Source organism: Rhipicephalus sanguineus, chromosome 9 (assembly GCF_013339695.2).
Source record: "Rhipicephalus sanguineus isolate Rsan-2018 chromosome 9, BIME_Rsan_1.4, whole genome shotgun sequence".
In the NCBI taxonomy this organism is placed as follows: Eukaryota; Metazoa; Arthropoda; class Arachnida; order Ixodida; family Ixodidae; genus Rhipicephalus; species Rhipicephalus sanguineus.
Genome location: NC_051184.2, coordinates 25,428,122 through 25,676,941, shown reverse-complemented (window position 1 = coordinate 25,676,941; position 248,820 = coordinate 25,428,122). Strand labels below are relative to the sequence as shown.

The 248,820-nt window shown below is 46.7% G+C and overlaps 6 protein-coding genes and 1 long non-coding RNA gene across 10 annotated transcripts in view; 4 read left to right on the top strand and 3 right to left on the bottom strand.

Annotated features, from left to right (window-relative positions):
* The window catches only part of LOC125756158 (actin-binding protein IPP-like), a 30,792-nt gene extending 12,148 nt beyond the window's left edge, over positions 1-18,644 (top strand). Inside the window, exon 6 of the mRNA XM_049419384.1 lies at positions 18,537-18,644. Coding sequence (XP_049275341.1) covers positions 18,537-18,644 — 108 coding nt within the window. The remainder of the gene's footprint in view (positions 1-18,536) is intronic.
* Positions 18,645-45,743: 27,099 nt separating this feature from the next.
* On the top strand, positions 45,744-49,829 carry LOC119405400 (solute carrier family 22 member 6-B). Its single transcript, XM_049419383.1, has 4 exons — positions 45,744-46,100; positions 46,552-46,884; positions 47,145-47,948; positions 49,458-49,829. Exons 1-4 carry the CDS (start codon positions 45,744-45,746, stop codon positions 49,740-49,742), a joined length of 1,779 nt encoding a protein of 592 aa, XP_049275340.1. The 3' UTR covers positions 49,743-49,829.
* Positions 49,830-53,813: 3,984 nt separating this feature from the next.
* LOC119404799 (coiled-coil domain-containing protein 130 homolog) lies at positions 53,814-61,557 on the bottom strand. Its single transcript, XM_037671469.2, has 7 exons — positions 61,381-61,557; positions 60,465-60,598; positions 59,581-59,755; positions 58,497-58,581; positions 56,485-56,657; positions 54,746-54,884; positions 53,814-54,198 (listed from the first exon to the last, which is right to left on the bottom strand). The coding sequence occupies exons 1-7, from the start codon at positions 61,381-61,383 to the stop codon at positions 53,894-53,896; spliced, it is 1,014 nt and encodes a 337-aa protein (XP_037527397.1). The 5' UTR covers positions 61,384-61,557; the 3' UTR covers positions 53,814-53,893.
* A 254-nt stretch (positions 61,558-61,811) lies between these two features.
* Positions 61,812-65,597, top strand: LOC119404800 (BET1 homolog). Its single transcript, XM_037671470.1, has 3 exons — positions 61,812-62,033; positions 62,563-62,648; positions 65,313-65,597. Exons 1-3 carry the CDS (start codon positions 61,997-61,999, stop codon positions 65,523-65,525), a joined length of 336 nt encoding a protein of 111 aa, XP_037527398.1. The 5' UTR covers positions 61,812-61,996; the 3' UTR covers positions 65,526-65,597.
* A 1,759-nt stretch (positions 65,598-67,356) lies between these two features.
* LOC119404793 (post-GPI attachment to proteins factor 6) lies at positions 67,357-101,587 on the bottom strand. Its single transcript, XM_037671462.2, has 12 exons — positions 101,452-101,587; positions 90,526-90,691; positions 89,035-89,248; positions 86,676-86,803; positions 84,937-85,211; positions 83,768-84,117; positions 81,028-81,159; positions 79,614-79,819; positions 77,813-77,973; positions 77,136-77,314; positions 75,620-75,880; positions 67,357-73,437 (listed from the first exon to the last, which is right to left on the bottom strand). The coding sequence occupies exons 1-12, from the start codon at positions 101,531-101,533 to the stop codon at positions 73,054-73,056; spliced, it is 2,538 nt and encodes an 845-aa protein (XP_037527390.1). The 5' UTR covers positions 101,534-101,587; the 3' UTR covers positions 67,357-73,053.
* On the top strand, positions 91,792-147,400 carry LOC119404798 (uncharacterized). Its single transcript, XR_005186370.2, has 4 exons — positions 91,792-91,904; positions 97,466-97,577; positions 141,820-141,856; positions 147,241-147,400. It is a non-coding gene; the product is annotated as an uncharacterized LOC119404798 (long non-coding RNA).
* On the bottom strand, positions 143,771-237,022 carry LOC119404794 (zinc finger protein ZFP2-like). 4 transcript variants are annotated; one of them, XM_037671464.2, is made up of 13 exons: positions 236,911-237,005; positions 235,387-235,446; positions 233,218-233,277; positions 232,857-232,901; positions 231,677-231,736; positions 215,672-215,734; positions 213,434-213,493; positions 211,576-211,706; positions 207,168-208,377; positions 202,560-202,679; positions 198,795-198,874; positions 147,468-147,596; positions 143,771-143,849 (listed from the first exon to the last, which is right to left on the bottom strand). In XM_037671464.2, exons 1-10 carry the CDS (start codon positions 236,965-236,967, stop codon positions 202,620-202,622), a joined length of 1,806 nt encoding a protein of 601 aa, XP_037527392.1. In that variant the 5' UTR covers positions 236,968-237,005; the 3' UTR covers positions 143,771-143,849; positions 147,468-147,596; positions 198,795-198,874; positions 202,560-202,619. The 4 variants fall into 4 exon arrangements, with proteins under 4 accessions (XP_037527392.1, XP_049274979.1, XP_049274981.1 ...); XM_049419022.1 differs by having other exon boundaries at positions 143,780-143,849; positions 147,464-147,596; positions 236,911-237,022; XM_049419024.1 differs by lacking the exon at positions 236,911-237,005 and adding an exon at positions 235,749-235,962 and having other exon boundaries at positions 143,780-143,849; positions 147,464-147,596.
* Positions 237,023-248,820: the final 11,798 nt, after the last annotated feature.

Here is a 248,820-nt window from a genome sequence, read left to right as displayed (position 1 = left end):
CCCCACTCGTGATAATTCGGAACCTATTGATATTCAATTTGATGATATTTTTCCTAATAATGCAAATTACTCCCCCCATCATACTTTAGACGGTTTACTACAAGAACACCTGCAGAGCATTAGAACTAGCGTTATTATTGCTACAGATGCATCACAGTGTGACGAAAAGTCAGGTGTCGGTATATTTAGCCCGAATTTGGATTGGTCGTATTCCCTTCGGACTACCCGATTTCATACCCGTTTTTGTGGCTGAATTTCTGGCAAGTTGTGCTCGCATTGCGCAAGTTAAACTCGGCAATTAAATCTGCCGTTATAATTACAGATTCTCTATCTCTCTGTGCTGCACTTTCTGCTGGGGCTGAATCCTACGTATAAAAGGCGTTTTCGTGCACTGGTACCCGCGCATTTGAGAAAAGTTCGCTTAGTTGGGTTCCTGGACACAAAGGGTTGTTCCTAAATGAAATTGCCGATTCTTTAGCGAAGTCGTCGATCAGTGGACCGATTGTTACCTTATTTTCCAACATCCGCTTATGTGACGGCGGCGCGATTTCGCAGGCGTAGCATTATGGAAGCCTTTGCAGACACAGCACTGACAAGTTCCCACAGAATATCGGCACTTATATATCCTTGGCGGCGGTCATTTTGTCAAACCGTAAACTGGAAGTGTCAATTACGAGACTGCGCTGTCGTGTACCGAAACTAAATTTCTATCAACACAGGTCTGCTCAGGCACCTTCTCCACTGTGCGCTTTCTGTGGTGAGCTAGAAACTATTGATCATTTCTTTCTGACCTGCAGGCGATATACTACAGCACGAAAAATCCTTTTGGAAACACCTTTACGTGCTATAGGATTGAATTTATCTGTGCCTGTGATTTTGTCTTTTGGAGCCTCTATTTCTGGGTTCTCCAATGCGAAGGTTTGCGTGGCTGTGCGGGATTACCTCAATGAAACCAATCGGTTAACTAGATAATCTATATTATTATCCTTGTGTGTCGAGACATGGATATATTTTTAAAGATTCGGCCATTGATTTTTTTTTTGATTTCATTATTACTATATATATTCATATTTGATCGAGCGCCAAAATTTTCTATCAAACTTGTGAAGTTTCTATTCTGTAACCTCCTTTCTAAAGTATTCTAACATGTTATAAAACCACTCACTTCTTGGCCAATCCCCCGCAGTGGGTGTGAGCCATAGTTGAAGGCAAACAAGAACAAGAACAAGTCTTAGGCGAATGCAAGAGGGGCCGTGGAACTTTTCTCATTTTGTTGACTTCCCACCGCACTCAGTGGTGCTGCTTCGGGTAGCGCGTTCAACCTTAAAGGGGTACTGACACAAAAATTTTGGCCTCGCGTTTTTTTTTTTTTTTTTTTGCTGCGACGTGTTGCTGGGGCCCTGTTAGTCATAACATGGCACATCGTTTGCTGCAGCGCGCGACAGATAATTAATTACAAACTCCTCATTACCGACCAGTGTCAGTTTCGGTTTCAAAAATGACAAGCCTCCGGGTGCAACCATCACCACCTAGCGGGTGCAGCGCTCGATCACGTCAGCACACAGAACAGTGACGCACTTCCGCGCGGTTCGCGAGCAGCCGCCGAAAAGTAAGCTGCTGGAGCGAACGCGGCAAAAAAAAAAAAAATGGCGGCTATGACGTCATCATTACTTGTTGCAGCGTGGTCACGTGAGGGAAGTAAGGGGTCACCAAGGGTCACCTTTGAGGATGTCAATAGCCCGAGGGTGCCGATCGCTCACGCAAATTCCAAAATTCATTTAAAATTACTTCCAAGCTATATTCGCTGTTGATATTTTGCAGATGATATGCGCATGTTCACAGGAATCGATCTTGCAGGCTATCTCGGCCGCGAAATTTTGTGTCAGTACCCCTTTAAGCGTTTCTCGCGCTTTTCGATGTCACGCTGTCTCCCTTGATTCGATGTTGCACTTGCGCCAGCTGCGGAGATGCATACAACGTCTCCGCACTCGTTTCACGAAAAGGGCAATCGTTAAAAAAAAAGAAAAAAATTGGACTTAGAAGGCGCGTAAAGTAAAATGCGCTGAAGACAGCTTGTAACAGAAGTCACGTAAGACACGCAGTTGAAGGCAAAGTCATCTCATAAAGATGCACGAATGACAACTCGCAAAAGAGGCCGCATAAAACGCAACGATATGTGACGTCAATTCATGTCAATTGGTTTACCTCTCGAACACTGGTGTTTTTCGCGTTAAGAAAAGCATTCGAATTGCACTTAGAAGTACCTGCACGCAAGCTGAGAACATTCAAAATTACTTTCACATCGCTTTACGACGTCAACCACATGTTGTTGACTAGATGTGGCCGAAAAAACAAAAACACGGCGGCTTCTAGCACAAATTAGTGTCTTTACGCTTGCGTATTTTTGCACTGAGTAAACTCAGACTCGTAGGCGTACCGGTTCATCATCTTATAGCAGTCTACGAAAGACTCAGTATTACAAAGACAGTGACGCGCTGACGGTTTTTTGCCAGATGACCGCACATGACGCGCAAATTTTTTCCTCTTTCCTGGGTGTATCGCTTGGACTCATGAGTTTAGATTCGGCATGTCACCAAGTCGCGACAACACGCCAGGGAAGAGGCTAAAGACTACAGCAGCGAATTGGGGCCTGTTTCTACAACAGAGCTAAGGATGGTTAAAATCGCCAGAACTTGAGAAGAGACCGGGAGACAGGAATCATAAAGGCCAAACACGATATGCGCGAAAATCCACACGACGGCGACAAGCGACTCGACAGGCGACGGAAGTTGCCGTCCCGCAACATATCACTCAAAGGGGCCCTGCAACACTTATCCGAGTCACAATCGAATGCCTACAGTAAAGGATTGTGTTGCCGCAAAAATCAAGAGATTTGTCGCATGCTGTATTCCGCCTGTTTCATTTTCCTCTGCTGCCCGCGCACAATTCGAAGGTTGCAGGTTCGGTCCCTGCCGACTGCGAGTAATATTTTCTTCCACTTTACTTGCTTCACATTTATATCATAATTACTACAAATAACACCCCCTATACTTTCCTTGGCATTACTGTCTCTTATTTCTCAGTAATATTGTGTCTAACAAAGAAAAAACGAACCCTTAAATTTTCTCTCCTTTCGTTCATTCATAATCATATCCTGGTTTCGGGACGCAAAACTCCCAACAATTATTATTATTGTTTAAGCCGCCCAACCCAACCGGTCACTGCAGGGACGTGATACGGAATGCTCCGCGGGATTTCCGTATAGCAGGTAGTCGCAGTAATTGCCACACTTTCACGTCTGGAGCCGCGCGAAAGCTTGGCCTACTTGTAAGGCCCTGACCGTCGTCGGCGGAGGGCGCACGTGCATGGCACATTTGCATTCCGATCGCCTGCCGGAAAAGCAACACCGTTATAATTGGTGATGAATGCTGCCCCGTGATTAACTACTCCCGGTAAAATGAATTCAGGCAAGCGCTGAGCATATTACCTCCTTCGAGCCCGTTAACTCTGGCAGTACACGATGGCAGTATAATTAAACGCGCTCCAGACCCGTAGCCAGGAAGGGGGGCGGGGGGGGGGTAGCGTTGGTCCTAGGGCCCCCCCCCCCTTCCCCGAAACTTTGGTGAAGTACGTGTTTTTACCACAGATAAATAATTAAAATAGGTGTTCTTCTCAAATAGTCAAGGTTTTCAGCAAGTGCCCCCCCCCCCCCCTCGAAAAAAATTCCTGGCTATGGGCCTGACCCTCTCACCTGAGCTTGTATCTAGAACTGTCGAAGATGGAATTCTATTTGGTTCACATAGTTGTGCTTCTCAAAGGGCTGCATGGCCTCCGCTTTTAGCCGCGTCCACCAGTGTAATTTCGCACCGAAATTGCATTAAATAAAGTTGATTACTGCTGCTACTATACTGTGTACATAAACGCTGGGGTAGCTTGGCGGCTAAGGTGTCGCACTGCGAAGCTCGAGGTCCTGGGTTCGAGTCCCGGCCACGGCGGCCGCATTTAGATGGGAGCGAAATGCAAGAAAACGCCCTGTACTGTGATTTAGGAGCACGTCGAAAAACCACCGGTGGTCAAAATTAATGCGGATTCCCCCGTGACCGTACCTGCCTTACAAGCCTATCGTGGTTTTGGCTCGTGAAACCCCCGAATTTAATCAATTAATTACTACTCTATATACTGAGAAAGAATAAGACTCCCTCGTCCGCGCTTGTTCAATTCCTTAAATTCCCACATTGAATGGGATACACTGAATTAAAAGAAAATTCCTTGCCCATTAGACTTTTAATCACTGCCAGAGATTGCCTTCCAAAATTTTCTCGCTCTAGGCCATGATGCAACTGATGCATCTCACGCAGAATGGGCCCGTAGTTTTCGCAAAGCGGCTCTCGCATGCGAGGCGCAGACATGGGGTCTCAAATGACAATAGGGATGTTTAGGTTGCTGCGTTATGTAATATTTAAATGCTTTTTAATGCGTTCAAAAATTGTGCTGTGTGTATAAGTATAAAGAACTGGGCTAGTTGCTGGCAAGTGATTGTGCAAATTTTCTCAGCGCGCACAGAACAGATAAGGACGTGAGGAAAGACGGAACTGACAAATACGTTCGTTCTCTAGGATCCCCACGTCCTTGTTTGTTGCGTGAGTGCTGAGAAACGTTCCGTAATGCTGTGTGTACTCAGGACATGTCTGTCCTACTAGTCATAACCTGTAAGTCTCGCTATCTCTGCTGCTCCGGCGAGGTAAAGGCCTATTCAGGAGGTTTAAGGCCTTCCTTTTGCCTTATACCTCGCGGGGAAACCGTGTATCGGTTATGCCCGAATAAAAGTGAGAGCCCCAAAGATTTATCACTCTGAGGATGTAATCCGCGATCACTTTAGGGCGATCTCTTCCCGTGGACTTGCTCGTCTGCAGCGCTAACGCTAAAACTCCAGCACCGTAATGAGTACACCTTGCGGACGCCGGTGTGTGGTGTATGACACGTTATATACTTCTTCGCAAGCCTTTCTACCGTCTATCGTTTCACGTACACGGTAGGAAATCGCCCCGTAGGCGCGCTTCAGTGCAGCGCATATTTGGGCGGCTTACAGGCTTCATTTTTATCTCATGTCATTGTGTGCAAGACGAGAGGTATGTGTACCGAGCGCAAGGCCGGAGCGTGTACTACACTCAAAGGGCGCGTCGTGCATTATTATTATTTTTTCCTTTGTCGCGTCCTTTCCAATTATTAAGCAGCGCGGAATGTAGGGCATCGAGATCACTTCCGTGACCTGTTTCGCAGCGACTAAGCAAACGCGGAATCACAACGGCGTATATACGCCGAATGCCGAAGGAGGGGACGTCCGATGCTTTGCACGCAGCTTACGTACGTGCAAAACGTCGGGCATCCCCTCCATACTGATACGTTACGTATGCCATTCCAATAATTCCACATGTTTCTGTAAGATTAATACGGAAGTACACGGCAAGTATGTGGAAAACAAATTGACTTTCTATGTATTCCGTAAGGAAACATATCGAATTATTGGAGCGGTATACTGAGCGTTTCAGTGCGTGCGTATCTTACCTATACTCGATACTTGTTTTTTTTTTTTTTTTAATTGTGGGCTACACTATTCAAGTACGCTACCTCAGGCTGACCTTTGCCGTTTTGACATGCCCTGACCACAGACCCATGACGGCAGTAACCATATTAAGATGTCGTGCTGAGACGTAATCGCGGATGGAGGCGACGAATGCATTGCTCAAATTCCTGAATGCACCGGCGGTTTTATAGACCAATGGTGATATTCCGGCTGTGAGAAGTGTGACTCTGTGTGTGTGTGTGTGTGTGTGTGTGTGTGTGTGTGTGTGTGTGTGTGTGTGTGTGTGTGTGTGTGTGTGTGTGTGTGTGTGTGTGTGTGACTCTGTGTGTGTGACTCTGTGTGTGTTGTGTGTGTGTGTGTGTGTGTGTGTGTGTGCGTGTGCGTGTGTGTGTGTGTGTGTGTGTGTGTGTCTTTCTCTCTACTTGTAACTTTCAAACTCTCCTATAACTTTTTTTCTCGGGGCAGGGTAGCATACCAGTCTTTCTAGACTGCTTAACATCTCTGCCGTTCCTCTCTCTCGCACCCGCCACGGTGTTCTAGTGGTTATGGTGCTTGGCTGTTGAACCGAAGGTCGCGGGATCGAATCCCGGCCGCGGCGGCCGCATTTCGGTGAAGGCGAAATGCTAGAGGCGCGCGTGCTTAGATTTAGATGCACGTTAAAGAGCCTCAGGTGGTGGTCGAAATTTACGGAGCCCTCCACTAGGCGCCTCTCATAATCATACTGTGGTTTTGGGACGTAAAACCCCAACAGTTATTAGTTTCCTCTCTTTCCTGCTCCTTTTGCTTCAAAGTACTTCGTTGTGCAGCTCACTTCCTTGTAAAGGTCGCGCAGTGCAACAGTCGCGACAAAGCCTGAACGTCTTTAACCCTTCGTTGTCACGTCTCTTTAGAGGCGTTCTCGATAGAGACGTTAGCCTCCATATAAACAGACAAGAGGTGCTTTATCCTGAAACCGACCAACAGAGATTGCTGCGTCGTGCGCGTAATTATTTCTTTAGTTTGGCGTACGAGCGCCCGTTTAGGCCTTCTAAGCTAGAGTACTAGTTGATAGACATAACCACTGATACACCGCTCGATAAGCTCCGATAACGTCGTGACGAGGGTACGCAAAGTAGCCGATCGAACGTTGCGACTCGCGTGTAGCGAGTTGGGTTCGCTTGGAATGAAATTAAGGCAATTACGCGTGGCGAGTGCTGCTCGACAATTAGCGACATGTGGGCCACTGTAGTGGCCGACTGACTATACTTTCACTCTCGTACAGGGGTCTCTCATTTTGGTGAAAGCAGTTTGGCGTAAATGCAAATGCCCTGAAGGCTCTCTATACTAAAACACATGCATGCCTATCTCGATGATATAGAGGCCGAAGGAGTTATTCGCCTAATGACTCGATTGCATTCTCGGTTTCTTACACTTGTTCACTCAATTACTATCGCACACATGCGTTGACGGATAATTATAATTGTTAGGGTTTCACGGTCCCAAAACCCCGATACGATTATGAGAGACTCCGTAGTGGAGGGCTCCGGAAATTTCGACCATCCATGGGGTTCTTTCACGACCACCTAAATCTAAGCACACGGGCCCTTAGCATATCGTCTCCACCGACATGCGGCTGGGATTCGATCCCGCGACCTTCGGGTCATCAGTCGAGCACCATAACCGCTAGACCACAGTGGCGGGTTGAGGCATTGACGGAATATTGAGAGGATTGCGATAAAGTGAGAGAGAATAGAAAGAGAAATCTTTTAATGAAAAGCTGTATAAGATGTTAGCGTGGTTATTCGCCTGATATGCTTCTACAGGTGCTGGGTATATATTATATATACGCTGACAAACACGTTACAGCACGTTCAGCAGCCCCCCCCCCCCCCCCCCCCCACACACACACACACACATAAATTACACAGTTTTTTTTTTACAAAATTTCGTATTGGCCGACTCATTTGCTATTCATTGTAAAAGCAGTGCAGCGGGGGCCGCAATACAAGGGGCCGTCTCTCTTGCAACATCGACGGCCCCTGAGTGGCGCTGCTCCCGTGTACGAACCCCTGTCCAGGAGGAATTTTTCGTCAACTGAGTAACTATTCTTCAGAGAAATCCGTGCAGATTTTCTTGTAGCCTTGTGCTACAAAACGCTCGGTTTCAAAGGATCGGTGTCAACATGTGGCCTTCAGCGGGTGGCCTTCAACGTGCGTTCGCCTTTCATAAGCGTTCCTCCGCGTTGCGGACTTCCGCACTACGAAAGCTGACTATACAATGAGTCCATTAGTGAGATCCTTCGGAGATGTCTCAGTGCCTCAGGACCTTACAGGCTCAAGTTTGCGTACTCTGCACACACGCTAAAGAAGCTTTCAGGAATGTCGAAATGTATGCGTTAATTTGGGCCTCTTTCATTTTTTTTAATCTGTATTTGGCCATCTTGCCCGACAAGAACGGGCATATACTGTTTCTCTCAAGGACACGTCTAATCCCGATGTCGCAAGTAAAAAAAAAAAAATTGGGTAGAGCTCGCTTTCAGCATTTCTTCGACGGTCTCATTGCTCGCATCTTGTTGCTGTATGCGCGAGAATGCATTTAGGCGCGTTGCTCCATCCGACACATATCCCGTGGTGTGAGGCGGCGTGCTTCGCACAAATCGTTTGTAATCATATAGATGCAAGGTGAAAAAAAAAGAAAAAAAAAAAGACTAGGAGAGAGCTCAGTACATACCTGTTGGCACGACGGACGCAATCGTCGGCTTCCGTAAATGACCGACACGCTTCGTAATGCAACGGCTGCATTGTGGCAGTTATTATTATTTTAATCTCCGCGACTTTCTTCGCGCACTCATTTATACCCTGTGGGCGTGCGTGAAAGGCGATGTCGTAATGCGCTTGATGTCCTGAGGATTTCCCCCCACACATTTCTTTTAGCAACGCTGTTACTTTATCCTCACCGTAGAAAATGATTTTCTTTCTTCCTTCCTCTCTCTCTCTTTTATCGATGCAGTAGCGTGACCCACTCGTATAGTCGGCTTCGGCAGAAGTTGTCTGTAGAAAAGTCCGCTCCGAAGCTTTTCGTATAGACATGTCTCTGGTCATTCTGACATCCACCGCGGCGGACCGAACAACGCCTCAGGTGTCTTCGATCTGTAAAGACACGCAGAGAAGACATTGACACAGAACCTCGCGGTGTTACAGGCTTAGCAAACGTCGCAGTATAAAGGTGTAACCTATGAAGAAAGAGGCCTGATAAGCATCTTGCTAAGGATACAGGGCCGATATTGTGAAACCTCGTTAGATAAAGCAGAGTAGGCGACTATTTGGCGACGCTACGTTTTAAAGGAGGCGCCCCGTAATAGTTATCATCATCATCATTATCAAAAGTTGAGCGCTATGTGATGGGCTGTGTCTCAGAAGAACAGTCTGCTTTCAGGTGGGGCGGTCTGAGCTACTGAAACACTTTACAACACCTCTTCGTCCGCTACTACTATTACACCTCCTTCTACTACCACGACGACCACTACTATTGTAACTACTACTACTACTACTACTACTACTACTACTACTACTACTACTACTACTACTACTACTACTACTACTACTACTATTACTACTACTACTACTACTACTACTACTACTACTACTACTACTACTACTACTACTGCAAGGATTCGAAATTCCTTATGCAGCTTTATGCTTCTCATGGTTCTGACGGTGAAACTAAGGTGGTGAAACCATCTTAGTTGCACCGTCAGAATCAAGGGGAAGAAATCGATTTTTTTTAAAGACATCCATTGGACAGTAACACTCTGTTCCCTTCATCTCTTTTCTGCTCTCCTGTCTTTGTACCTGCCAACTTGTACTACGCTTTGTCTTTTTTTGTTTTTCTAGGCCTGCTTTGAGAGCGTTGCGTAGATTTGATACAATCTATGCTATACCTTTCGTTTTCCCTACACCATCCGTACATGTTGTACACAGCACAAAATCTAGTACCGGAGGAGCCCGGACACCATAAATTATACATTATATATCGCATAGGCACAAACGGACAATTGCGTCAATGCACTTCGATCCGCTTTCCCGATATTTCATTATACCAAAAAAGGATGCGCAAGGGAGACACATACACCGTATATTATAGCCGCTCGACGTGCGTCATAGACTTATTCCGCTTTCAGACCCACCAGGCTGGCGATCACTATCACACGCCTCCCATCCGGTCCCGGCAGTCCGATCGGGCAGGTGTGGTAGATGCGAATGATGCGATGCGAACTAGGTAAACATGCCCCAAAGGGTCGGTGATTGTTGTTGTGCTAGTCTATAGCTATGTTCGCTGGGTGTATATCGTGCGTTATTCCGCGTTACGTCGCTCCTTTAATTCTAGTTATTCAGTCAACGTGCGCGTCTTACAAGCACCGAGACCACTTGTAGCCTCCTTTTGTCTCCGGGCCGGGCCCCCGCTACCAGGTACGCATGTAATGCCCTGAAATACGCCCCCTTTCTTAGGTGGCGCCACATCTGATAGCTTGCGTGTTTGATTACCTGTTTGTTTGAAGTTCAGGGTCAGGTGTATACCAATGACGCCCGGTGCCATCGGCGCCAAGTAGGCGTATACTGAATGCGAGAAACCACTGTTTGCGTCAGTATGCCTCTGTTTTGAGAATCAGTTGGGGTATAGTCTAGAAATAAAATCAACAGCGGCAAAACGTGAGTAACTGATCGCGCCGTCCGGTGCAAGGGTGACGTTTAGCCGCAAGTTCCACGTATGTATTAAGACACGACAGGCGTCCTTCCAAAGTGCCTTCCTGCCGGACTCGAATACAGGCGGCGAGAGGCGGCGAAGACCTTGACTTCTTTTGCGCGTTCTCCATGTTGTAGTTGCCCCAAATGACCGCGGCAACGACGTGATAATTGCTGCACGCTGTACGCGATGGAATGAGCGCTGCGGAGCTGGTAATGAAAAAGAAAGCGAGGGAAGAATTCATAGGCGTGCGCACGATGGGGCAAGAGGGGCCGTTGCGGGAAGCACGTCATCGCTTCATTTTCATTTTCGCATCCACTGCGCAGCTTTTTTTTTTTTCTTTTCGAAATCGACCAACGGGGTGAAGAGGGGGGGGGGGGGGATGAGACTTCGCTCGCTGTAATGGGGAACCCTGTGCACGCCTACGGAAACACTTTCGTGGACACGTCAGTCATTGCACTGAGGTTACCCAATGTTGCTCATACATAGAGCGGGTGGCTAACATTGTACGACATTGGCCATAGTTTATCTAGCACTATAGCCGTTGCTATAGAAGTCGTTTAGCAACACTGGCCGACATTTCCTAACCGTTAGCAGACACAAGCCAACAGTATGTCTCATACTAGCCATTATTAAGCCAATATCAGTCAGCACTCGCTGATAGTACAGCCGACATAGGCAACAGAAAAATTCTGAGGGCCCTTCCACTACTGTTTAGATAAGATCCAGCGAAGCCAGCGGCTGCGACTGCACGTTTTGCGGCTGCGGCTTCATGCCGTTTTCGCGCCCCTTTGCGCTTCTGCGTGCGTTGGCGCTCCTTCAATTCCCGCTGTTCTTCCTCCGAGTCACAGACCCGCCAAGGTGGTCTAGTGGTTGTAGTGCTCGACTACTGACTCGAAGGTCGCGGGCTCGCATCCCGGCCGCGGTGGCTGCATTCCGGAGCCCTCCACTACAGCTTCCCTCATAACCATATCAGATAACGCCGTTTGGGAACGTAAAACCCGAACAGTTATTATTATTCCTCCGAGCGAACACACGCGTCCGTCCCATAGCGAGTCCAACTGAAGGGCAAATGCTTATAACAGCGCTAGCGCGATCTCTACGTAACGAGACAAAGAGGCACTGCTATTGGTGGGAAGTTCCGCCGCCGAGTATCGCGACACTTGTGAAAGAGGCATCGGTGGTGGCGAGAGTGCGAAGGGCAGCTGTGGCGAGGGGGCGATGAGCGATGGGCGCCGAAAATTGCTGCTCTACGCGTCTTTTGTCTATGCGGACGCGATCCACCAGAACCTAATCAAATACGGCTTCGCCGTAAAACTGCTAGACGTATTTTTACGTGCACTTAACGTAGCTGAAGAAATGACTTAGCGACGTTACGATCATTGCTGATGTGGCTACTCTATAGACACGCTCGAATTCCGTCGAATTGTCGGTGTCCGTAACGACGGCATTTTAATGCAATCAGAGTGGCCGCAGCAGCGCTCCAGGCCAATCAGATCTGACAAGATAGCGGAATTCTTCAGCCTAACAAAATAAGAGTGAGAAAGGCTCTCGATTTGAGCGCTGTCCTCGACTTTCAAAACACAGAAGCCGAGCGTCATTGTCGAAATGGTCTAGCTGACGTCATAGTTTCGAAATCACGGCACACATCTTTCATTCTAAGAAACTCGCTGAAAATGGTTTCGATAATGAGTTCCTTCCACTCTGATGTTTCGTTTCGTATCATTTGCGAATCAGTTTTTTTTTTCTTTTTTTAGACGTGCGGATAGCCTCAGAATCATTAGCAAACTATTCTTCCGGGTTCTTCAGGTCTGCCGATCGAAGGATAGCTATCAGAATGTCCGTTTCTTTTTTTTTTTAGCGGTTTGAGGCCAGCGTATTTATCTGATATAACAGCGATACCAATCATCACTTCTGAGAAAGGACAGCTACATGTATCACGAAACGAGATTTGAAAGTCTGACACGGCGTCGGCCATCGTGAGCTTACAACAACACCCGATAAGTGTGTACCGGTGTCTCTGTAAATTCTTCCCTTTCACACGGACGGGCAGGTTGATAATGCTAAGCGCGGATGATCGAGTTCAGAGATTGCCCGCAGTCCTGCGCTGTACGCATAATGGTCACCCGATGACTGTTTTCTCTAACTTGACCGCTGTCCTAAACGTCATCCACGCATCGAGCTATTTGCAGCAGAGATATTTCGAAGGCAACGAACACTACGCGTCAACAGTAAGCGTTAGCTCACGAAGTGTAATGTTATCAAGTGTACTGAAGTGCGCACCGCGATTACCTTTATTTATGTATTGTTTCTTTGTTTCTTTCTAGCTTGGACGCCGACCTCTGAAGGAACAGTGAGTGCATTCCCTTGCGTTGTTTTTCAACCAAAGATGGTACAGTTACGAATAAAAGTAATTATATTAGCAAATACTTTTGTAATTGCAGTGTAATTATAATACATTACGAATTACGGCTAGTCACTAGTCGTGACACTACATTGCCATTACTTTTGAAAGTAATTAAGTGACTTTGAAGTTGCTTTAACAAACGTTCATCATTCATTCGCTAATACACGTGCACTTTATTTATAGCACATATACATTGAATCTCAGATATCTTTGTTCAACTTTCCACGCTTCACTTTTATAACTAAGATTAATTGATTTTTGTTATATTTCTTTCCATTTTCGGTCAATTTTTTTATGACGTTAGGGAAGCGGACATGCTATAATTTTTGTCAAAAGTAATTGGGAAAGCAATGAGTAACTTTCTTGAAATTGCTCGTTTGAGTGTAATTCATTGCGTTACTAAATTATCAGCCCCCAAAAGTAATGCACTGCATCACTCATTACGGCAAGAAGCGATTTAATTAGCGCAGTTTAATTACCGTAATTTCATTACTGCCATGACTAGTTTTCAACGTTCGTAGTTGTTTGCCTCCCTGCTTCCAAAGCCTAAAATTTTAATGCGTCATCCACTCTAAAGGGCTATACTTTCCTCATAAAATCGCGCGTCCTTCTGTAACGTAACGCGATACGGCTGGTAGGAGCGTTTTGTTGAGGTACGTGTGGCAGTGCTGCATGACGACGTACGACTACCAAGTAAAAAGCTCATAGGGTCCCTTATTATGCATTCGTCTAAGACGACTCGAAGGCGAAAGTAATCCCCCTCTTCTTTTTTTTTTTCTTTTCACTCGATGTATTGATCCACTCCCGCCCCCTACCCGAAAGCTTTGTGCACGTAACGTAGTTTTGCACTGCCTCCAGGATCGGAGCATGGCCTCCGAGATTAGCCGGCGGAGCAACGGCGCGCCGCCAGCTAATCTCGGAGGCCATGTTGGGAGTCATTGCAAGCTTTCTGCACCTCTTCTGGTTTTGCACTGCCTCCGTGATCGGCCCACATTTGACCAAGCGATGATGTCATGTGACGAGGTCATCACGTGACACCACGCTAAGTGACGTCACGATGACGTCAAATATTTTGGCGATCTTGACGCAATGATGACGTCATGTGGTGACGTCATCACGCGATGGCGATTTTTCGCGTCACTCGCGTTGACGCCGCGGACGGTCAGTTTTCGCGTTTGATAATTCATCTAACGCGCGCGTTCGCCATAATAATAAGTTCGTCAGGAGCGTTCCGACTAAAAATCGCTAGTACTGCGCGCACTGCGGCCGTAACGACGCTGCGTACGCAATATGTAACGCCACGTTTCACACCGCGCGCGTGCGAGGTAACGTTGCGTGCGAGAACATCTGTTACACGCCGTTACGGGCGCTGTGCACGCAGTACACTACAACTTGCTGATAGGATGGATGGATGGATGGATGCTGTGAGCGTCCCCTTTATAACGGGGCGGTGACATGTCTGCCACCATGCTCGAAGAAAAAAGAAAAAAACTTCCTTGTTTCATGCTGGCCTAATACCTTATCTACATTGATTAAATCTATGTTATTATACCAAAAAAATTTATAAATCCACGGTCTATCTCTCTGCCTCTTAAGGCAGAATGACCTTATTTTTCCCCATTATTTATTTTTGTACTTTATCTCTACTTTTCTGCCACCATACTCTAACCGTCTCTTACTTATTTCTATCGCGGACGTGTTCAGCTTTCCATTGTTGTCCCTAAAACCGAAGGCTTCATGTAGACTCGTGCCCACACGTATACCTGGGTGAATATCGCCACATTCAATCAGTACATGTTCCATCGTTTCCTTAGTTCCCCCGCAGCATGTACATTGTTCTTCTTCGTTACTGAATCTCGCTTTATAACTACGCGTTCTAAGGAGAAACCAGTACAGCGCCCTCTGTTTCTTTCGCAGCACGCTGAAGAAGCGAGTGTTGAACGGCGTGTTTCCCCGTTGCGTAGTGTAGCGCGTTCGGAATATGAACGTTCACCGCAAGCAAACAGGTCCGTACATGGTAATTGATGATGGCGGCGGCGTAGTAACGTCTTCTCGCTGCGCTATGTGATTTGTTTTTCTACTTTCGGCCCGCGACAAAGATTGACCTTCGTTCTCGACTCGTGTTTACGCGACTTTGAGCGAGTCTCGTATTGCATTTATGGGAGGGGGCGTTGACAAACATTGGCGAAGAACGCGAATCGTATACGTGTGGGACCGAAGTGTTTGGCTCTCTTTTGTCTGTTTTTTTTTTCTTTTCTTTTCTTTTCGCGAACTGCTCTTTTATTCTCACCGCTATATTCTCACTGCTTCTCTTAGCGGAATTATGGTGTTCTTACTATTATACTCGGCGGCGTGAGGAATCATGCGCATGCCAAAACTTGCTATCGTGTCCTGGCACGGCATCTGGATGCAATGACGTCAATGCGCTTTCGTGCACACGTACATGCGTACACGACATCGTGTTTGTTTCAATGTACGTTTATCTGTAGTATGGTTAAATAAATATAAGGTAATAAACTTGCTGCCTTTCTTGTTGTTGTTGTTGTTGCTACTACTGCTGTCGTTGTTGTTGCTGTCGTCGTTGTATGTGCTCTGAACGTGCTAAATGCGGAAGATTGCTACTCCACAACTGTTGACATTTCATCCTGCGGCCTTCGGCGCGCTGATTCCGCGTTTTCCCCTGCGTTTCTGAATCCTTAACGAGTTCTTATCTCTGCCTCGTGAATATATGTATATACGCACAGCCGCGCCCTCAAATCCCGTAGGGGTGTCAACTGCGTTTATACCATGCGTTTCGTTTTATGCACGTGGCCCCGCCACGGTGGTCTAGTGGTTATGGCGCTCGACTGCTGAGCCGAATGTCGCGGGATCGAATCCCGGCCGCGGCGGCTGCATTTTCGATGGAGGCGAAAATGTTCGAAGCCCGTGTAATTACATTTAGGTGCTCGTTAGAGAACCCCAGGTGGTCGAAATTTCCGGAGCCCTCCACTACGGCGTCTCTCATAATCATATCGTGGTTTTGGGACGTTAAACCCCAGATATTGTTATTATTTATGCACGTGAGTGCATTTGTTTGTTGCCCGCCGCGGCAGCTCTTTGCCTTCTTGAAGTTAAAGACGGGGAGGTCGACTGTTCGATTCCCTGTGCCAGCTGCATTGCAAGGGGGCAGATGCAAGAAGCGCTCGCGTAGTGCGCGTGGATGCATATTAAGAACACAAAGCGTGGCACGGATAGAAAGCGTCTTCGAGCTCTGAAAAAAAAAAGATATATATATATATATATATATATGTATATATATATATCTATATATATATATATATATATATATATATATATATATATATATATATATATATATATATATATATATGTGTGTGTGTGTGTGTGTGTGTGTGTGTGTGAGACGGGCCATGGCTCAGACGCCATACTTTCATTCCATAGCACGCGCTCTTGTTCATCGTCGGCTTCTCCTGACTGGCCTCATACGTCACATATATATTGTTAAGGTGTTTACTTGACGGCACTCGGCGACGATGCGCAATGGCGACAGTCAAGGAAAATCACGGACTCACAACGCGAGCGGGAGGAGCCAAAGAGGACAGCCCACTATAGAAGGCGCTAGAGAGCGCGACCCATTACTCTTCTCCAAGGCTTCGCTACAATTACCCCGAGTACGAAAAGGGAGCCGCCCGGCGACCTAACAGCTTGTCATTATGAGCGGGTCATAGTAGGCCTTGAGGCGCTCCACGTTGACAATGTCGCGCCCTGGACGGCGCATGTCCGATGATGGTTCGATGGGTTCGATCAGGTAGTTGACCGGGGATGTGCGCTCGACGACACGGTAGGAGCCTTCGTATTTCGGCAGTAGTTTTGAAGAGAGGTCACTTGCAGTGGCAGAGACCGAAAGCCATACGAGCGCTCCAGGGAGGAACGTGGGCTCAGAAGTGGTGGTGCCACCGCGAATGCTCTCCTGCCGCGTTTGTTCATGCGTTTTAAAGGTCTTGGCAAGCTCGCGACACGCTTCAGCAAGCCTGGCTGTGTCAGAAATATGCGCGCATTCAGATGGATCAGGCTTGTATGGGAGTATCGTGTCGATGGTGTGCGATCGGGGCCTTCCGTACAATAAGAAGAAGGGTGAAAAGCCACTTGTGCTCTGAGGGGCGGTATTATACGGCGTAGGTGACGAAGGGCAGAATATCATCCCAATTGGTGCGATCGGCGACGACGTAGATTGAGAGCATGTCACCGAGTGTGCGGTTAAATTAAAGCCTACGGTCTAGTGGTTATGGTGCCCGACTGCTGACCCGCAGGTCGCCGGATCTATAACCCGTGCCGCGGCGGCCGTATTTTCGATGGAGGTGAAAATTCTGGAAGCCCGTGTACTTAGATTTAAGTACACGTCAAAAAACTCCAGGTTTTCGAAATTTCCGGAGCCCTCCACTATGGCATCTCTAATAATCATACCGTTGGTTCTGGGACGTTAAACACCAACAATTATCATTGCTTAGTAGTAACGTTGGTTTAGGCTTAGCTTGGGACCTCCAGGTTGCTTCAGGCAACATAACCGTCCCTTATGCATTTCTGTATGCAACAGAATACAGTGCCATGTAAATACGTTTCGTGCGTCAGACATTGGGGACAAACAACGGCTGCATAAACAGGGGCTCGCGTACACGTTCATTGCCACTTGCTATATATGCCGCTCATCCTTAATGGGATACAGTCACTGTGATCCATCTGGAAACGCGTTGCGTTGACGCCGCGCAGCAGTGTACACTGCATACTCTGAATACATTTGTTTTTGCGTGCGTGAAAGGAAGACAGTTATTCACGTGCCGTAATGTGTTTTTGTCCCCCTAATACTGCTCCACTGACTGCGTGTGTTTGACAGCAGGCATAATTTTGCAGTAAGAGGATGCTACGGCAGCCAACTGCGGCGACGCTTCTTCGAGATCTATTCTCGCCAGCAGCGCCTTGTTCGGCCGTTCTTTGCGCGTGTTTTCTTCGAGAACACGTAGGAGGCATGCCTCCTACGTAAATATTTCGTCTCGGAGAAATATTTCGTCTCGGAGAAATATTTATATATATAAATAGTAAATATTTCGTCTCGGAGAACGTGATTGTATCAGCGGCCTTGTTGGAATTCAACAAGCTTCACAAACAGTCGCCCGTGCATTCACCATGGCTCCTGACTCGAAGATCTGTTTCCAGCTCTGGCTGTCAAGATGTAAAGAAACTATGTTGCATCAACTGTGCTAGATGTCTGGTTAATCAAGTCACGTTTTAGTTGTATGCACCGAAAGTCCTGCGACTGCCGTTACCGTTAAGTTCTTGCTCGGCTTTATATGGATAGGCATATTTTCGCTACAAATTCCTAGTTGAAGCTGTCGTGTCCTTCAAGCGGCCCTCTCAGAACACCAGAAACGTGCCTGGTAATAATTTCTGTTCATTGGGAGTGCCAAATAACACCGTGAAATTGTTTGATTTGTCCCTGGTCATTTTTCACCTTGAGGCTTGGTGGCGCGCGAAGAAAGTTGCAACTATAGAGTCACTAGAAGAAGCTGCAACCACCGCTTGCGAATACCATCACGCACCCAGACTCTCTGTCTCACGTGCTGTGGCTCGCAGCGGTGAATAGTAGAAGAGCCGTTACGCCTATGCTGCATAGGTTACCTCGCTTTATAATTGCAATACATTGACCGGTGTACATATGGTGAAACGGCAGTCGTCCTTCTTGCGTTTGGTCCGTCAAGTCAGGTTATCGTGTCGCCACAGTGGCGGCTAATTTTATCTGCCGCGTACTATCATGCTCTTCACAAACAGTCGCCCGTGCATTCACTGGCTCCTGACTCGAAGATCTGTTTCCAGCTCCGGCTGGAAGAAGCCTTCGCGGCTTACATCAGGGCTGATGCAGTCCTGATACAACCCTGACGTGAGCGCAGCGGACCTCTTTCTGCCCACAAATCTCAAGAGAAGCCAGAAAGGTCGAAGGTATCCCAGATGGTGTGTGCATGTCCGACTCAGTACGATAGCTCGCACAGTCAAGAATCCTGGGAGGCTATGCTGCGCAGCCCAGACCCCAACGTCCAGCAGGACATCATCACTCAAGCCCTTGCGGCAGCCGTGTCTCAAGTTTTGTTTTTCTCTCTGTCTCTCCTGCCATCCAACTGGCTGACACAAAGTCCCTGAGAGAGGTCACGTCGCTTTGTAATCGGTGTATCGACGCCCAAGGAAACAATTTTCGAAGAATTTAAATGATATGTACCGATCAGATCAATAAATTCTTTGCCAGGCCCAGTCTCATTACTTTACAGATGGACCCTGTATACATATTCGAAGGCAATCTTTCGTGAAGAGGTGAAGCTTGAACAGCGTTGTCATGTGTGTATGTACTTGTTAGTATATTATGTCCTTGGTTTACGTGTGGGGGGGGGGGGAACTGTCCTACGGTTTAGTGCAAGTGCAAGACGTGTTTAAAACTACAGTACGAAACTACGACAAGAAAGACAGTGAAAAAGCGCTGAACTATCAGCAGAGTGTTTTTGAATCAAAAACACATTATTACTAAATAGCCGCAAAAAGTGCACTTGGAAACAGTGAAAGAAACAACATAATAAAATTTTGCTTGGTCATTGTGGGTGGAGCCCCTCTTTCAGGGCCCCTCTGGCCTATAGCTGTTCACCGGACCTCGCCAGGGCTCGTCAATCCGTTTTTTTTTTTTTTTTTTTTTGCGATGCCACAACGCATGCGCCATTCCCCTAGCGGAAAAGTCGCGAAACGCCTCGCGATCTTGGAGGCTTTCGTTCTGGCTATACCAGTCGTCCCGACCCCTACTAAAACCCTACTAAAATGGCAGAAGGGCATCACACAAAAATTAAAAAGACGGATCGATTTTCCAAGTCTGATTCGGAGAGTTGGGCCTCCCGCGACCATTTTAAGTGCGCAACACTTTAGGGGCCCGGCTTGTGGTCCATCCAGTGTTTCATGTCGCATATGGTCACGCTCAAAATCGAATGGTCAATGCAGGCCTAAATCTAGGCTATCGATGGTCAAAACCGGGTTAAAATAAACGAACATCGTCTAAAATAATATAGTTAACAGAAATGACCACGAAGTAATCACAACAATTAACTTGAAATTGCTAAAAACGCTTCGAAAACGTGCGGCTGACACCCGCGCCGTGCAAGAGACGGCACTACAGCCTCGCCAAGCGCGCGATGGCTCCTCCCACCGGCGCTTCTCCGGCGCTGGTGTTACGAAATCCTGCGAGAGATCATAGACAGAGACTAACAACAGCGCAACGGGAATCGCTGGGTGGGCCCGTGCTAAGCACTTCCTCGGGTTTCAGAGTAGTGGAGCTGAATTCAGCGCAGGGTTTAGAACTACACCAACCGCTACACATGAACGACATTAGCGCTGGATGTGAACGACATTTTATAAGTGTGTCTTTAAGTGGTGGAGAGACACTTGATAAGAAGTAAGGTAACGTCAAAGCCTCCTAAAAATGAGTGGCAAGGTAATTTGCAACATGCGAAGCAAGATAATGAAAATTTATTACGTGTCTCTACTCTTCAAAAGATTGGCTAACCTTGGCTAAGTATGGTTAAACATGGCTAAACTATTGCTGGTGTTGGCTAAATCATGGCGAGTGTTGGCTACCATGTCGGCTACTATCGGCTAATGATGGCTATCCGTCGACATAACACCAACTTTTGCTTCATTCAGTGTCCAGTACAGCGGTGCTTCGATATACACAGAGACAACCACCTGAACTGGCTTTTGCTTTCAGCCGCTTCCCGTTTAATCGATCGCCGCCTCTCGTGCGACGATCCAGAAGCGGCCGGCCACCGCGTATGTGTTACCGCAAGCCGTAGGAACATGTCCGCGGTTACCGTGGACGTTTTTAGCTCCGCACTTATTCTGGGGCAGCTGCCGTAAGCGGGCATCGATTTACAGCGGGCCCTGCGATGACGTCAGATCTACCGAACTGAACAACCATTCACGACTGCGCCCGAAATGTTTGCTTAGGGTTTTCGAGACAGTGCCAGGTATAAATACAGCGGATTCAGTTAACGTCATTGCGACCTATTTCCGAAGATCCGGAAAAGTTTGAAGATAGCAGTGGTGTAGTACTTGTTTGATTTTGTTTTTTTTTTTGTGTTTTCGAATGTACTCAATAAAAACGAGGAGACGTTGACTCAGCAGTCAAAACAAGCCGACGTAAAAAGGATCTTAGGTCTAAATTGCGAACTAAATAATTATCCCGCTAAATCGTAGAAAGCGATGACTGGCTTTCGTTTGTATCATCTTGTGCATAAACTTGTTGAGGCCACTGCAAGAACTCGCAAAACATTCCGCGTTAACTGCACTGTAGAAATAAATGACATTGAATGGAGGTTACCAATAAAACCAGAAGCGATGAGGGGCTGAAACTTCGTTCGCCGCTACACACACTGCCTAGCGAGCAGGGACTCGAACCCGCTATCTGTATAGCTCAGATGCATAGGCGTGCGCAGGGTTCCCCTTCAGGGGGGGGCGAAGGTTCATCGCGCCGCCCGCCATCCCTATTAAGTCAATGTGTGTGGCAGACTTTGCGCCCCCCTCTTCTTAGGTGACTAGGGGTGGCGGCCGCCACCCCTAGTCACCTAAGAAAAACCTTAAAAAACTCGAGTGATATTAATCAGTATGTACCACCTATCACATGAAAATATAAACGTGGCGTGATGTGAAATCGTTGAACAAGGAGTGTCGATGGAGTGAAGGTTTCGGCAAAAGGACTTGTCTATAACGATGTTTGGCAGCAATAATTGTGAGCGCATCATATTCAGTGTGTGTGTGTGTGTGTGTGTGTGTGTGTGTTTGTGTGCGTGCGTGCGTGCGTGCGTGCGTGCGTGCGTGCGTGGGCGTCACCGGCTGTCTCTCTTAAATCGAGCGCCTCAACGTGACGTTAACGGGTCGTTTAGCGTGACGTCATTGCCGTGTCATTGCATGCTAGTGTCTAACTTGCTGACGTCGTGCCTTGAAAAACATGAAAATAAACAAATCAGCTTGTTTTTAGCGATTCTATCTTGTCACGGGAAACCTGCGCTGCTTATTCTCTGTGTTTTTTTTTTATTCTTATTTCGAGTGTACTACACATTATCGCGGGAAGCTTAAGCTCTTTTGTGCGGCCGACACATCACGCAACTGTCACACACTGTACGTGAGAAGGCGAGCCCGTCATTCGAGAAGCGTTTCCCTGAGTGAGAGCCTATTGCATTCACAGACGTGGCCGAGGTGCGACCTGTTGCGAGATGTTTTGAAGGCGCGCGCACTGCGGCGAAGTGCCAACTCTTTTGCTGTTACGAAATGTTATTTCGGAGCTCGCACAACCGCTAAGGCGGCCGACTTCACCGCTTGCGTTGCGAAGCGCTCGGTTTGAGACTGCACAAAACACCGGCGAATTCATCATTTAGGAAACGTTTCTCGGAGGATTCGTTTAGGCAATGCCTGGACAACCGCTTCAACTAATCTCTCTCTCTCTCTCTATCTATCTCTATCTCTCCCTCTCTCTCTTTTCGCTTATGCCCATCACGGAGGGCACAGCTATTTCCTTCATTCTGTGTATATGGGTGAGGAATGCGCATTACTTTTGAAACTTTTCTCTCGTTTTGTTAATGCGGCCATTACATATATATGTATACTTTCCCTCAAAGCAACGAAAAAGGATAATTGCAATCGACGGTGACGGCACGCGTTGTTTGCTTCTGGAAAGTTCTTGATGTCTGGAAGGTGCTTGTGGTAGCCAAACAACTAGCATGTGGCTCGGAGGCGTTGAGTTACCGCGAACCTACCGGGTACCCTCAGAAGCACAGTTTGTCAAAGTTCTTTCCCTAAGGAAGTGGGGCGGGGCGAAAGGGAGGGGGAGAGGGGATCGGCCGCTACACACCTCCACCTCATTCATACGACATTTTGCTTGCTGTACACCCCATTCATTCATTCATTCATTCATTCATTCATTCATTCATTCATTCATTCATTCTTTCTTTCTTTCTTTCTTTCTTTCTTTCTTTCTTTCTTTCTTTCTTTCTTTCTTTCTTTCTTTCTTTCTTTCTTTCTTTCTTTCTTTCTTTTCTTTCTTTCTTTCTTTCTTTCTTTCTTTCTTTCTTTCTTTCTTTCTTTCTTTCTTTCTTTCTTTCTTTCTTTCTTCTTTCGTTCTTTCTTTCTTTCTTTCTTTCTTTCTTTGGCACTACATGGACTTAGCTTGCGCAGCACATCTTATATGTTTAACCCTTTGGTGGCATCACTCGAAAATTAATCACTTAAACATATGACATTTCTTTGAATTCATCTTTATTTGGCATCCGGTTGAGAATAAGAATAAGGGGTGTACATGGTAGGTATAGCAGGAGGGGCTCCCGGACGCCGCATCACTAAGCCGTTCGCAAACAAAACCGGCGTCTGAACAGGTTGAAACCAAACCTGTATGTGGATTCCGAAAACAAGGGCAGATTCAGCTATTGGTTGCCTTCGAGTCTGATTTCGAGTCTGTCTTCGATTTTAAAACGGATACACGTAAACCCGTGTGAAGAGCACGGGAAGACCTTAAGTTGCCGAAAAGGTAGGGTACGGAGGCCTGCCTAAGTCACCTTGCTCTTTGGCCTTCTGCTCTGTATTGGGAAGGGCGAGGTCAACGACAGACAGAGAGAGAGAATGAAGTGGAGGATGGGGAGTAATGGCCACGTACTCTTGACGTCAACACAAGCCCCAGCTCAAACTCTTGAAGCTTTCTAACCTCCATCACACCGCCTTTTTTCCGTCCCCTGCATTTTGGCGACACATTTTTAAAAACTTTCGTTGGTATCCGTTGTACGCTCGCGTAACGTGCGAACCTCTTTCCGTTGCGTAATACGTAGCGCATTCAACTCTCTGCTGCCGACGTAGTTCACGACCTCGACCGCGTACAACGCAGCCAACCTCGAAGTTGTAAGGACGGCAGCATTCGCATATCCGTGCGTCACGCGAATGCACCGTGGCCCGCTCCTGACATTCAAGTCACGGCTTTAAATGTCACTGTACGTTTCGGCTTTAGTTTTCTGTAGCTGGCACCAAAATCGCGATGCCTTTTAAAGAAATTTGTCACGCGCCGGGACATCGATTTATAGCCTAGCTTTTCAGAGCCTTCATAAGATGTATGTATACGAACGGAACGTGCTTAAGTAACCTGCCCCTATGGTCTCTGCCTTATATGGAGTTCGCACGCGAGTTGCGTAAGCAGCATAAGAAATTCGTCGTCCTTGTCTCGGCTCCCAATGTGTGAGGCCGTATACAGCGGCGCACGCTTGTAGCATTAATCGCCACTGCTTCGCCGTATGTGTCAACATATGTCACCATTATCGCGGACTTCGAGTAAATCCCGTTTCTACGGAATCATGTAGCCTTGGCCATTGTAAGCTTCCTTGTAAGCCCTATTAACACCTCGTATAAGATTTTTTTTTTTTTTTAGACAAATCGACGCCAAGAAAAATCGCGACACCCGGTTCAGCAAAAGTAAGCAACGAGGCGGCGCAGTTTTGGCGATTAAGTCACCAAATTTTAGCCCACTTAGATCAGGATCCGTGCTCTCGAGCTTTCCGAGGGTACAGATAGCTGCGCGAAAAACGCATAGTGTTGTGCAGTCCACCTGCTTGTGTTAAAGCAGTGTTATGTGTTAATATTAATATCTGGAGTTTTACGTCCCAAAACCACGATATGATTATGAGGGACACCGTAGTGGGGGGCTCCGCAAATTTCGACCATCTGGTGTTTTTTAACGTGCACCTAAATCTAAGTACATGGGCCTCTACCATTTCGCCTCCATCGAAATGCGACCACCGCGGCAGGAATTGAACCCGCGACCTTCGGGTCATGCAGCCGAGCACCGTAACCGCTATACCACCGCGGCGGACAGCGTTATGTGTTGAAGCAACATCAAGTTGCGGATCTGTGCTTGACAAAGCCTATTTATGATTATGATTAGCTAAGCTATATTTTTGCTGATGTCATGGTCTCTAAACTTTTCTTCGTGACTGGTACATCTGTCTCAACGTATACAGAGAAAGTTAATGTATATAGAGGAAGAGGCGCTATTTTAAAGCAACTGTGCGCGTTTGTAGGCCGACAACCGATGTACATTAAGAGCCACAGAATGGTTACCAAGGGATGGAAACGCAGTCGAGGAAGGCATTGAGTTACTATGAGTGACGAAATTAAGAAGCTCACAAGGTTGAAATGGAATTAGCTCGCACAGAATAGGGTAAACTGGCGATCGCTGGGAGAGCCCTTCGTCCTGCAATAAACATAAAGAGGCCGAGGCTGAGAATGACGACGACGACGACGACGATAGCCTGCGTTCGAGAGTGTGTTTGATATAGGGATTACTTTTCCGCGCATGCGCAGTGAATTTCCGCGAATTTTCAGTTATTATATAATGCGGGAATCCTCAAGCCGCGCGAGCAGTCGTAAAACACTTTTTTTTTCTTTCAGCGCGTGATGAATTGGTAAAAGGACCTTTGATGATTTCGGCTGATTTGTCATCATCATACAAGGAGGAAGGCTATATATTGCGTGGTGTAAATGTATTAATTACTAAGAAGTCGTCGCGGAAGTTCGGCACGCATTAGCGTGTCTAGCTGATCAAGGAAATGCACGGGGACACAAGGACACGGGTTCGCGGTCACCTCGATGAAACGGAACTGCTCGACCGAATGAGACTTAAAAGAAGGATGGCATCCATCCGTTTTACTGTTTAACACGGCGACAGATATTAACGCCGCGATAAACGTTATTAGAGAAAGAACGAGTTATATATCTTGAAAGAAACACGTATTCGTGCGACAATGTTCATTTATTTATTAATTTATTTATTCTCCAATACGGTGCCTATGATACCATAGCTCTTTAAGATATGTTCGTGTACGTCCATAGTATGAACGTGTTGATGGGTTAGCGAAAAAGAAGAAAGAAAAAAAGGGAATGACACAAGGCAGGAAGGACCACACGCACGTGTCATAACCGTAAGTGTCAACTTCACCTATGCACATAATGCTTCACTGCAATACACATCTTTTATATATCGGTGGAGCCAACCTGTGGTATTCTTTAATGTGAAGGAAAGTCTGACTGATGGTTGTTCTCCGACTGTCGGCCTAGTCTGTCTGTTTGCATTGGAGCAGCATTTACTGTTTGCATAGTACTAAAAAATGTGCACCGAATAGTTACAGCGCGTTACTGCTCCAAGTGAGCCCAAACACCATTCTTTCTCCTCCAAACGTGCTCCAAAAGCAGGTTTACTCCTCTCCAAAAGCCGCTCCAAATATTGAAGTGGCTCACCACGACCTGTATTCCAGTAGAGTGCAGACGGAATTGAACATGTTAGTGGAGTATAGATCGGAGATTTCTTCAAAGCGAACACATACGTGTTAAGGTTGCGGCTGCCTTCTCGCTTCTTCATTTAGTACTTCAATTAGCGCAATTTTCTTTCATGAAGTAACTTTTATTTAATTTACGCATTGTCAAGTGTATAAAATTCTCGCTTTTGTTTAAGTATTGCAGTCAAATGTATTCAATGTCATTGTGTGTTCTGCTTGCATTCTTTCCGTCTGCCATCGTTATCTTTCGTGGCTTCACTATTGATTGTATAGTATAATTATTGCGCTTAACTCTTTTTCATATGTAAACGTGTTTCTTGAATATGATTAAAGGTGATATGATTAAAGACTTGAGGTGCCCTTAGCTCCCCGCGTTACATTATGTGCCATAATAGAGAGTTTTAGCAAGTTACGGAAATACGGTACGCAAATACGCTACCGTAGGACGGTACCGCTCCTCCTTTCCAGGTCGTCGACCTTTTGCCGGGAAGGCCCCCCAACACCACAAACGCTTTTTCAAAATTTACTGTGGGGTTGTCACGGCTTATTGTTGCCCGCCAGCCCACGCATTGTTAACGAGACACCTGTCGTTTGGGGTACGCATTGTCACTGGAACGGGGAGCAGCAAAAGCACAACCAGCGGGAAACGAGGAACGCTACCGTACTGCCTTACCGTATTTGCGTACCGTATTTCCGTAACTTGCTAAAACTCTCGAATGTAACGCGGGGAGCTAAGGGCACCTCAAGCTGTCTCATTGCAGCTTTTATATTAGCGCCCGCCATTGCTTGAACGTTCGCAATGGAAACAAATGAAGAAATGAATGAAATGAGACAAATACATACACCAACTTACACAGGCTACATGTATTCTACGCCACAGCATACGGAGATATATGTCCGTGGTGCGGTACCACACCAACTCTGTTTCATATTACGTGGGAGTGTACTACACCGCACGATGAACACCACCACAACATGAACAACACAGAGGAACAATGGCTGGCACTGCCGTCCATCCAGCTCGGCCTTTGAGGATCAGCTTTGGCTGGTCCAACGGGCAGAGACATGTGGGATGACGTGAGGCGTTCACTTTCCCACATATTTTATTGCTGCTTGCTCTCCGATGTACAGCCACAGCCGCTGTCGTTCTTACGGGCGTCTTCTTCTCACGCGCTAGGCTCGAACGTGCGGAGCAGCTGAAGCGCAACTTCGTCGTCTTCTCTCGCGTTGACGGCTCGCCATAGACATAAGCGTGCGCAGGGTTCCCCTTCAGGGGGGGGGGGGGCGAAGGTTCGTCGCAGCGCCCCCCTCCCTATTATGTCAATGTATGCGGCTGCCTTTGCGCCCCTCTTCTCGCCCCCCCTACAATGTATAGGGCTGACTTTGCGCCCCCCCTTCTCGCCCCCTTGCCCCCCTCCCCCCCCCTGCGCACGCCTATGGGCAGAGGTGATGACAAGGGCCAGTGGAGCCCTGGAATAGGGGCCCCGACCATTTGCACTGCCCCGCCTTACGCGAAGATAAAGTTTTGTGCTCTCTCTCTCTCCGAATGAACGAGCTTTACCGTCGACATATGAACCCCCAAACTTTTCAACCCGTCACATCGCTTTGAACCACGCCATATCGTGTTTATTTTCCACGTTTCAAGGAGCCTTTTTTGTTTTTATAGATGTGTATATCGCCAAACACCAGAAACAAACAAGTTCTCGTGGGCGATTGATAAAACGGAAGGCAATTTTTAGCTCAGCCGGGCAGCCGCGGCGGGGCGGGCTCGATATAAACGCGTATCGATGAAAACCCACGATTAGAGCGGAGTGTATTGACCGCGGACCTCGCATACCCCGCGATGCCGGCAAAACTCAAAGTCCTCCGAAAGTCCGCGAGGTCACGGCGTAGTGGAGAGTCCCTGTCAAATACACGCTGCCTTCGTGACGTCAATGAAAAAGAAAAGGTGATACGATGCCCTCGAATGTAACGATTAACCGGTTTGCAAACCGGTTTCCTTTGTTCTCACAGCGTTGTATGCACTCTGAACTGAACGGCGAAACAAACAGATTCAGTGTGTGCTAGTGTGACGCGGATGTGTGGTTCTGTGCCGTCGTGTTATGGGCCCTCTTAAGTGTAAACCGATTCCGTGAATACACGTCAGTGTAGATATGAGGCTAATCAAAAGCGTTCGAAGATCGTGGGAAACATTCTTTTTTTTTAGTTATTGAAGTCTTTATCGAGGAAAAAAAAAGAAAAAAAAAAAGCCTCGGCAAGGGTGCAGAAGGAAACACCCGATGAGTGGAGTTTATAGCGATAAGCTTTGCCCCTGACGGCGAGCGAGGCGGTTCAAGGGTCGGGGCCCCTTGAAAGCTTCTTATAAATAGTGCTTCGACTTCGTTCATACGTGGTTGATGTGCAGCGCGACGGAGACAGGAGACATGAGCGCTGTACGTGTCGATCTCTTTCCTGCTGCCTTCGTCCCAGTCGCGCTGCATATAACGAACTTCTAAACGTCTCCATCCTATGCTGTCAGCTAGAGGAAGTCACCTGTGTTTTATGGGCGCTGCGTTTGAAACGAGCCATACAGTAACGGCGCGTGCCGAAGGATTGGCCGTAATGCCTAAAGGTTAAGCGCCTTTCCGCGCGTAATTCGAAGATCACGTTCTAGCACTGTCGTTCCTGTCCTGTTATATTGTCCTAGATTGTGTTTTCTTTCTTCTTTTGTCCTGGATAGTAATAGAAAATGGCCCGTACAAATCACTGGAAACGATGGTACCGCGTTCTAGTGGATGCAAATGTTAATTGTTCACCTGAAGAAAAGCAATGCGGTCGTGACCGTTCGAACTGAGTCATGAGCAGCGCGGCAGTCTGCGTGAAACGAGCGCTTTCGTAGGTGTGCGGACATAGGAAGAGGGTAACAGCTTGACGAGGGCTAGTTGGTTCATAATTAGGGCAGAGGATACAATAGAAAGGAGCGAAGACCACGGGACAAGCGCTTGTCCCGTGGTCTTCGTTCCTTTGTCGTCCTTGTTCTATTCACGCTGTTACATCCTCTGCTTTAATAAGAAGCGGAGGGGGGGAGGTGTCCCCCCCCCTAGCCATCAAAGGGGGGCGCTAGGTCTGCGACATACCCCTACTCCTCAGTCAGACCTGGTGCGTCATTAATTAATGTTCAGAGTTATGACCATGCAGATTTTGGGCGACAGCGGCGGCCGCGGAGCGCCCTGATTTTGCATTCGAACAACTGTTTACTTATACTTTACACGCGTGAAGCCGGGTACCAATGTTAGGCAGGCCGTTGTGAGAAACAACTCATCACTACATTTTCATTTTTGCATACATTTCGAAGGTTGTCTTCTTTCGGACAAGATCAACGGGGTGTGGTTAGGGGGGGGGGGGGGTAAAACTTGCCACAGTGCCAAAACATTCTTTTTCGTGAATAAGTCACAAAATTTGACTCTTGATGGGTCCGTCCGCCCAAAGGTTAGTATATGTAATTTTAACCACAATACTGAACAGACCCATCAGTAATTTCTCGGAAGTGGGGCAGTAAGAGGTACAAAAGGAGGACAGATTCCGAAAACACAGCTAGTGATCTGGAAGGTATTCAAAAAAAAAATTAGTTGAGATCGCATTCTGGGATGACGGTATAGTAATGAAGAAATTATAATGTACAAGGGTGAATGATAGACATGAACATGAAACTGTAATGACCACTTCTATGCGAACTGAAAGAGCGCGAGCCAACATTCTTGCTGATGAAATCATCCATCGATTTCATTGCACACGAACCAGAAGCGTATACCCGGGGATGGTTCATGCTCTTGCACACCACGATGCAAGAAATAATGATTGTTGGGGTTTTACGTCCCAAAACAAAGATATGATTGTGAGAGGCGCCGTAGGGGAGGGCTCCGGAAATTTCGACCACCTAAAGTTCTTGAACGTGCACCTAAACCTATGTACAAGAGCCTCTAGCATTTCGCCTCCGTTGAAATGTGGCCGCCGCGGCCGGGATTCGACCCCGCGACCTGCGGGTCAGCAGTCGAACACCATAACCACTAGACCACCGTGGCGGGTCGTAAACGATTGTACTGCTAGTTGTGATTATACAGCGTGCGCAAGCGTGTGTAATTAAGGGACAAAATATGCCGTGCCCCCACGGAAGCTGGGTTGCCCCTTCCCAATCTTAGAACGCCTTTCTACATAAAACCGGTGTACTGCGGCGAAAGCGACTTGAAGGAGTACTGACGCGAATTTTCAATATTTTCGTATTGTTTCTTTAAATAAAAACAGTGGCGTTGAGAACCCTAGAAAGAGCATTGATCCCTCGACCTTGGGGTCAGTATTCAAGCACCATAACCACTAGACCGCCGCTGCGGGTGACGATAGAAGAAAGGATCCTTTCCTACTGTACATTGAAGATAGACTCTAGCGCAATAAAATACGCCGCTTACCAGTATCCCAAAACCATCGATGGTCAGACAGCAGCCTTTTTACAGAGAAATCATTAGGAAACGCTTCACGGAAGAATAAGTTGCGCATGCTCACGTGGGGTTCCGTGGCTGGACAACCGTGGAAGCGCTTATCTCAATGCAGACGTTGTCTATGGCAGTGTTAACGCGCTGACATCCACATTCATACTGATGATAGAGGTTAAATGCATTGACAGGTATCGAGCAAGTCACTGGACCAGTAGCACTGGCTGAGTGGCGGACCTGTTCAACTGCTTTTTCCTTGCTTCAGTTCCGGTGAGGGAGAGAGAGTACGCCCCCGTTCTCTTCCTTGCACCACGGACATTATGCACCGACTGTTCTATATTCGAGTTCTCGTCAAGGTTGACGTCAGTGCAGTACAGCTTTGATGTGGCGTTCCACTAATCTTAAAATACTGACAGGGTCCCTTATACATTCGCTTAGGCGAGTCGATGTATTGATCCTCCACCGCCCCACTTCAAATGCTTTCTGCGCCTCGCCTGCTTTTGCACTGCCTCCGTGATCGGTACACCTTTGACCAAGCGACGACTGTCATGTAATGATGTCATCGCGTGACGTCACAGTCATGTGGCGTCTTAGTGGCGGTATAGTGACGTTACATATTTGGGCGATCTGTGACGTCATGATGACGCCATATTGTGACGACGTCACGTGATGGTGATATCTTTGCATGCACTCGCGTTGCGGCCGACGCCGACGGTCAGTTTTCGCGTTTGATGAGGCATCCAAGGCCTTTAAGCCTTAAAATATGATCATGAAGCTTCGCTTCACGTGTGCTCTCTTTTTGCTTGTGTTTTTTTTTTCCCTCCGGACCTTCGCTGTCACCGCGAAATTGCAGTTTTTTCAGCGCAGGTTTGTCTAACACGCGGGTGTATGAGCCACTTCATCATTTGGGACAACGCCAAGGCACTAAATGCGGAAGGAAATTTGTCCTCAGGACATCACTGGGAATCCCTTATCACCCCTCCCCCAAGTGTACTCGTGATTCTGCCCGTCCCTCTTCTTTATCTTCCCCTGTCTCGCTTTTCTCCTCCTCATCCCTCTCCCCCAGTGCAGGGTAGCAAACCGGACGTGCGTGTGGTTAACCTCCCTGTCTTTCCTTCCCTCTCTCTCTCTTTCTCTCTCTCTCCCTCCTTACCATCTGAGCGACAGATAGCATACTGAATCGGAATGACGAAACCACCCCCCCCCCCCCCATTAGCCTACACGCGTCACTTGAGCCATAGTGTAAAACCTTTATAAAACTTGTATCGCACGTGCTTGATTCTATACGTTGTCACCAAGGCTCCCAGGAGAGGTATCCGAAGAGGTTTTTTTTTTTCGTATTTCTTTAATGGTCTCTGTCCGTCTTTTTACTTCGTCATGACGCCTCCCGACCAGACTATCTCCCATCAAAATGGACGTCGGTCTGCAGTATACAACTATAAGCGTTCCATGACGAAAAACCAGACAAGGCCACATTTTTGCATGTTTCCCATCCTAACATTGACTCCAGCTTGTCTAAAATGAACGAAACAGGCACATGCTCATCGTTATGTATTTCTTTGTTTTCTTTTTTTAGTAGTTAGATATGTGTAGCTTCCTGCAGTACATTCTTCTTTTAATTTCAGTTTGCGGGCGTGTTTAGCCGTACAACCCTGCAGTGGCACACGACTCGGTGGCTACGGCGTTTTGCTGCTGAATAAAAGGTCGCAGGTTCGATTCCCGGTCGTGGCAGCCGCATTTATGTGACAGCCGTATGCAAAGACGTCCTTGTATGGCGCATTGCGCCCACATTAACGAACCGCAACTGGTTCCGCGTGTCGTTTTAACGCGATAGCGTTAAAGAGCTCGTTTCACAGAAATTCCGGTGTCAGCGGTGGCGGCGTCGTTGGTTGTGAGCGAAAAATTGGCGTTGTCCGTGAGCGGAAATTCGAGATTGATGCAAATGAATAAATAAATAATAAAAATATTCGGTTCGAGTGATAATCGCACCCAGGCCTTCTGCGTGACAAGCAGGTGTTGCTACGGCTCTGCCTGTCTACGGCTTAACACGTCACACCATCCAATGTATTTGTCTCCTTTTACATTGTAACGTATTTTTAAATTCTCTGTTGAAGTCTATTCGATCACATTTGAACGTTACTATAGCAAGTAAACATTTATCTGCACAAAACATCCAATGATGCGAGGTTTCTGAGCTCAGCGTCCTGACGCTGTTTATATTTACCTTTCGCGCATCTTTGAGGCCACTCCGTGAACTCCATCAAGGAATCGGGCCAGTTTAGCCATGCAGTTGACCACACATCTCTTCGGCCAGTTTCTATTAAGCAGGTCAGGGCGTTCCACGCATGACGCAGTATTTAGCAGCAATCGAGAGCGATCAAGCTTTTACTTTCAAAAAGCTAGTTTCTTGTTTCTTAGTTCGATTGTTCGTTTTTTATTTATTTATTTTTCATGTCTTAGGAAAAGATTCAAGGACATAGAGCCAACACGCACGGCTATTTAGAGTCGTTTACGGGCATCCACTGACTGCGCCGATATATCTTCTTCCCATCGGTACTTTGGGCTAATGTACGAGCGCTTGGCTTCGGCCACTGCATCTAACATGGTAGCAGCCACGACTACAAACTAAAGTATATGACTGTTTGAAAGCTGTTTAAGAGATGGGATGGCCTTGCTGACTTCCCGACTGTATTAGTCAGTGAGCACGTCCCGACTCATAAGCGAGAAAAACATCGACCGGCGCGCTGCCAGCGACACCTGGACTGGCGCTGCGCGGTAACAGACTTCGAGTTCCTTGCTCCCAAGTCGCCAGGTTTGCGACGTCTTTAAAGTCAAATGTTTCAACAGACACGGGCCCTTTGCGTTTCGTTTCGCAGGAAAACCACCATAAGCAGCACTCGCAAAGCTGCTCACGTATGCGATCTTTTGTGTCGCGCCAGACAGTGCGGTAATAAGCAGAATGTATAGGCAGAAAGGGTCACCTTTTAACGTGTTTTATAATGGGAATCACGCAATCTGCTGAATTCACGGCGGACGTGTTAGCAGAGCGTAACTGATAACAATATAGTTACAGCTTAAGTCTACTTTAGCCGTGCAAGATTGCACGAGAGTCGCGTGGTCTGTGCATTTGCCTAAGAGGACTCGAAGGCGAAAGCCACCTTCTTTAGTCGATTGCACTGGGAGAGGCAGGGGGGTTAATAAGGCTCAACGCGGTCGTATGTGCGTTGAAGTGGGTTAGTAATAACAATGATTTCATTTATTTACATCACGCATATACATTATGACGGAGGCTTGCAGAAAAAGCTGTCATCATGACAGCTTGACAAGGCCGCAGGCCCCCGCATTGGCAACGTCACGGAGCGGTCAGAAAATTGTAAAAATCAACATATAAATTCACGCGCATTGACGCTTATGCATAAAAAACATTCAATTTTTAGGGCATCGCGTTACAGTATCCACAAACGAAAACTGCATGCATTCAAGTTCCAATGACCGTGACTGCAAAAAGTTTGAAGTAGCGATTTACAAGCGGAAGGTACACAACATTTACATTGTTAAGTCACAGTAAGGTTTGACTCCAAACAGAAAGGGTACATAGAAAGAGCATTGTAATTGAAATAAGCGAATTAAAAGTTAGTGAAACGATATTTCTTGGTTTTTAACGACGAAAATAGTCACGAAGTGTAGAGGAATAACTGAATAAACGAAGAAGAGGGGAGAATTTCCCACATCGCAATAACACGCACTGAAAGAAGAGCTCACGTTTAGTTCGTTACAGAGCGCGTATGCTTCGCATTCGTGATAAAGATTATTAATCGAAAGTCATCACTAATCCTCGTCTGCTATTCGGGTTGTGTACTATGGCCCTCGCACAAGTAGCGCCGTTACAAGTTAAATTCTGTGTGGCTAAAGCATCGGACGACAGAGTAATCGTCGGCTTTGTCTCGGTCTCGGACTAAGCGACAGACACCGCCAGAACGGTGAGAGTACCATCGAAACCGCCAGACCGTTGAAAGAAATTATGCCAGCTTGGCACTAGTGGAGCCAAGCCTGAATGAAGAGCGGAGCTCCTTCCGTGTTTCTCCTTATTTTTCTCTCTTTCTTGCATCTCTTTTTCCTTCCTTAATCTCTCTATCTATTTCTTTCTCTTCGTTCTTTCAAGCTTTCTTTCTTTTTCTCCCCTCTCTCTCTCTCTATTTATCGCTTCCTCGTTCTGTTCTATCTCTTTCGGATCTTTTTCGTGTCTTCTTCTTTCTATCTCCTTCTGTGTCTTTTCTATCTTTTTACGTCTTTATTCCCTTTATTTCTCCCTATTTTTCTGTTTCTCTTCCTTTGTTTTGCCCGGCGGAGAACAACTTACCGATAGCCTAAACATCATCACTGTAAAGAGAATGGAGAGAGCGCGTGCCGGTTCATGATGATGATAGTTTTTTTTACGACGGAGCACAAGTTACGGACACCTTAAACAGCTTTGCCGTTAAAAAGAAAAATTCGGGAGCTCTCGGCCCCTTGCCCTGTCAGGAAAATGGGGCCCCAATCGAAGCTTGGCGTATCCGTGCCTGACGTAGCACTTCTCTCTCTCTCTCTTCTTCTTTCTTTCTCTCTCTCTCTTTCTTTCTTTCCCATTACGCAATGTTCCCTCCAAACTGTATCCTTCATCCATGCCAGGAATTGGATCTTCATCCACGCGCTTAGCAACGCAACACTTCAGTTGCTACAGGCAACAATGACGGCCATGCGTTCATACCCAGGCAACAATGAAATGTGTGTGTGTATGTATGTATGTAGGTCGCCGCCCTCTGAGCCCCCCGCCCCCTCTAATGAAGGAGACTTTAAGCCCTGGCTGGCAACATGAAATGACGAGTCAGCCTCGATAAAAAATCAGGACTGCTATATCAGAAACGGCTGATCGCCGACAAGCCCACGGATCGAGAGAGCGTCACTTATTGGAAAACGGCGCATACAAACACGCACGTTACCGGCGCACCTTCGAAGGGTCGCATTTCTTAGCGCTCGCGGGCGCCGAGTTTCTCGCGCACGACGCCCGAAATCTGTGAGTTATAAGCTTAGCTTAAAAAAAAAGAAGGAAAGAAAAGGAAGAAAGAAAGCAAAGACGTCTGTCGAAGGACGTGCGAATCTCAGAACAGCTGGATTCTCCCGTCGTTACTGTGCATTTTTTTTCCTCTTTGCAGCATGCATGAACGAGCGCGCCTCTGCGCTGGTCCAACCTCTTCGCGGTCCAGTAGAAAGACACGTGCTTTTCGACTGACCTTCATGTCGTTATGCCTATATCGTCTGCATCTGAATGTTGGTTCAGCACCATCGTTCATATCGAAGAGATCCATATAAAGGTTTGTTCGATCTATAGATTACACCCATTTACAACCAAAGAAAAAAAAATCTAAAGCTCCGCCCACAAAACAGCGGCGCGCTTGACCTGTGAAAGGCAATCGTGCTAGCTGGTTTCCGCTCGAACCGTAAGTACTTTTTCTCGGCTAATGTGAATACTACGCGTATTGAGAGTTAGATTCGCCGTTACTACGTAAAACATTGCGGTTGGCTGAACAGCGATGTCAGAATCGCCGAAGAAATTCACCAGGCCGTTCAAGTTTCCGGCCTAAAGCGTGCAACACAAACGTGCGCCTGTATGGGCAAAGTCAACTATCTGAAACGTTCGAGAGGTGCTTGACGTCACGAAAATGAGTAAGCGCTATTGGGTGGATGATTTATATGCAAATTATAAGTAGGGGAGACGCTCATTTCGTTCGCTAGCTTTCATTCGATTGCCAAGGCTTTGCGTTCCGAAGCAGCAGTTAGGGGTTTGCACGTTTCCGTCCTTTTGTACACTGCCGATGTCCTGGTTATTCTTTTTTTTTTTTGCTATATCCCACGCGAATGACATTGACCTTTCCTCTACCATCCTTTAAAGGGCACTGACACGAAAATTTTCAGTTGTTCCTTCTTCAAATGAAAGGCCAAGACCTCAAGAGCCTAGCAAATGTGCTGGTAAGGGGTATGCCGCCGCCGTAAATCCGTACGACGTATACCAACGGCACAGAAACGCGGTTACGCGAAGAATAGAGATAAACTTCGGAGCAACACAGTCAATATAAGGACAGAATTGTAGTAGGCGCGTTGCTTATAAATGTACCGTGCCTTTTAATCACCCAAGCCATTTAAAAATACAGGTTTATTGTTAAATTAGAGGCTCTGACTTACTAATGTTTGAAGTTTGAAAAACAGCGCGTAGACGAAAACGTGCTCTATTTTCGGAAAAAGACGTAATTCCATTCCCATTCCATTCCGTGCAAAAGGCGCTTAATTCAATTCCCATTCCATTCTGGGGTCGCGAAAATGTGGAATGATTCCGGAGTCATTTCAATTCCGGAGTGGCAACTCCGCAACACTGGTTCCTACTACTGTGCCTCGATGTGTGCGCCCCCCTTAGGGTGTTGCCATTCTTTGAAAGGGCTGATGCCGCCACGACGCCATTTTTTGCCCCGCGTCTCGTGCCTCTCAGCGCAGCTGCCGTAGAGGGGTGAGACGCCGGTAAGAAGCCGTTGGCTAAAATATGGCAGCCGCGCCGCAGCAGACGCCGCAGATGTCCTCACCCTGGACAAAACGCGCAACAAAACGCGCATCAAGGCACCCTAGTTCCTACTGTACCCCGACGTCACCACACGGTATGAGCTTCTCGTCACGTGCTCGTGCACGATAGTGTCACGTTTTCACGGCCGCTCCGCTCCGTGGCTCTGTTGGTTACGCACAAACAGCCATGTTGAATGTTTTGGTACCTGAAGTCGTCACAAATAACCATACTGGTGCGTGAAGTCACCAGAATTCATACTGAAGCCATCTTCAAAATAGTGTCGATGTCACTGCGTGCGCTACGCAAAAATTGGCTTTAATATCAAAATCATAGGCGTGTGCAGGGTTCCCCTTCAGGGGGGGGGGGGGGTGGAAGATTCGTCGCGGCGACCCTCCCTCCCTATTAGGTCAATGTATGGGGCAGACTCTGCGCCTCCCTCTTCTTAGGTGACTAGGGGGGTGGGGGGCGCTCCCCTGCCACCCCACCCCCCTCTGCGCAAGCCTATGATCAAAATAAAATATCAGCATTTTCAGCTTCATACTTGCTCAGAGTCGTCTCTGTATACTGAAGATTTGTATAGCAAAGTAAAGTCATCCTTGAAAATTGCCCTTTAAATCCAAGAACCACTGGAAGGCTCGATCATTATATTACTGTGCACATTTGTACATATGTGTCCTTAACATAATGTGTTTAAGGACACTCACATATTTTCTACAGCGAGTGCGGCACGTGTCTGATGTCTTGGTGCGTGCGCAGGGTTCCCCATCAGGGGGGGCAAAGGCTCATCGCAGGACCCCCCGCACCCTACTAAGTCAATGTATGGGGCAGATTTTGCGCGCCCCCCTCTTAGGTGATTACAGGGCACGCCCCCCCCCCCCCCCCTGCCGCCCCCTGTGTGCACGCCTATGTGCAGCACCGTTGAGTATGGGGGTCAATGACCCAAGCCCTTCAATTGCAAGTATTGGCCGCGCTTCAAGGAACCCTGTCTTGGAGGTTCACTAGCTATAAATTTCGTAATCGGACACTTTCAGCATCTACTCGAAGGCACTTACGGTAATTGATGGGATGCTTATCAAGCAAGTCTACTTTCCGGGAATTTCCCAGAAGCGCCATACCTAAGCTCACTGACCGCCATGATTGAAAAGCACCCCAGGTGGTCGAAACTTCCGGAGCCCTCCACTACGGCGTCTCTCATAATCATATCGTGGTTTCGGGACGTTAAACCCCAGATATTATTATATTATGATTGAAAAACGGCGCCGTCTTCATTTTACAGGTTGCTGGAACAAGTCCAGGATTGCTTATAAACGACTGAAGGCAAAATTACGTAACCAGTAATTTAGAAAGCTTCAATGAACCATCGGGATTAACACAGTGATAAACACCGTGGCCGCACGTTCCAACTTCGTTGAATCATCTGTACGGAGTGCTTCAGCGGTACGTACTACGAGAGATACTATAGGAACGGGGAAGGCAACGGCGGCTGCTATAGAAGACCTCGAAGCGATGAAAGCCCTACACGAAAGACGACGTGCCCGCAGATGTATGGGAGGTGCGAACGCTCATTTTCAGCGCGAGTTTCTGTCTCTCGAGTTTGGACATCCGCGTCGTGTCTGTGACTGTCTGCGGTTTAACTCGAACCTCTCTCGAACTTGAATCACCTAGCTAAAGCCTAGCAACAATTTAGAAGCAACAAGATTAGACTTCAGAATCGTCCAGCTGCTCGGTTTCAAGCCTTGCGCGACTTAGTGCAAGCTTGGCCATTTTTATTTGTATAACGAAACCGAAAACGCGAGCACCCATGCGATATCGGCTATAACGAAGAAATATTTGATTTGCGCGAGGCTCAAAACTGGAGATGTAGCGTAAAAATCAAAATAATTATTGATCACATTTAGTGTCACAACCACATTAAAAAAAAATAAATGCGGTTGTGGCACTAGAAATTTGGTTCAAAATGTGTTCACACCTTTCTTCAAGTAAACGTGAACGCGGGCCTGTTTTGTCAACGAACTTTGTTCTGTTGTAATTTCACCTTCTCATGTTTCCGTGTGTTCAGTTTGAAGTGCGGATTACCTCATTTGTAGTGGGTTTGAAGTCTAGAATAATTCATTTTTTTCTATTTAGGATTTTCGAGCAAACCTGATTGCCGATTTGTTAGTTCCGATTTCTATCTCTACTTTTACAACGAATATCGGACATAACAAACTAATTAATGGTCCCCATGCTGCTTCGTTATAACAAAGTTCGGTGTATACGTATAAAATCTGCGGTCCCTCGGCGCATGCGCGAAAACCATCGCTAAACGAACGGATTGCTTTCACAACTCATCTATGGATGTGCCACAGACGTTGCCTCCACAGCGGCGTTTAATTATGTATGCAACGCCATTACGGACCCAGCGTGCACACTACTAAAATTTACAGGGATATGAAGCTTCACGTCACTCCGCCAGAGTTAGGAAGCTGCCATTCATTACAAAAATACGTCTATCGAGCTGATGATATTCTTTTTGGGTTGACTAAGAATCATCCTCACGTATATAGCCAGCGCTCTTACCTGTTGACCGCTGGACAACTTCGTACCTGTGGTACATGTGGCCATAAGCGTGCGCAGGGTTCCCCTTCAGGGGGGGCGAAGGTTCGTCGCAGCGCCCCCCCCCCCTTCCTATTATGTCAATGTATGCGGCTGCCTTTGCGCCCTTCTTCTCGCCCCCCCTACAATGTATAGGGCTGACTTTGCGCCCCCCCCCTTCTCGCCCCCTTGCCCCCCCCCCCCCTGCGCACGCATATGCATGTGGCTACAGATTAACCGTTGTTCACGTTTTTCAAGAACGTCGCGAACCAGAAGTTCGAAAGGCATGTTAAATCACTGGATTGATATTGAATGAAGTCAATGTTGCTGTGATAGTCAGTATTAATGAGAACTAACAGAAAATCAAGCCAAGGAAAGTATAGGGGATGTTATTTGTAGTAATTATATGATACCAACGTCAAGAAAGTAAAGTGGACGAAAAGACAAATTGCCGCCAGCAGGGACCGAACCTGCAACCTTCGAATACCGCGTCCGATGCTCTACCAATCAAGCTACGGCGACGGTCATCCTCCCGTCCATTTTGCGGGGTATATCTGTGCGTTTAAAGTCAGCGCCGCTCGTAGACATGACGGCGAGAGTGGAACACTCTTTTTTCTGCCTGCTGGTGTCACTGTTACGGCGGATAGTCAATGTCACAGCGGATAGCCAACGCTAGCCAATAATAACCAATAATTGACCAACATTAACAAGCGTCAATAGTATGCGCGTAAATACGGTCGCCCTATAGAGAAGGCCTCCACTCGAGACAAGTTAAATTTTTCGGTCAGAAATAATCGTCCACATCATTTACGCGATGCCCCATTACACAAAATGTAACAGAACGTAACAGAATGTGTTAATATGTCCTCTAACAACAGCAGCAACAACGACAGACTTTCCGTCCAATTTTTTCTTTGTGACCTGCTGACGTGTATTTTACTGACGTTACTTCCGTGACGGAAATGACGTCAGTGAAATCATGGTGAACACTGGCAAAAAACAATTTCAAGCTAAAAAAGACAAAAGAACGGGATTAACTGCTGTCTTCCTCGCTCGCTTTATGTGGAAGGAGGCTTAAAATTGTAACCCCATTCCCCCTATATAGGAAAAATCTGGCGCCGCCCCTGCTAATGGGATATATATTCATGTTGTGCAATCAGATCATTGAAGAATAAGTACATTTCTGATCTTATGGTGTCGTGTTGGCACACCACTTCAAGCTAGTTGTCAAGCAAGGCAAGTATTCTCCGGTGGTAGACGTGATGCGAGGAAACACCTCCTGCGCAGTGGAACAAGGATGAAAAAATGATAAACAGAGCCGTCAGGCCACCGTGCGTACGTTTGGCGCGCTCATGCGGTGGCATATCACTCCTCATTTACGATTCTCAATAAGAGTGGTGTGGGTACGGGTTCGTGTATGGCAGCCTTGGAATCGCTGGCCGAATTATAATGAACTTCCTCCACAACTGAACGTCGCCTTGCATTGCCGGGCGCGAGTGCGTGCGGCCCTGGTTTCCTCCCTTGCCGCTTCTCGTTTTCCCTCTACAGTGAGGCTGGTGGAGGGACGGAAGGAGCGGGGACGGAAGGGGGATGTAGGGGGATCACTGACGTGGTGCTCTGAGACAACGAAGACGACCCAGAGATCACAGTATATCTGGGATGGTGATATTATAAAATGATTGGATGGCGATTATTAGGGCGAACACCTTAGATGGATCACTTAAAGGGGTCATGAACCACTTTTCCAAGTAATGATCTAATGGCCTCAGTATCGGAGTGTACTGCCTCCCGAATCGATTGCCGCAAAAATTTCTCGAATCCGTCAAGAATCAGCGGAGTTACGGGGGTTTGGCGCACGCTCCCAGCGCTTTCTCTCTTTTCTCGTGCCGGCGAGCGCACTGGAAGCTAGACAGGGAGGGATGGCATGGGGGAAAGAAGTTACGCCAGCGCGCGTCATGAAACGCGATCGCTCTCCCGCTGTGATTCGCTTGCGCGAGTGCGGCTACCGTGTACTGAGGAGTGCGGCGCCGGCAAGTGGCGGCACCCCGCGGCAAGAAGCGCATCTGATCCGAACGCCGCTCTCGATTTACGTCGGCTATCGGCCAATAAGCATGCTATGTCTCTTGCTACGTACAGCGGACAGACGCCCCGCCCACCGACGAGAGTGAGAACCGGCCTCTGTTTGAAAAGAGGGTGCCTGGGGAAACGGCAACTTCGCGCTCCGCTTGTGGCCATTACGCGGCGCGCACGACTGTAATATTTGGCAGAGCAGTTCATAGCCGTGTCAGCTTTCCGCAGGATGTGTTTTTTCAATCAGCCCAAGGGGTGCTTCATGACCCCTTTAACGCGAAAGGTGACCGCCGGCGTCAACACGAGTGGTGCAGAAAATTACCACGTGATGACGTCACCATACGATGTCTCTGTGACGTCACACGATGGCGTTATCACGTGAAATTTTCGCTTGGAGAAAGGTGGACCGATCCCGGAAGCACTGCAAAACTACGTGAGGTGCAGAAAGCTTCCGATGACTCCGATCCCGGAGGCAGTGCTAAACCACGTTGGAGACAGAAAGCTTTAGGTGTGGGGTCAATGCAGTCGACTGCGAAGAAAAAGATGACGACTTTCGCCTTCGAGTCGTCTTAGGGAAGTGCATAGGGGACCGTAGGTCACCTGGCATTGCAGGATTGAAGCGGAGAAACTGTTGGCAGACAATTAATCATGGAATCGGAGGCATAGGCTTCCCATACGCTCATGGGGAATGGGGGAAGGGGGGGAAGGGGCGACTTAGGCGGAAAATTCATTGAATTCGTTTGGTAGTTACCGTCTATATCTGTATCGTATCTGTATCTTTCTTCGTTGAATTTTTTTTTGCGCTTTTAAAGCTGGTGAACTCTAAACATATAGTGCTTTGAGGATTAGTACTTAAGAACACGCTACATTCCAGGGTGACACAGTTCCGTTTTGTTTAAATTCCATCTGTGTGATTTATATACATCTCGCCTTCAGCAATCTGTGATGACGGTTGCATAAATAACCAGAGTGCCCACGCACGTGGGACCGTCTTGGAGCACGTCCAAATTGCGAGTCACATATTCCCCGTGGTTCACCCCACCGACGGGTGGACCGTAATTGGAAGGCTCAATCTTTAATTTCCGTAGGGCGACCAGAAAAGGGTCGTCCAGCAAGCCCGCGATAAGCGCGTTCGCGCGCTTCTTGCAGGGCATTAAATATTATTCCATTCCATTCCAGCTACTTGCGCACAAAATGAAGTACTTTCATCCAATATTACCGAGGAAATAAAACAGGGGTCTCAAAAATGCGGTCCGCATGTGACCCGCAGCTTCACAGGAATAAAATTTTGTGAATTCGCTAAACGGTACTCGCATTATTTTCTCGCATTTTGCGAATAACACTTTATTCGTGTAAGTTCCAAAGATGGGACTGATCTCAAGCATTTTCTTCGTGGCGCATCCCATGCGTAGCTAGCTGTGAGTTAAAACATCACCGTCGAAAGAAAACTATATCACAGAATCGGCGTCCAGATCTTAGCCATTATGGAGATCAATATTGGCATCTTTCTCGAGACCTGACGTCAAATCCCCTTCAGAAATGACGCATATATGAGATATGAGAAAGGCGTTCTTTCAAATGGCAACGTTAGGTGACATTTCGTTCGCACTCTACCAGGGGCGTAGCTAAGGGGGTGGGGTGCTGTTCAAACGCCCCCATCCCCCAAAATTTTCAGTTTTGCTTGCGTATATACGCACCCACACATACATACGCGCGCACGAACACACATAAAGTATGGTTGAACCCCCGCCTCCCCCCCGAAAAAAATTTCTGGCTACGCCCCTCCACTCTACTTTCTATTTCATCAGGGGTCTCCAGCTCACCTCAGATAGCGGGCCACAGTCACGAAATTTAGTCCCACAAGGGCCGGGGCAGTGCAGATCGTATGAGCAAGGCCGGGAGGGGGGGGGTGGGCTCCTACCATCTGCACTGCCCCGGCCCTTGTGGGACTAAATTTCGTGACTGTGGCCCGCTATCTGAGGTGAGCTGGAGGCCCCTGATGAAATAGAAAGTCCTCACAGCCGCCAACAACTTAAACTTTAGCGCAGATACTTGATCATTAATGACAGTAATCTCTGGCCGCGTCACATCTAATTGGCGCGGCCAGAAAACACTTTTATACAGCGCGGCGAAGCCTTCGGTTTTGTTATAACGAGAGTTTGTGCTCGAATAGTGCCGTGCGTGCTGCCATCTGTCGTTCCTTCCTTGAACGAATACTCGTTCGCGGGTTTTTAAAATACGCGTGCGAGAAGCTTTACAGACAGGATCGTTTCACTGCTGTCGTCATCATAGGCGTTAGCACAGAAAAAAGCAGGGGGGAGGGGGGTGCCTCCCCTAATCATCTAAGCGGGGCGCCAAGTCTGCCCTGCACACTTACTCAGTCAGACCTGTTCCGTTTGAAGTGTTGAGGCCACGCAAGTTTTTCACAATAATGGCCCCTGATGTTGCATTATAAGAACTGTTTACTTCCCGCATTTACCCCTGCAGAGCCTGGGGCCAAAGGCATCCCGTTGCGAGAAGAACGTCATCGCTTAATTTTCATTTTCGCATCCGTTGTCAAGATTGTTTGCTTTTGGACTCGACCTACTGGGAGTGCAAAACCCTTCGCACGCCCCTATGGTCGTCATTACAGCTTCTGTGGACGAAGCAGCACGGACTCACCAGCGTCACCTCCATTTTCCGGATTTTCGCAGGAGTTCCTGCTACAAGAGATTTGTATGTGCTGGTCTTTATAGTAGCGATGCCTTCCGCATGATTCTCTCGGCCACCATTATCGAGGCATTGGCTGTATGCTTACGAAGGTCCACACGACTACGAAGAATGTGCGACGCTCTGCAAAAGCAGAGCTCTACCATGACACGTGCAAGTAGTTCATTATCACCATCAGCCTGACTACGCTCACTTGGGGGCAGAGACCTCCCCCGTGTTCCTCCAATTAACCCGTTCCTGTGATTACTGCGGCCACGATACCCACACAAACTCCTGCGGCTCCTGCGTGTTCCTGCGGCTAAATCCAAACTTGATGTACATAACACATTTGAGGAACTCGCACAAGCCACCTTTACGGCACGAAAATCTCGTCTGTCTAATTCAATGGATGGGCGGACTCTATGGTGCCAATTAAACTTAACCCAAATTACACGCTCACCCGAGGGGGTCCCTCTTTTTTCTAACCTCCGCTCTCACATCAACGTACCCGAGGTCTCACATTGCGGGCAGGAGAAATGGAGCCGCCTCCACAGGCCGAGGAGCGCCTGCTCTCCTTTCGTGATATTCTCTCGTACTATCGGGGCCAACGAAAAGTATACACACCCCCAGCCCCATCACTAACCATATATAGAGCAGGTCGCACATTGGCGACGCCTACAAACTCAAACTGCTCCATACCCCATATTACTAATCGCCCGATACGCAGACCAATTCGCCTCTTCATGTAAACTTTGCGGCAAACCAGGAGATTTCCTACACACCCTCCTCACAGCCCCACCTTCCCTCATCCCCCATCAGCAGCTGTGGTGGCGTCTTACTGGGAGACCGTCCTGGCCAGCACTCCTGCTTTCGATCAGCGCTGCGGATCATCTCCTGCGCGATGAAGAGGATTGCGCTTCAGTGGCTTTCCTTCGCTTTGTAAAGGTGCCTCCCCACAGTGAGGGAGCACCCACGTGCCATGTAGGGTGCTCGGCCACCACGTTCACACAGTGGCAATAAATGTTTCTACCGCCACCACGGTAATAATAGGAAGTGACAAATTCAAGCCCATTGTACGGAGGGTGATTGCTAGGTCATCAGACAGCGAAGAAAAGGAATTTGCCACGAGCTCGCGAGCACGTGCACTGCGATTAAGTCCCAGAAGAAGAAGTTCTGCTCCGAGCGAAGGTCACGGCTTTATCCGGAGCAATAATTTCCAATCTGAAAGTCGGCAGAACGAGAGGCAAAACAAGTCATGGACAGACTGCGACGTTCGCGAAGCATCGTGTCAGCCTATCTGCCGTCGCTGTTTCAACCCTTGACGGAGAGCGCGACCGACCCGGCGCTGATTCAGGGCATGATCGTGTTCGGCTTCGGGCGCTTCCAGAGGCTGGCGCTGCTGTGCGCGCAGATCACCACGTTCGTGGCCTACTCGCAGAGCTTTGCCGTGGTCACGGACCTGGAGCCCGTGGACCACTGGTGCCGACAGGGCGGCGAGTACGCCAATGTGAGCGCCCAAGCGTGGAAGGAGCTGTACCTGCCCCGCGGACCGGGTGGCCGAGGCTACGACAGCTGCCACCACTACGAGGCGCCGCCACCTGCTGTCGCGGATGTACGCACTTCTCGCACACGGCTCTAAGCAGTGACGTAACGAAGGAAGGCTTACAGGATCAGGGCTTTCGTTGAAAAGTTTGGTTATAGTTGAAGGCTCACAGACTGGACTTGAAACAAGCACAGGCGTTGAGACGACATGACATGTAATCAGGCTTTCTATTAGGTCTGTTATTCACAAGTCTGTATTTGCGTTATCACATTTAACAAGATGACAAAGAATGACACTCCCTAATAATTTAACGCTGGGCATGTGCATTCGATTATTCGTCCCCGACAGTCCAGGACTACCAGATGTACATGCGCACGCAACTCATTAGCTGAAGACACCGCCTCGGAGAGTCGGGAACTGTCCGAGGGGATGACCAACGCATCCTTTATGAAATAGAGGCGTTAGGACGACCAACCGTTCGAACGGGACGGCTGGGAGCATTAAGCCTCTCCTTGCGCAGGACCGTGGCACTGACAACATTACGCGTGTGGTGGTCGCCTGCGACGCCTGGGAATACGACACGCGCCACACGGGAACCACCGTGCTGGTATTCTGGGACATCGTGTGCGACCGCAGCTGGTACCGGCACGTCATCAAGGCGACGTTCATGTGCGGCGCCGCGTTGTCTGTCCCGTGCGCGGGCCTGGCGTCCAACCGCTGGGGCCGCCGGCCGATCATGTGGGTCGCGGTGTGTGTTCTCCTTGGCTCAGGCGCCGCCACCAGCCTGGCGCCCTCGCTGGTTGCGTTTATAGTGCTGCGATTCGTCTCTTCTGCGGCCGTCAGCGTGCTAGAGGTGAGACATTGCGTTAATGGGCCACATTTTGGCAGCGCGAAGTTGCTCACTCGTTTGCCGCCAACATGATGCCAAGCACGAGTGATGACACAAGGAAGACTTACTCAACTTATAATTGGACTATAGCTAGATTTATTAATGTGTTTCCACAGTTGCAGGAATACGCGCAACTGTTTTATTGGACAAAAGTTATCGTTTACAAGCGATGCTATTTGTGCGCTATGTGTCTGAATATACTCATCCACGCATGGTGTATATAGGTGGTGTCCTTTGTCCTGCTCTTCGAGTCGACTCCCGTGGGTCCGCGGGATCCCTTCTGCGCTCTGGCCGTCTGCTGGCCCACAGTCCTGGCGCCCGTGTACGTCGCGACGGTCGCGTACGTGGCCTCCAACTGGCGCGTGTGGCACGCGTGCCTTGTGGTTCCCGCGCTGTTCCTCTTCTTGACGGTGTCCGTGACCGAGGAGTCGCCGCACTGGCTCATCGTCAACCACCGCTTCCACGAGGCCCGCAGAGTGGCCCTGTGGGCCGCACTACTTAACGACGAAGACCCCGACGTCGTGATCGAGCGACTCGAGAAGGTCAAGGATATGCTGGCGTGTACCGCGGCAACGGGAACCCCAGCGGTGGACGCCGAGGCCAACCCTGTGCGGGAACCGGAAGAGCGCCGTCATACGGGCCACTGCAAAAGGACGCAGCTGCGTTACTTCCGGTCACGCGTCATGCTGGCTCAGTGCTTCGTCGTGTTCGGCTGCTGGTTCACGGTGTACGGGAACTACTACTACCGGGACATGGAGGGGCCGCACGCGAGCTTCGTCAAGTGGGTCGTGATCGCGTGCAACGTGCCGGCCATGACGATCGCCTACTTCATCATCAAGCACCACGGCCGCCTGACGCCCCTGGTCGTCTTCCTGTTGGCCGTGTCGCTCCTGCTGCTCTACAGCGCGGTGTCCCAGTCCGTGGGCCTCAACTTTCCGTACCAGCTGGTCGTCATGTGGCGCTCGCTGCTTCTCAACATCGCCTACGTCTTGCTTTGTGTGCACACCGTGGCGCTGTTTCCGACGCAGGTATCACTCAATCAATCGATCGATCGATCAATCAATCAATCAACCAATCAATCAATTTTATTATTACAAAATATGAATAAAATGTACAGACGAGGGTCCCAATAAAGTACTAGGCACTTATGCGTGAAATAGATGCGAGGCAAACACTTTGCGTCCATTTCACGCGTGGAACCTAACAGTGGTCGCGCCATGTTAGATTATATTCCGCGTTAGCGAAGAAATAGAAGGTATAAGACGCAGTCTAGTCGGCGGATTTGCGCGTCGTATCCATTACAGCTACGGCACAGAATAATTGCGATTCCCGCTTCTAGGTGGCATAAGAGCAGCACCTGATAGTGGCGCAAGCAGTCCTGGTACCATGGAAGGTTCTGTTAAGTGTGATCATTAGCCTTACTTGCGGTACAAATTTCTCCCATGGCGATATGGGATCCAGTTAGCTCTATCTTGCATATGCTATAGCGCTTGCGCACGCGTTGAAATTTTCTAGTCATATTATCTAACGCCGTCGTAAGCTATATGTTGTGCTTCACTCGGCACCCATTCTAATTACCATATAGAATACCGCTTCTCATCACTTTTATATAACACACAGCCAATGGCAGGTTCCACGTATGAACTTAACACTTCTTCCTTCCGTTTTAACGTTGTGTTCCGGAGACATTTGAGCAATGGCTAGCCCATCCACGAGTAATGTTAAAAAAATCAAATGACGTCGCTCATATAGCGTGATCCTAAGTTCCTCCATTTGCATTGGCGCCCCGCCACGGTGGTCTAATGGTTATGGCGCTCGACTGCTGACCCGAAGGTAGTGGGATCGAATCCCGGCCGCGGCGGCTGCATTTTCGATGGAGGCGAAAATGTTTGAGGCCCGTGTACTTAGATTTAGGTGCACGTTAAAGAGCCCCAGGTGATCGAAATTTCCGGAGCCCTCCACTACGGCGTCTCTCATAATCATATCGTGGTTTTGGGACGTTAAACCCCAGATATTATTACATTTGCATTGGCAGTGTACCGAATTAAGCACTTCCTCATCCACACGAAATCGACTTTTCTATATGACGTGCGAGGGCTGGCACGACAAGTTCCATTTGCTTAATGAGACTCTGTGCTGAGGCTGTCCTTTAATTGTCTTTAGGTGAAAGCCACCGTATAGACTTCAACACGAGTGACGCGAATAATCATGATGGAATGACGTCACACTGTTACATCATCACGACGTCACACAACTCGCCAAAATTTGTGACGTCATCGTGACGTGACTGGTCACTCGGTGACGTCATCACGACATCGTCTCTTTGAAAGGTGGGCCGATCCCTGAGACACTGCAAAACCACATTGGATGCATAATTTGGATGCATTGGAGGCGCGCTATCCTGTGAAGATGCATAATTTCTTTATTTCGAAGGGGGGGGGGGGTCCAGTACAACTGAGAAGATCGCTATAAAAGACAGTTTTTTTGTGTGTGTGGTACGAGTGCTTCTAGCTTGTCTACCTGCAATTTCTCGTTAGGTTCGCAGCGTGGCCTTCGCCGGAGCGTACACTTTCGGCAGGCTGGGCGCCATGGTGGCCGACGCGTTTGGTGTTGTCGAGACTAGTCTGCATTACGATCTGGGCGCGCTGTACATGGTCGTCGCGGCCGTGCACCTGCTCGTCTTCTCCCTGCTCCTGCTGACGCTGTCCGAGAAAAGGCTGCTCGAAATCGTGAACCGCGTCGACGCCATCGACGCAGCCGGTGCGGCGCAGCCGGTGAAGAAGAACGCTGTCACGCCTGACCCCGTGTGTTCGAAGCAATGATGCCCCTGACGACCTTTAACACTCCAGACGAGACGTGGGCAAACGTGCATTGAATCAGTGGACGACTAAACGCTTCATTTTACGGCTTGCAATAATTCACTTTTCGTTGCGGCGAACGCGTTTTCGAACTATTTGTGTCGCTTTATGTGCTAACCATTGACACTTTTTTTTTTCTTTCTTCCCGCGTACTTTCGATGCGAACATCGCTAAACCCACGACGTATGGTGTAACCCCGATTCGGTTTGGAGCATATATCCCTTACCGCTTAGTATGATATTATATGGGCCAGCCTTCGTGGCCTTGATTTACGGTTGGACGTATCTCAGTACAATTTGCTGCGTGTGTTTGCATTGCTGATTCTTCTTTCGGGGGCTGTTTCATTTAGCGTAGACTTTTTCTTTTGCCAGACGTTTATTAGAAATGCTTTAGCTCATAGCGGTCAGTGTTCTCGTCCGAAATGCAGGGCTTGCGAGTATGGGCCATTCTTAAAGGCAAATCAAATAACCAAGAAAGGTATATGTTAAAATTTTTTGTCCATGATATCGATCTGTGCCTATTGCAATTTTTCCCTCCTCCTGTCTAAGTGCAAAGGGTTAGTATTTGGCAAAGCTGCCGGAATGTGCGTCGAATTAACGGCGATAGAAAGTGCCGTGTTTGGTTTTGTTTATTCGAGGCAAAATTGATACAAAATTGCCTTGGGGGACACGACAAAAGGCTGAGTAATTGCCTGACTGGGTCGCGCCACCCTGGCAGCAAAGCTGGAGGAACACAACAATGCATATTCTAAACCGATTCCAAGATCAAACAAGTGCTAGTAGAGAGCACACAAATATAAACAGTCTTCATTAGAGTTGTGGCAATACAACAAATGCGTGCTTACAATCAAATAATGCAAATAAAACGTCTTGACTGAAGTGCGAGTACAGTGCACAAGCTTTCATTAGAGTAGTGGCGATACTCACAAGTGCGTGCTATTTAAATCGATACAAAAAAAAAAAAGCTTCGTGACTATAGGGTGTACTTAGGCTCCTCAGGACAAATTATAGTAAGCAATAGACAATTAGACAATAGTAAACAAGGTGTAAAAAATCCTCGCTTCTCCGTTTTTGAGGTTGCGCCTGCAGCTGGAGAGATTAATTACGTGGTGGTGATGAATATCTAAATATATTGCTCCTGTTGGTAGTGGGGCGTACGTATCTGACGCTATGGGCGGATTATAGCAGAGAGCGCATCGAAATACTACAGAAATGATTTGAAATCATTCAAATAGTATCGTTCGACATTTCGGGTTTTGTAGCGTTAGCTGCACTGGCCTAGCCGATTCAGTTTCGCGTGGCTCCTCAAGAGCCGTGCTGCGCATGCGCGAGGATCAGTGATGTCACACAGCTGAAGCATCGGAGCCGGCACCTCCCGCGCACTCCGCCGCTGCCGCGCGCGACTCGCTGCCGCTGCTGCCGCCAGTCTGCGCTTTCCAGTGGAATGACGTCGTGGCCGAGGTAGACGTACTGGCGCCGGCGCGCGCGCAGCTATTCGCCTTCGCTGCGCTGTCGCCGTCTAACACTGCGCTGGAGCCGCTTGATAGCGCCTCTGACTGGCGTTTGTCAGTGTGGTTTAGCCATGGAGAAGGAGTGCGCAAATGCTGCTCAACGGCGCAGAAGAGCGGAGAAGCTTAACTCGTCGGATCCCGAAGTAGTTGCCTGGCAAAATAAATATACATGTGCCACATATGTATACCATGTGTGTGTCATTGGAGCAGCAGTAAGCATGATAATCAAGCTAATCCTAGACAATCAGGAAGGCTAAGAACAATCAGCTGAACATTTGCTAACGCTACGTTATCCTGGCATAGCCGAGCTAAGCCACTGCAACATTTTTTTTCCATGAATCAAACAGAAACGAACCAGCAGCATTACGTCTCTTGATGCACGGAAGGTTCTTTTTTTTATTGTAGCTAGTTTGATTACTAGTGATTAATTGTAGTCGGACGCTCTCACGTCATCGGGATAATTTCCAAAATGTCCCAAACGTGGCGCACGTCGTGTGATACATTTAGCCTAATTTCTCGTTAAGTAGGGCACTGCTGTTGATAATATTGCCGTTTTAAACGTTGTCATACATTGAGATTTCACTCTGACAAAAATTATTTGTCTTTAGTGTCCCTTTAAGAAGCGGACTTCAGCTCAAATCAAGACCGACCACAAAGAATAGAATGCTATGTACCAACAAGGCCCAACAAAAGTTTTTCTGACACTTCTCTTGACAGCCCGATGCCACTCCGATGAATCGAACCGTAGGCGTGGCGATATGCATCACGTTGCGCACGTGAGCTGTCGCCGACTATGACAAACATCTCCAATTGTTTCCGCTACATAGGATTTCAGCGAATAGCTTCTTCGCTTACTCCTCCGCAATTAGGCGGGGCACCTTCCTTCGTGGGGCGGAGCGTGTCTTGCCGAGTGACCACGATGATGATAGTTGTTGCGTAGGAAGCACGCGGAGCAGCGTGCGGAGTGGCATCAAAAGCGCCTCTCTAGTCGATGATGAGAAAGGATCGGGAAGGACAAAAAAATGGCTGCCCCTTTAAGCGATTTTTCTCGAATTAGTAAATTACAATTTCACAATACCTAAAACATACATCTCACCACGAGAAAACGACCGAAAAAGAGAATGGCAACGCCATCTTAATGGTCCCCCACCTGCTCGCCTTGACGTCATAGACTTCGACGGCGTCTAGCTGCTAGAGGCATAGGCGTGCGCAGGGTTGCCCATCAAGGGGCTCAAAGGCTCATCGCAGCCCCCCCCCCCCCCCCCCACCCTACTAAGTTAATGTATGGGGCAGATTTTGCGCCCCCCCCCCCTCTTAGGCGACTAGAAGGGTCAATGTACGGGGCAGATTTTGCGACCCCCCCCCCCCTTTTAGGCGATTAGGGGGGGGGGGCGGCCGCCCCCCTGCCCCCCCTGTGAGCACGCCTATGGCTAGAGGCCATGTAATCGTCAATATTTAAAGATTGTTTGCATTGTTTTCTGAGGGACCCAATGTCTTAGCATGGCAAGTTTCACAACAGTTTGTTGAACCAATGTGGCCGAAATCATAGAGTTAATATGCTATATATATGAAATCTATGGCCGAATTAGGTAATAAAACTGAAACTCGTGGCGTCGCGCTGACGTTCAGGTGCCTAAGTTTTGGCACGAAAATAACTGGAACTTAGATCTTCATACCCTCCTCTAATAATTATACTAACGTGGCGAAAATAATTACACTAGAACTCTGATGGAATAATTTATCTGTCTAAACTGATTGAACGTTTCACCTTATTGTATATTTAAGAGGAAGGGCGCTGACGGCCGCTAGCAGCGCGAACGCAAGTGACAATTAAAGGAGCCCTGCAACACTTCTTCAGCGTGCTCAGAAAACGCTGCCGATCGGTAGTCGTGGCCGCCGAGAACATGCGAGCCAAATATTATAGCGCAGCAGACAGCCTGGAATTTACAATTAATTCTCAAAGCCAGCAAGAGATCGCTCGTTTTTCTCTCGACAAACGATTCCACAAACCCAAATGACCGCGCCATAAACACAAAGTCCACGACCGTTGGTTGACTTGAGCACCGTGAGCTGCATAGTTACCGATGCTGCCGCGGGATGCCGCGATGTTCCCGCCCGCTCGCAAGTAAGCCACGCGCTCGAAAAAAATAAAAGCGCGCCACGTCACAGACGGACGTAGCTGTTGCCCCCCTGTTCTTTAAACAATGATGGGACAGGCCTGTCTGAGTAACAATATGGGGCAGGAATTTGGAATTTGCCCCCCCCCCCCCCGCACCCCCAGATTGTTAGAGGGGGAGTTTTTCTTAAACTAGAAACATTACTTCCTAGGAAATCCATATGGATTTCCTTGCGTCTTCGTGCTGCAAACAGGTGGTCGTCAAATATCCCTTTCATAACCCTTCCACCACCTTGCAGGATTCCGCAGAACTCATTCGCAATTACCTTTAAACGCCTGGCCAGACTTTGGCAATGACGAAAACAGACGAGAGGAGTCCTTTGTTAGATGAATATAATTAACTACACTTCTTGTATTTATTAATGCATTATGACGTACTGTACAGTCCAATGCCCCCAACTATTTACAGCCCACACACTGACATCAGCACTACGTTTCATCACCAGAAGAGTCGTCAAAGTAAGCATCAGAAACCAAGGAGATCGTCCTTGCTGAGGACGGTGACTTGGAAGACTGGGGTGCCTTCTCTTCTTTCTCTTGTTCACATTTCCTGACGAGGTCTTTCTGCAGCGGTGTTGACGTACCGGATGCCAACTCCAACTTTTCCAAATTTGTGACATTGAGGCCTTGCATTGCGAGAGTTTGTTTCGTGGAGCTTGATGTTGGTGCTTGCGGTGCAAAGAGCGGTCGGACGGCTATTTCTTTTCTTTTCAGTTCCCGCCTCTCGTCCGATGCTGCAACAGACGCGAAATCAGACGATTTGAATTTCTCGGTAAAAGCTTGCGGAGTCCTGGTAACAGGCCCATAGCCGGGGGGGACCGGGCCTCCTCAAAATTTTGATGAGACAGGGTGTTTTACCAAAAAATGAATAATGAAAATAGGTGTTTTTCTCAAATAGTCAAGGCCTTCAGCAAGTGCCCTCCCCCCCCCCAAAAAAAAAAAAAATTCCTGGCTATGGGCCTGTTTGGTGATACGTACAAACTTCAAAACCTCGTAAAGATACTAAGAAACTAGGAACACTTTTAGGAAGTGTAGCCTTACAATAAAGCGGTTACAGTTTTGCAGCTATGAATGCGCTGAAGCAATGAATGCGACAGCAAGAAGTTAAATAGCAACAAGTACTCAATAGAATGCAATAGCAACAAATACGAAGTAAGGCTGGCAGCTAACTCCTTTATGATCCAACTTGGCGTAACTCAACAAAGTGGCAGTGTAATGAAATTCAGTCAAGCATTCAGCATTAAGCATCCAATGAACAAAGGACCGAAGAAGTCTTCATACTCTGCGTTGGCATCAATGTGAGCAACTTGGCGATGCGGCTATCCTCTTGCGTCTCGGGCACGAGGTTTATGAGAAGCGACGACTTCTTCAGGAGCGCTCTGTCCTTCTCGGCTTGGACGTGCAGGTCTTTCTTCTTGTTCTATTGCAAATGTGCCAGCAAACAAAAGAGACGGAAAGACATCAGCAAGGTGGCTGTACTAACAAATTTTTCGGCAATAACATATTCTTAGCGGTCGTGCAATAGCCATCTGAACTTCAGAATTCAGACACGGCCCTTAGCGCCGGCAAAACGCCGATTCGGAGCAGTGCCTAACGTACATTTCTTGGGGTTGCAACAGCTGAAACAGGATTTGGAGCAATTTTTAGAGCAGAAAGATCTTGATTTTGGCGCAACTCAACAAAGCAAGTTTAATTTTGGAACAGTAAACAAAAGGACCTGCAAGCCATTCAACATCAGCAAAACCATGCTTTAGCTTCAGTGGAGAAGCTCCGGCAAAATTGACCAATGAGCAGCTTTTACATTTTTAATTAGCGTTTGAACTGCTCATTATAGTGAAGAATTCAATATCTATTCTGGTTCGACTGTGCAGTGACACCAGCTGTATGCATACACAAATAAGGCATTATGAAGAAATATTACCAAACTAGTTTCTTTTGCCAAGCAGCCTTTCTTGGGCTTATGATATGGTATAAGGTTCGAAGTTAAAATATTAAAAGCAAGAGGGGTTGCACAATCCACATGCTTCAACAGAAAAAAAAGGCACATATTTTTGCATTTTTATTTGACATTTTATTTTTTTTAGCCTGAAGCCACATAAACTGAAACAGTGACTAGAGTTTACGTGTTCCCTTTAAATGCCACAAGCTTAACTCAAGGCATTTTAACAGGGGTCATGAGAGAGGTTTGCAATGGAACTTAATTGGTCACCAATTGACTCACTGATAGCATTTAGCTGAATTTCTGCGGCATTCGGGAAAGCAGCCTGTAATCACTGAGTGTACCTCTAGTATAAGTGCTGCCAGCACATTGGACTGGCAGCACTTTACTAGGGATGGGCGAATAGTATATTTGAGGTTCGAAGCGAATAGTGATTTGGTCGAATAATTTCGAATTGAATAGTTCGAATAGTGCTCACCACTTATTATTAATGAAAATTGAGCATTTTCTTCATGACCTTTGCACAATATTTTTAAGAATTGGAACTAGGTATGAGTGAATGTCACTTTTTTGATTTGAAATGAAGTGGAAGAAACTTTGAAAGGGTATCAAAATTTGAATAGCAGTAGGGTGCGAGTTATAAGTGGTACAATACGGTACAATTTAAAAATTACTGTACTTAGCGCATCAAAGCCCATATAACACGCTTTTAAACTTTAAAGAAATATGTACACTTAACCTTGAAGTGTGGCTTCGCAGCAGTGCAGATTACCCCTGGCAGGGTGGTTTCATGTTACAGCAACCCGACGCTGCAGTGAAACCACCTTCACAGGGAATTATGTGCAGTCAAACATACAGATATTCGTTCATTTCGAATACTTCGAAATTTCGAATAATCTAAATTCGTATCGAAGCAAATTCGAATACTTTAATATTCGTTCGAATATTCGCCCATCTCTAATAAAACTCTAAGTTTGAAATCAACAATTAACCTGCTGTGCACTCGCTGTTAAGTCTGCTAATGAGCAACGACAATTATACCTTCAGACAGTGTTCAAAGCAGTAGAAAGAACATAAGTACCCGAAATGACTTCCGCAGCAGCTGGTTGGCAGTGTAGTCGTCTCGCCAGCGATCCTGCAGATGCTCTAGCCTGGCCAGTGCTGGTGTGACAACTTTGACCTTGGCCTTGTCCTCAACATCGTGCTCAAGCTTGAACATGGCGTCGGTGGCCATCTTCTTGCCAATTTCCTTGTCTGAGGAAAAAAAAAGAAAAGAAAGCGAGGAGTGGGTACTGTGACAAGATGCGATCAACTTCAGTAACATGACAGCTATGATGGGTACAATTTACATACGTAACTATTTGCTCAATTAATTATGCAAATTTAATAACCCTGTTCAAGGCTGTGTGGAGCATGCGGAGTTACAGGAATGTCCTTGGAAATTATAAACAACCCTTTACAATTGTTGGAGTCTATTATTGTTCACAACTGTCTAAATCTTCATCATTGCTCAAATAAAGAAAAGATCTGTATTCCTGTCTGTAACAGCAAAATAAAGCAAAAGTGAAACGAAGTTTGATGCGAAACCTAAGATCATCTATATAGAAGTAACATAGAACTACATATGGAACAAATCAGCTACAGAATGCCTCATAGTACATTGCAGACAGCTAAGTGTCAATGCTTGATGAATTTCTGTCCAAGTGGAACAGACAGCACTCTTGACAAATGCCTCACAGAGAAAGCAACAACGTATTGAAAGGCTACATGAAAAGCACAAGGTATGCCACGGACGATAATATTATTATCGTATGTTTCATAAAAGGGAAAAAAAATTCACTCCATATGATGACAGGACGAAGCCACGAAAGAAAATCCAGACAACTTTCTTTGCCGTATTAGTATCTGATTGGTCATGTTATACAGTGTCCAGCACTTTGTGTTAACAATTCGGCCTTGCTCGCATATTTGCAAGCCACCTGGTTAGCTCTGACAATAGAGCAACCACTTCAAAAAGATGCTGGCTGTGGGTTCATTCATTAGAACAGGAAAGTGGTTGCACTGAAAAGACTTTGGTGGAGGGTTTGATGCCTAGACCACAATAAATCTTCAACTGTGAAGAATTTTTTTTGAAAAAATTGTCTATCAGCTTCCTGCTATTCTTGGGAAGGATTCCATTTTAATTTATTAGGCAGGCTCATAAGAAGCCTTACGTTAAGTCATGCACAGGTCCACAAATGTACCACAGTTCTTCAATGTAGTGCCTACGCTGTTAAAATCTGTCTTTTTGTGTTGGGATGTTGATCAAACAGCTATTTGGCAGCCAACATGGTTTTGCTATGGATGACTGGCAGCCAACTGACTAAACCAAAGCCTGCAGTTGAATCCCACTGGCTGATGCTTCTTCCAGCTTTCAGGCCCAAAAAAAATTCTTGCCTGGTCGTTTCAGGATTCCTCGGCTTATCATAAGCCTTGCATGCTCTACCCTTTAGGCATTGGTTCAAGTTGCAAAGTGTGTCGCCCTGTTGGCCACATGTACCGCCATCTGCTGTAATCCAGCATGAAATGTTCAGTCTTTTTGCTGGCGGACGTGTATTCGCAGAACACAAGCGCTCGTTTATTAAACAAGCAACACCTACAGTACCACTTGAAGAAAAGTTATACCAACAAATCCATGTTTATTTCTTGCCATGGAGAGCACGCTAGTACAAAAAACAAAGAAACAACAAAGTATCATATCAGTGATAGTTGAGTGAGCATCGACAAAAGGAATGAAAGAGCGAAATATCATTTGAGTTACAGCTTAATGAATGCAGTAATTAATAAGTCACTGGTTCGTGAAACTATACATAACCAAGAACCTCCATCCAGCATATCAAAAACGGTACTTACAGGTTACACAGTAAGTTCTCCGTGCTTAAATTGGAATTCTGAAGTATGAAACAGTGCAGAGCCTATGATGAGATTAAAAGTTAGCTAATTACTTGAGAACTGTAAGTGCGATTTGGCACAACAATGATCTCTTCCTGTGTCTGCCCATCAGAGGTTTCAGGGCTGAACACTCTAAGAAATGAGAGCAGCAAAGAAACTCACCATCCGGGGCAACCTGCTCATTCTCACTTGGGTCCCACCGCCGTTCCTGACGCCTTGCTCCCGATATGATTTCGTAGTCCATGTTCTAAACAGAAGCAGAGGAAGTCGGAGATGTCAGGCTTTAAACGTAAGTGAAAACAAATGAACTAAAAGACAGGCAGCCGTAGTCACTAGGCCATAAGAGCAACGCAGTTTCTACTACTGAAGGCCAAGTTTCCAGTGCTAAAGCTTGGCAATGCCTCAGCTTTCGCACGTATGGAGACATATCTAAATAACTTTTCAGTAAAGCCTTGGGAATACTGTTTTACTTCCAGAACAATTGACGCTTTTAGAGGTGATTTCCGCCTGGAGTGTAGCGAACCAGAATTTTATTATATGTCTGGGGCAAGATTACGTATTACAACTGCAGGTTAACAATGTTTACAAAATGATACATGTTCAGGATCATTCCATTTAATATGGCTTCACAGAAACCAGTTTTACTGTGAGGTGGTAGAATGCATGTAGATTTATTCTGTGCTCATAGATGCAAAAGGAAATTTTTACACAGTACAATTATTATTTCATATTTTACAGCAATGACAAAAACACCTAGAGTGGCAAAACAAGAAGTTTCTTCTCGGCAAGTATTCTTGCATAACACTACCATAGTCAAATATTTTTGCATGAGAAACTCTTTGCACATTGTGTTCCCATTAAAGTAAATATTTACTGCATGGCTTAACCTGTGTACTTCATAGATGTATTTCATAAAATGCCAGCTGAGAGTTTTTTCAAAGCATATATGTCCATATCAATATTGTTTTCAGTCCTAGCAGCAAAAGGAATATAAACTACAAAAAGATATGCATCCATACACAAAAATGGTGAAACAAGCTGATGCACGTGACTTCTTGTTGCAGAAACAACAATTCAAAGTGTGCTTTTCACGGGTAGGACACAACCTTTGCCATAATGGCACAAACTGGCAGAGCAAACACAGCTCAGGCTTGAGCTTTAAAGTCAACAACAAAATCATGGTGGTTACGAAAAAGAAAAAAAAATTTGCCACATTCTTCTTCGAATGCAGCAAATTACCACTTACCTGTGGATCGGTCTTGATTTCAAAGTGGTTGTCGCACAGGTGACACTTCATGCGGAACTTGTATATGGGCGTCGTGTAGTACATTCCAACTTTGGACTTTTCTGCATTGTAGCGAACACCCGTGCCGATGTGGTTGCCACAGCCTTCGCACCAAATGTTGTACGGCATCTCGAACCTGAGTGGACGATAATGAATTTTAGTAAATGCAAATAGTGAAGATAAAGCAATGCTAGATAAAGAAGACATTGGAACATGGACGTAGAAAAGGATGAGATCAATGCTGTGTCCATGTTCTAGTTTGCTCTCCTTTGTATCTACTGAATATGAACGAACAAACCTAGCGTGTACGTGAATCAACTCTCTTCATTCACTAATGAGATATAAACAATCAAAGCAAAACAGGGGCTATAAATATTGAAGCCGACCCACTGAGCTTGTGTGACGTGCACCACAAGTGCGACACGTAAGCAACTATGCGTTCCTCCTTCGTGAAAGTGCAAGCGCTGTGGCCCAAGAATCGAACCCAGACCTTGTGAACAGCAGCAGAACGCAAGAACAATGTTTTCCTGCAAAATATAGCGTTCTTGACAAATGAATGCTACAATGAAGATTTGTGCGTGGCATTCAAATTTCCGTGACTGGGAAGCACTGCTCATGTGGCCTTCGAGTTGATCAGCAAGTAGCAAAGAATCTTGATCATTTTACTTGCAGCAAACTCTTCTCTCGTGATCATGAACATGTGATTGCAAAATCAACAACGATAAGAGTTCTCAAGCACTTTGTCAATATAAACACATTCACTGCTTTATACAAGTGTTCCTTCAGACCAGTTAAGTCCTGGTCTTCGTCTAGCGTCTGGCGATAGAAAGAAGGAGTGTACACACCTGATGACAAGAATTCCCAGGTGCAACTTTCGAGCTCTGTCGCGCAACGGGTGCGAGTTGCGGAACTTGTTGATGGAGCCATGGCCGGGAGTCCATTCCGGAGGGTAGTACTTGTTCACTGCCTTCCTCTCCGCCTGGAAAAAAAAGATAACAAATTCTCGAGTATTACAAGTCAAAACCACGGTATGATTAGGAACTGTCAATGCTGCCGGCAGAGTAGGCTGAACAGAATGTTGCCGGCATTACGCTCCCATTGGCTGGCTGCAGTCACGTGACCAGAAACGCCGGCATTTTAGCATCAGTGGTATTGTGCCGGCAGCTGGCACTGTTGACTCTACCTCTGGCAGTAGTGATGTTAGCAAAATAGTGAAAACCGCGAAGCGGAACGGCGTACGCTACTGAACCTCCAGTGACACGTCCCAATCACTGTTGTTATTATCGTACCTTCAATATAGCATATAACCAGTGACACTGTGAGTTTCTCGTTTTTCTTTAGGTATCGCTAACGTATCGGTAACACCCTCTTGCTTGGCAGCGCGACGCTTTAGCCCGTAATAGACCAAGGCGGGTTGGAGTAGAAAAAAAAAAGAATAAGTTATCGCAAGGCGTGCCACACTCATTTGTTTGCACACCGCTGCGATCAAATAATTCTGCGCATCCACAACCGAAGAGTTTTGTAAACATCTAGACAGCCGGGCTAAGCGGAGAACAAGTCTCGGAATTCCATCAGCTGTTTCTGTCCAGAATTTTATGGACACAGAGGAGATTGTGCCAGAAGTGGGGCATATGCACTAGTCGATCGGCCGCCCTCACGGCCTCAAAATAATTAGAATACAACCGATCATGTCCTGCAGTTCAGATTCCTAAACAACCAACCAAGTCGAGTGATACACACACAAAAAAGCTGTCCACTTACCATTTTGGGAGGTCAGGAAGAGCAACTCGCTGCCTCTCACGTACACAGGACTGCTGTCACAGCAGTCTTGAAGAATTCGCAGCTGAAATAACTACAAGGAAATAATGAGAACCAAAAAAACAAAACTGCTTACGGCGCCGAAACGCACATCTTTTCATAACAAACTACGGATTGGCTCGGCTTATAATAGAAACAAAGCGTTTTTTTTTTTTTGTACGTGCAAAAGGCGGCTGACTACCTTTCGGTTTCTAAAGCTGCATTCGGCGCTTGCAGTACGTTGCTTGCCGTGCATAAAAGCATTGCCTCTAAGATTTCAGGCTGGTATTGAGCGTAACGCACATTGCTAGGATCATTTCTAGAACACTGAGCTGACTTAGAACATCGAAGCATTTCCTGTTTTCTTAACAAACAAGGCTAAAAAACGCGGGCTGCTTAGGTTCCGGTCACACAACGCTGAAAGCATACGTGACGTAGCAGCAGTGACGTAGGAGCGCGCTGTGGTGACGTAGCCCAAGTCTGTTTGCTTGAGCGCTGGGCAGCGCGCTGCCGTGCCGAATGGATTTTGCAGTTTTCGGCAAATTTTGATACTCAGCGGGCCACGGAAAATTTTGCCAAAATGCGGCGAGCCCAAGCTTCCTCACAAGGATATCCCAGTGAGTGCGCCCTGCCTTCTTAATCTCTGTGGTGTTGCATGTTTGTCAATGCTGGCGTGCGGATTGGAGCAGCTGTGTTCACAGGACGTTTGTCAAAGACGATTCAACTAGTTTCGTTACGTTGGCACGATCTTTTCGACGCTGGTGTCACTGTGACCGTGCTGCGATTGTTCAGTGCTATGACAGCTAAACTGACTGGTATAAAAGCCGCTTCAAACCGATGGGAAATCGACTGTTCCTTGAGTTGTGTGCTAGTCGCTTTAAACTTGGCTTATCTAATGTGTAACCTAAAGTACGTGCCTGCAGCGATAACAACCGTTAAGTTACCGCAAAGACAGCCGTCGGTAGCTTGGTTTAGCTCAATAAAAGAACCAATTGTTTCCTCTTACGGCGGTGCTTTGAAAACGTCCCATTTGCCGGCGTTACCTGCCTGTAACTTTCCTGCACGACAACACTCTTTTTACCATGCACACTAGATCGTGGCGCGTGGATCATTCTTCTTGTCTCTGATTTCACGTGAACGTTTCAGATGGATCCAGTTACAGAGACACCGTGGAGGAGGAGAATTCTCAGCTCATTGACGGCTTGAAATCGAAGATTTCGGCCCTAAAAACGGTACGTAATGACGTTATGTTATCCGACACTGGTCGTATCCACCGTTCAATTGTGCGAAGTCGTGCGCAGTGATTTGTAGAACCAGCTGTTCAGTTGGTCCACGCAGTGTGACGAAGCTAAGTTCGTGTCGACCACTCGAGTGCTCACTAAGAAAAAAACAGGTTGACTTTAAGAAGCAGCTTTAAAAATAAGTAGGGGTGTGCGAATATTCGAAAGTTTCGAATATTCGTCGAATTATACGTTCGAAATATTCGTATTCGATTCGAAAAACGTATATTCGAAAAGTTTCGAATATTCGATAACTTCGAATATTCGAAAAATTCGAATATGCGACTCGATTATCATGCATAAAATAACTCGTCTTCCACATTTCTGCTGCGTTCGTATAGCTAAAAACGTTGCCGAGAGGAGCGATAAACGCGATAAACATCGTAAGTACACGGAGGCACATCTGCCTGCGACGAGCACCCCAACACGTATGATTTATTGCTGGTGCATCTCCGACGTGCAGGGCTGTTGGCGATCATGTAACCGTGCATTTTCAATATTATGCGGCCGTAACGTGCCGCACTACCACTCGTTCACTATGCGGGACCACTTCTGAAGACAGTGACCCTCGTGACTGGTGACGTACTGTAGGCACCTTCAGACCCCAGTCTGGCAATGCTTTGCCCCATGTAACTCCCTATACCAGCCACTTCTGTTCCAAGCGAGCGTGCCTTCTCAGTGGCAGGGGGGGGGGTTGTCTCTGTTAGAAGGGAGCGCCTGCTGCCTGATCATGTGGAGCAACTCGTATTTCTTCATGATAACATCTAGTCATTACTTTCATTGTGCCGTGATATTTGCTTGTGTTGTGATGTGCATTGTGCTAGCCTGGACATTGTGTTCTGGAGATAGCAGCGTATGTTATGTTGCCAGTCAGAGTGTTGATGTTTTTTTTTTTTTCAAATATAGCTACATGTTAAATAAAATATTGTTACTGTGGAGGCATTTTTCCTTTGATATTCGATATTCGATTCGATATTCGAAGGTGGATATTCGTATTCGATTCGTATTCGAAAAATTTGGTATTCGCACACCTCTAAAAATAAGCGTTTAACTAATCTATAACATTTGATTAGTAGAAGCCACAGAAGCTCTGCTGGCCTGTAAAATAGGCATCATTATAAGCTAATGTTATTAATGCAATTCTTTTTTCCCAGAACCAAGCAAGCGTCATTGTCATTAAATGGTCTGCAGATCGTTCCAACAGTGCGACGCTCTTGTATGAATGAAAAGATCGAAATAATTAGAAGCAGCAATAACGCTTCTCTATGTAACTACAATTCCCGTTTCACTCAGAAATTGTAGTTAGCTTACCTGTCAGGTTGTAATGCTGAATATTTTTTGTTGTTATCAATCTTCACTAACCTGTGACACGTCAATTTCATTGTCTGCAGTCAAAGAAATTTTTTTGTACAGGGTGTTCCATCTAATCTAGCCAAAGTTTTAAAACATGTCCACACACTTTATGACGACGCGACCAAATGCACGTTGCTGACTATAGCATGGACTAAGCGCACTATTTCTTGTGTTCTGCTTAATTGGCTAATTACGCAATATTAATTAACCAGCTTCTAAAGCAGCAAAGCTGGACAGAAAATTTCAATTCGAAAGTTGCAGATCAGTTTGCAAAACTTCAGTTTAGACAGCTTCTAACTTTCTATCTATTAAGCATTACTCTTTTTCTACATCCTGCAGATGCCCACGAAATTAAAAAAAGAAACAAAAACACGTGACATGCCCACTTGTGCACATTGAGTTACTGTGTATGGCTCCATATACATTAACTCTAAGCACGTCGTAATTGCTGTGCCCCCTAATGTCACGCCTGCAAACGACCTTAGCATTTGGCCACGTGTTCTGCGGCGACCGGACAGTGGCTGTGCGATGACGGAATTGTTGCTTGTGGCAGCACAAGCAATAACAACTGCTTCTGCATATCATTGTCATGAAATGCTGCGAGGAAGCATACCGTTTATACACAGAACGTTAGGGAGCATTGCAATTACGGCGTGCTAGCGGACATGTCACGCGTTTTTTTTTTTTTTTTTTTTTGTATTTTGCGGGCACCTTCAGGAAGCAGAAAAGCAATAAAACTTACACAGAAAATTAGAAACTGTCTAATTGGACAACGTTGCAAATGCATCTACATCTTTCTAACTGAAATTTTTTGCCCAGCTTCGTTGCTTTAGAAGTTGGTTAATTAATCTTCCATGACGAAGCAATTAATCAGAATGCAAAAAATGGTGCGACTTACACAATGCAATAGTCAGTAACATGCATTTGGTGATGTTGTCATGAAGTGTGTCGGCATATTTCTAAACTCTGGCTAGAATATAGCTGGGGCACACAGTACAACACCTGCTGTGACAGCTTAGTGAATCGGGTGCTGTGCTGCTAAGTATAGAGGTGTGGGTTCGATCATCGGCCACTATGGGTTTGTTTTCCACAGCTGTGGAATGCAGAAACACCCGCATGTTGCAATATAGGTGCACGTTAAGAAACCCTAAGTGGTAAAAATTTGTCTGCAGTCTCCCCTATCGCGTGCTTCATAACCATATCATGGTTTTTGCACGTAAAACAATTGTGAGTTTAATTATGGCTATTTTTTTTATGAAATAGGTGTCAATCGACATTGGCCATGAAGTCAAGTACCAAAACAAGATGCTAAACGAAATGAACACGGACTTTGACGCTGGTGAGGGCATCCTGAAATCGACGATGGGCCGACTTGTGAAGATGAGCAGGGCCGGCCACAACCGCTACATCTTTTACCTCATGATGTTCTCCTTGTTTGTGTTTCTTGTCATATACATACTAATGAAGATGAGCTAAGGGACTAGGGGAAAAAAAGGAAGGTTTTAAAGAAGATGTATTTGTAAATAAATTGCCTTTTGTACTCTCTTTCCTTGTTGGTTATGAAGGACTTCCTCTGGACCAGAACACTGCTATGTGCATTCAAATCGCACTAGAAAAAAACAATTTCGATTTGTGCTGATAAATTGTTCTTGCAAAAGTCAATTTGCATTAATTCTGCACTAAAAGGTTGCTTTCTAGATAAACTTCAGAAGGGTGTCTTGCTGGGCGAGTTGGTACGATAACATCGCGCTGTGTAGTGTGCCCCTTTTCTGTGTCCGTGTTTTTTTGCGCTGCGTTTAATGATGTTCCTAGATAACATAATGGAGGGGCGAATGATGCCGCCTAAATTTACTTGGCATACAGGCACTTGTGTGCCTGTACACCAAGTGTGACGTCGGATATTTCGAAGGCTTTTCTTGTATTCAAGTTATTCTACAGTAGTAACGGTTCCCTGGCTGTTTTATTCAGCTGGTGTTTTGCATTTATCCCCTTTCTGTTTCTTAAAAGTGAGAAAACCAAAACAAGTGAACCTTTACCACAATGAGGCTAGTAACGGCATCTTGCGTTGTAACATCTACCAACGTTGCACGCAACTTTGCCTGCCACATTCGATGCAAACGTTATAGTTGATTGCAATGAACTGAATTTCTTTCACTTTGAATTGGTCTGCTCAGTAAAAAACTGGGGAGGGGCGAAGCATGTAGGGAAGAGTGTTCAGCTTCATTAAAGTGAAACCTGGGGAGGGGCGAAGCATGCAGTGTGCGCCGGTGTTTTCCCACAGCAAAATCTTCACTCTTTACTGCTTTACTCACCACTGGTCCACTAAAGCACCATCACTTTGCAGACATGTTTCAAGTGGCGTTTGAAATAGGTGACTTTACTGTAGAGATGCGCGTTTGTGTCTCTGGTTTTAGACCCATTTATACCCACTTATGATGGACCATGAGAACGACATGACATGCTGACAAAGCGAGACCCTAAGGTGCTTCACCCCTAATAGGGCAACAGGAGTTGTGTGCATGATTGTATTCATAAACGTGTGCAGGGTCGTACATTAGAGGGGGCCAGACACTGTAGCCTCACAGCACCCCCCCGTCCTTGCTGCCTTTGGCACCAGTCACAAAATAAAAACTAAGAGGCTCGCTTTCACAAACTCCACGTTCCATTTCCAGTGAAACGCGGATTTAAACTTGTAAAATATTGTATTTGCAGTTGCAACAGTATACGCAGGAACTACAGCGAAGCACTTTTCTAAACTGATATCTCCCTTAAAGCATTCTTAACATGACTTGTAACCACTAAGACTCAGAGTTAGACAAAGTGTTGTTTTAGCTCGACAACATTTTCAGGGTTTGTCACCTCAAGTGAGATATATGAGCATCACGTTTGGCTTGCAAAATAATCAAAAGTTACAAACCGAAATTGCATGCACTTTTGACTCACTAAAAGGGGGCCATGTCTGCTTAGCAGTGCAAACTCATAGCTGTTAAGCTGTTTTGGCTAACAATGTGCCGTGCAGAGAAGTCCACTTGTGAATAAGGAACATAGTTGAGCTAATCAGCAGGGATTCATCGTAGAAGAAAGTAAAGTGCAAGTTTTCCCTTGATAGTTGGCATTCCTGTTGTTAATTTTTCTTTTGTGTCCATGTCTGCGAGCTTTAATTTCTTCTGCAATGGGGATCTTGCAGGCATAACACAAGTATTTGCCAATGCAGGAAAGGGGAAAACTGGAGTTCTCTGGGAGCAGAATCTTATTTTAAGTGGACATAAGTTAGCCTGATGGTGATAATGAAGACAAGACGCAGATGTTGGGAAAAAGAAAATATCAGTTTTCTTTACTGCTGCAAAAGATTACATCAGCATTTCACGACCTGCGCGCACACAACGTGTGCAAGCTGCCTCTCGACGATGACGGGTGTACACTTAACGAATGCACAAAACTAGCGGTTCCGTTTTAATTTCTCAGAGTTAGAAAAAAGAAACTTCCCGCTGTCACAAGAAGTAAGCCATCAAACACACACTGAACAACATTTTAAAAACTTAACACTGCCTCACAATACTCGGAAACCGCACCCGGTTTCGTCGACTACGTAGGGACATTTGTTGGAGGCAAGTTACGTACACGGTGACAGTGATGACATGGAACAACTTGTTTAAACGAGAACGAAGATGGCTTGTACGTTGTGTATTGCTTGATATGTGGGGCTCGCTTAGGTTGCATGGGCCAATTTCCTGCAGTAACACCTCTGAAACTGTACCCACAATTATGAGCAAGTTTGCTTTGCCGACTCCTATTTTCGAAAACGGAGACATGTGAAACACGGAAATCCTCGCCAGGAAGTCATTGAAATCATTTAATTACAATTCAGTAAATCTCTAAAAAAAATGTTCCAACTTTAGTTTGATTTAAGCCTTCAAAATTTTTTTTTTGCAACTTGCTGAAAGTTGGTTAAATAAGCATAAGCACCAATTCTGTGTAAGAACAGAAATCACAATTCCCTTAAAGCCCTTGAGCTGGGCATGCGTTGCAGATTACTTTGCTTACGTGAAACCATTGGTTTCTTTACAAGAGTTCAACGACAGTGCCGGTCGCAAATCAAAGGCATATTTCAGACCAACCAAGTTATAACATAACGTATATATCTTTGTCTGCTTTAGGCATCGTGTTGAACTTTGTTTATACATATAACTGAAGGTATTGCTGAATTACAAAGCCATAAACGAGATGATTCATTGTCTAGAAAGTCTTTTGATTTCAGCAATTTCTGAACAAAAGCTGAGTGCCTAAGCAAAAATGTCTGTTACAAAAAACTTGGTACAGTTTTAACTTCTAGATGCAATGGCTTTCATCCAAATTGGGTGATCGCATCTTTAAGTAGAGCAAAAACACACTTCACGTACACTTTGACAGGTAACACAAACAGCCTAAAAAAAGTCTAAAGAAGAAGCAGACTAAAAACAACAGCACAGCAAGTGTTCTTCGCAATAAAAATGAACATATGCACTTTGATGCAAGTATCTTTGCTAGAACATTTTGTTGGATTGGCAATGTTCTTAGAGTTCATTGTAGTGGGCAAGGGCTCTCCTTTTCAAAGCAGCAAGAAAAGGTTTGCTGTCGAGAACACCGTAACGCTCGTTAAAATGTAAGAGAAAAAATAATGTTTGACTAGACTCTCATAAAATGCAAATAAAACTGTACAAAGCGTAAACACACAGAAGGAAAATTATGGATCTGCAAAAGGACTAGCAAACACAAACACACTCTCTCTCCCTTGCTTTGTTCCAACTTTCTGGAATTGTACAACAAACAGACATAAGATGTGGCAAACAGCAACTTGATATCTGACTAGCATGAACTAATTACATTGTCAGCAAAATATATTGAAGCGTGGTCAACAGGGGGTCAAGGTTAATCCCATTCAAAGATGGGAAAATCACACGTGACAAAAAAGGCAATGCCATTCTTTGGCTTTCCCAAGCAAAATAACCTATTGCAACATTTTGATGATGAGCTTTACAAGCTTCATTTTTTTTATGCAAAAGGTTAAATTTCTATCTTCTGACTTCCTACTTTCAAAAAGTATGGATGGAAATCTTCTTACGTTGTCAAATAGTTTTTTGCTACAGAAAAGGGTAAACATTATAAACGTCGATGAAAGGAATTATTAGGCTACAATGAAGAATTGTTATGTTCTTCGCTGATATTGCCAAGTAATAAACTTTACACTTACAGTAGAGTTCTTTACCATGCTGCATGCACCTTTGTTGTCTAATGACGTTCGGCTGTTACAAGAGTGCAGTGTTGAATAAGTGAGCCCATTAAAAAAAATTAGCCATTTCTGTTATGTTTTGGCAAGCTCACTTGCTCAAACAGACATGTTGTAAAGTTTGACATTAGGGTAGTCTATATTAACACAAAGGCCTGCCAGAAGTAGACTGTAAGTAGCCAAGTTGCGTAGAAGCCCTGTATCTTGCATATCAAGGGGCTTTAAACGAAGGCAGTATGTCGAACCCCAGTATGACAAACACAGATATAACAAATTACAGCGTATAATGAACCAAGTGAAATTGTCTCACTGCTGTTAACAGTGTAACGGATGCACGTTTGTAATGAACATCGGTTATGACAATGTTGTTATTACGTCAAATGTGACTTCGTTGTAATGACTATCGAATGTACAGTGCAAACTTGCCAGACCTGGCAGCCATGGCCACGGCTATGCACAGTCTAGCATTTGCCTCTAGCCCATAGAGGTAAACTTGACCAGGGCATTATCAAGAACGAAATCCAGACCGATTATTTTGATTGAGTAGTCTGGGCTAGCTGCAAAACGCAGCCGCGCTGCAGCAAATTACGTGGCTGGATTGCTGCGCAATGTGTACGAGTAGCGTTAACAGTGCGCAGCAGGTCTACACAGAGGACAGACACATGTACAATATCTCGGAGTACTCAAAAAGAGAAGGAAGCTGCCTAGTAACAAAAAAAATGGCATGAACTTTATGAGAACATCTAAAGGAGTAGTGACACATACTTTCGAAGTTTCGGCAAGTCTATCTATCACATGCCTCTCGCACACTAACAAATTAGACGTGTGTGGGGGTTCTGTAACACTTGTATCACATTTGAATTGCTGCTAACGGGTGCGTATCAATTTTTTTCCTTTCATGAACATCACTTCTCCTTGCGGTCTTTTTCAGAACTGATTTGCTACATTGTAATTCATTGCTGATATTGGTCGATACTGAAACATTCTTATTGGACAACCACTAGGTGTACCTTATGATGCCTGTTGCATTTAAAACAGAAAGCCGTTATATTTGTTCAAAGGAGAATGTTGATTTAGGGCCTCAAATGTTGTAGAAGACATGTTGAAAATCGGCAAACGTTATCACGAGTCAAACTACTCTCTAAGCGTTGAACTGGAATTGTTAGTGACTACAACACCTTGGCAAGAGTCCCTCGTACAAATCAGTGGTACATTTCAGAACGGTGTATAACAGCTCGTACAACACAAGTTTTACCAGCTTCTGATGTCCCGGCTTTCATTGCAAAGTTATCAGAGTTATCAGCATGTGGCTTCCTTTCTTCTTATTTTTCCCAATTCCTGAAAATTCTCAAAGAAATGAAGGTGCTATGACGTCTGTTCCAAATGGGTTGTATATTATTAACCTATTTTCACCTTCTCTTTCAAATCCAACAAGCTTCATCAAAGTCGGTTCAGTGAATCCGAAGCAAAACACTTCCTCCCTGCCTATTAGAAGTAACAGAAAAAAGTCAACATTTGCAAATACAGAAATTATAAACCATTGCAAGATTTAGTATTTGCAGAAATGCACAGAAAACACCGCAATATCTTTCAATAATAGCAAAATTGCCTTCTAGCCAGTGTAGTTAGTGATACTCGGCACTTCAGTTGAACTGCAAGTCTGACATTTGTTGGTGGCAAATGTAAGTACAGACTTTTTTCCTATTAAAAAATCACATTTATTTTTCTACATATTTCCGTCAAAACCATATCTTGCAATGAACTAAATACACTCTTCAAATTATGTGCTAAATTTTTCTGTTACTTCTGAATCACTTTGCACTCATTCTGCAGTTTTTGTGGTACAGCTTTCTTTTAAATAAAGCTTTGCCTTGGTGCAAACAAGGCATTCAAATCCTCGGCAAGCAAAAACGTGTATCCACAGTTTTATGGTCAGGTGACAGAACAAAATTCAACATCATTACAGTCCTATCAAATCACACCCAGCACATAACATGCCATTCAATGCTAAGCAATGCTACACAGCCATAAAAATGATAACATTCGTGGGAATAACGGCAATGAAGACGTGACAAACAAAATACGCACAGTATGCCCAAGATGTCTTGGGTCATGTTTCCTTAATTCAAAAGCCCTCTACTGGGCTTCACAACACTATGAAGAGACCACTTGTACTGTACTAGAAATGGCTGCTCTTCAATTGCTCACAGTGAACGAGGTATGTGCGTTTTGCAGCTACCCTTTGGTTGACGCCACGCATCTGGCTCAGCGACCAATGCTAGCAACACTGTCGAACTCATTTGAATAAAAATATTTCTCTTGCCTAATGACATTGAGTTAGCGAGCAAAAATTTAAAAATTGCAAAAGAAAGTTGGATTTATGTGCAGTCAGCACTGTCAGTTGGCAAAGCAGGGCGACATGTGCTAGGTTGCATACACTTGCACACGTAGCATGCCTATGCTGCTGAAAATTCATGTTTTTTCACAGATGTCGCGCCACTACATTTTAATATACTGTAGATAATATGCCACTCTGCAAAAAATAAACCAAGAAACAACTAGCTGTAGCTAGTAAGAATTGGCCAGTTGTAAATAAAAGTTGGCCTTAGCCAAGAAAGGCCAAATGGTTAGAACCAAAGGCCATCCAATAAAGGCCGAGTCATCACTGAAAAGGCCGCCTGGTCATTGCTTTTTTTTTGTGATGGGATATAGCTACTAAAGACGAAATGCTTCCTATCAGTAGTTTCCAAGCTACTCAGATGCAGTTGCCAGCTGCCATGCCATTAAGACAAGCCCACCCATCACGTTGCCCGAAGGAATCTATGGCTCGAGTGTGGACTGTTTGCTCATTTCGATGTGTAAATAAATTCAAAGTTGAAATATTTATGTGACTAGCGGCTGCCAGGGGCACACCCTACTGAGACTATGTACATACGATGGCGTAAAGAGACATTGCAGCTCTGACAAGTTGGCGTGCATGTGCATCCTTCACACATAGAGCCTCGTAATGCATGCTTAGTGGGTGAACAGTGCTAGCAAGCATTGCCATTGTGATTTGACAAGCAATAAGACTTTGCCAGTTACGTTTGCTGGCTGCTTGCAAACGTGGCTTCACGTAATGCTCGACAGTTTAAAGCCTGAGCACATCAGGTCGACGTTGAGTCGGGAACACATTTTTGCATGCAGATTCACTGATGTGTGTATCACACTGCCATTCAAACCTGCAGGCGCAATGAATTTGTAGAGCCTGCTTAAGGTTCCAGAATTTAGGATACGCACGATTGTGTGCACAGTCAGCTTCCTCAGAGCTCTGAGCTTCCTGTAAGCTTTACATCAGTGAAACTGATCTATTCTGAACTCGGTGATGTTCATAAGACTCTAAATGTGCACATGCGTTTCAACCACTTGTGCATCTCTTTGCAGTCTACTTAGCAGAGGACGAGTGCACCAATTTTCTGGGGATTTGCAGGGCATAAAAGGTCAAGTGAGCGTCGTCAGGAGCTTTGACTGTTTGACTGCGCTCAAGCACTGCTCTGAAGTTTTCAGCATGCCTCACACTGCACAACATCATGTCATATGTGGCTGCACACTGCAAATATGAATTCACAATCAAACCAGCAGTTCATTCCAACAAACAGTTCACCAAATATCCGTCGCAGAGTGTGCGGATCATTCGGCGGATCTCACTCTCTCAAGCACGTTAACAACACGCCAGCTGCCGGACATTGGGCGGGTGGTTTAAGGGTGGAGGCCTCTGATGAGTGACGTTAGATCCGTGTCGAGTCGGTAGTCGGCTATGTCGACCAGCTCCGAGTCGTTGTTCAGCACTGGCTGCACCCGCTCGTATATGGACTGCATGGTGTCCCCGCCACTAATGACGGAGGCACTGCAGCCATTCTTGCATTGCGCCACAGTGCTCGTGTTGCGCTTTGGTAGCAGGAAACTGATGGAGAGAGAGATCACAATGTGCCACGCACTGTGGATGTACTTGTAGTTGTCCTCGGTCTCTACAAAGGCAAACAGGACTAGGCCGACCGCGGCGAGGAGGACGCCCGGAATGAGGTTCGTCAGCCACTCACGCAACGTTGGCTGGCAAGAGTGGGACTGGTAACACCTGCGGACCTGCAGGAAAAATCGACCGTGCTTGTCCACTTTGCATGCCTCCTAAAGTCCGTTTCATACATTATTTGCAACACTGTGGAAGCTATGCGAGAGGTTCAGTCCAGGGGCATAGCCAGAAATCTTTTTCGGGGGGGGGGGGGGGTTCAACCATACTTTATGTATGTTTGTGTGTGTATGTATGTGTGCGTGTATATATACGCAAGCAGAATTGAAATTTTTCGGGGGGGGTGGGGGGGAGTTGAATCCCCCTTGGCTACGCCCCTGGTTCAGTCAGCAAAATGTATAAGTCCACGCATCTCACACTTGGATTTCGTCATTGGAAATGTGGCCTCCGCGATTGGCTCTGGCTGCACGCTACTGGAGCCAATCACGGAAGTCACAATACGAAAACAGAGATGCTAAGCAATTCGGAACAACGTATTGAAAACCATATGAATAACGGGGCTTGTTTATTTCTGACGCACAAAGCATCTTCATTTAGTCTAAAAAATTAAAAATGGAAAACAAAATCACATTAAAATTATTAAACTATTTTTTGGTGCGAACATATCTACTGCAAGATGTCTCGCTAGCTTATACTTGATGTATGGAATTGAGTATAGCTGGCGATCGGGAGGCGGCATTATTGTCGCCCGGGTAGGCCTCCCTTGATTAAGGGACAGGATCAGGGAATGAATTCAAAGGTGTGTTTGCAGTGTGTATACAATGCGTTTGGTATGAGAGCTGGAGTGTGAAAGCTGGCCAATATGAGCACTGAAGGCAACTTTCATGTAGTTAAGGAAACTATGGAAGTTGTGTACAGCAGTTTATTCTATGGTGTGGTTTACGGATGGGCACGCATACATACAAACACCGTAAAGACCTGGATATCCGCCTACTTTATGTCTATTGCAGGATAAAGGCTTCAGCCAGCTATCTCCAATCGAGTGGTTTAAATATGTACTAAGGCAGCAAGTCTTGCCAGACCACCTTATTCTTCGCTATCCTTCACTGTGTCTGTCATTTTGGCGCCGATTCTGCCAATCTAAGGAAAACTGGTTCCATACCCTATGCAGTGTGCGACTTGCCAGCTCTCTCCACTTAATCTCAACAAGGATATCAGCCATCCCATTCGCTGGTGTTGTATTTGTGGAGGAAGAAACTCTAGACCAGTGGTTCTCAAATGAGGGTCCGCGGAGACCCATTTAAAAAAAGCCACGTACATACTTCAGGCTGCATGCTGTGTTCTGACCCCCCGCCCCCCACCTTTTTTTCTCTAACTGCAAGTGATCCCTCATCTATTCCACCGGTCCACAAGGGTCCCCGAAAATTCATGGCTGAGAAACACTGCTCTAGACCTACTGCTGTTTTCCCACCTCCTAATGCTACGCCTATCATCTTCCATTCCACTGGTCAAAGTACAATGCTCAGCTTAAGTGCCTCTGTTATCCGCAGTGCTGTGGCTCAACTGGGTAGTACAGTTCCGTTGCACCAATCGTATACCGTCCTTTTCAAAAGGTTCTGAGCTGAGTTAATGCTTATGTTTTTTATGGCGAAACAACGCATACAATAGAACAGGTAAGCAGAAGAGACAAGGCACTGTCCAAGTACTGTGCACTGGCTTGCCTAGTGGCCTGTCCCGCTGTTTGCTCTTTAGCATCACAATGTAGATCTGTGATCTGCTGCTTACGAATTGAGTATGCTTTCTTTATGAGCTCCTACCAACCATATCGCCATAGATGTACACAGGGTCCTCCATTAGGAGGGGCAAAATTATCCGCAGTCCTCCCCCCCATAGTTGAGTCCGAAAGACAACTGCTCTGTGATGTATGCAAAAATGAAAATGAAGATATGATGTACTTCTCACAACGGCCCGACATTGATCTGCGGCTTTCCAGGAGTAAAGGAGGGAAGTAAACAGTTCTTTCAATGCAACATCAGGGGTGCTTGGTCGACATTATCATCAAAAAGCATGCGTAGCCATGACCCTGCGCATTAAAAGGTGACGTGAAAGGTCCAACTGAGTAAGGGTATGCAGCAGAATTTGCAGCCCCCTTTACATGATTAGGGAAGGGGGGGGGGGGGGGCGTCGCCCCCTCTGCCCACTTGTGCGCATGTCTATGTGTATCACAACTGTATTGAGCAACCGTGTTGCAACTCTCTCGCAGCTTTATCGCAAATGCATAGAGTGGAAGATGCTCACCCAAGACACAGACAGTAGGAAAGCTCCAACGCCAGCGGGCACGGCAAAGACTAGCAGGCTGGTGCGCTGACACTGCACACCGAGGGCCACGCCCAGGGCGCCCAGCACGTGCGCGATGGAGGCCAGTGTGGGGGGCACGTTGGCCATGGCCACCAGCGTGACCCAGAATGAGAGCACGGCCGAGAAGAAGTCACAGAACTGGAGCACTTCGTAGCGCAGCAGGCAGAAGCCAAACATGTCCACATCGCAGGCATGGTAAAACTGGGAAAGTATAGACATGAACAACTAATCAATTCATTCATGCAATTTAACATCGGAAAAGAAAAACTGACAACCGGGAAGGCTACGTTCAGAAGCTGTTGTACAAGAAAGTGCTTCAACTTCCTGAAACATTACAAATTCTAAATCAAATTTCTGTAAACTATTTCAGTACCTAAATCACGATATAAAGTGGGGGTAAGACCTCCAGTTCCGCATAAAGGTAGATACAGGATTTTTCAGAAAGGCAAGGTCAGCTTATGGGAAGTCTGGTCAGCGTATGGGTCAGCTTATGGGAGTACTATAAGCCTTCAACATCCACACTCAGCTTATACATCCAAAGATTAAGTGTGTCTGTGTGTGTGGAGGAGGCAGGACATATGGACCACCTATTCTAAGTTATTAAGGCGAAAGCCTCAGATGCGTCATCAAACGCGAAAATTGACCGGCGTCCCACATCGGCGCTCCCCGCAGGCGGCGTCAACACGAGTGATGCAAAAAAAAATCATCATCACGTGATGACGTCGTCATGACGTCACAGATCGCCAAAATTTGCAACATCAGTATGATGTCATACTGACGTAACATCACATGATGATGATGTCATCACATTACATTGTAGCTTGATCAAAGGTGAGGCGATCACGGAAACAGTGCAAAACCGTGTGAGGTGCCCCCGATCCTGGAGGCAGTGCAAAACCACGTTAGGTGCACAAAGCTTTTGTAGGGGGGCAGAGCAGGATCAATACATTGACTGAGAAGAAGAAAAGGGTTTTCGTCTTCCAGTTGTTTTAGGTGAGTGCATAAGGGACCCTGCGAGTTTTTTTTTGTAAAGATCACTACAGAATGTAACTTACGCAATTCCCCATGAGGGCGCTGTAGGATAGTATACTACCATTTGTAGTTAAATAAACAAAAGTAATTAATTAAGCTTTTTCTCAAAGATAAAACCTAATGTCAATACTGCCGGATGCTGTGTTTTGCACTCACTTGCGATACACACACTTTAAAATTCATTTTAAACAGGTTCTAGACTGCTTTTGCCATTAAATATTTTGGAGGTAGTGTGTGTGTGTGTGTGTGTGTGTGTGTGTGTGTGTGTGTGTGTGTGTGTGTGTGTGTGTGTGTGTGTGTGTGTGTGTGTGTGTGTGTGTGTGTGTGTGTGCGCATCCACACAAAGCGATCTACCTTGTCCGTAAGATTTTGTGACAGTATTCCTTTAAGAGAGTAAATATTAGCTCCAACGGGGGGGACATACCATTGAAAAGAACATGGTGACGCCATAGACGACAGCCTCTGTGTAGAACTGCCGTCTGGTGGCCAGGACTATGGCGGGCAGGAAGAACAGGTTGCTCAGCGTCAGCAGCAGAGTCCGCATCAGAAGGAGAGGCGCTGGCGTTGCTCTGCTGTTGTCGGTGCAACCCCAACCACGCCAACCTAGAATAAGAGAAAGTACTGCTCTTGAAAGGGCACATCGGTGATTGTAAACTTCCCTATAGAGCAAGCCAACAGGTTGCAACACTGCATCTTCCATTTCTAGCACCTGCCACGGTGGTCTAGTGATTATGGTGCTCGAGTGCTGACCCGAAGGTCGTGGGATCGAATCCCAGCCGCGGCGGCCGCATTTTTGATGGAGGCAAAAATGCTTGAGGCCCATGTACTACTAATACTAATGCTACTACTTCTACTACTACTACTGCTGTTACTGCTACTACTACTACTACTACTGCTGCTGCTGCTGCTGCTGCTGCTGCTGCTGCTGCTACTACTACTACTACTACTACTACTACTACTACTACTACTACTACTACTATACTACTACTACAACTACTAATACTACGACGACAACGACAATGAGGATGACAATAGCACAGGGTAGAAAAGGCAGCTCTGCTGTAAATTTAAGGTGGTTAATAATAATGTAGCCATACTCACCGCCAACACAATGGCAGGAGCTGAAGTAAAACTGCCGGAAGTGATTCTCCTGGCAGTAGCCGTGCTGGCCACAGGGTGAGCCTTCGAAGACGCACGGCTGAAGTCGGATGCGAAGGTCCACTATGGTCTGTTCCAACTCGCAGCGCACGGGCACCCACGAGCTGTGCAGAGAATGGAACATCCGTGCGAACTTAGAGTTTCTGACAAAGGTGAGAACAGCTCACATTTGCTCATTTTATTCTTTTTTCAACAGTTCCAGCTTCCTGAACACAGGAAATCAAAGGCACCGTGCCACAGCTTACCAGATACCCAACACCGTGCATTCTATGTTTAGAGAGAATGAGAACAAACAGTGCTTATACGAAACGCTTTAACATTTGGTGTTACGCAGAAGTCAAAGTTGTCATCTAACATCAGCAAGAACAATGCAAAAAATTATCAGAACTCTGACACACTAATGCTCAATGCATAATTAAGCCATTAGTTATCAATAGTCGATGATGACAAGATGTAAAGTGCTGACTGATTGAAATGGGACATGGAAACTCTTAGTACTATAATGACTGGTATGCGCAAATACTCGAGATAACTGTATCAAGTCGCTACAAATGTGGCCACTAAAGGTAATGTCGGCTCTGATGTATGTGCTCACGCCAAAATTGCGCTGATATGTACAAACTGTTGACGGCGACACAGACTGAAAGTATGTGCATTACTTAGCCCTAAATTGTTTCGTTTCAATCCGTGAGAACTGTACACACACCCTTTCAGCTCCACTTCTCTTCTCCACATCTTTTTATGAAGTCTAACCTGATACGGGTCCAACAAAAGACAAAAGGCTGAGACAGACAAATGACTCTACGTATTCAGAGCTATAGCTTGCACGTTTACAGTTTGTTGGTTGTTACTATAGTCGGGTACAACTTTAGAAAAAAGGAGAGACCCCACCCATATGACCGAAGCGCGGCAGCCGATTGCCTCCGCGTTAAAGAAATAGTCCCGCTTCTTCTCCTTGAGCGGAGGCTCCGGCCGTCCGGCTCGTGACGTCAGTCTAGAGCGCGCGCCCATTGGTGGAAGCGCGTGTGCATCCGCCTTTGAGGTGCAAATGCCGCTTTTTTCTAAAGTTGTACCCGACTATAGTACAGTGCAATAAAGGGACTAAAACATGCAGAACAGTGCTGCCGGCAATGTCTGATTTAATTTATACTGTGCTGTATTTGCTTTTTTTTTGCATTTTTTCTTGTGTTCTTTCTCCTTGCACTGCTTAGTCTTTCATAAGTTCAAAACACGTTGGGCTGGGACATATATGTTCTGTGGAGTTCAGTTATCAAGGAACTCTACACACAGCAAAACGGGCTGTAGGCCAGCCTGAGAGAGAGATCGCCACCAAAATGCTAAGAGAATTTGCATTTTACTGTTTCATACAATTCTTTCACGCTAGATCACTAAATATAAAGAATGCCGAACGAGTTGCTATTGTAGCTCATGAGCTGCTTTTGAATATGTTGCAATTATGAAATGGAGTACAGAGTTCCTGCAAGGATAAATGTTTATCAAAGTGCCATCATTATTGGTACACTGCGCAATGCAAGGAAGATCACATTGCCTCAACCGTAGAATTTACAAACACCGCGTGCATAACTTCAGACGAAGTCACTGATCGGTTACCCCACGACACAAGTGCTTGACAAAGAGCCTTGACAGAGATGTGCATGCTTTAAGTTAACTACACGTACAAATGCTATTGTGATCGCTGTTTTTGAAATCAAGGACAGCGTTGAAGCTGATCAAGCCCACTAACCTTGAACCATTAAAGCAGCCTGCCGTGAATGACAGGAACCAAGTGCCAGGCTCTGGGAAAGGGAAGTATTTGATGGCCACCAAACTGTCGTTGGTGGAGACAGTCAGCGAGAGACCCTGGGGGCACTGAATGCGTCCCGACACGTATGGTGGCGGGCTACCGTGATGTATGCAGATGTTCACGATGACCACTTGGGATGTCAAATTCTGGAAGGATGAGAAAAAACGAGTGATATAAGCGCGTGGCAAAACTTCCCATAGCCAATAAGGCAACATACACAGCTCATTGTAAAAAAACTTGGAAGTGCGAACAAACAACACCTAGAAGAGCGGATACAAGCATGCGCAGACTGAAACTTGGATTTATATTCACAGAAGAAATATATATACCACAAAAATCGAAGAGGTGAGGGAAACACAAGAGCAAAGGTTCACCCCAAGTCAAGTGTCGTCCAGAAATGAGATCTCGTAATCTAAACTGATATTAGTGCAAGTTCACCCTTTATATCAATTTTGGATATCAATTTTAGAATTTTAGCCCACATGTGTACCCTTCTGCAATATGCACTGCTCACGAACAAGGTGTGCTTGCACTCTTATTCAATGCTTATTTCCACGATACTGCAGCCGTAATGTCTGTCCAAGCAGGAATGGGCTACAAAACGAGCAGACTGGAAAAAACAGAAATGTACGTCCACAAGAACACCAATGGTCATGAAAGACCCAAACAAGATAGTGATCAGAAATACACCAAACAGTTAAAGGGGCTCTGCAACACTTTTCCAAGTAACCATCAAATGGCTTCATTACAAGAGTTTATTGCCTCGCGAATCGACCGCCGCCGCAAAAATTTTTAGAATTCGTCAAGTACGAGCGGAGTTACAGAGATTTGTCGCATGCTGTAATTGCTTTCTCTCTTCTCTCGTCCCAACGAGCGTGCTGGAAGCTAAGCAGGTACGGATGGCATGAAGGAAAGAAGTTACATCATGCACGTGTCATGAACTTGAACACTTTTTCATTTTTTTTCTTTCAATGTGCGGCTTACTTCCAGTGTGATCACGAGCTCACGCGCGGGCACGTGGCAGCCTTCCACGGCAGCCGCGGTAACTGTGCAGCTCACGATGCTCAAATCAGCCAGTGGTCGTGAAGCTTGGGTATATGGCATCATTTGCAGAAAGAAGAGGGAACGATTTCTAGCTGACTTTGAGAGTTAATTGTATATTTCAGGCCGTGTGCTGCGCTATAATGTTTCGCTCGTGTGTTCTCAGGAGCCTCGACCACTGATCGGCAGCATTTCTGACCATGCTGAAAAAAGTGTTGCAGGGCCCCTTTAAATGTGGTTTTTAGAGAGAGTAAGTGAATCTGGTTTGTAGTAGCTGGACTAATGAATGACAGTTCAAGAGAGGCTGCATTACCTTAACCATACTGTCTAGATGTATTTTTGTCTGTAGCGTGCCCCCAATGTCCACGAATGGCTCCAGCTGGAGGCCAACCACGACTGGGAATGCATCGGTGAGGCCCAGCCACGATGAAAACCACTCAGGTCCCTAGAAAATAAATCCAAATGCCAGCATGATATTACAAAAGAGGGCAGGAGGACAATATTCTGTACTTGTGTGTGGGCTTGCAGTACACACAAGTACAGAATATTGGGTAAGCCACAACAGATTTTAGATGTGAAAGCATCTTATGCTTGGGGCAGCCTCCGTTCTGCGGCGTCCGCACCCATACTGCGCATGCGCCAACTCTCCCCGCTCGTCTCGTGTCAGCGCGAGGTGGGAGGAGGTGGTGGGGGCAAGCGAAAATGGGGGCAAGCGAAGCTTGGCGTGTGCGTGCCGGACCTAAAATTTTTTAGAGCACAGCTCGACGCCTGTTCCTGCATTGAGCAGTGTCGCCGTTGTCGGCATAACTGAGGACGAAAGAGGGACTGCCCCAAGGAGTTTTCTACCATGAGAGCCAGCGAGCCGCTGTGTTATCGTTTGCAGTGTCTCGTGCCTGCTCGCGCTTCATGTTACAGCGCAACGCATACCTCTCATGCACCGGCACGAGAGAGTGGGTTGACCTGCAATGCTTGGGAGAAGAAGAAGATATGCATTGGTCAAAAGGACACTTTGTGTGTGGAACGCTCTAGCGGACACTTAGATTTTGCATCTAGTTTCCTGGGTGCAAGTTTGCCCATAATAAACAAGTTAGAGCGCAGCTCTTACACGCACGTTCCTGCATTGAGTGGCGTCGGCGTAACAGATAAAGCAAATGACAATGAAAGAGAGAGAACGCAGAGTGCAGCGGAGGACGAAAGTCGGCAATAGCGAGGACAGCGCAAGGAGGAGGAAACGACAGTGCCGAGATGACAGGTTCCGCAGCGGCCACCGAAGGTGCTGCTGCGGAACCTTCGAAAGAATTCGCATTAGGCAGTATCGTAATCGTCGGTGAACTTTTTTTTTTTCTATCGAATTATGAAATGCTGCCTCCTAACTTTTTCCTTCCTCCATGCTGGGAATTAGACCTTCACTCACGTGCTTAGCAGCCCAACACTTCAGTTGCTGCAGGCAACAATGACGATTATGTGCGAAACAATAAAATGCAACAATGAAAGGCAAGATGAAATTATAAGTGACCTCGATAAAAGACTAGATTTCCATATCAGAAGTGGCTGACCGCAGACACTTCCACAATCTTTCTCACAATCTCACTTCCACATCTGTTATTGAAAAACAGCACATACAAATACAAATGTGACCGGCATACATTTAAGGGCCTATTTGTGTACACCCGCACTTCTGTACACTCGCCGGCGTTGAAATTCTCGCTAATTATGCCACCACCACCGAAATCTGTAACTCACAGATGCTAGCTTTCCTTTAAAAAATTATTAGCGCAGCTTGCACTAAGTCGTGCAAGGCTGGGTCACAGCTGAGCTGGTAGGCACCTAGCTGGTCCTGGCTTGGCTAGGCTTTTACCCTCTCATCTCTCTCTCTCCCACCCCTTGATATACTATACTATACATGACTATCAGTGTTGCGGAATGGGTGCCTTTATTCCATTCCAATTCTATTCCGGGGAATTAGAACTTACCACAATTTCATTCCTTTCAATTCCTCAGAATGAAAAAACTTAGCCCATTCCCACTCCGGGAATGGCCGGGCAGTTCAATTCCATTCCTGTAATTCCTCAATCTAGGAAAGGCACTTTGATAGGCACCTTCAGGGAGGGCGCAGGTTTGTCGCTCGGCGCCCCTTCCTCCCAATTATACCGCTGCCATAGTTCCACACGACGTATACCAACGGAACAGAGCCGAGGTTACGCGAAGAATAGAGACAAACTTCGGAACAATTGCACAGTCTATGTAAGGACAGAATTATGGTAGGCGCATTGCTTATAAATGTACGGTGCTTGTAATCAGCCAAGCCATTTTGAAAATACTGCTTTATTGTTAAATTAGAGGCTCTTACTTACTAATATCTGAAGTTTGAAAAACAGCGCGTAGACGAAAACATTCTCTATTTTCGGAAAAAGACGTAATTCCATTCCCATTCCATTCCGTGCAAAAGGCGCTTAATACCATTCCCATTCCATTCCTTCAAGCGTTGCCCCCATTTCATTCCCATTCCATTTTAGGGTTGCGAAAATCTGGAATGATTCCGGAGTCATTCCGATTACGGAGTGGCAACTCCACAACACTGATGACTGTGCTGGCTCTCTTTCTTTCTATTTTTTGTCTGTTTTTTTTTTCACTCTCTTTCTCTCACTGTCTTTCTATCTTTTTCTCTCTTTATTCCCTCTCTCTATTTTTCTTTCTTTCTTACTCTCTCTCTCTCTCTGTAGTCGTTCTCTCGCCTTGCATCTTTATCTCTTTGTTCCCCTTCTTTCTGTCTCTTTCACGCTTTGTCGTTCTCCCCTTCTCATTTTCCTCCTCCCCACATCTCTCCTCCTCACCCTTATTTCCCTTTCCCACCCCCTTGCTATACTATACTACACAAGGCTATGCTAAGCTCTGCTAGCGTGCCTGGATAGCCTAGTGGTTACGGCGCTCGCCTTCGGATAGAGGGGACAGGATTCAGTGCGTGCCAGTTCATGATGGCGATAATTTTCTATGTACGACACACGGCAAACCTCGACTGTAACAGCTCCACCGCAAAACATTTTTGCCCGTACCTGCACCAAGAAGGAGTCCAAAAAGTCTTGCGCATGCTTGATCCTCGTCAGGGGTATCATTGGAAGGCATCCTTGCATGGCGGCCAGTATACCCTGCTCTCCCAGAATCTCCTTCACAAAGTGGGCGGTGTGTGCCTGAAACTCCGTTGGTGTTGTGGTCACGGTGGCACCGCTGGGACCCGACGCCACCTTCTGGTGGTCTTCGTGCAGCTGGCTGACGGCAGACAGGGTCGAAGCTGTCTGATTGGACGCGGTCTCGTTGCTGGCATCTGATTCGTTGAAACCGGTGGTCAGGTGGCGTGGCTGCCGGCTGGACTTGCGGTTTGAAAAGTGCCACGGAGTGGGACAGTCTGCAAGACGTCACATTTTGATAGCGTCAGCACCCTTTAGGAGATCAAACAGAAGGGCATTAAAACGGTGCCAAATTGATCAATGGGAATTGTCAAATTCAAGGCAGAAAACAGAGCACTGCGGATATGCACAAACAGCGCTAGAAGTGCACATGCTTCCTGATGGAGCCATCAACACCAACAGCGAGACAATAGTAGGACAGCTTTTGATGACAACTCAGTACCAAAATTAGAACAAATATTTTTGGGGTAATTTGCTTTATGAATGAACAATGTTGTCATAGAGGAAATGAACACACGAGCTATACATTTTCAATTGATAAAAATGTACCTTTAAGAAATACCTTTATTAATGAGCTACCTCATTTGTTTATAAATTACAATATAAATTTCTGAGAGGGAAGCCAAGAAGCAGCGCAAATAGAAAGGGACTGGCAAGGAAGTATCATAAAAAACAATAAATGAACGAGCATTTACGTGCATGTTCTGTCCTCGAAACTTGTTTCAATTTGAAAGAGAAGATATAAATGTGATGTCACATGAGAAGTCGCGATAGTAGACACATTTTTGTCAATAACTCCATTGATACGAGTGGCAGCACAGTTGTCTCGTGGAAGGGATCTTGGAAGACGTGCAAACTAAAACGTGGAAGCAAAAGGGGGTGCAGTGTTCCTTCAGCCTCAAGTGAGCAACATTAATTGTCGGTGGACGTCTCGGTCACTCTACAAGCGTGTACATATGCTGTGGATACCAGGAAGAATAATGAAGATACTTCCTAGTAAGGCGAGATGAAATCTGACAACATTCTTGTACACGTACCCTTGATGTCCGCAACGATAGAGTAGCCAACGTGCATGTCTGCCGCAACGGCGATGTAGTAATACGCTTCCATCTCTGGCTGCGGAACAATGCTGTAGAAGTCACTTCCAGTGACGTTGACATCTTCCGCGTATGGGAGGGCCCTTGCACGCAGCCCGAACTTTCGGATGCAAGGCTGAACAGCCTCGCTTTTGATTGAGGAAAGATTTGAAGAGACATTGACGCAGGCCGATATCCTCACTAGCAGCTGCCACGCGCCATCGGGAACGTAGACTCTGCGTGAGAAAGAAAAAAAGGATTAACTGAGGTTTCCGAGTCCCAGTTACAATTGCGGCAGTCTTGTTCTGATAGATCTCGATTTTTGCTTGCTGAGATTTCGTTCGTCCACAGCTCTAGTTCGAATCACAAATGATTTTAAAGCGCAGCATCAGTAAAAAGTTTGATGCAGCCTAAACTTTCATCCTAGAATCAAAAGATGCAGTGTCTATTTTTCTGAACAGTCTTGACACCACTTCCAGGACAAGTGGTGAAGCTACTTGGAGCATTTTGGCGGGTTCAAATCCCGGCCGCGGCGGCTGCATTTTTGATGGAGGTGAAAATGTTTGAGGCCCGTGTACTTAGACTTAGGTGCATGTTAAAGAACCCCAGGTGGTTGAAATTTCCGGAGCACTCCACTACGGCGTCTCTCCTAATTGTATCGTGGTTTTAGGATGTTAAACCCCCGATATTATTATTATTATTATTATTATTATTATTATTATTGGAGCATTTTGCTATTCTCAACTTCTATGCTTTGAAAAAATACTTGGACAAAGTGGAACACGTAGACAGACACTTCTACTTTGTGTTTTCATGTGTGCATGTGTGTATTTGTATAAAAGCTGATGAAACGCATGAATGACATATAATAATTAAAAAAAAATTCTATATGTGTTTGTACTATTATTGGGAACTAATTTGTAGCCACATGCCCAATCGTTGTTCCTTTTAAAAGTTCAACATTTTTTTTTTTTTGCAGTGTTTATACAAAACTGCTGCAGCCTGTGGAGTATTTTATGCTATGACATGGCATACACTATTTGCTACAGTGGTCTCGGGTTACTGAGATGAAATAACAGCTTTAACTGACCATGTATTCCAGCAGCAGTGGACATCATCACGTGACTGATTAAGTGCCAACACAGTAACTATTGATGTTGCACTAATTAGTTAGTTTTATAAAGCACTCTAGGATCATGTTGTTGTATAACTGTAGAATTTATGTTAACTCTAGAATTGAAAGCAAGGCCTTTTGATGAAAATTGTCTGCCTTGTAACAGCTATGACAGACGAGCCACAATAGCATTGACATTGCAGCTAACATGGTTTTACACTGTTAAAAAAAAAAAAGGAAAGAATGAAAATTCAGTGCATAAAGCTGAATGGAAAAAATCAGTGCACACTGTAGCAATTCTCAGAAGCCTTGCAAGGTACAAAAGCTTTAGTAGAACTGACAACTAACCACTGAGTTAAGAATAACTGATAATTGACAACTGTGAACTGACAATTGATCTGTTTCTTTGAAATGGCTCCACGGAATGACACAAGCGCAATTAAGCGCTAGAGAGGTGTTTGTGCACGTGCATCATTCTGTGCATTTTTGTTATTCTTTCGTGCCATTTCAAAGAAATGGGTACAAATGTTTCCAGGAAATGGCTATGTTTTGGGTACTTCCTTTAATGCACACAGCCCCCACTCACTTAAATACAGTCAGCTGAGGTGGTGACGTAACGTTGAGGTGCATGCCAACGTTGAGCAATATGACCTCATGGTGATGCGTCCAAGCCGCCATACTGCCAAGGCTGTACTGGCAGCTACGATGGATTCCCTGAAATTTATTGAACAATAATGACGACTTATTCACTTTACTGTACCTAATAGTATTTAGCAAGCATAGAATCTTGCACAGCAAGGAGCTCAGTTTTTAACTACTAGAAGATGCTCGATAATTCAAACTCTGATAATTCAGACTTTCGGTTAATTCAAACAAATCTTAAATTTTTGGTTGGCCCACTATGTTTTTCATGTATTTTAAGGCCGCTTAATTCAAACCGCCCCACTGCACGATACAGTTAATTCAAACATTTCGCTTCCAGTGATGGAAGTGCTGCTCCAATTGCTCCAAAAGAGAAATGCTGCTCCGTGATGCTCCAAAGTGTAATATTTGTTAGTAACTGCTCTGAAATGACGTTGGAAATCTGAAAACAATGATCTTTAACCGTGTGACCATCCAGCGAGCCTAAAAAAAACCAAAAGCAAGCTGTATACTATCATCCTAATATGCTAGTATGTATCTTGTACACTAGCTGCATACTAGCATACTGACAATGCCACAAGTACTGGCACTATATATATCTGATTTGGCTGTATATTTGTACCTGACAAGCAGACTATATTGGTGCAATGTTTGTGAGATTAGTTCGATATCATACTGATTACCCACTTCTGCTGTGACGACTTTGATGTGTGACTGATTACATTTACCACTTCACCAGCTCTGGCCTCATTTATGCTGCAAGAACTGGCATGTTAAGTGTATAGCTCATTTAGCTGTTTTTTTTTAATTTCCAATACTGGCTATTTTGGTAAAATATGAAAATAACATTGTTTTGATCTTGCACCGATTATAAACTGCTGCTTTGGCGATAATTACGTGTGATTGCGGCGACTTTTATAATTTGGTGCTCAGCTTTATTGCTTTTGCATTATTTCTGCCAGAAGTATTGGTATTTTAAATATATCTAGCTCATCCTACTCAGTGTTCAGTGACCATCCATCTGCTTAATTATTTGTTTGTGGCAATTTGCAGTGATTATTGTATTTGCAATATGTTTAATAATTAATATTTATGAGATGCTTAATGATGCGTTACACTCCAGAAGTCGTTTGGAATATTTTGGCATCTGCTCCAAAAACACCACTAGCTGCTTCAAACTAACATTTTTTCTGTTCTGAAAGTACTTATGGCTGCTCCGAAGCACCATTTTTTCTGCTCCAGAATCTGCTCCATAAAGCAAAGTGTCACTTCGATCACTGCGCTTGTCTATGCCTAGAAATATCTACTGTCTTTGTTGCTTCTAGCTGAACATTCGCGTTTTTATGTTACTAACTTTCGTAAGTAAACCCTACTGACTGTCTACAAGACGGCCAAACTAGAAAAAAAAAACAAATAAAAATTGGACCATCTCCCCGAAGGGAACCCTGATGGGATGCGAAGCAGCAGCGTTGGGCACGGGTGGCGTCACGGGTTGAACGGCGCTAACGCGGGTGCTGCGGTGAGCGCTGGAAGATTCGTTTGAAGCGAAACTCGGTGTAGTGTTTACTGGTGTAAACGTTTGTTTGAAATGCAGACACGGGAGGCGAGCGGGCGTTGGAGCCGGCAGCTGCGGGCGCTCCGGCGGGTGAGGGAGAGAGTGACGTACGCGCGCACCTGCGAGGGAAGCGTGAGAGGGGAGCGTGACGTCAACGCCCAGTTGCGGCGTGACCTACTTGGCACCGCTCCAACACCTGTGCCGAGGGAAGCGCGTTGCCTCGCGTTTGTGCGGACGGAGGGACAGCGTTACACAGGCTAGTCAAGGAGCTGCTTCGCATCTAAAACGGTCTGGCCTTGATATATCACATGCTGAACGCTTCCTAATGTCGTTTCGCCGCAGAACACTGGTGTCATGCGGGAAAGTGTCATAAGGATGGAAAGGGGCTACTAACTGTGCTGGGATGGAACACATATCGTAATTACAGACATGTGCACGCTTTGTACAATAAAGAGTACCAGTATGATCGCTCACGTCTAAATACTTTACTGGCAATCATGTAAATCTGTCTGTGATGCTGCTGTGGCACTGAGAAACAATAAACATCACAACGCTAGTTGGTATGCTGCTCTGAGTCATATTTATGAGAACTTCTGGTAATTAAAACTTCTCATTATTCAAACAAAATCCTGAGGTTCCCTCGAGTTCAAATTATTAAGTGTCTACTGTATAACCCAACAAGACACACTTCTAAAAGATCACGTTTAAAATCCAAAAACGTCTGGTGATAAGATGAAGGTCAGATTACCTGCTGCTTAATCTGCCTGCTCGACTCCTGCAGGAAGGCAATGACGAACCAGCTGCCAGGCAGCGGGTTGAGCACGTGGAATTCCGGCATCTCTGTGGGCTGAAACTTGGTCTCCGTCTTGAGGTGATACAGAGACTGGCTCGGAAGGTGCGTGTGGGCGGGAAAAGAGCTGTTGTCTGCTGCGACGACAGGATAGCTGCCATGCCTGAGGTAGCTGTTGAGCGAAGCAAGAACAGTCAGCTTCAGCTAACCTGACAACTCAGAATTAGTTAGATAGTTCTGAAGTAGTGCTTACAAGGTAACATAGAGACCTGACCTTACATAGGTAAACTTAGTAGCTCTCTTTGCTGTGAATGCTCTAGCTCGTTATAAAAGGCAAAAAAACATGCACTGAAGCTTGACACTCTGTAGCAATCATTCATTTGACTGTTGATCGTTATCGTCTGTTATTTTATTTTATATGAAGGTGCTTGTGCTAAGAAGGTGTGCTTTCTTTTTCAACACTCCATATGCTGTCCAAATTGCTTGTCCATTAAAGTAATCATTCCAGAATATAAGCTCTTGAAAAAATAAGGGCTATATATGCAGTCAGTAACAACGAAGAAAATCAGCCTCTCCCATTTTCTCACTTCCATGAAGTCACAGGGGACAAACTGCTTTCAATATAGGCATTTTCAGAGCTGCAAGTTTCGGAGCACGAAGACAAATAGCAGCATCATTCTGTGTTCACGGCTAGCTTGTACTGAATAGCTGATCATTACGTAGAATCAACTGCAAAGGTTCTAGGACCATGCGAGTGCAGGCTAAGCTGCTAGTCCACACCACTTAGCGATGCGCCACCTACCGTTGACCACAGCGCTATACCAGAAACGGGTTTATCTTGCTACTCGTTGGCATATCGATTTTCTACTGCCATGCAATCCAATATTGGTTTGTTGTTTTTCTGCAAAGCGGTTATCTGCAATAAGGCTGTCACACTTCTACTTAGATAGCAGTGTCACAGCAATCATTGTGTGCTTCGAGCGGCGTTCCATTGGGTAGATATCAGATTGTGCAAGGAGTTGCGACCAGTATATCAGTTACTCTGATATACTGCTCAAGAAACAGAAGCACATGGCCATGGGTGCCGAAGAGTATGTCACGTTAAGCAGAGAAAGATAGCAAATATTTTCGCCCAGTGACTAAATAGACAGGTCAAGGAAGGGATGTGTCTTGGGCGTAGCGCTGCTGTTGATCGCCGCTGACAAAGTGGAAATGTCGTAAAGGGGCTGTTGGCCATGTGTTCGCGCAGTCCGTAAACTCTTGCTGTTGACTGTGCAAAGCAGCAGTTGATAACATAGAGCCACAAGTTTAGGCAATTCGGAGGCAGGGGATAGGTCTGTTTGATGCATGCACCATTAACGACAGTAAGTGATGCTCTTAGGGAGAGACACAAATCGTCACGTGAAAGAAGTGATATAAGCTTTTGACGATAATGAAAACGGCACTGACATGTAAACTGGTTGTGACGGGCAGTGCTTATCGTCCATGAAGGCCACAAACTGCCATGCCGCCCGTGACGTTTGAGCAGGCACTGTGAAGTGGAAGATGGCCACGTCACTGAACGTCCGATACGGCCGAAGAAGGCTCTCTTGGTAGGCATCGGAAGGAGTGTACACTGCAATAAGCAATGAAGTAATGAAACATTATAAGTACTTTAGTAAGAAAAGAGGAAAGTAGGTGCCTACTTTCTTCTAGCATTCCTTTCTAATATTTCTAATATAGCCAGGGGGGGGGGGGGAGGTTCTCCTCAAAAATTTAAATTTTGCATGTGTATATGTACACGCACACATACAAATGCATGCACAAACATACATAAAGTGTGGTTGAATGCCCCCCATGGAAAAAATTTCTGGCTGCACCCCTACTCAATAGTGCTGTGTTCTTTGTGTTTGTTGGTGTCCGACGTGTTTTTTACATTAATATTAGATGAGTCTGAAATAGAAAAGAACTGCCTCAACCATTTCAACTCGTAACCTAAGCACAGGTGAACACAGAATTCAATGTTTTTGCCGTAACTTAATTGAAGAGACACTATATACACTGCAGCATGTGAAGCTACAAAGGGCACATAAGAGTGGTTTGTAATGCAAAGGTTTCGGTGAATGGCAATAGCAAACACACATTATCGGCGAAGGCAGGGTGGCACTTTTCAAAAATAGCTTAATATATTTACACACACACACACACACACACACACACACACACACACACACACACACACACACACACACACACACACACACACACACACACACACACACACACACACACACACACACACATTCGCGCGCGCGCGTGTGTGTGTGCGAATATATTAGCTATTTTTGTAAATTGCCACGCACGGCAAAAAACACAATTCTAATTCTTGAATACATCGTGACGGCGACGAATGAACTAAGCTTCTCCAACTGGATGCTTTGAAATGAACGAGTTTGTGAATTCGAAAATGGCGCCAAGGCGGCCGCGATAGCGATGCAACAACATTGAAAAATTTTAACCCAACGGTATTATGTAAAATATTTAAAAACAAATAAGAAATATACCTATTTAAAATATTTTACTACGATAAAGTATTTAATTTTAATGCAGAAATGTATTATGTTTACACACATTTTTATTAGAGACAGGTCTGTTTACTAGCGCCACCAACGTTGTATGAAATAACTCTGCGAGTAACGCGTAATGCGGGATGCGGGCGACGCGGGAACGCGGGCTCTTCAAGGCTTATAAACATGCCTGCCGTCCTCGCACGTGTTCCGTGAACCAAGTTTTATTGTGCTTGCTGACAGCTTTTGCTGCAACGCAGGATGGAGGACACTTCAGCTTTCGTAAGTGTTTTGTTGTTGTTTCGTGGTTGCAAGTTTTGCTTTTACTCGAAAGCTTTGTCATACAGTTAATGCACAGCAAGGCTGCTGTGCCGAAGTTTCGTTTTCGCCGCTAAGTTTCTGCTGTTTTCATGGCGAGTGTCTGGGTATAACCGGCGCAGTAATTCGTTTCATGTTGATACACGTGTGTCAATTTAGGACTGCTGGCTTCGTTGGAATTTCTTAATTGGATACGGCAACGGCAGAGAGCTTGACCTGTGTGAATGCACGCCGTCAGTTCCCGCTGAGATGTGAGTGGTGACGATTAGCGACCCTATACAGTGAAATCTCGGTGATACGATCACAGCTCATACGAATTTCGGGGTGATACGAATATTTCGTTGGTCCCGGACAAGGCCCATTGGCCTGCAATGTAGTGGAGTACGGTTGTTGTGAACCGATTTTCACCCAGCGACATTTGATACGAACGTACGCTACCGCCCAGGTACGAAGAGGTGCTGGCCGCGCTGTCGCGGAAGACGCGCCAAGTACGTGTCAGCGCGGGAATGCAAGCGTGGGCATGCACGCCGCACCGAGAAATCGTCGGAATGACGGTGTAACAAAAAAGTTTTCTTACGGTCAGAATAAACCTTCAGAGTCGCGTCACGGCCTCCTAGATTGTGTGCGCGAATCGTTGAGGCTTTTATGTGCCTCCTTCAGCCTTCACGTTTAGATTACAGATGACATTAGCGCCATGCTTTTTTTCTCTAACGCGTCGACGCGGGCTGCTCTCGTTGTACTGTGTTTACATGTGTCTGCCTCGTACATCAGACATCATATGAAAGGTGGACGAGGACCGAAGGAGGGCGAGGACGCTCTTGGTGAAGGAGTCAGGCCTCACAACGTCAACATGCGCGACCGTTGAGGTCGCACTTGTGCGGGCACGGCCATAAATCTCCCAAAAAACATCCCCAACACCTCCGCGATAACAAAATCATAACCAGGGCTGGGCAAAGATACCTTGAAATTGTATCGCGATACGATACAAGATACTCTGGCAAGAAGTATTTGAGATACAGATACAAGATACTAGCGCAATAATTGTATCCGATACGATACTTCCCAATTGTATCTTAAGATACTTCGATACATTTGCAAATTTACCAATATAGATCGATATAGTGAAGCAGCAAGGACCTATTTACAAAAGTGTTTACTGGAAAATTTCTTAATGCGACCAACTCTGTATAATTTTATTGAAATGCCTGTTTGTATCTCGAAAGCTCTATCCCTCTTGCTGAAAGTATACTCGTTTCATTCCGAAACAACTTATTCAGACTTCTTTGGCTGTTTAAAATGGCAGCTCTTTATACACTGCGCTCTCAGTGGTTTTTGCTTGACACTTTTGTAATTGATGGGTGTCGCTGCTCTACTTGGCGATCAGCTAGCGGGTTGCCATGTATTTGCAAGAGCACCATTACGAACCTTCCGCACGATGTCGCGATTGCCGCTCTGCAGTCTTACCTTGTCCATAAGCGTATTACCGTTTTCGCAATACCGCATCACCCGACAGTTGTAGAGCAGCAACGCTGGTACCGATATTTCTTGTCATGCATCGTTTGCTGAACAGGACGCAGGCGGCGGCCCTCACACAACTGCTGACGCGCACGTACCCCAACCCCGCGCAATGTAAGAGATACTACCCGAACACATACCCGGAAATATATGGACGGTCTGCCACACTGAGGTCGCCACATTAACTCACATGCTCTGGGACTTTTACAAAAACCCTCAAGGTGCTAACTCCGGAATCCTTCCGCCGCGGTGGGCCGCTGCCTTGCGCAGCCCCAGCATCGGCGACCAACTTTGGGATGTAGCAGGCACGCGAGGCGGTGGTCCCTACGTGGGAGACCTAAGGCCCGGTCGGCGAAAGCTCTGCAGGACTATCAATAAAGCTGTTACTAACCAAATCGTTTGAAGATGATAACTACAGAGTCAGCGCTCAAAATTAACTCAGGGCGTAAAACTGCAACGCGTTTTCGTAGCTGGCGTAAAGCGTTTGTTAGCAACATATTCACTAACGTGCAATCTTGTACCATTTCTTCTCAGAGCGGACTTGTGCCACCCAGAAACGTCTGAGATGTATAGTATACCGACACAAAGCGCCGCAAGATATCGCTGCTATTCACACTATTACCCGTTCTAGCTCTGCTACCTGTTGATTTCTAAAAGTAAAAAAACGAAAAAATACGGTGGCCTAAACAAGGAAAACGAATATAAGCGAAATAGCAGGGTGGTTCAGTATTAAACAATCATTGAATAAGTATACACGTTTCCTGTAAGAAGAACCAAATATTTAAAAAAAGAAGTGGTTAACCGCGACTGAATGAAACCGACGGCATATAGTCTACCGTCATGTGGCGCTTGTTGTAGTGTTTTTGTATAGCGCTGAATTCGTTAATTAACTAAGTGCAATTATGCAACATTTTAAATATTCCCTTTAGGGCCAAGTGCGCTTCGTCACGTAATAGAGCGCATTTAAAAACGACCGATAAATCTTTTTTGGCGTCGTACATGCTGCGTAGCGAATGAAATCAAACCGTGACTGCGCTCATGCGCTACCGTACGGCAGCGCTCTCAAACGTGCTTCCACCGAAACAACCGGCGCGCGAACCTTGAGCCTATCGCTTCTCACAGACGATGGCGTTTACTTGCCGTGTACGGCAGTCAGAAATGCGGACGCACTGTGGAGCCGATGAGCGACCGCTCATTTTGTCATTTTGGCGCGGTCCACTTGCCGGTCGTTGCGCTCTATGCACGTTTGAGAGCGCTGCAGTACGGTAGCGCACAAAGGCAGTAACGTGGTAATATTTCTCCGGCTTTCTTTAAATGCCTGAAAAAGTCAGTACGTAGCATGTACAGTGGGGATGGAAGGAAATTTGAAGAGTGTTGCGCGCTGTTTTCCTCTCGCTGCGACCTTGGTGACGATAAAAAGATGCTAGAATGTTTCTTGATTGTATAATGGAAGACTATTGGCTATTATTACCATCCAGGCTACAATAGCTTGAAAAGAAATGCGAAACAGTGGAGAATGTAGATGCCGCACTGTTTGCGTTTCTTTCCATCCCCCCTGTACGTTTCCACAAAAAGTTGGCTCGGTCGTTTTGGAGTGCCCTCTACAAAGTAACGAAACGAACTTGGCCCTAAAGTGAATATTATACATGTGGCATAATTCATCTTAGTGAATTAATAAATTAAGCGATATATAAAAATACGACATGGTTTACTACGTGACGATAAACCATGTCGTTGGTTTTATTCAGTTGAGGTTAACCACTTCTTTGTAAATATTTGGTTCCAGTTACGTGAAGAACCCTGTATAAACACGATACAGGCGGCACCCCTAAAAATTATGACAATAGAGCATGATGAATCGTCAACTTAGATCTTAAGGTGAGCCAAGAGAAAACTCAGTGCCTATAGAAAATAGCATGAAACGGCTCGTGGGGACGCTCATGAGAAAAACGGAGTGCTTATTATTATGTTTCTTAAATCCCCGTCCTAACATCTTTTTTAAATTTTTAAAAAATAATTTCATTCATTATAATGCAAACTCAATTTCGCTATTTAACTAAATCATAAGCAGAATTTTCGTTACGGTATACTCTAGGCACGCTCAGATTACTCTACTTTTGTCCTCATCATCGCCTTTACATAACGGTAAACTCACATGGAATCTATATATGGGAATAGTAGCAATTAAAAAAAAAATAAAGCAGGGAAGGAATTTAGGAACAGGTTACAAAAGACATATTACAGTAAACAGGCGGGCAAAAACTGTACAGAAGCCCAGGTAATGCAAACGGAGGACAGCAAAGAGAGCACTGTACTAACGGTCAAATTATCATTAAAAGAACTTCTTGAATGATTCAGTAGGAATTACAAAGATATCTTCTGTTTCGTAAATGCTCGTCTCGTTCTACTGCATCTAGCATCGGCAACGGGGTTGCGATGGTTGTTACCTCATTTGTATGTAAGCGAATCTCGTCGTATGTAAGTGAAGCTTACATCCATGATACATCACTAATAGCTGATGTGTGACAGCAGCGGGACGCAAAGCAACCCCATTCTTGCATTCCTGAGACTGCAAACGAGCACAACGAGAGAAAAACTTCGATGACGATAACGGCACATCAGAATTTTAGCGGAAGACGCCGCACGCATTGGAGTACGCAACACAGTACCGTGGCTACGAACAAATGTAATAACACTGACACAACTACAAAGAAAGTAAACATCGAGAAAACAAAAGGTCGGATGCGCGTGACTTTCGCGCGCTAGTTTTTGTCGAGATGGCCCGAGTGCCACCACGTGACTCTTCTCCACCGAAGGGGACGCGTACACCTAATAGCATGTGCTCGCTGAAGCACTCTGGCGGAAAAATACAAGAATGTCACTGTCACCTAAATTTATTCTGGAGGCTTAGTGGTAGCAGTATCAGCTGGAGAAGCGGAGTTCAGCCGACGTTTATTGTTTCGCTCGGGGGTGTTTCTATAGAAGTATCGTGTAGCTTAAGATACTAGATACATTATTGAATGTATCGGAGATACAGATACTCGTTTTGCGGGACGTATCGCGATACAGATACAAGATACCCAAAGTGTATCTAAGATAGTATCTAAGATACATGTATCTTCGATACTGCCCAGCACTGATCATAACACAGGACCGTGGTTCTGTAACTTTGTGGCCTTGATCCATCGCGGCAAAGCAGTTCTTTTGCTACTTTCACTGCAGTACTGCAGTGTCATGGAAAAAGGCGTACTAAAATTTGGAAGGGGCTACTGCTGTCGCAGGTCACAACACACCTGGTTCAATAATTAAATACGTGCGTACGAGTCTTATATTTACGAGTGCTTGTATGATTGTCGACATCTAAACATTTAACTGACAATCATTAAGGGTTCTTCCTGACGTTGATACGGCCCTGAAAAACAATAAATGAAAATGTACGTCAGCTTTCTTTTGTCGCATGCTAATTTTCCATGCTTTCTGGTCATACGAATTTCGGATGATACGAATATTTTTGGTGGTCTCGTGAGATTCTTATCACCGAGGTTTCACTGTATATATTTTTTTTCGGCCACTGGATACGCCAACATTCGTTGACCGTAAAATGAGTCAACCGAGTCAGCATACATGTGTAAGTTCATGTAAAGCATAGAATAACAGAGAGCTGAGCTGGTTGGTAAATATTCATTCCAAAAAGACAAGGCATGCTTTCTGAAAACACGTCCATTTGAGCGAAAGTAAAAACGAAAGTATAAAATTATCAGTTGTATATCGAACAAAGTTAACAAAAGTGCGTGTTTTTTTAAAAATATTTTCACCACAGCTTTTAGTGTTTTTTTTCTGCTACTTAACACTGTAAGCACGTTTCTTGTTGACCATATAGATGGCCATAAATGATTGAGGTCCACTCAGAACTTGACTGTATAAGGTGATCAGAAAAACTATTTGTTTCTGCTTATCGCTATTGAAAGTGCTACTTACATTGTCCGATTGACTCTTTTTGTATCTTTCAGAAGCCATTACAACCGACTCAGCATTCACAAATGGAACCTCCCATGTAATGACAACTAAGCCATGGCAGCGTGGTTGAAGAACTACTTGAGAGCACAGTCTGCAGCTAAAAAAGTAAGCTTCGCACATAGCATAATGGAAAACCTTTTTCTAGACCAGTTAACATCCCTGCCTTTCTCTCCTGTTCCTTCCTTCCTCATCATGCAACCTATAGAGTGCATGATATCTGTATCTACAACTTCAGAAATGGGGTTCTTGTTTTACGAAGCTATATTTCGTAAGAAAATTATGTCTCGAATTTTTATACTAACAGGCACTATTTTCTAAAGGAGTTACCACAGTAAGGCAGCTGCACTTAACATTGGAAATCAAAACAAATAGTCTGGGATGGTAGTGCAGCCCCATTATTGCTCATAAAGCGCAAGTAATGATGAGGAAAGCATGTAATTATATTTTAAATAATTATTAAATTAATCACATTTTGAACATCCCACATTAATACTGAATGTGATGGCTGGGGTATGTGTGATGTCACATCGGACAGCGTTGGGTGATCATGCCACACTGTGCCGTTGGTAGTCGTACGGCTCAAGTGTATTTTTTCTGAATTTAGAGCTTCAAGTTAACGTATTTTCGTTTCACAGCACAATTTAAAAGAGCTGTTGTGCTGCGTGTCGCTTGAGGCACGCTAGGTGTGACACTAGTCATCTGGCGACAAGGGCCTTTGGGAACCTGCTGCCTTTCGTCTCTTGTGAGCTATCCTCCCACAAAATAGTCCAACTATGCTTGGCACAGTTACAGATGAGTACTGCAAATTGAGCATATAGCTCGTGTGATTTTTCAGTAGCCACAGTAGAAGGTTGCAAGCGGAAATGATGCAGCCTGATGTGATGCCCATGATTTTCGATGATTGTAAGACACCGTCTGGCTGACTCTACCTTCAGCGTTTAAACGGTAATTCATGGCAGAGATATTCGAGCAGTCCAACCGCCTGCCTCTATGTGTATGGGTTGGATTCAACCCAATGTGCATCTGAAATGCCAACTTTGTAATAGTAATAACAGTACTTGAAATCAGCGGATAAAAGCGAGCTATGCTCTTCAGATTCATTTTCAGTAGTACTTCAACCAGAACATGCAGTTTAAGAAGTTTTCGTTCTACACAGTTTTGTTTACTGTAGCTTATGTTTAACTGTTTTCAGTGGTGTGTGTAGTTTTATAGATGTACTCCCTAATTGTATTGACACATATAACTTCCGGACAGCTGAAAGAGTCTGGCAGTTAAAAAAGCAAAAAGAGATGTATAATTGTGTCCACTATTTTCATGTAACAGGCATGGGCGTCGGCAGGATTTTGTCTTGGGGGGGTGCAAAGCCATGTTGCATAGCGGCTGGGGGAGGGGGAGAGTACTGGTGTAGCTTGGGTGGGGGGCAAGTGCTGGTGTGGCTTGAGGGGGGCAAGTGCCCCTTTTGCACCCCCCTGTCGACGCCCATGAACAGGAGTGGCACAGCTGCGCCAAAGTGCTACATTTCCGACTTCCTGCGCCAAGTTGCGTTAAAACACAGGAATGGACAACCGCAAATTTGTTTTCTGTCCCGTTTTAGCAGAATCTTAGTGGTGAAAACAACTATGATTCTGCTTCATCTGCGATATTGAATGTAACGTTCCGTGGGACACTGGAACCAGAAAAAGTAGAACTAACATTGGACTAAGACACGCTGGCTTTTATAGCGCTATATAGTCCGCGCGGTTCTCGGTTTGCCTGGTAGCTGCCGACTCCATGCAGATAGGCCGCACCGGTGACGCCAGAAACATTGCGAATTGGCCTGGATGAGTTGTTGTCATGGTTACGCACGGACCATTGCCCTCTAGTGCAGATGAACTCATTAGCTCTGGTATTAAGCAGAATGATAATTGAAGAGCGGCCACGTGCTCCTTTCTAAAGGAAACTCTGCCCCGAAGGAGGCTGTTCTGCAAATTGCAGGATTTGACAAAGTGCAGAAAACGGAAAGCAATCAAGTTATAATAAAAATTTCATGCAATGTCTGATATCAAAATTGGCGACATCCTGCACCCCTCAGTTCCACTCCTTGTTAATGTTTTTTTAACTTGCAATTTTACAATATGAAAAATTCTGACGTCGAACATTTGCCCTAGTTGTTTCTTGACAGCACTTTGGTTCTGTGATATTCCTTAAATAAAAAGGATGACTTCCTTTTCTTTTGACCAGCTGCTCCAAAACAGTTTTGCTGCACCAAAACGCAATTTTTTCTGCTCCAAAAAACATCTCCATAAGCTATCTGAGCTGTCCCACCCCTGATGTAATTTTGTGCCTCTATAATCCACACAAACTCCACCTTTTGACATATTTAACACTGCTAAACAAAGTCCGTTTCAGTTCATTTCGCTTTTTATTCATGCCCTTCATTTGTGCATAAGATGAAAGTAGTAAAACTGCATTTTGCATATTAATACTTAAGTGTTTTGGCTTCTACTGGACAAGCTAAGCACTACATTTGCAATGGCATTCAGGACACGTAATGCAGTCTCTAAGGCAAAAGTTTGGGGAAGGGTGAAAGCTTGAAGAGATGAAAAAGAGCTCTGCATCTGGCAGTTAGATGTGGTGTTTTCATATCCCACCAACTAATATTTGGACAGCCATGTAATTCAAACCTTGAGCAGGGACACTTCTTTGATAAGAGTATCCAACTGTATCAGTCACTAGTCTTTAAACATTTTTGGAAAGGACGTGTCGCTTCTTAAGGAAAGGGGCTAGCTAAAAGATGTGGTGTGTGGTATTGGCCAGTGTTAGCACTTCATTAGGAACGCTGCACATGTGTGACGGGTACACGTGTCCTGGTTGGGTGTGTTTTGTTTTGTGACAAAACAAAGCTTTTAGTTGATTGTAAGCGCTGGTGCTCTTCCCCTTTCTTCTCCGTGTCCTACATTGCGCATAAATTTTCGATAATGAGCCAGAACTCGCTCGGGCAGTCGATGTCTACGCATAGCTTTCCAAGACATCTAACAGCAGTAAGTGGAAGGAGCATTAGCTGAGCTATTAGCCAGCTTGCATATGTCTAAGGCTAAGATCCGGCTTAGAACAGAAAGCTAGGGGACTTAACCATAGCATGGACAAGCTAGAAGACGTCTACTGATGACCTTGCATTACGTGAGATGCATGCCATTATTTTGACTTTTTTTTCCCTTGAAAGCCTCGGACGAGGTGCTAGCCTTTTTTACATGACCATCAGAGAAAAATTAACTCAAGGAAAGGCTGAATAGTTGGATATCGGAACTCTTTTGCCAGGGATTCTTAAAAACCCCTGGGCTGTAATAACATGGTTTAATACGAAAATGTTTGATTCCACCAGCAAGTGTCGCACATAATCAGCTTAAAATACGATGATCATAATGGGAAGTCTGTTCATCACTTCTAGAAGCCTACCGATAGCATACCGCGCGTACAGTAACAAATATCAACCCGTTCTATATCGAAGGCGCGCGCGCGCGCACGCTAAACTACGATCGAAACAGCAGGCCTGCAAAACAAGCCGCAACTATCGACGCTGCATGCAGACGTGCACGCCGCCAGAAGTTTCGTGTATTATTTTTTTTTGTTCCAACGAAAGCCGTTGCACAAGTGCTCTCATCAGCAAGCCAGCGCGCTGAAACGCGCATTGGGACATCGCTATTTGAAACTCGCCCAGTGCGTCGAATCAACTCCCGATTGAGCGGAACGTCTCCAACACCGAGACGATCAGTGCCCAAACTACGAGCAGCTTCCCGCGCGAACCCGCACAGCTGCATTCGTATAAATGAACGAGAGAAAAGGTAAAAAGAAACAAAAAATGACGGGAGCCAGGAAGGATGCGATCGCGCGCGCCTCTCCTTCCTCGAAAAACAGCATCCGCACGGACTGCCGATCCCTGTCACACGCGAGCTGTTTAAACGGTGACGTAAACGCACTTACGTGTACAGTATACACTCACCTAGCGGAACGCCCAGGCGAACGGAGTAGAGAAGCCAACACAACCGTAGCAAATGCCCCATGCGGGAACAGCTGTTCGCCATTTTCTCGGCTAGCCAGCCATCCCCCTCCGCTCCTCCCGCGCCGTCTGTCTTTTCTTTTTGTGAGGGCCTGTCGCCGTGCGCGCGGGTTTCGTTCGCTCTCGCTTGTTTTTGTTGCGCGCGTTTCTTTCTTTTTGTTCACCGGGCCGGACGCCGCGCTTTCGGAATAAACGATCTCCTTCGCGTTCGGCGCGCTGCCGAATCGCGAGTTACTGCCGGCGGGTTTTAGTATGAAACCTCGAACGTTAATAATAGGTGCAGCGTGTAGCATAGCCATCTCATTCCGGATTCGCTCGAGTGAAAATGCCGGCAGACGACGCGGAGAGCGAGCCCCTCCTCCGCGAAATCTGGTAGATACTGCGCGGGATGTTGGTGGCGGGAGCGTCGTTTCGAAAACGAAACTATCACGCGGTTTGCGCGCGCGATTTGAAACGCCGGCGAGCACCGACATTAGCCATACTACGCTTCACCGCGCGCGAGTAGCGAAATGAAGCCTGCAGTTCGTATCAGCCAATGAGTGACGAGAACCGACAGCGTGTTTTATAAAAGTTTGGAGGTCTCGAGCGAAGTGCCTTAGCAAACGTTGCATGGACCTTTATGCATTTGCCTAAGACGACTCGAAGGCACAAACCTTCTTTTTTTTCTCAGTAGAGTGTATTCATCCTACAATTGCTGTTGTCATTCCGGCTTGTCAAGCGCGCAGTACATTTGAATGTGCTTCGCAGGACGGTTGTTTTTTTACTACAATTGCCGCCATTCAGAATCTGTAGTTTCCGTTATAACGCGCAGAGTCCACGAACGACTTTGTGTGTACGAGACAAGATAATTTCTCGATCAAGCTTTGTTGATGGAACGTGACATCTTATTCCAGTGTCTGCCAGGTCGTCGTGGAACCGTCAGTAACGATCGCTCGCTGATGATGCCGCCTTGTTTGCCGATGAGAAAACCAAGGCAGCTCAGATACCCTTGTCAACATGGACGTCCGCAGGATTTTGTGTTAGAGTGTGCAAACCCGTGTTTCATCGCTCTGATAGGGGGGGGGGGGGGGAGCAAGGCCGACGTTTATGCTTGTCAAGTAAACTTGGCGAGAGGCCATCATTTGCTTTATTTCAATTTATATCTAGCCGGGTTCTATCGGCATACTGGATCGAACCCGGCTGTGCAACGCCATCGCCACTGAACTATCACGGCGGGCTCATTTAAAGAGTACATCGATGTGCGATAATGCAGGAGGTATGTGTAAAGATCAGGAAAACATACTGTCACTTCGTCTCCTGTCTTTTTTGCTTCTGCCTACGCATAATGCGTATGATTTCTCTGCGGCACACAACTCATGCCTCGGAGGCTTGGACAAAAAGGTGTCACGTACGTATACACGTACTTTGCGTCACGCTTCTAATGGATCACATGACCTCGGGGAGCGCGAAACGTAAATACTGCCCACGAAGAGGAGACGCGGTCACCGCCGGTGTCTCGCACGCAACGAGCACGGGACGGCGTGCTTTATGTTCCATGGATACGCGTACACGCGGCCCGTATGTACTGTACGCTATGCGTCCCCAGACAATTGTTGGCGCGCGCGTGTGTGTAAGCGCTGTCCATGCATGATACACAACGATCGGACGGACGCAAACACAGCTGGCAGGCGCATATAAAACTATTACAACTTTCGCTTCACGTTTCTGCCGCATGTTACCACCCACTAATGTAGACGGAGGCGGGGGGGGGGCAATCCTTCCCCCCTGCAAAATTTAAAAAATCCGGGGCGGCGGGGGGGAAGGATTGCCTCCCCCCCGCCGCCCCGGATTTTTTAAATTTTGCATGTGTGTATATGTACAGGCACATATACTAACGCACGGGCGTACATACATAAAGTATGGTTGAAACTCCCAAAGGAATTTTCTGGATACGGTATACATACTGCCATGAACCATGTACACTGGCGTGAAACACGGGGGGGGGGGAGGTTGGACCCCCCGCACCCTTTGCATTGTCCCCCCTTGAGAGTTATCTTTCAAACGCCATATACTTGAATTGCTTGAGAGTTAGCTATAGTGCAGTTCAACTTTTTTTATTAATGCCTGTTTATTTTGTAGTGTGTGTAGGCCTGTGCTCAATACCCTTCAGCTATGTCAGACTACTGAAATCGCAACTTCCGCTTGAATGCATTCGGAGAAGACTCAGTAGAACAATATATGCAATTGCATGAGCTGGGAATCCATGCTCGTTTCTTTTAATTTTATATAAAAGCATGACTTTAATATGTATACAAATAAAAATAAAAACAAAATGACAGCTAGGCATAGGTCGGCAAACTCACTCATGAGTCGACTCACTCACTCACATTGAGCCTGGAGTCGAGTGAGTAATATTTTGGGGAGTTTGAGTCCGAGTGAGTCTAGTTGAGAAAAATTTTAACCTGAGTCCTAGTGAGTCCGGTTGAGGAAAATTTTGGTGAATCTGAGTCCTAGTGAGCCGTTTTATCTACACCACTTCAGCATTACTATCAGCTTTATGTCGGCTCACGCTTATACTCCCGTCGACTCACACATACTTCAAAGCCCTAGAGTTCATACGCCAGCTCAATATTTATTGATTAGAAGCGTGAGTTACAGAGGCGTGCGGGGGATATGACCTGCCCCTGAAAACTCTTTCACAGGAAGTTCTAGATAAAAATAACTCGTGTGAGTCATCTCTTTAAATAAAAATGTCCTTACTGGATTGCAGCCACTGACAACTCATATCTGAAGGTATGAGATCAAAAGGCGCCAAGTAGAGCAGCGATTATGCGATATATATTGGTGTGAAAGAGCATTGACTCCATGGTCGATAAAATCATTTATACGCTAACGGACTCATGAGTAGACTCACTCAGACTCAGAGCCGTGAGGCTGAGTCCGAGTGAGTAATATTTTGCTGAGTTTGAGTCCGAGTGAGTTCGGTTGAGAAAAACTGGTGAATCTGAGTCCTAGTGAGCCGTTCTATCTACACCACTTCAGCATTACTATCAGCTTTATGTCGGCTCGTGCTTATACTCCCGTCGACTCACACATACTTCAAAGCCCTAGAGTTCATACGCCAGCTCAATATTTATTGATCAGAGGCGTGAGTTACAGAGGCGTGGGGGGGATATGACCTGCCCCTGAAAACTCTTTCACAGAAAGTTTAGATAAAAATATCTCGTGTGAGTGATCTCTTTCAATAAAAATGTCCTTACTGGATTGCAACCAATAACTCATATTTGAAAGTACGAGATCCAAAGGCGCCAAGTATAGCAGCAATTATGCGATATATTGGTGTGAAAGAGCATTGACTCCATGGTCGATAAAATCATTTATATGCTAACGGACTCATGAGTTGAGACACTCAGACTCAGAGCCGTGAGGCTGAGTCTGGGTCCGAGTGAGTAATATTTTGGTGAGTTTGAGTCCGAGTGAGTCCGGTTGAGAAAAAATTTAGCCCGAGTCCTAGTGAGTCCGGTTGAAGTAAACTTTGGCGAATCTGAGTCCTAGTAAGCCGTTCTGAGTGACTTAGAATAGGGGGAGTGTCCAAAGCACCGCGCGAATACACGGGAGGATCGAGGGCCTTTTGCGGTGAACTTCCGCGCCGCGGCACTGCCGTGCCGGACCCGTGGGCTTTCTCCACGGCGGAAGCCGCGTCAAAGCGGCGATCGTCTGCTTCGCGCCTGATCTTTCGGCCGCTATTAGCCAAAATTACGGGAATTTGGGCAATACTTAATACTGTGTCACTGCAACATAATAGTGTACAGACTCATCGCACAGAGAACGCGTTCGGGCATTGTGAAATGGTAATTTTTTATATTTCCTTTCAACTGGTTTGTCACCGCGATGGTCTACATTTACGCGGCTGTTTGACCGCATTCTGCGTGCACTTCATCTTAAGAGAAGGCGCTTAATTTACTTTCGTGTCGAATGACGAATGTAAACTTGCTTCAGGAGAGAATAAACTGGAGATAACTAGGAGAAATAGCAGATATGCACGTAGTAACTAGCCCATGCTAACGCGTTTGCACCCTTCATATCCTATCTTTTATTTCGTGCATTCGATTTCTTTTACTAGTTGCCTTCCGCGCTCTGCTGCTTCAAGCCATTTCATGCGAAGCCGAATGTGTCAGTCGGCGTGACCGCGGTACCAAAAGTAAAAAATTGCTAGCGTAACTTGGGTCCTGTTCACTTGATATACATGAAAATTGGCACGGAGGGGCACGAATGTACGTATGCCGAACACGACCGATAGGTCATGGCATCACTAACTTGACATGCCTGCCATATGCGTAACGACTAACAATAATAATATGGTGTGTGGCGCGCAAACCCGCCTTCTTTAGCCAGAAATAATTCTGACGATGTGGGGTCTGACGATTTGTTTCCGTCAGGTGATAAAAAAACGCCAGGCCTGCGCGGAAAGCGCAGCACAGTCACAGTGAAAGCTGGAAGAGTGGCATTTCTAGAGCCTGTTATAAACTCTCCTGTGGCTACTAATACAGGTACATTAGCAACGTACCCACTACGCAACAAAGCGTAATTTTTGGGAAGTTGGGAAGCACCCAGCACGACACTTTCGTTGTTCTGCGGAGAAGCGAGGTACCATATGTAAGCGATTATGTGCAGTTTGTTGATGCGGCGGTTGATGACGATGAATAATTATGGTTGCGCCCTTTGTAATGGGTTGGAAGCTTTAAACGACCCACTAGTTACGTAATGCATATTGTGTGACGCCCGGTCGTTATTTAACTGTCCCACCACGCTTTATAACACACTTTAACCAGAGAAACGTAGAGCGAGAGAGAGAGAGAATTGACTTTATTGAGACCCTGAGGAAATGGATCATGGGAGCCTTATGGGCTTCCTTGGCAACCAACAGAAGTGGACTTGCGAGGAACCCACTACACTATAAATCATTGTAATTTTTGAGAAGTAGGGCAGTAGGCACTGTGCCATTTTTCGTCATTCTACAGACAGCCGTGGTACCTGCTAAACGCATGTAAGGCATTATGCGCACTTTGTTGATGCTGTGCGTGATGACGATGAAGAATTATGGAAGAGCTCTTTGTAATGGGTTGGAAGCATTCAACAACCTACTCGTTGCGCAATTGGCATTGTGTGACGCCTGGTTACAGAATTCGCGTTGTGCGACGCTTGGTGCTTATTCTACTCTTTTACCACGCTATATTGCATATGCTAATGTGGTTCCTTCCCGACATGAAGCCTGTATAGGACCTTTTTGCAAAGCAGTTTCAAGCACCGGCATGGCTCAGAGGTTGAATACTGGGCTCCCACGCAGAGGGCCCAGGTTCGAACCTCGTTCCATCCTGGAATTTTTTTCTTATTTAGTTGTTTTTCTTATTTCGAGCGATACTGGTTACGGACACCGGCGGCGGCGGCGGCGGACAACTACGGCACCAAAAACGGCCGGTGAAATGATCTCATAACAGCTTTCGCTGTAAAACGTGGTGGTCACCAATATCGATGCCAATATGTAAGACTTACCCATACATTTTGAAGAACTGACCACATAGGTAAAATGTATGCAAAGAAATTACATGAAAAAAAAAAACATGGTCCCTTATGCATTCGCCTGACATGACTCGAAAACGAAAGCCATCTTCTTTTTCGTCAGTCGATGCATTGATCTTCCCTCGCCCCTCTCCGAAAGCTTTCTGCACATAACTTTCGGACTGCCCACAGGATCGAAGGCATTACAAGCTTTCTGCATCTCGCCTGCTTTTACATTGCCTCCGTGATCGGCCCTCGATCATGGTGGCAATGTGAAGCGACCATGTCGTGATGGTGTCATCATATGACGTCACGTTGAATGACGTCATAGTGACGTCACAAGTTTTGTCGATCTGTGGCGTCATGGTGACGTCATAGCATGATGATTTTGTGCATCACTCGTGTTAGCGACGCGGGACGCCGACGATCAATTTTCGTGCTTGATGAGGCATCGTAGGCTTTAGCCTTAAAAAAAAAACAAGACAAACCAAAGTAAATGAAATGATAACAGTGCAACATCGTGTATGCCTCACTTCATGTTACGAGCGATCGCCCGAAAACGAACGTGATTCTCAGCTCAGAGCAGCTGATTACACGCGTCTGCGGGACAAAAGAGGCTTGCTTTACCCGTCTGGTCATCTCTATATTTATTCAACGGATGACCAGACACGCTGTTTAAGTACTCCAGAGCTTCAGCACGAAATTGTGGTGGACGCTATATTGAGGTCATCAGGAAAAAGCGGGAAATTGCGGTCGGGTGCCCTGTTGACGCGCACTCAATTGCCGCGGAAACAGTTGTATTTTATGTAACTGCTCGTCCACATCTTTTTGTAAAGTCTCTGAGCCGGGCGAATGCTAGCCGCGGAGAACCGTGAACATATCTGAAGTTGAGAATGAGTTGCTTGAAACTGTTTTCATTTCGTATGGTGAAGGCTTGAAGCAATGCACGCATCTCGCGCGAACGTTTCATAGTGACGTTCAGCAATCTCTGTAGATAGAAACTATAAGACCGACGCATGGCTGACAGCTGGCTCCGAAACATCTAGTCGATATTATGTATATATATCTTATCGCATGTTGCATATTTTCAAGCTAGGTACATAAGGGATCTCTACGTTTGAACAATTTTCTGAAGTGATTGAGATATTACACTTCTATTTGTCAATTTCTTACCGTATTTTCGTTCAGGCAGTTATTTAACTTGTACAGCAATAATGGGTGTGTAACTTTATTTCATGATATCTGGATATTTGTAAAGCATTTTTTATATTACGCCTTTTATGCAAAAACTTGTGGAATAAGGTTAGTTTACCTGGCATTGCTTTTCTTTCAAGTGTTTGCGCACAGTGAGCCTTGTACGTTACCTCAGAAGCAAAAATAAGCCAACAGCATTGCGGTCGTATGGCCGTCTCTACACTTTTAAATGCGAATGCATTTCTTAGTTGGTGGTTGTCCTGCGTCCCTGGCCGGCGTGCGCACAGATCTCTCCGCGCGCGCTCCTCCTCGCCCCTAGCAACAGCTGCGCCGCGCCTAGCAACCGGAGCAGGTGGTGAGCGGCGGAGGGTAAGGGAGAGGAGGAGCGCGCGGGCATGTGATGGCGCTCGCATCGCGGAGCATCGGAGGGTAAGGGAGAGGAGGAGTGTACCCGGTGAGGGCGCTCGCATCGCGGAGCTCGCTCGGCGGAGAGAGCTCGGGCGCTCCTCCTCTCCGCGCTCGGACCTATATATATCATGCAGGGAGCGCGCGCTTTGGTTAGGGTGGCTAGAAGGGGAGGTGTGATGACCGGGCGGAAAAAGTTGGCCGCCATTCGCGTGAATGCCGTGGGGCGGCGCTGTCGTCGGGGGCGCCGTCAGCGAACGTGGCCGTTATCCGTCCTCGGCAGGGAGAACGCTTCAGTAGAAATGCGTTACCAAATTATATAAAACTTTAGCTGATAATGCAGTTCCTTAGCGCACAGCTTGTATTGCGGTACTGTTATCATGCGGTTTTGAAATACGGTGTACAGAGCCGAGTTTTGTTCAGACGGAAAGCAAGTGGTGGTCGCTGTGAAGGCGTGCAAGTATTTTAGTGTCACCCGAAAAGTCCTTAGAAGAATCTTCATTACCCGATGATTATATGACTTGCTAACTTAGTGCCTGTTCACAAGAGTGGACCGCGAAGTAGTGTTTTAAACTATAGGCCCATTTCCTTTACAAGTGTTGCATGCAAAATACTTGAACATGTTCTATATACCAATGTTATGACTCATATGAACACGCATTCCTTATTTATTCCTCAGCAGCACGGCTTTCGTAGTCGTTTTTCCTGTACAACACAATTACTTGAATTGACACACGACTTATCCTGTGCTTTAGACAAGGGTTTCTCTGGTGACTGCTTCTTCCTATAGATTTAAAAAAGAAAGCCTTTGGCGTTGCACCCCACTCTTTATTAATTGAAAAACTAAAAATGTGAACGACACAGTTAATTGTGAACTGGATAAACGAGTATTTAAATTTGTGAAGGCAGAAGGTCGTTATCAATAGTAAGACGCATCCCGGGAAGTTGATCTGTCCTCTGGCGTGCACCAAGGGTCAGTCTTGGGTCCGCTATTGTTCCTCATCTTCATAAATGACATTTGTTCCGGTATTTCATCACATATCAAATTATTTGCCGATGACTGCGTTTTGTACAGAATTATACATAGCTCCCACGATTGCGCTACTCTCCAAAATGACATCGACAGGGTCTTATAATGGTATGATAAGTGGCGTATGTTATTAATGAAAAAAAAAACAGTGCATATGTGTTTCACTAGGGAAAAGGCCGCCCATGACTCTTTTTATGTCATAAATTCAACCAGGCTGCTATCAGTTCGCGAACACAAGCATCTTCGTGTATACTTCACACCGGACCTTTCCTGGAGCCGTCACATCAATCGCGTCACAATTAAAGCCGGGCGTGTGCTAGGTTTCCTGCGCAGAAATGCAAAAAAGTTACCATTTGAGGCCAAGACTCAACTGTACATGTCTAACGTTCGATCTATCTTAGATTACGCTTGTGCTGTGTGTGATCCGTGGAAGGTAAGTGACGTGTCCAATTTAGAAAGAATTCACAACATGACTGTTTGGTTTGTCTGCTCTGAGTATATACCAGGAATTTCAGTGCTTCAAAAGCAAAAGAATGGCTTGGTTGGGACTTCTACACAAACGAAGGGAATATCTGCGGTTGAAACTGTTTCATAACGTATTTCATGCCCGAACGGGTCTGGACCCCTCGCGATACTTTCATAAACCGGATTACGTTTCGCAGCGATTACACCATGCCAATAAGATAAAGGAAATAAGCTGCCCGACTGACGCATTTAAAATGTCATTTTTTCCGAGGACGATAAGCAAGTGGAATAGGTCGTCTCCTGAAGTAGCAGAAATTACTTCACATGAAGATATATTTTCAAGTTCACTGCTGGGTCTCCAGTAGTGTACTGGCGCGGTTGTGTAAGGACAAAACTGTACTATGAACCCGATTTATATTGCGTATATCCCATTTATCACTACGTAAGTTGACAGTGAACTGTGTTTATTGTAATGTTAAAGTGTCGGAATCTGTATTCTGTATCGAAATATTGTATTCTTCCCCCCTACTGTAATATGCCCTTGGGCGCAGTGGGTACTATGATAGATAAATAAATAAATAAAGCATGAAAAAATTTCGGGGGTGTCAGAACCCCCTCAACCCCCCCCCCTTGCTTACGGCCCTGGGGGCTTAATTATGCTCCAATGCGCTCTGATCATTTTATTCATTACGTGCGGAAGCAGATAACTTGATTTACGCCAACCAAATCAGCATTAAACCATGACATACATGGTAATACAACGTTTGGTAGTCTTTTCAGGCTCAATTCATAAACCAAATAAATAAATGCAACATGTTAATAGGTAAATAAACTTTATTGTGTACAACAGAATGCATTGATCGTTTCCGCGGCATGTCTCACATCACACAAGGTTTCTTCTTTTGACTTTTTGTCATTCACTCCTCTGTTTGCGCAAATGCTTTGCGCAAACAGCAGAATTCTCTTGAAGCGGTTTGTCAGCCCTCGGAATGGCGCATGCCCACCTCAAGAAAAGTTCTTGGCAAGTCGGTGCACGGAAAAGGGACACTTTTCCGAACAGGATCTGTAGCCGGAATCACACTCTGGCACGAAGCACCAATAACGCTGAGTTTTTTTCTTTGAGGTAGACGGCATCTTTGCCAGCACACAGCACTCATGAATCAACAGAACACGCCAACACTTCGCAGCAAACTACACAACTACAAACCGCCGGCCAAGCGTTGACAGCCGGATTAGTGCCGCGGTACAGTGCCTAGTAGCCGCGGGAACGCTGACGGCGCCCCAGATGGCAGCGCTACGTTGTGCCCTAGCGGCGATCACGCGAAAGAGGACCACCCTCTCCTATGGCTGGCCGCCGCGCTCAGCACACCTCCCCTTCTAGCCACCCTACTTTGGTGTCTTGATAGCGATGGAAGTCGGTGAAGTCGAATCTCTCGCTGCAACGATACCACTAGGACGAAGTGTAACACAATGCAACTCGAGCATTACGCCTCTACGTGCACACTCTCGTCTCTTTCATCGGGTGTACCCAAATGCATTCGCATTTCCTCACGATCCCCTTCGGGGACGTGCGGGGGATTTTTTTTTTTGTTTCCCTTGCGTCTTCCCGGTGTGTTCTGTCCATAATAAAGTGCTAGTGGAGGCTAATGAATTGTCGAATAAAGCGGTGCGCATATGGCTAGCAATCCACTGGCGACCATGAGTATGCTCGTAGTGTGAAGCGGTCACTGCGCGTAAGTATTTCCACTAACTGCGCGTGTAATTTACTTTTTTTGTTACTCTTAATACTTGCATGCGTGATGCTATTGCCCGATTACTCATGCGAAGAAGTTTTCTTTCGTTTTTTGCTTGTGCGTGTCCGTTTTGCACGTTTTTACGCACGCACCAATGTTTTCGAACTTTTTGACCGGAACTAGGCCATGCTCATGCCGCTTGACACATGATTTTTTTGGATTGCCCCAGCACTAACACAACGCTTAAAGATGGATAAGCTCCATTCCGCACCGCATTATCACAGTTAAGTAGACTTGAAGTGCCCTGTGTGGTAACTAGGCGAAAAAAACTGCAGCGCGTAGCAGACGCCCCTCGCTTCCCGCGCGCTTCCCGAGCGCGCGCGAGAGAGAGAAAAACTTTATTAGCAAGTGTGTTTGGACCGGCAGCCCGAGTCACCGCAGCAAGTTGCAACGCCGGGTCCCCAGACGAGAGCAGGACCTCCCAGTCCTCCCAGCTGGAGATGGCAGGCTGTCCCTGCGGGGGAGGATCAGCAGGGCAACGAAAAGCCCACGGGTCCGGCGCAAAAGCGGCGCGGCACGGGAGTTCACGGCAAAAGGCCCACGCGGGAGCCGGCGCTTTGGACACTCCTCCTATTCTAGGTCACTCTAGCCCTGAAAACTCTTTCACAGGAAGTTCTAGATAAAAATATCTCGTGTGAGTCATCTCTTTCAATAAAAATGCCCTTACTGGATTGCAACCACTGATAACTCATATTTGAAGGTACGAGATCAAAAGGCGCCAAGTAAAGCAGCAATTATGCGATATATTGGTGTGAAAGAGCATTGACTCCATGGTCGATAAAATCAATTATACGCTAACGGACTCATGAATAGACTCATTCAGACTCAGAGCCGTGAGGCTGAGTCTGAGTCCAAGTGAGTAATAGACCTTATGCAAAATTGCTGCCATCTGTCGGAGGTTTGACGAAACTACTGATTCGGCGCCATGTTGGAAGCTTGTGTCCGAATCGTATTGCTATCGCTGCTATAACTTCTTGCTTGTATCTGCGTTGATAGTCGGCAATCGGTGCATAAAAATGTCAGACGAGCCTGTACACGTTACCGGCATTTCCTAGTTTTTACGTTGGCAATTATTACGTGTGAAAAACTACCTCGCAACGAGAAGAAGGTACATGTTTGTCACCGAGTCACATGTAAGCCGGTCATCGCTGAGACTGAAGCTTTGCGCTTGGGTATAAATTTTGTCTGTTTTTAGTGTAGCGAATGAAGTGTTGTTATATAGCTATCGGAATATCATGCGTGTGGTGTAGGATTTTTGGGAGCTAGGCACTTTGTTACCGACGCGGCTGAGCACAGCGATGACGGTAAGAAAGTGCTGTTGACCCATTTCAGAGTGTATATCATAAGGGACAGCTACGTCGACCTAATGTATTGTGCATCTTAGTTAAAAAAAAACCGCTGTCCTGTTTGTTGTTTTTGAAACAATGTAGTCACTGATGTATGTTTTGCATAGAGCTACCGCACGATTAAAATGTAAGAAAGGTCCGCTTTTCACGCACGTGAAAAGTGATCATGAAACGCGTTAGTTACTCCAAGAAGTAGGCGCCGATTAGCTAGTATTTTATTGAATTGCCTTCCGACATGTACTCGTAAATAACACGATCCGCCAAGAGTATTCGCGTTCACATCGTCGCTTTTGGGGCCTACTCGAGCCTTACAATTTCAACCCGTTGCAGCAAGGCAGTTTTGCGTCGCCGACTGAACGCTTACGAAACCATCTCAGCGCGCAACCATCGGTAGCGCACCGATGGTCGAATGTAACACATCTGCGGGAACAGCATGTTTTTTCAGTTTCATACGAAAAGTGTCACACAAAAGCATCTCTTAATATTTCATAGCACAGAGAGGTGGATACAGGATTTTTTTCCGAAGGGCGATCAGCGTCACCTGGGAGAACCTGACATGTGCTCTTCTTAGGGTATAAATAAAAAAATTACAGCATATCCACGGGTGAATGATGAAGAGCTTGGGCGAAGCTCCTGAAGCAATCATGGTCTCGGGATCCGCTTCTCGTTGAGCCCGTTTCGCAGCAGCGACCTTGGCGCGCACCGTCATGGGATCCACCTGGCTGCCGCCAAGTGAGCGCCCGCCGCTGCGCATCGTCCATGCTCCGCCAACGATCCGACACGTACGGCGACGATCCAGGAGAATATATAGTGATTGTTAAAGGAAGAATAAGACACTTATTTCTGTCTCCCAGTTGGGGACACGGCTCAGTGCCTGTGGGATGGGGAAGTGGGGTTAAAGATGAAGGAAGAAGGTAGAAGGTTCAGCAGCAGGTCGTCATAGTTCCAGCAGAGTAGACGTGGGGGGCAGGAGGACTGTTGAGGTACAGGGCTCACAAGGTCTCTAGACCGGCTTCATCCGCAAACTTCAGAAAAGCTCGCAGGGCGGTGGACTGGTATCCAGACGGGAACAGGAGATCGTCAACGGTGGATTGGGGTAGGCCCTGCATGCAGTAGGAGAATGAGAGAGGCGCTCGCTCCCCGCGCATCCCCACGCAGCCCGCGCAGCAGCCAATCGGAGAACAGCGGCACTTCCAGCGCCATCTAGTGTCGATTCACACAAGCGCCATATTGCACACATGGATGGATGGATGGATGCTATGAGCGTCCCCTTTATAACGGGGCGGTGACATGTCTGCCACCAGGCTCGAAGGAGGAAAAAAAAGAAAGAAAAAAAACTTCCTTGTTTCATGTTGTCCTAATGCCTTATCCATATTGATTAAATCTATGTTATTATACCAAAAATATAAATTCACGGTCCATCTCTCTGCCTCTTAAGGCAGAATGACCTTATTTTTCCTCATTATTTATTTTTGTACTTTATCTCTACCTTTCTGCCACGAATACTCCTACCGTCTCTTACTTATTTCTATCGCGGACGTGTTCACCTTTCCATTGTCCCTAAAACCCAAGGCTTCCTGTAGACTCGTGCCCACACGTATACCTGGGTGAATATCGCCACATTCAGTCAGTACATGTTCCATCGTTTCCTTAGTTCCCCCGCAGCATGTACATTGTTCTTCTTCGTTACTGAATCTCGCTTTATAACTACGCGTCCTAAGGCAGCCCGACCTTGCTTCAAACAGTAAAGCGCTTCCCCTTGAATTATCATAAAACATTTCCTTCCTTATTTCGTTTTTTTTCCTTTTCGGTAGTTACTCAGAGCCGGCTTCTTTTCCATCGCTGTCATCCAATAAGTCCTCTCCGCCTCTCTGACCTTCCGCTTAATGCTCCTTGTTGCCATATCGCCGGCACTGCCAGCCGTATATTTACTGGTGAGCCTCCTAGCTCTTTTTCTCCACTGCGTGTCAACGCTTTTTCTATACAAATACCTGAAAACCTTCTCTGCCCATCTACTCTTCTTCATTTTCCTCAGCCTCTCTTCGAATCTCATTTTGCTCTGCGCTTCCCTCACTTCAAAGCCTGTCCATCCCATATCACCCTTTACCTCCTCATTTGTCGCCTTCCCGTGAGCGCCCAACGCGAGGCGGCCCACCGTCCTTTGATTTACATCATTCTATCGGACCTATTCCATTACATCAATTCTATTGGACCAACGCCATCTAGGAAATGAGACGAGAAATGGTGATGACGACACAGATTGTGCACAGCGCCATCTAGAATATCGTCCCTGAACTGCAGTTTGTATGTACTTCTATGACACAGCGCCATCTATTGCATCATACGGGAGATCCGTTTACGCCGGACAACGGAGACGCGACAAGGTTAGACTAAGAGGAGCTACGCCCCTAAAAAAGAAAGTAGGGGGGAGGGGGTGTCAGGCCATCCGGGCCGCCCCTCTGAATTCGGCAGTGACAGCACATGAAATGCTTGAAAAATACGCGTAATGAAGCAATACGCGCGCAAAGCACCCCGCCAGACGCTACCTTTTTAAACTACACAATCGAAAACAAACTACAAACAACACGTTCCAGCACAATCGGTTCGTTCGCTGAGAATCGATGACGCGTCTGTCTAACATGTAATTGTTATCGAAATGAAATAAACAAAGTAATGTTGTCAATCAGGGGCGTAGCCAGAAATATTCTTCGGGGGGGGGGATTCAACCATATTTTATCGATGTTCGTGCGTGCGTTTGTATGTGCGCGTGTATATATACGCCGGCAAACTGAAAATTTTCGGGGGGGTTTGAACCCCCCCCCTGGCTACGCCCATGCTGTCAACAGCAGCGCAGGCATGCGCGAGTAGCCGCGATGCAGCTTTGGAGCTCCTACAGGAAGTCGGTTTCTCTGTTCCTGCAAAAGTACACGGCGCAAAAACTGTCTCGTTCTGGCATACACGAAAAAGTGTTCTCCGACAGGGCTGGGCAGTATCGCGATACAAGAGTATCGCGATAGTATTTCAGAGATGCTTCTGAGTATCTGTATTTCTGTATCGAGATACACTTGAAAAATGTATTTGTATCTCAGTAGTGAAATGCATTTACGATGTACCGCCTGTACCGCGATACTATGCAGGACACGGGTATCTCGTTACATTGTTTTGTTTTTCTGTGTGTCGGAAATGAGTTGAGGCGTGTTTGCAATGGGGGAATGACGTTTTTTTTTTCTTTTTTATGTCAAGACAAGCAAAGGCGCGCCGCCGGTCGCCGACAGATAGGGCGGCAATGGTTTCCCTTCAAACACAGAATGGTCCATGTGGTAAAGCGCGTGACGCCGCAGACGGCAGAATCGCGGGGGCAGTGTTGTCGGCCTCTGCCGACAAAAGTCGCTGTTTTTCAAGGTCAGTGCAGCACGCCTAATTTTTTTTCGGGTGGCAAGCCATTACTTCGCGACCCCCCGCTCGGATACCGCCTTGGAACAGGCTTTGCAATGCTTCGCGTGCGTTCAGTTTTCAAAGCGGCGGCACTTCCAAAAGCAGTTCCCGTAGTCCCGGCGGAAGTGACTAGAAGATGGCTGTCTTTGACGCGCTTTCAGCCACTTCTCCAATGTCAGGGTGCGTTCCTAATTGATTGCATGCGTGAAACGATCTTTTGTGGTAGCAGGCTCCCCCACCGCCGGAGCCGACTTCGCCTGTTGCGGCTTTCTGAAATGGGTGCTGGTAACGTCGGTGGTGGTGAAAGCTGCATTGAAGCCGACAAGGTCAGACGGCTGAGGATTCCGAAGATGGGGACCGACTTCAGATTCTGAACAGTCAGAACAACCAAAGTGAGGGCGGAAGTGTTTCGGTATCTAGATGACCCGAGAAGGGATATCGCCACGCTGCAGGGCAATTCCGGCTATGAAGGCGGTATTTATGCACTATAACACGAATTTGTGCTCGCTTTCAGCGGTAGGCAGACTTTTTCTTTCGTGAGTCTTGTGCTGAGGCTGAACCGACGCTGTTAGAAGACAGCCCATTTGAGAAGCCTACACAGCAACCTTCTCAGCAAAGCAGATCTTCAAAATAAATGTGTGCTTTTTCTCAATTCACTGGTGTTCATTAGTGGTTCGAGTGATTTGCTTAAAGTGTGCCTTTTCTAGCATAGCTTAGTTTGTTCGCCAAGTATGTCGATTTCGGTGCCCAATCCTTGTTACTGTTGCTGTGAAATAGTGTATTTTTATTGCAATTGATACTTGTAATTATGTCAATATTACTACTTATGTACTTTGTACGCCCCTCCCCTCCCCTGCAATGTTTTAATGGCGCTGAGGGTACTGTAATAAATAAATAAATGAACGTTTCAATGCGCTGTAACTTTAATTACAACATTATGCTGCACTAATAAGTGTCTTTGCGTAGTATGAGCATCCTTGAAATAAAAAAAGTATTCCCGTATCTTATTCGCTGTAACTGTATTCCGGAATACTTTTTACGTCTTATTGCAAAAGTATCTCCGAAATATCCCGTTACGTTAAAGACAAATGTATCTCAGTATCTGTATTTTAGGCTTCCAGTTCATGTATCTCGATATCTGTATTCCGGAATACTTTTCTGAGTATCTCTGCCCAGCCCTGCTCCGATGAGTGCCGATGCTGCCACATGCCGCATCTATTAAGAACGGCGAACGTAAATACGGCGTTAATCGTAAGCAGTAGCCGGAGCAGCGGAACGATCTGCCGCTTCCCGTCGGCCGCAAGAAAATCTAATAACACATGGAGGCTAGTTTCCTGCTAACCTTTTCTCAGCATTCAATTTTCCTCAATCTCAGCAACACGGCACACGAAAATATGTCGGCATTGCCGTTCCTATCGGCCGTCACACGTCGATAAGTACGCTCCGTGTGTGCACATGCGGAGCGCGCTTGGCCTTCAACATGGCGGAAATGCGCACTGCGGCCGCTAGATGGCAGCAATTTTGCATAAGGTTGCATAATAAGATAGAGTTAATCAATGTAGACAAGGTATTAGGCCAGCATGAAACAAGGAAGTTTTTTTTTTCTTTTTTCTTCGAGCATGGTGGCAGACATGTCACCGCCCCGTTATAAAGGGGACGCTCATAGCATCCATCCATCCATCCGTCTATAATTCGGTACGTTTGAGTCCGAGTGTGTCCAGTTGAGGAAAATTTTCGTGAGTCTGAGTCCGAGTGAGCTCTAAGGACAAAATATATTTCACGAGTGAGTTTTACTAAGCTTCACATTCTTTGCCGACCTATGCCGCTAGGCAAGATGTGTGTCCCCTTGTGATTTAACTGGATTTACACCACTGACCATGTATTTCACTATTAAACCACAATTTAACTATATAGTAAATAAATTGCTGGTCCGAAAGTGCATTAATTGAACTGCGGTGTGGAATCGCTGCGGCGTCGATCATCTCGCAGGCTCGAACCCGCCTTAGTCGATCCGTTCGTGGCCGTAGCGTATTCCATAAGTCAGCTTTGCTGCAATTCCAAGGTGTTATGCGGTGAACCATACAAAAAATCTGAAGGGGATTCTGTTACAGCGCAGCGCGGCGATGCCTTTACGGATAAGCACACGCCACGGTGGTCTAGTGGTTATGTTGCTCAACTGCTGACCCGAAGGTCGCGGGATCGAATCCCAGCCGCGGCGGCCGCATTTTCGATGGAGGCGAAAATGCTTGAGGCCCGCGTACGTCGATTTAGGTGCACGCGTGCGTTAAAGAACCCCAGGTGGTCCAAACTTCTGGAGCCCTCCACTACGGCGTCCCTCATAATCATATCGTGGTTTTCGGATAAAGAAAGCAATACTGAGACGGGGTTGGTCAAAATGGAACGCAATGTGCGCGTCTCCCTCCCTGTATGAGTGGCCTGATTGTAGCATGGCTACACGGGGGACGCGTGCGCGCGTCTGTTCTCTGCGTGCCTATAACGGCCAGGGTCAGCGAACTTGGGACGGGGCAGTGCGAGCAACGCCGCGGCCCTCTGGTCACTGGACGGTGCCTGCGCAGGACTGGCGACATGGAGAAGGCTACAAAACAGGTCCTACTGTAGTCTGTATACGTATGAGCACGCGGCCGCTGTTAACCACACATACGCGTTACAGCGCGTGGCGTGTAGACTCGTGGTCGCGTTGCGCTCCCATGGAGGGAGAGGGCGCGCCACGCGCTGACGCGTTGTAACTTAGTTGTAAGGGCCCGCTCACGCTAGCGGCAAGCCTGCCGCAACGGTGTGGTGCCGCAGAACGTCCGCCGTCGCCGCACGCGCGAGAGCTGTCCTACTTGCACGGCAAGCTTCGCCGGCAAGCCTCCGAAAAACATGGCCGCCGTGCGCTCTATAGCGTGTAAGCTCCGAACTCGTGCTTCCATTTGCTTTAGATTCATGTCCTTAAGCTTCGACAGTAATGTATTCGTGCCGACTCGGCCCGGTTTTGGAGAGCCATACTCAAATAATCGATGCTGTAGGCTTAGCGAGTCGAGAAGGGCGCTTCCGAATGCTCGGAGGACATAGATTACGCGTTTGTTAGTTGCTTCTAATCCTCCATAGCTGACGCTACTTGACCTGGCGCCAGCTTGGGGACACTTTATTTGGTTTTACGCGACGCTTTCTTTAATGCCGGACAGACTAAAACGCTTTATTGACTGCTGGAACCATGCCTGGCAACGACACGGACGACATCCGCACTTTTAGCGTGAAAAGCGCGGAAAAAAAAAGCAAGCAGCTCGAAGCCTCCCGCGACAGACGCACACGACGCGGAAAGCCGAAAGCAGACGACGCGGCGCGCCGTAGTCATGGCAACCGCTCCTCCGTCGCTGATTGGCCACGTCGCTTTGCGGCAGACGGAGAACGGCACGAAAATGGGTCTCGGACCTATTCTTCCAACGGCAAAGAACGGCTGACGTGCGCGAACAAAATCGCTTGCGCACGGCAGCCTGAGAACGTCAAACGGCAAGCTGCCGTGCCGCTAGCGTGAGCGGGCCCTAACACGTACGTCTTTTATAGGTGGCGGCCAGGGGTGCGGCGGCTCGAATTTCTCGTTTTCTTGCCCCTTTTCAAGGATATTGCATTCCATTACCTTTCCGCTGGAGGTATTGTAGTAAGCGGAATATTTTGCCATAGGAAACGTACAAAAGCTGACGGTGCAGCCGCTTCTCATTGTTATAGCCGATGTTTAAAACCGCCATCGTGTTTAAATTTTTATGGTAGACTTTCTTTCGTCAATGCCAGAGCTGCGCCCTATTATTACGCGCACTTTAGAATATTGTGCCATTGTTCCTGCATGAAATTAGTGCTGCTACGCGCTAAAAGGCTCTGTACCTCGAGATATCACTTTGGATGATCTTGGTGTTTTTTTTTTTTTAAATACAGCTAAGCTCTTTACGCCGACCATTTGCCGTCTGCATTGTTCGCGTGGTCACGCTATACAAAAGGTCACGTGACCAGGGTGGAGAGGAGGGCGTCTGATGAAAGGATGAGAGGGAAATGGGGTCACATGATGTTTACGTAAGGCGCGCCATACAAATAATGGACTGAAAAGGGATCACGTGACGAAACTTACTTGAAAAAAAGGGGGGGGGGGGTCCGTTTCGTGTTCTTGTGGTTATTCGTCAGTGTGCACCTCTGCAGCGCATCATTACCCTTCAGTACTCAGTAACTGTCTTTTTGTTACTGGGGGCGCCGGATTAATTTTGGCCACCTGCGGTTCTTCAACGTACGCCAGGCACGTAGCCTGCTTTTTGGCCCCAGCGATAAATTCGGCCGCCGTGGCCAGGAAGCGACACCGCGACCTCGAGCCAGCGGCACCAGTAATAGGTTATTTTCACACAAATGTGCCCCATGGAAATGTAAAGTCGTTGCAGCTCTCTGGAATATACCTCGCTTTGTGGTACGCGAAAGACAGCGCGCGTCAGGGCTCTGAGCTGTTCAGTCGGGCAAGCGACACGAAGCGCAACTACTCGAATAAATATTAAAGGGGTGCTGCAACACTTTTCCAAGTAATCATATAATGGCTTCATTAAAAGAGCCTATTGCCTCACAAATCGACTGCCGCGTGGGTTGACGCCCTCCCACACCTTGCCGCGCGTGGCATTGCCGTGTCCGGGGAAAAGGGGATCCTGGGTAATCAGGACGTCTTGAGGGGCTAGTTGGTTCATACGGAAAATTTGCGCTAAACTAGAAAAGGACAACACAAAGAAGGAACACTTCAACTTCACTTCACTTTCTAGTTTTTCTAATTTAGCGCAAATTTTCCTGCATGGGATCCTGGGTGTTGAGTCGACGCCGGGTGATTGGACCTTTAAGGTTCCCCGGCAAAGGCAACACATCCATTTGGCCCCGACCAAGGGGGTTAACCTCCTTGGCCCCGACTTCACGTAGACGGCACCCCTGGGCTGTCGACCACCCAGGGGAAATCGGCAGTCGCCCTTTCCTGTCTGTCGCTCCCGCTTTTGATCTTTCCTGTCTACCCCTCTCTTCTATTTGCTTCCGTATATTTTCTGGCGGCAAGGGTTAACCTTGTGTAGTTGGGCTCCGTCGTGAGCGGTCGGCGCTGTTGCCGAACTCATTTATCTTCTTTTATGGCTTCACAAGCTTCTGTCATCATTGATCGGTCTCGAAAAAGAAGCCGCACTGAGACAAGTTTCCGTTTCAACATGCATACCGAAGTAACATTCCCTAAGTACTATGTCATGCACAGTGAAAGCACACATTTAAGAAAGCAATCCCCATTTTTGGTAGCCAAGTGCCTTAAAGAAAAAAATTGGACCCACGCACACAGCTTCCAAAATGTCAGGTGGTGATCTCCTCCTGGAACTAACCGGAAAAAAAAAAAATTGACCGCGTATCTGCGTGCTTCGCTGCAAATGTCGTATAAAGACGATAGAAGAGGCGCTGTGTGAGATATGGACGCCATCTGGCAATACGTCGGGAAACATGAGTGCTGTGTTGCGTGCTGGTAGTCCCGGCGCAGCAGCAGGCGAAGACCGGCGGTGACCAACGCGACCGGCGGGTACGCCAGCCAGCCCGAAAACGCGGTTTGGCGCGAAGCGCTGAAGCAGAGAAACGTCCGCACTCAACGAGTACTCTCCACACACTCTTTTACTTACACGTCGCCTGGGTAAAACAGGAACGCCAGAGCGGCGCCCACAACCGGCAGCCTGAAGGCCGCCCACAACGCTGCTTTTTCATTTTTTAAATATTTTTTTTTCACCTTCTTGGCCTTCTCAAAACTAAAGTTTTTCAACACCAACCCATGGCATTCGTACAGTGCAATACAGAACCGAAACCGAAACACAACCATGAGCTCGTGCGAAGGGCACGGAGGAAGGCAAATTTCAGCGCAGTCGCATTTTCAGCTTTGTTGAAACAGCGCTCACTAGACGACGACGAAGTAAAAGAAGGCACAGGACAGGTAGCGCCTGTCCTGTGCCTTCTTTTACTTCGTCGTCGTATAGTGAGCGCTGTTTCAACAAAGATGAACGCATACCAACTCGCTCAAGCTTCCATTCTTATGCATTTTCAGCGCAGCTTAAGAAACTAGGGTCCTTAAAATTACGTATGTATGCATTTTCTATTAAAGGAACACGCCACCTAATACTTACCTAGTGATGTTGCACCTCAGATATGCATGATATTTACTTTTTGATCGATAACGTTCACAAGTATGAACAGCAGTACCAGTTCAAGACGGCTGGCCCTTGGGCAAGTGGTTCAACTTTGGCCGAGTGGCTGAATCGAGGGACGTGCCGACAAACAGAAAGACAGAAAGACAGACCAAAATTTCTGCGTTTAAGTTCCCCAAGAAAGACTATCGTCTTTAAAAAAAGAAAAACGCCTGGCCTGCGCGCAAAGCGCAGCACAGTCACAGCGAAAGCTGGAAGAGCAGCGTATCTAGAGCCCGTTGTAAAATCTCTTGAGGCTACTAATACAAGCCCACTAGCAAGGTACCCACTACGATAAATCATAATTTTTGTGAAGGTGGGAAGCACCCACTACGCCATTATTCATCACTCTGCGGAAAAGCGAGGTAGTACCAGCTACACATCAGTGTTGTACACGTTCCTCTAAAACAGGAACGAAAGCTCGCTCCTCGTTCCTTCCCAATCTTGTAACGAATTCCCGTTACAAGTTCCTTTAGCGCGAAAGGAACTCGTTCCAGTTACATTTCGAAAATTGGAACGTGTCGTTACATTAACGTTACATTTGAATTTTTAATCAAAATACAGTGCCGGATAACCCCGAGGATTATATTTTACGAATTTGACATCGCCAGCAGTAGGTTATATGTAATAAAATGAATCTAAAGAAACGCTCCTATGCTAGCGGACAACTTTTCTTGGTAATGAAGGGAAGGCTACAGAGCCAAACTACGCATGGGCTACCACCTAAGAATATAGTCCCACAATTGCGTCCTTGTTTTGTACGTGAGAATCAAGCAAAACAACATTGCTTTATTTTCTACAGGACGCTCTTTGAAGATAGGATCAGCGCGCACCGAGGAGATGTTTATATTTGTTTTACTTTATGCAGTGTCATTTCGTGTTTTTACACGTTTGAAAACGTCGCACCTTTTGTGTGCACCACACAGTCAAAATGGCGTCTTCACCCTCCAGCTTTTCCGACGACTGCCCGAAGGAGCTTGTGATGAATTTCACTAACAAATGGCTGTCTAAGTAGACGAAGCAAATGGTATGCAATGTCATTATTCGAGCTCGGCCGCTCGAATAACAGAACAGCCGTCACAGGAGATACGGAAGGTTCAAAAACGAAAATTCGAAGCGCGCTCCGAACCGGACTACCTCGCGGAGTAGTGCATGTGCAGTAGCTCCTCCCCCGTAGCCTTTCCTTCATCGTGTTGTGGCTCGGGTCCGGCCGGTCACGTTTGGTAGCTGGCCCTCGTCACCGGACCCATCCCTTGCAGAGAGGAGAGACGCTCATACAGATGGACGGAGGTTAATTTACATCAGATCCAGAGGATCGAGAAGAGAGAATGTGTACATGAGTCTCCAGTTTATATAGCGACAAGTCAGACGGCACTGAGGCAACCGGTCTCCGCAGCTCCCGCCAATCAGATGGTTCGACGACCCGACTTCCTGCCTCCAGCAGGAAGGCCATGAACCGCACAATGCAAGTGCCACGCCCTGACGGCGAGGAAGAGCGTCCGAAACTGTGGAAGGGACGGGAAGCGTCGCGACCTCGAGGGCGAGACGAACGGCTCACTGGAACTCGCAGAAACTTGCACGTCTGCGTTCGGAACTTACGAATGCGGCGGTTTGGTGGGAAACTCGACAGAGACGCTGTCCCACGCCGACTGCACCGCGCTAAATAGTTCGAACCCGTCTGCGGCTGCAGTCTATACCTGCCGGCCTACGCAGGCATAAGCTGCCGAAAAAGGCAGCGTTCCGTGCCTTCCTCCAAGGGTCGGCCTAAGGGAGTGACAAGCGTGACTGACAGCAGCGCGCCCTATGGCGCCGGCAATGTCTCCTTCCACAACCGATCGTAACAAAAGCAAACATTACGCATATCTTTGGCGCAACATCACTAAGTCAGTGATTCCACTCCTGTGCCAACTACGCCAAAGTGCGCCAAATTGTATGTACTGTGCCATCCTGATAATATCGACGAAAATTGCGCCAAACTGCGCCAGAGCGTAGGGTTTGGGGGTGTCTATCACCGGCAATCGCACCGCTGGCGCGTCAAAACATGTTGGGGCCGTCAAAGTTACAACCACGGGCCAAGAATTATTCCGCCGTATAAACAGCGCTCGAGCATGCGTGCCGAATAAGCTATGACGCCATGCACGGTGCCGATGCAGCTTCTGTTCTGCAAGTCGGCTTGACAGCAAAACGCGCTCTTCGCAGAGGCTCGTGACGTCTAGGCCTATCGGTAGCGAGAAAGTGTGGCGGCGATTCATCGGCGGACGTCGTCTGTTCCAGAAACGCTACTGATAGCTCGCTGCAAGCGTCGCACGGCACTTAATGAAAGCAATGTTGAGTAATAACTACACGCGTGCCGCTAAAATGTCTGTCACTTGTGTTTATGGTCATCGCGAAATAAAATCGGGGATCACTAGCAATAGAATATATGGAACAATATCAAATTTTCCGTGCTTCGCGTATATATGGAAGAGCACGTGAACGGTGGGACCGCATTGACACTTTTCCTCAGATATACTTTATCCGTGGTTCTTAATCCAGAAGAACTTTTTCGTAATTCCTTCCACCAGCACATCCGGGTTTTCAATCTGCGGTAAATACTCCTTAAAAGGCCCTGCCCTTTAGAGTTCGTGAGTGCTAGGGTTCCGATTCCAATTTTTTTCTTGCATTTTTTAAGTCAGTTTCATCGCAAGGGTGAAGCACTGGATACAATAGCAACGATCCGATCTCGCGTAACTCTACAACACGCTGGTGTAAGAGAATACGGCCGCTCCAGGGAGAGATGCTCTTTCCGCACAGTCTGTTCGCGTTGAGGGCGCAGCACGTAGAAGGGTATACGAGCCGCCTGCGCACGGCTGCCGATAGTGACCGCGCCCTTAGAATCAGTCCAAAGTTGCTGCTCTAGCGACCCCCCCCCCTCCCCTCGCGTCTTTTCATGCACGTTCAAGAGGGGCGGGGCGTTTCCGGTCTGCTTCTACGGCAGGCCTCCCGAGCGGGGTCATGTTATTGTATGCGCCCTTCGAGCGACGGAAATGGGCCGGCTCGTTTGATCTCTGCTTCAGCCTGGTTCGTCGGACCCGCTCGCGCGCTTTTACTGCCGGTAGAACATTCGATGCGCGGGGGGTTGCTATCAATTCGGACTTTATACGGGACATGACGGCAAAAACCCGTCGAGAGTGTCTATATAATTACTATCGCAACAAAATGTCATCTCATTAATAAAAACATGCCTCCTGGTCGGAGCAGCCGCAATTGCGTTTTAATATGCGCAGCTGTCAGCAGCGGGCCCGTCGCTGACAGCCCACTGTGTAACGGCTAGACCATGTTACACGTCCGCTGCTCGCTGTCCAGGGTCAATGCCTCACGGTTAAAAAAACTCAGTTTCGCTTTAGGGCGAAGCAATGAATGCGATACCAACAAATTGTATTCTTATACGAAGTAAGGCTAGCAGCTAACTCTTTTGGATCCGAGCTCGCGTAACTCAACAAAACGCTGTGTAGAGAAGCCTTGGGACATGGTAATGGGTTACCCTCTCCAGCGCCTTCTAGTGGGTCATCCTCTTTGGTTGCTTGAAGAAAGAACGCCGCTCGCGCAGGGAGTTCGTGCCTTGCCGTGACTGTCGCCATTACTCATTGTCGTTGGGTGCTGTCTATTAAACACCTTAACAATTTGGTGGAGGTGCTCTGCTCCCATTCAATGCCCCTGGAGCTCCGATCCCGTACCTTGCCATCTACCATGCCTCAAGACGCCGCCCAGCAAACGCCTCCTCTCGCAACGAGCACATGTCCTGGTGTCCCCCGTATACGCGACCCACCTATCTTCACTGGCGCCGATAGCACCGACGTGGAGGACTGGCTCGCAATTTACGAGCGCGTCAGCATCCCCAACAAATGGGACGAAGAAGGCAAGTTAAGCAACTTGGTGTTCTACCTCGCGGGCGTAGCAAGCTTGTGGTACAACAACCACGCGTCCGATTTTGCGACTTGGGCCGATTTCAAGACCGCCGTCATCAGCGTTTTTGGCCGCCCAGCAGTTCGTAAGCTGCAAGCCGAACAGCGCTTACGTGAGAGATCTCAGCAGGCCGGTGAATCGTTCACAAGTTATATCGAAGACGTCCTCGACTTGTGTAAGAAGGCCAACGGAACCATGTCTGAGTCTGACAAGATCCGGAACGTAATGAAAGGCATTGACGACGATGCCTTCACTATGCTGCTCGCCAAAAACCCTGGCACAGTGGCCGAGGTCATAACGCTGTGCCAGAGCTACGAGGAGCTCCGCCGGCAGCGTTCGATGACCCGTCGCTCCCCATCACGCGACGCAGAGCTTGCTGGCTTGGCGGCAATATCTGACCAGGCCGCGTTGCTGGCAGAAGTCAAGTCATTCGTGCGCGAGGAAATTGCACGCCAGATCTCCCTCCTCGCCTTTGCCCACCCGCCGCACGTTCAACAGTCGTCGACCACCCTTCTTCCTCCTCTCCGCCGAGCGATTGAGCAGGAAATTGCGGAGGTCATGCCTGAGTACCACCCGCAACCTCCGGCTCCTGCGCCGATGGAGGCGAAAATGTCTGAGGCTCGTGTACTTAGATTTAGGTGCACGTTAAAGAACCCCAGGTGGTCGAAATTTCCGGAGCCCTCCACTACGGCGTCTCTCATAATCATATCGTGGTTTTGGGACGTTAAACCCCAGATATTATTATTATTATCCGGCTCCTGCGCCTCAGAGTTACGCTCAAGTTGTCGCCAGGACGCCCCAAGTAATTCCTGCGGCTGCCCCAATGAGTTACGCCGAAGCCGCCGCTAGACCTCCGTTCTTTGAGGCGGGTGTGCCGGCTACATATGCTGACGCCATCCCTCGGCCCCGACTGCAGCCCACTATGCAGTCATTTCAGCAGCCGACTCGTCAATCACGTACTGCGACATGGGCGGGACCTACCCCGGCGAACCGATGGCGCACCCCCGACAACCGGCCCATCTGCTTTGCTTGCGGTTACGCCGGTCACGTGGCCCGTTATTGTCAACGCGTGCAGCCGCCTCGAGTCGCGTCACCTGTCACCAGCCAGTCAAGCCGTGCATTCTACGACCCACCTCCACCTATGTCGCCGACGTCCCGCCCACCTCCAGCTACTCGCCGCTCTCCGTCTCCCCGACGTCGGTCACTGTCACCCATGCGGCCTCGTTCGGTCGCACGAGAGCAGGAAAACTAGTCGTCGCAGTCCAGGAGGCAAGGGCTGCGACGCTATCGAACTGTGAAAGCCCTCAGCGAAGTCCATCGAATGTAATCGACGTGCTTGTGGACGGTGTTCGCGCATCGGCCCTTATCGATACTGGAGCCGCTGTATCCGTTATGGACGCAAAACTTTGCCGCTTACTTCGAAAAGTGATGACGCCACTTTCTGGGATGTCCCTTCGTACCGCGAGCTCCCAGAGTATTCATCCCACAGCAGTATGCACTGCTCGCGTCGTCATTCAGGACGTTCTGTACGACGTCGAGTTCATCATAATTGCGGCATGCTCTCACGACGTCATCTTGGGATGGGATTTCCTCTCCCGCCACGACGCCGTAATTCGTTGCGCACCAGCCGAAATCGAACTCTCACCGTTCTCACATTTGACGCCGACAGACAGTCCATCGGCAATGAGCAAGATCCTCGTCCAAGACGATACGAAAGTGCCTCCAAACTCGTCAACGGCTGTGTCGGTCTACTGCGCCGGTCTCTCCGACACCACTGCACTCCTTTCGCCATCTGCCCGCGTCTGCACTAGGAAAGGGTTGCTGGTACCTTTTGCGACCGTGCGAGTCACTCATGGAAGCACCACTATTTTTGTTACCAACCCATCCCCGTGCATTGTTACGTTGGTTCGAGGGGAATGTCTCGGCAAAGTGGAACCCGTTGAAGACGCACAAGTTCTGGACGCACCCGATGACTCGCACTGTACCAGTTCCCGCACCATCAGTGCTGTCTGATTCGTCACCTACTGATGTATTTGGTCCTCCATTGCTGACAACCTTACGTCGGTCCAGCGTTCGCAGCTTCTGTGCTTGTTGGATGAATTTCGTCATTCTTTCGATGTCGGGCAAACTTCCCTCGGCCGCACGTCCGCTGTTACGCATCGCATCGACACTGGCGCCCAACCACCACTGCGGCAACGTCCATATCGCGTGTCTCCCACAGAACGCCGGGTAATTAACGAGCAAGTGGACGATATGCTTCGACGCGATGTAATTCGGCCCTCCGACAGCCCATGGGCGTCTCCTGTTGTTCTCGTTACGAAGAAGGACGGTTCTGTGCGGTTCTGTGTGGACTACCGACGGCTCAACAAGGTCACCCGCAAGGATGTTTATCCACTGCCGCGAATCGACGACGCGATTGACAGCCTCCAAGGAGCAGAATTCTTTTCATCTCTCGATTTGCGCTCGGGGTACTGGCAAGTACCCATGGCTGATGACGCTCGACCAAAGACAGCCTTTGTCACGCCCGACGGCTTGTACGAGTTCAACGTCATGCCGTTCGGTCTGTGTAATGCGCCCGCGACCTTCGAGCGCATGATGGACACCGTTCTGCGTAACTTGAAATGGCACACGTGCCTGTGTTACCTGGACGACGTCGTCGTCTTCGCTCCGGACTTCTCCACGCATCTCCAACGTCTGCGGCATGTTTTGACACGTTTGAGCAACGCCGGCCTCCAACTGAATCTGAAGAAGTGCCGATTTGCGGCACGGCAGCTGACAATCCTCGGCTACGTCGTGTCCAAAGACGGAATCCTTCCCGATCCGGCCAAGCTTCGGGCCGTGGCCGAATTTCCCAAACCTACGTCCGTCAAAGAACTGCGCAGTTTCGTCGGACTGTGTTCATACTTTCGACGCTTCATACGAAACTTTGCCACCATCATATCGCCGCTGACGAAGCTCCTTGGAAGTAACGGACCCCTAAATTCATGGTCGTCCGAGTGTGACGACGCGTTCGCAAAGCTCCGTCGTTTGTTGACGTCTCCTCCCATACTACGTCACTACGACCCTACGGCCCCTACGGAGGTACACACGGACGCCAGCGGTGTAGGCCTCGGCGCCGTCCTTGCGCAACGCAAACCAGGGTTTCCCGAATATGTCGTGGCATACGCAAGCCGTACGCTTACCAGAGCCGAGACCAATTACTCAGTCACGGAAAAAGAGTGCCTGGCGATCATATGGGCCCTTACAAAGTTTCGACCTTAATTGTATGGTCGCCCATTTGATGTCACCGACCATCATGCACTATGCTGGCTGTCGTCATTGAAGGATCCCTCAGGCCGTCTCGCCCGCTGGGCACTTCGCCTGCAGGACTACGACATCCGCGTGCTGTACCGCAACGGACGCCAGCATGCTGACGCCGACGCCCTCTCGCGCTCTCCCTTGCCTGACGACAATGCCCCCTGCTCAGTATCTGACATAGCTGTTGCTTCGATCAGCGTTCACACCATCGCTACCGAACAGCGCAAGGATAAATGGATCACCTCGCTGATCGACTTGCTCACTGATCCGACGGCAACACCATCCACTCGCGCGTTACGTCGTCAAGCCCACCATTTCGCCGTTCGTGACGACCTCCTGCACCGACGCAATTACAACGCCGACGGCCGCCAGTGGCTACTAGTGATACCCAGCAGTCTGCGTTCTGATATATGCGAGGCCTTCCACTCCGACCCGCAATGCGCGCACTCTGGGGTATCCAAAATTTACCACCGCATTCGACAACGATACTTCTGGCGTGGGATGTACCGCTACGTGCAGAAGTTCGTTCGCTCCTGCCTCGATTGCCAACGCCGAAAACCTGCAACGCACGTGTCGCCAGCAGGTCTACAACCGTTACCTTGCCCTAACCGTCCGTTCGGGCGCGTGGGCATCGATTTGTATGGACCACTTCCTCTGAGTTCGGCTGGTAACCGCTGGGCCATCGTCGCTGTTGACCATCTAACGCGATACGCCGAAACCGCCGCCCTCCCAGCGGCTACAGCGCGCGATGTTGCCTCCTTACTACACCGATTCATACTGCGTCACGGTCCACCCCAAGAGCTTCTCAGCGACCGAGGCCGTGTCTTCTTATCGGAAGTCGGGCCGTGGAAGCCATTCTGAAAGAGTGCCATGCTGTTCACCGCAAAACTACTGCTTACCACCCGCAGACGAATGGCCTAACCGAACGCTTTAACCGCACGCTCGGCGACATGCTGTCAATGTACGTCGCCGCCGACCACACCAATTGGGATGCCATTCTGCCCTTCGTCACCTACGCCTATAACACCGCCCCTCAGAGCACTACTGGTTTTTCACCGTTCTTCTTACTGTACGGAAGGCACCCGTCGCACACCATCGACACGATACTTCCATACAAGCCGGATTCATCTGAGTGTGCGCCTATTTCTGACACAGCCAGGCTCGCTGAAGAGTGTCGCGAGCTTGCCAAGACATTTACGACGCAGGAACAAGAGCTGCAGAAGAGCATTCGCGATGGCACCACCACTTCTGAACCCACGTTCCTTCCTGGAGCGCTCGTATGGCTCTCGGTCCCTACCACTGCAAGTGGCCTTTCTTCAAAACTGCTGCCGAAATACGAAGGCCCATACCGGGTCGTCGAGCGCACATCCCCGGTCAACTACTTGATCGAACCCATCGAACCAGCTTCGGACATGCGCCGTCGAGGGCGCGACATTGTCAACGTGGAGCGCCTCAAGGCCTACTATGACCCACTCATAGTGACGAGCTGTTAGGTCGCCGGACGGCTCCCTTTTCGTACCCGGGGTAATTGTAGAGAAGCCTTGGGACATGGTAATGGGTTACCCTCTCCAGCGCCTTCTAGTGGGTCATCCTCTTTGGTTGCTTGAAGAAAGAACGCCGCTCGCGCAGGGAGTTCGTGCCTTGCCGTGACTGTCGCCATTACTCATTGTCGTTGGGTGCTGTCTATTAAACACCTTAACAGCTGGTTTAAGGGAATAGGGCCACTCCAGGAACCGAAGCGGTTTTCGTGCTGTGAGTTCTCTAAATGCGAAGTGTTGTGAGCACAGCAAGTTTACGAGCCGTTTGCTGATGTTTCGAGATAGCCCGCGCGCGCAAGTGACTGTACCCTTAGAGCAATGCAGTCCTCCCCACCCTGGCGTCCCTTCATGCTCCTTACGAAAGACGGGCGGGGCATTTCCTCTCTGTTTGATGAGCAATTGACGGCAGGCCCGCAAGCGGGAAAATGTTATCGCATGCGCTCTCCGTGCGATGGAGACGGCCGGCTCGTTTAATCTCCGCGTCAGCGGCGTTCGTCGACAGTGCTCGCGTGCTTTTACCCGCGGGTAAAATGGGCGGGGTGATGTTATCAATTTGGACTTTATACGAAAAATTACGGCAACGGCGTTGGTAAAAACCCGTCGAGAGTGTCCATATATTTGCTATCACAATAAAAAAATGAGGAGCCATTCCACTCTGTGAAGTGGATGATAATTAAGCGAAGTTGTTTCGCGCACGGCATAGAGGTGACATGATGGAGGACAGTTTGGCTGTAAGTCCAGGTTGTTAAGGGCCACGCCAACATAAGAACGACGTCAGGAAGATGGAAATGCAACGCAGCGCTCTTGCAGAGCAGCCAGGCTGTTAACGGTCATTACGCAATAATACAAAAGCCTTAGATCTATGCTTCATCAAACACGAAAATTGACCGTCGGCGGCATCAATCCATCTCTGCAAAAAACAATCATCACTTGATGGTGTCATCATGGCGTCATAGATCGTAATGTCCAGGGACGTAGTCAGGGGGGGGGGTTCGAACCCCCCCGAAAATTTTCAATTTTACTTGCGTATATATACACGCACACATACAAACGCGCGCACGAACATACATAAAGTGTGGTTGAACCCCCCCCCCCCCCCGTAAAAAATTTCTGGCTACGCCCCTGGTAATGTCATAATGATGACGTCATCACATGACATTGTAGCTTTGCACTGCTTCCATGATGGGTGTGCCGATCATGGAGGCAGTGAAAAACCATGTGAGGTGCAGAATTAAAGCTTGCAGAAAGGGAGGGGGAGGATCAACACACCGATCGAGAAGAAAAAGAACCTGGCTTTCGCCTTGAAGTCGTCTTAGGGGAATGTATTAGGGACAATGGGACTCTCTAGCATTGAGGCACTGTTGTAACTCACGGCGTTTGTCTACTACGTCTGTGATAACCAGATAGATGTATTTAGAGTGTTATTTCATAAAGTGCAATTTTATTGGTCCGGTATTCTGTTTATTTGCTAGTGTCGAAAATAATCACCGAAGAGGTTAATCTAGAACACTAAACTGCATGAGCCCTTATTTTTGCATTATTGAGTGAAATATGGAGTTCTCCTGAGATTATTTTTTCCAAGAGATTTCCAATGAATCGAAATATTTGTAGATCTTCATAAGAGCCCCATAATAATTATTCAGGTGCTTAAATGTCAATTCCTTCTCTAGTGCACTCCAAGATGTGAAATTAACTGCTCCAGAGTGCTCCCAGATGCAAAATTATCTGCTCCAAAGTGCTCCAAGATGGAAATTTTTGCTGCTCCAAAGTGCTCCAAAATGGAAATTTCGCTGCTCCAAAAATTGCTCCAAATCAGAAGTCCTCGGTAGCATCACTGCTATGTAAGTATTAGGTGGTGTGTTCATTTACTAGAAAATACATGGATACGTAATTCTAAAGACCCTAGTTTCTTAAGCTGACGAAAGCCCTCTGACACGGAGGAAGGAAAGAACTTTCCTTCATCAACACACTTTGCAACGACATTTGAAAATAACTGCCATAATCTGTCAGTGCTACAGCCAGCATTGTAAAGGGCCAGAAAATTATCAAATGATTGTTCAAAGTAGTCTAGAATGGCTAAGTCGTCTGCGGCCACAAAGTTCAGTGCTAAATGTGTGTCTACTGGAAGTGTCTGAAGACATTGCTAGCCGCGTTACTACCATTTTGTGATCAGACAGACCTTCTACGACATCGCAGCCACTAAGAAAATGCCGCAGTTCAGGTGACAGAAATACTAAATCAAGGACCGATGACCTTGTAGTACCTATCCGGGTAAAATCAGTAACAATTTCCGTTAGCCCGTAAGAGAATACTAGTTCCAGTAGTTGCTCAGTACTTGCTATTTGCGCTGTTCCCGGAGAGTGAGATAGCCAGTCTATTCTCGGTAGGTTAAAGTCACCTAACAAAACAACGTTATCATGAAGACTAAACTTTGAATCCATAAAATCTCTTAGCTTTTTTATTGTATCCAAAGAAGAATTTGGGGCCCTGTATAGTCCTCCAATATACACAGTTCGATTGTTTAGCCTAGTCGTAATCCATAGCATTTCTATGTCAAAGTTGTCATCCAATACTGAAAATTTAATGCAATCTTTGATAAGGAAAGCGATACCGCCTCCTCTGGTTTGCCGATCATTTCTTACAATTACATAGCCTGAAGGTGTCACTTCCGAATCTTGTACATCTTTATGTAGCCATGTCTCTGTTATAATCATTATGTCTGGCTCATGCTCCAGGATCACTGCTTCTACCGCATCGGCTTTACTCAATATGCTCCTAGCATTTAAATTAATAATCTTAAAGCATGCTGTTGGTCGTGGCTTGCGTCACTCGGAGCCGGTGTGGCCTGAACTAGTAATCCTGAACCGTTTATTGCTTGCTTCATTCCAGCCATAAAGAATGTTACTTACCTTTAGTTTATCGAAAATAAGTTTAGCTCTCATTCCCTTCATTCTTTCTTCCGCTGATGAAATCCATAGTTGTTTTCTGATTTCAACTACTCGCTTGGAGTAATCTTCACTGATGCTGAACTGTGTACCCTTGAGTTTGGGACAGTTTGTCATGATTTTCATCTTATCCCTGAAGTCTGCTACTCTCAAAATGACCGGACGATTCTTATCAGGAGTTTTCTTTCCCAATCGGTGTATTCTCTCGATTGAGCTTAGCTTTGCATTAAGTATTTTGCGAAAGATTTCGTCATTCACCTTTCTCAGTAATACAGCTTCGTTCTCAGGGTCTTCTTCCTCTATTCCACGTATAATGAGATTGTTACGTCTAGAACGGTTCTCCAGATCCTCTATGCGCCTTTAAGAGCAAATAATTCAGCCTCATGCTCACCAATACCCGTTTCTATGTAATTCCTTTTTTATGGGGCAAAAGCATGGTGTCGGAACGAAATGTTTTTCGCTTCGGTTTTAGTTTGGTTCCACCGCAAAAACTTCCGTTCCGTAACGGCTTTTCTGTATGCAAATATTTAAAGTAATCATAAAAACATTGGATTTGTGATGTAGTTACTTGCCCTCCTCTTAAGAAAGTGGGACAAGGGTAAAACGCGTTCTTCAGAGGAGCGGAAGTAACTTTACCACGAATCCGCCTTTTTCACGGCGCCCCCGCGCATGCGCTCTCCCCTAGCGGAAAAGTCGCGAAACATCTCATCATCTCGGAGGCTTTGCTTCTGGCAGTACCAGTTGTAGCGGCCCCTACCAAAACGGCAGAGGGCAGCACAGGAAAATGAAAGAGGCGGATTCCTACCAACTAGCACAAACCAGTACTAATTTCCAAGTAATAGGATTTATTTTCTCAAAAGACAAATACGAATTCTTTTAGTGGGCTCAGTGCTTTGTGTCAAGGGAGTGAGCACGATCTCAGAAGCAGCACGTCATTGAGTGTACTCTCTGATGGGCGAGACCACTGTTCTGCTAAAAAAGATCACCAGGCCTGCGCGGAACACGCAGCACAGTCACAGCGAAAGCTGGAAGAGTGGACTTTGTAGGGCCCATTGTAGAGTCTCTTGGGGCAACTAATACACGTACACATGCAGGTACCCACCAATTCAATTCCGGGGAATTAGAACTTGTCGCAATTCCATTCCTTTCAATTCCTCGGAATAAAAAAAACTTAGCCCATTCCAAGGAGGTTTAAAAAATACTTCTGGAGTGGAGGCCTCCTATATACGCGCCCACGCGAGCGGGCGAAGCCGGTTGGCAGCCATCTTGCTCCAGGCAAGAGGCAGCGCAGCTTGAGCTTCCTCAGGGGCGTTTCAGCATGAGAACGGGACTGTTATACCTCTGTCACACGGGCAGCTTTAACTGCGGTTACAGGATTAACCGCAGTTGATGCGAACGCGGGTTTGCCATTGCTATACATTTGTATTCCTATGATTCAACAAGCTATATTGAAACATTGCTCGACCCCAGAGGAGTATATTAACGAAGGTTACGTATGATATCCACATGGTTGCACCATAAAGTGCACTTAATTTCGATAATACTGACGTATGTACTCCAACGTGAGGGCTGACGTTACGTTGCACCATAAAGTAGGAGAGTATTAGTAATTTTCCGTAAGATATTTACAGGTGCCGTTTAACCTAGAAGCGATGCAGTCAGCTACGCGTTGATAAACTGTTCAGAAAAAATGAAAGCGGGGAAGGCTCTTGTTGTAACAATGTGAGGTGTTGAAGAAATGAATAATTGCGAGCCATTTCCCAAAGCACAAGTTACGCGCATATCAACGCTCAATAAGTGCACTCAACAGTTTACTTGACTAGCTTCTGTCTGTGAAACTAGCACACTAACGTGACTTCACACATTCTCCCAACCAAATTAATAGTTACCTGCACTCTTTCAGTGACGTAGTCGTTACGCCACAGTAAACGCCTTATCTGTCTAGCTGGAATGTTGTCGTACTCTCGCAACCCCGATGCACTTCTGCGCCTTCAGACTCGTCTTGACAGTAGTATCATTTCCCGTCGCTGAGTATTGGTGATTACTTTTATGCTGCAATATCTATGTTTTAATGAAAAAACTAGCTTCATTCCTTGCGTAGCTGTAATAAAAGAAAAATGGCGCCACTGGTTCCGCCTTTTGGTTGAAGTGTTTGAATTGGCAGAGTACGAGTAAAACAGAGAAAGGAGAAATCTTCTATCTGATAACGTGAATGACTGGTAAATATTTCGTCCATTTCAGTAATGCTTTATGGTAAATAACGTAACCTATAAATGTCAGCCCATAGCTTCGCAAGGCAGCATGTGTTACGAAACAAATTCTGCGTAAACAAAAAAGGGCTGTTCTTGAATGAGGTGTTTCTCGCATTGTCACAGAGTGCGCTTAGTAGACCAAGAGCTAAAGAATAGAACCGTCGCTGTATGTCCTGAAAATATCAGTACATTCGGAAGTTGGTGCACGTTATGTCTTTTTCGTGCCGTGATCGGGATTAATTTGTTGCAGAATTGTGCTGTATGCTTTACTGAAAGCAGGGGTGATAGAGGTGAGAAGGCAACACACTTTGTTCACGCCGCGGCTTGCTTGCCAATAAGGTAACGCCTGGTAGGAAAGCAACGCGGCAGGGGCAGCTTGCATGACTGATTTTACCAGCTTGTAGGTGAATTTCAAACGTCGCGGGATGTCCCCGTGCAGTGGTGTTCGTGAGTGACTCGCTTGCCGAACTAAATGCGCGAGGACTTTTCACGATCAAGCTTCCCAATGACGGGAGAATTTGCTCCGCCGGTGAAGTCTTTCGTGCAAGGCGCCCCTGCTTTCATATAGTGTATGGGAAGCAAAAAAAAACACATAACAAGCGAGAGGCATCCCCCCCCCCCCCCCCCACTAGTGCCTAGGAGGCCCGCGAGATTAGACCTTGTGCGAAAAAGCACAACCGTCTAATATTGTCCTCCACACTCCAGTGGTTCACATCCCGTGGGCTCGACACACGGCACATTAAGCCACCGTAGCAGCAGCTATGTACGGTCAGCATGCATGCATGCTAGTTTCGCTGGGCAGAACGCAGTGACACCGGCGGTATCTTCGTCGCGAAATGAGTAGATGGCGTTGACCTGCGCTCCAAGTTTCTCTTTTGCAGACGCTCGCCGGTGAAAAGAACACTATGTGGTGCAGCCAGTGTAGGCGTGAGCAGCCGCCCTACTCTAAACCATTTAAAGGGGGACGCCAATTACACGCCTTACCTTTACTCAGTCTGACCTTTCACGCCATATTTAGTGCGCAGGGTTACGACTACGCGTTTTCTTTCACGATAATAATGACCAAGGGCCCCTGATATTGCATCAAAAATTTCTTTACGGCCCACCTTTACCCCAGAAAGCCGGAGACCAATTGCAGGCTTTTTTTTAGACGGCATCGCTTTATTTTTCTTTGAAATTCATTGCGGAGCTTGTTTTCTTTCGGACTCGACCAACCGGGGGGGGGGGGGGGGGGACATTTGGCCTCCATTAATGGATGGCGAACCCTGCGCACGTCTATGGCAGACAGCGTTCGTATTTTCCCGCATTGCATTCTAATTTATTCGAATTTCGAATGCATTCGTAGCTCACGAACAGGGCCCTGCAAGGACCTGTTCATCGTGTCTCTGTCAAACATACAATGTTCCCAACGAACGTGTTGTAATGAGCGAGCTAATTCGATGCATTCCCATGTTATGTTGGGCAGTTGCGTATTTGAACTTCCGTTATTAATAGTATTCCATCGAGGCTGCGTTCAAATTCATACGAGATAGCGGATGCACGAGCGTAAGAGAATTTCTTTGCACGTCACTGGAGGGTTCATACTAGTCCGGACTTCGTGTTCGTACCATGTGCGGGTTACTTCCTTATGCCAGCTGGCCCCGGCTTGCAGCACATGCCCGATCTGGTCCACAGGGTTTAGTGACGTCAGCAACGCCTCCCACTGGTGTTCCGGATTTCTTTGTACGCTCTGTGCGTCTATGGGCGGGAAACTAGGATTGTTTCCGGCATTCCCATACCATATAACTCCATGTGCTCGCAGTGTACCGTACGCGCCTGTCTGGAACATATCACCAAGTCACTGCTTGGTCTCCAGTCAGCATGGCTTCCCGTAGTGCGCAAGTATTTGCTGGGTATTCGATCCTCTGCATTTTCGGAATAGCCCGGTTTGCATGCGCTGCTGGGTTCCGTGCTTCAGACTCGTGCCCCAGTGTTCAGAGGATGATTGCGTCTTTGAGGTCGCACTGCAAAAAAACTATTAGGATTCTTATCATGCAAATAGATCAAAGACCGTAACGATATGTGGGTCCTCGCACTGGAGCTCCTGCAGTCCGTAGACCCGTGGTTGTGGTCGTTACGCTCATGGCCTGGAAGCGCTGTGATAGCGAGCACAAAACTTTATTCGTGAAGGATTATTTATTCTACCGTAAGGACAAGTAACTCAGGGAACGAATTGCAAAGCATGATCACTGAAATAGACCAGCAAAACAGAATGGTGGGTCCAGAAATTGTCATGCAGAAAACTAAGTATCGTGGAAGAAGAACCTTTCCATAGGTAGCGATGCAATGCATCTACTTGGGGCAGAAAGTTACTGTAGATCCGAACCACGAGACGAATGTAACTCGTGAGGAATACGAACGGGAGGACGTGCATTTGGCAGGTATTGTCAGATCACGGAAGGCAGTTCGCCAGTATATCTCACAACAAAAGTATTTTACAGCGGCATCTTTCCGGTACTTACTTACTGAGCAGAAACCTGGAGGTTTAAATTCAGAACGACGCATCGAGTCATAGTGGTAAAGGACAAGAAGACAGCAGAATTGAGTCGGGGGAAAAAAAAAAAAAAACGCCTGTTCACCGAGCTCCACGGAATACTCACTGCGTCCTTCACATCCAGTTGCATTCATGGCTTCCTCTTTTCAGTCACCATGGCTTTAGAGATGCACGCATTTGTATCCACGTCCCCGAGTCTTTATTTCTGCGCAGCCAATTTCGGTTCGGGCATTTCTCACTTCATAAGAGGCCCAACGTTTACTGCAGCATTTGTGGTGTTCGTTGATGTGCTCGCAATGCTAATCGGTCCGTTATTCTGTTACATCTCATTGTTTACATGTCTTACTATGCTGGCATGTACAGGGGGGTGAAAATAGATAAAGGGTAGTTATAACCACCCCCCTCCCACGAAAACTAACTGGAAAGACTTGCATTCGTAAACATTACGGCACCGTTACTACCATATGCTTCTTGGAGGCAGAGTCCTATATGACTGATGCTTTTTCAGATGTGCAGAGGCCTGTTTCCATCGTGTATGTATTCCCCCATCTCACGCTCACTGTGGAAAAATAGTTATGCTTGGTGCAGGCAGATCTATCGATAATCATACATTTTGCTTCCCGTTGTGTGGTAAAAAAAAAAAAAAATGTCGCAGCAAGTCGCAGTAGAATGTCCGCCCAGCTGCTTCCCTATTCAAGTGGATTATATACGCACGTGTTTATAGTACAGGAGTGCCACGTATAAGATTCGCAAATAGCGGCAAACTTCCAGCAAGGTTGCGCCAGTGGTCCTCCGTTAAAAAAAAATGTAGCGGACTTCAACATTCGCTTGTTGTGACGTCGTCTGTTCTTTCCCGTACAAAGTCAGGGGCAGCTTGCACGACGGACGCTGCCAACGCGTAATTTCACCCATGACTGCAAAGCTTCAAAAAAAAAAAAAAACGGGACGAAGCTTTGTAGTCATGGGTGAATTTTACGCGGCTGGCGGAAGTCCTTCGTGCAAGCTGCGCCTGCTTCAACATCGTGTAGGGGAAGCAAAAATATTACAGAAATTAGCGACAGGCACCTGCCACTAGATGCCTGTGGGGCCAGCGAGATTTGACGGTGTGCCGAAAAAAGGCACGGCGTCGTCATATCTTGTCTCCCACACTCCAGTGGCCCAGTGCTGCCTCAGCCCGCATCCTTCGACGGGGATCGAACCTCGGCCCGCAGAGTGTGAGCTCGACACCCTGCACACTAGGCCACCGTAGTGGCACGGATACGTTCGTTCTCGGCTGCTACACACGCACGATATCGGCGTGTGATTGTCTCGATATCATGGAGATGGCGCTGACTGTGGCTTATGCTTATCGCGTGGAAATTGACGCCTTTGATCTTTTCGCCCTTTCCCTCCTTCCGGCGCTCATATCACAGGGGTCGATTCTTATCGCAATGGGAAAGGATCCCGTAGTTTGCCTCCGCTCTGCAGCCGCTAGCAACGTTTATAGAACGCTAGCACCCTCCTCCTCTTTCCGTTACGCGTGATCGCCACGGTGGCCGACTGCATAGTGTGCCGAAATGGAGCCGGGCGTTGTTCTAGCAGTGAATAAACCGGTGGGGAAGTACAGAACGCCAAAAATGTATTCGCGAGCGAACTACGTACACAGGTGTAGGTGTTCCGGCGGTCCATTACCACTCATATTACGTCGAATACAACGTTCAGTTCCGAAACGGCAGCTCTACGGTTCTGGGCACATAGTAGCCATAGTCTTCTCCAGGTTTGGGCCCTACTCCGAAGCTACGGTGACGTCCTGCGGCACAGTAACGTACAGGCAGGCTGATGCAGGAGCGGAATGCCTTTTCGCTGCATCGTACTGTCGTCACTTACAGATTTTGTGAGGTGAAAGATGCTGTCGTGCGTGTGCGGTTAGCGTAACATACAAATGGCGACAACGAATTTTGAACCCCAGATGTGTGCCCAGAACTCGGTGTATTACCGAAGTTTTGAAAGCATTATGCGTTCATTACGCAGTTCGCGTGTAGTCTTCACTATAGGTGGGATTTTTCCTATTTTCGATACTGTTTCGGTACAGAAGATGCACACAGCTCTGGAAAGTCAAGAGGATTGCTTAAATGATTATATTCATGGGCATAGGCGTGCGCAGGGTTCCCCATCAGGGGGGGGGGGGGGCAAAGGGTCATCGCAGCGCCCCCCCCCACCCTTCTAAGTCAATGTACGGGACAGATTTTGCGCCCCCCTCGTAGGTGATTAGGGGAGGCGGCCGCCCCCCCCCCCCCCCCCCCCCGATGTTCATGGGGGCCTGGAGATACGTATGCACGATTTGTGGGCGCACTGCAGGACAGCTGCAATTGAAAGCGTTCTTTTCATGCAGGTATACCACCGCAATTCTTCCTGGCGAGCCGGCGAAGGTGAGCGACAGTTCAGCTTTCGAATATGTAACCTAGTGACGAATAATCCGCGAAGCACTGTACTGCTAAGGCCTCGTAACGACTGTTGTACTTTTCGTGAGGTTCCGTATTTGTGAATAATGTATTCGTCACAGCCAAGCAGTTCCGGAAGTGCATGCATTCCTTCGTGGTCTGTCGCCAGCTTGGTGTACAGTGTCTGTCAGTTCGTCCCCGTCTTCTTTGCGCCATACCAGTTTTTCCTCAAGTAGTTACTGCTCTCGCATGGTGCCATCGTTCACCACATATTGAGAGACACTGATGGACGGATCCATTCATTGTGCAGCGGTCTCTGCACGTTTGCACGTCACTCTCGCAAATACTACCATGCATGTCTGCCAGAACCGTTCGTACGCTACGTGGTACATATCGTGCGATGTGAGGCTCTTCCGGTGGGTAGCCATTGCGTTTACGTGGCGTAGCTGTGAAGTTCGTCCATAGTTCCTTCGGTTGTACTGTTCCTACATTAGATGTTCACCCTATCGGTAACACCCCATCCTTTACAGGATATCGCGAGGTGTGGGGCGCTTGTCGTTCATTGATCATGTGATGGCAGTGTAGGAAGAGTATTCATAATTGCATAAACGCATGCTCGTGGCTCCTCGTACTGTTCGACAATCCTTCGATACTGTTTCTGCTGGTCGAGACAATTCAGCTATAGGGTATATATAGGTTATCGTGACGGTGCATGAAACTCCGCAGTTCCTGTTCACGGACTCCTGCCCCGGAGCAACTAACCTACGGCGAAAGGATTGGCGCACTCTGCTTATGATGGAAGTGTAGCTGCAGGTTTGTCACATTACAGTGCCAGTATCGTTTCCGCTGCGTGGTTCTCCGGTCTTATCTGCCGCTTGTTGCTTGAAACCAGTGTGGTGTTTCGGCTGCATTCATTCGGAACGACGTCTCTTCCATTATGGAAGTGTACGCTTCCCTCCAGCAGTCGTATTCGGAACGCACGATACAGATTCCCTCTGGTCCCCTATATCGATCTGCAGCTTCGGACCGTTGCTGTAAATGTACCCTTTCGTCAGCGTACCTCATTCGCGGTGTGGATGTTCATCGTGGCCATGGGCGACTCCGCGTATCGTCGCTTTTATTGGCGTTCGTGATTTACAATTGTCCCTTTTTTTCGCGTTGGAGATTGTCACCCGATAACTGTAAATCAGGAGCACCACGTAAAGAGCCTAAAGTTACAAAACACTGTCACCCGAACTTCAAGTGTTTCGAATTATAGGCTATTTACGGAGTGTTCCTGATGCACAGTTGCAACTGTACTCTCGTGTCTGTTTCCTTGGCGCTCCTGATGTACACAGGCGTCCACTGTTAAAGGGAACATCGGAGCGTGTGGCGGCAGCTCGGCGCCACCGCCGGCCGTCGGCTGCAACGAGATTCGCGCAGACGCAGTGAGCACCGTGCCCGGTGCTCTTTCGTCGCGTCAGCGGTTCGCTTCGCGACGATTGGCAGTGCGGATGCAGACGGCACCAGACGACGAAAGAGCACGACTCACAGCGCGCACTGCGCCTGCGCGAAACTCGTTGCAGCCGCTGGCCGGCGGTGGCGCCGAGCTGCCGCCACACGCTCCGATGTTCCCTTTAACAGTGGACGCCTGTGTACAGTTCGGCTGAGAGTGTTCGTCGTTGCTATATTATCTTGCCTTAGTGTTCCTGTTCTAGAATTTCGGTGGCAGTGTTTATCGTAGCTGAGGTGTGTTTCTGAACTGCAAACTCTGCGACATTCGACACATTAACTAGTTTCGTGCACACGACCCATACAGGCTCTGCTCCCTTCTTCATTGCTGCGCCGTTTTTCTTAAGACTCCACGAGAGCCTGTGTCATGCGAATCGACGGACAATAGGAATGGACATGGCACAACTCTCTGCCCGTAACCGTTCGCTGGTTTTTATTGAACTTCAGGTGTCGCAATGTCCTCACTTCCAGATGCCTGCATCCGTGAAACCTGCAGAATAAGAACAGTGCGTCACCACTTGTTCGATTAACTGTCCGCAAAAGTGTTCCTAATTACGGCCGTGATTCCCTCGTTTGCTCTGTGAAGCCCATGCGGAAGAGCAGAACACAGACCATCCCTCCCCTGTACAACAACAAGCAAAGCAACTGCGCAGAAATCCCGCATAGACTTCTAACCTAAACGCAGTTCAACGAACGAGCGAATTTCCGAAGACCTGCGGAGTAGTAATATGTGTTCCGTTATTGCCGTGGCCTAACGCCACATCACCGTAACCGTTTGTGTGGCCATGCAGCGAACATTCACCTACGTGATCAACCCCTTCGTGCAATTAATATAATATGAACTAATCCCGTACTGTCACAGCATCGAAAGGATCCGGCTTTGCTGCTACCACGACGTCTGCAATAACACGAATACATACCTGATATTAGAATCTCTATGCGGGGACAGAATGCATTGGGGTAGTATTGCCCGTATCGGGTACGAACATCACTTATAATTGGTAGTGTACCTGCTGTGCATATCCGATCGCTTGCCTAATACCTACTGCATATGCATTCCGAATGTAGACAGTGTTTGTTCTAAAAAGACAGGGCGTGCAACTAACTGAAAAGAAAGAAGGCACGAAAACTTATCTGCGCATGTCCATGCAACAGGCGAACCTATCAATGCGGCCCGCGTGGAAGGTAACTGTTAAGGCATTTGATTTCATCTTTATGCAAGTTAGTCGACGGTTGGCTCACGCATGCGCTATATACCACTATTCTCGATATGCCATGCTTCAATCATCAGGCGCGTTTCTTCATTTCTATGACGGTACAACACTGCGCATTAATCGAATTTTGGCGTGCACTTACAATCTCGACAATGTAAAGATAGATTAGAAGGTGAGCCTCCTGTTAGCGATCTCCTATGTTTCAACAATCTCTGGTTAATGCATCGGCCCGTTTGTCCTACGTAGAAGCGACCGCAGCTGAAAGGGACCTTATACACCACACTCGTACGGCAATCAGTGAATTTGAAGTTCAACTTTTGTGCGGCTTTCTGCAACCATCTACCGGACATGCCAGGAGGATATGTGCCATATTGACCGCGGAATCATGGCGTCAAGTGAGATTTTACCAGGAATGCCTCAAGGTCCGTTGCTCGACTTCGCGTGACGATCGCCGCCAGAAGCAGATGTACGCCGACTGGATGAGGGTAGCTAACCAGCATGCGGAATTCATATGGAGGGTAAAACTTCGAGAACTTTAACCATGTAAGAGGAAGAAAATTTCTACTGTTTCACCGCAAAATAACTTGCTAGTCCTTGGAGGAGCTGCCTTAGATGATAGTCACTGCAAAACCCTAGCCTTAGGTCCTAAATACTGTTTTAAGCCGAACCTGAAACCAATAGACGTTTTAAGTTTGCCGCGTACAATCACTAGACTTGTTCCTGAAGAAGAGCGTTGCTAGCATCAAGGGTTCTAATATGCATCTCAAGTGTTCTGATCCTATCCGGCCTTTGGTTAATTACTGTGTCGAGAAGAAACTCAGGCCAGTAATTTCAGATAAGGAAGGGTATTTTGTAATTATGCCAGACAGTTTGTTCTCAGAAAAAGCATTAACAGCCATAGAAAAGAATTTTAGGACGGTAAAACTTAAGCCATCGGTAGTTAGGCAACGTGCTGTCGACCTTTTGTTAAGACATAATCTTGAGATAATAGCTTGTAATGTCAAGAAGGCTAAATCACTTACTTTAGAATTTTTTTTTTTTTTTTTCAGGCAAAACACATAAGAACGAGATCCCATTTCGAGCAATCGTTTCAGAGCAAGGCACCTGGTAAGTCGCTGTATCTAGTTATCTGCAGAACTGCTTAACCTCTTTGAGTGTTTCAGACCCTTTTCGTATGCGTAATTCTCAGGCGCTAGTTCAGTTCCTCTCAGAGGAGAACCCCGGCTGTTGTAAAGCTTTTAGTATGGATATTGAAGACCTGTATTATTCTTTGCCGCATGAGGACTTGTTAAATTGTGTTAATTAACGAACAAGCGCACGAGACGGTTTTCACCGATAAATGTGGTGTTTCTACCGGGGCATTTCTAGAAATCCTTTCCATGTATTTAAAGTCGACGCATGTAGGTTGGAAGGAAGGCGTTTATGTGCAGATATCAGGGATATGTATTGGTTCTAAGGTTGCTCCGGTTCTTAGTGATTTATACCTTAGCAAGATTGTCAATCTTTTGGAAGGCGCCTTAGGTAATTCGGTTTTTCGTTATGTGGACGATGACTTGATCTTTTTGTAAAGGTGGTAACTTCCGTGAGCGAAAAATTTGAATTCAATGGAGGTGGGCTGAGCTTTACTAAAGAGGTGCCTCAGAATAATAGAATACAATTTCTATACATTTCCTTAACGTTCCAGAAGAACCACGTGTGCTGGCAGTATTCTCCTAGATCTTCGAAACCGCTGCTAAATTTTTCGTCGAACATCCTGTGATGTTCCCAATAAACGATGTGTCGTTACCATCCTGTGTGTGTTCCTTTGCTTGACGGTGCGCGAACGTAGTAATGGCAGACAGAAGGTTGTAAAAAACGGCATCGCCATGTCTTGCCTTAAATCAGCCCTCACCAAGTCGTGTGAGCACAGAGTGATAGCTTTAACGCACAGGTTACGCGTCTTTTAGATGTAGGGTATCCTCGTGATGCAGTGGCCACGGTTGCTGAACGTGTAAAGAAGTCTATTGTGTGACGTCCAAGCATGGTTGCAGAAAGCGATAGGAAGAAACGTGTCGTAGGTATACCGTACATTCATTGCGTATCTCACAGGCTAAAGAAAGTGGGAAGTAGATACGGCGTTAATGTTGTTTTCACGGCGGCCAAATAAGCTAGGTAAGATTTGTGCCGCTGTGCAGAGGAAGAATGAGCGAGTAAAAGACAAGAAGCGGACCGATGTTTGTTTCGTCAAACACACCAACAAATTCACTGATTGCCGTACGAGTGTGGTGTATAAGGTCCCTTTCAACTGCGGTCGCTTCTACGTGGGACAAACGGGCCGATGCATTAACCAGTGATTGTTCGAATATAAGAGATCGCTAACAGGAGGCTCACCTTCTATCTTTACATTGACGAGATATTAAGTGCACGCCAAAATTCGATGAATGCGCAGTGTTGTACCGTCATAGAAACGAAGAAACGCGCCCGATGATTGAAGCATGGCATATCAAGAATAGTGGTAACGCATGCGTGAGCCAACCGTCAAGTTTTCGTGCCTTCTTTCTTTTCAGCCGTTGTGCGTCTCTTCAGTTGTTAGTGTTCAATACTTACCAACTATCTCTGTTATTCGTAGACAGTGTGTCCGGTATGTCACTGGAGTGAATGGTAATCCACGTGCCCTATATCTCGCAGCATTCCACGAGCCCTCACATACAACGAAGCAACACAGCTATGTGCGCTAGCGTCAGTACACCCGTTCAGCTACTGGTGGCGGCCTCTCGATGTTGCGATCACTACTGCCAAGGAACGTGGAGGGTCCTGATGTTCTCAATAAACGATGTGTCGTTACCATCCTGTGTGTGTTCCTTTGCTTGACGGTGCGCGAACGTAGTAATGGCAGACAGAATGTGTGTACTCACGAATGATCTTGCCAGCTGCCTGAACGATCCGGCTGTCGTCGACGCGCGGTGTGTTCCAGGGCAGGCCCTCGTACAGCCGCGATTTCTCCAAACCGTCGCTTGAAGTCCAGGATCCGGAAGAGTATGCCACTGTAATGCAGTTGTTCCGCCAATATCATCGTCACGTAGTGTGAGCTTCACGAGCGCATCAATGCAGCTTGAACGCCAATAATATGACCACTGTTAGCGTGAACCCCTGCACAACCCATTCGCGAAGTCTCGTACTCTAAAGCGAGTAAAAGACAAGAAGCGGACGGATTCGACAGCGTAGTTTCGCTTCGCAAACACCGTCATACACGTAAGTGCACATTCCCCTTGCCATGGACCGCCACTAAACATCTATTACAATCATGCAAGAAACTTCATGCGTATACGACACAAAACAAAGGAGTACCCTGCTGCTAAATCGGACAGTGCCATTGTTGACGGACGTTCCTTGTCGCCCCAGTGCAGCTTCCCTGGTCATCCACCTGTACGCATTTGAATGGCCCAGAACTGTTTCGTTTTCGGGGGTATAGCGTCACACATTCTACAAATGCGTTGTTCTCGTGAAACCACCGCGCATTGTCCACAGCATTGTCTCTACGTTTTACCTCAAAGAATTCGAAGCGAGGACACCAGGCGCCACAGCCTTGCTACATTCCGCTCGTACTTCGGTGTGTCTTTGGGTTACGGTACGTACAGCACCGATGGGATGCACACGTTACAGTAGCATCGAAGTACGGGTCGGCAGAGTGTCATAATGATACACTCGAGGGAAACCTGACGGAAGTGTCTATGGGAGCTGCATCAGCCAGCATTGGACTGATCGTACATGGTTTTACCCGACCTTTCGGCTCCAGAGTGTTCATTATGAAGAGAAATTCAGCAGTTCCACTTTCACAATTAGCCATCCTTTCATTAGGCAAATCCGTGCACTACCCATCATATTCCCTCTATTGCAGAAAGCTCCATGGGGGCGACACGTGGCGAACGGCTGTGGCTATATGTGCAGTCTTCCACTTACGGCTAACGTTTTAGGACTGCGGTATGAATGTCGCACTCCGAGTTGTCCGCCGTAAAGTCGTACGTACTACGCACCGCGGTGGACTGCCCAAACAGCCGCGTGTGGAAGTAAATGCGAACTTCACAATGACGTGCCGCCCATACAGCGGCCTTCCCTCGCTAAATTTAGTGACATGCTCTTCGCTCGCGAACAATTTTCCAGCGCTGCCTTGCATGTATGTACGATTTGTCACTTCCCCACCGCTTCAATAACTGGCAGTCATACTAGGGCCAATGGTCTCGGGAAGAAAAAACCAACGTAATGAAGTCCACGAATCTTAACCCGGACTGTAGTTGCAGCCGTTCTCTACCAAAGCCTGTTGTAACCCAGACAAGGCGAAACAGCGAAGGGAAAGGAGGAATCGACGGCAGACGCACTACGCTGCGTCATGCGAGAACAGTCGGTCATCGCTCACTGTGAGCGCCGCAAGGAGGGAAAGGGCGAAGGGAAGCATGCGATGACCGGCGTCAATTTCCACGCGATAAGCGTAAGCCACAGTCAGCGCGATTTCTATGATATCGTGCGCGTGTAGCAGCCGAGAACGAAGACAGCCGTGCCACTACGGTGGCCTAGTGTGCAGGGTGTCGAGCTCACACTCTGCGGGCCGAGGTTCGATTCCACCTTCGGATAGAAGGTGGATGGAGCTCACACTATGCGGGCCGTTGTTCGATTCTACCCGAAGGTGTGTGGTGGAATCGAACCTCGGCCCGCATAGTGTCAGCGTGCCGAGGCAGCACTGGGCCGCTGGAGTGTGGGGGACAAGATTGGACGACGCCGTGCCGTTTTTCGGCACACCGTCCAATCTCGCTGGCCCCCCGGGCATCTAGTGGCAGGTGCCTGTCGCTAATTTCTGTAATATTTTTGCTTCCCTACACGATGTTGAAGCAGGCGCAGCTTGCACGAAGGACTTCCGCCAGCCGTGTAAAATTCACCCATGACTACAACGCTTCGTCCCGTTTTTTTTTTTTTTTTTTAAGCTTTGCAGCCATGGGTGAAATTACACGTACACTGTCAATTTTTATGAAAGGGAACACGCGAGCGTGTGGCCCGCGAGCTCCGGCGGCTGCTTGCAGCGCCTTCAGGCGTGCGCGAGAGCAACCACGATCTCTTTTCGCGTCATCTAGTGATGAATAAAACAACCAGTCATGGGTAATATGCAGCCAGCTGCAAGATTGCAACCCCCTCCCCCTTCAAGCCGATTAAGCAAGAGGCCGGTCCAGCGGCGTGTCGTCTGCTGCTTGTAAACTGTTTGGCACGCGGGAGCAATCGAAACGCCGAAGCTCTGCCGCTTGGCTTTCGCGCGTTGCACTTCGGCCGATTTAGAGCGATTTAAGCGACAGCGGTGCAGTCAAGTGAACTTTCGTTCCTGGTTTCCGGTTTTCAAATCTCGCATCGAATGCTGTGGAAAACATTTTTCTGAGTAGAATCCCACTTGGCTGAGAACGTGTCACCTGTCGTTAAAAAATGTACTGGCATGTCTGAGCTCGATGCTTTAAAGTCATGCATAGTGACTTACGCTGGGTTCGTGATGAGAGCGCGAAATGGCACTGCACATCAAAGAGAAGTATAAAAGGCTTTGTCATGGTTGTAAAGATTTTGATCGATAATTATCAGTAACATAAATGACGTGAGCATGAAACATGAAAAAAATTTCAATGCGTTTATTGAAACTGGAAAAACGTCGTCTTGCTTTTGACGTCAACATTAAAAGTAAAAACAGATTATGAGAATTGTTAGTACCTGGTGGCGTCACCGTTTGCGGCCCTGACAGCTGCCATTCTAGCTGGTAGGGATTGATAAAGAGCGGCGGTTAGGGACCTGTCTCTTCTCAGCTTCTCCCACTCCTCTTTAATGACAAGCGGCAGAGCTTCGGCGTTTCACCAAAAGCCAAGCGGCAGAGTTTCGGCGTTTCGATTGCTCCCGCGTGCCAAACACAGTTTACAAGCAGCAGACGACACGCCGCTGGCCCGGCCTCTTGCGTAATCGGCTTGAAGGGGGAGGGGGTTGCAATCTTGCAGCTAGTTGCATTTTACCCATGACTGGTTGTTTTATTCGCCACTAGATGACGCGAAAAGCGACCGTGGTTGCTCTCGCGCACGCCTGAAGGCGCTACAAGCAGCCGCCGGAGCTCGCCGGCCACACGCTCGCGTGTTCCCTTTCATAAAAATTGACAGTGTACGTTGGCAGTGTCCGTCGTGCAAGCTGCCCCTGAAACGTTGCATAGGAACATGGCACACAACACAGGCAGAAGCGAATGTTAACAGTGAAGCGACGAACTTTTTTTTTTTTCTTCGCGGACCGCTAGCGCTGTGCTCGACGGCTCTAGTACGATTGTTTGGACGCAAGTACATTTCGCGCGCGAAACACTGCTCGAATTGGTTTGCGTATCTCTGCAGTGATGTCAATGTACCGTAGAAATTTCATTTGTCTACGAAAAATTCTCTGAAACGGGGGAAGGAACTAGGCCTATACTTAAACAATCATATGAGCGCCCATCTATCTGCGACATTACTACTGGCGGCAACTGAACGCGCTGAGCAAGACTGCCGCCTCCGCGCAGCAGCACGACATATCGACACAGAATTTCCGGCCATATGGAGTGCGACCTACCGACCCGGAGTGCGAAAGCCACGCGAGGTGGGATGAACAGTTATTCCCTCGACGTGTGCTTGCTATAACGGTTGTTTCCCCCAGTGGCACGGAACACTCCGCCGCTGAGGGTCATTTGATGTGCTACTGTATTTGTTGCAACTGGCAGATATGTACCTTCAGTGGAAAGACCCGTCTCAGTCCCCACTGGCCTGAAACCCGCCGCGGTCGCGACTCAACGCAATAGGGGGTTACAGCTCCGACTGTTAGGGCTGCTACGTAGAACTAGCGAGAGTAACTGACACTCCGATAGCGCGCGGGGCGATCCAAACGAGGGAAAGGTTCGCACGCGCTGCTTGTTGTGTTCATGTTTCCATGCGTCTAGCATTTTCGCCTCCGTCGCAGCCGGGATTCGATCCCGCGACCTGCGGGTCAGCAGTCGAGCACCGTAACCAGTCAGTGGCGTAGCCACGCGGGGGCACACCGGGCCCGTGCGTCCCAAACATTGCGCTCGACCCTCTCCAATTGTATAGTAAAAAATTTTGGACGTTCATATCAGTGCACTATTTGCCCTCGGAAAAAAACATTTTTCTTGTCTGTTAGTGATTTGAATTTTGCCGTAGAGGGTGAAAGATACGTTGCGAAAAAATACTCTAAAAAACATAATACTTTACGGAACGATTAAATATCTGCTGTTTACTTGAAGAGGAATGGCACGATCTTATTATCGCCCATAGACGACCACTACTTGTCTCACGATGTGCTTTGTGGTGAAGCAATGCTGCAATTCTGCGCCCAATTTGATTATTTTTTAAAAATTCTACGAATATTACAGACAAAATAGGACTATATCACGTGGCTGGATAGTTGGCAGTAAGCGTGTCAAAAAAGTATTGAAGTCGATGACCGAGTAGTTTCGAAGTGGAAGGGGCGCAAACATTGAAAAATGTGTGAAATGCCCCAGGTTCAGGCACATGTAGTGTGGTGATGCAGTCCAAGTAAAAATGCGCGCTTGGTCTCGTTGGGAAGACTAAAGAAAGGAAATTTATTTGTGAAAGTTTAATCGGAGTGTTTTTTGGTTTAGGCGATAAACAAAAATTTATGTTGAGCGTTCGCGGCGTGTCTGGGCGCGGGCCCGTAAGTCCGCTTCACTGCGCCGCAACTGTTCCTTGGGGCAACGGAAGTATGCAGCGCCCACGCGGGTGGCAAGATCGTGTGCTGCTTTGAGTTTTCACGTTGCTGAAAACTTGCAGGCAGTGTATATGGCTGGCAGAATGTTTCGGAAGGGTACTAAAGGCTGCCGGTTAGTAGTCGGAGCAGAGCACGACTTGATTGCCACGTCACTGCATGCACACGTACGACAGGCGCAGAGCTTGGGTTGTTTTTTCGATCTCTGCGGATGTTGCAGTTCTTATTTCCGTTGCCGACGTATGGTCTTCGCCACTTGAAATGCCTGTGTTGCTGAGTAGGTGGTGAGCCCGGCATTAAGAGTGGTCAGTGATGATGGCACGAAATGGTGAAACGTGCACGTACCATTGAGGGAGATTGTAGACTCAAACCTTGCTGAGAGCTCAACTTTCTTCCACGCTGCATGCGATGCCTTCATCTTAGTAATCGCCTTAAAGGCGGCTTCGTCCTTTTAGCAGTATAGTCACCGTTCGCAATGCTTATCTTACGCGCTGCCAAGGGATGCGGCCGAAAGACGAACCTTCGAGTGCCGCGTGCTCGCTCGGCAACGCGATCACCGGAGCAAAGTTCACATCTGCCGAAGATCCGAGCCTAATACGTAGCACCATTCGGCTCCGAGGCACGAATGACGCGAGTCGCGTTCAAGCGAGCTGCCCATAAAGCCACTTTTATTATACATATATTTTAAACGAACCATCACTTGTTTCCCTGACACTTCGTCGGTGGCACTGCGGAAAGCCGAAGAATGCGTGTCCAAACGTGAAAACTCAAAGCAGCACACGATCTTGCCACCCGCGTGGGCGCTGCATACTTCCGTTGCCCCAAGGAACAGTCGCTGCGCAGTGAAGCGGACTTACGGGCCCGCGCCCAGACACGCCGCGAACGCTCAACATAAATTTTACAGCGAAAGCTGTTATGAGATCACTTCACCGGCCGTTTTTGGCGCCGTAGTTGTCCGCCGCCGCCGCCGCCGGTGTCCGTAACCAGTATCGCTCGAAATAAGAATAAAAACGAAATAAGAAAAAATTCCAGGATGGAACGAGGTTCGAACCTGTGCCCTCTGCGTGGGAGCCCAGTATTCAACCTCTGAGCCATGCCGGTGCTTGAAACTGCTTTGCAAAAAGGTCCTATACAGGCTTCATGTCGGGAAGGAACCACATTAGCATATGCAATGTAGCGTGGTAGCGTGGTAGAAGAGTAAAATAAGCACCATGCGTCGCACAACGCGAATGCTGTAAACAGGCGTCACACAATGCGAATTGCGCAACGAGTAGGTTGTCGAATGCTTCCAACCCATTACAAAGGGCTCTGCCATAATTCTTCGTCGTCATCAGGCACAGAATCAACAAAGCGCGCATAATGCCTTACATGGGTTTAGTAGGTACCAACTCTTTCCGTAGAATGACGAAAAATGGCACAGTGCCTGCTGCCCTACTTCTCAAAAATTACAATGATTTAAAGCGTAGTGGATTCCTCGCAAGCGCACTTGTATTGGTTGCCAAGGAAGCCCATAAGCGCATGATCCACTTCCTCGGGGTCTCAGTAAAATTACAATGATTTATAGCGTAGTGGGTTCCTCGAGAGTGCGCTTGTATTGGTTGCCAAGGAAGCCCATAAGCGCATGATCCATTTCCTCGGAGTCTCAGTAAAATTCTTCGCCCCCCCCCGTCTCTCTCCCACGTCAACGTATGTTATACAGCATGACGGGAGAGGGAAATAGCGACCGGGCGTCACCCAATGCAAATTACATAACTGGTGGGCCGTTTAAAGATTCCAACCCATTACAAAGGACTGAGCCATAATTCTTCATCGTCATCAGTCGTCGCGTCAACAAAGTGCACATAATGCCTTACTGACGTGTAGCTGGTGCCTCGCTCCTCCGCAGAATGACGAATAATGGCTTAGTAGGTGCTTCCTAACTTCACAAAAATTATGATTTAAGGCGTAGTGGGTACCTTTCTAGTGTACTTGTATTGTGGCCCCAAGAGAGCTTAACGGGCTCTAGAAACGCCGCTCTTCCAGCTTTCGCTGTGACTGTGCTGCGGTTTCGGCGCAGGCCTGGCGTCTTTTTTGTTTCTCGCCTAAACAAAAAAACACTCCGATTAAACTTTCAAAAATAAATTTCCTTTCTTTACTCTTCCCAACGAGACCAAGCGTGCATTTTTACTTGGACTGCATCACCACTCCACATGTGCCTGAACCTGGGGCATTTCACACATTTTTCAATGTTTGCGCTCCTTCCACTTCGAAACTACTCGGTCATCGACTTCAATACTTTTTTGACACGCTTACTGCCAACTATCCAGCCATGTGATATAGTCCTATTTTGTCTGTAATATTCGTAGAATTTTAAAAAAATAATCAAATTGGGCGCAGAATTGCAGCATTGCTTCACCACAAAGCACATCGTGAGACAAAGTAGTGGTCGTCAATGGGCGATAATAAGATAGTGCCATTCCTCTTCAAGTAAACAGCAGATATTTAATCGTTCCGTAAAGTATTGTATTCTTTAGAGTATTTTTTCGCAACCTATGTTTCACCCACTACGGCAAAATTCAAATCACTGTAACAGACAAGAAATTTTTTTTCCCAAAATATACTTTCCGAGGGCAAATAGTGCACTGATATGAACGTCCACAATTTTTCACAATACAATTGGAGAGGGTCGAGCGCAATGTTTGGGACGTTTGGCGTGGAATGACCCAACTATTGCCACAGCAGCAGCAGCAGAACGAGTTGAATGTGTTATTTTCATATTTCACCGAAACATGCAGCATTGAAAATTTCAAAGATAAGGTACGCCAAATAGACTTAAAATGCCAGTTCTTGTGGGATAAATGAGGTCAAAGCTGATAAAGTGCTAAATGTAATCAGCCACACATCAAAGTCGTCCCAGCAGCAGTTAGTAGTCAGTAGATATCGAACTAATCTCACACACATTTCACCAAAATAGTCTGTTTGTCACGTACAAATATGCAATAAATCAGACATATATAGACAATGCCAGTACATGTAGCATTGTCAATATGCTAGTATACAAGCTTCATACTAGATGATAGCATACAGCTTGTTTTTGTTTTCGTTTAGGCTCTCTGGATGGTCACACGGTTAAAGTTCACTGTTTTCAGTTTCCCAGCGCCATTTTGGGGCAGGTTTGGAGCAGTTACTAACAAATATTACACTTTGGAGCAGCATTTCTCTTTTGGAGCAATTGGAGCAGTACTTCGATCATTGTACTAAGTGCACTCATTCGCAATGCGAGAGAAACCATGCCTTCTTTTTTTTTTTTTTGCAGATTGCCTTTCGCAAAAGTACATTCGATGCGATAGGATGAAATTTGTAGGTTACGTTATTGTCAATAAAGCGCAAGTACAATGAACAAAGTGTGATTTATGTCAGCGGTTTTTTTTTTCGTCTTTTTTTTGCTCTGACACTTGCCAGCCTTCAGTAACGTTAAACATAACGTCCTGACGACCCCCTTGTGTTCTTTGAACATCAAATTTGAATCGCTTGACAGTTCAATATAGTGCACTCTCTGTAAAGCCAACTCTGGAACCTGAAGCCCTTCCAATGAGCGGTGTAGTAATACAATATTGAAAGCTGATTTTCGTTTCAAAAGGCATTGTAGAACACGAGCTTTCTGAAAGGCTTCGTAACGGCTGACGTGTCAAAAACGTTCATTACGCTGGGATTTAAAATGCTAATTATCTAAAGAATCCCCAATAATCTACCGTTATTTATGTTGACTATTTGGAAGTTTTGAGGCGAAAGCCTTAGATGCCTAATGAAACCCGAAAATTGACCGGCGTCCCGCGTCAACAGTGATGCAAAAAATCATCACGGGATGATGTCATAGGTCGTCTAACTGTGATGTTATCATGACTTCCCATGACGTTATAACGATATCCTTGCTTGGTCAAAGGTGGTCTGATCACGGAGGCAGTGCAAAATCAGCCGAGGTGCCTCCAATCCTGGAGGCAGTGCAAACCACGTTAGGTGCAGAAAGCTATCAGAGGGTGGTGGGGCAGGATCAGTTGAGAAGGAAGAGAAGATTGCGTTCGTCTTCGAGTCATGTAAGGTGAATGCATAAGGGACCCTGAGAGTTTTTTTACGCGAACACTGCAACCTCAAATCCGTTGGCGACGTGACAACGGCACTCGGGAACATGCACGCGTTCATCCGCAGTATTTCGAGCGTTGTCAGGATCATCTCTGTGGTGCCGGTTCTTTTTTCTTTTTCTTCTTGTCAAGCGGAGCGATCGTTCAGTGTGCTGAGAAGACGGACGACATGGCTGCGTAGCACAATGGGTAAAGAACGCCTGAACTGCGTGGCTCTGGCATATGCTCCTCATCAGTGCTGGGCAGTATCGAAGATACATGTATCTTAGATACTATCTTAGATACTCTATAGGTATCTTGCATCTGTATCGCGATACGTCTCGAAAGGCGAGTATCTGTATCTGTATTTCCAATACATTCGATAATGTATCGTGTATCTTAAGATACAAGATACTTCTATCGCAACACAACCGTGCGAAACAATAATCGCTGGTCAAGCTCCGCTTCTCAAGCTGGTACTGGTGCCACTAAGCCGTCTGAATAAGTTTAAGGGCAGTGGCGTTATTTTATATTTACGCCAGAGTCATCCAGTGAGGGTAGAAAATGTGGAAGACAAGCACGCGGACGTCTACGCCCAGCCACGCACCTTTTGTTTTCTCGATTTCTTTTCATTTTAGTTACGCCAATGCCGTGACACTTGCTCTTAACCACTGTCCTGCGCCGCGTACTCCAATGCGTGCGGCGTCTATCGCGAAAAGTGTGATGTTGCTATAGTGTTGTTATTGAAGATTATCTTGCGTCTTGCTCCGCAACGAAATGCGATGCGTGCAAGAATGGGGTTGCTTTGCGTCGCGTGGATTTTACATATCAGCGATTTGAAGGATCCCGTTGATGTAAGTTTGACTTGCATGCAACGAATTAACTTATACGCAAATAAGATTCTAAGAACTTTAGCACCACTGATACTGATGTTAGATCTAATAGAGCAAGCGTTTACCTAAAAGAAAATATCTTGGCGTACCGTATTTTTCACTTCCATCTACATTTATTCAAGGAATTTATGAAATCATAATCTGTTTATTAGCACAAGTGCTTTCTTAGCTTTCATTTTGCATCACATACATTACCTAGGTCTCTGTACTGTTTTTCTGGTCTGGTCACTGCAATATGTATTTTGTAATGCGCTCCGAAAATAAGATTTCTGCTTTATTCTTCTGTCTGCTTTATTTCTACTACTGTTTACACATTTAGACGTTGTCAAGGCGATTTTGAAAACAAATATGTTATTATGTGGGCATGCCTTGAGTATACAGTGCAAAATATTCCGCTTACCGCTTAAGAAAATAGCGAAATTGAGCTTGCATTATAATAATGGAAATCATTAGGAGCCATCTTAAACATTTTAGGAAGGGGTTCGAGAAACGTTGTTTTACTGAATGCTCCGTTTTACTCATGAGCGTCCCAACGAGCTGTTTCAGGCAATTTTCCGTAGGCACTGAATTTTCTATTGTCTCAAAAGGCAAGTCTACGATACTTCATGCTCATAGCTATTAAGAGCGCCGTCTGTATTGTGTTTCTGTACTCATTCAATGTGAATGTTTGATAAAAAACCACCTCTATTTACTTATACGTTTTTTCCCTGTTTTAGGCAGTCTTAGATATTTTTCCTATTACTAATCGCCACGTAATGGGAGCTATAAGCGGCAATAGTGTGAATAGCGGCGATGTCCTGCGACGCTTTGTGCAACTATACAATACGTCTGAGACATTTCTGTGTTGCACATGTTCTCTCATTGAAGAAAAATTGCTAAAAGATTGCAGGTTACTGAGCATATCAACAAAGAATCCCTTACGCCAGCAGCTAAGTAGAATCATGGAAATTCATTGCAGTTTTACGTCATCTACGTATACACCAGGGGTCTCAAACTCAGCTTATAGCCGGCGGGCCGCAGTCACGAAATTTAGCTCCAAGGACCGGGACAGTGAAGATGGTGGGGTCGGAGAGAGGCACAGAATGACATTGCCATTTCAAAAGGAAGCCTTTCCCATATCTCATGTATAGGTCATTTCTGAAGGGGATTTGGACTCAGGATTCGAGAAACATCGATACGATATACACAACGAGTGAAATCGGGACGCGGATTGAAATGTAATTTTTGTTCCACGGTTATGTTTCAGCATATGGTGACCACATGTTCCTCACGAAAGAAATGCCTCAGGTCTGTGTAGCTCATGAACATACTTATTTAGAAAAAAAAACAATGGGACGGAGACGGTCATGTGTGCCGGCCGGGCCGCTAGCGAACGGTATCAAATCCCGTATACACCATGCGCTCCCCCCTCCTCCTCCCATCCCCCCCAAAAAGTCGCTACCAGCGTTGTTGCTGCTGTACGCATGTTCGGATATACGGTATTGTGCAAACCTTCTTTAACGGAAAAGGTAAAAGTCCACACCGGTATTTGCGCCGTCGGGCAAAGGCTTGTTATTGAAGTTATTGTGATTATATGGCAACCCGCTAGCTGGTCGGCAAGCTGAGCAGCGACTCCCATCAAATGCAAAAATGACAAGCAAGAACCGCTGTCAGCGAAGTGTATAAAGAGTTGTCCTGTGAAGAAGCTAAAACGAGCCCCAATAAGTTGTTTTAGAAGGAAACCAGTTCACTTTGAGCAAGAAGGGCAACACTTTTGATATAACAGACATTTCATACAAGTGAAGCAAAATAGGTCACAGTTAAGAAATTTTCGAGCACACATTTTCGTGTATAGGCGTTTGCTGCTACATTATGTGGATCTAGAATAACAAATTTGAGAATGTATCGAAGTATCTTAAGATACAATTGCCAAGTATCGTATCGGATACAATTGTTGCGGCAGTATCTTGTATCTGTATCTCCAATACTTTTTGCCTGAGTATCTTGTATCGTATCGCGATACAATTTCAAAGTATCTTTGCCCAGCCCTGCTCCTCATAAACGTGGTAGGAATCGTTGCGCATTCAATCGGACGAACACAGGAAGGAAGGACAGAGTAAACGGAAACGTACAGAGTAAACGGTCCTTCCTTCCTGTGTTCGTCCGATTGAATGCGCAACGATTCCCACCATGAACATGCACCAACTAGCCCAGCAAGTAGTTCTTCTAAAAAAGGCTCCTCATAAAGTAGCCAGAATTCATTAAAAACTTTGCAGCGCGTGTAAGAGCCGCTCTCTCGTTTCTTTTTTTCGTGTTTTTCTTTTTTTGACCCTCTGAAAATGTCAAAAGATATATGAAACCTCTCATGTAGTCATTACTCATATTGCACTGCTTATTTCTAATTCAGCTTTTCTGACGACTGTTTTATCTCATTTTTTTAGGGAGTACCTGCGTTCAGTATATACCCCTCAGCTGTGAACTTGCAACTGCCGTTCGACCGGTTTCCGGGAAGACTCATAGTGCAATGCGATTATGAGAGGTGTGTACCTATACTACTTCTTTTCAAAATAGAAACGATGCACGATAGTAATTCTTGTACAATGAAAAATAAGGCCTATATTTATAAAACAAAGTGGCTGACATGAGACGTGTGTACCCCCTTCTGTTTTTTCTTCGATTTCCGCGAATGCCAGGCTTTAACAAAAACGAGAACTCACCAGCCTCATATTCAGTTTAACATACAGCTAAACAACGCATGGTATCTATTACTTGTTGTTTCTTTTTAATTAAAGAACACATATTGAACCGCAAAAATGCATGAAAATAAACAAAACCGCATTATTCATCGACGAGAAATTGCATGGACTACTGTTAAGACGAGTCTGAGTGCGGAGAAGCACATTGCACCCATATGTACTAAAATGGATAAAAGAATTCTTGACTAACCGCACGCAGTCAGTAATTACAAATGATAAATTGTCTAACCCTCTTCCGGTGACATCGGGTGTGCCCCAGGGCTCTGTCCTTGGTCCTCTTTTATTTCTAATTTACATTAACGACTTACCTTTGCATGTATCTTCAAATTTCCGCATGTTTGCAGACGATTGTGTTATTTATAGAACCGTTACTAACCCTTCTGACCACATCTTATTGCAAGAAGACCTCGACCACATCCTACAATGGTGTGATGACTGGCTTATGTCCTTAAACCCTACTAAATGCAAACTAATCTCCTTCACTCGTCGTCTAAATCCTCTTCGCTTTTCTTATAACATAGCTAATGTCCCTGTCGAACCAGTAACCACTTATAAATACCTTGGAATCACCCTATCCTACAATTTGTCGTGGAACACTCACATTGCTAGAATCACATCATCAGCTAACAAAACTTTGGGCTTCTTAAAACGTCATTTACGCAACGCTCCGAGTCATGTAAAACTACTTGCTTATACATCATTAGTCAGATCAAAGTTAGAATATGCATCTCCCATCTGGAACCCACCTGAAGTTGGTCTCACAAATTCTCTAGAAACTATTCAAAATCGTGCAGCTAGATTCATTCATGCTTCGTACTCATACGACATCAGTGTTACATCCCTCAAAGCAGAGTGCAACTTATCATCTTTGTCTTATCGCCGGCGCATTGCAACCCTCTCATTATTTCACAAGTTTTTTCACTCGCCCCTTCATCGCCCTCCTTACATTATCCCCGCAGCTCACATATCTCATCGCACCGGCCATGCACTACAAGTTTTTCGCCCACGTGCCCGCACTAAAACGTTTTCTGCTTCTTTTTTTCTCAGAGCAGCTAAAGATTGGAACGGCCTTTCCCACGATATCGCCACAATCACCTGCCCATCAAGTTTCATGCATAGCATTTCTAATGTAACTTCGCATTGATCATTGTGACAACGCAACTGATTGTATATTTACCCACCCCTTATGCAATACCCTTTCGGAGGTCTTTAAGGAAATAAAAATGAATGAATGAATGAATGAATGAATGAATGAATGAATGAATGAATGAATGAATGAATGAATGAATGAATGAATGAATGAATTGCTGCGAAAGGAAACCGCACACAAACAGAAAGACCTATCCTATGACAGATTGGCTACAAGAGTGGAATAACGTTCCAGTGCTAGGTTAAACAGTGCTATGAATGCGCTAGGACCCACCACCACAAAGGTTCCACAGGCTGTACTCCGAACACGAGGAAAAGACTCAACTTCTGCAGCCCTAGTTGGGAGCATGGCTCAGCTTCTGGGAATATGCCTCACCACCGAGCCGCATTAATGAGCAGTGCTCTCTCCCTTGATGGGGTCCCTCTCAGAGACACCGGACGTGTCCGAACCACGGAGCTGCTAGAGCTGCGTCTCATTGCTTATAAAAGCTGGCGCATCTTTTTTTTTTTTTTACGGTGTTGAGAGCTTTTTCGTGCACATGCTCTGTCCTCGTTATGAATTAAACGTTTTTTTATAGCGCAGCTCTTACACGCCCGTTCCTATACGTTGAACGGCGTAACCGATTGAACGAGGACGGAAGAGAGTGAAAGAGCATGGCGGTTCGCCACGTTACGTTGACGCGAAAACCGAGCACTGCCACTTGCGCCGCGCCATGTCGCCTTGACGCATGCGCATTTGCTCAACTTATCGCAAAATCAAAACACCTGAAGAGCTGCGCTCAGAATTCGCATCAGGCAGTATCGTAATCGCCAGTGCTCTTTTCGCCTTGTCACTGCCTGCATTTTCCTAGCCCGGTCCTTTGGGTCTTGTGTTGTGCGACCCATGACACCCTGATCAGAGCCGTACCCAGGAATTTTTTTCGGGGGGTGTTTTTGTGCAGAACGGCTAATTTTGGCACCTGGTGGTCGTTGTGAAGGCGTGAAAGTATCACCCGAAAAGTTAGAGCATGAAAAAATTTCCGGGGGTGTCAGAACCCCCTTAGTTACGGCCCTGCCCTGATGTCCCATGTAACAACAGATAAAGTGTTTTAGCGTGGTGTAGCGACTCCACGACTAGAAGACTGCAGATAATTGTTTAGTTCAGAGTGAGTGAAGTCTTGCTAGTGTGTTAGATAGTGAAGTACTGCTGGGTGCGGTTATCGAGGTTGTATTTGGGCAAATAGATTGTATTCATTGATTTCTTCAACATCACACAAAAATTGTGACAAGAGTCTAGCCTCGTGGAGTTGACTGCATCAATATTCCACGTTAAACAGCACATCTAACTTTTAATAAGGAAATATTTCTTTCCCACTTTCATTTGTTTACAATGTGCCGCTCACTCCCATCGTCTAAGTTAGCCTTTTTCTGGTTATTGACAGCAGCTAATCTGGCACATCGATTTGCTATCATCTGTTAATTTTTTTTTCTGGGAACGCATCTTTCGGCTTATTCAGCAACATCACATTTCACGTCTTCCCCTGTCAACGGGAAAAAATAATTGAATATGTAACGAGTTGGTATAGCTGTCGATTGTCAATATAAATTGTCAATAACTTGTTAGCCTACCCGTACACCGCGGCCCATGGCAAACGGGTATGTGCCACACTTGTCTGGAGAAAAGGGTTCGACGATGTTCGCGACAGACTTTTCACGTTATTCATGTCATGACCAGACAGTCATATTCGTCAAATCATATTACCCTCCCATGCCAATTTTGGTGTACACGAAGTTAATGAGGTGACCACGAGAGCACCCAGACATAAGCGGGCGGTTGGATGGATGGATGGATGCACGGACGGAAGGACGGATAGAAACGCTCAAAGTGCCTTGTGTTCGCTAGGAATGCTTCGAATTTAATAAAAAGTTGGAAGTTTAGCACCTAGCTGTCTCTTCGTGTGTGCCATTGTTCTTTTTTTACATGTGTCGCGCTAATACATGGTGCACATACGAAGTTATTATAATAATAATATCTGGGGTTTCACGTCCCAAAACCACGATATGATTATGAGAGACGCCGTAGTGGAGGGCTCCGGAAATTTCGACCACCATCTTACCCTTAGGTACTTTAACGTGCGCCTAAACCTAAGCACACGGGCCTCAAACATTTTCGCCTCCATCGAAAAAGTGATGGGTGTAACACCAGAGGTAAGGCGACTTCATTCATGTACGCGAAATAAAACACCTACTGTAGCATCACCAAATTCCTACCTTGTTACGATGGCCAACATGGTTTGAAATGGACCGACGTCAAAGTATGAAGTCGTCATGAAGCATTAAATGGTGGGAAAGTTTAAGAAATAGCGGAAAGCAAGAGATCTGCGTCAGTTAGCCAATGGAATAAGTGTTAGGTTGTACGTGCTATGAGGTTATACATTTAAAAAATGGGACAGCTACGCACGAAGACTGAGGAAATAGCGGATCTGGTGGCAGTACCCTCCTCCTCACCGTCACTTCCCTTTCCTACCCCTTGCTGCACTAAACTATGAAAAACTATGCAATGGTTTATTCTCCCCTCACCCTTACTTTTCTTTCCCATCCCTTGCTTTACTATATACTATGCACACTATGCATAGTGTGAAGAGAGAGGGACTATGCAGTCCCTCTCTCCTCACACTCACTTCCCTTTCCCACATCCTTGCTAATTTTACAGGGTTAGGCTTTCTTTCTCTGTTTCTATCTACTTCTTTGTCTCTTTCTCTTTCGCGTTCTCTCACCCACAGCAACGTAGTCATGTGGCTGTCTTATGATGCGAAGCGAGGCACAGATCAAGTGGTTACTACGATATGGACAAATGTCATAGCCAAGCACAGTTTCTGGTTTACGGACAAACGAAAAGCTTAAACAGCTTCACGGTTAAAGGACGAATAGGGCAGAGTTATGTTGTACTGGTGCAAGCGAGGTAAATAGGTTGACATGAGTAGGATGCCACGCTGCAGGTGCATATTCATTTTGAGAGTATATGAACCTTGTAAAGCTTAAGGTACAGTCACTTTGGAAAAGTTGCGACGTAGGCATTCAAGCATGCGATTGCCACTGTTTATGATGTTGTCTACAAGAGTGGCCAAGTTTAAATTATTTGTGATGTGTGCACCAAGACATTTGTACAACACGACTAGATCTGAAGGAATATTGATAAGACAGTTTGTGTGTTAAAGTTCTGGATAGGTTAATTATCTTAAGTTTACTAATACTTATGTTGATTACTTCCTGCAGCAATCAACTCTATTCAGTTCAGCTTAAAGTGTTTTGGCATCGTCAGCATTAGCAATATCCGGGTAGGTAGCACTCTCATCTGCGAAGAGATGTATGCCAAAAGATACTGGCGTAGTAAGACTCATAATATAATATCTAAAATACGTCTCTGCACAGACCAGTGTGGCAAACCTAACTGTGCTAAATCGTATGGGGGCTACAACATTTAGCGGCAACGAATTGTAAAAAGTTGTCCTTCAGTTGTTACGCCCTCATACATGCATGACAATACTTTGATGTGGCTTTGCTACAAACTATGTTTTACCTCTGCATTTTAGCTAATGCTGCGAATCACGGGGTCACACAAAAATAATTTACCTAACGCTGTTATTACGATTACAAAGAAAGAGTTTTGTGCAACATCACCGTTCCAACTAAACGGAAAGTTGGGCCAGTTGGTGAGGAATCATCGTGGTTAAAGGGACCGACAACTGATTTTTCTCGACCCAGTTTTTTACGGCGCGACAGGAAGCTCACCCTTCGTAGCGTTTGTAGCTGCAGTGGTTTATCCGAAAAGCACGTAGTTATTTTATAACCAGTATTTTTCAATTTGAAAGGCTCCACACACGCATGGAGGCTTGCTCCAGCAACGCTGATAATTGATAGCGATGCCGCTAGCCCTTGTGAAAGCTGTCGTTGTTCTACTTTCGCAGGAGTTACTGTAACTATGCTTAACCACCTTTATTTTGAGCTTTCCAACCATTTTTGAAAATAGCGAGCTGTTACAATGAGATGTGTGGCTTTATACACTTTCCCGGTATTTGTACAGCGTTCTGTGCGCCTGCGCCCAACGTTGCCTGCGCCTGTGTCATGGATGGCTTGTCCCGGCGTCGTTACTCTCTCTATACACGAGCCAAGCCAAGTAATCGAAAACGTAACTGTGCATATGCACGGCTGCACCGAATAGCAGCGCGCGTCATTTCTGAGAGAAAGTATAGGTAGCAAAACTATGTCGCTCCAAAATCTTAGCGACCTGGAAACTGCGTGCACGGTTGCATGAGCACGCTGAAAAGTTGCTCAAGACGCGCTGACGAGCATGGGATCATTACGTCACGCGAAGGCAGCGCCACTTTAATGCATACTACTAACGCAGGCATATGTGTACATTTTTATGGAGTAGTACATTTTAATATAAAGAAACGAACAATATTTCAGTACTAACAAAAAAATCGTCGACCGCGTACAGTAATCAACGGTCACGTGGCCGCCTTCGTCGGATCGTTCATGCTTTTGCCGCCAGAGGCGCCACGGGTCATTTTTCGCGACTTTCATTTAAGAAATAAAAATATAAATCCATCTCTCACGAAAAAAAAACAGGGTTGGTTTGAGTCAGTGCGACGGACAATCTTTACATCAGTGGAGTCAACCCATTTCATATTCTGGGCAGTTGTCGGTCCCTTTAAAGGGACCGACAACTGATTTTTCTCGACCCAGTTTTTTACGGCGCGACAGGAAGCTCACCCTTCGTAGCGTTTGTAGCTGCATTGGTTTATCTGAAAAGCACGTAGTTATTTCATAAGCAGTATTTTTCGATCTTAAAGGCTCCAAACACGCATGGAGGCTTGCTCCAGCAACGCTGAGAATTGATAGCGATGCTGCTAGCCCTTGTGAAAGCTGTCGTTGTTCTGCTTTCGCAGGAGTTACTGTAACTATGCTTAACCACCTTTATTTTGAGCTTTCCAATCATTTTTGAAAATAGCAAGCTGTTACAAAGAGATGTGTGGCTTTATACACCTTCCCGGTATTTGTACAGCGTTGTGTGCGCCTGCGCCCAAGGTTGCCTGCGCCTGTGTCATGGATGGCTTGTCCCGGCGTCGTTACTCTGTCGATACACTAGCCAAGCCAAGTAATCGAATACGTAACTGTGAATATGCACGGCCGCACCGAGTAGCAGCGCGCGTCATTTCTGAGACGAAGTGTAGGTAGCAAAACTATGTCGCTCCAAAATCTTAGCGACCAGGAAACTGCGTGCACGGTTGCATGAGCACGCTGAAAAGTTGCTCAAGACGCGCTGACGAGCATGGGATCATTACGTCACGCGAAGGAAGCGCCACTTTAATGCATACTGCTAACGCAGGCCTATATGTACATTATTATGGAGTAATACCTTTTAATATAAAGAAACGAACAATATTTCAATACTAACAAAAAAATCGTCGACCACGTACAGCAATCAACGGTCACGTGGCCGTCTTCATCGGATCATTCATGTTCTTGCCGCCAGAGGCGCCACAGGTCATTTTTCGCGACTTTCAATTAGGAAATAAAAATATGAATCCATCTCTCACGAAAAAAAGTGTTGGTTTGAGTCAGTGCGATTGACAATCTTTACATCAGTGGAGTCAACTCATTTCATATTCTGGGCAGTTGTCGGTCCCTTTAAGAGTGCGACAAACGAAGACAGAGAAAAACCACACGTGACAAGCGCTAAACTTCAACTGCCTTTTTTTGTTTTTGTTCATGGAAACCACGATCTTGAAAATTAACAAAAAAGAAACCAAACGCAGCGAACACTTTCCAGATGACACAGGAAAACCATCTACAAGTTCAGCTAGCTGATTAGACTGAACACATGCCAAAAAAAGTGGCATGCCTTCAATCGATCACTCACGACGCACAATGCGCATGCCGATGTTTTTTCCAACAGCAGTTCTTGCATAGCTCATTCCGGAAATGAAAAAGTAGTGTAGTGCTTGTCCCATGTGGTTTCCTTCTGTCTTCGTTCGCCACACTACTACTAGCCACAATCATTACTTTTTCCCCGGTGCACCATCTGCGCAGTAGTCTCATTGATGATGATTAGTGGGGTTTAATGGCGCAAGGGCCATGGGTGGCCGAAGAGCGCCATGTCTTTAATGTGATGGTTGCGATGACTGTGTATTACGGCTGTATAGAGGCCTAAAATCACGCGCTATAAAGAAGCGTAAAAGATGTGTATAGAGAATAAAATTATGGCAGTGATACGTGATGTGATCTATGGGTGGGGAATGAATTACAAGTGAGCATGGTATGTACAAGTGAGAGATCGGAGAATTGCACACATGCCTTCTCGAAGCCTTTGAGGCCAAAGGCAGGGAGGCAGGTGCTTTCTTTAATTTAGCTACCGCAGAAACAACCTCTTTTTGGAGGTCGTGCTACGGATTTCGCGGTTATACGACATGACAGTTGTGAGCTTTTTCCAAAAACGCAAACAATGATTGATGTTTACAAACCGGTTCCCTACTGATGAACATTGATGGGTGTAATGGTATTTGTTGTCAGTAGGGTAATGGAAAATATGTTTTTCTGAGCGTGTCTCATTCTTTGCACTCGATTAAAATGTTAAGCACGGTTAGTGCTTCACCACATCTCTCACACAAAGGTGGATCGCCAGCGGATAAGTTATGAGTGTGTGCTGTGTGTGTATCCTGTCCTCAGCCGCGTAAGTGTTACTTCTGTGCGGCGTGATTTTGATACTGGCGGCCAGTTGCCAAGGTGTGGCTTGAAGACGTGCAGTTTATATTGTGTGTGCCTATCCCATGTTGCCTGCCAAAATGCCCTGAGCTTTCTTTTGAGGAAGGGTTTTAGGTCTATTGGAGGGTTAGCTATGGATCTATTGGGACTGTTTTTGTGGGCGGACGCTGCTAGCTGATCCCCCAACACATTGCCTTGGATCTCGCATTGCCCTGGCACCCAGCACACTACATGTTGTTTGAGTGAGTAGATCGTGCATAAGAGAGAGTATAGCGAGACAAGGACAGGATTTATGTGTTTTGTCAGAGTTTTACAGCTATCACAACACTTAAGAAATTTGTGTATATCGCTGCACTTTGTAGTTTTAATTGTTTAATGTGTTTGACGGCCGCAAGTATGGCGTATGCCACTGCTGTGAATATGCTTGTATTCGGGTGCAGAACATCGGCATGTGAAAAGGATGGACCAACCGCTGCGTACGATACAGAAGTGTTAGACTTTAAGGCATCTGTAAAGAATTCAGGGTATGAGTACTTGTGTTGTAATTCGAGGAAGGGTGTACGGATATGTGCAAGTGGCGCGTGCTTGGTGACTTCCACGTAAGAAACATCACAATCTATAAGCTGCCACTGCCACAGCGGGAGATATGCATTAGGCAGTGTTCGAGAAGTGGCACACCCGTTTCTTCAGCTAGGCCCCTCACATGAAGTGAGTAGGGCTGTCTCATCAAAGGACGGTTGTAAAAAAGTTCAGAAGCAGACAACTGATTGATTGTAGTGCGTGAGGGGGTGTTCGTTGTTTGTGTATTTTCTTGAGGGAATACACAAAAGATAGGTAAGATCTTTGGAGGTGTAACGACCACTCGTTCGATTCAATGTAAAGGCTTTCTAGGGTGCTTGGTGTCACAGAATGACAGATTATTGCCCCATAGTCCAGGCAAGTGCGTATGAGGCTTTTAAAAAAAATTGGGGGACGCTTAAGCTTCGCCTTTAAGAGTTGAACGCGATAGCGATATCCTGCCCCTAGTGCGCACTTTGAACACTACGAGTGTTTAACAGAATGCGCGCACTAAGGTGTGTGCCTCATGTAATGGGTAGCATGCTTTAAACCAGGGGCAATTATGCGCGAGAAACGTTTTCAAAGTTGCGATGCACCCACTACGTGGTCTTAAGGTGATACGCGCAGTAATGCGTGTGCCTTCTATAATAGATGGCTGTCTTTAAACCACCAAGTCGTTATGATATTGACATGGTGTGACACCCTATGGCAATGTACGCTTGTGCCACGCAATATTACTGCAATATTACATCTCGTACTGTGACACCTGTATACAGGACGCGTATTTTTGGGAAGCATGAAAGTTACTTTCAGTGCTGCTCTAAGCAGAGGCGTGGCTGTGTGGTAGAACACCTGCTTGACACGCAGACGGCCTGGGTTCGATTCTCACTCGGACCCAACATTTTTATTATTTATTTTATTTGCAGCTTTTTCGATTTTTCGGTCACGGACAAGATGATGATTTTTCGCTCACAACCAACGGTGCCGACACCGACGACGGAATTTCTGCGATACGAGCTCTTTAACGCTATCGCGTTAAAATTCATCAGACACTTCTTGTCACTACCCCACGTAGTGCGTGACAACACTTTTAGAACATTCATTGTTTTTATGCACTTGTTTTTTAAATGCTTAATGTGTGATATGAACGTCAGCTTACTATCCAGGATTAGGCCTAAGAATTTGTGCTCTGTCTTCACAGAGAGATGTTGACCATGCAGGTCAATATCTAGAGCAGGATGAAGGCCTCTCTTTCGAGAGAACAGGACACAGGTGCTTTTTTGATGATTAAGACTGAAGCCATTCTCGTTTGCTCATTTAGAGATCTTGTTCAAACCTAGCTGGACCTACCGCTCACACAGCGAAAGGTTGCACGATTTAAAACTGACCTGTATATCGTTGACATAGTATGTGCAATAAAACATATTTCGTGGGATGCAAAGACGCAAGGAATTCATTTTGACAATAAAGATTGTGCAGCTAAGTACACCACCCTGTGGCACTCCAGTTTCTTGAAGGAATGGTCTTAATAGAAGATTATCTACTCGGACACGAAATGTACGATCCGACAAGTAGCTCTCTATTATATCTAGCATTCTACCACGTACACCAAGGTGGGACAGGTCTCTTAATATTCTGAAGCGCCAAAGCCTTTTCCATATCGAGGAACACAGAAAGAAAGAACTGCTTGTGAACGAATGCGTCACGAATTTGTGCCTCGATACGTAACAGGTAATTGGTAGTGGAGCACTGGTACGGGTCAAGTAGATTGTTTGCTTCCAGCAAATGCATAAGTTGGCGGTTTATCATCTTTTCGACAAGTTTACACAGGCAGCTTGTTAGTGCTATGGGCCTGTAACTCGTAACGGAGGATGGATCCTTGCCCTGGGAATGACAATGGCCTCTTTCCAAGATCAGGGGATCTCGCTGGTGTACAGGGAAAGTAAAGTTCTATGCATTTCGGCAGGTAGGTTTTTCAACATGTCACATACCACACGGTCGGAGCCTGGGGCGGAATTACTGCAGCTCAGCTAAGGAGAAAGCTCTGTTGTACGCATCATGTTTTGTACATCTGCGCTCTAATTTCTGTTTTTCTATTGTTGTCTTGTAGCGTTGGAAAGCCTCGGAAGTTTGCTTGGTCTTCCAAGCTGTCTCCTTGAAGGAAAGGAGATGATTTTCAAGGGCTCGTTTTATCTTTGTTAGACACAATATTAAGGAGAACTAACAGACAATAACGCCAAGGAAAGTATAGGGGGTGTGATCTGTAGTATTTAGAATATAAATGTGAAGAAAGTAAAGTGGACGAAAAGATGACTTGCAGCCGGCAGGGACCGAACCTGCGGTCCCTGCCGGCTGCAAGTCATCTTTTCGTCCACTTTACTTTCTTCACATTTATATTCTAAATACTACAGATCACACCCCCTATACTTTCCTTGGCGTTATTGTCTGTTAGTTCTCCTTAATACAAGCTGTCTCCTTGTGTGTTTACTAGAGGCAGTGAATGTGCTTGTCCTTCTACCCTACTAATCATGTTCCAGAGTTTGCCTTCTTGTGTATATGAAATGATGCCTGATAGAAATTTCTGCCAACTCTCCCTTCTAGCCTGTTGGCGCATCCTCCTGCCTTGAGACTTTATGTTCTTAACATTTGTAAGGTTTTCTGCCGTCGGAGAGTCTCGAAGCAACCTCCATGCTTTGTTTTGCTTGTTGCGTGCATTCCGGTATTCATTGTTCCACCATGGGACACGTCGTTTGCCAGACAGTCCACTTGTTTGTGGGATGCATTTGGTGGCAGCATTAATCAAAAAAGCTGTAGTCTACAGCTGCATCTATGCTTAAATCACACATGTCGGTCCAAATTAAGAGAGCAATCTTACGAAACTGTTCCCAATCGGCTTTGTCAATGTGCCATTTGGGAACTTGTGGGGGACATTCATTCACTATTTGTGTGCTCAGAACTATAGGAAAGGGGTCACTTCCGTAAGCATTATTAATGACTTTCCTTAAGTAAGGGTAGAAGCGATGGAGATGTAATGCTGAGATCTATGGACGAATAGGTATTGTTAGCGAGGCCATAATATGTTGGTTCTACTTAATTCAGGAGACATGCGCCGGAAGAGAAAAGGAATTGTTCAATTAGATGACCTCGCGCATCGCCGCGAGAGTCACCCCATAGACAGCTATGTGCATTAAAGTCCCCAAGGACCAGATATGGTTCTGGAAGTTGATCTATTAAGCACTGGAATTCATGTTTATTCAGTGGGTAATGCGGAGGTACATAAAGAGAGCAAATGGTGAGGAGTTTGTTCAAAAGAACTGCTCGAACAGCCACTGCCTCAAGGGACATTTGGAGTGGTAAGTGTGTACATGCTATTCTTTGATTAACTGCAATGGCTACATCACCGGATGACGCCATGTCATCATCCCAGTCCTTTCGGAAAATAATGTAACTGCGTAGAAAGTTGGTGTGTTTGGATTTTAAGTGTGTTTCTTGTACACACAGCACTTTTGGTGAGTGTTTGTGTAAAAGTTCTTGGATATCGTCTGGTTTCTAAGCAGTCCTCTGACGTTCCATTGTATAATTTGTGTTTTCATATTGGAAGTAAGGTAGTGCTGTGTGTACGAAAGGAAGTGGCTGTTGCTTTAGCGGTTAGTTGGAGCTCAAGTAACAGGGCCGTCTTCGGGCCCCGTTATCTGCTTTTTCATTTTCTTTGTGCGCTCCAAGGAGCTACGCCGCTCTTTCGGTACCAGGGGTACCGGAGTTGTGTCTATTGCCTCGTTTGAGACACGCCCGCGTGTGCGAGCTGGTTGTTCATTTTTCCGACCTCGCCTGGCGAGGCGTGGTTGTATGACCCGACGGCCCTGGAGTCGCTTGGATCTGTGGCTTCGTAGGTGGAGCAGACTTGACTGCTGCCACCACGGGGGCAGCCGCCACGGCCGGTGGCTCACTTTGCGTGGGCCGGGACATTGGCGGTGGCCGATGCGAAGCTGCCCCCTGACGCGCCGCATCAGCATAGGTTGGCCCATGAAAGGCCGAACACCTTCTTAAATGATATGTTTTCACGGACATTCAGTGATATGATGTCTTTTTCCTTCTTCCAATTTCGTGAATACGCGGCGTGGTCACCGTCACAGTTCACACAGTGTGGAATTTCATTGCAGGTGTCCGAGGCATGGCCTTCGACACCGCACTTTGCGCAGGTAGGTCGACCACGGCAGCTCTGAGAGCCATGGCCAAATCTTTGGCACTGAAAACATCGACGAGGGTTTGGGATGTATGGTCTGATGGTTGTCTTTGTGTAGCCAGTTTCAATGTTCTGTGGAAGTTTACTTGTGGAAAAGGTCGTTATCAAATGTTTAGTGGGGATTTCCTGACTGTTCCTTCTGATAACAAATCGCTTTACATTTATCACATTTTGTTCCTTCCACCCTTCGAGAAGTTCAGTTTCGGATAGGTCAAGGAGATCTGTGTCTGATACAACTCCGCTTGCGGAGTTCATGATCTATGGGATGTAACAGTGATGGGGATTTCGCTGAAAGTTACGAGGTTCCTTAATTTATCAAACTGTATTTTGTGATGAAGTTGGAGAAGCAGGTCACCACTGGCCATTTTTGTAACTTTATAGCCAGCACAAGGTGGCTGTCAGTGTTCTGGACACTACAAATGGGGACACGGTTCTAGCTGTTTTGTCAGTCTTGTCACAGTGCACTACGTGATAGTGAGGGAATACTTCTTTGGGTCGAGTGAGAAAGGCGAGTTCATCGCTGTGTACGCGCTTTGAAGCAGTACGATCTGTTAACAGCGGGAATGCTCTATGCACAGTAATTGAATTTGATTCGACAGCGATGGCGGCCACCTACCACGGAGCCCAACATGGGTACACTAAAGTCCCTAGGTATTTCCCTGTTCTTTCTTAAAGGGGCCCTGCAACACCTTTCTTAGTTATATTGGAATAGTCTCATTATTGACGTATGACTCTTCACGAGTCATATGCCGCAAAAGTTTTTCGAATCCGTCAAGTCTAAGTGGTGTTACCAAATTACAGAGATCACGTTCCGCAGCTTTCTCTCTCAACTCAACGCAGCGAGCGCGCGGAAAGCTGCGCGCGGCGTGAAGGGAGGGAGGGAGGGCGGAGGTGCAAGGAGGCGACGTCAGCGCCGGCGGCATTTTTTTTATTTTTTTCTCTCAGGCGTCTCGGCGCAACCACGTGGTCTGTGGCGTCACTTCCGGTCGGCTCGCGCGGTCGTCGTCGAGCGGCCGTGTATCGCGCGTGCTTGAAAACTGCGAGTCGGTTTGGTAATGTTGGGTGTGCCCCTCGAACTGCCGTAGTGTTTTCATCGCTCTGCCAACCATGGACGCAAACTTGCGTGCGCGTTTGGAACGAATGACAGCTGAGATGGGTTTCGACCCACACTCCGATACACCTCCTCTTCGCACTGCTCGCGCTTGAATCGTATTCAACACGGCAAAGCTGCGTGCACCCTTCTCCCAGTGGCGGTACTTCGATGCTGTTTGCTCTTCGAATGCGGGCGCACAGCGAGTGCGGGCTGACAACAAAGAACTACAGACTAGAAGAAAGGATCGTGGGGCATCGGGCCGGCGCGGACCCATCCACCGGCTGTCTGCAGCTACCGTGAAAATGCGAATCTGCTTGGTTGCTGTGTCGCGGTTTCTCGGGAACCTGAGACTACGGGGAGGATACGCCGAGGTACGGCTCGATGACATACTGAACAGACAGCGAACGGGACTCTCGCCATACAGCGAACACAGGTATCCTAAGCTAGCCGGCGCCAGCATTGTTATCGGAGAAATGCTGCACCGCTGCCTCGGTCGGTCGTGAGAACGTGCCGACGATGCAGTTTCCAGCTGACGAGGCAACACTCGAACGGCTGCCACTCTCAACGGCAACCGGCGATGGTCAAAAGCACAGAAATATTCACGATTTCGGCACTGCACATGGTGAAGAAAACGCAACCACGCAACTACGAGCAGACGAGCTGTCGGTGAGACCGGAAGTGCTAATATTAATGTTTGTTCGGTGTTTTAACGGCATAACACAATATAAACATACATATTATCTACTTATTGAACTCAAAATTAACAACTAATGTAATAATCAGGGTGTTATCGTGATTAAAACATCAGCCAATGGTGGAACTGCCGACAATCGCGTCATATATTGCAGACTAATACATCATTTGTCGAGAGAAGAGGGAGCGATTTTCAGCTGACTTTGAGAATTTATTGTAAATTCCAGGCCGCTCGCTTCGCTATAATATTTGGCTCGCGTGTTCTCGGGAGCCTCGACTACCGATTGGCAGCGCTTTTTGACCCTGCTCAAAAAGTGTTGCAGGGCCCCTTTAAGTACCGACAACCATTGAAGCGCCGTCGACGAATCTCATTGGCTAACGCTCGTTTTCGGTAGCCATGTTCTTCTAACTCTTTTCCAGCACCCGGTGAAACGCGACCCCCCATTCACTAATGACAGGGGTTTGACGGGAGGAGAAAGGCACGTCGCGTTAGCATATTGTCCGCTGAAAGATGCGTGGCTAATGTACTTAGACGCGCATGGCTTTGTAAATCGTCCAAGTTAGGAAGATAATGGCGTCGAACGCCAGCTGCGCGTGAGTGAGGGACGGGAAAGGAGGCAGTTGTCGCTGCTTAAGTAAAAGGGAAAAATCTAGGGACTTTAGGGTACACTACAAGCTTCATGGAATTGAAAACATGCAGACGCCAGCCGTACACCACTACTATAACCGAATGCACATAGACCGAGGTTGGCTATTTGCACAAGGTTAACCCAGGCCGCCTACGAAAACAGGGAAGAGAGTTGGAGACAGGACAGAGAGGAAAGAGAGCAGGAAAGAAAAAGACCAGAGGGAGGGATAGGAAAAGGCGACCGCCGATTTCCCCTGGGTGGGTCAGCCCAGCGGTGCCGTCTACGTGAAGCCGGAGCCAAAGGGGTGTGTTGCCTCTGTCGGGGAGCCTTAAAGGTAGAGACTACATGTACTGTAGTTTAGTACTGTCTAAAGCTAAGACTCTCCCACATACCATGCAAGAGAATAGACACTAATACATCACTGACTCGTCGCTTTCTCATTTTTCCGTCGATAAACCCACAACATGCAAGCAGCGGCGTCCGCCGCGGTGGTGTCGCGGTTACAGTGCTCGGCTGCTGACCCGAAGGTCCCGGGTTCGATCCAAGCTGCGGCGGTCGCATTTCGATGGAGGCGAAATGCTAGAGGCCCGTGAACTGTGCGATGTCAGTGCACGTTAAAGAACACCAGATAGTCAAAATTTCCAAAGCCCCCCACTATGGCGTCCCTCATGATCATATGGTCATTTTGGGATGTAAAACTCCAGATATTTTTATTAAGATTATAAGCAACAGCGACTTCCTGCGTGCTACGATGCCTACAGTGAAATGTTAATCGAGGTTTCCGGTTCCATGTTGTGGAATGACTTCCCTTATGAAATGAAACTTGCAAGGCACTTTGACATATCATGCAAGTGCTAGTTCCTTTCTAACCAAGTATCCTCTCGACTTTTTCTGACGTTCTAGTCAATTTACCTATGTATAGTTGTTATGCACTTGCGTATAGTACATAGTACCTATGCATAGCAGTTATCTATATTACTTATTAGTGAAAGTTTGTACAAGACTAGCAAAAATTATTTGTAGCGGACAGGTCACCAGGGTTGCCAGGTCGAAAAGACAAAATATAGCTAATAAATTTGAAGAACTAGCTAAGAAGCAGAAAACTTTAGCCAAGGGCCGCAAAAGCCAAAAGTAGCCGCGCGTGTGAAAAACAAATGCGGCGTTTTTTATTTAAATGAATAAATGCAAAAGCATTTTGGTTTTCACAATCAGATTTGCCGAGATTCAAGCATTAATTCTTGACTTTAGCGATCATTTCATTAAAGATGACGAAGTTTTTTGCGTCATTGCAAAAATCCCTCTTCACGCGTCTTGCCTGACTTTTCTTAAGAGGACCTGAAGTAACAACCGAGTAGCAACGATAAAATAAAGTACGGCATGACTGCGCTCGAAATCACAGAAGTGCAAGCACTTTATTCCTGAGTCGCAGTCCACACTTAATATTGTGAAGTGACACGAACAGTTTGTCAGCTATCCGATTTATAATTTCAGTGAGTGCAGAGCGCCCTGATAGCGAAACGCTTTCGAATGTCCTGCTCACATCCAATTACGGTTGTAAGTTGCGTTCTACAATATAGGCGGTCCGCAAATTCAGGTCCCATGCAAGTTTTCCCCGAGTCCCCGCCATGCACCCAAAATTCTTTTTATTTGCGTAATTAAAGTGCCAAATTACATTTTGGGGGCTGGAAACATGCCTTCACCACCTTGTTTTGACACCACAAACTGGAACGGCAGCGGCTGCTACATCGCAGGATATTGACATTTTGATTAAAATTTAGCGAACAAGAAAGTAGCCAAAAAGTCCAGGCATTTTTTAACGCGATAGGGTTAGAGAGCTCGTTTCGCAGAAATTCCGGTGTCGTCGGCAGCGTCTTTGGTTGTCAGCGAAGAAGCATGCGTTGGCTATGAGCGAAAATTCAACGTAGATACAAATAAAGAGATGAGCCGAAGGGCGTCCGCACTTTGGCTTTTCTTGCGGCATGGTTTAGTTCTCTACCAAGAAGCGAAGGCAGGCAAGCGATTGGTAAAGCGATAATCGCTCGTACTTTGGACACACAAGTCACTGTTGTCATGAAAGTGCTGTTGTAGAAGGAGCAAAGCTTTACCTCTACTATATGTATGACGTGTGTGTGTGCGTACGTGTTCGCACACGCGTGCGTACGCGCGGATATCACTTTCGTGTTCAACTCTTAAAGGTAAAGCTTAAGGGTACCCCAATTTTTCTGCCACTAACGGTCTAAAAAAGTAGCCAAATTGGCGCTAAGTAGCCAAACCCAGCAAACCTTCCGGCGCTCACTACCCATCGAGGCCACAGGTATTTCTGTATAAGATTCTTTTAATTATATGGTGCGCTAGGCTCCCTTTTAAATGCGGAGCATTTCTTAGTCGCACCTGCGGCGTCGACCGCCGTCCACACCCACACTGCGCATGCTCGGCTCGTCTCGTGCCGGCAGCAAGCCTCTCCTCTCCCTCCCTCGCATGCTCGGCTCGTGCCGGCAGCAGGCCTCTCCTCTCTCTCCCTCCCTCCCTCCTCTCGATCGAACGCGGGCGGTGTGTATATAAGCGGCGCAGTGCACGTTCGGAATTCAGTCAAGGGTGTCTTTACTTGGCTTTCGCTTGACTTAACGCTTTGCTAGACTCGAGTAGATGCGATGGAAGCAACAGTACCTTCAATCAGCGTCCCACCACTTGTTGAAGGCAACGTTACCCCACCCTCACCGTCGTCGGTGTCAACAACAGCAAGCAACGCAGAAGACAAGGCTGCAAAGAGATGAGCATACGACGCTGAAGCGAGCTGCGGACCCAGAACTTCGTGCACGAGAAGCAGCTGCGAGACGGCAACGACGGGCTGCGGATCCTTCACTCGGGGAACGAGAAGCAGCTGCGAAATGGCAACGATGGGCTGCGGATCCTTCACTCGGGGAACGAGAAGCAGCTGCGAAAGGCAACGACGGGCTGCGGATCCTTCACTCGGGGAACGAGAAGCAGCTGCAAGACGGCAACGACGGGCTGTGGATCCTTCACTCGGGAAACGAGAAGCAGCTGCGAAATGGCAACGACGGGCTGCGGATCCTTCACTCGGGGAACGAGAAGCAGCTGCGAAATGGCAACGATGGGCTGCGGATCCTTCACTCGGGGAACGAGAAGCAGCTGCGAAATGGCAACGATGGGCTGCGGATCCTTCACTCGGGGAACGAGAAGCAGCTGCGAAATGGCAACGATGGGCTGCGGATCCTTCACTCGGGGAACGAGAAGCAGCTGCGAAATGGCAACGACGGGCTGCGGATCCTTCACTCGGGGAACGAGAAGCAGCTGCGAAATGGCAACGATGGGCTGTGGATCCTTCACTCGGGAAACGAGAAGCAGCTGCGAAATGGCAACGACGGGCTGCGGATCCTTCACTCGGGGAACGAGAAGCAGCTGCGAAATGGCAACGATGGGCTGCGGAACCTTCACTCGGGGAACGAGAAGCAGCTGCGAAATGGCAACGATGGGCTGCGGATCCTTCACTCGGGGAACGAGAAGCAGCTGCGAAATGGCAACGACGGGCTGCGGATCCTTCACTCGGGAAACGAGAAGCAGCTGCGAAATGGCAACGACGGGCTGCGGATCCTTCACTCGGGGAACGAGAAGCAGCTGCGAAATGGCAACGATGGGCTGCGGATCCTTCACTCGGGGAACGAGAAGCAGCTGCGAAATGGCAACGATGGGCTGCGGATCCTTCACTCGGGAAACGAGAAGCAGCTGCGAAATGGCAACGACGGGCTGTGGATCCTTCACTCGGGGAACGAGAAGCAGCTGCGAAATGGCAACGACGGGCTGCGGATCCTTCACTCGGGAAACGAGAAGCAGCTGCGAAATGGCAACGATGGGCTGCGGATCCTTCACTCGGGCAACGAGAAGCAGCTGCGAAATGGCAACGACGGGCTGCGGATCCTTCACTCGGGAAACGAGAAGCAGCTGCGAAATGGCAACGACGGGCTGCGGATCCTTCACTCGGGGAACGAGAAGCAGCTGCGAAATGGCAACGATGGGCTGCGGATCCTTCACTCGGGAAACGAGAAGCAGCTGCGAAATGGCAACGACGGGCTGCGGATCCTTCACTCGGGGAACGAGAAGCAGCTGCGAAATGGCAACGACGGGCTGCGGATCCTTCACTCGGGAAACGAGAAGCAGCTGCGAAATGGCAACGACGGGCTGCGGATCCTTCACTCGGGGAACGAGAAGCAGCTGCAAGACGGCAACGACGGGCTGCGGATCCTTCACTCGGGGAACGAGAAGCAGCTGCGAAATGGCAACGACGGGCTGCGGATCCTTCACTCGGGGAACGAGAAGCAGCTGCGAAATGGCAACGACGGGCTGCGGATCCTTCACTCGAGGAACGAGAAGCAGCTGCGAAATGGCAACGATGGGCTGCGGATCCTTCACTCGGGAAACGAGAAGCAGCTGCGAAATGGCAACGACGGGCTGCGGATCCTTCACTCGGGGAACGAGAAGCAGCTGCGAAATGGCAACGACGGGCTGCGGATCCTTCACTCGGGGAACGAGAAGCAGCTGCGAAATGGCAACGACGGGCTGCGGATCCTTCACTCGGGAAACGAGAAGCAGCTGCGAAATGGCAACGACGGGCTGCGGATCCTTCACTCGGGGAACGAGAAGCAGCTGCGAAATGGCAACGATGGGCTGCGGATCCTTCACTCGGGAAACGAGAAGCAGCTGCGAAATGGCAACGACGGGCTGCGGATCCTTCACTCGGGGAACGAGAAGCAGCTGCGAAATGGCAACGACGGGCTGCGGATCCTTCACTCGGGAAACGAGAAGCAGCTGCGAAATGGCAACGACGGGCTGCGGATCCTTCACTCGGGGAACGAGAAGCAGCTGCAAGACGGCAACGACGGGCTGTGGATCCTTCACTCGGGGAACGAGAAGCAGCTGCGAAATGGCAACGACGGGCTGCGGATCCTTCACTCGGGAAACGAGAAGCAGCTGCGAAATGGCAACGACGGGCTGCGGATCCTTCACTCGGGGAACGAGAAGCAGCTGCAAGACGGCAACGACGGGCTGCGGATCCTTCACTCGGGAAACGAGAAGCAGCTGCGAAATGGCAACGACGGGCTGCGGATCCTTCACTCGGGGAACGAGAAGCAGCTGCAAGACGGCAACGACGGGCTGTGGATCCTTCACTCGGGGAACGAGAAGCAGCTGCGAAATGGCAACGACGGGCTGCGGATCCTTCACTCGGGGAACGAGAAGCAGCTGCGAAATGGCAACGATGGGCTGCGGATCCTTCACTCGGGGAACGAGAAGCAGCTGCGAAAGGCAACGACGGGCTGCGGATCCTTCACTCGGGGAACGAGAAGCAGCTGCAAGACGGCAACGACGGGCTGTGGATCCTTCACTCGGGAAACGAGAAGCAGCTGCGAAATGGCAACGACGGGCTGCGGATCCTTCACTCGGGGAACGAGAAGCAGCTGCGAAATGGCAACGACGAGCTGCGGATCCTTCACTTGGGGAACGAGAAGCAGCTGCGAGACGGCAACGACGGGCTGCGGATCCTGAACGTCGTGCTCGAGAAGCAGCAACCGTTCGTGAACGTCGAGCAGCGGATCCATCACTCGGGCAGCGCAACGCTTCTGCGAAACCCAATTGCGCAACATTCACACGATACCCCCACCACTCTGCGACGCATTTACTCGAGTTCCCCCCGTGGGAAGATGTGGGCGACATTTTTTTGATTTTGCTTGGTCTGATTCTCATTCGAAGAAATTACTGCCAGAGCTTGATTAGTGAAGGACAGGGGCGTAGGCAGAATTTTTTTGCAGGCTGGGGGGGGGGGGGCACCTTCTTGAACTGAAGTGGGGCCATGCAGGAAGATGTGGTCGAGTGTCCTTTTGTGCTGTGTATGCTATGGCAAAAAAAGGGGACGGGGGCACGGGCCCGGTGTGCCACCCCCTGGCTACACCACTGGTGAAGGATGCAAGTTGAGTTCCGCAGAACGATGCCGTTATTGAAAGGCGACTTCGATTCCAGAGAGTCAGCAAAATTCTGGAATATTTCATGTTCTAATAATTTATAACAACTGCTTCTAAGGAATGTGGGTCCGTGACAGGCATGGGCATGTTACCAGCAAAAAGTAACTGTGTCACGGTTACCTAAGCAAAAAAAGTAACTCTGTTACAATTACAGAGTTTCCAAAAATAACCTGTTACAGTTACAGTTACTTGGAAAAAGTAACGTCGTTACTTTTCTGTTACTGTGCAAAACATGTAATAGATCACAAACCAAATGATAGGATTTATTTAATGAAAACATACGAAGGCATGCGCGGGTAGTCAAAATTGCACGTGGTAAAACCTTAGATGAAGGAAACCAAAAAGATAGCCCAACACCAGCCTTCTTTGTGTACGCCTCATTTTGTTGCAGCAATTTATTTGTTCATGCACCGTTGGTAAAAATGGACTTTATTTGCAAATGATAATAAACGTCTTTGGACACTAGAAGTGCAAAGCGTAGTTGATGCACTGGAACGACAGCATTATCCTAGGACGTTTATTAGCGATACCCAGAAGTGCATGCGAAGAGGAACGGGGAGTGCGTCACAAGTGAAGACAACGTCCATTGTGTCTACTTCCTGTGTTTCAAAGTGTATCAGACCCTGTTTGGAGAGCTCTGCGTCCGCTGGGCGCAAAGCTCTCCTTGAAACACGTGTTCGTGAAAATCTACAAGCACGATGCGGGGATTGCGACATGACTTAACATCTGTGAAACAAGCAGGAAAGGATTGACAAATGGGATATTGCTAAAGCAACTTATGCAACACGTTCTAACACGGAGCTTGTTGAACACTGCTGGACAACTGGACATAGCTTTGACCTAAACAATGCGATGACGCTGACTCACGAACGAAGTTAGGGGGCGAGACAAAACCGCAAGTCGGAGTTAACCGTTTACAATCAGTTCGAAAGAGGTTTTAAAAAATTATTCACTACAGTTCACAGTATTTCTAGCTGGCTCTCAATCGTTTTGTGCTCTGCTGCTTTCTAGCCACCTGTCAAACACGATTAGCTCGGAGCCTCGGACGAATAAGACTTTAAACTTGGCATCCTAATGATTCATCGGTACACCAAGAGCAGAGCTAGCAGCTTAAGTGACCAAAAGGATATATAAGTTGGAAAAAAAAAAAAGACGGACGTGAACTTAGTCTTAGAGACTTCCCCTTCAAAACTGAGAGGGGAGTGGTGTTGTGCAAAGGTGAAAGGTGGAGAGGAAATGGGAAAGTAACTGTAACGCTATTTCCCGTTACAGTTACTGTGTAAAAAAGTAACAGTGTTACAGTTACAAGTTCCTCTAACTTAAAAGTAACCAGCTACAGTTACAAGTTACTGAAAAAAGTAACTAGTTACCGATAACGCGTTACTAGCAACTAGTTACTGCCCAAGACCGGTCCGAGATCAACACGAATTCCTGTCAGCGAGAGAATAGGCCATTCTTGGGTACTCTAGTAAACAATTTTTCTACTGCCACACAAAATTATTCACACTACAATATATGGCACTATTCTGTAGAACAAGGAATGCACTTTCTGATGGCATTAAATTTAAAGCAAACATTAGTAAAAAAATTTGTGAAAAAAACTTTAATAGGAAAATTTTTATCAGAAAAGAGAACACTCTAAGTAAATCAATGCTGCATTGCACCAAATGAACACAAAAAGATTTCAAAATATACGTTTTGAGCAAAAATGTCATATCCAATACCTCTGTAAAAATAAGCATTCTATTTGCAGCCGTTATTTAAATAGAAAATAAAACGTTAGCCCAAGTGGCTACAGTGCCACCGCGCCATGTGATACGGTGAAGCACCGGTTTGCATAGCACGTCTTGCAGAAAACATTCATTTTCTGTTCTCTTTTTGTCTCAAGAGCATACATCCATGCATATTCATTAGTCGTGTCTCACATCTCTGTGATTATTTCTTAGGCACAGAATGGCACGAACAAATCGACGGGTCAGACGAAATGCCGCACGGCACTACGAAGCGCAATGGTGAAGTCTACTGCAGGTCGCCTTCTCGCACTGAACTACACTCGTTGAGCAGCCGCCGGCAAGCGGTTCCGCCCAAACGGTGTTGACACCCTGCAGATAACAGCTGTGACCTTTAGAACACGCCGGATATCTTTAGCACAGAGTGCGGGCACGACAACTCGGTTCGGAGATCAAAACGGAAGGTTACTGGCGGATACCTGGCGATGTTCTGCGGCTCTTCGACACACTTTCGCTGTTTGTGCTGCTGTCCGATGAGCCAAAATCATCTTCCGAGTCTACTGCCATCATAAAAATTATGAATCAGACTGGTCGGAATCCGCCGCAATTTGCTGTTTCCGAGAGACAAGTGCACGCAATGTCGACGTCATATTTGAAGCTACGACCGTTCGGCCCTCTCGACTTAAAAGGCAGTTCAAAGCTCTCTCTGCAGCGGAAAAAGTAAATGACACAGTGAAACTAGAAAAACAGTTTCTGTTTTATACGATGGATAACGTTAGCTTTCCGTAAGGACTTTTAACGCGGCAGAATTTTAAGTTGAAAATCATCGTTAGCGGACTATTGATGGGTATAGGCGCGGACAGGAAAGTGTTAAGAGGTGAATTAATGGGCTGGGACTTACAGATTAGAACCACCTTCTGGGCTTTCCATTCCTTCGGAAGTTTACATGAATTCAGTGGTCGGTGGAAGTTATTAGTATAACGGAAGTAACCACTAATGTCATAAGCCAGGAGAAAAGCAAAGTGGTAAATTGCCTGTTAATTTGACAATTCCGTGTACCGCAACACTCATGCAATGTACTGATATGTACTGTTTGTGGTATGCATAAGAAGTTGTATATTTTCCAATTTATTAGAAAAGTCAATAAATGACTCTTTAATAATAGATGCACACATTCTCTCAAAGATTTAAAGATTAATTCACTAATTATATCGTATTATTAGTCGTTGGGTTAACTATTTGCCAAACCCACGGAGCAAGAATTTTTTAGGAGGCGAAACTGCGCTCTCTCGGGCGTCCAAATAAAGTCACGGAATCGGACACAGCGCTCACGCGCCCTCTGTCGTGAGAGTCCGCTAGCGGAGAAGGAAAAATGCGCGCGTCCCTCTCATCGCGCTCTCCGACGGAGCTCGTCGGTTCAAGGCCATTCGTCGCCGTTCGTGGGTTCGCGCTTCACGCCCGAATGGATGTGTTTTTGTGCGTCCTCGCCGGCTCCAAATTTTAACGCGACAGCGTTAAAGAGCTCGTTTCGCAGAAATACCAGTGTCGGCGTCGGTGAGGCTAGCAATTGAGAAGGCAATGCACATGGGGCTCAATTACGCTATCGCATTCTACTATTAAAGGCGAAGCTCAAGTGCACTCCATGTTTTTTCGGTTTTTCGGTAAATTAACGAGAAAAATGGTGTCACAGGAAAATTACCAGCGTGATATATTTTGTACAACGCGAAATCTATAATCTTTGATATCGTGAACTCAATGAGTTAGGTATAATTTATTTCAACAAATGATGGCACTTACCCTATATGCCATTAATTCAGATTTAGGTTGTTGCGGCGGCCGCATTTAGATGGAGGCGAAATGCTAAAGGCCCGTGTGCTTACATTTAGGTGCACGTTACAAAACCCCAAGTGGTCGAAATTTCACGTTGTCTTTTTTTGAGAACAGCAGACAAGTAGCTGGGACAGCGCGGAAAGATTGAAGGCACGGCGTCTCGTAACAACACTGGCCGTTTCGGTTTGTCAAGGAGAACTTCGCCACCAAGCTCGCCATAATAGCGCCACCTGTCTATGTCACTGTCCGAGAAGTGCTTCTCGCAACGTAGTCACGAGGCGTCAGCTGTCGGTCTTTTCTTGGTATGGCGCGAGCCCACGCTTCCAACCTCACTGGGTCACTAGGAACCTGGAAGGTAATTACCTGCTTTTTGCAGGACGCGTACCCACTGCTGCAGTTCGGCACGAAACATTTCCGCCCCATCCTGAAGAAGCACTGGTCGAAATCTGTGAAGCACTCTCCTTTGTCGCGGCGTGAAAAGTGCGCGCAAACATCGAGGAGTTGGAGTCGGCGCCACTGAGAGCGCTAAAGAGAAAGAAAACCAGCAAATCGCGAAGGGAACTTTCCCTCCCAAGGCCACCTACGCATGCGCGCACACAACATGCGAGCGAGGAGGGGCGCGTGCATGTGGCGGCAGACGTCGTCTGCTCAGGGGCCACTACTAGCAGTTCGTTTCAAGCGCTGCATGGCCTATAATTCTGGCAGTATCGATTAGGAACTGCAGCTAAAATATCTGTCATATCTGCCGATTGACGTTACAGACAGAAATCTTAGAAATTTTACATTGTACGAGGCGCTATCACTATTTTTATGCGTCGCGTCCATAGAAGAGCATGTAAAGGATGGCAACAGGCCGAAAGCGTCATCTGTCGTGCATCGGCATAAACCGCATTCCGCCGTGATGCTATCGCGCCGCCCTCGCGTGCTGCCGTGGCCTAGAGATTCTCCTCCGCAAATACTTCTTTCTCCGTGGCCAAACCACAAGATTTGCATTTAGTATGTCAGTCATTGTGCTAAACAAATAGTTATCTTTGGCAGTTTTTAGAGTGCCTATATACGTTTCGGAAGCAGAGAGAGAGATACATATTCGGGAAAGGCAGGGAGACGAACCAGAATTGAAACATCAGATTTGCTACCCTACCCTAGAGGGAAAGAGAAAAATGGAACGAATAACTTAAGAGAAGCAGGCGAAAAAGTTGAGGCAGCTGCGAACACAGAGGAAACAGCAGAGCTGGTGGCCTCCCCTTGGTACTATGCATGGCTATGTTTTACTAGGAGCTGCTTGGCACATCTCTTTCCACATCGTTATGCTATGGTTTACCCTCTCACCTCCTCATCACATGCTCCGTACACTATCAACAGTACTCCACACCACTGCTTCAATTCTACTAACCAATTCTAATAAACGTTTCGAAAATTAAACTGGAAGAATCGGATTATTTGACCCAGAAAACAGACCCGCACATATGTGTGCGCTCGGCTTTATAGTGTGGGAGGCGAGGAGGCCCTGAAGTACTACATTGAAAGTGTTATGAAAAATTCGTAAACAGGGAGTGTGCTTGAGCCGACATTTCAACAAACGGACTTTCCTTCGTAAAGGCTGGAACTGGTTTCCTAAGCGCAAGTGCGTATATGCTTCGCACCCGCCTCACCAGCCCTAACAAAGAAGGAGAGGGCAACGGTGAAAGCGGGGGTGACGGTGCAAGAGGGCCAGCATGCTTAATTGGGTAAGTGAAAAAAAACAAAACAGAACACGGGTGCGGAGGGGAGGGTAGACATTTCGCTTATTAATGGTTGTCAGAAGGAAGTGCCAGAATGATAACTTCACGGACATAAGCGGGGTTAGAAATTCCTAGAAGGGCTTAATTCTCATTGGTTTTCGTTGCGCAAGTACCATATCGAATGGATTCAAGAGCCCCCTTTGAAAAGTTTATACTTGCTGGCTGAAGTGCATTAAACTTGTGAATAAGGCATGATTCTTTATATTGTAAGGAAGGCAGCGCCGCTCGCGCAAGGTCTTGTGCTAGGCAAGCGGAGGAAGAGAAGGACGAAGGAGCAGAATAGAACAGCCGGCCTAGTGAACAGGCGTTGTGTCTATGTCTCTGTTCTCTTCCCTGACAATGGCGCAGTCGTCGAAAGCCTTTGGCGAACCCCAGCTGTTAGTTTGAGGTAACGCGTCTTGCCGAGGAACGCCATCACGCTTCCTCGCTGATGGAACCCGCAAGTAGACCACCGCGGCAAGCATCCATCCCACCACCAACGGACGGCGTCCAGGCCTCCATTGTGGTTCCGGGGATCTACTTGTCCGGCGACCTGCTACTTCGCGGCAACAATGCGCACGGGCTCCTCTCGCCCAGGGACGGCGTACATGCCTCCTCGCCACCTGCCAATCTGTCGGCGCTTCAGGCACCGTCCGTGGACGGCGTCCAGGCCTCCTCGGTGGCTCAAGCCCCCTTCATCGACGCCGCAGTACCAATTCAAGATAAGACATCGCACGGGTTCCGGTTGCCTCGTAACGCGGTTGACGCTTCCAATGGCAAGGATCCCGTGCCCATGGCTGTGACTAGATTTGAGTTTCCAAGGGACGCCGTCCACGCGTCTATGGCCATGGGTTGTGCGACCGTGAGTACCGGAGCCGCTGTATCCCCCGCAGATGCCGGCCCTGGCTCTCGATGCGGATCACCCGACAGCGCCGCGGAGTTGGTGCATACCATCGCGCAACTCCGCATCACGACTAACGCCTTAATAGCGTCGAGCTCCAAACTGACCCCTGCCGCCTTGCCAACATTGTGCACCATCAATGCCGTGTTGGCTGCGGCCGCCTCACAAAATCTTGAGGCCAGCTTACCCGAGAACCACCGTGAGCTACGGCGTTTCCTCACGCAGCTGTCAGAGCAATTGGGCTGCTTGGCGTGGGCACACTCCGGATTTTCGCCCGCCATCCCGCCATTCCCGGCTCTCTGCGAACTACCGGTATTTCGCGGATTTCAGGATGACGCCGAAAATTGGGTGGCCACCATCAACGCTGTCGGAGCTCGCGAGGCTTGGACGGATCAGCAAAAATTGTGGATGGCCATCGATCACCTTCGCGATGCCGCCAAGGCGTGGCACGCCTACGAAGGCATCGGGCTACGATCCTGGCCTCAATGGTGTGCCCGACTGACGACTCTTTTCCGTCCCCTTTCGTATACCTTGGACTCTGTCATCTCCGACCCATTCTCTACCGCGGAAGGAAGCAGCGACGAAAACCACTTCGGCGGTACAGTTGTGCCCTGCAGCCCTTGCGCAGAGAGCATCGCGGAAGGCTACGCGGCAGACATAAGCACCGGCCGCGAGCAGGTTTCCCCGCCACACAGCTCCTATTACGCAATGTTTCATGAAGGTCCGGAAGAGCTCATGGCAACAGATGCCCCACCCAACCCGCCTCCAGACCCATCGGACGTCCACCACTTGCAAAATGGTGAGTCCCTCAATGAAGCCGAGGCGTCTGCCAAAGTTGTCATCGAAGACCGGTCACTAGAGCCCTCTACCGGTTGTTGGGATGGTCACATAAGCTCCCCTGACCTGGGCAGCTCTGCGGGACGAGACAATACGGTGGACACTCAGGTTATCTTCCCTCTCCTTCAAATGTCACGGCCGTCAACCTTATGGTGCAAAGGACCTCCGACAGCACATTCAGGACTGCGACGGGACGATCGTCGGAGGCACGTTCGTCTGGCAGCGACTACTCACTGCTACTCGCTAGTCGCGCCTTCTGCAGAGCACGTTGAATCGCAGCGTGGCCGAGACCTGCGGACGCAACGAGGCAGCCAACGTCGGTCACCTGAGTCGTCAACACCACAGCAAAACACGTCGTGGCGTGAACAAGGCAGACCACCCAGGCACAGCCAGTACCGCCCGCCAGAGACGTTTTCGCTAAAGATGGCGCTTCAGGGTCCAGCGCCTGTGGGCCTGCGACAACCAACGCGGCACAGCCAGTGTCGCCCGCCTGAAACATCTGCACTTCACCCAACACAGTCGTACGAGTACCGAGACCTGCAAAGACCGGCAAGAAACAGCCAACGTCGCCCTCCAGAGACATTTCCGCAGCTCGATGGCCATGCAATGCCGCAGCGTGGCCGAGTGTAAGGAAGGCAGCGCCGCTCGCGCAAGGTCTTGTGCTAGGCAAGCGGAGGAAGAGAAGGACGAAGGAGCAGAATAGAACAGCCGGCCTAGTGAACAGGCGTTGTGTCTATGTCTCTGTTCTCTTCCCTGACAATATTTTCTATGTCTTGGGGTCCGGAAGTTTGAAGTATGCAAAGTTTGAGGTCGTCGAAGTTGTGACCTGCTTCATTAAAATGCTGTGCCACTGCTTTCGATAATTTCTGCGCTGTGTCCGCGCGATGCTCGTTTAATTAACATCAACAGGTTGTCCTATTTTTCCAATGTATTGTTTGTTACAATATGAACATTCAGTCATGTAGATAACATTTGAACTAGTGCAGGTAAAACTATATCTTATATCACGGACGTAATCACTTCTGGTGCTTTTAATTATAACGTTTATAACTTGAACCTTGAACGAGAACTAGGTGTTATGCGGCCAGTATAATGAGGGTTTACTTTTGCATGCGCTAACATGTACTGAAGTTCCTATAAACGTCAGACTGGAGTTTCGCAAGACGCATGGCGCCACCTGTCGGAGCAGTATTCGGTAGTACAAAGACCAACTACCTCGCACAGTTTGCTGTGGGACCAGGTCCAACTAGCGAGTGTGAAACAACGATTGAGCTTAATATTGGGTGTGTTGACGCATTTAACACCCAGAAAGAGAGCTGTGAATTTCTCTCCGCTAGTTGGACGCGCCACCAAACTGCCATGAAGTGCTTGCTGGATCACTCGCCAGAATGACGGTGAAAACAACAGCAGACGAGACCGCTCCGCACGCTATGAAGAAACACCACAATCGATGCTACCGTTGCATTGCGAATTGCGACGGACCTAAACGACTGAATAACAACGTTTAGTTTTGCCGATTTCCATAGTTGTACCAAGCAGAAAGGCGAGAGTGCTGGATACGGGCCGTTGCAAGCGTGTTGGGTAAGCGAAGTACCCACATTCTCCACAGCCGGTCGCATGAGAAAGTGTGATAATGTGGCTCTAGTGTTGTTTTGCGTAGCCCTTACGGAGAACAGTGGTAAGCTTGACTATGAAGCTCAGCAGAGACTCTGACCGCGGTGCATGCCGTATAACACGGAGTGAGCATATAGAGGCAGACTGAGACGCGTGATACGCTGGCCGCGACATCCTATAATCTGTGTTGGTCGTCACCACACAGCATCGTGCACGTACACTTTGAAGGCTCAGAGTTCCAGTTCTAACTCGCTAACACATGCGTCATACAAACACATCGTAAAATGTTGGTCGTGACCACCTTCAGGTTTGTTTTGCCCGTGGCCTCCTAGATTGCCGTAGCTATCTCGGAGGCCATGGTTTTGCCTTTTGTTGTACCCCGCAAAAGTGGACACGTACGTGTCCCCATTTGCGGTATATATGAACGGATGACAACCATCAAGAGACCATTCGAGGATGCACAATAAAACAGTCCAATGCACAGGAAGCGAGAGGTGAAGGGAAAATGCAACTGAAAAGGCGAAAATCGTCGGGGCCATTCGTCCCTGATAAAGCGAGCTTTGTATCACTGATCGTAAGATACATAGCTAAGTAAATTGATCGTGCATGTACAGTACTCACGGATTAAAATACGACACTCAGAGCGAGCGTGTGGCCACCGGTACATGCAATGCCGCTCCTGGGTACTCGTGGAACCAAGGTGTTGCATTGTGGTATAGAGCGAGGGAGAGAACATTTCAGCAGCAGAATCACTCCTTCCGGTCGCCAACAACCTGGCCTGCATTTCACCACACTGTCAGCATGGCGCTGCAAAGCTTGTGCGCTCTCGCATGACTCGCCGGTGCGCACCTTCTATATTTCAGCGTGAGCAGAGGACGCTCTGGTTACACGCACTTTGGCGATGCGGCACGCATGCTGTGCAAGTAAGACAAAGTATTTAGCCAAGAGATTGCTTACATGTGTTCTTTTACGCTACATGGGCCACTGCTCGGAACACTATTATTAGATTGGGTGCATCGAACATGGGGGAAGGAGTGGGAAGAACACAGACATTAATTTTAATTTACCGCGATTTGTCACTGCGACTAACAACTGCGATGCGAGCGGCCCGTGCACTTGAATGTTGGCAGAGTGCACTGCTTCCATGCATGCACACTGTAAGGCGCAATCTGAATCCTGTGTCTTACTTGCACAGCATGCGTGCCGCATCACCAAAGCACATGTACCAAAGCGTCCTCTGCTCACGCTACAATATAGGAGGTGCGCACTAGCGAGCCATTTCGGCCGACATACGAAAGTGCGCATGTCTTGCAGCGCTGCGGTGGCAGTGTGGTGAACTGCAGGCTGGCTCGTTGGCGACTGGAAGGAGAAATTCTGCTGCGTAGATGTTCTCCCCCTCACTCAATACCAAATGCAACACCTTGGTTCTATGAGCACTCAGGAGCGGCGCTGCAAATATTGGTGGCCATGCTACGTGAGTACTGTACTTTATCGCTTTGGCATTACGTATATACCCGATTTTAACGCATTGAGGCACTAGAGAACGGACGTCGAAGGGCTTGCCTCGAACTCAATGTCGTGTGATGCTCGGTTGCACTTGCAAGTTGCAGCGTGCCAGAATAACTGAAACTTCTTTTGCATTGTACCCACAGTTCGCTTTGATGAGCTTCAGACTTTTTTGAAGAGTGGATTGGCGGAAGAAGCTTTCCAGGTAATTGATTTTCAGGAAACTGCGCCTTGACACCAACGAAAGAGGGGGTTTCTATTGTGGCCTACGCACACTCGCTTGCAGACGGCTCTCTTTGTACTACCCAGTTAGCTCCAGGGCTGCGATGAGGGCGCTAGTGGTAGTGTTTTTTGCAGCGCCGCCTGGGCAGTCTATCGCAGCGATACACGACCTTTGGTACTTCGGGAAACACTTTTCTAACGCGCTTGTTTCGCTATTATTCCATAATACTTGCAGAGGATATTATTTATGTTTGGGAGCGCATTTTGAGTATTTGGGTATAAATGCAAGCGGCTGGTTGGTCTGTGCTACGGGGGCTCTTCTAGCTAGTGTTAATTTCCCATCTAATTTACATGCTTCGTTGCAGACCTTGTTTAGAGCGTCGTGCAGGTAATTTCTTTCAACTAACGTTTCCTTTAGGTTGCTTAAGTGATGAACATAGTCACCGTCGTCGCTACAGATCCTTCTAATATGCCTCACCTGTCCTACAAATAGTCCATGTTTTGCAGTGTCACGGTGATGACTAGTGTAATCTAAGTATTGTTGGCTATCTGTCGGTTTTATGTAGAGCATCGTCTTTAGTTTTCGTATTCCAAGAGATACCGTCGTGTCTAGGCATTTAATTTCACTGGACGAATGGTGCATGGTAAATTTAATACTATAGTGTTAAATTTACCATGCACCATCCATCCAGTTTCACCCTGCACGGAGAAACTTATTAGAATGGTTAATGAATGCATTTAGTGCGTTATGCCATGCTCCCATATATTACATGCAAATATATCGTTTATGTAGCGGAGATAGGTGGAGGGCTTTGCCGGACATGATTTTAAAAGCTGTGATTCGAACTGTCCCATAAAAATGTTGGCGTGTGCTGGTGCAAAAGGGGTTCCCATACTAGGGACAAAAATTTGCAGGTAGTAGGATGAATCAAATTTTTTTTAAATTATTAAGCGTGAAGGCTAATTTTAGTAATGAGAGGTAAATTTCAGAATTATGCGTTTCCTTGCTTTCTAGGAGTGACTCTGAGGCCACTTCAGTCCCTTCAGTGGTAGGTATATTCGCATACAAGGAGCAGACATCTAATGTTACCAAAATGGCCTAATGCGAGAGTGTTCGTGTTTCTATAATGGAATGTATTATTCCAATGAAATGAGGTGTATCTTGAACAAAGGGTGGAATGGTAGATAGTATATTAGATAAATGATGATTTAGAAATTTCGATAGCTGCTTAGTAGGTGTATTATTGTTGGACGCTACAGGTCTGAATGGTGTTTGCACGTTAAGTAGTTCATCTATGAGGGTTGTATCAAAAGTAAGGTTCCCACTGAGCTACAGCCTCGAGGGAAGGTGCTAGGCTAAATCCGACAACAGTGCCGTGTGCAGTGGTTCCCCCTCTCTCGAGCCCGCCCATCCGCAATTCGCTATGTCGCTCGGTGTTCGCTTGGCAGCCGTCAGAGATGGAAGTGTTGATTGCCGCTCCCGCCAAGTGCGAGGTTCGAGCAGTAATCCGTGTTCTCCATGCAAGTAAGTTACTGCCTATCGAGATTCATCGGCAACTGACTGAGGTTTATGGTGAAGAGTGCATGTCCGTTCAGCACGTCTGCAAATGGTGCAGGGCTGTTGCTGAGGGTCGCACAGAAGTTCACGATGAAGAACTTCTCAGTTGCCCTCTCCTCCTCCTTCGTTTGGGTTGGAGGAGAGGGCACAAAGCATATACAGTGAAACCTTGGTGATACGATCACAGCTCATACGAATTTCGGGGTGATACTAATTTTTCTTTCGTCCCGGCCAAGGCCCATTGGCCTGCAATGTAATGGAGTGTGGTTGTTGCGAACCAATTTTTACCCCGCGACGTTTCATACGAATGTACCCTACCGCCCAGGTACGAAGAGGTGCTGTGTCCGCGCTGTCGCGGAAGACGCACCAAGCACATACGAGCGCGGGAACGCAAGTGCGGGCACCGCCACATCGTCAGAATCACGTTGTAAGAAAAATACTTCTCTTGCGGTCAGAATAAACCTTCAGAGACGCTTCACGGCCTCTGAGATCGTGTGCGCCAATCTTTGAGGCTCTAATGTGCCTCCGTGTGCATTCGCGTTTACATTAGAGGGTATTGGCACCCTGCTTTTCTTTTTCTAACGCATCGACATGGGCTCCTGTCGTTGTACTGTGTGAACACGTGCCTGCCTCGTGCACCAGAAATCCTATGAAAGGAGGACCAGGACCGAAAGAAGGCAAGGACAGTCTTGGTGAAGGAGTCGGGCCTCACGTCAGCATGCGCGACTGTTGAGGTCGCACTTGTGCAGGCACGGCCGTAAAACTCCCCAAAACATCCCCAACACCTCCGCAATCACAAAAGCATAACATAGGTCCACGGTTCTGAAATTTTGTGGCCTTGATCTATCCCGTCAAAGCACTTCTTCCGTCACTCTCGCCGCAGTACTCCTGTGTCAAGCGAAAAACCATGCTAGAATTCGGACGGGGCTACTGCTGTCGCGGGTCACAACGCACCTGGTTCATTAACGAAATACGCGCTTACAGGCCGTATATTTACGAGTGCTGGTATGATTGCCGACACCTGAAAACTTAACTGACAATCATTCAGAGTTCTTCCTGATGTTGCTGTGGCCATGAAAAACAATAAATGAAAATGTACGCCAGCTTTTTATTTTTTTTTTTGTCGCATGATAATTTTTCATGCTTTCTGGCGATACGAATTTTGGATGATACGAATATTTTTGATGGTCCCGTGAGGTTCGTATCACCGAGGTTTCACTGTACAAACTCACGCTAAGGAAAGCAGTAGCAGCCTTGAAGAAGACAAGTCCGCTTGTCGAAATGTCGGCTCCAGCACACCCCTTGTTTCAGAATTTTTCATCACAAGCTTCCATCTTCTCAAGACTCCTGCTTTGTTTCAGATCGATTGTGTTAGCAGCACTACATGAAAATTCAGGTGATCTGAGTCACTGATCATGTGACCGAAAACACAACACACACAAAAAAAAAAAAGTCTTCAGTCTGTTGAGGTCTAAATAGGGTCTCAACAGACTGAAGACTTTTTTTGGTGTTGCGTTTTTGGTCAATGTACTCAAAAAGTGCAGCGACATCTTACAACACTACAGGCTAGGCTGAAGAACTTATCCGCCAGCACACCCCAGCCTAACTAGGGAAGAGGCAGTAACCCTCAGGAAGTTACAAACAAACACATATGTTCACGGTATCTCACCGACTGAGCACTTGTACATCTGCAAGTACTGTGATGTCCCGGACACTCTATGCCATATGGTATGGGGATGCATACAAAATCCTAGCACCGCTACACTAACCGAAGGGCAGTGGGAGGCCAACCTATCGAACCCAGACCAGGAGAATCAGCGAAGCCAGGTTCAACGGGCACGAGAGATGGCGAAGGCCCGCGGCTACCTGGAATAAGGAGGCTGCCCACCTTGGGTGCACAGTGCGCTTGCTCAAAATAAACGTTTATTCTCTCTCTCTCAGTCTGTTGAGAAAATGGAGGGAGACGTGTTGGCATGGTGTTCCATGTTATATACACAAAGCTGAAATCTCCCAAGAAAAAAACAGAGTAAGAAGGAACTAGAGAAGCAACTGTGCTGATAGTGCCATGCATTTCGTTCTAAAGCGTAGATGTGACGCATAGCATGCACCTATAATCAGTTTAGGGTCAGCGAGAGTTGATACGGCCTGTGTTATCTGTACAGTGCTCTTGGATTGCTAACGACGGTATGTCCTATGAGACCGTGAGTTCTTCGTTATCCTTCTCTACGCTTGGCGCAGTCGCCGCAATGAACAGTATAAAGTAGTGCACATCGTGAAACGTTTGACACTGAAGCGCAGCGCGGACAACCTGGTTTCGTCAAGGTGATTATTTCTGCACAGCGCACATATATTGTGAACGAGGCAGCATTACTTTCATTAAGACTTTTCGTGTGAGTAAAAGGTATAGTTCAGATTATAGCATTTGTGAGGATATGACACAACCCCTGTCTTTTTTCGAGAGCAAAAATTTTAAAGTGGTGCAACTCTCACCTCAACTCCAACTCCAACTCTAACCTCCCAAATTCAGAATTTTCCGCAATTTGTGCTATCCTACGACAACAGGGTTAAATTCTGTGCCATTAGAACAACACTCTTGTAATAACGCTTTTCAGAGCTCTCAGGTTTAATAATTTCCTGCAAAGGCCCTATCTGCACCCCCCCCCCTTTCATTCTTATTATACCTTGCCCCCATTAGTGCACCGCATGTTTCAACACGAAAGTTTTATGCCGGGGCCCACCAAGACTTCACTGACATATTTCCGCCACGGATATGACGTTTAAAGTGTACACTAACAGATAAAAAAAAAAAAAGTTGCTTCGTCAGCAATCGAACCCACGACCCCTCGATTCGCAGCGCGTGGCGTGAAACGACTCGGACACAAAGGCAATGTTCTTCAGCATACTAATGGCAAGCTATTTATATACTCCATTTACCTCTGGCTGTGTGCTGAGCACGGAGGCACTTGTTTTCGTTATCACCAGCACGATGGCGCGAAGGGCGCGCTTTAAAGGTCGTCGTCCAGCTCGTTGCGATGCGCGCGCCCCCCCACTTGTGCTATGCTCCACAGGGCGTGGTTGCCCGTACACGCACGCTTATCTCGTGATGAGTGCAGTTTGTACGTCTTGTGCTTTCACCACAAATTTACATTGAAGTTACAGAGTGCACGAAGGTCACTTCGCTCGCTGCAGCGGCTGCGTTTGCTAAAGCAGCGTGCTGCTCAAACACAAAGAAGTAACAACTGTGACAGTTGTTAGCTTGGGCTTGTCCTGTGTGGGTTCTTTTCATGCATCCTTTGTGCTTGAGCAGCACGCTGCAAGTTTCCATCTGCTTGCTGTTCTTCGCGCGACATTCCAATTTGTTGTTATCGCATTCATTGCTTCGCCCTTGCGGTGAAACAATGCACAATAAACGCTGAACTACCTCTGTGAAGACACGTTTAACTTTCGTGTTATACCGATTCCTATGATGGAGGGATCACCCATCTTTTTTTTTCAGTATTACACATAAATATAAAAGTACTCAGTGAATATCTGCAACGCTTACAAGTATGCCAGAATGCTTAATATATTTAATGCTTATATTTGAGACAAAATAGTAAACATTTACTACATGTTAGACTGAACATCATTAGGGGTGTGTGAATATTCGAAATATCAAATATTTTTCAAATGGTGTTTGCTACTCGATTCGATTCGCACTAGAATTTTACAATTTGGACTTCCCAAAAACAAATACAGTCAACATCCGATTGAAAGTGACCCCTTCAGATTTTCAATATGCTTCACCTCATTACTCTTGTATTGCGGCAAAGCTGCCTTTCAAGCTCCCTTACAGTCGAACTTTGCCAAGAGACAGTCAACGTCCGTTCGGAAGTCGTCCCTAGATTTTCAATATGCTTCACCTCATCACAACCCGGTATTGCAGAAAAGCTGCCTTTCAAGCTCCGTTACGGTCGAACTTTGCCAAGACGGTTGACGTCAGATTGGAAGTGGTCCCTAGATTTTCAATATGCTTCACCTCATCACACCCTGGTATTGTGGCAAAGCTGCCTTTCAAGCTCTGCTACAGTATCAAATGTATTAACTCAAGAAAACGCTGGTTCCAACATGGAGATGAAAGATGTGGCAGAGGTGGGGGCTCAATTAATGCTGTTTTGGACCTGAAATTTGGGCAGGAAGTCCGAAAAATCGGAAGCCGAAGCTTTTTAGCATCCAAAATTTTGGATGTTTTTATATATCACTTGTCTGGGTCCCAGCGCACGCAGGCAACCCGGGTAACGAAGCCGCCCACAGACAAGCTCGAGGACTCGTACGCCGAGCGGTGGGCCAGACTTCGGACCACGATGGAGAAGTGAACGAACCACTGCTCACCTTTCACGACATCACCCAGCACTACAAGCTAACAAGGCAAACCAAACCACCCCCGCACCTGCAACTAAACAAAGCTCAACAAATCACTTGGCTACAAACCCATTCATTCCCTTCCCCGTACATCTACCGACACATCTACCCAGCCCTCTTCACATCTACTTGCACCCTTTGCAAGACACAGACCGCGACCCTGGCCCACATCATCTGGGGATGCAGCAAGGACCCTCCCCCACCAGACCTCCTAGGACAGTCGCCGTCAAGTGAGAGGCCTGGGAGAGAACCTTCACGACAACAAGCCTGGACGCCCAGCTCCGGGACATCAAACGCGCTGACGAGGTGGCAACCAGGCACGGCCCGACAGCCATCTCCGTTTAGAAAACCGACGGCTTTCCTAAGAAAATTGTTTACGACTTATATATCGACATCTACGAGGCAGATTTGGAACTCCGGATTTGAAGGGAACACACCCTTGTCCACCACATCAGTTGGGCTTCCACAGAAGTTGAAAGAGGAGGAGAGGCTGAGGAAATGGCATCTCTGCCTATCACGTGTAAAGTGTTGGTGGCACCAAATCATGTACATAAGTACAATTCGGCCTCTACATTGCCTCATTCTTGATAAGGCAACTATGAAACACACACCAGTGCTTCATCAACCTAGCGAAAAGAAACACTTTAATGTTGCTATCTCATAAGAATATGCTTAGGAATCCTCTCTAACTTGTTTTCTGCAATTTCGCTTCGAAGTATTCGAAAAATATTCTAGAAATATTCGATTCGATTCGCACTCACACTTCATATTCGAATTCGCTTCGCATCCAAAATTTTGCTACTATTCGCAGAGCTCTAATCACCACCGTATCAGCGAAATGCCAAATTGAGTGCGAAGTCCACATCTCTGGGTCGTATAAAGACAGTGTACAAATTCCATAGAATACATTCGAGCACTTCTTCAAGAATTCTTTACTGAACGCACATTTCGCGTACAGAGGTTTATTTTTCCAATAAGCATTATTTATAATGCTGTCATCTTAACAAAAGTTCGTGTGACAGTCCCAGTTCGATCGTGAAATCTGGATAAATTATACTGTGTTTATAAGATAGACTTGTATAACATAGAGGTTTTTAGAACAGCAATTTTCACCACCAAATTCTCGCGTCACCAACAACGAATTACCGGCCAGTGCCTCATCATCATGAATTGCAAAAGGTGTGGAGCTCTTTGCAGCTGTGCAAAGTGTCCGTTACTGAGGAAGAAAAGGCACTCACCTAGACGGACTTCCTAGGAGAGCATTAGGTGGCGCTGGACCAGCACTGAAGATGTCTTGAGTACATAACCCCACATGCACCTGCAGGATTTCATAAAATTAAAATACATTCTTCACGGTGCTTGAAGCTGCACATATTGCAACAAGGAGATAAGGCGGAAGTTTGTCTGACTCTTTTTGTTAGTTTTTGGGGTGGGTATCATTTCACTTAAGAGAAAAACTATTTTTCTTGTGTTTCAGTATTGTGAAATTAGAATTTCACAATACTGAATGCACAACTCTTCCTGCTAGAATAACATCAATTGTTGGAGTTTTACACCCCCAAACCATAACATTATGAGGAATTCCATGGTGGAGGGCTCCGGAAATTTTGACCATCTGGTGTTATTTAATGTGCACCTAAATATATGTACACGGGCTTCCAACATTTCGCCTGCATTGAAATGCGGCCGCAGCAGCTGGGATTTGATCCCTAGACCTTGGGGTCAGCGGCGGCGCACTATAACCAAAAGAACACTCTAACGGGTGCTTGGTAGGCGAGAAAATCTGCAAAAAAGAGAAAGAAGGTGCATGGTACAACGCCACCTTGAAGTTCTCTCACCAGCTTGCCTTGACAGCGTCTTCTAGGCCCTACATAATAGTTTAACAGTGAAAATTGTTTACATTGCGTTCTATGGGATACAAAGTCCTAACATAGGAAGTTGCAGAACATTTCACTGAACGAACACGACCAAAACACGCAAGAACTCTTCGAAATTCGTAATTTTACACTGATGTTAAACGAAAGTTCGACCTTGGTTACCTCTTCTAATAATTATCACATGATAGCGGAATTACCGCAAATAGAGTTCTGAAAGAATAATTATCTGTCTAAGGTGTGGTCACCAACATCAACCTGCTTTGTGTCGAGTGCGAGATCAAAGCCTCTCCCAATGACCTCCAATTTACTGTTTCGAGTGAGCTGATTCCATTTTTTCCCTTCAATATCCTTTAATTCATCACTTTATGGGACATCCTCCCGGCTTCGACTACATTTATCATTCCTTGGTATCCATTCCGCCCTTCTCACTCGTGGGTTCTGAGGAGAGTCGCTCTCGGAACAAACGAGGACGCCATCGTGCTACAAACATGTGGACATTTATTAACATTCTACACAACGGCAAGCTCCGAATTTTACAAACATTACTGTAGCATGAGCAAATAGCTTAATGAAATGCAAATACAACACATAGAGAACATAACGTGCAGAAAACATATAACAGATACAATGTACCGCGAATGTGGTGCCTCCAACGTCCGACTCACCATGCAGGCCCGCGCGAACGAGCCATGGTATCGCACCCTTGGACACTCTCGTGATCCTACCATCGGCGACCACGCCAAGTCACAAACGAGAGAAAGAAATCTTCCTCAAGAGCCCGGATCACCTCACTTCCGTCAGGTGCACTCGCCGCTGGTGCCTCCACATGAGCACAGAGCCACCTCTCGCTCGGCGGCATTTAAGACAACTACGACTAATCCGTCGGAGGCACGTGCACCATGAGGCAAAAATTACTTTACAGGGGGTGATAGCCCACCCACACGGTAATGATCGATTCTTACTGACCTACGCATTACATGATGACTGAGGGGTGCGAGAAAACGGCACACAACGAAAAGAAGTACACGGGACGACGCGCTACTAGCAACTGGAATATTTTTATTCAGGAAAGACATATTTATACCGCAGTGAAATCAAATCTAACCCAACGAGTCGACCAAAAAAATAACATAAAACGATATGTCCAGCATATCTACGTGAAGTAACGTTGTAGATGGGCTACCTCCCCTTCCTGCAGACTGATAGAGGGGTGACTGATGCAATCCCGCCCCTCCCTCTGGATAAAGAGGACTTCTATAATCTCCATCTTCGCGGAGCCTCTGTGCCTGTAGATTACAGTTGTCAAATGTAGGCTTGCAGCTACCCTGATCGCACCCTCTGCAATGCATCGCCGGATGTGTGAACGGCCTTCCTATTAAGTGATGAGAGCTGCTGTGCTCTCGCAAGCGCACGTTGAGGCATCTACCAGTTTGCCCGATGTATGCCTTGCCGCATGACAGTGGTATTCCATGTACAACACCACGTGCGCAAGGAACAAACTGCCTTACGTGCTTAATGGCACAACCTCTTTTTTCACACTGCTTTTGCCTACCTATCTTCTTCCCAACGGCTGAGCAGATGCGGCCCACCTTGTTTTCTGCGGAGAAGACGAGATCCACCCCATACCTCGAAGCCACTCTCTTAAGGCCGTGCGAGAGCCAGTGGACGTACGGAATTTTTGACACTCTTTTTCTTTCGCATTACGCCACCCATCTACGTCACTTTCCTCCTAATGTCGACAAGGTTATCAGCTGTCCCTGGTGTATTCTCTGATCTACTCTGCTATCTTCCTATCTCCCGATGTTACGCGCATCATTTTTGGAGCCAAAAGCAAACAACAAAAGAATATGCACGAATCACGCTTAATTTGATACTAACTTCTCTATTCAGACATATGTTTTTGATCACACATAGATTGCATGGGCTGTCCTTTGCATGTATTCTAGTCTCAGTTTAACGAAAAACAACATATAATGAACCCAAGGAAGGTATAGGGGATGTTAATTGTGATATAAGGCGCGAAGAAAGTAAAGTGGACCAAACGACAACTTGCCACTGGCAGGAACTGAAGCTGCAACCTTTGGATTATGCACCCGATGATCTACCACTTGAGCTACGCAGATTGCAGGTTCAGTCCCTGCCGGCGGCAAGCTGTCTTTTCGTCCACTTTACTTTTTTGGCATTTAGATCGCAGTTACTAAAATACACTGAAAACAGTACAATCAATGTCCCGTATGCCTTGCTTGGCTTCCTTGGTTTTCACTAAGGTGGTGTCAACCAAAGAAACGAGCCCTCAAAATCTGCTGTGTAGAGTGAATGAATAAAACGTTTTAAGTTTTATCAATGCTCTCTTTACAGGATTGTCCATTTATCTTGCACATTTAGTTCTCCCAAGAGATGTACCCAGGTAACAATTCTTCCAAGTGTTTTCTTGCCCCTGAATATGGCAGCAAAGGTCATGCTGTTCCTTTCGTCTCGCAAAGTAGCATCCAATACTGTCATGACTCCAGTTGTAATTATCGTCATCTTAACCGAGTTTTTTATGCTGTATAAAACTAAGAAAATACTGCTGCCTGCCCTATGAGGGCGCCGTGATGAACTGGGTGAATCAGAAGGAATGGGGAGGGGTATTACTTGGAAAAATACAGAAAAAGGGGGGGGGATAGATGGTTTGCTGAATAATGATTGCCAGGGGAAGCACCACTTAACAATGATAGATCTAGAAATTTCTAACCTCCCAATGTTAAGTGGTGCTTTTTTTATCATTATCATGTTAAAAAGCTATGCAAAGTTTTTTGTTTTTTATATATTTAAACTAACAACATGATTAGCACCTTGCACGCCAGCCACATTGATTGCTGGTTGCATTTACGTTGGATTTTCTGCTTGCAATGCATTTGCTTTAGCACTATTCATTGCTTGGGCTCAGTGCCCAATACATCTGACATCTGGAATGGCACTACCAATAACACATTAACTATAAAACTATAAAACTAGATACACCTTATATAAAAAGCATGCGAACTACCAAGCAAGTTGACCGTACCAATTGGCACTTTGACCTCCTTATTGGAAAGATATGCAAGATGACATTCACTCTAAGTAGAGTGGAGTTAGAAATCTCACCCTGGGATAGTAACTGTGGTGATTTTATCACTTGTAGGCTCGGCGCTGCTCGTCTGGAGGTTAAGGAGATGATGCTTGGCTGAAGGGCTGCTGGCCTTTGTCGTTCGAGTCAAGTTGTTCCTGAAAATACAGGGTGCACATTCATTTAGCGAGAGTGCAACGTCAATATGTTACGAGGCATCAAATGAACTTCCCACAGTTCTTAACTTTCTCTATGTCATTTAGTGCGTGGGTTCCGCATAACGATAACTTCCTTCACTTCCTGCATTTGTTTTTTTTACATGAGCAGCATCTTTAAGAAGCAATGAGAAAACATGTCAGACCTTGGTGCTGACATCCATCAGCCGAGGCAGACAACCAAACAAAGCAGTACACTAGCTAGCTCGTGCTATGACAAATCACGGGGAGATAACAGACCACCAGTTATCTGTCCTACATAACACGTGGCCTGCCCAATTCTATTTTGATCTCTTGCTGTCAACTATAATGTTGGCTATCCCTGTTTGTCATTCGATCAACACTGCTGGCTTCCTATCTCTTTATCTTATGCCCATCATTTTCCGTTTCATTGCACACTCCGTAGTCCTTAGACTGACAACCAATTGATATACTACCTATTTTGTTTAGTGCAACAGAAGGCTTACCGGTCGGTGTCTAATCATAGAGTGGTAACATGGAAAACACTGTAAACATTTTTCTATGTGCAGTGCCGAGTAAGTCGTGCACACATGCGCAGTGATGCGCTTGACATGTTTCACTAGTTGCCACAAAGGCAACTAGTGGAACATTGTTTTACTATATCTACCATCATTTTTACATTTCATAAGCATGAATAGTCATGTCTATGCTACGAATGATTGAAGGCCAGTTAGCAGAAGTGCACTTCAAGGGGTGCAGCATGGCACAGCGTTCAATGCAGTCAACGACCAATTTTTCAGACTCTCTAGGGTATGTGATCGAGATCGTCCGAGAAAGTGAACCTGTAGCTTTTAGTTAGCCTAAGTGGTCAAGTCACCCCAGCCACATAAGAAATAGCTCTGAAGGCAGGCCAGTACACCAGTGGCGTAAATCATGGGGGGGTCAGGGGGGTCCTGACCCCCCTTGTTTTCAGGCTGGGGGGGACACTCCTTGGAAGCGTCCCCCTGTAGATTTATCTTTCAGACGTCATATATGAATTTCTTGAACTTCATATTTGAATTAAGGATAGCGCACTTTCCGTAAAACCAACACTGAAATCTGAAGCCCTTCCAATAAACAGAAACGAAGTACAAAAATGAAAGCTGCTTGTCGGTTCATAAAGTACTGCAGAGCATGAGCTTTCTGGAATGCTACGGTTACTTCAGATGTGCCTCAAATGTTTATTACGCTGAAGTCCCAAGTAAAGGATACCTGATCATCTACCTTTATTTACATCGACGATTTGTTGGAAGCTGTTGACAATGAAGTATAAATGCGATTGCTCGACTACGATTGTGCTATTTTAATAAAAATTGCCGGTGAACATAAAATTGCTTTACAAGAAGGTGTTCAGGGGCAAATTGTGGGAGGCCTTTTCTAACAGGTTTACACGATGGGGAATGGAGAAGGAAGAAAGAAAAGCTGTAGCTTTAGGCGTTATCACAAAAAAAGTGCTAGCATTTGACTTTCATGGTTTAAGCCGAATTAAATGGCTGGAAGGAAGGAAGGAACAGGACAGGGAGGAACAGCAAGGATAACAAAGGGAAAATAGACAACCACCTGCTTGTAGCACGAAGCCAGCCACAAGGATATCCATACGGATTTCTCAGAAATAAAGATTTTTAGTTGCCGAAAAATTTATCCTGGTTCGTGGTTCGAACCTGGGTGCAGCGCCTTTCTGGGGTGGTCGTTCTACCAGCTTTTTAGTTGCCGAAAAATTCGTCCTGGTCCCGGGTTCGCACCCTGGACCAGGATGTATTTTTTGGCAACTAAAATGCTTTCTTTCTGAGAAAACCGTAGGATTTCTTTGGGGCTTCGTGCTACAAACACTGCAGGTAGTTGTCTATTTTTCCTTGGTGAACCTTTGCACCACATTGCGGGATTCCACAGAACTTTCGCAAAAGCAGGGATCTTAACCAGTCTAGGAAAACTGGTATGCTACCCTACGTTGGGAAAAGGGATGGGGGAGTTTCAAAGATAGAGGTAGAGAGAAAGAGAGGGAAATGTGCTATAGTTACGCTTAGAAACTAACATCTTTTTTAAAAATTTTATTTGAAAGTGTGATTTTAATTCTGATATAATAAAAAGAAAACATTTTTGTATAAACAAAATGGCCGCCATCACACGACGCGTGTTTTTCTGGATTTACGCCACTGAAGTACACTCATCCAGCATTTCGGTGCTTGCACAGGCTCTCGTGAGTACAGCCGTCAGCACACTTAACACGAACGCTCCGCAGCGTGTCCTGAAATGGTTTGATTGACGCTAGCGCTGCCTAGCTTTGGGTTCTGTTGCCGAGATGTTACCAATACATGCTGACATACTATTCTAGCATAACGACGTATTAGCTCGGCAACAGCGCCCACCACTTCGCAGCTGGCATCAGTCCAACCAGTCCAGGCCAGGCTGCAGGGCGTTCGTGTTAAGCGTGCTGACGGCTGTACCTTCAGTATCTGCCAGGAACCTTGCCTTACTCAAGCTAACCACCAATAGCAACTTTGGGCCTCATGACAAGCGCCACCAATACCAGCAAAGCGCAGAAAAAGTTGTGGCTCTCTCAAATGACCGTGCCATGGCTGGTGCACGGTCACGATGCCTGGTTGTGTTTCAAAACGATGATGCGGAACGCAATGTCTGTGGCGAGAGAGCGGACGAACCTCTGGCTTTCCCTGAGAGTGCACGCGTAAAGGATGTGCCGCTGTACGAAAATCTCCGCCGGTTCATTGAAACACAGCATTTACTGCCACCTGGAACCAACTGTTCTTAGTTGCGTGCAGCACATCACCTACTAAGCTCACACTGTCACTTTCAGGATGCTTGCTGTAATGCACACACGCGTTTTTGGCACAATGTCCATAGTGCCGACTCACTTCCTGACCACACACAGGTGCGGCATAGGCGAGCTGTGTTCGTTCCTGCAAGCAATGCGTCTGTGCAGTGCACTTGGCAGTCTAGCACAAAGCGAAGCAATGAACAGCGGCGCAGAATGTTCAGGTTGACGCCTAGTAAAAGCGTGCCGTACGCTTACAACTGCACCAGGCCACATGCTCTACTGAGCTGAAGATGCTTATTGTAACATGAATATTATGATTTTAAGTGACTGTGTCATACTGGCATGTCTACCGCCTGTCCCCATCATACCTCCAGGCATTTCTGGTGCTTATTGTAACATGAATATTATGATTTTAAGTGACTGTGCCATACTGGCATGTCTACCGCCTGTCCCCATCATACCTCCAGGCATTTCTGGTGTGACATTGACACACTCACGCCGTGGCCCCTTCCAATTCTCAGTATGCTTCGCCGTATAATACTTCGGCATTGCTGCAAAGCTGAGTTTTGCCATCTGCTGCGGCCACAAACGGATCAACTCACGAAAGCAGTGGTTTGAGCCTGTGGCAGTGGTCATGGCTTCAAATGATGCGGCTTCGGCCTTGCAATCCGAGCGGAAAGTCCGAAAAATTTGACGCTGAAGAGATTTAGTGTCCAAAATTTCAGGCGTTCTTTCTTATGCACGACTCTATGGGGCTTTTGGTGGTGCCTCGAAAACATCCGAATTTTCAAACATGTCTGAAAAATTGGCAGGTGACTGTATATGTAGAACACTGTGCTAAGCGGCAGCTCTATACAGGGTGTTTTTCTTTAGACAATACAGATTTTTTATGAAAATTCTGCACATAGTTCGAGATATTCATCATCGAATTTCAAGGGCGAAATCGAAACTGATTGCGCAAGGCGTGCACTAAGCGCGACTGTCCTGCTACGTCAGAACGGAACTACCCATCACATGGCAGTGATGAAACTTGAATTTCGACGTTGTGCCGTGGCCGCATGTTTTCGTGAAAAGCTGCATGTCATCTCACTTGTGCTCACGCGTCGCCTTACTTTTGCACGTAGTGTGTGGTGCTTATCTGTTTCTTTCGAACTGTGCACAAGAAAACTGCAATATCAACCTTTTCTTTGTCTGGGAAGCATAAAACTCAGGGGCGGCCACTGCGGCGCTTCCTGCGGCGGGGGGGGGGGGGGGCAATGTCAGCCCCACACATTGCATATTAGGGAGGAAGGAGGGGGGGCGCAATGTCAGTGCCATACATTGACGTAATTGGGAGGTGGGCGCTGCGATGAACATTCGCCCCCCCCCCCCCCGACGGGGAACCCTGCGCATGCCTATGGTCACAGCTGTCCGCCATGGGGCATAATTCAATATATCCTCGTCCAAGTGCATATTCTGATAGGCATTTAGTACTACATCTCAATTGCCCTAAGCCTTTCCAATAGCGACCAACTATAGGAGCACTATAACCACGACTGCACTATGCCTGTGAATAAATTACCATCCCTGTAAGGTTTCCATCTGTTTTTTTCATCATGTGGCAGGCTAGAATTGATATGCAGTTGCAAAAGCATCATCTTGTTATCAATGCCTATTACCTTGAGTGCCACGTCTCGATGCATGCAATGCATATGCAGCATACACATATGGGACTCGGTGAATGACTTTTCACAGACGGAACACTTGTGTGGTTTTTTGTCCATGTGTCCACGCATATGAACCTCCATGTGGTCTTTCCTCAAGAACTTAGCCGGACACAGGCGGCATGCAAAAGGCCTCTCCAGTGTATGCCGCCGCAGATGCTCCTGCAGGTTCTTCTTATGCAGAAATGTTTTGCTGCACTCCTGGCAGTGAAACATGTTCACGCCTCTTTCGTGAAATTCCTTGTGCCTTTTCAGCGACATCTCGTGGCGGAACGCCGATGGACAAAGCTCGCACTTGAACTTCTTCTCAACGACGTGAGTGTTACGGTGCCTAACTAACTCCGAGCTTCGCTTGAATCGCATGCCACACGTGCCGCACTTGTGAAGCCTCTCACAGGAATGCGTCAGCATGTGTCTATTCAGTAACCACTTGCTCGCTACTGTCACTGAGCACTGGCTGCATTGGAAGCTCTTGATCTCGTGGGTGCGCTCGTGCCTGGAGAGGTTTGCCCGCTGAAAGAACACCTTTCCGCAAACAGAACAGGGAAACCCCTTCTTGAGCTTCACCTCGTGGTGTATACGACGCATGTGCACCGTACACGTGTGCGACTGGCTGAATGACTTTTCGCAGATGGAACACTTGTATGGCCTTTCACCCGTGTGTTTACGCACGTGAACATCCATGTGTGACTGCCGCATGAACTTGGCTGGACACAGGTGGCATGCGAAGGGCTTGTCGAGCGTGTGCCGCCGCAGATGTTCCTGCAGCTTCTCGTTCTGTCGAAAGATTTTGCCGCACTCCTGGCAGGGAAACATGTCCACACCTCTTTCATGAAGTTCCTTGTGCCTTTCCAGCGACACCTTATGGCGGAATGCAGATGGGCACAGTTCACATTTGAACTTCCTCTCATTCATGTGGGTGCGGCGGTGCTTAACTAGCTCGCCATTTCGTTTGAATCGCATGCCACACGTGCCACATTCGTATGGTCTCTCACAGGAATGAGTCAGCATGTGTCTTTGCAGAGACCACTTGCTCCCTAACATCAGCGAGCATTGGCTGCACTGGAACTTCTTGGCCTTGTGGGTGTGCTCATGACTGGAAAGGCTTCCCCGTTGAAACTGCTTGCCCTGTGTTGCTGAACCCACAGGAGTGTGACCAGGAATCCTGTAGATCAAAGAAAAAAATGTATGAGCATACTTGAGCGGCTGCAGTGGTGCCCAATAAAGCTCAAAGGACTGTAATGAATAGAAAATGAAATTTTGAACAGCAATGAAATGCTTCTACAGCTTTTGTTGTAGTGAGGGGGCTACATGCTTTTACGAGGTGTACAAATGATCAAAGGCACAGTGGTTTTTGCAGAATGTGGTGAGTCACTATTGACACAGTCCTAAGGACTCAGCCAAAAGGTATGATGATGAGGCAGGTTCACGTTGACGCTGTTTCTGCTCCTAGTTTTCAGCAAAGTTTCTTTAATTGTTTAAAGGTGTCATGCTTGATGTCCTAAGCAACCATTAAGTGACGCCCTGTAATAAAGGCTTGGCAATGCCTAATAGCACTACGGTTCTGCTATTATGAAAAACGGAGGAGATCAATACCAAATTTAACATTATTATTACGGTATTACATATAACCTCATTAGAAAAGATCCCCTTAAAACACATTACAACACATTCCGTTAACCACAAATTCAGATACAATAGCCTAAATTCTCGAACAAATAAGCTGCTCAAGGTGTTGGCTCAGGGCACCTTTACAACAGACTTCTGCAAGATAGGTACATTGGACATATCATTTTTTATTTAATCTTAATCTCAGCTCATGCACACATTCTCGGTCCACTCCCCTGAACAGAAGATCAAAAACATTGACAGGGAAGACAACAGAGAGGTTGTGGCTGCTCAGAGGGTGACGACCGCTGAATCTTTGGGTTACGTCTAGGGCTCCATGTTTTCGAATAAATCTGAAAAAATCCGATAAACACTTGCCGGTAAAATTTTTTGCAATTCTGATTCACCCAATAAACTCCGATTTTAACGGCCAACATAGGCGTGCGCAGGGTTCCCCATCAGAGGGGGTGAAAGTTCATCGCTGCGCCCCCCACTAAGTCAATGTATGGGGCAGATTTTGCACCCCCCCCCCCTCTTAGGTGACTAGAAGGGACAATGTACGGGGCAGATTTTGCGCCCCCCCTCCGTCTTAGGTGATTAGGGGGGGGGCGGCCGCCCCCCCTGCACCCCCTGTGCGCATGCCTATGACGGCCAATATGACCCTGTTTCGTTCTTTATCAGAGGGGCATGTTCTATGTGGTCACTGATACATCGGTCGGTTTGGCCGATATAAACTTTACCTCACGTCAACAGCAACGGCACCCATCGCACATTTAACCACAGGCTTGTCGTGCAGGGAGGGATATAGAGACGTCAACATATGTAGGGCCCCCGGTAGCGTGAGACCTCTTGATATGCGGTCCCCTGGCGGCACAGGGGCGTGCCAGACGACATCGAATATACGGACCTCATAAAATATGCTTGCGTCTATTACAACAAGTTTTAAGATTTTAATATGCACAAACGTATGTGTTTTGTATTCAAGTATTTCTGCTTGTGTGTGTATGTGTTTGGGCAATCAAACCTTCAAGACATTCCAAAACACTCTGTGTGTTCTCATGTTCTTGTGTTCAGATATAATTTCATCTAATATATTGGAGTATTGAGAATAATGCAAAATTAAACTCCTAATTTGGGAGAATTGGGGATTTACGAAAAAATAAAGTCCGATAAACACCCTCCGAATTTCAAGAAAAATAAACTCCGAAAACAGGGAGCCCTAGTTATGTCCGAGGTCTAAAGAGATACTGTGAGCAAAATATGGCACCATACGATGTAAACAGTCCTGCAATAATCAAGGCCCATATAGCATCGAAGGTCACGGGTTGAAATGAAACAATTAATGGCTGAGTAATCCACCTACTTTCATTTCCACCATCTTCAGTTTGTGTCACATTCGGGTAGTTTCGACTCTAACAATTACATCAGAGCCACCATAAGCTTTAGTGGGCAGATCTGTAGCGACATGACAGTTATCTCAAGCAACTGTGCATACCGACATTATACTAAAAGTTTTGATGACGTGTTCCACTCCGTGAGCACTGACTCCATACATCACAGTTTCAACCGTGCTGTATGAAGTACAGTGCTCAGAGAATGAAGCGCGACATCAAAATTTTTAGTAAAATGACATATATCTGCAATTTCTTAAGATAACCATGTCATACAGCAGAGTTTTGACTGTGCTTTAAGTATCAATAAATCAATTAAATTAGCATGCACACATGGCTTACAATTCACTCTGGGTGTAACATAACCATTTAGCATTCACAATGAAGTCTCTTGCAACAGTATTTGAATTCAGCAAACCTCCTTTAAAGGGACACTAAAGAGAAACAATGAATTGGTTTAGATTGATAAAGTGTGCTCGGAGAACTCTTGTGTAGTTTATTTCACCACCACAGGTTTATTATTAGAGGAGAAAACCAAGTTCAACGTTTCATTTTTAAATTTCACGCCGGACTTCGTAATTCGTGACGTAAAAGATTTCCAAGAGCATTTAACGTATTTTGGCGCCACTGGCTCTACGAAATTTCTACAAACTCGTTATGTAAAGTCTCTGGCCCCCTCAGAGGACAATGTACTTCGATTTAACCGATTAGGAACTACGTAGGCCCAAGCAGGCGCCGTCAAAAATATGTGACGTCACGGCAAATGGTGCGGTAATTCCAAGGTGGCGTCGCCACCTGTATTTTCTTTTTGCGCGTCTTCTCGCTTATTAAGCATCTTAAGCATCTTAAGCATCTATTAAGCATCTAGCAGCAAGCGCGGTGTTTTTGGTATCGTGGAAGACAACTTTACCAATGCGAGAAATATCGTTTTGCTTTTTAGAGTCCCTTTAAAACAGACTGAAATTGTTTCCACTGTCAAAGTCAGTTGTAACCAGAGCATACTGTATCTGTACAAACAGTGTATGCTCCCTGTACCAAGTACTAGTAATGTTGTATAAGCACGATGGTGCTCTGTTCTCACAATGAGTACAAGTGAAAGCAAATGTGTACGTCATTACGGTCACTAGCAGCACTAAACACCTGCACTTTGTGGCAAATTCAATCACGACTGCTGCTTTCATAGACTGACTGGGACTTCAGAGTTCTTGCCAAACACCAGGATTGATGATTAAAAAAAAGTAACCTAGTAAGCAGGACTTATTTTAATGCCCTCGAGATTTGAGCCGAAAGCTTGAGTGAACTGAACAATATGAATGGACAATCGCTCTTATCACATATTAGTGCTCTAAACGGACCCCATTTACCTTGGTTTGCTATCCATGGTGGGTTCATCTCTTGACGTTTCAGTACTGCTTGTCAGTGGGGCTAATACTACACTGCAGGGCCGCAGGGCTGCTGACTCAGATGGTTCTTTGTCAGTCATGTAAAGGTGTTCCTACAAGCAATGCACACAATAATTCAATTACCTCTAAGAGAGTGACTGCATAACGAAACAAGGTGTCAACTGCAATTTAGGCGCAGCCACTGATGCACTTTTCAGATGAAAAAATTATGAACTCAATGGATATTAGGGACATTTCTCATGTGTAGAAATAATTCATCTTCACAACTGGCATTCCAGACAAATTCAAGTCCTGAAGTTTCATTTTCCGGATTAAATAACTAATGCTACTTGAGGAATGAAGCTGCCAGTTGTCGGATGTTCTGCTACCTTTATTGCATGGGAATGCATGGCTTTGAATGGGCCACTCTTGCCATTGCTTAAGTGCATTATTTAAAGCTAGGATGACGAAAACTTCACTGATTATGTATATTCATGTGCTGATATCAAATATGAACTCCGTTTTTATTGTGGCTAACAGCACAACCAATGCAGACGAAAAAGAGAAGCAGACACATGGCAGTTTTTATGTACATCATACCATTCATTTTTAAATTATTCACGAAAATTTCATTTGACCACTTTTCTTTAATGAACTGGCCATACAGACCTTGCTGAATGAAATATCATTGGATTCCACACATATCAAAGGACACAACAGGAATAATCTTATGGTTCTAGCTTTCCTAGAACGAAGGCTATGAAGCTTCAAAGTTTTCAGTTGAATGACTGAGAAGAAGCGCCTTCCTTATTTCACCCTTTCTAAAAACTTATAACTTCACAAAATAACATTCGCACCCTATTGCACTCACTAAAGACTCAACTTTTCAGCAAGACAAAAACGATCGGAATTGAGTGTGCCAGAGCTGAGAAAAGCTTCTTGAAAGATTGTAAGGTTATGAGAAAACAAAACAGGAAAAATGGCAATTAACAAAACACAATCGGTTGTTGATGATGTAGTGGAGCAGATGCACGAACGAGTATGCGCCTGTGAAAGAGGACGAAAAGACGACCCGCGCTCTGATTGCACGAGAGCCTGTACCGCCTCCGTCAGCGTTGCATTGCGTTGCCGTACGGTCCTTTTTTTCGTTGCGACCTCGTTGCAACTTCATTACTCCAATAAACCTCATCACAATGAGATATAAAATGCTGCTGTGGCTAAAACAATGATCTAGGATGCATAAAAATTGGCGAGGCTGCGCATCAGTTATGGCAGAATCCAAAAGTAATATTTTCGAAAAATCGATCTTTCTGGCAATTCTTGGTCCAAAAAGCAGCTTCCCCGCCTTAAGAAACACAAGATGCCACTTCTTTTTTTTTTTTTTGGTGCAGACTGTGGTCATCATCCATAGTACAGGGTTCAAGTTATGTACTACAAGGCCATGACCTAGAATGCAGAGTTACTTGGCATGACCTCTGAAATGAGCTGCGGAAACATCAAGGAGGTGACGTCCCTGTAACGTCATCGTAGCGACAAACAGCAAGTTCACATCTTCGTCTACTTAGGTGCTGTTTAAAGACCACAAATAAAGAGACTGTACCGGCCTGTAGTTCTGCAAAGATTGCTTCAACGGTTTATACTACTTACTCAACAAATTCACCTAAAGTGAAATTTCGCTGAAGATGGCCAATGCATGAACAGTGGGATTATTTCATGCAGTTATCAATACCAGCATTATTCGAACAATGCCACCTTAGAAGAGCAGCCGCTGCTACCCTCTAATATTCGTCAGAATAATGAAAAACCACACTTGCACAATTACAAGGTGCACTTCACTCACGGGAGCAAGTATGGTCATAGGGCTAGTTGGTTCCACTTTGATGTCAACACTCTCCATGACCTGAAAGAAGCATTTCCTTTATTTACTTCTGAGCTATGCTGGGAACAAAACATTTACTTTGAATCATACACAGATGCAATGAAAAAGAAGCCCCATACTTTGCCAAACATTGGCACACCTGCACACATAGGTCGGTAAACTCACTCATGAGTTGACTCACATCGGGCCGTGAGTCTGAGTGAGTCCGGGTGAGTAATATTTTGGTGAGTCTGGGTCCGAGTGAGCCCTAAATAAGCACAAAATATACTTCTTGAGTGAGTCTGAGTGAGCTCCGCCTTCTATTGCCGACCTATTGCCCTACTTACTCATCTTCGGCACAACTATCAGCCCCATGTTGGCTCACCTTTATACTACCGTCTACTCACACATACTTCTACGCATGAGCGTTCATGCACCACCTCAATATTTATTGATCAAAGGCGTGAATTAAGGGGGGGGGGGGTTGTCGCCATGACCTCTCTCCACAAATTCTTTCACGGTAAGTTCTTGATAAAATATTTCGTGTGAGTCACGTATTTCATAAAAATGTCATTACTTGATAACACGTATTTGAAAGTACAAGATCAAAAGGCATATCGTAGAGCACAGATTATGTGAGATATTGGTGTTAAAGAGCATTGGCACCATAACCGGGAAAGCTAATTTTATGCTAACAGACTCATGAGTCGACTCACTCAGAGTCAGGTCAAGCCGTGAGTCTGAGTGAGTCCGGATGAGTAATATGTTGGCGAGTCTGAGTGAGCCCTCAGAGCAAAATATATTTCTTGAGTGAGTGCGAGTGAGCTCTAATGTTTTTGCCGACCTATGCGGCTGCACATAAATGAGACTAAAGCTGTGACAACAGGTGAAAAATGATTCAGATAAACAACAATGTAATAAAATAGAAAAATATGAAATATCTACTAAAGAAATTAACCAAAGAAAAATATTAGCAGATAGAACAATGCGTGAACTTTCAAAGATAATGAAAGATAAGAATATTAGCCTGAAAAACAAGACATCTCTCATTAATGCTGCAGCTGAAGTTTCCTGTGGACATGCATGGTTGCGAATTGTGGAGCTTGAAGAAATATGAAAGAAAGTTCCTTGGCTCTTGTGAACTCTGGTACTGGGAGTTCAGTCTTGAAAATTCCATAGACTGTCGAACAAACCAATCTTTCAGTCAAAAGTCAGATTAAACTCGACTGCTGTTTCATAGCAAAGGCAACAAAACTTAAGCTTTGTTATTTTGGTCATGTCATGTGGGATTCCAGTTCGGTAAAGTGCAAATTGATGCCAGCCAATAAGAAAGTCATAAGAAGACAGGGTTAGCCAAGCAGGACAAGTGGTATTCGTTAGACAACAAATGGATGTTTCATTGAGCAGTACCGATACAATTTTGAAGGCGATAATTTGCGAGACAGACTGGCATGGACTCGCACACATGTCTGCAGCAGGGGTCTCAAAACTCACCAGAGCTAGTGGGCCGCATTCACGAAATCTAGTTATCTGATGGGTCAGGAGGGTGAAGAAGGTTAGCGAGAGGGGGGTGGAGGGTGAGCTAAAAATGCCAGCTAACGTTCCCACATGAAAGAAGGTCTTTCCCATATCTCACACATGGGTCATTCCTGAAGATTTGACATCAGGTTTCGAGAAACATATCGATATTGATCTGCAGAATAACTGAAATGTGAACGCTGATTCTGGAATACCTATAGTGTTCTTGTTCCGCGGTTATGTTTTAACACATGGTGGCCGGATGCAGTATCTCACCATGAGATACTTGCGGCCAGTCACGTCTGTGTAGCCCATGAAAGAATGTATAACAAAAATACAGGATGAAGACAGTCGTGTGCGGGCCTGGCCACTAGCATATGACAGCTGGCCACTTGTTTGAGACCCCTGATCTACAACCAGGGGCGTAGCCAGAAATTTTTTTCGGGGGGGGGGGGGGGTTCAACCATACTTTATGTATGTTCGTGCGTGCATTTGTATGTGTGCGTGTATATATACGCAAGCAAAACTGAAAAATTTCGGGGGGGGGGGGGGGTTTGAACCCCCCAACCCCCCCCTTGGCTACGCCCCTGTCTACAACATATAAATGTCTAATATAGCCTAGAACATATATATTCAATCAATTTTATAGTATAATAGATGCCACGCAAGTGGAATATACTGCTACACATTCGCTCAACTTACAGGAGACAGCACAGGACCATTTGGCATTTTCATCTCCTCCTTGTTGTCATTACAGGTCATGTCCTGAAAAGAACAGTTTTTTAGCTTTTGAGCTAAGTTGGCTACAAAGGTCTTACATTCTACCACACACATACAGCTAAAGAAAAAGAGGAAAAGTATTATCTTAGGAGGTCTGAGATTTCATGTCTGTGGGCAATAAAAAGGACCTTTGCAAACTTATTCTTTCAGGTAGGGATATGTCACTCTTTTGTGGGATTAGTATACAAATTTTATGGTCATATTGTGCATTTCTGAGAACAGGCACATTTAATTTTACACCCCAGCCTAACTTTGGTGGACAAAGCCTAACAACAGTGCTGTACAGTCGAACCCACTTATAACGATCCCAGATATAACGATCTATCAGTTATAACGACCATCTTTCGGTGCACTTGCGATTTTCCTATGCTACCCATTGAAATTGCCACCACATATAGCGAACATTTTTCAAAGCCTCCTACCTTTACAATAAACACTTCAGACACGGCCACGGTCGCGGTAAAAATATGGCGTATACGAAGCGAAAAAAAGTTAAAGCAGGCCTTCTAAAGCATGAGAGGCGCGCGCTCGCGCGTGGCCCGCTCCAGTTTACTCGTGACGAAGATACCCGAGATCGGCGAGCACCGCAGGCTGACTCGGACGTTGCGAGCGAGGTCGCTCACTTTACTGGTATTTCTTCAGTGGCAGAACGGCAGTTACGAATAAAAAAAAAAAAGAAGAAGAAATAGGAGGTAGAATAAGCCTTGTGGTCAGCTTTCGCACGGCAACCTCTTCTAGCGCCGTTCTCTGCAGCTACGACCGCCTACGATGAACGTAGGCCTTGGAACGCAAGAAGCCATAAAACGCAATCACCGATGACCGCAATAACTTTTCGGCGCTTAAAAGCTCACTGCGTCGACGTCACAATGTGCCGAAAAATGTATTTCGTCTTTTCGATAACGGCAGAGACCGGCCGATCAACGATTACGACTTTCGCGCAATTGCGGCGATTCCTTCAAGGATAAGCATCAGAAGAGAGCGAAGGCGATGTGGCGGCCGGCGATGAACGTGCCATTATGCTTTTACTGCTGACAACCTTATTATTATAGAGACATCTGCAGCTATCGGCTTGGCTGCAAGTGTGGCGTACACTGTTTGGATTGACGGCGGTACAAGCGCGCGATGCTGCCGTCGTCCTATTCACTGCAACGACGCCAACAGTCGGCAGATAATCTGTGAAAGACGCCGTCAGCGTCTTATCGTGCTCCCAGCCTTTCGTCAGCCGATTCTCTTGTCACACAGAAGGCGCGCGCAGCGATACCGACTAAACTCGCGCGCAAAAGTTGAAAACGGGGGACCACCTCAGGCCGTCCCTTCTCTACCATTGTCCCTCTCGGTGAAGCGGCGCGGCCCCCGCCACCCCTTCCGAAGTTCCGATTTCGGGGGACGGGGGTGCACACAGACAAAGCGAAGCAAAGAAAAGACGTCGGAAGGGTGCGCACAATGCCCATTCAAACGCTGCTGGGCTCTCGCGCGGAGAGATCTCCCCCTCCGACGCATGGGCAAATTTTTAAGGCCGTCCTCCCTTTTCTACCATTGTCCCTCTCGGGGTGCAGACAGACAAAGAAAAGACGTCGGAGGGGTGCGCACGATGCCCATTGTCAAATGCCCGAGAATCTCGACGTTCAAATCTGCGACCGTCTGCGTCTGCCTCGTGTCTGCGTCGGTGTCGTGTCGCCCTAGTGTAAACGCGCCTGTGGTTCTTCGGAAAAGACGCTTCTTTCTGCCTCCCAGGTGGGGGCACGGCTCAGCGCCTGTGGGATGGGGAAGTGGGGAAGAAAGATGAAAGAGAAGGAGAGGAAACGGCCGGGGGACCTCCAAATGAATAATGTTCTCTCTTTCTCTCTCTCTGCGAGCGTGCACCGACCCTGCTAGGTTGCTTTTCGTAGCCGTCCTTCGTGCCAGTGCGCCACTTTTTTTCCGTATGGATGAAACTGAAGCTGCGGTCGCCGCAACGGCAGCTTTGCTATGTTTAGAATTCTTCGATGAACCGAAAAAGGAAAGGAGTTGTTGGGTGTCCCCTTGGTTACTCAAGAGAAAACAGCAAGAAGCTTACGAGAACCTCATGCGTGAGCTAGCGCTCGAAGACTGTGAAAGTTACAGACGATGGATTAGAATGGATACAGGCACATTCGAGGACCTGCTGAGGAAAGTGAGTCCGTTAATCTCGAAGAATGACACCTCATTCCGACCAGCGATCATCGCCGGTGAACGCCTCGCGATCACCCTGCGGTACCTCGCAACTGGTAAGCACACAGGAATAGATGTGTCACTTGTGCTGCACGTTCGATAGCTGTTTTTGGTTGCCTTTTCCGAAGTGCCGGTTGAAGGACTATGAATTGATGATCTAACCCAATCTCGCCCGAAATATTTTCTGCTGCAAGAGGAAACATTTTGACCGATTTTATTAGTATCGCAATGATGTGCTTGCAATCATGATCGAAAAGGATCGGTGTTGCATGCCAGAATAATTCCGATGGTGTACGTTGAATGTTTAGTTATCCTATCGTACTAAATGTTGTTCATTGGATCCAATTTAAGCGTTATCGCGATCGATGGTTCCTGAGTAGTACAATAATTTGTTCTCTACTTTGCCGCGGCAACTATTATGCCAAGAAAAGATGCAATGCGTAGCCGGCACCACACATTGGCACCAACCTCCCCTTATATACACTTAAAGGGGCCCTGCAACACCTTTCTTAGTTATATTGGAATAGTCTCATTATTGACGTATGACTCTTCACGAGTCATATGCCGCAAACATTTTTCGAATCCGTCAAGTCTAAGTGGTGTTACCAAATTATAGAGATCACGTTCCGCAGCTTTCGCCCTCAACTCAACGCCGCGAGCGCGCGGAGAGCTAGGCAGCGAGTCGAGGGAGGGAGCGCAGACGAGCGAGGCTCCGCCCAAGTAAAATATTCTAGCTCACTTTAGCCCAAGAGCGCCGGCGGAAATATTTTCTTCATTTTTTTTCTCTCTGACGTCTGGGCGCAACCACGTGGTCTGTGCCGCCACTTCCGGTCGGCTTGCGTCGTTCTCGTCGAGCGGAGCCGAATCGCGCGTGCTTGAAAACTGCGCGTCGGTTTGGTAATGTTGGGTGTGCACCTCGAACGCCGTAGTGTTTTCATCGCTTTGCCAACCATGGAAGCAAACCTGCGCGCTCGTTTGGAACGAATGACAGCTGAGATCGGTTTCGGCCCATACTCCGATACACCGCCTCGTAAGACGGCACTGGCAGACGACCCCGAAGCGCCGCCATTACCGGACGCCAGCATTGTTATCGGAGACATGCTGCACGGCTGCCTCGGTCGGTCGTGAGAACGTGCCGACGATGCAGTTCCCAGCTGACGAGGCAACACTCGAACGGCTGCCACTCTCAACGGCAACCGGCGATGGTCAAAAGCACAGAAATATTCACGTTTTCGGCACTGCGCATGGCGAAGAAAACGGAACCACGCAACTACGAGCAGACGAGCTGTCGGTGAGACCGGAAGTGCTAATATTAATGTTTGTTCGGTGTTTTTAACGCGATAACAGAATATAAACATACATATTATCTACTTATTGAACTCAAAATTAACAACGAAAGTAATAATGAGGGTGTTATCGTGATTATAACATCAGCCAATGGTGGAACTGCCGACAATCGCGTCATATTTTGCGGACTAATACATCATTTGTCGAGAGAAGAGGGAGCGATTTTCAGCTGACTTTGAGAATTTATTGTAAATTCCAGGCCGTGCGCATCGCTATAATATTTGGCTCGCGTGTTCTCGGGAGCCTCGACTACCGATCGGCAGCGCTTTTTGAGCATGCTCGAAAAGTGTTGCAGGGCCCCTTTAATACGGAAAAAATTGGCCGCGTATCTGCGTGCTTCGCTGCAAATGTCGTCGAAAGACGATAGTCTTCTGCCGGCCGTACTACATGAGTCCTCCTCCTCTATGTTGAATCGCCGCATCTGGCTCATAGCGTCGCATTTGCAGCGCAGCCCAAAAAAACACTACCATTTTCAGCGCAGCCTAAGAAACACTAGGGTCTTTAGAATTACGTATCTACGTATTTTCTAGTAAAGGAACCCACCACCTAATAGTTACGTATTGATGTTGCGCCTCAGATATGCGTAACATTTGCTTTTTGATCGACAATGTTCACAAGTATGAACGGCGCTACCTGTTCAAGATGGCTGGGCGTCCAGCAAGTGGTTAAACTTTGGCCGGGTGGCTGAATCAAGTGACATAGACAGACAGACCAAAATTTCTGCATCTAAGTTCCCCAAATATCGTATTTAAAAAAAAATGTGCGCCTGACAGAGTTTTATGTATTTAAAAGCTCTTACTTATTTACGCCAACGCAAATGTGAATATGAAAGTTCCGCACCCTGTGACAGGGCAAGTACGTGTTCCCATTTCGTAATCCTGCTGTTCACTTCTGCTCGATTCATTATCCTTGTAAATTAAATTAAAGTGACAGGCCTAAAATCTATGCCCTTCCTTTTGCAGGTGACAGTCAGATGTCATTGCAGTTCGCATTTTATGTTGCCGATAGCACCATATCTGGAATCATCCTTGATGTTTGCAAGGCTTTGTACAGGGTCTTGGCCCCAGAAGTGCTGAATGTGAGCGACTGTTCAGCAATATAACAGCAGCAAGTAAACTAGACAGAATGAATAACGTTACTGATGGTGTCAAACTGGGATGCTTTTGTGGTGTTCATTATTTAATTGGCCAATATATTCTTAACAGACTCCTGGAACATACAATGATTGGAGAAGCGTGGCTACTGGATTCAAAGACCTTTGGCAATTTCCCAACTGCATTGGCGCACTTGACGGCAAACACGTCATCATCTCGCCACCCCCTGGAAGTGGTGCAGGGTTTCGCAACTATAAAGGAACATTCAGCATTGTGCTTATGGCACTGGTGGATGCCAACCTCAATTTTATTTTTGTAGATGTTGGCAAGAACGGACGCCCGAATGACAGTGGTGTTTGGAGCGAAACAAAGCTTTGCAAAAAGCTTGACAAGAACAGAGACTTCTTGCCGCCACCATGCCTCCTACCCAATTCAAGCAAAGCAGCGCCTTTTGTTATAGTTGGTGATGAAGGGTTTGGCCTGAAACCCTACTTGATGAGGCCCTACCCTTTTACAGAGTTGCAACATGAGAAAAGAATTTTCAACTACAGGTATCGAAATAAGTCTCTGCCGTTACGAGGATATTATTCTTCGTTATATCGCTACGTAATCTGAATTCGCGTTTTCTCTTATTCTTTGATGTCACCTATTGTCAGCAGCACTGTTTAGCATAGATAGAATGCGACTATATCATTGTAATAGCTTTTCATCAAGCGTGCAGAAGTTCCAATAGCAATGACTGTCGAAACTTAAACGGGAGCACTGGTGTTTTACCTGTTTACCTTCTGCTGTCCCCTGTTGTAAATTACTATGCTAGTTGCTACACAAACTATGTTGCTTGTGAAAGCATTCTTTTATTTTATAAAATGCGTACTACAACTGTTCAATGCAGGGCCTCTGACATTACTGCCAAATTGGCAATGAACACTAGATTAATAAATTTTGCACACGGGGCATTGTGCCATCTGACAGGTGCACTAGAGTCAAAGAAATCATGCAGAAAGAGCTATTCTTCTAGTGCGCACATAACAATTCTATGTAACTGATCAAATGTGATATAGGAAGCAGAAGGCGGCTGACTACAAAGGGCACTTGAGCCCATAACATTTGGAGATCTGGTGTGGACTCGAAGAACGGGCCCGCGACAAAGCAGAGAGACTTGGTCTTTCTGTTCCCATGTGGGAGCACAACATGCTAGGACGCGTTCCGAGGGACCAAAATAAAGTTTATTCATCCATCCGTCTGGTGTGACTTTGGTTTCCACAAACAAACGGACAGGATTTTTTCTGTTGAACTGCAATTGCAGCAACCTCTTCCATTTTTGTTGTTTATTGTCACTTAAAAAATTATTCTTTAAAAACGTTCATTCCTGTACGCTTTCTAGGGTATTAGAGCGTCTATTACTTTTCTATTGTTTAAACATTGCATGAACGGTCTCAATTCAAGATATGTCAACAGGGTTTCGATTTCAGATTATCTCGGGCAAGACGGACGTCTGAAAATGCCTTTGGCGTTTTATGCAATTCATGGCAGATCTACAGATCTCCGCTGCGGCATAATCCAGAAAGAGCAAGAACGATTGTACTTGCAACAGCTGTCCTTCACAACTACTTGCGATCGCACAAAGGTTCAAGGCATCTGTACATGACCCCTGAAAGCCTAGACGTGGAGGATATTCTGACTGGTATGCATTTTCAGTTGTTCTTGTGCTTCTATAGTAACAAGCTAACGTTCAATAATCAGAGCTGGTGTTGCTGGTGCTGCCGCTCGAAGCACAATATGTACAGCAATGCCAGAGCCCCACGCAGACATAATTATTGGTTTAAGCAGGTTTTCCTTAATGTTTGCAGGACAAGTGCGTGAGGGCACTTGGAGGAGTGCACAAAACGAAGGCAGTGCAATACAGCCATTAAAGAAAGAAGGCAGCAACAGCAGCAAGATCGCTCGAGAAACACGGGAAGTCTTCATGGATTACTTTTACAATGAAGGCCAAGTTAGTTGGCAGTGGAGACTTGTGACCAAATAAGGTGAGGCATTCAATTTATTTTCACAGTTCTATTCCCCGTCAAAAACACTATCGTCTGATACTTCCTGGTCTAGAGAAAGAGTATGGTTCACGGCAGCCTTGTGTATTTCTAGCATAGCCTGCTGTCTTTTCGGACCTGGTGGGATATTGCGCAAGGTGTGGGCAATAAAATGCCCAAACGCATCGCATTCATCTTTTTCGGCGAGTTTGTTGCATTTTTCAAGCGTGCTCACTGCGGAGGCTAAAATGCGTTTGCGTTGCTCCCATTCCTCATTTGTTTTCCTCTTTCCTGCAGCAGTCCTTGGTGCAGTTGGTCGACTGCGTGTAGAGCCGTCTTGTGTATCTTCATTTTCTCGTGAGCAAGTTGATACACGGTCACTTTCTGCCCCTGGATCACCTGTTCCTAGTTCGTCATCCTGGACTGCATCCGTGTTGTGCTCAATTAACTGCAATAAATGCAAGATACATTTTTGTATTCATGAAACATTTGGATGCCTACATTTCATTTTTGTAGAGGGTGGCAACTGCTTCGAAGGATTCGAAAGAGGACAACTAATGATAAAAATTATGAAGGTAATACAGCAGTGGTTTCGAAAGCTAAACTTTTCTAAAAATCATATCCTGCATAGAACATGCATTAATATATGAAGTGTCGGAGCATGTGGTTGGTGATAAATAATCTTAATGCTTACAAATGACACCAAAAATATGTTATAAAACAATGCACACCTCTGCTGTATTGACGCTTAAATACTACACAAACTACGGGAGTTTTGAAAAATGCAGCACAACCGTGGTTGCGTTACCTCCCACATAGAACATATAATACAACGGACACACGAAGTGTCCACGTATGTAAAGGTAAAGACAAAGAATGTTCAGGCTAATAATACATAGCAAACACATTCTACTGACGAACAGAATGAAAATGGGAAACGAATGGATGTGCACACCTCGGGCAAAATAGCAACGGTCATGTCAAATAATTGCGCTTGTTCGAGTTGACTGAATGTGTTCATACGTGCTAATTTATGCTGGCCGTGGTACATGTTCAACCTACGAGTGAATAGCCCATTCTGAATTCGAAGATGTGAAAGACGTTTTTACAACTTGCCTCTACTTCCTCGTCTGTGTGCATATTAGATATGCTGGGATGCGACACGCTGCCATTATTCAAAAATAGCAGCCGCTTGAAGTGGACCCAGCGTGGTTGGTATATATCGTCAGCTCCCGCTCCTGATTTCTGCTTAATCTTCCGCTTCTCGCGTGTGAATTGCGTTCGAAGGTTGGAGAACTTGTTGCGCAGCTGTGCAACTGCAATGAAATTGTACCGAGTTATAACACTTGGCAGATAACGCCATCTCTAGAGTGCATTCTATTGGATATGCAAGACGCTTTTTTATGCAACACAGAATACAGTTGCAGAGCATTTTATAAAAAGGCTGTATTGTATTTAAAGAGCACTATACATACTCCGTGTAGGTGAAGCAGCGCACATTATTGGGACTAGTAAGAAAGCAACGCAAAACACAACATTTGCAGCACTACTTCGCCTGTACTTGTGTGCTGCTTCACCTACAACGAATGATGATCGATCACAAACTTGCCCAACTATCCACTTTACTGAACACTATATAGCTTAGGCAAAACCTTTACTACCTATTGCAATCTATGCGGTGCAATTTTAGCTTCACATTTATGTGCCTCCACAAGTGGAATAAGGAGCTCGGTCGAAGAATTACGTACCTCTAAATTTCTCTCCCATGGCTGACGCGATTTCGTTGAAGGCCAGTTCCTTGAGATCGCGGCGGTGATAGTGCTGATGCTTGACATCCCATATTAGGCGACGTTCTTCAATGAGCGAAATAAGATGCGCTTCTTCCTTCGTAGTGAACGTAGCCGTTGTAAACTGTAGATGTAGAGTAGAATTTAGATCCTTTAAACTGTTGGCTCTTGTTCAAACAGCCCTGTAAAAACCAGGTTCTTCTCCCTCTTGTACGAAACACAGTGCCCATGATCACATGGGGGGAGTGTACTGAAGAATAGCGGCGATAGCTTAACTGGCGAATGCAGATTTGAGTGTATGCTCTTCGCTGCAAGAAGTGCCGCGAGCACAACCGGCTACAATGTTAAACCGAAACCCCGGGCACAACCATTTCCACAACAACGTCGTCAGTGTGGAGTGGCGACAGTGCACCTGTGCTCGTATTTACAGCCCAAGAAGCCGGATGCACAAACAGACAGCCGTGTGGAACCCGTCTGTAGGCATTGCGAGCGCCTTTGTATGCTCCACCACCATTACAGTGGCTAGAAGGAGAAGTGTGACCAGGGAGCCGTCACCAGTGTGCGCCGCGGTGATTCATTGCCTAGCTGGCGCTCGCACTTGCTTTCATGTCGGCGCGCTTCTGGCATAGCCGTGGTAACCGTGGTTTTTTTTATGAATTTTGCGTTAGCACCATTAGTTTTTACTTGCGCTGGCACTTTCCAGAAGTAACTAACCCATTTATAGTTGAGTCGTTGGGTAAAAGAAGTCGCTTAGTGCCTAAACAATTTTGTTTTTCCCCCATTTTTTAGTGCACCCAGTGTAACGCAAACCTCCAGACTCACATGTCCTTTTCTTTAAAGGGACCGACAACTGCCCAGAACATGAAATGAGATGACTGCACTGATGGAAAGATTGTCCGTCGCATTGACTCAAACCAACCCTGTTTATCTCGTGAAAGGCGGATTTATATTTTTATTTCTTCATTGAAAGTTGGGAAAAATGACCTTTGGCGCCTCTGGCGGCAAAATCATACACGGTCCGATGAAGCCGGTCACGTGACCATTGATTGGTGTATGCGTTCGATGACTTTAATGTTAGTACTGAAATATTGTTCATTTCTTTATATTAAAATATATTACTCCATAAAAATGTACATATAGGCCTGCGTTAGTTGTATGCAACAAAGTGGCGCTGCCTTCGCTTGGCGTAATGATCCCATGCCGCGAAAAGCCATCGATGACACAGGCGCAGGCAATCTTGGTCGCAGGCGCGCACAACGCTGTACAAATACCGAGAAGGTGTATAAAGCCACGTCATCTCATTGTAACAGCTTGCTGTTTTCAAAAATGGCTGGAAAGCTCAAAATAAAGGTGGTTAAGCATAGCTACAGTAACTCCTGCGAAAGCAGGACAACGACAGCTTTCACAAGGGCTAGCGGCATAGCTATCAATTCTCAGCGTTGCTGGAGCAAGCCTTCATGCGTGTTTGGAGCCTTTCAGATCGAAAAATACTGCTTATAAAATAACTACGTGCTTTTAGGATAAACCACTGCAGCTACAAACGCTACGAAGGGTAAGCTTCCTGTCGCGCCGTAAAAAGCTGGGTCGAAAAAAATCAGTTGTCGGTCCCTTTAAAGCATGCACTGCAACTAAGATGTATAGCGACACTGCAAAAATTACCTCCTTACTATTTGCTAAACTTGTTAATTTTGGCGCAAAGCTAAAAACATGAAAAAAAAAAACACCAGAGGAGCACCAACATGTTTAGCAAACTCAGGCACCAACTAGCCCAAGAACAAGTTCTTGCGTTCCTTACTATTTCTTTGCAAATTTCATTATAACATGTTTGCTCCCTAAAGCGGTACCCAATGATGCCTGGTCTTTTGTTGCTCTCGTTTTTAAATATTAATTCAAATGAACCAGCCTACTATCCATCTTGAAGTGAGCCTTACTTATTTTTGCCACAATTAATATGGTGAAACGACGCCAACAGTAAATATTCGCCGAATGTTTATTAGCTCCCCTCGTGTTCCAAATAAGGGATTATTAAAAAAAGTAATAAAAAACTCAGACTGTCCCGTCTCTTCCGGCCTCCTCTCACGTCGTTCGTCGAAGCTTCAAGTGCTTTCTCTTTTCTCTTGTTGATGTCCTCTCCTTGTTTAATGACTTAGTATAAAATAAAGTCTTGTCATGACAAAGAACTTACCTAGGTTGCTGGTCAAATCCTTCTTGTGCGTCTCACAACCTAATGGCGGCACATTTAGAAAGTGGTGCACCATTTCTGAGAGGCTGTCCTTGTGAAGCTTATTCCAACTAAAACATAATGTGAAGGTGTCCTCCAAGGCTTCAATATACGAAAACAGTTCTCTTGAAGGGTAGAGCAGCCCGCCTCGATCACAGAATGATGTATGAGATGAAATACCCTTGTCCGCTTGCTCCGCTGATGTCAGCAGTACCTGAAGCAATCTTGGCACTTTGTTGTCAGGACTTAGTGCCTACCGACATATCGAGCCAAGTAGTAGACCAACCTTGCATCACTGGTCTGCTGCGGATAGATGTGGTCCGTCAGTTCTGTCGATGCATCAAGTACAGTGGATGAATCTTCCAATTTGCCAGCATCTATTACACTGTCCACCTTACTCACTACCTCATTTGGTCCAACCAATGATACGAGTGTGCTGCCTGCTGTATTTCCGGAGTCGGGAGCTTTTACGAAGTTATAGAAAGCGAGGCAGTTCACAGTTCTTAGGAACTGTCGGGTGATCGTTGCACCCCAAGAACTGCCTTGTTATCCCAAAAAGCTTCTCCAGTGGTTCTTGACTGAGACGGGATGTCAAGAGGTACTTGAAGCCTACCTGCTTTGTAAGGTATTCCAGTAGCTCCAACATAGCCTTCAAGCTTACACGCAGCCCTTCTGCTGTGCCAGGTGAAAGAAAACCTCCCTTGGATGGTTCTGTGCATGCTTCCCACTTGTTTATGTACTCTAAGGTGTTATTCAACAGCTGTGCTTCCCTTGAATTGGGATTCAGGGCACCTGATGGCACTCTTGATGTCATCACGTCGATTAATTTGAGCATGAAAGCAACAAACTTCTCTGCCTGGTCACTGTAGGAACACTGTTTTACAATCTGACGTTTATAGAAAAAAGGCCCCGGAGAACTTCAAGGCCGACCAGATGGAAAGCAAGGCTAACCTTCATTTTTTCAAAACTGTTTGGGTGTACGTGCACATCTGTGATTTTGGGCATCACCTTGAGCATAGTTGCACATTTGTCTAGTTCATGGGCTATTTTAATTGGCGTCACATTCACATGACCATGCGGAGTCTTATAGGCTGTCTTCATGAAGCCATTCCGGATGCACTTCACTAGGTGCGGGAAGTCTGAGAAAAAAAAATAGACGCTTGTTATCTCCAGCTGGGTGAGCCGCAGACGGCTTAATTGCAGTTGCAGACCCGGAAATGCTGGACTGCCGCCCCATCACACGATTCCATGACGCTCCGTCACAAGTTGCGTAGTCCACCCTAAGGCCTGCATTCTCGACAAAAAGAGTGGCTTCTAGAATGATCTTCGAAAGCAGCGGTGCCTTCACGTTTCCTCGGGATGCAAATACACCAAGAATCTGGTGCCATGACCCTGAAAGTGGCTGGAAAAGGATCACCAAACCGTGGTCGCATGCAACTGTTTTTTCGAGCTCAGGAGTGAAAGGACCCAGGTCGACGAAGCCATCAATTTTACCCGAGCCACCGTTCACGGCAAAATTCTCAGCCAACTTCATCTCATCAAGGATGAGTCTACCGCGACGCTCAAATTCAGTCATTTTTTCTGTTTTTTTTTTTGACAATTCCCGAAAGCACATTGCGATTAAAACCAAACGTGCTCTCGTACTGCTTCATGTACTTTTTGAGACAGCCGTGACTTGGTAGCGCCAAGATTTTTTCTCTACGTATATGCTCATAGAGCCGTGGGCTCTTTATGCGCATAATGATGCATTCAAGGAGCCATTCGGGGTTTTACCGCATGCCCTTTGCAGATTTTCGTGTCGCAGCCTCAAAACACTGAATAACGGCAGCCTTCTGCTTAGGTGGAAGCTGACCGATTTTCTTCAGGAGGGTGGCTTCTTCAATTGCCTCATTTTCTTCCTTCACTTGGGAGATCACTTGCTCTAGCGACTTTACCTTGGTTCTAAGGCGTGGCACTGCACGAATCTACACTCTCAGCTTTGATGAGGTATTTCTTCTAGTCATCTTCGTTTGCTTCGCCTGGCACCTTTGGTTAACCAGGAGTCTCCTCAGATACTTGCATGACACGCAGCATTTCTCACTCTGGCTTGATACACCTTTACACCTAATGTGGTACCAAGTATCATTCCATTGCTTCGAATTTGCGTTGGAGCACGCTAGCGGAAATTCCGCGCTCAGTCCTGCTCCAGTGCAAGCACGCAGGCTGTCGACCTCTTGCAAAATGGATGCTGGATCTCTTGGCACATCAAGCGCGACCTCGACACCCCGCACAAACACTTCATGTTTTATCACACTTTCGATAGATCTAAACACCACCATTTTCAGCGCATGAAGCAGGCTCATGTCTTTTCCAGGTAAACACACACTGTAGGCCACGTGAAGGGGATTCTCGCTGAACACGTGCTTCGCCAACTTGTTGGTTGGAAGTGGCACATTCAAGACTTGTAGAACATGTGCAGGTGGAGCATCAACAGTAGCACAGACTTCTTCAGCTTCAACAACTTCAGAATTTAGGCAACACGTTCTGTCCATGCGACGTCTTCTTTTGGTCGAGGAGGGCTGTGATGCTGGCTTTTCCCGTGCACTTCTTTTCTTCGGAACTGGCTTCGAGAGGTATTTTGGCAAATTGGAAAATATAGTCGGCACTGCGTTTGGCAGGAGAACCAGCTTGGTCCGATCAATGCGCACCAATCTGCCTTGTATTACATGCTCGAAATGCCGCGGCACAAATTGCGGATCAAAATTCAACTCACATACTGCTGCATTTCTCTCCAGCGGCTTGTCAGCTCTGGGTATGTTCTGCTGCCACTTCAAAAACAGCTCCTCTCCTTTAGGCACGCCGAACAGTGAAAGTTTTTGCTTGCAGGATTTGTAACCAGTCACGCAGCCGGGAACAAAACAGTGGCTTTGCCGCTGGCTCATTTTACAAGCCTGGCCAGCGAATTGCCCCACATCCAAGTGCTAACTCCTCTAGGATGCTTACAAAGCACTGCGAAGGCACCTAACTGCGTCAACAAAGAGTTTCACACGTATTAAGCACTTTACGTGCACGTCGAAGCTCAATCGCCCCTGACTGGACAAATGCATGCGAGCTTGACGTGTATGCGACAGCGAGCGCCACCTAGCAGATGCATAGCTAAGCGGCGTCAGCCCTTCCCATAGATGCCGCTTGGCAGTAATCATACTTCTCCTTCTAGCCACTGTACTACCGTCTTTAGAACTGATCGCATGCCGCATCGAAGTACCTAGGCAAGCGTCATATACGTACACTTCTACTAGTGTGACACAAAGCTCGGTCGCAGCATGACGAGCAAACATGTGGCAAACACGTCGACCTTAATGATTAGTGAAAAGAGAAATAGTGAATTTTCCTGAATATGTTTCAATAACTCATTCAATATACGCCAAAAGAAAAAAAAAAAGATGAGAAACATGATTTCAAGACTTGTTACAGTTGTAAACAGAAACATGGCAAGCATACGACAACTTATGCGGCATAAGATATGGAAATTAATACACAGGGCATGACTTTTAAAATGTGGCAAAAGAGATATATTATACGTAAGTATCTGTCAGTCACATTAATTAGAATATGAAAGCTGAACGTGCGATTTTAAAGTTTCCATTGCTTACGCGGATAAGTTATGCCCATCTATGCTCGTTTGGGGGGGAAATTGATATGAAAAGCCGATGGTGTCACAGTGCGGAATGCTTGCCTTTTGGCAGTGGTTAAGAGATGAAATGTGTGGTGGCGATTAAAAAAAGACAGAACGTAAATATAAGTGGTGGAAGTATGTAGATAAAACGGACTGAGCAATTTTTTCTCATTTCTACGAACTATGTGAGACTCATTCCCAGGGTCTCACACCACATGATGACGTATACGAATGTAGCTGGTATACGAATGGAGCTTTAGCGAGTTACTAGTAACGTTAACCCCCAAGTATCAATATGACGATACACAATATAGTGGTAAATGGGGCAGATCGCGTTAGTATGAGTGTTCCCAATTGTACGTACAACACCACACCTTAATGTTGAGATCCTTCAGAATTGATAGAATATCTGAGAGATGAGTTATATTGCGATGTAAGATGCAGTCACTTGCAAACAAAAATGTTCGAGGAAGCTTACAGGGCCAGTAATTGTTGTAAAGAGAAATTGAACTGTGTTATGCGATCAGTGAAATGAGCTCCGTTTCTTCTTCTGGCGACGATTCATCATTCATGACTCACTGTCAAGTGGAAAACCAAGTTTTTCTTCTTTTCTCCCTCCTGTACCATTGTCCCGGCGCAGACAACGAGAAGCAAAGAAAAGAAATCTGTGGGGTGCGCAAAATGCCCATTCAAACGCTGCAGGGCTCCTTATCTCCCCCTTCGACGCTGGAAGCAATGACATGGGTAAATTTTCGCGCGGCCACGGATCTCCCGACGACCTGCCGATGACAGGTCTGCCGATGCGTTTTGCTGGTGTTTTCAGTCTGCCATCGTGTTACACAACTACGACATGCTGTCTTTGGAGGCATCGGCGTTGTCGTCGGCCTAGTGTGACCAGACGGTCCGGCGACATCGTCGGCTGACCGTCTGCGTCTGCCTCGTGTCCACGTCGTTGTTGTGTTGCTCTAGTGTAAACGCGCCACAACACACGCGCGCCGTGCCTGTCGTGCAGGACCGTCAGAGCGTCGCGGAGACGAAGAGTGCGCGTTGCTTGCAAAATGCTTGTCTTCGCCACATTGAACGAACAGGCTACTCGTCGCACCCGTGCACGGTCCGAAGTGAAGTGGGCACGAAGAGCACACAAATGCACGTAATACTGCAAGCTGCCCAGAAAGGATGACGTGAGCCGAGTAGGCGATGTGCTTGTACACAACTAGCCAGGGACGATTGGCTCCACGTGGTGGTACCGCGGTTCAGTGCACTGCAAAGGCGGTTTAATTCACTTGTGCACACAGCGGGCATCGCTTCACAACGCGAAAAGTCCTAACTTCTCACCGGAGGGGTTGTCAGCACTTTTCAATAAAAATGCGCAGAAAAAAAGAAAAGGCGGCTTGGTCGCTAAGTGCATGTTATTGAGGGCACGTCCATTTACAACGAATTATTGAAATAACGACCACTTTTCGCGGCACTTCAGAGTTCGTTATAAACGGGTTCGACTTCAGCATTGTTTGATTATTGCTAACATAAAGCAGATGTCACTGCTTTCCTTAATTTAGTTCAGATGAAAGAAAACACAACATTGCGAAATTCCATATTGCACTTGACTTACGGGAGGAAGCACAGTCATAGGGCTGCTAGGTTCCACCTTGGTATCAACACTCTCCATGACCTGAAACAATTGTTTTTTTTTTTAATGAAGCTTTTTAGCCACTATATGGCTGGTATTTACCATCCAACTAACCTCTAGTTGGTTGGTATAGCGAAAACAAAATGTGGATTGATCTTGAAGACATTGCAAAAAAGCACACTTGCGAACATAAGCTCATCACTGCCATAGGTCTGCAAACTCACTCATGAGTCGACTCATTCAGACTCACCCAGATTCAGATTGGGTCGTGAGTCTGAGTGAGTACGGGTGAGTAATATTTTGGTGAGTTTGAGCCCGAGTGAGTCCGGCTGAGGAAAATTTTAGTGAGTCTGAGTCAAAGTCCGGTTGAGGAAAATATTTGTGAGTCTCGGTCCGAGTGAGGCCTAAGTGCAATATATATTTCTTGAGCGAGTCTGAATGAGCTCCACCTGTTATTGCTGACCTATGGTCCAATCCACTCATGTTCAGCATTGCTACCAGCCTTCTATAGGTTTAAGTTTATACTCAAGTCTGTTCACATATATCTCAGCGCACTAATGTTCATGTGCCATCTCAATATTTAATGATCAGAGGCATGAGTTAGGGGTTAGAGAACATACCTTATGTATGTTCGTGCATGTATTTGTATTTTGAGTGTGTATATATAGTATAGACACAAGCAAAATTGAAAACTTTCGAGGGGGGGGGGTTGAACCCCCCTACACCCCCCCATAACACCCCCCTTGGCTACGCCCCTGATCGTAGAGCACCGATTATGTGAGATATTGGTGTTAAAGAGCATTTACACCGTGATCGAAACAGCAAATTTTACCCTAACGGACTCATGAGTCGACTCACTCAGGCTCACTCAGACTCAGGCCAAGCCGTGAATCTGAGTGAGTCCGGCTGAGTAATGTGCTAGTGAGCTTGAGTCTGAGTCAGTCCAGTTGAGAAAAAGTTTAGAGAGTCTGAGTCCGATCGAGTCCAGTTGAGGAAAATTTTGGTGAGTGTGAGTTCAAGTGAGCCCTCAGAGCAACAGATATTCTGTGGGCGAGTTTGAGTGAGCTCCAATTTTTTTGCCGACCTATGATCCCTGCTCCGAAGTTGGATGGTAGAGAATTACAACTTCTAATTGCATAACTGCACACTACACATCACTTACAAGGGACAGCAACGGTGGAGGGCTGTTTGGCACCGTAAACTCCTCCTTGACATCAGCACAGGACATGTCCAGAGGAAAAAAATTAATTTAACTGAGTTAGCCAAGAAGCACTTTCAACCCCACACATACACATATTCAAGCAAAAGTGCTATACTTTGTAAAATTTAGGTTAAGCATATTGTCATCAATTAGTCAAGAATTACCTGTTATGCTTTGTGTCATAGTTTGCTGTTATCAGCACCATGCTATGAACATCATTTGAACAGTGTTAACTTCCAACAGGAGGTAACTACAGCGGTTTAATTTATCTCAGAATCATTAAAATATAAAACTGCACAATGCCACGTTGCACTTCACTTACATGAGGCGGTGTTGTTCCAGGGCTGCTCTGTTCCACCTGGATGTGAACACTCGATACGACCTGAAGTGAAAGTTAACCACCTACTCTGAATGCAGAGCACACACACAATGACAAAAGAGCCCTGCACTTCATCCGATTTCAATTAGGCATACAAAGTGAAGCAGTACACTTGTGCATTAGAAGGCATCCCTTTTTATGAGTTCTCTCTTCCCACTATGCAACTGTGCCGAAACCAACACATTTTTCTTTTAAAGGGACCGACAACCGATTTTTCTCGACACAGTCTTTTACAGCGCAATAGAAAGCCCACCCTTCGTGGTGTTTGTAGCTCTGCAGCAGTTAATACCAAAAGCACATTGTTATTTTGTTAGCTGTATTTCTTGATCTGAAAAGCCCTGAGCTGTACGTAGATGTCCTCCAGCAACGCTGTGAAGTGATAGCGATGCCAATAGCCCTCTTCGCTTCATGCTCAAGGTGTTGCTTTCACAGGAGTGGGTGAAACTGCGGTAAACCACCTTCATATAGACATCTTCGACCGTTTTGGAATATAAAAAGCAGATAGAATAAGTTTTACGAACGCTCGTCATCACGTGAGATCTGTTTACCACCTTGTGAGCTAGGCGCTCGTGTTCTCCGCGATTAGTTCCGGCAACGCGTCGCCGGAGGGAATCTCAAAGGCCGCTAGGTGCTCTTCGTACTTTTCTAACACGTTCGTAGGTGCCGTTAGGCCCTCAACTAACAACAATCATGCTGCCGCTCATGAGCATCAGTTCACACGTCAAGCGAAGGCGGCGCCACTGTTCTGCTCAGTGCAAACGAATGCATATCTGCACGTTTTACGTTAGAAAAGATTGTAATAAAAAGTGTGCTGTATTTCAACGCTAATACAGAGAAAATTAATAGTGTGTGTACACCAGTAAAAGGTCACGTGATACGTAGATGTGCACGTTCACTTTTTTGCTGCCAGAGGCGCCAAAAGTAATTTTGAGTGAAGAAATAAAAATCTAAATCCGCATTTAATAAGAAAAACAGCGTTTGTTTCAGACAACAGACAATTCTTCTATCAGTGGGGTTATCTCAATTCGTGTTCTGAGCGGTTGTCGGTTCTTTTAAGCATACAGACAAAAAAGGAAGCCTAGACCCAAATGCAAAGCATTCTAAGCAAACTCCTTGCTCCACTTATTCACCAGCCATCTTGCAATGACCTGAAGCAATGGCCATGAGAAACCTCGTGCAGTTAACTTGCACCAGACTTTACAAACCTGCAGCTTAAGATGTGTGAGTGTTACCTAAAGGGATACCGAACAAAAACTTTTGCCACCAGGCTTTTCAGAAGTGCGGATAGTTGGGCTTGTTGGTTGTACATACTTCAAGGAACAGTGCAAAAAGAACAACAGGACAACAGAAGAAGACATGCACATAGCGCTCGCTCTCAACTATTTTGAAAATTATTGACAGCCAGCACTGTACACATCTTCTTCTCTTATCCTGTTGTGTTTCGTGCTGTTCCTTGAAGATTTTCAGCCTATTTAAAAGTTTGGTGCTGAAATTGGTTGACACAACCTTGTTTGTAGAAAGAAACTAGCAGAAAATAATGAATTTAGTGCGTTCTTCACAAACTGCCACATTGTGAACTAGAAGAGGTGACGTTTAATCCACCGGACACAGGCGTGCCAACCAAGCCAGCCATCGCCAATGTCTCTCAACCCACTGCGCTCCCACTAAAGTACTAGAACCAGTCACCGGCTGTGAACAATGCTCCCGGGTGGGGCACGTCTCAGCGTCATTGTGGAAGGCGGAGAGTGGGATGCAAAGGAGTGACGGAGAAAAGGAAGTAGCACGACAGGAAAGCTTGCACCCGCTGCTGGCACGCTTGAAGTGACGGCCATGACACGCAGCTTCACACTCGCTGGTGTGCAGCCGCCACACACTCACAATCTTCCTAAAATACAGCCGTCTCTTCAAAAATATGTGAAATGCACGCCGTTTTCGGAGTAGTCGGGCCTTCCAAGTCTAATTGCAATGCTTTCATCATTTTTTCATGTTTAGTTCAGCATCTCTTTATATAATGTTAACTTGAAAGAGGAAGCCACAATTTTCATTCTTTTAGCTGAGAGTGCGAAGAATTAAAATGCAAATTTCCACAATTACACAATGCACTTCACTTACAGGAGGCAGCATAACTGGAAGGCTACTTGGTTCTGTCTTGATATCAACAGTTTCCATGGGCTGAAAAAGTGTTTAATTACTGTATTAAAATAATATTATAGGTGAACATCACAAACTTCCAGGGTAGCTTAACACATACGGTGTGGACAGTGGATTTTGTGGTTTTGAAGCAACATATGAAGCAGCAAAAGGTACAGTTTGGAGCAGGTATTTAAACTTTTGGAGCTTTTACTCTCTACTCTGCTTAGCAGCTGTTAAGCCACTAGCATATAACGTAAATATAACAGCTAAGAAAAAAGCAACAGTTATGAAAGCAATCGACAGCCACCGGATTGGCTCAATGGCATCAAACAAACATGAACCTTTATCCAAATAGCAGGCAGGGACAGCCAAGAGTGCTGGCGTCTTCAATGCACAGTTGGAATTGTGAAGGGAGAGGCAGCATGAAACACTCACTTTCAGACAAGCATGCACGTTTTCCATTTCCAGCGATGATCAAACCCTGTTCATGGTTAATGCGCATCGATAGGTGTGTTACACCACGCTTTAGTTATTAAATGGATGCATAAAGTACTTTATGACAATAAAACTGTCTATATTCCTCTCAATACTTCACTTATGACGCAAACCTGAAACACATTTTTTTTTCAGCGCAAGTGGCCACATGCTTTTTCTGAATGGTAAGTTTTTCTCCAATATCTTCCATTTAAAACCGTCCAGACTAAGCTTTACCACGTACCAATAGTACGTACGCACTTTGGTAAAGGTATCACCGAGCAGCTCATAACGCTGGCGACAATCACTCAATCATCAAATACAAAAAGTTTCATCGCAGCTACGCAAGCTTTGCATTGCTTGGCTACGCACTACGCTACCCAAGTGGTTAGCGTGTGACGCACGCGCAGTGTAAACGCAAGCCATTGCGTACGCAAAGCTTTGGGTTACCTGCCAAAACGACGATATGATTATGAGGCACGCCGTAGTGGAGGACTCGAGAAATTTCGACCATCTGGTGTCCTTTAATGTGCACTGACATCACACAGTAAACGGGCACATCTAGCATCTTGTTCCATCGAAATTCGACCGGCCGTGGGGGCGAACCCGCGACTTTTGTTTCAGTAGTCCAGCACCGACCGTAACCACTGTACTACCGAGGCGGAGTCGTTGCTCCGATAGAGCCGTACGTGCTTTTCCTGTAACTTGTTGTCAGCGGGCAGAGCGTCGTTCACGACCCTAGCTCTAGTTGTAGTAACACTGAGCGTTCACAGAGTTACTACAACTAGTAACAACCGTAACTACAGCGTTACTACGACTGTACAGGCACACCAGTGACACGCCGACCACTGAGGCGAAAAACTGTGAAGCTAAGATCACGACAAGCGATCACATAGTATTTACAGTCAACTATATGTATGTCACAACGACCTTACCCAGCAAGATAGGGACTTAACAAGCACTTACAGCTTGCAAATCTCACATAGGGCCAGTCTACCCTGGATCCATTTTAATTCCCCTGTTACTTACCTCTATGTTTGGAGCGTTTCGAGCCATGGTACCGTCAGTACAGTTCACTGTAGCCATGGTTTCGAGCGGACGATGAAAGCGTTTCGCACTCGCGGTCTCGCTGGTCTCGCTACATAACTATGGTAGCCACCAACGTTACTAGAACAAACTCAGTTTCAAAGCTCCCTATCTCCGCCAGCGGAGGAGGGTGGTCCGAACGGCGGTCGCGAGAACTAGCGGCGCTGCAGTTCCATCTTTGCTCACTATCGGCGCGTCGTCTGCTGCCACGGCATAACGCTGCGGTCCGCCGCGCAGTTGCTCGCGGCAACTGCGCGGTAACTTCTTATTGTACTAGTTAGGTGGATACTTAGGTGGATATGCATAAGGTCGTCTTTATGTATTGGCCCGCGTGCGTTGTTCATTGATTGGCTAAGAATCGATGTTCGGTCTATATTGCCACGCCCACTTCTTGTTTTATTTGACGTATTCGGGTTTGACCAGCAAGGACGGTTATCAACGCTCGACGCTGTCCGCGAGCAGTGTTCGAGAAGCTTCGCGATTGTAATAGATCGTTTTGGTAAGATTGCGGGCTGCACGCGAATGTTCCAGCTTTGTCGAGAGATAACGCCGCCACCAGCGATATCGCTTGAAAGTTCGATAGCGCCTGTATAAAAGCCGACGCGCTTGACCGCTTGTCATTTGATCGACGGTCGACGCTCTGTTCGCCGCTATCAGTGTATTGCTGTAGTTTGACTTTCAGTTTCCCGGCCACAAGTTCGGCCAAATAAAGAGTTTCGTCTCTGACCTGCTGACTGCTGCCTTCGTCGACGTCACGACCCTGTGACAGTATTTGAGCTGTATACATTGCGCTAACTTCCAAGCATAGGAGTTTCTAAGCGAATGGGGTTTCAGAGTAATTTTTATAACTACCACCACAATTTTAGCCGCTGCCGTCTTATCTAGACCAAGAACAACCCAACACGTTTGTAAAAGCCTTTATAGTGCACAAAGAAGCGTACTTACTCGAGATACAAAAACGTTCTAGAAAAACAGTACTCATGTTTCTGCAATTTATTGAAAAAAACTTTCTCTAAAAAACATCACCAATGCTTTGTAATGTTTACAAGACACGTTTTCGCGACGGTTAAAGGGATACTGACCCACAATCGTAAAATTTTACGAGAACTCGGTAAATGAAATCTCAGTGTGCGATTACATCGAATAGATGTCTCTGAGCAATTTTTTCAGCGGATAGTTGTATTTTAGTTGTCTCATCTTTCTACGTCGCATCCTTCTACGGTGCCTTAAACAATTCGAACAGATCGGCCGTGATGTGAGCACCGAGCAGTTATTCGCGCGTACTCTGTCGCTAGAAGAGTCGTCAGTATTCAACTGCAGTTTTCCAACTTCACCGAGCAGATGTTCCATGTCCCGCAGCACTTTACACTGTACGACAAGCCGTTTGCGTTTCGTGCTGTAGCCGTTTACTACGCAGTTAAACTGCTCGTCAAACTACAATTATCTTTTGCACAAGTAAGTCTCCGTTCCCGAAGCAAAGTTTGGGATTGGGCTAGTTGGTATTCCGTTATTAAACTGCTCAGCGCAAAAACTTTGACACGGTACACACAGAAAAGACGAGGACCAGTGCTAGTCCTCAGCGCAAAAAATTTGACACGGTACACATAGAAAAAACGAGGACCAGTGCTGGTCCTCGTCTTTTCTATACCGTGTCAAATTTTTGCGCTGAGCAGCCCGTTCCCAAGCCGGCGAGTGTAAATATTCCGCACATCTTGTTCAATACCTCGTCGTAAAATCTCTCGAAAATCCACTGCTTTGAAGGCATAGCGACAGCTGACAAATCATCGAATGTTAGTGTGATGCAACTCTCAGTCTCGGTAGCGTATATAGGTAATCGCCTGCCCTTCGTTTTGCTGTTCTATTTCTGGCAGCTCCTCCAAATTGGGCACTGGGCTTTCGCGGGACGCCGTGCGTTTCGGAGGGGATTTGCGCCTAAACCCCGAACATTTTGGCTTTGAAATGTGGAGTGGAAGTGCTGGGAACAAGCGCGGCACGGCACCTGGCGCGAGTTCCCACTTTCCATGTGGGATCAAAACGTCTTGTTCCGCAACGACACGACGATAGTGATTTACAATGTCGTCCAGGGGCGTACGCAGAAATTTTTTTCGGGGGGGGGGGGGGGGGCACCTCCTTGATCTGTAGTGGGGACGAGCAGGCAGATGTGGTCGAGTGTCATTTTCTGCTCTGTATGCTATGGCAAAAAAAAATTTCGGGGGGGGGCACGGTCCCGGTGTGCCCTAACGTGGCTACGCCCCTGATGTCGTCACTCTCAAAATGAACGTCACAGACCTTGCATTTCGCAGTAAGCTTTCTATCATTGCGATGCAAAGCTTGAATGGCGTAGGGTCTTTGCAGGTCCGAAGAAGTATCGTGAAGCGGAGTCGTCGTTGCGGTAGCCGCTCTTGCAGCCCGGCGCAAAGCAAGTCGGCATACCGCACTGTGAATCTGTTCGCCCTCGTTACGCTTCGTGCATCAATTCGTACAAGACGCTAAGCCTGGTCAAGAACAGTCGCAAAAATGACGAGCTAACAGAGCGCACACGACGCTGTAACCCACGTGCGCTCGTACATCGGCGGCGCCGATCACAACAAGCGCGAGCCGCGGGAGCTAGACGTGACTGCAGCGCCACTAGTTCTCACGACCGCCACGCGGACCGCCTCTCCGGCGGAGCTTTTAAACTGAGTTTGTTCTAGTAACGTTGGTAGCCACCATAACATAACCGACATAACTGCTCGTCTCCGGCTTGATTTGGCTACAGTTCGGCTCATGAATTGAAATCTGGCTAGTATTGATGATGACGATGTGCTGGTATGTAGAAAACCTCAAATGTTCGCAGGCCACGTTATTTTCCATAGGAAGACATGGAATAATAATGGCCTGGGGACTTTTGACGGACACTGTACATTTGAACATAGCTTGAACTGCTTGAAGGCGGAACAAAAAAAAAAGGGGGGGGGGGGGCGTTTTGGACCCGTCTTTGCGCAGTTCAACATAACCAACATAACTTCGAAAGTTTGTTGAGCTGCACTGTCGCAGCTTTGCCTCCACTGCACATGCGCTCCGATGTGGCGATCACGTCTTGCTTTAGGGGCCCGACTTGTCGTCCATCCTTAGCATATCCGTAGTATCGCGTGATCACGCTCCACATCCAAAACAGGGCTAGCAACGCTCAAAACCGGGTTAAAATAACCGAACAAGGTCTAAAACAATATAATAAACAGAAATAACCAAGTGATCGCAATAAGTACAGTTAAAATCGTTAAAAACGCTTCGGAAACATGCGGCTGACACCCGCGCCGCGCAAGTGAGGGCGCCACTGACTCGCCAAGCGCGCGATTGCTTCTCCCACCAGCGCTTCTCCGGAGTCTTCGTCGCTACATCTCAAGGGGGAAACAACACCTTGCTGCAGACGACATGTATCTCAACTGCCGAAACAAGCAGAAATAACTCGCTAAAGCGCATCAAAAAGTAGCACGCGTATCACACACTGAATTTGCGAATCTCCCTAACAAGATTCTACTAGTGCCGAGGAAACCCTACATGTTTACCGAAAACATTGACATCATCGACGGTTTGGTAAACGGAGCAGTGGGAACTCTACGAACGGAGATCGCTGGGTGCCCGAGCCAAGGCTCGAGCTATAGTAGTAGTGGAGCTGCATTTAGCGCAGGAATCAGAACTACACCAATCGCTACACAACAGAAGGAAGGAAGTTTGTTTGAGCGTGTTGGTTCATCGTTTTAAGTGCGAATGCACTTCTTAAACTCCGCCGGCATCCGCGCTCCTCCTCCTCTCCCCTAGCAACGGCGCGAGGAGCGGAGAGGAGCGTCTGTAGCAACGGCGCACGACGTCACGCCCCACGTGACTGCGCGCGCTCCGCCCTCCGCTCCGTGGCTGCGCCCGCCCCGCGCCGGCTCCGCACCGCTCTCCGCGCCGTGACGTCACGGCGCGTTGTGCAGCTGGCGCCTCCGCGCCGTGGCTGCGCGCGCCGCGCCGGCTTCTCAATGACGTGTCTGCGGTGTCTGTCTCTCGAGTTTCCGACCACGATCAACGGTGGCTTCATAGACTTGGCGTTCAGTAGAAACTGTACGGTCCGCGCCGTCTTGCCGGAACCGCTCACCGTCCATTTCTCGGATCACAAAGCGCTGGTACTAACCGTGAGCTACAACGATAACACGAATAGGTGCTGATCTGTAGTGACGTGTGTAGTGTGTGTATGTGTGTGTGACGCACTCGCGAGGTGCATTAATGCATCATACGAAAAGCGTGAAGTGTAAAATAAATAAATAATACTTCATATATAAATGTGTGTGTGTGTGTGTGTGTGTGTGTGTGTTGTGTGTGTGTGTGTGTGGTGTGTGTGTGTACAAATGCATCATGACAACAACACTTTAAATCATTAAAGGGGTCATGAAGCACCCCTTGGGCTGATTGAAAAAACACATCCTGCGGAAAGCTGACACGGCTATGAACCGCTCTGCCAAATATTACAGTCGTGCGCGCCGCGTAATGGCCACAAGCGGAGCGCGAAGTTGCCGTTCCCCAGGCACCCGGTTTTCAAACAGAGGCCGGTTCTCACTCTCGTCGGTGGGCGGGGCGTCTGTCCGCTGTACGTCGCAAGAGACATAGCATGCTTATTGGCCGATAGCCGACGTAAATCGAGAGCGGCGTTCGGATCAGATGCGCTTCTTGCCGCGGGGTGCCGCCACTTGCCGGCGCCGCACTCAGTACACGGTAGCCGCACTCGCGCAAGCGAATCACAGCGGGAGAGCGATCGCGTTCTTGACGCGCGCTGGCGTAACTTCTTTCCCCCATGCCATCCCTCCCTGTCTAGCTTCCAGTGCGCTCGCCGGCACGAGAAAAGAGAGAAAGCGCTGGGAGCGTGCGCCAAACCCCCGTAACTCCGCTGATTCTTGACGGATTCGAGAAATTTTTGCGGCAATCGATTCGGGAGGCAGTACACTCCGATACTGAGGCCATTAGATTATTACTTGGAAAAGTGGTTCATGACCCCTTTAATTACGCAGCCGTGGGTCGGCTGGCGCGTGCTCTCTCGCTGCCGTCTCCTTCGCTCGGCTCTGCAGTTTAGTCGCGCGCGCCCCCTCATAGCATCACCCCGTGCTTCGCACTTCCTCATACTCCCCTTCGGGGAAATGCGGGTTTTTTCAGAAACCATGGCGCAATAAAGAACACGGGACAAACTATGAACTGTGTCGAGCTCTTTCTTGCCCCGTGTTCTTTATTGCGCTATGGTTTCTGAAAAACGCTACACAAGTTTTTTTTTTTTTTTTTATCTTACCTTCAATGGACAGTCCAGAGCTGTCCAGAAGCCATTACAACCCAGGAGAGCCCAGAAGCCATTACAACCAACTCAGCGTTCACAAATGGAACCTCTCATGTAATGAGAAGCCATGCCAACGTGGTTGAAGAACTTTTACTTGAGAGCACAGTCTGCAGCTAAAACAGTCCTTATTTTTTACGAAAATAACTGTTTACACAGGGCTTTAAAGGTCTCCCTTCATTGGAGGGGGGGGGGGGGCTCATAAAGCGGACACACACACACAAACACACAGATATATACATCGCAGATAAACACACACACACACACACACACACACACACACACACACACACACACACACACACACACACACACACACACACACACACACACACACACACACACACACACACACACACACACACACACACACGCGCGCTTTCGGTGCGAGCTGGCATACCGAAGAATAAACGCAGGATTTCTAGATATATCGGTCAAGATCCACTTTCGCGGTCGTATTATCCAATTTTAGGCAAAAATGTTATCGTATTAAACGCATGAAAATGCATTATTTCCAAGGGATGTTGGCCGGTAATACAAACAAAAACGTATTAGGTTGAAAAACGCATTATGCAGAATCGTATCAACGGAACAAATGCTTATGAATGCTATACAAATACATATATTATTCCGAATGTATTTCGGCCATTTATTTAACGTGTCAATCCAATCAAGCATTAAATGAAGTTATTTTGGGAACGATTTTTCAAAAATAACTCGAGATTATATGCGAGCGCAATGTAAGTAACATTAGTTGACTCACTGGATTCAGAAGCTCAGGCACGACAATGCCATATTTTATTTTCACTACCACTTGCCTAATAAAGTAGGCAAAAAACATTTGTCTTTGCAATTACAGAAGCCTTGTGATGCACAACTAAAAGAATGAAAATTGAGCGGCAAACTAAACAGACCAAGGCGAACTATTACTGATTCACGAGCAGGTATACTTCACGCTCAGGTGCCTCGTGAAACAGTATGCTTTGTTAAGACGCTCTGTCGAACAGGGTGGTGACCCGTGGTTTCAGGAGGCGTTGCCCGTGGTGTTGTGTCTCAGTGAACTGCATTCAGCAGTACGACAATACCTGTTTTCTTCTGTTTTGCTGACACCCCGTCAACTAAACATTCGCGATCAAATCATTATTCGGAAAATTGCAGAGTGTGATTTCCCCGCACAAAGCACTACTGTCAAAAAATTCAACTCCAGCACTTGTCAAATGGGTGCCGCAGTGCCACCGTCATACTGCCGAGGGGAGGCCGGGCCCCGGGGGGGGGGGGGGGGGAGGGCTCCCCTTGACATTAAGCCTTGTGTTTACATGTAGAACTACATTTTGTTTACATGTAGAAAATAACTAAAACTGAACACGCTAGCCAAACATCATAGCGCAGCACGCGACCTAGAATTGCCGAGGTAGAGAAAAAAAGCTCGCCGACTCCGTGGAAGACGTAATCAGTATATGCACGTATACGTGCTCTATGATAAAGACTTCCGGCGCGACCTCCGGTGATGTCACGTTGGCTAGGCTCTTGTCCTGCTCCAGACGACAGGGACGACAGTTCGAGGTCTCCGGGCGGTGTCCGTTACCATTGGCGACGGCTGCGTGGCCATAGCTTCGGTGCTGAGCAGCAACGGTGTAAGGGCAGTCCAGTCGTGCTTCGGCCACCACTTCATGATTGTTCTCGCGAGGGAACATTTCGGCTGTAACCTCATCCACGCACTACTACAGAACCTGGGCACGCCGAAAGAGGCCGAGGAGTTCACCTATCAGCTGGAGATTAGGGGAGACGACCGCACGCTGATGTGGATGTGTAGGCCCAGTTCCGTCCCGGAAGGCTTCGAGGCGGCCATGGCGCGAGGGAACGGCCTCGTGTTCGATCGCCGGTGCTTTGCCAACGACGACAAGCTCAACGTCAATGTCACCGTCAAGCGTCAGTCGTCCACAGACGAGAAGCAAGGAGAGGGGGACAGTGACGCCAGGGACAGTGACGTCGAATACAGTGACGCTAAGGACATTATAGCAAAGGACAGTGACGTCGGACAGTGACGTCGGGGAGAGTAACGCGGCGGACAGCGACATTAGGACTTTCGATATGTCGGGAAAAAAGTCCAGTGACGTCCGGGATGGAAGATGCAAGCCGTGGCATATTATTTTTGTTGTTCTGTTTTGTTTCGTTGTTTCTATCATTATTTAAATGTATGCCCAGACATTTATTTATTAAGCTATTCACTTCGTAAAACATGGTGCCGCCAGACTCATAGCCGATTTCCCGGGGTGTGTTGCGCCAGTTTATTGAAGGACCAACCAAGCAACCAGTGAGAGAGATAAAGGAAAGACAGGGAGGTCAACCAGAGGAAGCCTCTGGTTTGCTACCCTGCACCGGGGAAAGGAAAAAAGGCGTGTAGAGGAATGAAAGACGAAAAAGAACCGTTGAAGACACTGGTATACAAAACACCAGTGAACGCAAGCAAACGACTGATACGTTTGATACCGCATAAAGTTGATAATCAATTACGTTGATACCGACCTCCGTGTCAGCTGTTTCAGGATGTTCAAGCCCCGGACGAAGCAGTATCCCGGAGTACCGTGATCATGCGCGCGGATATGAGTTGGCCTGTGCGGATGGGAGACAGTGAACTGCGTGCTTGTGCCGACAAGCTCATCGTGTGTGCGTGTGCGTGTGTGTGTGTTTGCGTGTGTGTGAGAATGCGGGTATTTCAATAAAGATTTGAATATCTTAAAACAAACTAGGAGACAACGCGAAGGCAGCAGATAAACGAGAAGAAATTAGGGAAAGGAAAGGCCCGAAGAATAACCATGTTGGACTTGGTTTGCTACCCTTCAATTGAAAATGAAGATGTGGAGAAAATGGAGCCAGCAAAGATCGGCATGTAAAGATAGACAGTGTTTACTTACGGCTTTAGTAGTTTGTAAATAACGCAAACGCAATCCGATCACTGGCGTATTCACAAAACACAAAACGGCGGCCTCCCAGTCGCTCTTCCCCCGCCATCTTTTTTTACTGCGAGGCATCGCTTCAGGCGTTGCCCTAACAGCCGTGCAAAAAAAAAAAAAAATTAACTCAAAGCGGAAATGACGTTCGCGGCCGGTATCCAGTGAGCGCCGTAGCAGACAAGTAGCAGACGATATGGCCTGCGTTCTGCAGCATACGGTTGTCAAATACGCGGCCGGGTGCGGTCAGTTTCGATACCGCCATTAAAAGTCGATTATGAATATCTGAAATCACGCAACTTTAGCGATTAAACAAAAAAGTGCTATGCCATAAACTGTCGCTGACTACAACTTTCCCATATAAACAACTGCTATTAACGAGTTTTTGCTAATTAGTCTCTTCAATGTCATTTTAGCTGCCGCATATTTCCGTATCGACGCCGAGTTCGTGTGCGAAAACGACACGAGTGTGATTGTTATAGGTTTTCGACAAAGAACCTGTATTTTCCAAAAATAAGACGCACACACGCACACACGCACGCAGACAAATTATTTTTGAAGCATGGCTTACTACAAAGCTCTTCGCAGCCTAATGTCTATCTTATGGCTCAGAACGGCTGTGTACACGGTGTCCCTTTATATACGTAAAATTAAATATAGATGCATGTAATGCGTGTTTTTGTTTCGTTTTCTTTTTGTGCGCAAGCATTGGAATAGCTGCATGCAGCTTTTCCCCCAGAAGTCCTTAATTTATGCAAACAACTGCGGTATATATCAATTAACACTTTTTTACCCACGTTCGTTGTGCGTCGCCTACACATCTATCAAGTGCAGCAACACTCGGCGGAACAGGTTCAGTAGAAGCCGAGCAAGTGGACTTCTCTTCCACCTCATACAAGTGACATGGGCGGCCGATGCAGAAAAAGGCTCGCCGGCGCCGCGAACATGCGAGTGCGGAAGGCGTGATAAGTACACAATATACTATACACTCTATTGATAAGACAATATTACCCGCGCTGACGTCACGGGGAGGAAGCGAGGAGGGTTGTTGGTATCACGTCGGTGGCGAGCGCCGCCGGCCTGACGACAGATCCAGACAAGTTGCGGTCCGCGGGCGGCGTCCGTTCCCATCGGCAACGGCCATAGTTTCGGTGTTGACCAGCGCCGGTGTGAAGATGTGGCCCTGATCAAGGTGCAGTACGTCCACCTCGAATTCAGTCGCGTAAACTCAAGTGATGCTCGCCACAGAAAGACATTCATGGAGTTTCGAATTAGCTTTTTGTTTTCAGCATCACGGCTAAGAGCTTATCTTTGCACTCCGAGCAGTTTCAGCGTCGCTGGCGACCGCCGCTTGCCAGCTCATCGCCGGCTTTTACGTTGAGCTTGGACACTTTGAGATTAATTGTTCTACTTACGCAGATGCTCGCTTGTGGAGATGCTCACTTTGCTTGCGGCTTATGGAGACGCTTGCGTAGATAAGAATGAAGTCGTGAAGCCACCTGCACATCGTTTGGCAGACACAGACGGAAATGCGGGATTATCGGTATATATCTTGAGTGAAAGTGGTGGAAGTAGAGCGCAGAGAAAAACGTGGACAAAAAAAAAAAAAGACACAAACAGACAGTGGAACCAGTGTAAGCACGTCAAGTACACGTTGAAGTCGAGAGTTAACTTTCGAGAGAGCGAGTGTACATGTATTGGAATATTGTTGGTAGCGCATAGAAACGCGGGTACAAGAAAGGCACACAAACACATACACGCGAATCCAAGATGCCATATCAACAATTCCGTATTCAAACATTAGGTGCTGTATATGTAGCTTGCAGGTGATATGATGAACAGTCGTTTAATAAAGTGTAAATAACTCCCTAAAGCATATACAGTAACTCTGCCATGTAGGTGCACTGCGCACATTCTGGTGCCGATCGTAGTATGCCTCTTCATTACTGAATTGGGTACTTCGCTTTTAGCCCTTTTTAATGTGAACATGGAAAGCAATATTTTGTATAACTTTCCAGGATATAGTTTCACGCATGCGGATACGAGTGAAAGTGGATTAGATCAAACACATTATTACTGTAAGATTTCGCAAAAAAAAAAAAGAGAGAATGAAATGAACTTGATATATGTATCGTCAAAGGCGACGACAAAGCGCCCATAAACTGCATTTTGAATAGCGCAAGTTCAGAGAAAAATCTATAAGGCACAGTTTCAATATGCGACGAGCCCATGACGTCATATCACTACACCACCTGCGCGTTTCTGCCATTATATAGAACGATTTTTACGGCAAGGAACCTGAGGAGGCGCCCACATTCACGCTCGTCCCTTTTCGTGATGAAAAGTGATTTGAAAAGCATGCTTGGTATCCACGAACGGTGTGAGGCGGATATCAGACAATAACCGCTTTGCAAGCTGCACATAATACCTCAAACAGTATCGAGCCTCTCGTCGCCAGCCGTAGTCGCTGTTCACTCCCAGGCTGTTTGCATCGCTTCCCTCCCAGCTCTGCTATCGTCTTTTGGCAGCGTGTCCAAAGGCACGTGAATGCCTTCCGTATCACCTCAAGCAGGACGCGGAACCTCTACTTCATGCTCGTCGAAATTAACATACGTTAATCGATATCGGGCAGGGATGAAGCACGATAACGGGGAAAAAAAAAAAAACGCCTGCGTGGAACATGCAGCAGTCACACCGAAAGCTAGAAGAGTGGCCTTGCCCATTGTAAACTCGGGTAGTATATATACTACAAGTACAGTTTGAAGGTGCCCACTACGCGATAAATCATCGCAATTTTTAGAAGTAGCCAACCGCTCACTACGCCATTATTTATCATTCTGCGGAGAAACGAAGTACCCGCTATAGAATCTGTGAGGCATTACGTGCACTTTGTTGTTGCTCTGGCTGATTAATTATGGACAAGCCCCGTGTAATGGATGGGAAGCTTTAAACCACACACTCGTTACGCAGTTGTCTGAACGATTGATTGATTGATTGATCGATCGAGTGTTTGATTGATTGATCGATCGATCGATTGATTGATTGATTGATTGATTAAATCTTTATTACTCCCAGAAGAGGAGAACCGATCCGGTGGTCGGTTTTCGCATTTTGTGACGCCTGGTTGTTATTTCACTCTTTTAGCGTCATTCCCTGACCGACATGACGCCTGTATAGGCTGTTTTGGCGAGTGATTTTGAAGCACATGCGTGACTCTATGGTAGGACGCTCGACTGCCACGCAGAGGGCCTGAGTTCAAATCCCGCTAGATCCTGAATATCTTTTTCTTCTCATTGTGAGCGAGAGCGGCTACGGACCCCGACAGCGGCGGACGACTACGCCACCAAAATCGGCTGTTGGTGTGATCTGATAACAGCTTTCGCTGTAAAAGAACAACTATCAACGCACATTATTGCGACCAAACTTATGTAGCAGACAGCTCACGCTGTCGTTTATGCAATCGCTAATTTGCACTGTTTGCAAAAGTCAGGGCCCAGGACAGCAAATGATTTCCAGAGTTCTCTGGCGACCTCAAAGTTGTGAAAGGCACAAGGTGCCCTG

Bases quoted from the DNA above. Each gene is read 5' to 3' on its own strand.
- LOC119404793 (XM_037671462.2), bottom strand. From the start codon at position 101,533: ATGGCGAACAGCTGTTCCCGCATGGGGCATTTGCTACGGTTGTGTTGG. The intron at 89,249-90,525 runs GTCAGTGCCGTT...TTCGCTCAACAG, and splicing joins CCGTCACAACCAGTTTACAT to CTACCTCAGGCATGGCAGCT. The intron at 84,118-84,936 runs GTACGTGTACAA...GACGTCTTGCAG, and splicing joins TATCGTTGCGGACATCAAGG to ACTGTCCCACTCCGTGGCAC.
- LOC119405400 (XM_049419383.1), top strand. From the start codon at position 45,744: ATGGACAGACTGCGACGTTCGCGAAGCATCGTGTCAGCCTATCTGCCG. The intron at 46,101-46,551 runs GTACGCACTTCT...CTCCTTGCGCAG, and splicing joins CGCCACCTGCTGTCGCGGAT to GACCGTGGCACTGACAACAT. The intron at 47,949-49,457 runs GTATCACTCAAT...ATTTCTCGTTAG, and splicing joins TGGCGCTGTTTCCGACGCAG to GTTCGCAGCGTGGCCTTCGC.
- LOC119404800 (XM_037671470.1), top strand. From the start codon at position 61,997: ATGCGGCGAGCCCAAGCTTCCTCACAAGGATATCCCA. The intron at 62,034-62,562 runs GTGAGTGCGCCC...TGAACGTTTCAG, and splicing joins TTCCTCACAAGGATATCCCA to ATGGATCCAGTTACAGAGAC. The intron at 62,649-65,312 runs GTACGTAATGAC...TTTATGAAATAG, and splicing joins AGATTTCGGCCCTAAAAACG to GTGTCAATCGACATTGGCCA.
- LOC119404799 (XM_037671469.2), bottom strand. The intron at 58,582-59,580 runs GTAAGTGGTAAT...GCTTCTGTTTAG, and splicing joins AAATCAAGACCGATCCACAG to AACATGGACTACGAAATCAT. The intron at 54,199-54,745 runs GTATGAAGACTT...CGTCTGTTGCAG, and splicing joins CACATTGATGCCAACGCAGA to CATCGGACGAGAGGCGGGAA.
- LOC119404794 (XM_049419022.1), bottom strand. From the start codon at position 236,967: ATGGCTACAGTGAACTGTACTGACGGTACCATGGCTCGAAACGCTCCA. The intron at 233,278-235,386 runs GTAAGTGAAGTG...CTTTCACTTCAG, and splicing joins TTCCAGTTATGCTGCCTCCT to GTCGTATCGAGTGTTCACAT. The intron at 202,680-207,167 runs GTAATAGGCATT...CTGTATTTTCAG, and splicing joins ATCGAGACGTGGCACTCAAG to GAACAACTTGACTCGAACGA.